General features: G+C 39.2%; 8 protein-coding genes across 15 annotated transcripts; 4 read left to right on the top strand and 4 right to left on the bottom strand.

The window, feature by feature from the left end:
• The first annotated feature begins 11,231 nt into the window (after positions 1-11,231).
• TAB2 (TGF-beta activated kinase 1 (MAP3K7) binding protein 2) lies at positions 11,232-71,601 on the top strand. Of its 2 annotated transcripts, XM_059468308.1 has the most exons (7): positions 11,232-11,253; positions 51,669-51,858; positions 57,119-58,631; positions 65,239-65,399; positions 66,026-66,119; positions 67,365-67,445; positions 69,641-71,601. In XM_059468308.1, exons 2-7 carry the CDS (start codon positions 51,757-51,759, stop codon positions 69,784-69,786), a joined length of 2,097 nt encoding a protein of 698 aa, XP_059324291.1. In that variant the 5' UTR covers positions 11,232-11,253; positions 51,669-51,756; the 3' UTR covers positions 69,787-71,601. The 2 variants fall into 2 exon arrangements, with proteins under 2 accessions (XP_059324291.1, XP_059324292.1); XM_059468309.1 differs by lacking the exon at positions 11,232-11,253 and having other exon boundaries at positions 51,669-51,822.
• Positions 71,602-87,593: 15,992 nt separating this feature from the next.
• ZC3H12D (zinc finger CCCH-type containing 12D) lies at positions 87,594-96,652 on the bottom strand. Its single transcript, XM_059468786.1, has 5 exons — positions 95,964-96,652; positions 91,440-91,579; positions 90,217-90,451; positions 89,484-89,590; positions 87,594-88,816 (listed from the first exon to the last, which is right to left on the bottom strand). Exons 1-5 carry the CDS (start codon positions 96,332-96,334, stop codon positions 87,798-87,800), a joined length of 1,872 nt encoding a protein of 623 aa, XP_059324769.1. The 5' UTR covers positions 96,335-96,652; the 3' UTR covers positions 87,594-87,797.
• A 10,196-nt stretch (positions 96,653-106,848) lies between these two features.
• Positions 106,849-125,303, bottom strand: PPIL4 (peptidylprolyl isomerase like 4). Of its 2 annotated transcripts, none has more exons than XM_059468404.1 (13): positions 125,214-125,303; positions 124,658-124,725; positions 124,506-124,570; positions 122,583-122,700; positions 120,720-120,862; positions 120,298-120,394; positions 118,760-118,876; positions 117,749-117,873; positions 115,561-115,627; positions 114,589-114,700; positions 112,960-113,076; positions 112,194-112,357; positions 106,849-107,118 (listed from the first exon to the last, which is right to left on the bottom strand). In XM_059468404.1, the coding sequence occupies exons 1-13, from the start codon at positions 125,281-125,283 to the stop codon at positions 106,903-106,905; spliced, it is 1,479 nt and encodes a 492-aa protein (XP_059324387.1). In that variant the 5' UTR covers positions 125,284-125,303; the 3' UTR covers positions 106,849-106,902. The 2 variants fall into 2 exon arrangements, with proteins under 2 accessions (XP_059324387.1, XP_059324389.1); XM_059468406.1 differs by having other exon boundaries at positions 112,194-112,332; positions 112,980-113,076; positions 125,214-125,299.
• Positions 125,304-148,091: 22,788 nt separating this feature from the next.
• MAP1LC3C (microtubule associated protein 1 light chain 3 gamma) lies at positions 148,092-150,618 on the top strand. 2 transcript variants are annotated; one of them, XM_059468322.1, is made up of 4 exons: positions 148,092-148,187; positions 148,829-148,884; positions 149,003-149,109; positions 150,071-150,618. In XM_059468322.1, the coding sequence occupies exons 1-4, from the start codon at positions 148,163-148,165 to the stop codon at positions 150,279-150,281; spliced, it is 399 nt and encodes a 132-aa protein (XP_059324305.1). In that variant the 5' UTR covers positions 148,092-148,162; the 3' UTR covers positions 150,282-150,618. The 2 variants fall into 2 exon arrangements, with proteins under 2 accessions (XP_059324305.1, XP_059324304.1); XM_059468321.1 differs by lacking the exon at positions 148,092-148,187 and adding an exon at positions 148,505-148,741.
• A 14,779-nt stretch (positions 150,619-165,397) lies between these two features.
• Positions 165,398-186,073, bottom strand: EXO1 (exonuclease 1). Of its 2 annotated transcripts, XR_009418054.1 has the most exons (14): positions 185,683-186,073; positions 183,231-183,350; positions 182,199-182,322; positions 181,309-181,446; positions 180,878-181,090; positions 179,354-179,541; positions 178,427-178,523; positions 177,630-177,846; positions 176,471-176,726; positions 174,484-174,937; positions 173,858-173,959; positions 170,563-170,756; positions 167,705-168,720; positions 165,398-167,369 (listed from the first exon to the last, which is right to left on the bottom strand). XR_009418054.1 is itself a non-coding variant. In XM_059468202.1 (13 exons), the coding sequence occupies exons 1-13, from the start codon at positions 185,841-185,843 to the stop codon at positions 168,579-168,581; spliced, it is 2,406 nt and encodes an 801-aa protein (XP_059324185.1). In that variant the 5' UTR covers positions 185,844-186,073; the 3' UTR covers positions 165,398-168,578. The 2 variants fall into 2 exon arrangements, 1 of the variants encoding a protein (XP_059324185.1); XM_059468202.1 differs by having other exon boundaries at positions 165,398-168,720.
• A 395-nt stretch (positions 186,074-186,468) lies between these two features.
• Positions 186,469-192,875, top strand: LOC132071212 (uncharacterized). Of its 4 annotated transcripts, none has more exons than XM_059468636.1 (3): positions 186,469-186,548; positions 189,312-189,493; positions 190,962-192,875. In XM_059468636.1, exon 3 carries the CDS (start codon positions 190,979-190,981, stop codon positions 191,822-191,824), a length of 846 nt encoding a protein of 281 aa, XP_059324619.1. In that variant the 5' UTR covers positions 186,469-186,548; positions 189,312-189,493; positions 190,962-190,978; the 3' UTR covers positions 191,825-192,875. The 4 variants fall into 4 exon arrangements, with proteins under 4 accessions (XP_059324619.1, XP_059324618.1, XP_059324616.1 ...); XM_059468635.1 differs by having other exon boundaries at positions 190,917-192,875; XM_059468633.1 differs by having other exon boundaries at positions 190,826-192,874.
• A 2,458-nt stretch (positions 192,876-195,333) lies between these two features.
• WDR64 (WD repeat domain 64) lies at positions 195,334-252,688 on the bottom strand. Its single transcript, XM_059469024.1, is given in 29 exon segments — positions 195,334-195,380; positions 195,383-195,497; positions 195,676-195,750; positions 196,396-196,489; positions 199,978-200,163; positions 200,958-201,067; positions 201,471-201,532; positions 203,077-203,182; positions 204,560-204,693; positions 206,024-206,060; positions 207,549-207,639; positions 209,321-209,398; positions 210,673-210,803; positions 211,747-211,923; positions 213,702-213,871; positions 215,197-215,320; positions 216,346-216,494; positions 218,499-218,625; positions 221,288-221,389; positions 231,654-231,793; positions 238,004-238,083; positions 240,768-240,902; positions 241,426-241,640; positions 243,236-243,343; positions 245,583-245,612; positions 248,144-248,247; positions 248,819-248,912; positions 251,724-251,854; positions 252,538-252,688. Coding segments are annotated over 29 exon segments (3,303 nt in total).
• Positions 252,689-260,373: 7,685 nt separating this feature from the next.
• Positions 260,374-276,474, top strand: OPN3 (opsin 3). Its single transcript, XM_059468649.1, has 4 exons — positions 260,374-260,765; positions 271,644-271,963; positions 272,908-273,159; positions 275,665-276,474. The coding sequence occupies exons 1-4, from the start codon at positions 260,414-260,416 to the stop codon at positions 275,932-275,934; spliced, it is 1,194 nt and encodes a 397-aa protein (XP_059324632.1). The 5' UTR covers positions 260,374-260,413; the 3' UTR covers positions 275,935-276,474.
• The last annotated feature ends 7,541 nt before the right edge of the window (positions 276,475-284,015 follow it).

Genomic DNA, 284,015 nt, shown 5'->3' with positions numbered 1-284,015 from the left:
TACATATATATAATTTTCTTTGATAATTTATCACACCTCAAAGAAACAGAGAGCACTTGTAATTAAATTGCCCAGTTACATGGCCATGTGGTCTATGTAATTCCTTTTCTGAAGCTGCATTATCTGAACTGCCGTTATGAGAAAGGCTGTAGATTAAATTAGATGAAATCACAACTCAAAATTAATGACTTATACATTCTTAAACTAAAAGTTGGATAAATTAAATTATTGCTTTATCACAGGTGAACAATCAAAAGGAAGCCAATTATTTAGGACATCTTGACTTACATATTTTAAAAGTCACCTCTTGTGCAGCACATGTGTTACTTGTTCTTTATACAGATACCTTATGAGTCTCAGCTGCAGCATTGTAACACCATCTCTTAACTGTTTTCCACACCTGTTTTTATTTTGTGGTGATCTTCCTTTGGGTTTTTTTCAGGGTTAAGATAATCATAATCAAAAAAATAACTAAAATTTACTCTCTTTTCTGAGTATTTTATTTTATTTTGGAGTGTCTTCTCTCCTATATAAGCTGATGCATAAAAGCTAGTATAGGTATAAACTACAGATTTTAAAAATCCCTAAGTTTCTATGAGTACTAATCATACTTGAAACATACTAATTACTTGAATATTTATTGCCTCAAAAACGCACAGATTCTTTGACAATTTAATACATGCATTGTCTTTGTAGACCTTCCTTATTCAGAACAAAAATTTCTGTGTAGTACTCTAGCAAGATTTCCAGATAGAAATACTATTCCTAAAAATTAAACTGATACTTTCTAAATAAGAAACAAAGTCTGTTTATGCTGTTGGGCATCAAGTATTTATAAACAAGGTGAAAAATTACTTATTAAAAAAGTTACTAACACTGGTTTAAATCTTCTCTTTTTCTTTTTTTTCTGAGGATGATGGTCTCACTAAAATAATTATTTAGTGACAATTATTTTAATCAATAACAATTCAATGCATGTACAAATTTCAGATTACTACTAGGTATTGGATTTTGGTAATTAGGAAATTGAACCAGATAAACCTCTATGGTTCATTGCACATAGTTCTATGATGCTGCAATGATACCTATTTATTAAATTTAATTACATTTTAAATCTAGTTTTCACTCACCATTACAGTTGGGAGACTATTTCAGAACTTAATTTCTGTGATTAGAAACTTATTTTTGCTTTACTGCAGAGCATTGCCTACTACTGGGACTAATTCTGACAAAGATTAACTGAAATGAGTAGGAGTTTTGCTTGGAGAAGGGCTGATGATTAAACTTTGAAATATGTAATGCATTAGGAAGCTCCCAAACTGAGGTCTCAACTGGTGGGAGTTTTTATGGTTCCATTACTACAGCTCTTTTAAACACACAATGCTGAGTTAACTGTTGGTGAACCTGAACTGTCATTCCAGCCGTGCTGTACCTTAGCCTGCTCCCTGCAGCTGGTTTCTTTTGCAGCTCAGCACAACTTAGCTTGCCTGCCCAACTGGACTAAGCCCCAGCATTGCTGCTGTTGCCAAAAAATGAAACTTTCCTTTCTGCCACACTCTCAGTCAATGTGCAGCTGAGTGCTAGGGCTCCTTTGCAGTCCTGTCTCAACGCAAAACCTGCACAATTCCAATTTGCGTTCCGGTCTCCTGCCCATCAGTAGCAGATGACAGCCATACAGCAGAATTGAGATGTGACTCATATGTGTCATTTTTCTCCATTATATTTTCTCCATGATATTATGCATTACACTGCTTAGTCCAGCTGAACAGGTGGCACTGGGGTTTACTAGAAGTATGCAGTTTCAAAAATTATTAAAAACTTTAACCTGATTAATGGTATCTGTATACAACACTGCAGAAATCCACACAGGACCTCAGAAGAACTGGTGAAGAGGTGAATTTTGAAGAAAAAGCAACCTCTGACATAATTGGTAGGAAGAATGGATTTTTTTTTAACAAACCCTATTAATTAGAGTCCCATAACCATCTGTAAGGATTACTGCAGAAAACATTCCTTTGAAGCTACTTTTCTTTCCATCTGTGATCTCATAAGTTTCATGCAATAATTTTACTGTTAAATGTTTGTTTTTTCTGTAGGGCACTGGGACCATCACCCAGTCTTCTGAGTGAGCAGTGGGCCTTGTGAATAAGATATGAAAAGAAGATTGCAGATCCTGAGTTGTAAAATCCAGTTAGATCCGGAATTTATTAACAGTGGAGTGATGAAACCTGCTTTTCATGTGTGTCAAGGCTGATGTTTCCAGTGGATTCCCTCATGTGTCATAAGGATGAGAGAAGATCCATCTTCTTTCTTCCCTTTTGTAAGGATACTACTTTCAGCCCAGACACTTATTTTCTGAAAAAGTTCCAAACTAGAAACGTGTCTATCAGAAACTGTTCAATGTTCTCTGGGGCTGTAGCTGGCAATGCAGAATGAGCACAAACACCTGCAGACTGTGCACTCAGCAACCTTGCACCTTTGGAAGACTGGCTATAAGGACAGAGCTACTAAAGATCAGTAAAGGACCTAATTTGAAAACAAATTATGATGTCTTCTGAATGAAGGTTTTTCCCTTTGAAAAGGCAGAATACAATGCACACACATTGCCTGGTGATTCAGATGTGAAGCAATGCTAAAGGAGTAGATGACACTAATTGTGGAAGTGTAACATATTTTCTCTGTGAGGATGTTAGTGAGAAGGTTGCTGGTACAGCTCCACTGCTGCTGGGAAGTGCCAAAGTGTTAATGCAGAGTCCTGCTGTGACCGCTGGTGCCTCAATGTACAGAAACACATCCTAGAGCACATGGCGCAGGATTGTGTCCAGACACTTCTTGAATACCACCAGGAGGGACACTTCACAACCCCTCTGGGTAATCTGTTTCAGTGGTCAGTCACCCACATAGTATAGACGTTCTTCCCCATGTTCAGGTTAAACTTCCCACGCACCAACTTCTGCAAATGAAACTGGTGAAGGATCTGGAACACAAGTCCAGTGAGGAGCAGCTGAGGGAGCTGGGGTTGTTTAGTCTGGAGACATTGAGGTTTACCCACTTTACAACTACCTTGAACGAGGCTGTAGATAGGTGGGGGGGGTTGATTTCTTCTCCCTGCTAACAAGTGATAGCATAAGAGAAAATGGCCTCAATTGCACCAGTGGAGGTTTAAATTGGATATTAGGAAAGATTTCTTCAGTGAAAGGGTGGTCAAGGATTTGAACAGGCTGCCCATGGAAGTGACAGAATCACTGTCCCTTGAAGTTCAAAAAAATGTGTAGATCTGCTGCTAATGGAGAAGTTTTAATGCTGGACTTGCAAGTGATAGTTAACAGTTGGACTCAATGATCCAAAAGGTCTTTTCCAACTTGTACAATTCTGTGATCCTGGCTCTTAGGGATGCACTGTTCTTGAGCTTGGAGGAAGTAGTGCTTGAATATTGACTAGCCATCTTCCCTGCAGGGCCAGTTCCCACAGGATTCTTCCAAGAAGGTCACTGAAAGGCAGCTCTCCTGAACTGCAGGGTTCCTTCCTCCTCCATGCAAGATACTGAATCTCATGGTGGCTGTAGCCGAGGCTGCCCCCAGCCCTCACATATGCAACAAAGCCTCCCCTGTTTGGTAGTACATGGTCGAACAGCTCACCATTACTCGTTTTTTCCTCCACCACCTGTGTCAGGAAGTTGTGGCCAACAATTTCCAGAAACCTCCTGGACTGTTTGTGCCTTGCCATGTTGTTCCTCCAGCAGATGTCAGGGTGGTTGAAGTCCCCCACAAGAGCCAATGCCTGTGACTTTGTGGCTGCTTCCAGCTGTCTGTAAAAGGCCTCACCTACTTCCTCCCTGTGATCAGATGGCCTGCAGCAAGCACCACACAGTCCCACCCTGACCAGTCTGCTCTTTAAACCCAACCTATAAACGCTTGACTTGCTCATCACCCACCCAAGACAGAGCCTGATTCAATCCAAGTGTTGCCTCGTCACAGAGAGGGCAACTCCAGCTCTGCCCCTCCCAGGTCTGGGTTTCCTGAAGGGTGTGTGGCCCTTCACACAAGATAGAGCAGCTCTGAATGATGACAGATAGCCCTGTGCTTTGAATGCCAAAGAAGCAAACAGCTACACTAGAATTCATACTTTGCCCCACTGTTGTTAGCAACAGAAAGGTTTTGCTGGAAAAATTAAAATTAGCACGGACATAGTCTGGTAGAATTGTATTCCTTCTGGTTTTGAGAATGATGTAAGTTCTCTTTAAAGGATAAACCTACAACATCAAATATTCAGAGATATTCTTAGCATAAAAAATAAATACACACCAGTGCACAATGCATACAGGAGAATCAGTTAGCTGACATTTATAGTGTATATGTAATTATGTGAACTTGAATGAGCAAATTCAGGTGCATGTGTGTAATGAAACTGTTTAAAAAGCTTGGCCTCCTGTTGGTCCTCTTCTCCAGGGAATGCAATGGTATATCTGGAACAGCCAAGCTGTTACTAAACAGTGGGGAAAATGCTTTTGAAACTTGTGCTTGCAAAAACTGTTTCTCCTTGATGTGCAAATCAATTCGCTTTTGGGGGTGCAAGGATGCAAAAAAATGTTTTTCTTCAAATGAAAATTAAAAAAAAACAATATTCTGTAGCAGACTAATTGGTTTGCTATCTAAAATGTTTTGTTTCACGCCTGATTTCTTTTCTAAATGTATAAATACCAGCTAGTGTTTTAAAGCTTCTGTAACTGTGAATGGCTCTGCTGTCCCTCACTGCAAGCTACATTTTTATTACTTCTTCCCAAGAAATTTATTTTGCTGACATAGGCCCTAATCCAGTAAAGTGTTAAAACATATGCTTAATTTTAAGCAAGTTGAATAAAGCCAACAAAACTTTCCTATGCCTAAATCTAAGTACAAATTTGTGTTTGGCTTAGCTGGGGTTATAGTTTCTGGGTTATGGTCTAGAGGGCTTTGTGTGTTTTGCAGAATGGATGCCCTCCTGAAAGAAGAACAGAGTTTTGTGGAGTTTTAAGATATGTTGTTATTTATCAGAAGATCTCAAGATAAAAATGTACCAACAAGTGAACACTAAAAGTTTTGGAGATGAATGCTCTCCTTTAAATAAGTATGTCATGCATCTCCTAACAAACTTGCCACAATTTCCTCTTCTTTCACTATGTGACAATGTAGTAGCTGAAAACAGGTGCAGTGGTAGCTGATTGTTTTCACAAATGACCACTGTCTTTTCTGTATTCGTTTTTCTAGTTGTATCAAGAATATTACTTTGGAAAAGAGTTGATCTTTCTTCATGCTAGTGAGCTGATGATTTGGAAGTTTAGTATTTCTTAATATTTTGTTCTGTGATACTGAAACATTTTTAATTGTGGGTGCACACAAGTGATCTTTTCCCACAGAAAGGGTGAAACCACAGAGGATTATGACTGAAATGCAGCTCAATTTAGAACTTGAAAATCAAACAAGTATAACAGGAACTTGAGGATTCTGATGCAGTAGCTAGAGGACAACTGGTTACATAGAGAAATGCATTCCCACAATTTTCACTTCTGCTGGCAGTCTCGGACAGACCTAGGACACAGTGGACCTGGAATAAGCTGCCTTCTCCTTACAAGGGCTTGCACAAGACCCAGAAGGAAACAAACCAGCACAGTGCATATATAAGCTCACATGATTGTTTTGTTACACTAGTGGGTTTTCCACTCAAAAGGGGGACCCAGTACCCTCTTCTTCAAAATTGACTTTGTCTAATACCTATCAGCATTACAAAGCTCTGAGTTGCCTTTTTTTTTATGTGGGGTGGCTTAAAGGCTTTCATTTGTACCATGCAAGCTGTCAAGGACTGCAGCTGAAGAGAAGAAAGAATGCAGAGAATTTGTACTAAGCTTTAATTTTCCTTAATAGCAGGCACAGGATTTGTTCAGAGAGTTTTATTATTGGGTGATAAGGAAATTACAGCGGTGGGGCAGAAGGCCAGAAGAAGACAGAGAAATATAATGCCTTGAAACATTTAGGTTTAGAGAGTACTTTGGGTTCTTTTTAAAATATACTAGCCTACAAACAGCCTCCTTCACATTTAGGGAAATTTAAACTTAATATAATTTTTGCGCCTTGTGTGTTAACATATATAGTAAGATTAAGTATCTTGCAGTTTTCACTCTCATTTCTCACATTTTCAAAATGTGGAAAGGGAAGGGATTTGGCTGAAGTCACTGAGACAGAAGAGGTTAAAATCAGTAGCTAGAGAAAGAAAGAGCTGTAAGACATTCTGCAAGGGTTTTCACTATGAAAACATTCATGCCTGATTTGTATCTGGAACAGGCAAGTCATTTGTTTGGACTTCAAGGTAGGTTTCCTGTCTCAACTCAGCAAGTTATACCTGTCCAGAAACACTTAAACCCATTCTTTGTCTCAGGTTTCAACACAGCATAAAGTTTAAGCAAGTGATTGAAAAGTATTTGAATAGAGATGGACTTTAGCATGAGACTAAAGGTGTCTTGCTGATCAAGACCCTAGAGACATGTAGGAACTCTATACCAGTATTACATAAATCTTAAGAAAAGTGGAATAAATTTTTATCATTACTTTCTACTCCATTTCCCACAAAGCATAGGAAACAGAGGATTTGGGAATAAACATAATCAGTGTTTCTCCTGAAGTATTTTGAAGACTCAGATGGTCTTGGCTTTTTATACTTTATGTCTTTGAATTATCATAAAATAGTTTAATGAAAAAGGTTTATCATAGCATTAAGTAATATTAAATTTGTCTCCCTAGTAGCTACTGACTCAACTGTATGTCATATGAGCATATGAGTTTTTATTCACACATTTTTAATTTCTCTTATTCAGAGCTCTGAAAGATATGTCAAGGATGCACTCTTCCCTACTTACTCAAAAGACTGATTTATTATGACTATCTTCCCCACTTTTTAAAACAATTGTTGAAAAAAAAATTCAGAATAAACATTATCCCAGTATGCTCATGATCAATATAAACAAGTGTGGGTTTTTTAATGCATTACAAAAAGTCTTACCAAGTCTCAAAACATGCTATTTCTGCATGTCAGTTTAATACATAGACTGCAATAATGTTCTGCTGTAACACAGGTCCCTATGCTTTTACCACTGAAAAGGCTGGGTAGGCTGGCTGTCCTCAAAATCTCAATGGACTTTCCTTCAGCAAAGGCCTTATCCAAATCTTGTGAAGCTGCTAGAACTCATGAACTACTAAGGCACCTCTTAATCACATCCTTATCGCACATGTCATGTTTGCGCTCCACTCCCAAACAGATGAGCTGCTAGGAAGTGAAAAGGCCGGTGCTATCTTGAAGAAAGGACAGCAGCAACCTGGAAAAGAAGGGAGTCTCAGCAGTAATAACAGGAGCTGTTTGTGTTCTGCAGATTGCAAAGGAAAACCTCGGGGCACAACAGCTTCTTGTAACTGCACCCAGCTGGTAACTTCCACGCGGAATGGGAGAAGTACAGTGCCTGAAATTGCTTGTGAAATAAGGTGAATTTCTGTACTTCCTTGTCATGTTATTAATTCAAATTCTAATTGTTTTTGTAGGAGAAGCTGCGGTTGCAACCTCAGGCTAGCAGCTTGCAAGGACTGTCCTTGGCCAATGAATGCTACTTCTGTTTTTGTCACCCTTCCAATAGGAGGACTGACAGACTTCCTATCTAGAAGAACAAAAAATAATTTGCCAGTAGAATGTTCAATGGAAAAGTGTCTTTAAAGCTGCCAATGCTACCTTTTGCTGTGGAAGATGACTCTTAAACTCAATTACAGAAATAATTATGCCAGTTGTTGTGGATTTTAACTGGACTCCTCCTCTTACCTTTCCTAAAGAGCATCAGGAAATTTCAGCATCAGAATTGTCAGTAGCAAGCTGATGGAATTGACTGTACTTTGTAGAAATAGCTTTTCTGTACAATATGTTAAGAATCATTCCCCAAACCTATTCAAAATTTCATTTTCTAGCAGGGAAAAATATAAACAGTCTGATGAAGGTTTAAAAAACATGAACTCATACCTTCTATGGCAAAAAGGGGAGTAATCTCTAAAATCTCAAGGGAAAGATGCAAGGCCTTGTGCCTCACTGGTGACAGAGCTTTGATTTGCACCATGGTAAGTTACTTTTAGAATGCACTATTAGATAGATCTGCCAGGTTCTTGTTTCAGATACACAGGAAAACAGTTAATTTCTAATATCACTACAAAAATCTGATTTCCTAAATAGTTGTGCTTTGAGATTTTGGAAAGGTGCTAAAAACTGATCCAAAATAAGCTGCTATAGGAGAAGAGCTACTTTAGCAACAGGCTCAGACATAGATGTGGTGTGGAGAGCCTGGAAAAGGGGTGGGGGGGACAGTGCAGCTCACTCACATGATCCCAGTGCTTAAGCATTGCAGTAAATTCTGCTGATAGCACAGTGAGAAGCGGTCTCACTCTTCTGTGGTAAATCCCTGTTTTAGCAACTGTAGGCAAAAGGGTCAAATATTTAACTTGGTATTAAACTTAGCAAAATAAACTGAGTTTCTTGTGCAAAAAACATATTCATGTAAGTTTATTATCCTATCTGTCTGAAAGGTCAGGAATGGCTTAACAAAGTTTGAAACAGTTGTGCTGGAAAGCTGAAGAGCAGGGTGCTTGAGCAACGACCAGGCAGACCATGCCTACATAACATGTCTACAGCACAGGTGGCAAAAGAGAAAGGTTTCATTAATGCACCCAAACACTTGGAGTGGGGCAGTGCCTGGTACAGCTGTGACCTGATGTTCCCACTGCACCTTCTTTCTAGGTGCCCCAATACCCATTATGGCTGTAATGAACTGCAATAATTTCTGTCTGTTTGGGGAAATACTATTTTGTTTACAACTAACGAACAAATCTCAGTGATTCTCTGTATAAGCATGACACAAGACAGGCTGAGTAATAAGGTTTGGACATGGGCATTCCATCCTTCATGCTGCTCGTGTACAAAAGAACTGCAGACTTCTCTGTTGCAGCTTATGAAAGCAACTGATTCTTAATGGAATGTACATACACACCCACCCACCCCTATATTTCCACATTTTGTGAGGGAAAAAAGCTGTCTTCCTCTTCCCCTTTTTTCTATTTTTCCCCCCATCACAGCATAACAACTCACTATTAGACTCCTTGGTATTTTCTCTCCCTGCCTACTCCAAGCAGTCAGTCCTTGCAGTAGCTTCCCTTGGGATTCTGACAGCTTTAACTAAATGTAGCTGAGAGGGGTTTTTTCACTTATTAATGCTTTCATTTAGAAAATGCATTTCCAATCATTTCTGCAAATATCCATTGTTTCAATGGCAAGGTTGTCTTTATTTCTTCTAACAGAACACTTAGCCTCAATTGTCATGAGTAATTTAGTTCCTGGTACAGCATGCTAGATTTTGTATTAGTCTCTGTCATTCAGTGTTGCAATTGTTAATTGGCCAGTCTAACAGCTGAGTCTTACAAAGAAAGTGCAGCTCTCTCTTGTCACACCACTGAAATGGATAGTGCAAGGGATAGTTTTAAGGTTTGAGATGATTATGGCCTGCCCATTTTGTAGTACCCTTCACACACTGGCATCTGTGGGAAACCACTGGTGCCTCTGGGAATCAAGGTGGTGGAGAAAACCTTTCTCTCTGTTGATTCCAGCCTAGTCCCACTGTGTGGGAAAACATGAAAGCTTCAGCACATCCCATTCCTTTCCAGGTCCCATTCTAGGTTACAGGGCTTCAGGCAATTTCTTTCTGCTATAGATAATAAAGATTACTTTAAAATTATTTCTGTGTTTGACTTTTGTGTCTGTATTTTTTCAAGTAAGTTGACACAAAGATGGATGGATGGATGGATGGATGGATGGATGGATGGATGGATGGATGGATGGATGGATGGATGGATGGATGGATGGATGGATGGACTATTGTTATACAACATGGGCAGCACCTGCTCACTGCAGGGATGAAGGAGGATGATTCAAGAGATGCAGGAAGAAAGCAAATATAGGAAGGAGTAGATAGTGTAAGGTATCACAACTCTGAAACTCAACTGATTTACTGGATGTTTTTAATGAGAAAGTTGTCTTTTCATTGAAGCTGAAACTTCCCAAATTACCGAAATATAAAGACCTACTTGGACACCCCACTAAAATTAAGGATGCATATTGTGGTCTGAGCCAGGGTATTGGTGGGGCTCAGAGGGGAAGAGGGATTCACCAGCATACCGGGTCCCGTTCGCCTGGCGGCATTTTTGGGAGATGATTAATCAGAGCTCTACCTCAGAGGGATGATGGAAATCACGTACTTTGAGTAATGTGGAGTAAGCACTCCTATTTCTGAGAGAAAGCGTCTGGCAATTGCCTCGAAATAACCGTTTTGTTTATAAACTGGGGGGGCGGGAGGAAGAGGGTTTAATTAATATTAATTTTCCTTGGATTTTTTTTTCCTTTTGCAGATGCTGCCCTTCCTTCCCCAGCCCATTCACACCCTGCTTGCTTTCCAGGCGGGCAGCCCACCTACGCGCCACCGCCGCTTCCCCCTCTCCCTCCTCTGGCGCCGGGCCAGGCGGGGCGGTGGCGGCGGAGCAGGAAGGAGCCGCTGAAAGCTCCCGCTCATCCCGGTGTCCCGGGGCGGTCCCGCCGGGGTCCCGGTTCTGAGGCGGCGGCCCCGCTCCCGCTCCCGCTCTCGCCCCGCCCTGAGGGCGGAGCCGGCGGAGGCACCGCCCGCGCGCCCCCCTCCCCCCCACCCCCCACGCCCGCCCCGGCGCCCATTGGCGCGCGGCGATCCCCGTTAGCGCTCGCGGCGCGGTCTCGCGATGCTGGGGCCGCCGCCGCCATATTGTCGCTCTATTTTGATTCGGAGCGCAGAGAGCGCGGGGGGAGGGGGCCGGGAGCGGCGCGCGGCCCCAGCGGCGGCTCCGGCTGAGCGGGAGCGGCGCCGCCACAGCCACCGCACGCACACCCTCACCCAGCCCCAGCCCTCCCCGCCCGCCGCCGCGGCAGCACGGACCCCCCTGCCCTCCTTCCTCCTACTCCTCCTTCCTCCGCCTCCTCCCCCCGCGGAGCGGAACGGCGGCGGCGGGAGGCTGCGGAGAGGGTCGGGTCGGCGGGGTCCCCCCTGCCGGGCGGAGGCGGCGGCGGCGCTGGTGGCGGTAGTGGCGGCGGTAGTGGCGGCGGCTGCTGCCGTGGTGGTGGGGGAGGCGGCGGCGCAGGAGGAGGAGGAGGAGGAGGAGGAGAAGCGGCAGCAGGGTAAGGCTGACCCCGCCGAGACGGGCCTGGTGGCGGCTCCCCGGGCCGGTTTCCTGGTCCCATCCCCGGGGGGCTGCAGGGAGAGGCGCGGGGGGCCGGCAGGGGCGGGGGGCCCGGGGCTTCCGCGGCCGCTCAGCGCGCCCCGGGCTGTGCCAGGGTGAGGAAGACGGGGAAGGCCTGTGCGAGGGGAGGGAGCAGCCCCGGCACCCCGCTCCTGCCGGCGTGCTGGGGCGGGGTGGAAGAGCGGCGACGGGAAGGCTCCGCGCAGCGGGGCGTTCGGAGAGAGATGGAAACTTATTTTCCTTCGCGAGTCGCTGGAGCTTCCCGACGCGGGGAGGGATCGGGGGGCTGCGGCTACCCGGGGAGGGGCGGGAGCTGCCAGCGGGCTCGCCTGGCTGCGGGAGGGAGGGGGAGAGAGAGGGAGGGGCTGGCGCGGCGCCTGGCAGGTGACAGGTGTGAGTGCGCTGGGCGAGACTCCGCCATTTGAGGATGAGTACCCGAATGTCTGAGGTGGGAGGTTTTGGTGCCCCGTGTCTTTGCGGGGGCTGGCTGGGCTCGATTCCATATATAGTATATTTGGGACGTTGGTTTCCATTATTCGAGTCAATTTAGTTGTCGAGTAGACATTCTTGAAATGGCTCTGATAAGAGGGCTTTTGCAGAGGGGAGATGCATAGCGCTTCTCGTTTTCTTCCCTTTTCCTGTTTTGTCCCTCTGAGAGACGTGGGAACGCTCTGCGGAGGTGTATAGTACTCTGTCTCATTCATTGGAAGGCTCGTATGAAAGTCTGAATGCTCAGTCCTGTTAGATGTAGGCAAGGCCTTCAGGGCAGAAATCTGGTGTTCTTTGTGCTGTGCCTGGTGGCTCGGCAGGGCCTGGTTTGTTCCCAAGACTTGTGTTTCTGTATTAATGATGGTAAGCACATACATAAAAAAGGAATTCCATAGGGATGCTTGTTAGCAAGGAGTGGGTTTCAGATGTGGTTTTCTAGTCATAAGTTTAGGATATCTGATACAGACTTGATAAAGCAGTTTCTGAAGTTCACCTGTAGAACGCTGGAAATGGTGCTGCACATAATTTTCAATACTCTCACATATGCCTTCTAAACATCAGCATAAGTCAGATAGAGTCTTAGACTGTTCAAATTAGTTCATGTCATGATTTTACCCACCAAAATGGTACTGCTTGTACACTACTTTATAAGGAGGGCTAATGATGCTGTAGCAATAGCATTATATTCACTATTGGCTACAATTTGCTGAAATCAGGATCAATTTTCAGCTTAGCTATTGATTTGCCAGATAATTGGGCATTTGTGTTTCACATACAAATTTCAATTATTTGTTCTTTGCCTATACTGTTGTAACTGTATGTAATTACAATTGTAATTATATGCTGATACCTGCTTTTGGCAAGAGGGAAGTTCCACTGACACCTTAGGAGAGACATGTCATCAGCTTCAGTGAGTCCTGCTCTCCATTTTAAATGAAAACTTCAGTCAGTTGTGACTGTGATCCATGTGTTAAACTTCAGTATTCTTAACTGTAGATAGTACCTTGATTTGTGCTGCAGCAGAATGAAGCCTCAGTTGAGTCTCAATTTCTTGTAAAAACTGAGAAGACCAGGGTGGTTTTTCTCGTGTTGCTTCACAGGGGTGAGAGCCTCCAAAGGGGAAGAGGCAAGGAAGGTGGTTGGGGGAGGTACTCAGTCTGGGTCATCCCAATTTTGTGTTTAAGAGATACTTGATAAAGATCATCCCTATCATTACCTGTGGGAGCAGTGCCATCTTGCCATGCTACCTTTGCTTATGCCAGCTTTTCACATCTTTGTGAAATGCAAACCATTATCTTTCTCAATACAAGAGAAGTCAAATGGTTCTACTCTCTTCCTTTGTGTGTGCTGATACAATAATACAATTCTTGAAAATGGGCACTCTTCCTATGACAGTGTCCTGTGGAAACTTCTCTTTTCCAGCAGTGACAGAACAGAAGAAGATAGTGGTTTTCTGCACCATGGCGTTGCTTTGAAGGCCAAGGTCTTGTGTTGTTTTATAATGGTTTTTGGTGTTATAGGTAACTCTGTGTTTTTTGAGTCTTGTAGAATTAAACCTGTCATCTGTTCAAGAGATTATTCTCAGAAAAAAAATATTCTTGCCAGAATATTTTATATTATAGCTATAGCTTATAGCTATTATAGCTTAAAGAGCTATTGGCGAACTAGTTCTTTGTTTGAGTGTATTTTGAAACATAAAGCTGTGTTACTGTTCATCCTGTTGCAAGTGCTGCCTTCCTTATCATGATCTCCATGGTTGGAAACACTGGAAGAAATAAGTTGGTGAGACGTGACGTCAAGTTTATGAAATGACTGTAAATTTAGGACTGCGGGATCAGGCTGATCTTTTCTGAGCTGCTGCAAGCGGAATGCTGAACCATGTTACTGTTGGTGCTTTTACAGAAAACAGAACAAAAATTCCAGTGATTCAGAACTGGATTTTTTTAAAGCTGTATTCAAAACTCAAATATTTAAATGTTTGACATGAAAGGTAACTTTTTTACCACGAATGTGTACAGTGATTCAAGTTGGGTTTTCTCACTTCATTGGTGTAGTAGGTTATCTCAAATGGGCAAGTGTGTGCTTTCTGTTTCAAGGAGGAGAAATGCTGTTGGATGCTCCAAGGCATCTTGAACCCTTCTTTGCAACCTGGTCTGGTTTGGATTTCACAAATTTAAATGCAACTGTGAAAGCAAGAAAACTGTCAGATTGGATAATATTTTTTTATAAACTTTCCAATGTCATTAGGCGTTTTTCAGTGTAATAGTTGTTTCAGTTTCACCCTCTCTTGAGAATGCTTAGCAAAAAATCACTGACATAATATTGATGCTTTCCCTGACAGAAGTTTTTGTAGACATTTATCCTAATTATAATAAAATTAGGAATTTATTTTTATTGAACTGATCAGTAAGTAAAACTCTCAATCAAAAAGTTACTATAAATGCTCTACAGACATTTACTGAATTTTCTGGTTTCTGTTACACTGCCTTTAGGTGGTGTTCCTTAATTGGTAGTAATTGGATTCTAGTGAAACCAAGTGAAATAGCTTGACATAAGTAAAGTTAAAAGATCTGTGGGGTTTGTGTGTAGTATCATGATATTCTTGGAACATGACCATTGCTGAATGAACGGCATCGCTTGCTATATACTTGCTGCCATAGGTGCAGTTAAGGAATACTTAAATACATAATATTTTTAGAATGTATTAGGGGTTTTTTTGTTGGTTGCAAGAAGTCAAGCATAATTTGGTAATGTGCTAAAAAAATTGTAAGTTAATACCTAGTCAGACAATTTTACCACACAAATACTTTTTTTTTGTTTGAAATATGCATTCTACTCTTAGAAAAATGCTGTGTGGAACCAGTTTTTGTAGCAGTGTGCAAAATGAGTAGCTCTTTTCTATTCTAAGCACAGATGAAGATCAGATTTCACTGTCTTTAGTGATGGGTGGTTTAAAACTCATTCAGATTGGGGTTGTACTATGAACAGAATTTAATTTTTCCATTATTTAAAAATCAGTGTTTCAGCATGGATTTAAACCTTGTACTCCCTTTAGTGTTTAAAAATCATTACCTTAGGAATACTCCATGGCAGAAGAAAAATGTAGATTGTAAATGTGAGTTTTTTAGAAGTGATCACCCAAGCAACCAGGACTGTACACCTTGTAGTCATATTGTTAGGTTTGCTAGAATTTGCCAAAAATAGGACAAAGCCACTTTATATGCTCACTGCTTTGATGATTTACTTAAGGTAGATTACCACTTCAATGCAAAGTATCTTATGCTTGTTCCAGAATTAATCAAATCTGGTGCCATGTGGTGCTGGCTGGTCTTCTGGGGCTGCCAATGGAGCAGGCAGAATTGAACCTGCTTTTACTCTCATTGAAAGCATGATTTCAAGTTACTTTTTTCTACAAAGCTGCCAGTTTTCACAGAAGTTGTAGAACCCTTTTTATCCATGGGATTTTGTATTCCTTTAAAATGCACTTGAAAATAATCAGAGGATGCAAGTAGTTATTAAAAGGACAAGCAAAACACATAAATGCAATTTCTTTAAGAAGCCTTAGTTAATTGGACATGCTAGAAAATAAATTTTTGCAGTTTGGGAGTTCAGAATCAGCTGTTCTCTTGTGGATAAAATGTTGAGATGCACCTATTTTTTGTAGGGTTTTTTAAGAAATAGTTGCTGGTTTTGTATATTTGTGTAGTGATTAACTCTCTTTAATTTGCTTTTCTAAAGTCACAAATCTTGAGCAATCATATTTCATTTAATCTTGTGTCTCAGTAAATTTTGAGCTCATCAAAATTTCAGCAGAGAAATTAGCCAAGGGTCAAGGTGTGAAAGGTTTTACATTATAATAATGTTGAACAGAAATTAAACTCGTTAGAGTTGATGGCTTCATTAAGATCATCTCTTTAGGGGAAGGTTTGGCATGAATTTAGCAGTTACCTGTACTTAGCTCCCCGTTGTCTGTGGGGTAAGAACCAGGTGTGAGGTGCTGTACTCCTTTCTCCAGTCAGTAGTTGGAGGATGTGAGAGGTTAAGTGTATTGTGGCCAGTGCTTGGGAGAGAGTGGTAAGATAATGGATGTCTGGGATAGAGGTGGAATGTGACTGATCGGAGCACAAGGGCATGGCTGAGACACAGAGAAATCTGTGGGAAGCGGGACTTGATTACTTCTGCACTGTCTGGGACAGCATCCTGAACAAAAATCACATTTAAGTAGGTTCTTAAGAAGATGAAGACTGAAAAAAAAATTTGGTGATACTGTTGCTTCCATTCATGACAGAGTCTCTTGAGCTGTGGCTGCTCTTGTGTTTGTGTGGGTCTGATTCAACAGGAGTGCCCAGACTGGCACAGTGTGTGAAGCAGCACAGGGCAAGAATGTGCATGAGTAAGGGAGGAGTTACGTAAGTGTGTAAGACATACATGTTTTTCTCAAAATACACCATCAAAAACATTGTTTTATTGTTGCATCATGTATAGGTAGAGTTTCTTTAGATAATGTGACTTACATGTTGGTTGCATGGTGGTAGTACACTTCAGTCATGTCTCTGTGTGCTGTTGCATGCAATGGTACATGTGATGCACTCCCTGATTTATTTGTGAAGGTGAGCCATGGTAGTATCAAATTGTTTTAGTAAGCCTGAAATTACTTGTTTTTTAATATAGGTTTATTACAGACTAAAGATTTTATGGAGTTTTTTGAGTCTAGAAATGAGTATTTGCCTGGTACGCCTCTCTTTTGTCCACAGTGCTAGTAAAAGTGTGTAAGAAATCACTGGCAGATGGGAAATACTCTTTAACAGCAACCGTTTAATTTTATTTGCTGCAGCCTGTCTTTATTTTTCATGAATATACTTTCCTGTTGTCAGGTGTTTTTATAAGTGACTTGTGGAAAGATCAAGCATAAATATGTTTAGGGAGTAACTCTTAGAGACTGTCAAAGCTAGGGCTTTATAATGCATTTTTCAAAGGAAATTACACTGTGTGTAAAAATCCCATGCTGATCCATCAGTTTATCAACATGTTCTCCAAATGCCCTTTTTAACAGGGTAAATAAGACAGGTTTAGTGAAGTAACTAAAAAAATACAGTATGTTTCAAAATTTAACTACACCACAGACATTAGTTACTGATCTGATGCCTCAGAAGCTGTGAGTGACATGTACATTCAGATAAATCATCTCTCTTCTTGAAGCTGTCTGTGTTCTGGAAATTGATTTCTGTTTTGTACTGAAGGCTAGAAATGCAGAAAAGTCTTTCCATGTGTAAGTCCTAAGCCTGATTTCCCCAGGCAGAAAAAAATTAACTGTTTCACCTATATATAGGGGGGAAAGGCACACAATTAAAGAAATATTTAAGTTGTACAGTGTGGTCTGTAATTGCATCTTTTGTTGATTCATGTTGAGTTTAAAGTCTTAAGAGCTGAGGTTGCCCCTCCCTGCATCTGTGGTGCTTCACATCTCTTTGCAGTACTCTCCTGTCTTTTTACAGCATTCATAGTTTTTCTGTTTATTTTTTCTTTACTCTTTGAAATATCTGTGTCATGCAGAATTTATTTCCTTCAACCACTTTACTGACATTGTATCATATTTGTAGGGGAACTAGAAAAGAGGAAATCAGGTCATTTGTATCCTCTCCATTTACCTTGCCTAGGCATGCTGATGTATACTTTATAGCTGAAGCATTAGTGCCCTCTTGTTTATACATGACTTTGCCATTCTTTTTGTTCTAATCTTTCTTAAGAGACTCATTCAGCACTTGTCATTTCATTCCCATTTTGTCTCTTCTTCACAGTATCATTGCTAAGTTTTCCCCTGCTTCATTCAGGCTTTCCTGAGAGAATGATAGAAAAAAAAATTCTGAGTTCTGTACTTGGATTTCTTTCTAGTCACTCAACTGGTTCAAACTGCAACTTCCATTTGTTGAACAAGCATTTGTTTTTCAAAGGGAATAGTAGGTTATCTTTCCTAAAGAGCCTTCTTAAGTCTAACAGCCTTAAGCCTGGGAACAGACAATCTCCAGGGGCTCAGCAAAAGTGTGCTTATAAAGGCATTTTAGGTTGATAAGTAGAAAGCAGTAAAAAAATCTGGTGTCTTGCTCTCTCCATTTTTTTTTTAAGTACCACTCTTGTCTTTGGTAAATGAGGATAAGATTATTTTGTATGCAAAAAGTTGTGTATTTAAAACTGTCTTACTGTAATAACTGCCAATACCAGATTATTATATTGTATTGACTGGAGTTTAATGTGTATTAGGCCCTTTTGTGCAAGGCAGTATATAAATATTTATCAAATAAGTCAGTCCTAGAAGAGTTTGCAGTCCCATGAATAATGAATTTATTTACCTAGGAACATATATTGGATTAGACAAAGACATTTAGCAAAGTATTTTTATATTTCATTTATTAGGCCTGTTAGTTCTCCGGTAATTTTAAAATTGTTCCAGTCTTTAAAAATTAATTAAAACTGTCTTTGATAGCTGTAATTCATTTAGTGATGTTTTGACATTACTTTTAATATTTGCCTGGAAAACTCATAGAAGAGGTATGACATTGCTTGAGTTAGACCCTCACTAGCTTGTATTCATTGGTAGCTGCTTAGGGTAGAAGTTGGTGTATCAAAGCTGAGAGTTGAAGGTTATCAGAGTGGATCCCATCTGTGACACACTTGGGGCTTCACTCTGAATAAGAACATCTTATTTCTTCAGAAAATGAGTTGAATACAAGGAAAATTTGACCACAAGCAACTTCTTAAAAATACATATTTAATTTTGATTTTTATCTGAGTTAAAACTTAGTATGAACATATATGTAAAAAAAGTTGCTAGAGGGTCAGTTTTTGTGCCTCTACAAGAAGCACATGTTGATCTTTCTTTTCCATGTGTAAAGTGCAACACTTTTTTTGTTCCTCTTCCACAATATCTGGTGAGGGAGAATAAAATAAATCATCAGCAGCAGGTGAAAGCTGTCATTTGAATTGTGGAAATTCCTGTTCGTTCCAGTCTCCTGTGTTAAGCAGCAAGGTTCAGAGAAAATACCCATTAATTGTTTCTTCTTTCCCCTGCATGGGGCTGAAAACCCCTGTGGTTTCCAGATTGAAAGGAAATATAGTTTCTGCCAGTAGGGCTCTCATACACATCCTGTGGAGGAAAAATATCAGTTTGACAATGTGGTATCTTGGCCGTTCTGATGCTATTGGTTTTGTCAAAGCTGGGAAAGGTACCAAGGATGGCTGCATGGTTTGGATGGATGAAAGTGTCATCCTTCCATGGTGCAGCAGTCTGCATGCAGAGATTGGAGGTGTAGTGTGGTCACATGTGCAGAATGGTGCTGCTTTTCTGGAAGAGCTGCAATGTTGAGTGAGTTGTTTTGGTTTATTGATACAAAAATAGCCCTAGCCACCATGAAAGGACTGCTTTCGCTATTTTGTCAGTATTCTTCATACATTAATTACTCTTGAAGTAATATAAAAAATGGCTTTGAGATAGGAGGTTTAGAGTAAAAAATGGAAGAACACGAAGTGTTCATGAGCGTCAGGGGCCATATTTTGCTGTGACTGAACAGAGAAGACTGCTTTCACTGACACAAGCAGCTGCTCCCTTGTTCTGGCCTCATCTGTCTGTGAGCCAGGGCAGTTTCTGTATGGGTGGTTAGAAAATGAACCAGATTGCTGTTAAACTGAGGTGATCTCCTGGGCTGAGAATAAGTCCTGGGTGCTGAGGAGCTGCTGGATCAGTCTGGTGGCCTCCTGTAACTTCACACTGAGGGGATTGTTCTATGCTACATCAGTGACAGGGCATGGACTTGCCATCCTTTCCTCAGAGCCCACAAATAGGTTTTTCTGAGATATGGTAGAAAAAGCAGGAGAATAGATACATAGAAGTAATAAGAGTTAATTAAGCTGGTATTGTGGATGATGAAAGTGTAGACCTGAGAGTGGTCCTATGAAGAGAAATAAGACCTGCTCAAGGATTCATCCTTACTCACTGTGGCACTGCAGCTGTTCACAGTCACCAGCTGAAATACTGAAATGGTGTAAATTAAAAGCTAGCCCTTCAAAAGTAGAACTAACTTCATAAGTTGAACTAATTTAATTAGTTCAACTAACTTCACCACAGAACACATATATGTGGATTCTACCACTAAAATCTTCACTAGTGACCTACCTGGATGAAAGGTGCTAACAGTAGTTTTTTCCTTTTATCTGCACATAATCAAGGAGCCTTAAATGCTTTCAACAGCTGTGTTTTAATTAGCTTTAAGTGATGGTGCCTGCAAGAATCCTAGCAGTCTTCTCTTTGTCAATAAGAAAGGTTTTTACTAAGGTTTTCTGATCTTTAAATGCTGTAGTTCAGTTTTGCAGTGCAGTAGGAAATTCAGGTTCCACTGAAACTAGTTAAAGTGTGGCTAATAGGTAAGTGTAAGTGCAATGAGTTATGTAAACTATGGAAAGAGAAAGATTGAGAGGAAAGGTGCAGCACTTGATGAACTCTTGAGGAAAAATGTGGCTAAATTAGGATAGCAAAACAGATGTTTTGTAATGATGTTCATGCTTTGCCTGTATACTACAAGGGAGCATTATTTGTTGGAGTTGGAGCCTTTTATAACCTTTAGTGGTTATAAGACAAAACTAGTGAATCTCTTAAATTATAATCTGCTATTCAAACATATTCATGAATACAAATCTTCATTTAAAGATGGGTTAATTAAAAGTAGTGTGTAGGTGTTCTCTTTCAGTTGCAGATTTTGAATGGACTTTGGAACTCAGCAGTAGTTGCTAATCTAGCCTGCATGTTCACATTCTTGGCTGGCAGATACCAACAACTTCTTCACGCTAAAGCTTAGGCTGTGCTTTCTCTTGTGTTTTCTTGCTTGTGTTTATTATATTGGTTTTGCTTGATTTCTTAGGGATTTTGGTTGCCAGTAGTATTGCTGTGACAAGAGAGTATCTTCAAGTACCACCTAATGGAGTTAGCAGAGTTGATGAAGCTACAGGCTTCCTTCCTGTTGAAACCAGCCAAAAGAACAGGCCAAACTGAAGCTTATGTTTCTTCAGTGCAGAGCCAGGGACAGCTCTCTGGAAGGATTTTTCCACTCCCCATCAATGAGTGAGGAAATTCTTGCCAACGCAAATGAGATTGAGACCTTCAACTTGCCTCAACATAATATAGTTTCAGAGGAATACATAATCTAGAAAAATATTCAGAGTTATACTAGCATGGAATCTTGTTAGGTAAAAGAAATTTGTCTTTATGTTTGAAGTTTTCCAGAGTCTTGGACAAAACAGTATTTCAGCATTGTCTGTGTGACTTCAAGCTGCTGCCTGTTTGTGATAAGGGCAAGTCATCACCTTACACTGTCATGTCAATAAATGCTGCAGAATGCCTGCAGTGATTGTGCAGACTGTCGAATTCACTGCTTTCAAAAGCCCTTTCTCATTTTGGTTTACTATTGCCACCTTCTCTGCTGCTGTAGCTTTGTTTTTTGGTATGCATGGATTGACTGGGATTTTAAATTGTTTTAGGAGAAGCCTAGCAGTGCAGCTTTGTTTGCCTTATGAACTTAAAAATTTGTTGTCACTACTTTATCATCCTTTCTGAACCTCTTGTTAGAATGTAATTGGAAGGAATAGTACTTTGCTATTTATTTATGGGGGAAATTGTGGTGATATCACAAAATTAAAGCATGAGGTGTTTTTTTTTTAATACTTTGGTTCTTGCCAGTTCCTCTGAGAAGTATCCATTTGCATTTTTTAATTATGCCTGCCTTTAAAGAATGCTGCCTGTAACCTATAGCTTATTGTTTTAGCAGGACAAACATTAGAAAAATTGGGATGAATAAAAATGGAATTCTTGTGAAATACAGAGCTAAATAGTTACAAATCCTTTGCTGCTTTATCTGTATGACACTGTTCATTTTATCTTTCAAAAGTCGGTCTACTTCTATTAACAGGCCTCTTATCTTTGTTGCAAATGCAAGAAATGTATTAGGATGTCAAAGCTGTGCAGAGATGTCCGGACTAGCAGAGATACTTTTTCACCATGCTCTTGTTTAATATTTATTTTCATAAAATGAGTTCTCTGCTTTCTTTAGATTCCTGAAAATACACAATCTCTGGCTATATCTCTGATTAGAAGAGAAACATTGAGGTTTAACAGTTCTTCTTAATTGTATGTACTTTTTATATTTTCCTCCTTTTTTTTTTCCTTAATAAAAGGCTGTCAGCTGATATTAATATCCAGTAAATATATCCAGACAATACCCAGAAAACACAGTGGGAAGTCAAAATCTGAGTAGAAATTGCTTATTTCTACACTTCTCTTCTGCTTGTCTGTCCATGGTTTACAGAGAGGGCTCGGAATAGGGATCACGCAAGGATGAAATCTTAATTGCAAGTCCTCTGGATTTTTTATGTGAATTTTAGTCTTGTGTAAAACTTACTGCGGCCATTGGATTCTTTTTCTTCCCAAGTGATGTGAAAAAGTGGAAGACCTTAGAAGGCTAAAAGCTCTTTACTCTCCTGGTGCCATGAGGCATCTTTTCTTTCTCAGCTTTCCTGTTACTTTTCCCTTGTCCGCCTTTTTCAGAGCAGGTTACTTAGTTAATTTTTTCCTTTTGCGTAGCTAGTTGTCTTGTTAGTATGTATCTGTTGACAGGGTTCTTGTAAGGAATTTTACGTAGGAAAAACGTAGATGATAGGTTACTTTGTAAAAGGGTTAGTAGTTGTCTTTTAAAGGTTGTAACAGCAGGAAACAATAGGTACTGAGAAGCTGTGAATGCTGGAGACATTTCAGCTCTTCCTGGTTTTCCTCTCCCCTTTCCTTGTTAATCCCCTTCCCCCAGTCTTGTCTGGAGTAAAATGCAGAAAAAAAGATCAGTGGTATTAGTCCCTTACATAACAGCAAGTGCAGTGATCACATTTTCCTTTCCTTAACAAAAGGATGGAGAACAACTGGCACTCTTATCTTCCTTGAAGACAGTTCATAGTGAAATATGGGGAACCTACAGAAATAGCAATTTTAAAAATTATCTATTATCAGTTTCTTGATGAGAAGTCTAAATCTTATTCTAGAAGATAAGTATGGGAAGCTAACTGGGAGCTAGAGGAATAGTTGCTTAGATATCTGTCTGTTACTTTCTCTACTTGGGCATCAGATAGATAGGGCCTTGGAAGAAAAGCAACAAGAAAACCAAGTTGTATGGGCACCACCATGAGTATTTCTATTCGACTCATGCCTATCAGTGTCCGTTACCTCATCTTAGTGTTGGTGGAGGTTTTTGGCTGGATTTTTGTTTATTTTCTTCTACTACAAATTTGGCAGAAAATAAGTGGAAACTAGAGGCTTCCTCCCAGATATTGCAGTGATGCTCTTGGGTTTGTCCTTATATGTGTTGGTTTGGGAACTAATAGAGAAGAAAGAGAAAACAACAACTAGTTTTCCATTACCACACTTCACCCTTTCTTTTCCCCCTTTTTTCTGGCAGCTGTCAAAAGTCCTCCGCTATTACCCCAGGGATTTCTGCCAGTGTAGTTTCACAGGTGAAGATAACTGCAGATACAAAGTAAAGCTTTGTTAGCCTAAAACTATGGCAGCCCAGCTGTGAGTCTCTTCCTAATATGGACACCCTTTATATCTAAGGATCTCAATTGACCTTCTAGAGAAGAGGATTGTCAGAAAAGGGGAGTTCTGTGGGCAATTTTTTTGCTTGTCATAATGTGTTAAATAGCTAAAGGTCTTTTCTTCACCAGCTCTTGGTGGGAGGTTCTCTTTTTGTGTTGTCCTACCAATCTTTCTGAAACTTCTCTGCTGCCTGTAAGTTCAGGTGCTGTGTTTTGACAGAGTTGTTTCCAATTATAGCTGCTATCAATTGAAGGATGTGGTTTGCTGTTATTTACCCTTTGTATAGCTTCTCTAGAACTTGTATGTTTCCTCCTTCTCTTATCCTACAGGCCTACATTGTTGCTTGTTTGTAACAGCTGCCAGAAGCAGCTTTGTGTGATTGGGCTAGGTTTGTAACTATTTCAATGTTTATTCTAGTGCTAAGATAATGTAAAATCAGAAAAGTATGATTTAGTGTTGAAGAGAACCTTGATTTTTCTCCCGTCTCCAAGACTGTCCTTAGGAAATGTTAAGGGTGTGATTTGTAGATCAGTGTAAGTTTGCTCTGCTTCTTTCCCTGTGTTCACCCTGACATTAATCTGACTCAAAGCTAAACTAGCAAAGAATTAACATGACATTATTCCTTGTTCTGATTTTGCTTCATGAACTGGCTTGCTGGAGAATCAGATGAGTGCCAGAATTGGGCACTCACAGGAGGGGAGGGAGAGGGGGAATGCATGCCTGAGAACAGGAGGAATGACAGTGGCAGTATTGGTTTGGAACAGCATTTTAGGGAGTGGCTGAAATACCCAGCCTTACTGTCATTAAAATATTATAAGTAAAGGATATGTTGGTAAACAAGTGAAATCCTTGATTAAGATGAAAAAGGAATTTATTTTGTTGACGGTCTGGGTAGGTATTTACGCAAACACTGGATTTACCAGTGGCACCTCTCCCATCAATTAAAGAAATTGTTTGAGTTTTGTAATGGGTGGAAGAATGGAAAAGAAAATACTGAGCCAGCCCAGAAGTAAAGGAAAGTATTCAATCAGCCCAGAAGTGAAAGCGTGTGTGAGACACAATCCACTGTGCTCCTTGATCAGGAGACAGTACCATGAGGGTTGCTGGGAAATTAAATCAAATCTCAAAGTTCATGAAATAAACTGAGATGTTTCTCAAGGTGAGTCACAAATGTCAATGAGAAGGAAGTAGAAGTTGTCCTGTAGTTACTTGGTTTATCTTTAGGGAACAGGAGGGAAATTGGATCTCATGGTACTTGGCAGCCTGGTTATCTAACTACATATTCCTTGGCCCAGCTCCTTCAGACCTTTCATTCTGCTTGCATCTGTTTCTGTGGGAATTAGGACCACGGAGCTTTCTAAGGAGTACCCGAGTGTCTGATAGTGGGCACACATTTTACTGTTTTGACTCTTTGTTAGTGATAAATAATGTCATTATATTATGAAAAGTGCAAGTGTTTTCAAAATGATTGGTGTACTTCCAAAGAATGGGTGGATATTTTTCTTTGCTCATTAGCCTCTTTTCACCTACCCACCTCTATGGAATGGGAGTTAACCATAAAAGATTTCACCATTTTGGAGTGTGCAGGACAAGGTATTGGTGGTCATGCCAGAAGAGAGTGAGAGATTTGCATTTGATGATTCCTTGAGGCTTGTCCTACTGTCCCAGTTCCACATGTAATTGCAAAAATTTTAAAGCATGCCAAAATGAAAAAAGGAGAGTTTATTTTGGATTAGAAGCCTGCAGGAAAAATTCAAGGAATTTTCTTTAGTAATTGTAGTCATTTTCTCAGGAAAATATGGGTGAAGTGAAGTACAGCCATGCGCGAAACTGAAGAACTTTCTATTCAATCAAGCATATCTTTTAATTGTTTGTTTGGTTATTACTGTATCTTTGAGCTTGCTGTTCTCAAAAGATGACCTGTATGAATAAACTCTTGGGTGGAGATGTCCCCAAATCCTTTAAATAACCAAAATGATTTGCCTCTGTTGGAACAAATCTGCTTTATATTTTATTAAAATGAGAGAAGCATATGACTGATTGCATTAGCCAATCATTTTCTATGCAATCAAAATTTTTGCCTTAGCAAAAAACATTATTTTCTTTCACTTCTGCCTTTCTGTATGATGAAAAATTTACACCGTGACACATATACATTTTAGTATGCTGTCTTTGTTTTCTGGATTGAAGTGTAATTGTGAGTGTTTTGAAATGGGTTTTATCTGTAATCTGAAGCATTTTAGTTGAAGATGCTCTTGAGTAAAGGAAATATGGTATGTGTGAATCATTAGGACAAGCAAGAGGCTATTTTCTTTGAAAAGCTTGAGAACCTAATTTTCTGCCTGGATATTCTGAACAAAGTGGTTTTCAGTTAGGCTTAAATAATTCATTGAATCTCTTAATTGAATTTCTTCACTTTTTAAATGAGTTAAAGGAATTGGTAGTTTCTTGCCACCAATATTTTAACTTTTTTTTTTTTTTTTAAGAAGCCCAACTTGCACAGATGTTCATAAGGGAGAAGTTTTTTTTTTTTCCTTTCATTTTTCTTCAGCTCTTAGGGAGAGTGATGTTGTAAGTATCTTTGCTTTGTTAAGGGACCATGATTATAGCTTTCAGGTACTTGGGTTTTTACCTTTAATGTCATACATAAAAAGCAGGCGTTTGATTTTATTTGAGCAAATAGTGAGTGAGGAACATGAGTCTGTGTGTGCATGGAGAAGTGTTTTCTGATAATCTGGTCTGAAGTTTTTACTCCTCTTTTCTTGGTTAGGATCATGTGTGATTACTTTTTTCCTTGGCAGAAAAAGGGACTTTCTTGTTTTTATTATCCCCAACATGCAAAATGCAAAGGTGCAGCTTCATGTAGGTAGCAGTTTTCTCTTGGCAGCTTGGACTTAAAGAATGAAAATTAAGATGTTGAAAATTATTGCAATTAGAGGGAGGAGAGCCTGAGGTTTGAGTCTTACTCTGCTGGAGTCTTATGTTTTTAGGTAGATAAAAATTTTATCAGAGCAGGCAGTAAAACTTACCTTTCAAGAGCAGATGAAATTGCTAAGAACCGGATCAGCAAGTCACTGTAGGCAGGCATATGGACTTTTGTGTTGAGAATGTTGTAGTTTGATACAATACTTGATAGGATTTGTAGCAATATATTTTAAAGGAATTCAACAGAGGGTAGTCAAAGCCTGTTTGTAGTAGGCATTATTGACTCATCTGTCCCTTTCCAAAGATCTGCTGTTTAAACTGGGTATCTGCTATGCAAGATTTTTTTTTTCATTGGTGGGTTGTTTCTCAGGACCTTTCTCCTCCTTTCTTGATTTACCTGAGTGTTCTACAAGGGAATCTGCGCTGTGTTCTTTCTATACCTGTTTTAGCATTTTCTTCCATCCTACATTCCCAGACCTATTTCACACTACGTCTTTACCTGGTTTGGTCTTGCTGACTGTGGGAAGATTGCTCTTTAACAGATATGAGATTAGACAAAAAGGAATATCGGGTAATTAAAGTGTTGGCTTCTGAATACATTTTATTGTTCCCTGGCAGAATGTGCCTGAAGAAATGACAAAAATAAGTAGGAGAAGAAACTTCGGTGGTTTTGCAATGAGCTGCATGGTGCTTGCCCAGTACTGAAGTTAGAATTTGCATATTCTTAAACCTCAGTCTTCTGTCCTTCGAGACTGAAGAACATAGCTGGCCTAACATCTGATTATTTTGAATGAAACAAAGTGAAACAAAGGAAAATAAATTGTACTGATAAGAATTTCTTTCTTTCTTCTTTGACTTTCTTCTGAAGTCTTCCAGAAAACCAGAGCCCATTTATATGTGGTTGTCTATATTGATGACTGCTTCTTACTTTTAAAACTGGAATTCCAAAGATTTCCAGTAAGCTTCATGCTGCTGATGACTACAATTAATCTAAAATGACATTTGTTATAAAGTTAAAAATGTAAAACTACGCAAAGGAATGTTTGGTGCTCTGAGGAGCTTTCACAATTGAGTGATGCAGTACCAGTCTAGGCTAATGCATCGCCATGGCACTCTGGAAGTTATCTTTATGAATTGCCAGATACCTGTACAACTCAGTTACTTTGTTCATGCTTCATGCCTTACTTCACTTGCAACTTCAGGAGGCTTAAGTCAAATTTGAAGGAATTTAGTGGACAGATGAATTGTTTTTCTGCTCTTTTACCAGACTGATGGGTATTAGCTGAGTTGCTAACAATGGAGTCGTTTGTTTCAGCTCCCTGGAGATGCACTGAAAGCTTAAAATCAAGTATGTGTGATCTTTACTTCAGATTAATTCAGTACTTCAGACTAGATTTTCATTGCAAAGGGATACAAGACCAAGAATTCTAGAAGGTGCCTAAAGTCAGCTAAGAGCTTTATTTTCAAAGGCCCAAGTGTCTTTAAATGTGTGTGTGAAAATAGTGGATTGGAGAAATCAACTTTTTTATGGTTTCTGTAAGCAACATTGACATGGTTAGTTTTGTTGATGATAACAGTAGGTGGCTTTATTTATAACAAGCATCATGCTGGTTGGCTTTGAGAGTGCAGCAGTCATTCTGCTTGTTCCTGTCACTGGAAATAATACAGTGCCAGTCTAAGAATTCCCTCCTGTTAGCAAAAGAAGTGTATCTTCCCCTACACGTGGGCTTGGATTGGCACTTCTCAGGTACCTCTACTAACCAGCTCCATTTGCTACAAATTCAGACTGCCAGATAGTCCCTTTCTGATCACCTAGCAAATGGACTTCCCCTTTTCAAGTGTCCAGTGAGCAGAAGATTCAGGGAAGTTTTTGTGATGGAGAAAGAAGAGTAAAGCTCTCTTTACAGCAGGTGGCAGCAGCAACCTGTTGAGCTGGGCTGACTTGGGGGTGTGAGGGCATGGAAAAATGGCTGGTAAATGATAAATAGATGAAGAAACTTCACTGAAGGTAGATTGCTAGCTTTTAATAGATAATAATAATAATAGTGACTGTTAAACTATTTTTCTCAGACCTTTGTATAACAAGATGTGGTGCAGGACACTTGTCAAAAGAGCTCTGGAGTGGTGTTTAGAAAGGAGCCCCTCTGAGTGACAGCAGGCTGCTGTTGTTTGCTCAGCTACTCATTGTAGGATCTTCTGAGAAGGTCTGGGTTAAGCCTGTCTGTGTTACTGTAATGGTACAGTGAGACATATGTATGGGGAAATGTGTATTTTTAAATAAACTGTGTACTTTTTGTGCAAGGTGAACAGGTAGTATGTGTGTCGGGTGATATATTGGGTCACATCAAAAGTCATGACTCTTTATCAGAGTAATACAAGACCAGGTAAGGTGCTAGAAGAAGTACCTAAATGAAGTATATTTATGGGCTCCCACAGGTTACAGTTTGACCATGATTTTATCAGAATTTATACTGTAACAGTAATGCAGTGAAACTTGACCCCTGAAGAGGGGTGTTCAGACCAGATGAGAAGCCAGACTGCTGTCTCAAAACTTCAGTGTAGTGTTGCCTTCGTGATATGGGCTCCTGTAGTTATACCACAGGATGGTCGGTAGTTTGGGGTCATTTGGGCAAGGTCTGACAAATGCACTGCTTATTATTCTTTTGTGTTTCTTAATTGCTGAAGAAGTGCATGCTTTTAAAATAGATCTGGAAGTGCACAACCTTAACTCCTGGGAGGGCATAAGCAATAGAGCAAGAGGCAAAGGGCAGAAAGTGATGTAGAGGAAGTTCCACCTGAACATGAAGAAGAACTTTACAGTGAGGGTGACTGAGCGTTGGAACCAATTTCCCAGAGAGGTTGTGGAGTCTCAATTCCTGGTGCCATTCAAAAACCATCTGGATGCCATCCTGTGCTGTGTGGTCTAGGATGATCCTGCCTGAGCAGGGAGATGGGACCAGATGACCCTGTGGTGCCTTCCAACGTGACTGATCCTGTGCTAAGTTGTATTCAGGTGAGAGGAGACTTCTGTCTTAAACTTAATTAAGCCTGTGTTTGTGTTTGACACTAGAGTCATTCCTGCTTAAGGTTTGTTTTGGTTTTGTTTTTTTTTTTAATTAGTCCAGAGTCAGCAGGTTTTCATGTATTTTGTTACTGATTTGCCATATTGTAGTATCTGTTGGGAGGTAAATAAAGAATCAAAATACTAAACAAGGCTTGTTCCTCATGACGCATTTCTAAGAAGTACCCTGCCCAGCCATGACTGGTTAGAGTACAGTGTGTACTTGGTGATAAAAATTCTTCCAAATCAGTACTATATGGCTTATTCTTCAATTACAGTATTTCTTAGCAAAAATTCTGAACTGTATCTTGAATTAAATCTGATGATAAACATTTGAAGTTAACAGGTGAAAAAATACATTTATTCTTTAAGTTAATAGTGGTAAAAATGTCTCATGGATGCTTTGAAGCAATTTCATAGAAAGAAGCTACAAAAGTTGGATATAGCTTCTTGATACATTTTAAATTTAAATGGTTGGAATGATACATTTAATTTATTGACTTTTATGATGTGTGTTCAGAGACTTGCCTAAGTGCGAAATATGTATGTGTGCATCAGGTATAAAACAAAATAATAGAATGTTTCCAGGATTAGTGGTTTTTTCCTTTTAAGAAAAAGTAAAAGCTTGTTTTCTTTCAATATTAACCACAATACCCTCAAAAATTGGGCTGTAACCAGCTGGAAGTAGAAGGTTGTGTGCCAGAGATGCTTCTTTTGAGTGTGAGACACAAATTGTGCTCCCTGTGTGTGTAGAGTATGGCTCCATGCCATGCCAACATGATCTAAACCAGCTTCTGTCAGGAAGCTTTATCCGTGTAGTTGCAAACCTGAGTATTTGTATGCCAATAGCCTTTGCCCAGTATAGACAGTGCTTATATCAAGAGCACAGCCAACAAGAGTTCATCCCTTTTCATGGCCTTGTAGACAGCTTTTTGAATAAACTTAGAGCACAGTGGATCACTAACAGAAGGAAAGTCCTGTCCTTTTGCTACAGAAGCTTAAAATCTTACCAAGGAGCTGGGATGTAGCCCTTACAGAAATAGGATAGCCAGTATTGTGAGGTGAGTTGTATTGTTTTATTCTTGTTACTGTATCAGAGCAGAGATAATTTTCTTCCATACAAAGGGGCTGTAGACAGTTGTTCCAATTATAGTTAACAGTTTATTTTCCCCTCCTTTTCCATTGCCTAGGATTTGTTAAGAGGACAAATGCAGTTACATTTTGCCCCTTTTTCTGCAGGATGGAGATCCAAGATCAAGTTTGGTGTGTGAACAAGTGAAAGAATCAGTAAATGATAAAATACACTTCTTCCACAGACAGGAAATTGTCATGGTGAGGGAATGGGGGGAGGCAGTTTGAAACTTCTGTTTTAAATGAGTTTCGAAGAGAATTTCTTGTAACCCTTGCATTGAATTTCTTCAAAAGTAGGTGGAAACCTCCTTATTATTTCTTTTTTAAAACATACTTGTAAGATAGTAGTTAGTATTCCCTTTTATTCTGTGGTAGTTGGATAATGCACTTAATCTGGGAATGCCAAAACATTTAAAGACCAAGAGTGTCGTTTCATGAGCATTTCTTTCCATGTCAGCACTGGCATGGGCTGTCCTGACCTTAGCTTCTTATTCCTGCCTTGCCCCTCAGTTGTGCTGGTGTAACTAGTTAATGTGCCAGGTGGCTTTGCAGCAGAGCAGATTGTGGAATTTACCATCAGAAAAATATTATTTTTAACCTGGATTGATTCCCTGACCGGCCTCACTGCTCAGCTGCACAAACAGTTGTGCCAGCACAGCTGAGGAATGAGGACTGCTTAAGCTGGTACTGTAGTGGAAAAAGTGTTATGAAACTATAGCTTAATCTGTGTGTTCTAGGTACAGTTGTACTATGCTGGCAAAATATTCTTCACATAGATACAGCTTTTGTTAGCATGGTTTGACTGTGGAATGGAGAAAATTATAATTGTGGGGTTTGCTCTGATGTATTTATGTTGGCAAAATATGTCTATAAAACCTGTCTTGACAGTTCTGTGTAAAATTTGTTGCTGTTTATATAAACTGATTTGAACTACTATGGATCATTAGAAAATTGAAGAACTGTAAAATGAAGGCATCCTCTGCTTTTTTATGCTGTCTGCTTGGAATATATGTAATGCTGAGATAGTCGCTTCCATCTTCAAAAATACTGGTGTTCCTGCAGTTCATTCAGCCTTTATTTTTGAAGATGAGAGCAACAGAAAGTCCTAGAAGCAATGAAATTCACAGTGTTTTAGTAGATGTGATAAGAAACTTAAAGATCTGAAGAACAGATTTAAGATTTCAGGAGATAATATGCTATGAATAATAATTCTTTCTTATGTAGCTGTGGGTCTTTGCTGAATCTTTGTAGCTATGGGTCCCCTTGGGAAAGAAAGCATAAAAATGCTTTCATTCTTTGTCCTGAAACTTTGGCTTTCGTGTTGCTTGTCAAGTGTCCTGTACACACACAATTCAATTTTTTAATTTCATTTCTGATTGGATTTTTAAATAATTTTAAATTCAGCTTCAGTTCTCAGTCTCATGTTATAAATGGGTGAGGGGGAAGGCAAGTATTTTCCCTTACTCGGAGTAGTTAGTTAGAATTTTGTGATGCTTTACTTTTAATCTTGTATTTCTGCATATTGGCATGCATAGTATACAGTGTAGAATAAAAGAGCTGATATTACATTTCTTTGTATACAGGTATCATTCTGCTAAGGTGGGCTTCCTTTAGCCATGTGTGCCTAACAGTATATTTCTAGGATTTAAAAAAAAATGCTGCAGTATTTCATGGTTTTTACTCTCTAAGTTGGCAGCTACCTGAGCTCTTGTGTGGCTGTAAAACAGTTTCATTTATTTCATTTGGTGGTGAGTCTTTGTAATGCCTTCTACTCAATTCCATTTACAAATACCCATATATGTAATTGTGTATTTATCATATAATGTTAAAGTCGAGCAATTACAAATCAATTGAGAAATCAAAGATAATGTTACAGTAGAAATTTGTGCTTTGTGTATTCCTTTAGGAGTTCACTGTCCCTATGGCAACAACTGCAAAGAGCTTTTTCTAATTATGCAAAGTTTAAGGTTTCATTAAAGTGGGGGGGGGGGAAGCAGCTCCTAAACTTCTACATTTTGTGGCTTGGAAAGGAAGCACAAATCTGTTCTTTGTAGACAGGTTTTTTTTGCTGACTATTTGTAGCTTTCCTATGCACCGAAGAGAAATTTTAATATAAGGGTAAGCTTACTGATCTGTGCTGGAGTGAAATTGTTCCAGTCACTGATATTTGAGAAAATTATGCAGTAGTTGGGAAGCTGTAAAGACAACTCATGCAGAATTTCCCCTGATGTTGGAAAAAGGAGTATGGGCAATGCATTTCACTGTAATTAATAGTGGTTTCCTTTGCTGAATCTATAAGAAATACATTGCTAACATCCAGTGTTGTTCGTAATGGAATTTTCTTTATGGAATTTTAAGTTACAGGAAGAGCTTTTTTTTTGTATCTCTTATGAATTGAGATACAAGGAATACTTTTCTTAAAAGGCAAGTTACATATATTGTAGAGTTTTAAGTAATTAATTGTTAGATGAGTTTTTGCTATGAAACATTATAGTGGGTAGGATATGTTTTATTCTACTACTACACATACTAATTTTACTATTAACTCATGCATAGAAGCATTTCATAATTCCTCATTCTAAATTCATATGCCTGAAATGGAGTGTCAACAGAAGCTTTTATTGTTCTAGAATATGTTTTGTTCCTGAAAGATACAAGGCCTCTCAGGTTGGTGATGTTGGTGGCATTTAGGGTTCTTTTGACTGAGCTATCAACCCTGTTAGGACTCACTGCTGTTAAAAAGGGATTGATTTTACTATAGCTGAAACAATGAAAGAAGTGAAAATATTTCAGAATATACTTTAACATCGTGAAGTTAAATGGCTCTAGATTTACTAATTTATTTATTATAACCTGTGTTGTATTATGACAACTTCAGTGCCTTCTTTGGAAGCCTAAAATCAGTCATGCATTGTAAGCGTATCTAACTCTCATTGATATAAAAGAGCACAGTATGGTCAGAATTCTTTCTGTGATGTCTTGAGAATTTGTCCCAGTGTGATTCAGTTGGTTACTGTCACACCTTAACTGCTGTATCTGTCCTCTGTGCCTCTCAGTGAAAGGGTAAAGATGTCTTGGGCAGTGCTATTAAAACTACTGCATGATAATAGTGGGGGAAAGGGCTCCTCAGTGGTTCAGTCACTGAGGGAACTGCTTTTTTAAGATGTACAAAAGAGTACCCTGACAGTGTCAAAATGAGGATACAGCATTTCCAGTGACCGATCACTGACATTTTTTACAGCTTGAACATAGCTTTTAGGGTAAAGTAGAAGGACATTCAAGCTTTTGTTCTGAGGACTTCTTGTGTAATGATCAAAAGGGATTTTATGACAGTCTTTAGACTAATGAGTAGACCCTCTGGAATTATAGGGTAATAATAGGATAAGAGGAAACCGGAGCATTTAAAATATTTTTAATCTTCTTTTTTATTTCCACGTAAGGAATTAACTATACCGCCTCATTTAAAATAACTAACCATTTATTTGCAACATGGTGGTAACTTCTGTTTTATGGAAAGTGTAGCAGTTTCCATTCCTTGTTGGTGAGGAGCCACTTTTCAGGGCAGTGAGGGGAAAATCAAGAAGTCCATCTGAAAACATTTGGTTTTGGTTTGGATTTTTATTTTTTCCTTAGTTTCATAATGACTGGTGCCAGTAGCAACTCACAGTAGCCCTTTTTGATGCTTATATGCTTTTCCATTTGCAAGGCTTACTGTTCTTATAGCCAATAGATGGCCATCCTGCATTTTCTCAGGAAGGCAGAACAAGATATGCCAGCTGTGATGACATGGGAAGATTTGGAGCTTGACAAATTTTTCTGAACTTGTATATGATATTGAAAAAGCTTTTCCACTCTCTGTACTGGCATCAAAACTTTCCTGCTGTGCAAATAACGTTAGCAGTGGCTTTGATTTTTGGCATTAAGAAGTTTGGCATTTTAAAATTTCAGTTTCAAATATTTAAATGTGTTCTCTGTGATGTCTAGAGAGGACATGTGACTGGGCTAAAAAAAAAATAAGTCTTACTCAAATGGAACCAAATTCCACCGAGGTATGTAAGCATCTAGTTAGTGGAGAGGGATCTAAAGGTCTGGAAAAAAAGTGTTGGGACTCACAGAAGCTACTGATTAAGGATTTGCATAGACCCCAACAGTAACAAATACTTGGCACAGATGTATGAATTTAATTTGGACTCAGTGTCACAAATTGCACTGAGGTCCATAATTTTTCCTGTTGCTCTTCTTCCTAGCTTATTCAGATCCATAACTCTAATTTCTCTCTGTGTGTTTTCCCCCAATTCTTATGTAGGCAGGTGTCAAATCTGAATGGTTTTCTCTGTGTTCTGTGGAAGAGTGAGATGTAGGAGATATGTGTATTATACATGTAAAAGTAGAGAAAAAGTATTTCTATGCCAGTTATTGTTTTTTATTAGATACCTAGCTTTACTTGATCTGTAATACAACTGCTGGTGCAAAATCACTGTAAAAACATCAAGTTAATTAACCTTGTTTTTGAAAAAGCATCTTTTAAACAGCAGCTGTGAATGGGCTTCTCAATATGTACTTCTCAGTAAGTCAACTTGTTGAAGGATAAGCAAAAGGGCTTTTTGAAGTGCACATAAGCAATAGCATAGGCAGCATGCTGTAGGATGTGATTATTCTTTCTCTTCAGCACTTGCGAGGGTGCATCTGACAGCCTTGAGCCTGCCATTGCAAGAAATGCTGATAGCTGGGAGCAACTTCAGCTGAGGGAAATAAGATGGTTAGCCACATAAGTGGAGAGGCTGAGGAACCTCAGCATGCTTCATGTGGGGAAGAGAGTTCTAAAGATGGACTGATGTACAGAATTACAGGCAAGATGGGACAGGAATGTCTTTCTCAGGTAGCAAACAAAATGACAAGTAATAGACTGCAACAAGGGAAATCACAATTTTCCTTGTTTATAAGGAAAATAAGTTGCTCTTAGTGAGTGTGATTAATCAGTGGAGGAGATTTTCCAGAAACCTAGTGGAATCTCCATCCTTGGGATTTTTCAGAATTTGACTGTCCAAGGCCTTGTGCACCTGGTTTAAACCTGAAGTCAAGTCCTGCTTTCAGTAGTGTTTGGAGCTGTTGACCTCTGTCAGTACCTTCCAACCTGAGTTTATCAGCGATTCTATGATGGTAGAGTTGGTTTTTATTACAGAGTATTCAAGAATCATAGGCCCAAGTTTAGAAAACATTCTAGATCAATACTGTTTTGGCTGGGATGCTGTTGGAAGGGCTTTGAGACAGAGCAGCCTTAGATTATATAGTTACAGCTTTTTTGGGGCTCCATGAATTGAGATTACTGCTTCCTAAAATCTACTTTTACATGTCTCTTAGAAATGCTTTTTTGTTTTTTTTAGGCAGTCACTGCTCTTCCTTACCTGTTCCAGGTGTAGAATTGGTTTAATATGTAGTCTCATAGGATTTTAATAGGAATGGGATATAAAAATGATCCAGTCATAGCACTGATCTAATGCTGGCTGTTGAAGTAACAGCACATGGCCCATAACTCCCTGCTCCAATTCAGCTTTTGGTCTAGCCATACTTACAGGGTCTGTAATTCAGAATCTTAATTACAGTTCTTGGAAAGCAGGTGCAATTTGTGTCAGCCTAGTTCATTATTTCTTTCAGTTTTGCAGTAAAATCTTTGATTTCAGAAGAAGGCATTTTCAGGCTTTCTGCTTGATGGGATCTTCCAGTCTGCTGGATGTGTTACAGTTGAATGTATCCAAGATGGTTTGAGCTTATACAGCAGCTCATTGCTGCTGAAACACAAAGAGAAATCCAACAAAAAAGAAAGGTATTACCTTCTAATAGGTTGATCTCTTCAGTTTGTCCCAGAGAAGAGATGGACAAATACCATGGCCAGAGTAAGAAAGAGGGCAGAATCGCAGCGTCTAAGAGCAGAGTGGTGAGAAAGGCAAGGTATACTGAAGATTTTGGTCTGTTCAGCTTTCTCATGTAGTTTCACCCTAAATCTGCAAGCACTTCATTAGTAAAGGAGCATGCAAGGCTGACTATTGCTGCCACACAGTTAACTTGGGTTTCAGTCTTCTCATAGGAAGATTCATGTGAAAATCGTACCCTCACAGTGGGTGAGAATAGTGGTTGAGGACTTGTGGTCTTCAGGGAAGCTAAAGGAGCCGTTTCTGTGCTTTCCTGACTGAGGTGGCTTCTTCACGGGCCTTGTGCCACAGGAGGCACCTGACAGATCTAATAATCTGAGCTCTGGAGCTTCACTGTTTGCATCTGGAACTGTGAGTGGCCTTTACTCCTGATTTGAAAAGGTTCATAGAGATTTCAGACATAGATATTGAAAGGGGGTTTTTTTCCTACTTTTTTTCCAAAAGAAAGTAGGCCAGAGTGTTACTTCTGGAATTACTTTGAAGAGTTGAAAGATAGAAAACTTTTAGTTGGCTGAATAGCCAGCTTTCATTTGTATTCAAGCCAGTAGACTCTGTCTAAATATTTAGAAGTATCATTTGCTTAGGGTAGTTAAATGTTTTGTTTTGGTAAAACTTCAACTGTTTGCATTAGTATTTATTTGTTTTTTAATTAAGAAAGAACAAAGAAGAAAAGTGAGATGAGTATTACCTGTGGAGTCCTTAATCTGAATGAGCACAATTCACTCTTTGGCAGCTAATTGTTTTCTTTTTCCATGCATATAGATTTTGCCATAAATTATGCTCCTAGTTTGGCAGTCTTAATGAAAAGAAAGGTCCAGCTTTTGAGACATTCAAATCAGTATCATTACCATCCTGGACTAATTATTTGTGTTACTTGAATATTTTTAAGTGATTTGAATTAATGTGAGTGAAATTTTGTTACTTAAATATGAATATAAAAAATAAGGGGCTTTTTGCATATAGATAATGGAATTGAGAGTGCTTTCTGAAACGAGTATCTGTAAAGTAAAGGGAAGACTTGAAGTTACTCTTCATCGTTGTGGATTTCTTGTGGCTTTTTGTGACACATGCATTCACTACTTTGTGAATACCAGAGAAAGTGTAATTTGATCATCGAGCCACGTTTGGTAAATACCAGTTTTGTGGGGACAGCCTGTTCTATCCATAGGGGAAAAGGTCCCTGCCAAAAATCTAAAAGCTTTCTCTGTTATTTGGTTGTCTGTTATTTTGCTCCAGAGGACTAAAGCACAGATGTGCATTATTTGTGACACGACAGCATCTATATTTGTGTGAGTTGCTGTAGTGCTTGTTAGTAAGGTTTCAGACTGTGCTTTGGATGAAATATGGCTAAATAGTTAAAAAATTTGATAGATGATTTTGCAAAACTGTCTCTAACATATCAGTCAAACATTAAAGTCTGATGTGATGCACACAGCCTGCTGCTGCTTAGCAACTGTTCAAATACTTACTTATGTCTGGTGTATATGAAATAGATTTTTTGTTTTCTGTTGTTTGATGCTTTCTTGAACAGTCCAAAGCTACTTCCAGTTTTTCTGTAAATGGTGTATTTTAACACATGCCTCCTAGGAGGAAGTTGTGTGGTCTCATGGTTGTACATGACAGCTAGGAAGAAATAAACCATCTTGTTTCTTCCACTTCTAGTGCTGCGCACACAGCTATGGATTGCTGATCCATTAAATGCTTTGTGCTGTGGCTTTCATGGAAATGGGATTACAAATTCCACCACCAAACTTCCAACTACATTTGTGTGTGCTGTCAAAGGTACATTTGGATGTACAGGTAACTGTTTGTAGTGTCCGGGAAAGAGCACTGAAGATGGAAGGCAATGGAGTTGTTTTGCTCTTAAATCATACGGTTTGTAACTTGTGATGGCTTACAGACTTGCTCAGAATATTATTGCTTGAGCTATCTTTGGTATCTTTGCTTTTCTCTAAGCAGATAATCTCCCTAAAGCCAGTTTGCTGCTCAGGAATTTTTCACTTTTCTTTTGAGTGATGTTTTGTGTAAACCAGGCATTCTCAAAGTAGCCAGTGAATCACAGTGAAATACTGTATGAATGTGGCTTCAGCAAGCTGAATGGAGGTTTTTGTATACAAGTGCATTGTATACAAGTGATGACAGAGCCCTTGCTGTAAATTTTTACAAAATGTTAATATTCTTCCTAAAGTGCCTGCTTAGCGTAAGGGGAATCAGAGACTTTGACCCTGTGACCTGGAAAAATTCTTGTTATTTCAACAAGTTAGAATTCCTGCTATGTTTTAAAATGAGATCAACAAGGAGACTGCATTGATAAGAGTGTTTAGAAGATGATACAATTCAGAAATGTAATGTTTTGCCTACTGCAAGACAAGAGAAAGATGATGAATGAGCTGGAGTATGATAAGAGAGAAATTGTCTCTTTGGTTGTGTTCCAGTGTGTTAAATTCAGTGTGCAGCTCTCTTCCCGGCAGTACTGTGGAGTTCCTGCAGGATGTTAGGTGGGACTTGAGCAATGTGTGAAATCACATCAGGCTTAGCTGTGATGTTACTAATATTTTTACTCTTAACTTCCCAGTGCATGATGATTTTTTTTCTACACAAGTAATGTGATTTTATGTGTATTTAAAACATTTTCTCAGTTAAGTCACCATTAATATAGGCTGTTCTGTAGTAGATATGTCAACTATTGAACAATACACACTGGTTTTAGAGACAAAGGAAACATAATTAATGGAAAATAAGATATATTTAAAGAAGGTACTACTGCTGGAGTTTGGCTGTCATTATATGACTGAGCTGGCATTAGTTACATGTTATTCAGAGTATCACAGATATTAGTTTAACTTTGGTATAGTCATGCTTTTTTGAGGCCTTTTATTCAGTTACTATGTTGGTCTGGCTTTTCATTTGTAGAATATGATGAACAGTACCTAACATGGCTACAAGGCAGCAAAGACCCAGCAGCAATATTAATAAGAATATTATTGTTCATAGTAGCCTTATTGCAGCAGGAAATGAGAATTTAAAATACTTTCCTAAAAATTATTGTTGTTAGTCTAATATACCTACTGTTAGAAGCTCAGTTTTAAAATTTGGTAATGAGAATTCCTCAAGCTAGAGGCCTCTCTTGCTGCGTGAAATGTTATTGTATCTCATTGGCCGAGTTAGAAACTTAGTAAAATATGTTTCCCTCCATGGCCTGGGGAGGTTTCTGCTCAGTACCACAGCTGCACTCAAAAGCATTGCCAGTAGTGATGCCCTTGCTGCACTAGTAACAACCTTTAGAGCAATAGACTAAATGAAGGATGGAGAAGTCTCTTGGATGGTTGGCTGTATTCTGGGAATTACTAAGAAAACAAGGTTAATTTAAATCTTAGTGCAGAGATGATAATTTCCTCCAAATCATTTTTCCAGACCTGGACTTCTTTTTTCCCAGCTCCTGCTTATAGCAAGAGTTAGCCTCATATCCTGTATGTTCCCTTAGATCCTTATAGTTAACCTTACACTTTTGTCCTCAGTAAGAGGGTGGACTGAACTGTCAACCTTTAGACAATTTCTGGCCACTTGTATTGGTCACTCGGGGGGGCTGTACTGACACCTTTTGAATTCCATCTGCTTGTCCAAACAATAATTCAGTTACCTACTTACCTCATTTAGTCACATTCAAGAGACATAAAGGGAACATGGGAAAAATAATAAAAAGACCATACTTGCCAAATGTAAACATCTTCCAAATAGGAACATATATGTTTTGATTTAAATTTCTAATAACTGGAGTGTCAAAGGTGCAGCTAGACCTGAACTTGAAATGTGTGCTTTGTTTCTTTTTATGGTCACACAAACATTTGAGAACCAGGTTTTCTTGGCATGTGACTTGCAGCTCTTTGTCTTCTGACAGTGGGCGCTGCTCTTGCTCGGCTGTGCTGCAGTGACCAGGTTGTGACAAAATGAGTCCTTGTATGGATGGGGCTTGCACAACTAAGAATATAGACATTTAAGTTAAAAAGTAAAGAATAGAGAAGGGTTCCATGAAGTCAGACAAATACTTAGAAAATCTTCCTTGTAAGATCAGGAAATAGCCTGTACATTATGTGTGCCTAAGAAGGAAAGAAAGATGCAAATGTAATGTCTTAGGAGTTTTTTCCATAAATTAATGTTTTCAGTCAAAGCAATAAGAAAGATTGACCATAATTTAGAAATTATTTGGGACTTGCTTTTTTTGTTTCTCACTTTCTATATACTAGGTGTGCTATCAACAGCATTTTAGGCCAATATTATACACTAGCCATTTTTTTTCTCTAGGGAAACATGTAATGCAAATGCTAGAAAATAGGACACATAATATAATGTGAATAAGACAACAGTCGGCATGCCTTGTTGCTGCTGGGATTTCTGTATGTTTTTCTTAATGTAATCGCATGCATTTAATTTGCTATACAGCCTGACTTCAGCAACATCGTATAATCGTATGAAAAAAAATTCTAAAGGCATTACTTAAGTGCATCAAAATCCAATTAATTGTCCTTGGTTTGGACACCATGGATACAGAATGTTTTAGGTCTGAAGGGGCTTGAAAGATCAGGAGCACCTTTCAGAGGTTCATGTTGCTCAAAGCTCCACCTAACCTGTTCACTGCCAGTGAGGGGTGAACCCACAACTTCCCTGGACAACCTGTTCCAGTGTCTCACCACTCTCAACACAAATAATTTTTCCCTTATATCCAATCTAAATATATGTTCTTCTAGTTTAAAATTATTACCTCATCTTCAGGAGTTTTTGACTGTGGCTGTGGGCAATCATTGAGATTTGATTCTGGAATGTTTTCCCTAAAATGCTGTCATATCCCTTCATCTCTGATTCTGGCTTATGCTTGTAGGATAATGGAACTTCTCAGCATTTTTAGAGGTACTTGCTTTAGTATCAGTATGAACCACTGAAATAAGTCCTTCAAATACCAATCTAGTCATCAGCAAAACCACTGGAAGATTGGGTTACATAATGCAAGCTCTGAGATTTGTAATGCCGTTGTTGGCTTCTGTATTGAACTGCTGAAGTTGAGCTATTTGCCTGGATACAGAGGCTTTCCAGAGCTTCCTGCTGTGAACTGAATAACCCAAAATACATATCAGAATTTGAACTACCTGGCAAGCTGCTAAAACATGGCACAACATGTTTATGTTCTCATGTGAATATTAATAAAATATGGTAATATTTTCATTGGGAACATACTAAAAGGGCACAAAGTTCACTCTCAGACTTTGCAGTGTTGTGCAAATGTGACAAACAATAGGGTAATTTTACATGCAACAACTGTAGGTCACTATAAAGGTCACTATAAATTAGAACAAAATCATTATATATCATGCATGTAATTGCATTTCTTTAGCCTTTTGGATTCTCTCATCTCTCATTCTCTCTGATGAATTGGCAATATAATAATGAAATTGAAGATTTTTTTTTTCATTAATAAATCTGAGTTATTGCCGTTTCAGGCCAGCTAGGTGTGCAGTGTTTCTCTGATACAGTCTTCTGAGTCACTGAAAGGGTGTAGTGTTAACTGCACTCTTACTTAGCTCTGAATTGAAGCAATGGCACTTCTTGCTGTTCTCTTTAGAATGAAAGTTAAGGTATGTGGAATTTCACTATGAAAACCACCAATGTTTTTATTCTTCAGTATTTCAATGCAGATTTGAGTCTCTTTATGCTTGGTTAAATGCAATTTCAAGTTGTTTCTATCTAAATTTATTTCTCTAAGTCATGTTTCTGTGTCCAAAAAAAATTTGTTTATGTATGATTTAAAAATATATATAATGTAATAGAGCTTTACATTGGGAAAACCAGAGATATTCCTGATCATGTGATCTTCAAAGAATAAAAAGCATCATGTCCTTCCTATGTGCCCACTTCTATACACTGATATCCCATGATGGCTCTTCACTAGTAATTGTACATCTCTCACTGAAAGGTTTGGTATCTGGTGTGTGTGCTGTCTTGTTTTAGTTTTAAATTGGGAAATCACTATCAGAAACTACTGCTAAATGTGTAGGTTGCTAGGAGTCATGATTCTAGTTTCATGAGATGTCTATTTCGTTTATGTGAAGATTTTAAAATATGAGCTTAGCAAGTGTAAGCTGAATCTTCCCTGGGTTCAGAGAAGCTGTCATGGGACTGATGGTTCTGGAGTTCAGATTGGCAGCTCTGAAGCAGCCAGTCATGCTGGACTGGTTTCCAGTGGTGGAGCCAGAAGTCTGCAAGCTCTGCAGATCCAGGTCAGTTGGAATGTGGTGTCATACTATTGACAGGGTGTTTGGAGCCAAGGGGTTTTGAGATGAGCTGCTGTGTCCTTACGCTGCAGGATAGTCCCCTTTGGCCCAGAGTCAGCTATTATAGAGGTTCCTGAAGCTACTCAACTTGTCATTCATACACATTTTATTGCTGCTGTTGGCAGTGGGTTACTGGTGAGCTCCCTGAACATCTACAGCTTTTTGGGGGCAGTTTGTTCAAGGAAGATTTTGATCTGAACTGGTATAGGTACTACATTCATAACATGTTCAGGAGCAGGTGGAAAAGCCAGCAGAGCTATTGGGCATCATCAGAAAGATACTGAGGACATGAGAAATGGTGTCATTCCTGAGTGGAGCCCTGGTAAGCCCTCCCCCTGAGAACCAAGGGCTACAGTCCCTGTATTTCAGGGAGCATATGTTAGTGTTAGAGAAGGTACTGAGAGGATGTTATTTTATTTTTAATCATGGCAACAGCTCTTGCCTTCCAAGGAGGCATTTAGATGACAGACTTACCAGTTTGGAGAGGTGAAGATTGTAGGAGGATTTATGAGTGAAGCTTGAAAATTAATGCAGGTGGTGAGTGCAGAACCATTACAAAATCCTGCAGCTTGGAACTGTGTACCACTCATTCAGGACCTGTAGGACAAGAGGTTTGAAAAAAGTCTAAGGAAGATCTTTTAGTTGATTTTGAATTGTTATTTCAAAATGCACAGAGTACTAAACTTCTGGAATTCTTTGCCATAATGTATTGGAGAAGGAGATAATTTCAGTAGGTTAAGAAAAGGAATTTGATTAATACATCATCAGCAGGTCTATGGAGAGAATAGGCAGGGCACTGCTCTCAAGTTTCCTCAGTCACACATTTGTACGTGTACATACGGAGAGAATGAGAGGAATGTGTTAAAAAAAGGCTTAGGCTTACATGTTCTTCCTGAATATTGCTTTTTGTTGCCACTCTTGCAAACAACCCTGAGCTAAAATGACCCTTTTTTGACTCAGCAGGATATTTATGTTCTTACATTAGTGCACTTGTGATCAGAGAATCTGTGAGAGATTATAGCATCTCGTTAGGTTTCAACTGCTTGTTCAAAATCATTGCTTCATTTTAGGAAGTCCTTGTATCTTTTTGTCAGTCATAAATCAAAAGCAGATTTTAAAGGAGATATAGTCAAGTGAATTAAAGAAAAAAATGTTTAATCATGTTTCTTTGTAGACTGTCACTGTTTTCAGTTACTTTTCTGAGATTTTTTAATGAGGGCTGCCTCTTAAAGAGTTTTTCCTACCTCTTTCTCTGATTGGCATTTTTATTGTCATAAGTTATTTTCTCTTCCTTCAGCTCTTAGAACAGTTGCGCTGGAAATAGTGCATACTCTTCAAAATAGCTACACCTGCTTTTGACTCCAGAGAGGTCATAGAGGATTAATTTTTATGAAAACTTTACACTGCAGCAACATATAAATTAAGTATGCAGAAAGAAAATAAAATACTTAACAGCTTTCTCATATTGTCAGTCTGTGGAAGAAACCTGATACAATCACAGGTGGGGATGTGACAATTAATGCTTGCTACTTGACCTTCCTGTGAATTAACAATGGGTTCTTCATTCATTGGGAAACTGACAAATGGAAGCAAATGTACACATTTGCATAATAAAAAAGGGAATAAATCTCCTAGAGGTAGAGAGCTTTGATTATCTAGGTAAAACTGACATGAAGAATATTAGGACTGGAATCATAATACAGGCAGAATTTAGAGTTACTGTGGAGTTCATTAATATAATTTTAAAATATATCCTGACTAGATGATGCAATGCAATTTTAGTTTTGTGTATTTCATTTCCATATGACATCCTACAATTGCCATGAAACGGGTTTTACAAGACTCATACAAAACATATGATTGCTTCTAAGGTGAAGGAAATGGTTCATAAGGATAGATTTAAAACATTTTTGGACTTTAATTCTGATTTTCATCAAGTACTTTATTTAAGATACACATGTAATTCAGAATTTGTAATGTAATTCTGATTTTGTTATCTTCACGTATATTTCCAGTATAACTTAGTGGGTAGTGATGTAGAGCTTTTAGGGGTCTTGTGAGAACTGTGGACAGGAGAGCACATGAGAAGTGTTGCTCTTAAATGGTTGGGTGTGCCTTGGTGAATAAGTGTAGGAAGAATTGAAAATGCCTTCTCAGCTATCTTAGAGATGTTTTGCTTTCCTCACCTTTAGTTCATCTCCAGTAAAAATGAATTAAACCCTTTTTACAAATGTCAAAGCTTTCAGATGTGAATTTCTGTTGGTAACATCCAGTGCAAAGATTACAGGTCAAATTTCAAGCTGCCAACTCCTAACGGTGGCTTAAGGCAAGCTCAACTGTTGTGATAGGTTTTTCTCTAACAAAACCATATTCCTGAGGAAATTTTTACTGTGATCTGAGAAACTTCATTTTCAATGTGCTTCTTATGTATGAGATTTGCCAGCATATTGCTGAGCTGTGAAAAGGTCAGCTATGCTTTTATAGAATTGACAGAATGACCTGCGGTAAAGGAAGGTGGCTTTGTTTTTAATTAATTCTCTTAAGGAAAAGGGAAAAAAAATCCAGACCAAACTTAAGTAAAATCCATTAGTAGGATCCCTTAATGTGTGCATTAGCATTACTGAACTAGCAAGAATTAAAAATTCACAGTCGAACAAAACCAAACCCTTTTTTTTTATTTGGTCAACAATAAAAGCGTACAACCCAACTAATTTCCCTTGAAAAAGAAATTGTGTAACTGCTCATAGTTTCCAAGGAATACCTGACAAATTAAACCTCTTTAAATGTTTCATGTGTGCACTTTTGCTGTGGGACCCATTAAAGTACATTGTTATTCCGGCCAGGAGTTTAAAAGACATCATGAAATGTGTTAAATAAATTTTATTTCTGGAAATTACTCTTTGTAATGAATTTGGAGGAAGAAAAAATACCAAGTTGTGTTTCCAGGTAGGAATTGCTTCCAGGTAGGAATTACTTCCTGGTATGGTCATTTAAAATAAATTTTCCCTAAGAACAGATTACTTCTTTGAACTGTTCTGGAGTTTGCCATTTTCCTCTGACCTTGCTCATCATTAATTATTTGATAGAAGTCTTTTGGTTTGATATAATTCAGTAATGTGCTTGGGGAAAACTCTTAGTGATGCTTATTCGCAATTCTGGGGGTTTTTTTTCAAATTTGAGATCATGCAATGAAATCAGGTTTATGTCCTTTGTGTTCTTGTTTGGATTCAGAACAGTGTAGAGTACAAATGTGGCAAACAGTTACAAGGAAGTTTCACTGTATAGTAAGTTGAGGATGAGATGGGAAACTAACTGTGATGGGTAAATTTATTCATTCTTTATTTATTTAAGAGATGGATGGCAATGAGTGAAGTATAACATCTGGATTTGATAATACTATTCTTTAAGCAGAGATACTGGTGAAAAACTGTTGAAATGGTTCAAATTGGCCATGGGAAAGCTGGATAATATATTAGAACAATTAAATTATACTAGGAATATTTAATAAACCTGTTTCCATCATGCAGTTCTCACACTTTTTTTAAAATATGCATTTAAAGTGTTAGTGATGTTAGTGTAAGCTTTTAGATTTTGTTCTGTCACTTCTTAATCTCTTTTGCAGAAAGAATATGGGACTCTGGGGTAGAATATTCTTGTTTCTATATTTTTGCCCTTACGAAATTACTCTAAATTTTAATTTTAAGAAAACAAGTTTGTGTTCAGGCTGCCTGATATTTGGCTCCATGTAGGCTTTCAGAAAAAGTCTATTAGGGCTAAATGGGGAGGAAAGAATTTAATTGTTCCTTGCTGTTTAATTTCTAATTTTTTGTATTGTAGTTTCTCAGAGAACCAGACAATTTTGGTTTTGTTTTTCTTGGGTTTTTCTTTTTTCCTGCCTGCAAGGTGTCATTGACAGAGTTAAAAGTGTGCTGTCCTGCATGTAGCTTGGAACCAATTTCTGTAAGGAAAGTTGGCCTTACATGCAGTGGTAACTCTTTAATTTCTCCCCCCTCCATTTGCTAGGCACACATACAGTGTAAATTTCTAGTCTCATGTTTAACAAGAATGTTCAGTTATAAGTAAGGAAGAAAAGGAAGAATAGGTGTAGAAATAGGAATGTAAGAGATTGGAGAGGAAGGTTGCAAGAGAACAATATGGCATTTATTGTCTAATGATTTATTTTTTTTCTAAGCAATAGGAATACAGAAACATACTTCTAATTTTAATGGGAGTGTTAACACAGAAGTAGGTACAAACTGGCAATAAGCTTGCAATCCTTGTTACAGTCAAAGGAATGGAGATCCTGCTTAGAAGGGGTCTTCTGTGGATAGAGATTCATATATTTATAATGTGATTGCCCATCTTGTAGACTGGAGAGGAAATTATATTTTTTAAAGAAAGCTGGAAGAAATGCTAGCAATATTAATATCAGCTATACTTTGTCATTGAAGCAATCCAGTGTAAAGAATCCCTCAATGGAAAGTGAACTAAGGTTAGTCTTTAGTTGAATTATTGGAGTGAAACGTCAGGCTGAAAAAAGGGCCCATAGAAGTTTCGTAATATTTGTTGGCTTGTTGCCTGGATAGGTGTTTGGCTAAGATAACAGAAAAAAATGTAGCTAAATATATGGGGGAAGGTAGAAGGTATGGCTCAAAAAAGCATGGACTGAGGAGGGGTGAAGATCATTTTACTTTTTGGAATTACCCAATGCACAGATACACAGGCTGTGTGTCTTAGTCCTGACGAAGGAGCCTTAGGCAAGTGTAGAGGGATTAGGTGGTTTATTTTGGGGTTTTTGTTGGGTTTTGGGATTTTTTCCGTCACCTTTTTAATTGCTTGTGTGTTTCTGCTGTTGGTTTAGCAACCTCTACCAGGCTTGCATTGCAACTTGCTGCATCTGATTTCCTGTCATTACAGCAGTCTTTTATGCACATTGTCTGTATCCTACACCATAAATGCTACAAGAAAATGGTCTCTTGTTTCTGCATTCACTCTCTTAAGAAATATTTACAGCCTGATTTCTAAAATAAGCTTTTGGATAGATTACAGCATTTTAACCAAGTGAGTAAAGCACAGATCAGATGTGATCAGATTAAAACCACAGAAAAACATGAGGAATTTACTTACTAGATGTAGCTGAACTAACAAGGGAGATATAAAGGCTGCATTTATTTGAGTTTGGAGAAGGTGAAGGGCATGCTGGTCACTGTGGCAGTGTTCTGCATATTTTCAAAAGCTGTTCTCTTGAACACACAAAGGCTGTTTCCCAAATGGGAGCTAACCATAAATGGGACTTCAGTCATAATGAGGGCATCATAACTCCAACTGGAACTATTAACTACAGCAGTTATGTTAAAATCTGCACAATTATCTTTGATATTTTTTGTGACATGGACTGCATGTGAAGTTGCAGTAGGAAAAAATTTGTAATGAACGAGAAGTGCAGATAACATTCTAGTCTGTTTAGATTTTGTCAGATTTAATTATTTCATAAGATCCATGTTGGCAGAATCTACTCTGAAAAACACTTGCTTTATAAGTATTTTGTGGAAAGTCAATGTGATATACTAAGTTAAGGTTTGTATTGAAGAATTGTCTGTGGTATGTTAAACATGTGCTCTGTCAGAAGAAAGGAGACTTGAAAAATTATGTATTTAGCTAGCACTGGTTCAGCACTCTAACAGCCTAGTATTTGGCATCTGAATTATATTTCACATTAAGTTGTCTTTGAATATTTTCATAAACAAAAGAGGCAGTGTATTTTGTCTCATACTCATGGTTCTGAGTAGTCTTTGGGAGATGACACATTGTTTACTTTGGTTTCAATAGTTTTCACAGAATAAAGCTTCAACAGGAGCTCCATCATGATACAATTGCCAGACCTTTTAAGTTGTCTGGGGATCATGCCAATACTCTTTGAAAAAGAACACAGCTAATTAATTCTTCCGGTTACTTTGGATTTCTGGCATAAATGAGTACTGGGATCTCTGTCTCTCTTCAACATTATAAAGTCACATTGAAGGGGTTGTTTTGAGGGGTTTTTTATAGCTAGAAGCAGTATGTAAAACTATTAGTAAATGGGCATTACTACAAGAATAACTTTATATTGTACTGCAGTATTTAGAAGTGTTCCTTTGTAATTAAACTCTGATATTAATGATTTTGGGAAGAATTATTTCTCTGAGTCACCAGTGTTGAATTTTCCTTCTTCCAATAATTAATTTCTTGAATAGATTTTTCTGATTACTTCTGTAATGCTGTATTGCCTTGATTTTTATGCCAGAGTCTCTGAATGAAGCAAAAATGCTGCTGCCAGCAGTTTCTTTTGCCTCCTGTTGATACCCTTTTCTTCTACAGTCTTAATTACTGGCAGTCTTGGCTATTCACTCTTGCATTCATGCCTTTTATTTTCCACTTGCATATGTAACTTTCTGGCAATATTCTGCATGATCCTGAGTTCCATGACTGACAACAGTCAGTCTGTCTGTCCCTTAAGCTTCCATCTGTCAAAGTAACTTTAAGTTCCTTTAAGTTTGCTCCTGGAGATGCATCCTGAGTCCTTTTTGTAGCTTCTTGCAACATCAGGAACTGGGATAAAAACTTTTCATCTGTCTTTACTAGAAAGACCTCAAAAGACCTCATGACCTTTCACTTCAGCCTTCCTTAAGGTTGAGTTTATTAATAATCTTTTGATATCTTTGAGCTCTTTAGTGGGTTTTTCTTCTTGAAGTGATGATTGGAATGAGACCTTCATATTCGTATGATACATTTTTCATATGTTAAATTGTCAGTGAAGCCATATCAGTTGCCTATTGTAATTGAAACTAATTAATTGAAACTAATCTTTCTCTTTGTGTTGGAGTGTATTTCTCTGAGGTAAAATAGTGGGGACAGAGCCTCTTTGCTTCACTTCCTCCCATATTACAGTAAAAATATTTTGCTATGTTGAGACATTTGATGCACACGTGCAAAACTTTATCAGCAAATTTAGTAGTGATACTGCTTGCATCTGCTCGGTGCTAAGCCACCAAAACTTAAAAGTACTGTAGAAAAAATAAAAATAAGCTATCTCCCAAGTTCTGCATGCTACCAACAAATAATTGAACTTTGCAAACACTGAATGATGACCCATGAATCATTTCACACCTCATGAAGATGCAGACAAGTTTTTCTGTAGCACTTTTGAAGTATAAGGTAATTGTTACAATACTTTGCTGCTTTGGAATAATAAATGGGAACTGTGGTCATTGTGTGTTTTATTAAGACTTCAGACATTGAAAAATGGGTTAGAACACAAAATACTTTATTGAAATGAAGCACTGGGGTGACAATGTGGAGCGTTTGTTTAAAGTACTGGGGTTTTTATTTATTCTCTGTGTTTTTTTGAATAGACTACATGGATGAATCTCTTTCAACAGAATTTTTGCTGTGACAGCTGTGAAGGTGCTTTTCTGTTGGTACAATTTAAATGAAGAGTAAATACAAAAATTTTGTACTGTCCAGGGAACTTGAGATCGAGGTCATAGAATTTGCCATTCTAGGCTAGAGAAATTGGAAAAAAATTAAGATATCTTAGGAGGATTGAGGGGAATTAAAAATTTAGCAGGAAGTTTAATGAACTGCTCTGTAGAAGAGGGGTGGAAAAGTGGCATTTGATACTGAACTAGGGTAAACCAGTTTTCTTGTTAATAGAATCTTCTGGTTTTGTGGATTTGCTCTGGTCTCGTTGGGTTTGAAGTTTAATTAGAGAAGTATTGCAATACAGTTTTTGATAAACAATATAGTTGTTTAGCTGTTTCATTTGAAGAGTGTTTTCCTTTTTTCTTTAAAGAAGGAGCAAGATCAGTAGTCTTGTCACTGCTTAAATTAGCCCAGCACTGTAAACTGTTGAAGAAGTAACACACATGTACTTCTAGTGAGATATGGACTAAGTAACTTGTTGAATTGCTCTACTGCTGCCGCAGAGAAAGTGAATAAAATTCATGGAGATGCTTGAATAAGATTTACTAATTTAAGAGGCAAATGTTCATTGGAGCTGACTATGCCAGGGTTTCTATGAACCATATTTATTTATAATACTAGTTTATATGAAGAAGATACCATTCTGTTGCTTAACACACAGGTGCATTCTTTGAAGATTTATTGGTAGAAATTCTTCTTGGTAAATGCCTGTAGGTATCATATGGTCTGGACAGATCATTTGTATGAATGTGTTGATTGGTGATTGTGAAATTGTCTTATTCATAGCTTTCATAATTTCCTTCAAAGCAGGAACAGAATTAGCTGAAGAAGCCTGCAGTGTTATTTCCTTCTAGTAATAATTTCAGAATATTCTGAAGTATGTTGGGTGAAAACCAAGTAGACAATTGCTAGTAATTTCTGAAACTTAGAGACATTGAACTTCTATCCACAATATCCTGACAGTAAACAAAAACAATGATGGTAAAGGTAAAAATGCAGGTACATTCAAAAGTCAAGTGAACACTATTTTCCAGTATTTGGTGTGGACTACTTTGTGTTCAGTTGTGTTTAAAATAACTAAAAATACTGTTTTTAAACCAAATAATTTTAATACTTTGGTAAAGAATGTATTTTTTTTATTCTTAATGTATTTTATAATATCAGTATAAAAACAAAGATAGAAGGAAACTGACTGTCAGATGTGTCTATAAAGGGGCAATTTTCAAGGTTATGAATGTGTGAAGGACAATTACTTAGAAATGTCACATTGGAAAACATCAAAATAAAGTACAGACTTTGGCTGCATGATTGAAAAAGGATTTTGTATGTGTGTTTCAGTTTGTGGGGTGTTCTTTTGTTACATCAGAAGTGCCTGCTTTTGGTGTCTCAAGGCTTTCCTTTCTCTTGCAGAAAATGCTGGGACAGAAGAGATGAGTACTCCCTTTACTAAGGCCTAAAACTGCCTGTTGAAAAACAATCCTGACCAGGCAAGATACGAATGGCCCAAGGAAGCCAGCAAATTGATATTCAGGTTTTACATGACCTGCGACAGAAGTTTCCTGAGGTACCTGAAGGTGTTGTGTCCAGATGCATGTTACAGGTCAGTGCTCTGTTCATGGCTGTACAAGTAAGCAATGTTGCTAATTTAAGCTTTCTGTATGGGCGTCTCCTTTGAAAGCAGATGTTTTTCTTTTTCTCTATAAATGAAGCAAATATACTCAACCAGTTCCTTTATATTGCACAGCAAGCAAAGTGTTAAATTGGCCTCTCTTTTTCCATGCAGTGGTGGTCCAGAGTAAATCAGGCTGTAAATCAATATTTGGTGTGTGCATGGAGACTGTTGTCTCACCAATCAGTATGCTCATGACTTTTGGCCATCTCAACAGCCAAAACTAACTGTGGCAAAAGGAGGGATGCAAAGCCAACTTGAGTCCAGCAGGGACAATTTAAGGCAATGCTACTATGAGCAGCATTTTAAAATTTTATTTTAATTTTTATTTGAGTGTTGAAGCAGGTCCAGAAGAAACTTTGCTACCTGGTCTCCATCAGTCTTAAAGGTGGGCCCTTGCCTGCATGCAGATTGGCACCAATACTTTCCCATTCCCAGCTCCCTTGGCCTGCAGAGCCAGCACTGGTGGCCTTAGGTGCCCTCTCCAGCAGGAAGCCTGGAGTGTGGCGTGGGCACAGCCAGGTGTTCCAAGTCGGGCTCTCTCAGGCAGGATGAGGTCCTTGTAGCCTCCCTTCCACAGTGTTAGACCAGAGGCAGGGGTGAGGCACTGGTGTGCATCTGCCCAGGGCTTTGGCTGCCAGATGGGCTTCATTTTTTTGCTGTACGTTTGGAGTTTATGTAATTAATTATTGGATTTTTGTTGGGCTTGATAGTAAAAAATCATTTTTGACCAGTTGTGTAGTTAGTGCTAAAGCTGCATATTCTCAACTTCTACATGCAGCTATCTGTTTTTAATGCTGCTACTATCAGAGCACATACCGTATTTTGTTTCAGCTTCTTGTTCTGTATCATGTTAGCTACTTCAGAAGATAAATTAATGTCCCTTCAAAGCCCAACAGGGACACCTAAATGCCTGGAGTTAACTTATGTTGGTAGATTTGACTTATTTAACTGTGTTGCTTAGACGTGTTTGCTTTGCATTTTCCATCAATTCAAAGCATCCATAATAGCTGATTTTCTTTTTTATTCTAAGATACTCAACATTTGATTTACTCTGGTTAATGAGAGAATTATCCAAGTAGTCATACTGATTATCAGTATACACTGATAGGAAAAAAGATGTTATGGCTTCCCAGAAGCTAACTTCTTTGGAGTGTGGCTAGGACAACTGTGGTTATGATTCAACATTCTTTATATCCTAATTTTTTGTCTTGCTATTTATATGTATTTTTATGTATGAAATACATATTTTTCTATACTTACATATGTATATGTACTCACACACATAATGCATTCAAATAAAGTGTTCGTACTGCTGGGAAAAGTGTCTGTGACAATTTAACATTCATATTGCCAAGACTTTATCACGACTCTCCGGTCTTTCTAGAATAAGAAGTTGTAAAAAGTGCATTCCATCAACAAAATTGGCTTTGATTTGCAAGGTGGCAAAATTCTGCTTGGGGCTCATGAAGTTTCAAGCTTTCTCCAGTTCTTTCTTTTTCATTATTTAGCTGAAATGGAAACTGAACCAGAGTATAAATTGCCTGTACTTGTTCTCAGGATTGTACACTGCTATTTTTGTTAGTGCCCTGTAGGACTCTATACTACAAGTACAGTTTTGTTCTTCGAACACGAGAGCTGCTTGTTCAGCAAGGTCTGTAGACTTGATGGAGTGAATGCATCAGTAATCATCTTTTGAATGTAATTCTTGATAAATTTAAAAACTAATGCTTGTCTTTAATAGAGTCAGCGGTCTTCGTAACATTGAATACAGTGGATCTCTTTAAATGAAAGGAGTTTTATAACTGTGAAGAAAAGATACTGTGTATCCCATATGACAGATTTATGGGGATGGGTTTAGATTTTGAGGAAGTGTTCTAAGTCAGCTTTCATAAGAGAATCTTTCAAAAACAGTCTAAAGTAATTAATGTTCTGTGTGTGCAGTATTGTTAAACTAATTTGTCACACTGGAAAGCTGCCTTTTTTGTGAACTAAGACTCACCAAGAAAATCCTGTCATGTTGGTGTTTTTTTGAAATTTCATGAGCTCTGGTTTCTCTGAGTCACCTTCTAGCTTTGCTACTCTCTGGCTTGGGGTCTTGTTTGTTTGTTGTGTTTTGATTTGTTTGGGGTTGTTATAAAAGCTGCCTAACGTGACCTCTTCAAACCAACAAATTTTGTATTTGGACTGATGGGAAAGATTGAAAAGCAGAATTTGAGAGTTCTGGTGCGCATGTTTCAATGCTGCTGGAACAGTATCTGAATCCTGAGTTCTGTCACCTTGTAGCTGAACATAGTGGAAGGAATTTCCAAGAAAGGCAATAAGTGTATTTCAGATCAAAGACAAGTACTTGAGGACATTTGGTATACAAAGTGCCTTGTCCCCACAGTACCTTATGTGCAGCCATCGTATGTCAGGGTGAAATTCTTTTTAAGCTAGGAGTCATACCCCAAGTGAGAATCTGAAAGAATATAAGCAATTATGCAGTTTATAATATTATTGATGAGGCTTTTATTACAAGGAAAATTTCTTTGGATAACTGTGAATTGTGGAGAAAAAATGTACAGATACTTCAGTCATCCTTCATGAATTCCTTGTAAACAAACACAGCTTGTTTCTAAAGGAAGATTTATAGCATTATATGTTTATAATGAAAAAATTAGGGATAAAGAGAATATGCAAATACCTCAAGGTAAATAGCCCTTTATTGAAATACCTAAACGATATATAGCATGCTAACAGCAGAGGACCACCAAAGAGCTAATAGGAAGAAACCTAAACCAGCTTAATCTAGGTAGTAAAAGGTCTTGGGCTGACAGCACTAAATATTCCTAAGAAGTTTTGTATCCCTCTGTTCTTCCCAACAAGCCTCCTGCATTCAGATCTCCCATTCTTCTCATTTAAAGGAGTCACTGCAGTGCCCACAGTCAGTGGACATTGTTCCTTGTTATTCTGTTTTTTGTGTCCGGAGCATTCTGTACCTGCTCCTCAAGTCTACGTCCTCTCCTTGCTTCCTCATTTCCCTCCAGCATTCTTATTCTTTCTTTTTTTTTTCTTTCTCTTTCAGGGTGCCAACATTTTAAACTCAAATGGGACATGGGCAGAGATAAGATGAGGGGTATTGTTTTGCTGGAATATGCTCAGTTCTGCCATCAACCGGTTCTCTGATCTGTAAAGAGCTAGAAGCGGTTGAAACTCTGCCTCTGCCAGCCAGAAGATGCCAGGGGTTCCATGTGCCCCCGTTTCCCCTTTGAGTTCTCCAATTTTCTCATTGACGTCACTGAAATTTTGGAATTGATTGGATGCGGTCTTAAAAAAGAAAAAAAAATTGTCCAAAGAAATGCATTCAAGCTGAATGTAAGGGCCTTGCAAGCTTGGCCTGTTCCTTTTTGGTTTGGTATTTTTGGCCTTTCTGTTAATAATTTTAATTCACTTCATGCAAAATCTGCCTTTGAGATCTTTCTAGCTTGTTTTTCTGTGGCATCCTATCTTTTTCCCTTTTCTGGCTCCCTTTTCTCCTTTGCAACAAATACCAGGCTATTGTTCTTATCTTACCACTGTTCTGTCCGTGTGTTTCCTTTCTTCACTACTAACTTCCTTTGATTACTTCATCCTCTGGTGCTTATTCCAAACTAGAGCCAATATGTGTATCATCAATTTGATCCATTTTCATATCGCTGAATACTTTTTTGCAGCAATATATAGCGCTGGCTCGATAGATAGCCTTTAGAGAATCCTGTCATTTTAAAAAGTTCTGTGGCTAGGGTTTTTTTGGGATTTTTTTTTCTTTAATTTGGAAGAATTCAGAACTGTATCTGGTCTGTATGAACACATAGTTTTGGTTTTGTGGGTGAAGTTTAGCCTTGTCATCCCTCTCCCACTTCTGTTTTCCTTTTTCTTTTTTTTTTTTGTACATCTGTGAGGTAGAGATAGTCTTGCTATGGCTGCACAACACTGTCACCTTCATAGTGGTTGAAGAATGAGAAATGTCTGCTAGTTTAACAAAAATGACAAAATAGAAAGCATGTAGCATGAATCAGTTTATCTGGTTGTGTTACTTTTTAACTAACTGATAACGTTGCTACTTGGCACATGCACTTTTTTTCCTTGATCACATGCATATTTTCTAGTAACTGTTTCTCTGTGCGACATGGATTTGCCACCTATTTAGTGTTAATGACGTAGGCCTGAACAGGTGCTCTTCTGGCTGAAAGTATTAACCTTTATTTCTTGAGGGGTGGGAGGTTCTGTGTGAAAAGTGATAAGCATGGTGCACAGTATGAAGAAATTAGGTCACTGATGTATGTTCACTCTTTCTAACAATCCTCATGTAGGAAACTCAGTTGGGAAGATTAGAGTACAATATTATTACACATGTGGAAAGGGAGAAGAGATTAGCGGTTTGCATCTGAAATGTTCTTGAAAAAAGAGTTAGCTAGGTTGTGGTTTCTGTTCCAAGTCATCCTATTACTAGATTTAAAAGGTACAAATAAAAAGTATTTCAAAGCTTTGCAAGCAGTGATTTAAAATGAAAATACAAATGTCCTCTGGGTTTTCAATTAATAGTTTTGATCTTACAAAAGAATGGTCATTGATGTATTTGTATAAACTGAATTTTTGCATTTCTTCTGAAGTCATGTACAGTTTCTTTAGTCTGTGTATTTCTTCTCTTCATAAGATTCACTTTGTTTTCAGCAGGAGGTAATGCATAACTGGTATTGAAGTGTTTGGGAAAACATTTAAAATAAACATGTTTTTATTTTTGTTTTTAAGTTATTAATCAATACTATGCAGATGCTATGAATCCATTCCTGCTGTCATTTTCCTCCCTAAAGCCAGAGCTTTGGTCTCTGCTGAAGATGGTCTGAAACTGAGAAGGAATAGGGAAGGTATTCATCCAAGGTGTATCATACTGTATAAAGCTAGCTTTCCAAGGTGCAGGATCTCCCTGTCGCTGCTTCAGAGGCAATGCAGAACTCTGCCCTTGGTGCTACTGGCTCAGTCACTGTTCCCAGAGCAGTGAGCTTCACAGGCAAGCCCCTTGTGTGTATAGAGCAGCTACGCTAGCCAGCCACCTAAAGCTTTCTATCTGATGTTGTATTGTTCATTTTTCAGTTGTGATTGGATGTATTCATACATAACTGTGACAGTATTTTATCAGTAATGTCAAACTTTCATCTGTCTTTTTTAGAATAACAATAATTTGGATGCCTGTTGTGCAGTTCTCTCTCAAGAGAGCACAAAATATCTCTACGGTGAAGGAGACCTGAGTTTTTCGGATGATTCTGGGATTCCTGGACTACGAAATCACATGACATCTCTTAATTTGGATTTGCAGTCACAGAATGTCTATCACCATGGAAGAGAAGGAAGTAGAATGAATGGAAGTAGGACTCTAGCTCACAGTGTTAGTGATGGACACCTTCAAACCAGTCAGTCCAACAATGAACTGTTTCAGCAGGAACCACAGACAGCACCTGCACAGGTTCCACAAGGATTTAATGTCTTTGGGATGGCTAATACAGTTAGTGCTTCTAATCCAGGGCAGCATCTTGGATTTCACCTAGGCAGCAAAGGAGTATCTAACTTGTCTCAACAAACACCCAGATTCAACCCCATTATGGTAACTTTAGCCCCAAACATTCAGCCTGGTCGCAATACCCCAACGTCTTTGCACATACATGGTGTACCTCCTCCTGTACTTAACAGTCCCCAGGGAAATTCTATCTATATTAGGCCTTACATCACAGCTCCTAGTGGTACTGCTCGGCAAACACAGCAGCAGCCAGGCTGGGCATCTCAGTTTAATCCCATGCACCCTCAGCAAGTCTACCAGCCTTCACAGCCAAGTCCCTGGACTACTATTCCTACATCCAGTACTACGCCACATACCTCATCGCAACACTCAACACAGCCAAACCAGCAAGGCCACCAGACTTCTCATGTGTACATGCCTATCAGTTCTCCTACTACTCCACAAGCACCTATGATTCATTCATCTGGTAGCTCACAATCTTCTGCTCATAGCCAATACAACATTCAAAATATATCCACAGGACCTCGCAAAAATCAAATTGAAATCAAACTTGAACCGCCACAAAGAAACAGTTCTTCTAAATTGCGTTCAACTGGCCCTCGCACCTCCACCGTTCCCTCTTCCCTCAATAGCCAGACATTAAGTAGAAGTCAGCCCACTGTTTACATATCGGCCAGTCCTCCAAATACTGATGAAGTGATCACACGTGGTCAGCCCAAGGTCTACATTTCAGCAAATGCCACAACAGGAGATGATCAACTTGTGCGGAACCAGCCCACGCTTTTCATATCCACAAATCCTGGAGTATCTACTACTGCTAGGAATATGTCTGGTCAAGTAAGCATGGGTCCTGCATTTATTCATCACCATCCACCCAAGAGTCGAGCAGTGGGCAACAGCACCACTGCAACTTCTCCTCGAGTGGTTGTTACTCAGCCTAACACAAAATATACTTTTAAAATTACAGTTTCTCCAAATAAGCCCCCTGCAGTTTCCCCAGGGGTAGTATCCCCAACTTTTGAACCTACAAACCTTCTAAACCTTCCTGATCACTATGTTGAACCAGAGGGTATCCAGCATCTTACTGACCCTGTTTTAGCACATGTGGATAGGATCAGTGATGCACGGAAATTGAGTATGGGATCTGATGATGCTGCCTACACACAAGGTAATATTCTTAATATAAATTGCAGAGATTTTTACCAGGTTGTCAATTCAGTGTGTAGATTGCAGAACAGGAAACAGTTAGTAACCTTTATGATGTTAATACAGTGTCTTTAATTTTAGGATTTGTGTTTCCTAAATAAATAAAAGCATTTTATAAGCAATTCATACATTTCTTTTATGGTAAAGACATGTAACTGAATACTTGGAGATATTCTTCTGTTTGTCTTAAGTAGATATGTTATCTGTTTAATGAAGTGGAATCATACCATCTTCATTTTTATGTTGTTCTGAAAGAAAAATCTAGTTTGTTCAACTTGTCCTAGTGATTTAAAGCTACAATTCCATTATCAGATTTTTAAATCTGTTGAGATACTGTTTACATTGGATAATTTTTTTTTGCGAGTGTTCTTTAAGAAGAAAGAAAAGCAGACTTCAAAAGCAATTAATGGCACAAAGTGTTGGCCTGGCCTCCATGTTTCCTACTATGTTCCTGGCAATAAAATGCTTGAAGTCTTGATACTTACTTCTGTTACATTTTAAAATGTGAAAAGGAACACCAAACCAAAGGAATCTGTTTTAAGGGGTCAGCGGTAATGGAGGCGTAAAGCTTAGAATATGTGATAAAGCGAGATAACCTGTTAATCTTTTTCTTCTGTTTTCATGGGTTTGCATGCTTTTATTACCAACTTAATGGTTTATTAACCCTCCTGTGAGCTTTTTACATAAAAATGTTGAATGAGTCTTAGGATATTTAAGCAGTATTCACAATAGGTTGTCAAAATAATTTGTCTTTGACCTCACTGGTCCCCTCTGGACCTAGCAAACAATTCTGAATTTAAAAAACTGGCCTGTTGCACAACCAGTGTAAACATTCTTCAAATGAACTTAGCCATTTTATTTTTTGTAAGTAAGTACAGTGATCAGGACACTGGAAGCCAGATCTGCATCTGGAATACCACGTTAATGAAGTAAATAAAAAAATTATTCCAGCTTGTGCACTGCTTCTGGATATAACTATATTTAGTGAGGAATAGTTAATCCTAACTCAAGAGTTTCCAAAGGTTATGTGTCAAAACCAAAAAGCTAATCATCCTTACGTTCTCTTATGTTCAGTGCATAAAGAACTTCAGAAAATTCATCTGTAGGTAAGCAAAAAAATTGCCCCCCCATATCATATTTCCATTTCTTACTTTGGAGGGAGACTTAGCTGTTTGTTTTAGTCTTAGTCCTGGAAAACTTCATATACCAGAAATATGGCAATTGAAATCTTGTCCTTAGGCTTTAAACAGTCTTTTAGGTCATGAACTTGCTTCCCAAGCAAGTTGGATACTTTTTAGGGGCTTGATAAAACTGCTCATTTTGGAGAGTTGTCCCTTTTGTCTGTTTTTCCTTTCTGAGGGCACTGACTTCTACCAGTTCTACCTTTTTATCTCTCATACCCTTGGTAGTGATGGCCACTGTGACCTCTCCGCAAGCTGCAGGTGTCAGCATTCAGTTTATCAAGGTCAGGCAAGCTTGATACACAACCTAGAGTTCCAGAAGCATTGACCTCATAGTTGCTGTGGAGCCCAGCTCTTCCTGAAGCCAAGCTGCAGCTATTAGATGATGTGTAGATCTATGATGTGGGCTGGTACAACTTTAGGGACCTCAGGAAATCACCTCCTTCTGTGTCCTTCACTAGAAAGTGCACTTAATAGTCCTGAAGTTCTTTACGTGTAGAGATTTCTGGCATGTGTGCTCCATTTCTGCTGCAAGAAGTGCAGTGTTTCTTACATTTTTGTTATTAATTAATATCTGTAAAGTTGAGAAGTCTGTGATAGACTTACTGTATGATATTGATATCTGGAAGTCCTAACTGTTGCTTTTAAACATGTTTCTTATACTTAGCAGTGGTTTCTTTTTCGTCTTGCATACAAAAAGGGATTTGAGTTACTTCATGTTTTCTCTGTATTCTAAATTGCTTATGATTTAGCCAGACTGCCAGAATCCTTCCATGCAAGGTGCTTGTTTCATTTTAATTTTAGCCAGAGAAGATGAGTAGTTTCTCTGGCCATGATTAGAGAAAGATGTATTTTTATCAGCTTTTCTCTTTCTACCAGAGTGCTCCTTATCTTGGCAGGGAGAACTGAAACTGGCTTGGGGAAAAAGAAACCTTGGGGTGGAAGATGCAGTTGCTTTGATGTCAAATGAAATTTCCTTTGCTCTTTTTATTTATTTTACATTTATATACATGATCCAACCCAGGAGAACAGAAGATGTGTTTGACTTCTCTGTAGGTGCTGCTGCTTGCCATGAAAGAAGCTTTGCTTAATTGCTGTGTGTGTAGGCACCTCAGTCTCCTTCCATGATATTTCTGGTTTCCCTCCCAAGAAAGTTGCAGTGGGTAGTAGAAGGCTGCCCCAGATCTGTCTTATTTGCTGCCAAACCTGGAGGTTACAGAATGTGTAAAGGAGTGGGTACTGCTCAGATAAGATCAATGTCATTTTCCTGGAATGCTTGCTTGTGTCTCTGGCACTTACTCTGTCATCCTGAGAAACTCACTGTCACCAGACTTCTCAGAACTGGTTGCTGAGGGATGTTTCTCATTTTCTAGGATTCTAGTCTGAGATACTGAGGAGTCACTTGTGGAAGTGTCGAGTGCATGTGTCTGCTGTTAAAGTCAGTAAGAATTCATGGTGCTGTGAGAAGAGTAATGCTAGATGTATGCCCAGAAGTACAGCCAAAAGAGGATGCATTTTTATGTGTTCAGTATCACTTCTGTCAGTGTGCAGGAATATTCCCATTACTTAGTAGAGATTACAATTTATAATTAGTTTTATTAATATGAAGTAGTTAAGTGGGATTTCAATGTATAATTTAGTTTAGTATAACATGTCTTATGGATGGAAAATTGGAATCTTGTTAGAAATTGAAAATGCTGTACTCAGATACCTTTTTGTGATGTATGCATGTCATGTGGTGAGTAGTGAGGCTGAACAGTTATTTAATAGTTGCTCATTCTGGGTATCGCTTTCCATCTGTATAAAGAGAAGGCAACCTCTCAAGAAAATACATAATTGTATAATAAAATCACTAGGTGCATGTTTTCTTACTAGGTAACTTAAGTCCTTTGGTTAAATATTATACGCCTTTGACTGACTGATGTTTTCATAATGTTTTCTTCAACTTGAAAGAGGATGGTGTGCAAAGTTGAGTGAATCATTGGTACCAATTGTAGTTATATATGTGGAAGCATGTTTGCTTAGCAATTCTTGCCACTCTGTTTTTAAAGTGAATAAATTAATTTATAAACTAGATTAGTAAATTAATATTTTGCACAGCTCTTGCTTTGGTTTCTTGGAGATCTTTGAAACTTAAAAAAAATTAAATAAAGCTGCAGGAAACAACTTTTTTTCATTCTTAGCCAGTCCTCGTAGATGTTTAAGTAAAAAGACTTGAATAAGATACAGCTGTGGCCTATGCACCAAGGGGCTCTGAGCCCATATGGTCTAAGAAAAAATACCACCTTATATTTGGCTCTGTATATCAGGCCCCACTCTTCACTGATGTTCCTTTAAAAAATTAGGGGAAGAGAGTATTGAAAAGACAGAACAAAGAAATCAGTTTGAACTATTAAAGTTGCATATCAGATGACTGAATTCTGTGCAGCTTCAGGTTTAGACAACATGCCCAAGCATAAGTTGTGAGACTCTCATGAACCTCCTGCCGCAGTGTAATTGCATTGTCAGAAATCCCCTCCATATCTGACAAACTAAGAGATTTTAAAACTGTGTAGGTCTATAGGATAGGGTGAAATCGTTGTATTCCTAGATTAGAATTTATCTTAGAAACATTTAAAATGATAAAATATACTCTTAACGTTAAAATTCACATTCACAGAGTCTTTGAGAAAACAATTATGCATACATTTACAAACTTCAAGGTATATTTAGTGCCCGATTGAGAAGGTCTCTGGGAGAGGAAGAGTGAACTTCTGTCCTCCAGACTTTTATGCTCCTTCCTGTAATTATAATGATATACAGCTTTTATGTGAAAATGTGCACTTTGGTTGTCAGAGGAAACAGTGGCATCTGCCAGGGCATTGAAGTGTACTGTACTCTGCTGAATGCAAACATGCAGAAGTATAAAAAAACTAAATGTGCCAAATACCCTGTTTGCACTTGAGAAAACGTTTTCAGTTGCTCTGAGCAACGCTAGAGGGAGCTGAATACTTAAATTACGGCTTTCCATTCATAATTACAACACTGAAATAGGACGGTTTTGTCTTCCCCCTATCATTGTTTTCCTGCAGCTACCAAATTGGTATTAAAACAAAATTACCAAATTGTATATGAAAGTCTCTGCTTACACCAATCTTTCAAGTTCCTTATCAAAGTTACTTTTAATAAGTAGAAGGATAGCGCAGTAGTGTCAAGTGATTCTTCTTTAATTGCAATGGTAATTTTTAGTGTGTGTTTTTAAAACCTATTGGGATTTGAAATTGTGAGATGGTAGTCCCAAAGTTCCTAGGAAAATAAAGTGCATGACTTTCCAGACATGACATGAAAATGAAAAGCATGTAGTAATGCTGGGGGCATCCATCAGTGCCTTCTCCTCCTTGTACAGTTCCATACTGACAGCTGAATTTCTAAACCACACAAGTGGGAGAACATCAAAATGAGGAATCTTGGGTTCTTTTTCTTTACAAAAGTAGTTTAAAAAAGGAGATGAGGGATGCACAGGCAAAGTTTTGGTCATAGTTGAACTCTTGAGGCCATGCCATACAACCTGATATTCTGGTAACAATGCTCCTCACCTGGCACATCCAGCAGCACTGGCTACTTGGCAGCAGCCTGCATCCACCATTTGACATGTCTGAGGAGTTCTGGGTCTGGGCAGTAGAGCATAGCTGTGTTGCCTTAGCAGGCTTACCAAGGTAATGAAAACAGAAGAGACTGTCTAAAAGTGGAAATAAAACGTAGAAAGAAAAAGGACTTGTACACTCTCTACCAGAGTAGAGGCGAAATAGTCTTTGATTTCCTTTCTTTAGACTTGCAGCTTCATTTTCTGTTTGTAAAAGGCTTTTCAAGAGGAGAGGCTGTCTGCTGAGAATACTTACCTGATAATTTCAAGTCTTCAACAAAAATCTTTATACTGAGGTTTCAGTTATTATGTTTTGATTTTACATATGAGCACAGCTACAATTTTTACTGTAGTGCAACTACTGTGACCCAAAGTAAAGGTGTCCGTTTATGAAAACTTCTGTGATTTGAATAAAATGTAGCAGAAGCTAGGTGTCATTTCAGTATCTTGTGAACATTTGTGACTCAAAAGCCTAGGCTGGATCTCAGTATGGTCTGTAACACTGTTCAAAAATAGTTTGGCATGGTTCCTCCTTTTAAAGAACCTCTGGAAGACAAAATGCAATGTGTGAATGAATGAATGAGCAGGCAGGATCTGCAGGAGAAGTCAGTTGCCAGAGATGTGGAGCGTTCCATCTTTTTGATGTTGTTTTGGGGGTTTTTTTTTTCTCTGCTATTATTTGGGAAACCTAGGCAACCAGATTTGAGTGCTTCTAATTTTTTGGTACCTGAAGAAATTGTGAGGAGTTAAACATCATGTTCCAGCTGGAGTTCGGTTTAAAGACTTTGTAAGGCAAATTCAGTCTTTTTTAAAATACCGTGTTATTGCTACTTCTTTATAATTTCCAGGGTGATATAAAGGTACATAGTCTGTGAAAATGATCACAGTTTAGGAATTACTAGTGGATGGATGAATGAATGGCTGTGCAGAAATTAAAATTATTCTTTAGTTTATTTAATTAAATACATTTTTATAGAAGATGGTTATTGCTTTGAGCAGTGATATCTACTTTTGTGATTATATTTAATAGTAAACCTGCCTTCAGTGAAATAAACTCATTAGATTGCATGAATTTGTGTCATCTGCTACTTAGGTTCTTTATACATTTAAAAAACTGTGGTTTGAAACTGTGAAGTTCTGCTACCTTCACTGTTTCTAAATTAGGTGTCCTTGTGCCTTTTGCTTTACAAATAGTAACCAGTGTTAGAAATTAGAAGCTGAGCTAATGGTTCTGCACCATAGTTTAGGGGTAAAGTGACATACAGTCCAGCTTTTGACAAGTATCAGTTTGCTAGTGGTGTGCTTATTTATGATTTGGTATCATTTGATGGTTTGTACTATGATGAACACTGGATCCAATCCTAATTGTAATAAGCATATGCAGAGCTCCATATTGCAGTTGTCTGAAATCCTCTTCATGCTACCTGTTTTACAGTAGTTAAGATGAATACACACAGAAATATTTGTTCCTGCCTTTGGGTAGTTAGTCTTGTCGGTTTTTAAGATTACAGTTAAATTTTGCATGGCCATTTATTGCATTGTATGGCTTTCTCATATTTGCTTGTCTTTAGTTAGCTTGTGCTGTTTTCAAAAATACAGCACTTTCTGTCTTATGGCAGAGTTTTTCTTGTGAGGAAATTGGAAAAGCAGTCTGTAGCAGTGGTTTTTTCAGTGTTTTTCCCAAAAGAGTGCCAACTTGCTTCTTAATCTGATGTTGCCATGTGAAGGATAATAAAGTAGATAAAATGGGACTTTATGTATTGCAGCTTTACTGGTACACCAGAAGGCCAGGATGGAGCGACTTCAACGAGAACTTGAGGTTCAAAAGAAAAAGTTGGATAAACTAAAATCAGAGGTCAATGAAATGGAGAATAATCTAACACGAAGGCGCCTGAAAAGATCGAATTCTGTTTCCCAAATTCCATCAGTAAGTTGAAACATCTGTAGGGTATAAACCTAACCACAAGTGTGGTCTGGCACAATAAATGGAAGGAAGACTTGTTTGTATATTGACAATATACTAGGGACAGGCAGTATAGTTAGAATTAAGTTGGTGAACAGTGGAGTTCAGAGTAAGGACTAAAAATGTGTCATTTAACCACAAGCTTGCAGCTTGCTAGTTGCTTTGTGAAGAACTGCTTTTACAGGCAGTCACTAAAGGTTTGGCGTGATAGTCCTTACAAGTTAATACTCATACTGTTATCACACCAAGTACTTTTGGTCTTGGTGCATATACTGAGCTCAAAGAAACTAATTAATGAACCAGTTTTCAGTGCTAGATGATCATCCATTGATCTGGTGGACCAGACCACTGGCTGTGCCCTGACTGAAGTTTGGAGTTGTTCAGTCTGCTCTGAAGTCTGATGAGAGAGAAATATTCAGTAGGTCTGGAAGCTTTTTCTAAGATAATGCTTGGATTAAAAGAAAGGTAGTCATTAGGGAAGATTCTTTTATCATAATTTCTGAAATAATTAAATGTTGTCTACCTGTGCGTGAATGATAACTGTTCATAAACTGGGAAAATTTGTCTAACAGGCAGATTTATTTTTTCAGCTGGAAGAAATGCAACAGTTAAGAAGTTGTAACAGACAGCTGCAGATAGACATAGATTGCCTAACCAAAGAGATTGATCTTTTTCAAGCAAGAGGTACAGTATGTCTTAGTACATCAGTAACTGTAAATGTTGATTTTTTTCACTGTCTACATGTTTCAAAAAAGTCCATATAAATGATGGATATACATACTTTTTGATAAATCATCACATTAGTGTGAGTGAAACCATGGTAGTAACTGTCTTTAAAGCCTCTTGTTTTTGTCAGCCATATGATTTTCCTAATTCCACAGTCATTCCTATTTCATACAAATCTGATTATCTGTGTATCAAAGAAAGAGTAAGTTTTTTGAGTGATACATCTATACATATGTGTTCATCTCTCTCTTTTGTCTTCCACCTCTGTCTGTATTTAGTCTCTCAAGGTAGAAAATATAAAATGTGGTTGTAACTTCCAGTGTGCTCTCTGCTTTCTTTGTCTGCAGGGACAAAGCCTTTGGTCATGGGGGTGAAATGATGAGACAGCTGAGCCAGTTCAAGAACTGCCAGCAAGAAAGCCTCTCTCTTCCTGCTTCTCTCTCTTGCCACTTAGCTCTGCCTCTGTATTTGTTTTTTAGACTCTTTGCAGAGCTGATTCTGTTCACAAGCCAAGCTAAAACTTGCATTGCTGGAAAAGCTTGCTGTAGCTGATGTGAGGGAGAGGCACAGGAAGGGAGAACTGAGATAGTGAGAGGGAAGGAATTGATGCTTCCCACTCCAGAAGCAGTGAGCTGTTAGATCAGCTGGGACATGAGTTCCACACATGAACACAAAAGTCAGTCTACCTGCAGTTCAGGAGAAGGCAGACAGGTGTGCTGAATGTAATGCTACACTGAAAGCCTGACCTTAAATAGAGTGAGTAGTGGGTGATTTTTTTTTTTTTTTTGCTTGTTACAGTAAATTGCATTTAGAACTTTCTCTTGAGTTTTAATTCTAAGCCTGTATAATACATTGTGTAGTAGGTAAGATATCTCTGAGTATAGTTGCAATTTGGAAAAAGTCAGATATGATTTACTAATAAAATGATCTTAAAGAGTAACAGAAAAAGATACCTTTAAAGGAGTTTAGTTTGCTAGAGCTTGTCTCTGACTTTACTTTATATTACATATTTTGGGCAATAAGTTTGTTAAAGTGTATTGTTGAAATCACTAATATCTCACTTAGGTCTGTATTGACGCCTTGATATAAAAGGTGATAAGTGAATAATAGTATGGTTACAGAATTACTGCCAGAAAAAACTGATATGCCTTCCTACTCAAGTTTATTTTTTTAAACTGCTGCACTTTTTTTTTTTATTTTTAGGACCACATTTTAATCCCAGCGCTATTCATAATTTTTACGATAATATTGGATTTCTTGGTCCGGTGCCACCAAAACCCAAAGGTATTGTATTGATAAAATTTGGATTTGATACAAATACCTGGTTTGTATCTAATACCAAGTTCTAATTTACAAATCTTAAGTGTTGATTTTGAAATAGATTACTTCAAAAGCATACAAACCTCACATTTTATTTGTATTGGCAGTAAATATGCTTCTGTTTGCTCTTGTTTCCTCTCTACTCATACATTCAGGAAAGAGAAGTATATTAAATGGGTTATGTTAAAGATGAATAATATATTGTAAGGCAGTTTATGTAATGGAAGCATCCATCTTTAAAAATGAGCATGAGGTACATTGCTTAGGGGCCAATGAAACTCACTTAGATGACTTCACCATTATCCATAGTGAACAGTAGATTTACTTACATGTAGTAACAACTCAGGTGGGTTACCCTCACTGGAATTCATGGTTACTGCAGAATTTCTATTAACAAGTTACATGAAAGCCTCTTCTGACTATTGGTAAATATAGTTCTAGGTAGTTGAACAGGAAAGTAATGCAGAGCAGTAGGGAGTCAGTATTGCTGAGTATTAGCCACTCTTAAGCATTCTATTTATCATTAGTGTGCACATTACTTGCTTGTTCTGCTCTCAAGGTGTCAAACAAAGCTGAACAATTACCTCTTGTGTTTTACATAAAGCAGAGAATGAATTCAGCTTGCTTGGAACATCATTATACTATGACTTTAGGCACACCATCTCACAAAACATGGAGATAATCCACAGGTGTTGCTGTGCAGTCTTTCTGTCCTGGAAGTTCTCCACATAATATAGATGCGTGTAGTTAATTGTCCTTGGGGTGTGCAGTAACTGTTGTTACAGAATCTCATCTTGGACATTTCTGACAATTCTGCATTGTAAAATGGTCTAGATAAATTGAACTTTTTGTCCCGCAGATCTTTTGCAGCACTTCCAAACTGATACTGTTTTTCATACTTTATAAAGCACTTTTTATCCTTCCACTACCTGAGCTGGTAGTGAAAATTCCGAGTAAAGTTAAATCCAAACACATTCCTATTAGACACATTTTACAACTGAACCATGAAGAACTTACAAGTTCTGTCATTATGTAGTTCCTTTTATAATAAATAAAAACTAACCTATCAAAGAAGAAAAATTAATTTTCTTTGACTTGTTGTCAACATTTTTATTGGCTTATCTTTTAGGAACTCCCAAATTTAAGTGTTTTGTTCAATCTATCTTGAAAATATAAAATTGACCCTGATTGGTTTATAAGCTCTAAAGTCCCTCTGTCAATTACCTTTCTTCTTTTTTTTAAAAAAAGTGTCACTGCTGTATCTTAGTTCTTCATTAACTTTAATTTTAATTTTATTTTAAGCTTCAATTTAGCTATCATGTAGCTAAAACAGAATTTCACTTAAAACAGAATTACTGCTGTTCACAAAAGAACAAAAATAATTCTTGTGCTGTGATCAGTAGTGTTGTACTTATGGAAATCTTGCTGTCATTTTGCAGCAATTGCCATTGCTGATGAGATGTTTTCCAGATGAAATAATGGGCTGAAAGGATTTCACAGTTACCTAAACTGGGGAACCCTTAACTTGAGAAGTCACTCATCTCTCTCTTCATCCTTTTCATTCCTTTTCTCTCTTCTTCTTTTCTCTTAAAATATTTGAAGATTACTGTCTAACACATCATGCAAAAAGATGTGTTGGTATTGCTGGGATGATTACTCTGTAGCATGACAGAGCCCTGCAATGTTTTTTATTTAGTACGTCTGCGTGCTGAGCTGGCTTGAAGAACTGCTACCTTCTTTCTAGAATCAAAAAGTTTGACATGTCAAAGGGTTACAAAGCACATACTTCTTGTCATAACGAATTTTAGACCACTTCATAGACCTCAGACTTCTAAATCTTCTAAATCCATGTTTCCTGTGCTGATTAATTTTCAAATTTTATTTCCTTTTTATGCCTTAGCTTTGAACTGAGGGAAGGGAAGAAAGCAGAGTTAAGGGATGGGAAACTTGATTTTTGTAGTTTTACCTTGAGCCTTTTGGCTTACCTACAATCAAGCTGTAGTCAAGGGGGTGGTAAAAAGCTGCTTCTGTCACTTTTAATAACTGTGCTGTTCTCAGAGGAACAAGATTGTTCTCAGTTACTGAAAAAAAAAATCTCAAAATTCTTTCTATGCTGTTTTCAGTTAGTAACTGCTTATCTTATCTCTTCCATGTCACAGATCAGAGGTCCATTGTGAAAACACCAAAGACTGTTCCAGACACAGATGAAGATGAGGGAGCTCAATGGAGTTGTACCGCCTGTACTTTTTTAAACCATCCTGCCTTAAATCGCTGTGAACAGTGTGAAATGCCCAGGCATTTCTGAGCCAACAGGCCCATTACCTTCCCTAAAACCATAGCAAACGTACAAGGAATTGTCCAGGCATTGGGGGGCAAAAAAAGCATTTATGCATAGGGTTTTGTAAAATGGAAGGTGTGACAAGATGGTGTTTTGCTATTGTTAAATGTCAGCCCACAGAGCAAGCAATACCTCAGAGCTGTGTCACAGGCAGCTGACGCTGATCAGCTGAAGGGCAATCTGCTGAGAGACTCGCCAGCTGCCTGAACCATGTACAGTATTACCAGGAACACACACCGTGTTCAGTGCCTGGGTGTCACCCATCCTCTTCTCTGCCCCAGTGTCACTACTGAATTTTGACAGGGGAAAGGAATAGAGTGCTAGTGTTTTTGTTTTCAGAGCTTTCAGTGAAACACTACATGCACAAAGGAAATCTTAAAAGGAACAAGGTTTAAATATTTAAACTGTTTGCTGCCACATAGTGCCTTTGATAAAGGGAAGAACTTCACAAATCAGTGGTACTCTTTGCCTTGTCTTCCCTGAAAACATCTCTGTGAAGCCAGAAATCATTACAATCACATCTAAAGATGAAAAGGAAAAACTGCATGCGTTGTCTGTACAATACACACAGTGAAATACCCCAAAGCTTTTCCTACTGTACATAGCTCTAGAGCCTGCTTTAAGTGATTTCCTTTCCTCACCTTTATTATTTTCTTGTACTTCTGTATGTATAGTGTAATAGTCTTTTTGTTAACTTTCTTTTTTTCCCTTTAAGTGATTAAGCACGATCATGTCCCTTTTTTTAAGCTTTTATCTGAGAGAAGCAATGCCTTAAAATAAGAGCATTAGTAAAAAACTATGCACAAAATAGCTTTCCTCTGCTCGTTCTGTACATTGCTCTTGTAAATGCTGATGATCTGTGAAGACCTGCAGATGCAGCGTGGTAAAAGTGCAGGAAAAGTTGGAAGAGTTCACGCATATAGTTCACTCTGTACACTGAGTTTTACGGTGGGTGACACAAAGGGAGCATTTTGTCTGCTGTGAGGAAACTATACTAGGAAACTTTCAACCCACCAACAGATCAGCATCCGAGTTAAGCTTGCTTCATCTGCTGGGTGTCTTGCAGACTCCTGAAGAGAGATTCATTGGGGAAGTACTTAAAGTGCCAAAATCAACAGCAGCAGCATCATACGGCTTTGTTCAAGGACTTTAAATGCTTTCCTGTTTTGGCAGCCAGTTTCTATACCTGACTTTGTGGTGAAGTCTCATATTTACAGAAAACAAGGATAGCAATATTTAGGACAACTGAAATAAAGGCTGGAAAAGAGAAATCAAACAGACTTGAACACTGAAGCAACCTCAAGCATCTCTTTTATTTTGATGATCTATTTTTTTAAGGAAAATACTCACATGATCGGGGATGTATGTAACCAAGATCAAGAAAATGGAATTCCAGTACAATATGCATGAAAGATGGCACACAAAGAATTATGTAGCAGCAGCACTTAGTGTGAGGCTGGAGGGAGTGCTAACCATGTAGCAAGAGACAAAGTAGACTGTCACCCACTGTAAACATCCGCCAGTGGACACTTTTATTAGGAGTTTTACAAGTGATCTATGTGAATGCACAGAGGCCTTTGTTTTGAAGGCTTTGCAATTTTTTTTATGTGGGAAGAAAATGTCAATCCCAGGTAATTAGGCAGTAGACCCAAAGCAGTTGCATTCAATGCATTTTGTTTATAAAATGAGGCCTTGTTTTTCAGCTTCATCTGCAGTTCTATGTGAAGATTGACAAATCAGTTTTTACCTGTTTATTAATAAAACCTAATTTGGATATCTTGAGTTGATGGTTTTGTGATTTAGCTGGGTAAACTGCCTTTGTAACAGATAAGTTATTTATAAAAATTAAAAAAAATATATTCTAATGCTTTCTTTTGTGATTTGTTTGCTTTTTCCATGCTGTGGAGCAACAGAATACTCAACGGAGCAATAAGCATTAACGGTATTAAAAGTAGGCTGATTTCTTATGACCAGAGTTTTTATTTAAGCCTTTTTTTTGTTGAACCTTGTCTCTCCTGCCATGCGTTACTCTGTTTAATTCCAATTCAGTGAGCATAAGGAATGTATTTCATAAAGTTGCACTGAGGAGATTGTTTCCTGACCAAAGACCCACTCATTTATTCATAAAGCAATAAGCTAGACACAGTCCCTTTTTACTTCCTGCTTCTGGGGTTCATGATTTTAAAAATGCTTTTCTAAATCAAAATGGGCAACTGCTTTGTGGTGACAGATGATGAACTAATGTTGATATAAACACGGTTTAAGGATGAATATGGTTAAACTGTATCTTGGTGCTATGGATATAAATGCTGTGAGATGTGGAGTGTTCCTTGACATGTCTTTCCCACATGGACCCTGTCGAAGCAGATATTTGTTATGTGGAGTTGAGCTTTCCTGAGACATACTGATGCTGTATAAAAGGCCTTCAGGAGACATCTATAAACTGATTTAGCAAAAAAAAGTTAGCTACAGATCCAGGAAAAAAAAATCCTTAATGCATATTATTCAACTAGTGTGCCATAATCTGTAATATAAGAAACAGTGGTTGGAGTGAGGGGGCAACTGAATTTTTAAAGGAAAGTTGAGGGCAGGAAAGAGCATATTTGGAGAAATAGCTGAGATATAATCCTGCTCATTCTATGAAATGCATAAATGATCTTTTCCCTGAATTTGAAGGGGAAAAAAATACTTACATCCTTGCTCCAGCTAGGTGTGCAGAGCCATCTGCTCAACATGAGTTTGTATTGGACAGACTTTTCAGTAACTGATCCTGAAACAGTAGGGTAAGAGAAATTGTATCTCCAGTGTCTATCCCAGACTTTTACCTTCCCCTTCAAGAGTTTTATGTTCTTTGTGTACTCCAGGTCGCTTATATCATCAGATAGTGGCATATCAATGTAGTGTGTCATTATGGGTTGGGTTTGAAGGATGAACTAGAACTAGATTTCACTGCTGGTTTTTTTTCCTTGTGGAACATAAAAAAAATAATGCAGCAAGGTTAAATTTTGTGTTTTGGTGTCAGTACTTTATCTTGGATGCTGATTTATGATTTTTTACTTTCCTGTACAGTCTTTGTCAGGGATCTCTGTAAAAAAAAAGTATATACAGCAGGAAGTGGGTACCCTTCTTGGCTTTCAGAGATGCTCCTGTTTATTTTTTGTGAATGCTTAACATTATCACTTGGTCAAGTTTCAAAACTGGGATAACTTTAGAAATGTAGCAACTAAACAGAGCTAGCACCTTGCTACTTTCTAAATATATTAGAAAACATTTTGTCTTGTGCAGTCTCCAATCAGTAGAGCTATTCTGTTGTCCAGGAGTGTGACCAGGTGTGGCACCCGTGAAATTCAGTTTAATTGTGAAATTCAATATCTTCAGTCTCAAGCTAATGGTAGATTGGCTTTAAAACTGTGTGGTCAGTATTCATGCCTGTCTATTTCCTTTATTTATGTGAATTTAATCCGTTTTGTGGTCCTGAAGTGTCTACCTTCAGCATGTTTTGTAGATGACTGGGGGAAAAGTGTCCTTATCAGTACTATGTTCCTTCTGTCAAATTCCTCTCACTTCAATGTATATGGAGTCTGGACACAAATTAAAGGAAGACTTGATTAAGGATGTAGAAGAGATATTAGAGAAAAGTAATCTATTGAAATCTACTATTTACTCTTTTTCAATACTCCTTTGGTATTCTAAAATGGGAATATTGCTACAAAGCAGTGGCAGAAACTTTTCAGTACAGTTAACAGAATATGTTAACTTGTGAATGTGCAGCAGTTATTACTCATGTTTAATTCTAACTTTAGCAAAAAATAATTTGATATTTTATTTCATATTTGTTTAAAATGCTATGATAAGTTGAACAGCAAATACAAATTAAACTTTAGATTCCTTTCATTGGCACAGAGTGGAATAATTACAGTGCATTCCTTTTTCAAGCCTGACTGCTTGAATAGCTCTTTTATTGCTAATTTTGAGGAACAGTCTTTGATTTTATGTTGTCCAGAATGCCTTCTGAGGTTCATATTTTGTGTAAACTACTTTAAAAGTACAGAGAGAGAACAGGAAGAGTTAGTATGAAATGTTTGCGAGCTTCAGGCTCTATATCAAGCTTAAGTGCTATAGGAGCAATTGGGAGTAGTGGTGAGCATTGAAAATTATATGATCAGACTCAATTTTTACTTTTTTATATGATTCATTAATTTGTTTTTTTCTGTGAGCAGTTCTGTATGGATAGCATCTACAGTAGAACTCAAACAGTGCTGCCTTCAGAGACAGCACTGAGTAGGTGTCTCAGAAATTCTTGCTTCAGACAAGACCTCACACGTTAATTTCCAGAAGTGCATATAATTATGCTTTCATCACAAATGCAAATATGTTTTAATATTTATTCAAAATATAACAATCTTCAGCCAGTGCAGTGCTGCAGGCATGAGTTTAGCTGATTATTTTTCCCAGTGTCCTGTTCTCTTTATTGATTTGATTTGCAGATACCTGTGTGTACTTATGGAGGACACTGAGCCAAAACAATTGATTATCTACGGGGTTCAAGCTGTCTATGATTTGCAAGTCCATTTAAAATAATAAAACCCTATCATATGGGTGAGTGCAGATTTTAAAGGTGAAAAGTAACATCTCAATTTGGGTACTACTAGAGCATTCAAAGTTGCTTTAAAAACCTTCCACTTTTTAAGGGGGTGCATTATTACAGCTTTGAATTATATGACTGCTTTTTTTCACAGTTTATGGGAGCATGGTGCCAAAATAATTTTGATGTAGCTGATGTGGTAACAAATGGAGATGCTGCATATTAAGCATTTTAATGTGCTTTTAGTATTAGTAGATATCAGCAGAACTTATCAGTTTATAAAGCCTATAAACTTTACCTTAATTCAGGTTCCCCTTGCAAGTAATTGAAGGTCCAAGGCTAAAGAATGCGGTGTTGGAAACATCAAGGAAATGGACTGAGGAATGCTGTGCCCTTTGTTCTCCATATCCAGAAGCAAGTGGTTTTGCTTTCCCTGCACCCAGCTGTAACATGCAAAATAAAATGTGGCAAGCAGAAGGCCTCAGAGCTGGATAGGGTTTGTTGGAGTCAGGAACTTGGGACATTACATGAGAGAAATGCTGATGTCAGCACTGTGCATCTGCTGACAGGACAGCCATGTCTCCATTGTGTACTGAGGTCTTGCCCTGGCCATGTTTCATTATGTGCCAAGGAAAAATTCACAAGGTTTTCCTGAGGAAAGGACAGTTGGAAGTGAGTCCCTGGAGTTCCTCATCTGGCTGGTACACAGCTGCTTACCCACAAAAGTGAAGAGGTGCCTGCATGTAGAAAGGGGTAATTCAGCCTCCATGGTTTTGGAGGTTGGACACTGATTCCTTACAAGAGACACTTTGTACTCTCGGAAGAACAGCCCGTGCATCATTAATTCTGGCTTAGCTTTGCACCACTGTACTGCAACAGTAAACCTGTAAAAGTGGTGTTTCCTAACTCAGGCAGTAAATCTAGAAGCAAATTTGAAAGAGGTTAACAAGTACTGATAGCTCTTCTGAGGTGACAGGAAACATGATTCAGAGGAGAGAATGAATGTGTGTTTGTAATGAAAACTTGATTACAGAAGTTACCATCCCAAAAACTTTATTTAACAATTTTTTTTATAGCGGGTTTTATGTTGACCTAAGATTACAAGCAAAGCAATGTTTGCACATAATGTCTCTCATCAGCTGATATAAAAAAATATTTCATTTACAATCTACTTATTCATGGTAGCAGCTCTCTACTTCATAGTTAGCTGTAAATAGTGAGTTGAGGGCCCTTTTATGATTGTTGACTTTTAAATTTATTTTTAATATTTGCTATTTCACAGTATCTTCTGTAGTACAAAATTGGAGGGATGGATGGATGGATGGATGGATGGATGGATGGATGGATGGATGGATGGATGGATGGATGGATGGATGGATTTATTTTTTTACAGAATCTTTTTGCAGCTTTGCTCTTGTTTGTACTTGCTTTGTGTCTTACTTTATTTTCACAGAGAGCTGCTGTTGCTCCATCTGGGGAGCTGCTGTTTGGAAGGAGGACATGTTTGGGTGCATTGTGTCCCATCCCTCTACTCTGGGGCTGGTGCTGGCTGTGAGCCTGTGGACTATGAAAAAGCATGAAATACCATTTAGGTCTTAAAAGGCATTTGGCCAAAGGTATTGGAGAATTTGGAATGGTTTGGGTTGGAAGGGACCTTAAAGCTCATCTTGTTCCAACTCCCTCTGCCATGAGCAGGGACAACTTCCACTAGACCAGGATGCTCATAGCCCAATCCAGCCTGGCCCTTGGTTTGTCCATCTCAGCAATATTGCTGTGTCACTGGTTCAGCTTCTAAAAGATGCTCTGTTCTTGTGCCTTGGCAGTGTGCAGAATGTGACCCCAGGATTTTTTGTGTGCCTATTTGCTGTGCCTTCATCTCTGCCTCTGTCTTTCCAATTTTCCTTTTCTCCATCTCTAATTAGAGACTTGAACAACCACTCAGGCCAAGTTTCCTATGTTTTGTTGCATCCATCCAGTATCTACAATGCAAATTTGGGTTAGAAGTAGGATTTATCTCTTGGGTTTGTTCATGAGCCTTTCTCTTCCCTCTGTGTTTTGGGGCCAGAAATAAAATTTAAACGTAACCTGAGGAAAGAATATACTGTCTTCTGACAGAGATACCTGATAATATTATGAAAAGATTGTCATGTGGCATCTTTTATGCCTGCAAGAAAAACTTTTTGGTATCCAATGTCTATAGTTCATGTTTGCTGTCATAGAGAGGATGTTGGAGGCTGTCACTGGACACCCAGCTTGCAATTTGATGGCTTGTGGTTTGATGCCCACAAGCATCAAACAAAACTTGTTTTTTGATGTCACAGACTTGTTTGGTGCCTTGGAGAAAGCTGTGCAGGTCCCTTGTCTGATCCACAGCAGCAGTCTGGCCTCTTGCAGTGTTTGTTGTACAATTCTGCTGCAATTGAGGAAGCATTTGGAGGTGCACACATCTTTTCTACTATGCATATTCCTGAGTATTGAGGTTTTGAAGAAGTGGGCCATTCAGTAGACAATCTTACTGTGTCACTCCAACTGAGCTGCTGCTGCTGCTGGGCTTAAGGGGGTGAGGGGGAAAGGCAGCGTGATGCTGGGCTTTGGGAGCTCTTCATAATCCTTGGCACACCTGCCCTGTATGTGAGAAAGAAAATGCCTTGTAATGCTTTATGAGCTGAAGGATGTAACAAAAGCTTTCCTTCTTTAATACTGATTAGTAATGTGGAGGTTTCTTCCTGCTGAGCTTGATACTTTAAAATTAAATGGCTTAAACTTTCTGAAACCGTACGGAAACCAATGCTGGCCTGCCTGGCCTCTGTTCTGCCCCCATGAGCTTCACTTCTGGCCCTGGCACTCTGGACTAAGTGAAACAAAACAACCAGCTAGCATGGCCAGGGGCTGAATTTCCTTTTGTTGATGGACCCTACAGCTGTCCTGATGGATCTCACCAGGAAGTGCTTTTCTCTCAGCCCCACAGTGTGGCCACCAAGCTCCACACTCCCAAGTGTGGAGTTTGCTCTGAAGAAACAAGACTCGATCATTTTTCAAGGCAATTGTCATGTGTCCCAGTTCTCAGTGCTTCCTGAAAAAAACAGTGGGATTGAGTGATGGAGAGAGATACTTCACTACTGACATTATTTACTGTTTGCTCCCAACACAACTGTCAGGCATGGCTGTACCCTGTGATGCCTTGGTTGGAAACTTGCATTCTGACTTTGAGAGCCCAGCCAAGGTCAAAGTGGACATAAGGTAAGTGCCATGCAAAGGTATGTCTTATGTAGTTCCATAGAAAAGTGTCATCCATCTCCTGATCTATTGCCTCATGTTGGTTTTCATTCTCTTTCATTTAATTTCCTGGCTTTTCATCCTGTTCTTTCCTGGACCAATCCCTGTATTTGGCAGTAGGGTTGAACCTATTGATAATTGATTGCACACAGTGCTTGAGTTCAAGGCTTGAGACAGCATCTAGATCTCACCTGTTCATCAGTCTGCCACCCCATGGCAGCCATGCTTTTCTCTTGGATTTTGAAACAGTTGCATAATACTGGCCCAGGAGGTGCTGGGCTGCCATGTGGTGATTTCAGCTCAGTATCTTTTCATTTCACATGTGAAATTCATCTCATGAGACTGAGACAAAATGCATTAGTAATGCTTCAGAGCCGGGATTGCATCACGCCCAGCTGGAGGTGTCCTTGTTACTGGTTTACAGGGCTCCACTCCAGGATGCTCCCATTCTCTGTGGAGCTGTTAATGAGCTATGAATCCTGTGTTTGGCACCGGAATGGCACACCCTAGGGCTGACAGGGAATGGCTGATCTTGGCATTGCCCATCACTTGGTCACAACTGCAGTTTCCTGCCTAGTGTGGAAGGGCTTTCACTTCTGTGGCCAAAAGGAAGACATTGGCAAGCGGTGATTAATACTTTTTTCTGAATTTTGGTTTTATGACTCCAGATGAGTCTCAGGAAGGTAACACAGCTCATTTCACATCACAATTGGCTCCTGCTGTTATTACTGCCATGACCTAATTGTTTTTATTTTCATTTTAAGAGTAAAAGCATTTAAACCCAACCTTATAAAGACCAATGAATAAAACAGACCAGTGAAAAAGCTGTGACTGAGGGCTTGAGGTAGGTGGCATAAATGAGATTGCTCAGAAGCTTGTTTTGTCAGTCATTATTCATCTGTTAGCAACTCCTGTGTGATCCTCTAAAGTATCAGCCGTCACTCATGTTTGACTGGGCCTGCTCTGTGTGGGATTTCCCTCACCCCAAGCCCTCCTGTTGTGTGTTTAGCTACAAAAGCTGCTCCATACCTGCAGGTTTTGTTGGCTGCCTCTGTTGGTTTTTGTGTGGTGTTTTGAGAGGGTGCCTGCCAGCTGTCAGGACACAGGCACAGTTAAGCTCTCTCTGAATGTCCTTTAGCCCTAACGTGAGCCAACACACTTGCTGACCTTTTCCAGATGTTTTTTCACAAGCCTCCAGTACCTGGGTCAATGGAGTTTGCTTTACCTGCCCTTTTAGCACTTTCCAGTCAGGAGGAGATAAGCCTGCTGCCATGCTGTGAGGGGTTATACCACATTACAGCCACAGGTAGTTCCCAAACCGAGTGTTTCCTCATTTTCTCTTGACTTCCCTGCTAGTGTGTTTGATCATGCAAGGCTTGATGTAATGCACACAAGCTGCTGAGTCACCCCTGAGCTGGCAAGGTTTTGTTGTACTCTTAACCCAATGTAGAGTGTTCGGTCCCTAGGCAGGCAGGAGCAAAGCTGGTGCCTCTAGCTTCCTTCTGAATCGTGTGACGGCCAGCCTGGGGGAGCCTTTGCTCTCAGGGCAGGTTACCCTGCACTTCAGAGGCCATGTACTGCAGGGCAGTGTTTCCAGGCTGGGCCATGGCAGCACCCTGGGGATGCTCCAGCAAAAGACTCAGTGTTTAGAATCATGAATATGCTGAGCTGGAAGGGACATGTCAGAATCAAGTCCACTTCTGGCCCTGCACAGGACACACCTTGTGCCTGAAGGCATTGTCCAAACGCTTCTTGAATTCTGTCAGGCTTGGAGCTGTGACCACTTCCCTGGGGAGCCTGTTCCAGTGCCCAAGCATCCTCTGGGTTATGAACCTTTTCCTGATATCCAGCCTAAACCTCCCCTGATGCAGCTTCATGCCATTTTCTCAGGTCCTGTCACTGGTCTCAAGAGTGAAGAGATCACTGTCTGCCCCTCTGCTTTGCCTTGTGAGGATGTTGAAGATAATTACAGCAAGGTCTCCCCTCAGTCTCCTCTTCTCCAGGCTGAACAGACCACATGACCTCAGCTGATCCTCATACAGCTTCCTCTCAGACCCTTCACCATCCTCATGGCCCTTCTTTGGATGCTTTCTCATAGCTCTGTATCTTTTTTATATTATGGTGACCAAAACTGCACAGCACTTGAGGTTGGTCCTTTTGGATTGCAGCTCAGTGTCAATACAATGGAACATGCTTTTTATACATTATTTCACATATTTTAATAATAAAATTTTATTTTGTATATATATACATTTTTATAAATAAGACCTATACAATTTGTATGTCATAAATTTGTCTGTGTCCTCTGGAAAATTTGCTTTAGAAGCTGTTCAAGAAGGATGGGGATGTCTTCTGTTTTTCACGGATTATTTTACATATGGCAGATTTTAGAAAGCATGTGTAACTTTTGAGTATCAGTGCTAATGGCTCTGATGTAAATCTGCCTTGAAATGGGATAAACTGCATTCAAAACTGTATTGAGCCCTGAAAACCAAGAGCTGGGCACCACAAATGCAGCATTTCAAGCAGGCCTGAGAAATGAAATGGAGTATGGCACAGTATTGGGAATCATCTGCTGGCTTGTGGACAAATACAGGCTCCATCAGGAAATCCTGCCTTCAAGCCAGTTTTGCTGCTTCACTGGTGATGTGACAGCTGGACCCACAGGGTTATTTGTGCCTCTGGCAAGGAGCTTAGAAACAAGGCTGCAGGCAGGTTTCAGATGGCTGTGAGCTCAGGGCTCCAAGTGCTGAGTTGCACATCCAGCCTCTGCCTGGTGAGTGGAGAATTTTATTTTCAGTTCTGTTGAGATGTAGGAGCACAACCCAACTGCCTGGCTTTGGGCAGCTGTACAAGGCTCCCCAAAAATGCAAGGAAAGAAGGTATAAAAGAAAGGAATGCAGTAGGAGCTTGTGCTGGTTTATTCTGGGAGAAGTTTCCCCCTACATCTCCCCCTCCACCCCCCCATGCTGCCTTACAGTCGCATGCTGGGAATATTTGTTTCATATCCACCTAACTGCTGATTGACACATACAAGACAATAAACTTAATTAGTTAAAATCCCCTGTGTTCTGATTGACTGCCAATGTCCAAAGTCCACCAGGAAAGACATGGGAGATAACATTTGTAAGGCGAGGCTATCTGGGCTTGCAGAGTATTTTTTCAATTAATTTCTGCCTAAGGATTGGCTGTGATACTTATCCACTGGCAAACCTAGTTTCAGATTTCAGCTTTAAAATATAATTGGCAGCTCAGCAAATTCATAAAATTGATCCCCATTCACACTTATTTTTGGCTTGCGTTAAGAATGTGCCAACCTGGAACTCTAAACTTAACCCCGAGTGACTTTCCCAGGGCTGCTGCCCTGAAAGGAAAGCCTGGCAGCAGCGCCTGGGCCGCGGCCAAGATAAATCCTGAGCCGCCGATGGCAGGGCAGCCACAGCCTGAACTGCAGGTGACGGGAGAATAAAGAAACGGAATAAAGGGTAAATTTTGTAAAATGCGCCCTTTCTGAAACCTGTTATTGTGCATTTGTCTCTCAGTGCTCCGCAGCCTGACCCTGCTGCGGCCCAGAGCCCGCCCGAGCTGCTGTGAGCCCTGCAGGGCCGCTGGGCACAAACCGCGAGACAAGGCCAGGCGTGTATGGCGGGGTAACAGCGCCGCGATTCCAGCTCGCAGGAGGCTGCTGCAGCCTGAACTGCTGCTGGCATAGTCCAAGGTAAGGAAGCAAAAAGAGCCTTTGCATAATATCCACAGATGTTAAATTCAGCCGCGCGGTGAGATGTTCAGGCCCCAGACACACACATATGGAGGGATGGAGGGCCCGGCTCTCTCTCCCCAGGGGCCCGGGGGCTGACCCCGGCCTCGGGGCAGTTCAAGGATAAGGGCCAATCATGGAAATGGGAGGGAGTGCCTCAGGGACATAGGGACAGACATAGGAACGATCCAATGTGGGGTAACGTAGGAGAAGCTCCCCAGGGCCTTCACAGAAGGCACCAGAATTGGCTCGGCCGGTGAGATCGAGCCTCACCCGTGGCCGTTTCTTTCGGCCTGCGGGACCCTCTCAGGCCGGGTCCCCGGCAGGGGAGCGTCGGTGCCGAGCAGGCCGAGCCCGTCCTGCGGAGCCTGCGGCGCGCCGGGTCCCGGCGCTGCTCCCGCTGCTCCCGGGCAGCTCCCTCTGCTCTCAGGGCAGATGCCGCTGCTGCTCCCAGAGCAGATCCCGCTGCTGCTCCCAAGGCAGATCCCGCTGCTGCTCCCGGGGCAGCTCCTGCTGCCAGGATTTCCCCGAGCGCACGGCACCGGCCGTGTGTCAAAGCGGCCTCGGAGCAGCAAATCCTGCTTCTAGTGCTGCCACATTGACACCTTGTGGCGGACTTGGCCACCGTGTTTTCTAGAAATACGGGTGCATGTTTAGGGATGTCGGCTGCGGGACGTTCCCTGAAGGCTTCCATTTGGCTGTGGGCAAATTCAAACATTGGAAAGTCAAAGAGCAAAGTGCAGAGGCTGCCCTAAACCAGTGTCTCCCAAATACCATCCCGAGTTGCTTATCAATATCATAGAAGATGAACAGAAATAACAGAAATAACTTGATTATTTTTTCTACTGATGTAGAAAATTGGATTCTCTGCCCTTTTCCCCATAATATTGTTTATTTTACTTCAATTTAAACTGGTATTCACTTCTTTTCACCTTCTGTAAGGCTTAAATATGACCTAGGAAAGATGCTCTAAAGATTTAAAGATCTTACATCTGCTTCTTTAAGTGGAGCCAGGGCTCCAAATCCCACCACATGTCATACATTACGTTATGAACAAAAGGATATGCAGATGCTGAAGTTCTCAGAGAATGTTTCCCTGCTGGAAATAACATTTTTACAAGCTTCTGTATTCGCTTCAGCCTCTTCCTAACAGGACCTCCTGTGGGGAGAACTCAGTATTTCTCATTCTGATGATGGTTTTGAGTAACACTTACAATTGTCTGCCAATGGTTGTGTATATTTTGGCAATAACAAATCTGCTTCTCTACTAAATTTTCCTTAGCTCCAGTTTTAGAGCACTGAGGGAGGTGGACTGCAACCTTTGCCAGGGCATCATGGCACTCCTTAGGATTTAGATTTCCCTATAGCTGGAGAATGTGGTGTTATTTAATGAAGTGCATTTTGCTGTTTACCAGTTCAAGTGGTAAAAGCCATCACAATTCCTCTGGGCTTCTCCTGCTGCCCCCTTGGCAAGCCTTGGCTGTTCTTCAGTCCTTGTAGGCAGTTCTGGTCTCTGCACAGCTCTCCTCCCGACCATGCCAGGAGAACTTTAATTCCTGCAGTAAAACAAAGTCTAATCTGGAAACAAAATCACCAGATGGTGAAGTTATCTTCGTCCTGACTTTGTGCTCAGTGTTGTAGCTCATTTGGTTACTACCGCTGATGCTGCTTCTTATTTAGCACTTTTCTCAGTTGTTTGGAGTCTCTGCAGATATTAAATTACAGATTCTAAATTCAGCAAGCTGAGAGCTGCAGGAGAGCTGGGCCTGCTTTGCTCTGTCTTACAAGTGTGCAGATGGATGGCAGTCACCTTTTTCAGCCTTACTTTGCACATCAGGTCCTTTCCTGAACAAGGTTCATCCTACCATGTGTGACATTGAGTACTCGCTTCTTCAAGCTCTACTATTCATTAATTGTATTTAATGACTTTTTGTTATTTTCCTGAGAAAATCTACTTGTTTGTCCAGTGTGGCATTTTTTTATGCCATCCGTATTTTGCTGCCTGCTCCTAGTTTATCTTTTTCTTCTGCCATCAAGTGTGCTGATGCCCATTTGTCTTCTGTATGGAACCAGCAGTGTTAGTAATTGCCTTCAATGCCCAAACTAGGGAATTGTAGGTGCAATGGAAATCCTGAGCCCAGCAAGGATGGGAGAAGAAAGGGAAGATGAGGAAACAGTTTGGCTCAGGGAAAGAGGAGGAGCTGTAAGTGTGGTTAGGATGAACAATCCTGATGCCACCATTCATACACATCATCCAGTTTCCTGCCTGCACTGCCAGCCCTGAGGGGTTGTCCTGGCTCTGTGGCTCACTGCCTCACATGGGCTGTGTTCTCTCCCTGCTCTGCTCCACTGCCGTGTCCTTTGGGCTGCATTTGCAAAGTCAGCACATCAGCACATCTCACTGAAGAGCTCCTCTGAGCCTGCTGCAAGACTTCAAGGCAGTGAGCCCAGCTGGGGGTGGAGAAGGGATGTGGCTAAAATACTATTAAAAAATCCCTTTGCTATCAACTGCAAGCCACAGCACTTGCTCAATAATGCTAATGGTGCTGTAGTATTAAACTCTTCTCAAGGGTTCAAAGCATCCTGGTCCCCCCAGTGCATGGGAGATAGATCCCACAGCAGCCTTGTGTATCCATGAGTGAGTCAAGGGTCTGCCACACTTGGTGAAGTACAGGCCTTGTTCCTCCCAACATTTCTTAAGGCAGAGAGAAGTCATGTTCTATTTAATTTTTTGTGAGTAGTTCAAATATTTACATATAAATTGTGCCAGTTTTTGTGGGAACTGAGTTAAAATATTACCAGGACTTCTCAGAATAATTGGCAAATACAAGTATTTGATACCCAGCAAGATTATCAGCTTTATAGACTGTTTCATGGCATTAATTCTTATGGTACCTCAGCTCACCACATGAGTAGGCTTGTCACCCATGTTCTGTGAAGGAGAGAGTTCTGTATTTTAGCAGAGGTGGTGGGAGATGTGTTGGGGTGCCCAGGACTGCAGAGAGCACCCTCCTTCCTTCCCCCTTCTTATGCTGAGGAGCTATTGCAGGGCTGACCCAAGACTTCTCAGTGAAATATTTGTGTTTAGTTTCCCTAGCCCCTTGCAAGGGAGGGTGTCTCTGGCTTTCTGCCTTTTTGGGGAAGGGCTGAGTGTAGAGAAAGTAAAAGGATTTTTTTCTGTCTCCTTTTTTTTTTGGTTTTTTTTTTTTTTTCCCTGACTTTTTTTCTTGAAACGAACTTGGCAGCTCTGTAAGTCTCCCTTGGGAAAGCAGCCCATCTCCCGGAACATTGCTCTCAGCGCTTCCAGCTTCTTCTAAAAGAGCCTTGACAACCAAAAAGCAAAGAACATCAAGGGCTTTCTGAGCCTAAGAGTTATGGGCTCATTTGCAACTTGGCAGCGAGAGCTGGCCTCAAATGCATCTCAGCAGACACCAAACAGCAACAGCCTCTCAGCCCTGTGTCCAAGAGCTGCCGCCTCCCTTCTGTTCTCAGCCCTTTCCCTGCTCCAGGGGCCGACAAAGGCAGATAGAAATCCCTGCTCTGGAAAGTGCCAAAGGCCCTGCAGCAGGAGCTCCTGAGCCCCATGTGCTCGTGCTGTGGTGGAACAGGGAAGCACTCCCTGCTTTCTGTGGGCTCCTGGCCAGCAGCAGAGCTCCTCAGGCAGTGACACAGCGCTGCTGCTGAGCTGCCCTTCCAACAAAATCCCCATGAGAAACAACCCTCTGGTGAGCACAAGAGCCAAGAGAAATCAAGTTCTGTTTAGCACCAAGGTCTGATTTATTTTCTCAGACACTTTCTCAGCAGAGCACACATTCTATGTATTTTACAAAAAGATTCTCAGTAAATATGACAGAAATTAAAAGGAAAAAAATTAAACATTGAGAGGGCTTTGAACAACCACCAAATTCCTGTGCATCCTCAAAGGAAAAGGAGAAAAGTTCATGCACATCTCCAGCAAGCCAAGGGCACCATGTAAAGGCAGTGTGCCAATTTTCCCATGGATTTTTAAGTGCTTTGTGTATTGAAATATGTAACGTGCATGCCAGACATGAAAATTAATGTTGACATGCACAGTTACATCCTGCTCCATTGCTCTGTGTGTGTTTTCTGGATGCTGCCATTTGGAACTTGCTCTGTTTGGGTGGAAGGTATTTTTCCACTTGGCATCACGTTTTGTCTCCAGTATTTTTTGAGGTATGTCACAGAGAATTTATTCCATAGTTTTGTTTTAACTTCTGGTTTGTTAGAACTTCTAATCCTTATGTAATATGTAGTGGATAAATTTGTAAGCCATTCCAATAATGCATAGGAGATATGGAAAATACAGTCATGTTCTATGAATATAAGTTATACCTCCAAAATCCAAATTGCTGTTTCTTGGAGCCAACCATAGGGGCATAAGAAATTAAATAGACACAGTTTATTTATTTTCTGCAGATTCTTCAAACACCATCATAAAAAAAAACACCAAAAAACCAAAAGCTGGTGGTGGTTTCCAGAGGCAAACAGGTCAAACTATCACAGCTTTCAAAAAATTCATCATGTGATAATGTCACTAAGGGTAAATTACTGCTACCTTTGCAGAAGCAACAGAATTCCAGCTTCTCATTGAGGACTGTGTTTAATTCCTGCCTGGAACTAATCACCTGTACTCACTTCAGAGAAATGAGATACTGTAGGGTCAGAGAGCTTGAAAATCCCACCTGAATGTTGAAGCATCCGTTCTAAGATGACTGGGACTGGGGAAAAAAAGGAAACAAAACCAAAACCTAAACAAAATAACAACAAAAAAACCCCCCACCACATAAGTAAAACCCAGAAAATGAAGATATTATTGAGGACAAAGTGTTATAGATGTTACAGAACACATTTTATAATGTGTTAAAACATTTTTAAAACATGTCATACTGACATACTTAAACTTTGGTATAATGCCAAAAAGCCTCCAGGATCAACCTTGCTAATTGAATTGAACCTGAAGCATTCGGTGGAATGATACAGAGATTAGCAGCTTTACAGCTTACTGGAAATCAAACATGTCCTAACAGAACATGGTTTACTGTATAATTGCATTATGGGGCCACATTTGGTAGTTGAGAGTTAAGTCAACAATAGATTTCTTGTTCAGTGCAGGAGACACTTGTGCAGGAGACACTTTCAAGCTTTTTTATTTTTTTTCTCTTTAGCATCATCTGGACTTCTGGATTTTTTTAATTACCAGCCCCAAGCCCTCAGTCCACACCAGGACTTACATTGAAGATGACTTCCCTGATTTTATTTATGCTCTGTGTGTCCCTTTTCTGAGAAATGTACCTGTGTCTTCCTTCAGGTGCTCTGGTGCACCTCCAGCCCCTCTGGGGGTTCTGTGTGCTCTCAGCATGGCTTTAGAAGCACGAGATGTAGCTCTGAAAGCTCCCTGGCAGCGAGCTGGACTTGGATCAGGTGATGACAGGGACCCAGAGCTGCCTTCCAGCAGGAGCACAGCTCTGTGCTAGGGAACAGGCCAAACCACCTTCTGTGCTGGCTGAGCAAGCACAGTTCTTTTACAGAAGTTGAACCATAGGTTGGACTCTAAAATCACATCTAGTGTTTCAGGGTGTTAATGAAAATCTGTGCCATCCTCAATCCAGGCACCAGTGAGGTTCAAATGCTGGCAGCCCAGTAACCCTGAGCCCTCCTGTTCTCTTTCAGGGGAGGTGGAATGCAATTCCACTGCTGTGGGTGACAGCCTTTGCCTTGACTTGATGCTTGTATTTGTATTCCTGGAGCAGCTGTAATCCTTGCCATAACACCCTCTAAAAACAGTTAGTTAAGACTCAGATAAGCCTCAGTTAGTTAAGCCTCAGCATCTTCTTGCCCTGGGACTTGTGCTGATTGGGAATGGTTTGCTCTGGACGTTTCACAAATTTGAATGGACTTTCAATCATTAAAGTCCAGCCGGCAAGATCATAGAATCACAGAATTGTTTGACTTGGAAGGGACATAAAAGATCATGCAGTTCCAACATCCCTGCTGCCATGGGCAGGGACACCTTTCACCTTTCACCAGACCAGACTGTTCAGAGCCCCATCCAACCTGGCCTTAAACACTTCCAGGCATGGGGCATCCACAACTTCTCTGGGCAACCTGTTCTAGTGTCTCACCACCCACCCAATTAAGGATTTCATCCTCAAATCTAATCTAAACCTACCCCATCTCAGTTTGAAGCCATCTCCCTGTGTGCTGTCACTGGAGTTCCTGATTAAGAGTCCCTCTCTGGCTTCCTTGTAGGCTCTCTTCAGATGCTGGAAGGTTTCTATGAGGTCTCCATGCAAACTTCTCTTCTCCAGGCTGAACAGCCCCAACTTCCTGAGCCTGTCTTCACAGGGGAGGTGCTCCAGTGCCCTTATCCTGTATACTGGGGTACAGAGTCATCACCTGGCTCATCCCACTGTACGGATAAGGGGAGCACAGCTCCCTGTGTATGTTTATTTGCTGGGCAGAGGGTGGATTTGCAGCTGGGGTGTGCCAGTAGTCCCTGTAAGCGGCGGCACTGGGGTAGGCATGGGCGTTCTGGAATAATCCCGTTCCGTTGCTGGGCTCCAGCTGGGCGGGCTGCCCCGGGGGCTGGCCGGGCACACAGCGCTGCTGGAGCTGGGCGTGGGGATGGGGCTGAGCATGGGGATGGGAATGGGGCTCGCCGTACGGGGGCAGCCGGGCAGGGCACAGAGCCGGGCACTGCCGCAGCAGAGGCTGCTGGCTCTCCAGGGCCTGTTCGTGCTGAGCACCGCGAGGGAAGCAGCGGCTCCCGTGTCCTGCTCCGGGCACACCCGGGCGCTCCTGAGCCCAGCCGCGCTCCGGGCACGTCCCGCCGGGCACGGCCGGGAGCGCTCCTCGCTGGAAAGGGCACCCGGGAGAGCCGGGGCGCTGCAAGCCCCGAGGGGGATGAAGTGAGAGCAGCTTGTGCCTGAGGTCGGAGCAGGGCTGGGGGCTGTCCGTGACGCCCCTGTCCCGAGAGGTGCAGCGGGACCAGCTGCAGCCGTAGGTGTCCGCACGGATGGACACCGCTGACATCTTCTCCAGCAGCGGCTCTGGCTGCGGCAGGCGCGGGTCCCTCCGCAGGTCAGAGCCGGTGCTGCTGGGCCAGGTACGGGATGTCTGCTCCGAGCAGCCCCCCTGGGACCGGCCTGGGCAGCGGGAGGGCCCCGAGCAGCCTCGGGCTTCCCGCAGAGTTTCTGTGCAGGCGTCGCAAGGGGAGCACTGACACCTCTCCTCCTCCTTCCCCTGGGGTAACGGGACCTTTGTTTTGGCCCTGAGCTCATCAGCAACCGAAAGCTGAGCTTGATGTTGTCTCTCTGGGTGGTAAAATTTGCATTTGTTGCCATAGGTGCATTTTTTACCTGAAAGGATAAAAACAAATCAGACAGGAAGCTGTCACTAGCACCAACATCAATTAATGCACACATCACTTCTCCCCAGCACTGGGTGTGATAAACACAGAAAAAGAGGAAGTACTATTTTCAAACTCAGTACTGTTGACTCCAGATTTAAATATTGCTGATATTAATAGCAGGGTGAAGCAGCAGTGAAAGGAAGTCTCAGCTATTTTGGAAGTGTCTGATATTCGTGTTTCAGTTCCTGCACCCAGTGGGCTGAGAGGCCTGCTGCTGCAAAAGGTGGCTTTAAAAAATGGCACAGGGACTTATCTCTGAGAAACCTTCTCGTTGCTGGGGAGCTGTCAGGAGGGGAGAGAGGGAAAATGTTTGGATGGCCATTCCCAAGTGCTGCAGCAGAATCCACTCCACCAGGTGAGAAGTGTGTGTGAGCAGGACAACCAGCACAGCCACAGTGCCCATGGGTGCTGTGTGCAGGCAGGGATGGAGGGACCACAAACATCTGCTGCCTTTGCTGAGGCTGCAGCCACTCAAGCAGGAGGGGGAAAAGCATCACTCACACCTTGGAGCAAGCCCAGCCCAAGTGCTCACCACACGGAGCAGCACAGCATGTGGCTGAGGGAGAGCACTGCTGGGAAGCAGGGGGCACTTCACAGCATGGGGAGAAACCCACCATAAGGGCAAGGCTGCCATTTTTTCTCAGGAAGCACTGGCTTTTTGCTGAGGAAGTTACTTAAGGTGGGTCCGTGCCGGCCTAATGGATCGTCAGGAGGCATAAACCTGGAAAAGTAAAAGAAGCCATGGATGTGAGCACAGGTCTGTGCACACTGGATGTCTCAGTGAAGTGCATCTCCCCTGGACACCTCAGCTATTAAAAACTCAGGAGAGAAGAGAGGTTAGTGTGAAGAGACTGAGGAGCACTCCGCCCAGCCTCGCGGGCATGGTGGAAGAATGAAAACCTTCTCTCAGCAGGGATGGTGAAGGGCCAGAGAGACCAGCTTCTTGTCTCTTCTAGCAAGCCATGACTGCAGAAACACAGGGAAAAGTCCTTTTTGGTCATGTAGGGGAATTAAAAATACTGCCAGCCAACCTCCTCTCATGGATTTCATTCTGCTTCTTACAAGAAATAGAAATTAAAAGATACCAGCCCTTGGTTCAACATCACAAATTGGATTGGAAAGAAGCAAAGCTGGTCATTAATGCTGCCATTCAAAAGTTCATAGAAGAGTGACATGGGAGGTTTTAAGACCAAAGCTGAGGGAGTAGGACACTCAAGAAACAAGATAAGAAAAGCTGCAGTAAATCCTTTCATAAAAAGGCTCATGCATTCTGCTACTGATGGGAGGTACTCCGATGCTGGCCCATAATATTTAAATTCCAGGTTCTATAACACCATCATCCCCTACCTGTTACTGACAAAGGAGTACATGAGCAGTCGCTGCTCAATGAACCATTTCCACTCGGGGTTTTCATTCTGGAGATCCCGGTAGTGGTCATTGGAAACAATGACTCCGTCGCTCTGGTAAGCGACTTTCACTATGTAGCGATCGTCGTAGCAAACCACCCGCTTGCCCTTCACCTTCCTGGAGGGGGTGTACACCAGGATGGATTGCTTCTCCAGCTCCTCAAGGATGTGCTGATCTGGTGGGGGGATTGGCAGAAGTAGATGAGGGAAGTAAAAGAAATGAAAGAGGAACTAATTAATAAATTATGACCAGGTCTCAAACATCTGTTAGAAACCTACAACAATCTAAAGATATTTCAGCACTTTAGGAAAATCATGGTGCAATTTTCAAACGGTGGTTATTTGACAACTTGAAAATTAGATTATTTACAAAGAGGTTTTACTGAACCTGTAAATTCTGAGACATCCTTTTTTGATTTTTAAGTCTTATCTGTAAAAGAATGCCTTGAATTCTACGCCAGAGTCTGATACTGAATCCCTGCAGTGCCCTTTTTACCCTGCTAGATGCCAGAAGGCTCATAACCAGCCCTGATGTAAGCTTTGCGTGGAGATAAAATGTGTGTGATAAAATACATAAATAAACTTCTGCTGCTGTTGAGGACACTCTGACCTCCTGCCATTCCTCCTCTGCAGGAAGGCAGATCTGCCTCATCTGCAGACACCAAGCTGCTGGCACAAACCTGGCTGATTTCCAGACCAAATATTTCCCCACAAACCGAGTCTCACTCCCCTCTGCAGATTTCTGCTGATGCATTTTCCTCTCCTGGAAGGGGAGGGAGCCCATGCACCCTCTGTGCTGGGTGGCAGGCTGACAGATAGCAGCCATGCAGTAATGAGCATCACTGTCTCCTGGCAGGCCTCAAAGGCTCCACAGACTCATTGCAAGCTGACAAACTCCTTCTTTAACTCAGCTTGGCAGCACCTTGTGCTTGTTAAGCAGAAGGTTTAAAGCAGTGCAACAAAGCCTTGTAAGCACTTTTAGCTGCTAGCCAGGGGCATGAATGGGGCAATGAATTAATGACTCATTCAAGTGAGGGAGGCCTGGTACACAACTTGCACTGTGCTTGTCTTTACAGGAAAAACAACTGTACCGGGCTCTTCACAGCCCCTCTGTCTCCAAACTGCACCTGATGGCTGCCAAATTACCCCAGGATGGTGGCCTACCTGCAATGGGGCTGTCTTGTCGAGGGGGTTCCTTCCTCCAGAGTGGGACAAAAACCTTGATGTCAGTGTGCCCCCTCTCTCGGAACCAATCCACCGCCAGCTGGATGCCCCAGCAGGAGAACACCTCCTTGTTTCCATGACTGTAAAGAAAGAGAGAGGATGATGAGGCAAAGCTTTCATGAAGCTTAAAGTTCTCTTGAACTGAGCCAGTAATGAAAAGGCAAAATAAACAGCTTTTGTGTCATTCACCAGTTTCCAAGAAAACAACTGGCACGGTGTCCTGGTGGGACAGATCCAAACAGCTCCTCCAGCAGAGCCAAAGATTTATCTGAAACAGTTTGGATACTTAAAAATAGAGGTATCCTATCTCCCATTTCTGTGATCCAAGCCTATTCCTTCCATCTGTGTCTGGATGGACTTAAGTTCTAAAGTACCAACAAGATCTTAGGCCTTGTAAAACCCTTCACATGCCTTGTCTGAAAAAGGTGTTTGAGGGGTGAGAGTTTCTTCCTGCACAAGCAGAAACCTGTGAGGCTCCTGTGAGAAACAAAATGTGGGAATTTTCTTCTGTGGTAACAGGGCCATTGGAGATTTCAATGGCTGAAGGTGTGATCACAGGGCATTCCACTGGTGATCTTTTTTGGAAACATGAGACAAAATAAGGGGGAAGAAAAAAGGAGAAAGATAGAAAATACAGAGAACCAAAAAAGGGACAAGACATCAGTGGAGATAGCCACAGGCACCTCAGGCCCACTTTTATCTTCCTCTAGTTGTTGGATATTTTCTTCATTGCACAGAGAGGTAGGAAAGCCCTAAGACAAGTGCTCTAGAAGTGCCAGCAAGGTGGGTTCTGAAGAATTCAGTATGCAGTACCAGACAGAAAATAACCTCAAGGAAAACAGCTGGGGGTGACATCCTTCTAAATGTCCCTAAACCTTCCCTGAAAGCTCCTACTGCTTGACATTCACTTATCTAAAATTTGACTGCAGCACAGTGTATGTGTAAAGGAAGGTAGCTTGTTAACCACCTCTGCACAAGGAAATTAAAATTTAAAAATTGGTTAATTTAATTAATTTAAATTAATTTAATTTAAATTTGTACCCAAAATCCTAAGTGGATAAATGCCTTCACAGTATCTACAGAATGCTCATCCTTGTACTTTGACTTTTCTGCATATCTGCCAGTCTCACTCAGGCTTTCCCTTCTACAAAGGCCCTTGGGAATGACTCCCTTGGCTGCTCCACCCACCTGCACTGACAGACCAGTCAAGGGTGATGCCACAGTCTTAAATGAGTCTCCCACCACCCTCCCAGGGATTCATCTCTAGGATCTGTCTACACCAGCCTCATAACCAAAGCTGGTTTTACACCCAATAAAAGTTTCTGTCCTGAAATGGTGACCACAGACGAAAATAACACAGTTTGTAGGAAGAAACCTGGCTGCCTATCAAGAGCTACCAAGGCAATAGGAAGTCATTCAAAACCCTTAGCAATAATAAATGGTCTGATCTGCTTGACACATCTAATCTCCATTTTAGAACAGCTGTTTTGTTTGGTTTTAAAGGATGGGATCTTTCCAGGATATTCATAACATCATCTGGACTACTGAATTGGAACTTTGAGTGACTTTTTCATATAACTGCCTTTAAATGGCGGTCCAGGTACATCTTTGATGCCATGACTCCAAGTTCAGCAACATCTTTCTTAAATAGTGGCTACTTGTATGTATAATCCCGTGCAGAAAGTGAAGTACTCAAGCACAAGTGGGTCAGCTCCGAGTGGAGCAAGGAAAGTGAGGCACCTGGAACTTCTCATTATCAGCTGATGCAGCTGCTGCCACACCGCTGCAGCCAGAGCTGTGGCTGAACCCCCTGAACCAGGCTGCAGGTCCCCACGGAACACCAGGGACTGCTGTGCAATGGAGCAGGGCCCTCAGAGCTTCCCATCCTCCCTCTGTGGCATACACTGGCTCCTGCCAGTCACCATTCCTACAAAACCCTGGGGTCCATGGGCCATAACCCATCCATGATCTGTCATAGCTCAGTCTCATCTCTGCCTCTTGCCAGCAACAGGGTATACTGCACAGGGTCACCGACCTGCAGGGCCCATCTCTCAGAAAATGGAGCAGCAGTTTGGCATCTCTGTGACTCCAGCAGTTAATCCATCATTAGCATTCTTTTAAAATTGTGCCATTCCAGCTCCCTGGGAGGTAGTTTAGGCAAACCAACTCCTTTTGAAAACTGCAAATGGCCCAGTCTCCTTGTGGTCATGACACAACATCAGCCAAGGCTTTGTCAGAAAGGCCTAGGAGCAGGCCTCTGTGGCTACCACAGCTTTAAAACTAGGTGTAAGTGTAAGCACTAGGGGAGACAGCAGTGCGCAGTGAATATGGTTATGACACTTCCCTTTTTCTATTAATACAACTCCATTTATTTTTTCCACCAGCCTTGCTCAATTTCCCATGGGTAGGCTGGCAGGAGACAAAATTTCTCATTACACCTGATGGAAACACCAAGTGTACTGAGATATCTGATGAGTGAGACTAGCTGAAGGCAAGGTCATTTTCCATTCAGCTTCTCTGGGTAGGCTGACTGATGGCTGGAGACTGCCGAGCCAGTTCCTTTATTACCCTGGGGCATGTTACTCCTTTTCAAAACCTTGTGTTCTACAGTGGGTCCTCAATGCCAACTCCAAAATGCTCCAGCAATCCTAAGATATAAATGTAAATGCTTGAGATGCTTTTCTCCACACGGACAACTGCCCCTTGAAGCTCTAACTTCTCTATTGTTTCATTATTAAATTGCTGCTTCTGCTGCACTTCTATGGTTGTTGGTATTGATGATAATGGAGTTTTCCTTAGCAAGGGAACCTAACATCCCTTTCCCCTGACATCTGCAAACAGTCCTTCTCTGTCAGTCAGCAGCAATCCAGAAAAATTAAAGCAAGGATGCTGAAAGCACTGACCAGGCCTACCCCATTGGCCAAAGCAAATGCCATTCAGCACCACTTTGAAAGGCATCCAATAGAGGAAAGCAGCTGCTCCCTTTCAGTACCAGCTGAACTGACAAGCTCCATAGTCTCCTCTACCATCCACAGACTCATTATCAAGGCAGAGTTTGGGATGTCTGAGAAGAGCTGTAAAACCTTTGCCTTTCTGAAACTTAAAGCTGCTGGGCCTGAAGAGCTGAGAACAGAGCCCAGGGCCCACCATGGGTAATACTGACCCTGGCACAGTGACAGGGTGGGTGATGAGCCCAGCCACACTGCCTGAGTGGGGGCTCAGCTTTTTTGCAGAGAGGCAAGAAAGACACCTTGAGGAGGGGTTTGGGTGAAGAGGCAGAGCAGGGCAGGAGATCCTAACACCTGGCTACCAAGCTCATGGCCCAGACAAGGCCAAACAAATTTGCTCTGTTTTGTATTTCCCACTCCTCGTGAGCTGCCTTGAGCAGGGAACCTCTTGGCTTTGTCTGGGATTTCTCCCTTCACCCACAAGATGGCATAATTTGCTTAGTCTCATGTTTCTCTGGATGTGCTTGGCCACTTTTCGCTCCAGCCAGAGGGGATTTGGTCTCATCTCATCTCACAGGATGGCCAACAGAAGGAGGAAGCCTTCTTTTGCCCTGTCCCAGCCTGCAGGGGTGGGCTTGGCCCTGCTGAGTGGACAGGGAAGTTTACAGAGAAAACAGATGGACAGCCAGTGCATCCTGGACTCTTGGCTCTGTATTGCTTGGATAAACAGAGGCCAGCGCACTGCTGCCTTGGGACATCCCATCCACAGGGACATGCCACGCTCCCCACCTGTAAGAGCACTTTGACAGTGCCAGGGCTGTGCTCAGGAAATGTAATTGGCCAGCAGGGGTTGATGCGACATTTCCCAGAAACAGACTGACTGAGGAGGAAACGAATCTATTCAATACAAGTCAACTATCAATGCCCTGATATTTACCTAAAACAGAAGCCAAATAGAAATCCAACAAAAATTATACAAACCTGGAAATGTTCCCAGCTTGTACAGTTTTAGTTGGTTTTCTATTTGGCTTCCATTTACTTTTGGAATTTACTTGCAGGACAAAGCAGTAAAACTGTGATAATGTTAGAAACCACAGCCACCTGCCTTTATTTCCCCTCTCCTTAGATTAGTTGGGTGGTCTGTCTGCCTGTTCATTAGATTTTGCCTGGAAACATCTCAGGTTTAGAAATCCTAGGTGCCCATTTGGAAAGGGTGTGTAATTTACTGGTGAGCTCCAAGGGGGAGACACTGCCAGAACCGGTGGGCAGAGGCTACCTTAGAGCAGGTCAGAATGCAGAGCCAGCCAGTGTTTGCATGTGATGTGCATGTCCATGGGCATCCAGACAGCAGGTCCTTAAAAGCTGTGCATCAGCCAAAGAACAGGAACAAGCAATAGTTCATACATCAAATGCATCAATGCACCTCTTACCTGAAGGAAAAACACACTTCAAGCCATCAGTTTTAAAAGTCCAAAGCTTCAGAGGAAGCGAGGTGCCTTTCAGGAAATGAACTTACCTCATGGCAACATTGCTGCCATCGATCACAATGGGCCTCAGGGAGTCAGAAGAATCACTTTCATCTTCTCCAGGCCACTTCAGCCCTGGGGAGGTGCTGCACGACCCACGGGCTACCAGCTTCAGCTGGGAAGGCTGAGCCTGGTCCTCTGGAGCCTGAGGTTTGCTCCCCATCCGAATCAGCTCCTTCAGCACATCATCCTCCAGGGCCTCTTGGCCCAGGTTCTCCAGCACTTTGCAGATGTCCTGCTTACCATAGCCCAACTTGCAGAAAAAATCCATCTTGCTCTGGTGCACTTCCACTCCTGCCGCAGAAACTTTTCTGGAGTGCGGTGGTGCTGCTTTGCTGGAAATTGAACCGGCCAGTGCCATTTTAGCAAGTATTTATGCTCCTTTAAGTCTGATGATCCTGTCTTCCCAGCCGTGTCCCACAGGCATCAGCTTCAGGGAGGGAAAGATTAGCAACAACAAAACACAAGCATTAAGGAAGAACATGCAATCATCTCAATCCTTTGCCTAGAGCACAGCAGAGGCCAGCAGATTAGCTGTGTTCTCTCTGAGGAGACTGCCCAGCCTTCTCTCAGCATTAAAGCATTTTCTGCTCCGCTCTTAACTATAAAAGCAGCAGAGTGTCCCATGTGATGTTCGTCACCCTCCCAGCATTATGTCAGACAGGTGTCACTTGACTGGTGAGCGATGCCAGGCTGCTGTGCGCAGACAGGCTGCATGCATGAGTTGGTTCTTCAGACTTATCTCACAGGAAATGACACAAAGGGGATTTTCAATCTGCTCTGTGGTTCCTCAGCCCCAGATAAATATCTGTCAAGTTTTACTGGATGGGCTCAGATGCCATAGCAACTTAACAAGCATAGCAAATTTCATCCAGTGATTTAAGGAAACATGCTGTTTGCAAAGTACCTGGAAACAGATTTTTTTAATAGTTTCCTCTTTTCTACTATGTGTCTGTGTGTATACAGACATAAATTCTGAAATTCTGTCACTCATCAGTTCTAATGATGCCTGACTACTCTTTTCCTGTTATTTGCTATTTTGGTGAGGGTTTTTATTTTCAGAGAAGCAGTTTGTTTTTTTGAAAGCTGTCAGGACAGTGCCTTGAAGCAGGTGATCCAGAAAGAGGTTTCAATTTCACTTACATTTATTGTCAAAGTAATTCAGAAATAAGTGTGCAAAAGTAGCAAAAAGCAACTTCATATTCTCCAGAATTGCACCACGTAAATTTCTGGTCTACCCAGTGAATGAAGGTGATGGGCAGCACAGTCAGGGGGACCCAGAGCAGCCCAAGCCCAACAAGGAGAACATACACAGTAACCACTCATCTGTTAAGCCAAACACCTTCAGTCTCTGTTGGCTTGCTTGCACTGAAGCATCTTTTGTCACATCACTGAAATTATTGGTGCTACCTGGTTAAAAGCTGTGGCTGGTTCTTCTACCCACACAAGGGATATGAGGGTGGCCCCCTTCTCTTTGCTGGCTGCAGTCAGATGCAGATTTATCTGACCAAACAACCCCTCTGTGCTGAGACCAGAGCCAGAGCCACATCCCACCCTCCAGCTTCCCTTCCCAGCCTGCCACTCCCTGCCCAGCAGTGCCCACCCCGGGAGCCAGAGGCTGACACCATGTGGAAGAAGGCATGGAGGTACTGGAAACAAGCAGTGGGAGAGGATTCAGAGTGAAGCTCCTCCCCAAGGCATAAGAGCCTTCTCAGGCTGTGGGGAAGAAATCTACACTGGGTTCAGTTAATTTAAAACTGATTAGTTCAGCAGGAAAACATGGTAATTAGTTATAACTTCACCTAGTGAAACTTTGATTTTTACTTTTCTACGTAGCTTTATAAATTTCAGGTACTCTCTGGAAGAAATCTGGCACTCGGTTAAAAATGACAAACAGCATCAATAAAATAAAACATACTTTAAATATGTCAAAACTGTAAGGGGAAAACAGTCACCATGTATATTTTTCCATCTAAAGCATTGCTTATTTTAGTCAGTGACTGTTTTCCTCATAATGAACCCTGTAACATTTTTTGCATCTAATCCTTGTTTTTAATTCATGGACTACAGATGAAAATTAAAATGCTTTTTCATTATTGAAATGTTTTCTCATCTTTGGAACAGCTACTGTCTGAGCTGAAATACATTGATGTAACAAAATAAAGCAGAAGCAGTCACATCTGGGCTAGCAGCACAGTAAAACCTGCTTCCAGGTGTGCAATTAGTGGCTCCAAACACTTAAAGTTTGGAGTGTGTTACTTAAAGTGTGCTACTTCATTTTTTTAAATGCCTAGACTTTTAAAAATGTATTTTTGATAATTAAAACTTTTCTTACTATATCTTCAGATTGAAAAGATTTACCACATATTTTAATTGCCATTACTATTATTTTCAAACCTGTACTTCTGTCTACTCTGATGCTTTTTCTTTTTTTTTCTTTTTTTTCTCCCCCTTTTACTATCAGAACAATTTCCCATGTTAGCACCACATTGTGTTGCATGGGTGTTTGCCCTGGATTTCACCTGAAATTACGTTGGATTCAATCCTTTAGAATTTTACCAGCTGCAGAGGGGGCAGGGGCCACATCCACCCTGCAGCCTCCAGCACACATGAGCAGGTGCTGGATGAAAGTTGTTCACCACAACAGTTTCCTGGCTCCATCCCAGGCAGCAGCAAGCCTGTGGTCCATGTCTGCACACTTGGCTTCTTTTTGCAAGGCTTGGTCCCTCTGTGCCAGCAGTGAATCCCCTTGGCCTGGGGAGCTTGGGAAGCGCTGAGCTCCAGCGCTGAGCCTGGCCTTGATGAGCTGCAGCATCAGCCATCACCAGCAGCGTGGCAATTCTGTAAAGTTAACCACTGCATTTGTGCTGCAGTGTGGCCAAACATCATAAATGGGTGATACAGACACTGCAGGGTTTTCACCACAGAGAGAATAATTTGGAAAAACAGATGGAAGCCTTGGTCACAGAAAACACTGAGGTCACCCTTCTCAAGGGGGAATTAAAGGGCAATAAAATCCCTGGCTTACACATTAGTAAACAGTCAGGAGTGTGCCCAACTCCAGCATGTCAGCTGACTGCTTATAACCAGCATAAAAACATGACACCAGGAGAAATTGTGTATCGCCGAGTCCAGCTTTTGCTATCACAAACACGTCGTGAAATTCCATTTATAAACTTCATGACCTTCATCTGCAAACTGCCTAGATTTCCTGCTGCCACTTTCCTCCCTTCATCTCAGCTGATCCCACTGGAATCTGTTTTTGTTTTCACTCCACTGAAAGCCAAAGTCTTCTCATTTAATAGAAAATTTTATCCACAGAAAATGGTGTGCCCATCCTATGTTCTAGCTTAAAAAGCACTCTGTGTTGTTGTGACTCCTCTTACAGATACACACACACACACAGAAGAAATGGCCTCAGTCAGATTTCCAAAATTCCATTTCAGTCTTAACATTTTAGAAAGTTAATATTTCAATGAGTACTTTTGACTAAAAAAATCAAAAAACCTCTTATGTTTTTCTGCCTTTGGTATATTTTGACAGATTTTTAAGATTAGAAAATTATAATTGAGAACAGTTTTCCAAAGAAGTGGTGGTAACTACTACATCTTGAATGACTTTAAAGAATGATTTTTCCTTCCACCAGGTGTTTGCTCCTCTTCTGACCAGATCAGCACCTGAAGCAGCCTCAGGGCACAGAACCACAAACAAGGACCAGTTTGAATCACAGAGCTCTTCAAAGCCCCTCAAAGGCCAGTTCTGCCCAAGCAGAGGCAGAGGGGCCTCAGCCTCAGACAGACCTGGCACTGGTCAAGGCAGAGCAGGATAAGGTGCCACATCTCTAAAGTTCAAGTGTTTGCCAAGCAGCACAGGGAGCACAGCTACAGCTCTCTGCCACCACAGTGCTGCCCCTCACACCTTGGGGCTGGACCACTTCACTCTCTGCCTCCTTCACCCCTGAGAATGACTCTGCAAACCACCTAAGACTGACTGCCCATCTGAGCCCTGCCATGTGGTGGGGCTGCTCTACCTTCAGAAAAGTAAGAGTTTTTATTTTCACAAATGAAAGGTGCACATAACTCTTCACAAACTCTTCACAGCAACACCAGACATTGATGACTAAGAAAAGATTTGCCTTTTTCTTCCCCACCTTCCCCTGCTCCAGCTGTGCCCACAGGTAACCCCTCTCGCTCTGCACCTTACCTGGCAGCTGCTCTTTCTGTGGCCCACAAGTGCTGTCCCACCATCCTCCAGCCAGAAGCTGGACTCAGAGCAGTAGCAGGCTCACAAGGAAGTCACCAGCTTGTATTTAGAGAGGTAAGGCTGATGTAACTGAGGCAAATAAGTGCAGTGGGCAGAACTCATTTTATAGGAAGGTTTTACTTCCTCATTTGGCAGGCCATGGTCTCATATAACCATAGTTTGATAAACTTTCACTTCATTTTTCAAAAGGAAAAAAAAAATAAAAGAGGTTCCCAACACATCTCTGTTCTGAGTCACAGGCAAAAATTAGTCAGACTCACTCCAGCAGGGATGCAGAGCACTGGGCAGTGAGAACATTGCATATGAATTCCGGGTCAAGTGAAAAATTTTCCACCAGGGTTGCTGTACCAAGTTAGCACAGCCTCATTCCCATGCATCTGGCAAATTCCTGACCTCCAGGGAAATGTGGAAGAAAATACTTTAAAAAAAAAATCAACATTTTGCTTAGTACCTGATACTGCAAAGCCTCATTCAAACATTTCCATGTCTGAAGGAACCTGCTCTGGGACAATTCAATGAAATATCAAAATCCAAACAATCCCCTTTAGCCTGCTGGTGTCTCAACTGAAAGTCTGCTTCAGAGCTGCTCAGCCTGTCCACAGCAAAGTCTGACAGGCACTTCTTCATGGAAACCTGAGGTCTTCCTCTGCTTTTTCCTTACCTCACTGCAAAGAAATACACCCAAAATCCAATTTTAGGCAGCGAGAAGGGTTGGACACTCTAAGAGGGGTCAACCTCTGGGACCTTTTGGATGCTTCAGACAGCTCTTGCATGTGCAGTGCCCTCTGCCCTGAGGGATGGCTGAGGTGCTGTGCTGTGGAAGGAGAGAACCTCTGCCACTGTCAGGAGGCAACACACCAGAGTAGGGTTGACCTTTCCCAGTCAGAAATCCCCTACCTGCACACTTTGTGGGAGTAAGCAGGGTGGCCAAAGCCTTTGTAGTGGTATCCTGTAACCCAAAGAGAGTTTGCTGGTTGCTGCAAGCCTCACCTCGCTTTTTCCAAGTGATGGTGACACCTTTACATTACACCCAGACCTCTGGAAACTCTCTGTGAGCCAGGATGCCCTGCTACTGTGTAAAGCAGTGCCCAGGCAGTCACAGGAGAAAGGGGCAGGACACAGCCTCCTCCACCCTACTTCTGGCACAACTCTTCCTCTGATCCACCAAGCTGGGCAGGTTAAGGCTACAGAAACAGGGAAGTGTTCCTAGAGCCACAGCTAAAGACACATGTTAGCTCCCTGCTGCCCAGAACAGCTGTGAGAGCAGAACAACCTTTGACTCCTCACTCCTTGGACTCAGAATCACAGAATGAACTAGGCTGGAAAAGACCTTTGAGATCATCAAGTCCAACCTAAACTCCAAACATCCCTGGAGAGGAAGGATCTTCTCTGCTCCATTTAAGCTTCCACAATTCCCCATGCCTCATCACAAGACCACCACGTAGCAGTGCCACTGGAAAGAAAATTATGCATTATTTCTAACCCAGGCAGGCAGCAGAGCAAAGCACACTACATTGTGTGGTGTTGTTTTAATCCCTACTTCTCAGTAAAATAGGGGCTTTACTGCCCAAATAGGAACAAACCAGAGATTATAAAAGGAAAAGAGAAGCCAATTAGATAAAAGAAATCTCATTTCTATTGAAATGACCATGCCCATCTACTGTAAAAAACCATAAGCAAAAAGGACTTCACCATCATTCAAGTTGAAGGCAGCCAGGAAGACCCTCAGCCAATTCCTGAAGCCTGTTTACCCAGGTGATCACCAGCTATCAGAGAGCAGACCATGAGAAACAACTCAACTTTTCAGATGGCCTCACACCCTTTCACTCACCAGCACAGACACACGTTTGAGCACCAAAGGCTGTGGTTTTATAGACATTTCCTTTCTCTGCTGTGCTCCCTTGTGCTGACAAGCATGCTGAGTTTTCCCAGCACGGATTTATTGCTGCTCAAGGCTATTGTTATGCTCAAGAGGGAAAGAGCTGGAGAAGGAGAAGTTTTCAGAGGGGAAGATCTCCCCCCTAATGGATGCTTCAGTGCTGAGGACTGAGGATTTACTGGTTTGTGGAACAACTAGACCTGCACCAGACACAATCACTGCCAGTCTCAAAGTGGGGCAGCCTTGTTGCAGCAGCTCCTGGAGGCTACAGAGTCGACCAAGCACGACTTTGAGGAAGGCTCCCTGTGCAAAACCACTTTCCCGGTGGAAAAACCACTCCTGCATGGAAAAACCACTCCTGCATGGAAGAACCACTCTCTTGAAACTGGTTCTGTGCAACACCTCAGGTGTTTTGTTCTACACACCTCAGTGAGGTATTTGCTTTGCTAAAGGAAACGGTCGCTATTGCATCAGCACAAGAGAAAAGCATTATCACCTTCTTCCTCATCTGAAAAGTTTACCTGCTGTGTACCAAACAAGCACGTTGCCACAATAACACAGTGAAAATTCTTTAGCCCCTAACCAGCAGAACACAACACAGTCAGGATAAAGCAAGTGCTAAATCAAATGTAGGTCTATTGCCAGGAATATTTTTAATATTTTTCTGTGGAACTAATATATTCTCCATCCTGCTTCAAGTGAGAGTATTTCCCTACTCCCTTCAGGAAGGCTCAGGTCAGACCCTCAAGCGAAGCTCTCTCAACAGTATAAGCTATGCTCCTGATTTTAATTACAGTTTTTTACTACTAGGTGAAATCTGGATGTTTTCTGCCAGTGAATTTCTTTCCCTGCTGGAGACACTGAAAATTTTGACTTGGAGATAGGTGTTCACCCAAAAGCTACATCACTAACTTAGCTGGTTCTACTAGAGTACCAGCTCAGTTCCTGACAGGCAATCCTGTATTCACACTGGCAGAAAGCCACTATCTTTACAAGAGGTATTTCTACATGCTTGCCAAAATGACCACCTTTCCTACTTCCCCAAAACTATGCCAGTGTAGCAAGCACTCCATCTGACCACAGAACAGAGAGAACAAAAAACAGGAAAACCAATTCCAATAATGCAAACAATGGTAACTGCTTGGAAAATTGCAATCCCATCCATAATGTCTGATGTAGCAGGATCCCTACTTGGCTGGCCTAAAATATCTATTTTTCCTCTTTTTATATAACAAGATACTGCTATGACTCAAGTTGTTTTCCACTGGGCTTGAAATAAAAAAGTACCTTTTACAGAGTCAGAAAGTCCCAAAGAAGTTTCAAGTTCAAAAGTTTACTGCCGTTCAGGTTAAGATTTCAGAAGGCTCCTGGAACTGTCTTTCAGCTTCAATGATTTATTGTAAGCTTGTAAGACCTAAACCAACACATAGTTTGCTGGTGCCTTTTGACACAGCTGCCACATTTAACCAAAGTGATAGTGGCTTGCTCACTGAGAAAAAGCACATTCCATCAGTGGCCAGACCAAGCATTTTACACAAAAATACCACCCTGAAGCAGATATTTACATAAATCTGACAGTAATTTAACATTTTTCAAATTGCTTGCACCTCCTCTGTGTGCAAGAGGTGACTGACAGAAAAGGAGAGACATTACCCATGCTCCAGGAAGATCACAAGCAAAACCTGTAATCCTGTTGCCAACAAGTTTTACATGAAAAAAATCAGGCTACAGCAGGATGAGGTGGACAAAGATAACAGCAGCAACAGAAACAGAAATTGTTCTAAACTTCTTGGAAATTTTAAAATGCGTGTCCAAATAACTAATAGATGAGGGAAGTGGGGGAGAATTTGGTTTGGTTTGCTTGTGTGGTTGTTAGGGTTGGGTGTGGTTTTGACAAGTGGAAGGAAGCAGGCAGAGCTTTATCTGCAGAGAGTACAGGGGTACCACGACTGGGTTTGGGTAACTCCCATCCTGCAATGCCAACCACTTGGATACAACATTTATGCTACTTCCACTGACTTGTGTGATGTCCATGACATGTCTGTTGCAACCTTCCCTCCTCCCACTTGCCTTTAGTGCTTTACCACCAGATCCTATTCATGACATGGTTTTGGCCAAGTCCACTCCAAGTCTTGGTCTCAAACTCAAGGGATCTACCAAGAACTAAGCAACTACAACACATGACAGCAAAATAGTCACAAACTTACCCAAATCCACAGAACAAAACAGTTTAGTCTACATCACATTTTTAAGCTGTTGCAGGTAAAGGAATCCAATAGAAAACTCTGAGGAACTGGTTGTTAAGCCTTTAACCACTGAACAAAGAGCTCTAAAGCATGAGGTGTTCCCCTTCAAACAAACATCAGCTAAGTTAAAGTGAAGAAGTTGATGCTTCTGCTACACTTTCAATGCTATTTTCAATATTATAGAAGAAGGTGGGTTTTTGGTTCTGTTTTTCAACTACCACAAACACCAAAGGTCAATAGTGAAACTGAGTTTGGAGAAAACATTGATGAAAATCAAATGACAGGGAAGTGTGACTTCTCATTAGATTAAAACAAGTCAACTCTTCAGCTCCCAGATAATAAAGTCCTGTCCACTCCAACACCTCTGACTGGACGGGCACAGCAGGAAATGTTTTTCCTGCCGTTCCCAGAAGAACCCCATGTACACAACCATAATTTCCAACAATAACAGGAGGAATAAATCCCATCTAACCCAAGTGTTTTGCTGTCCATGTGCCAGGTGAACTGAGACCCCTCCAGTGTCAGCAGACTAGCCTAGAAATGCAGCCCTAATATTAAGTACTTGCTCCCAAATTGGGAGCTTCTATACTGTCACTTAATCACCTATTTTTAAAATATATAATATTTTAAAATATATAATAATTTTAATATAATATTTAGTATCACCTTATTTTTTGAACAACCACCTTTGGAAGTTTCCTCCTAAAAAATATAAACAGGTGAATTCACTAATCTGAAGATACTGTGAATTTTTAACAGCACCAAGACATATTGAAAATGAGAAACTTGAAACCTTGTGGATGATTTTTTAATCCTTAGTTCTGAAGACTCTTTGGCCAACAATGAAAATGGACTATTTACTTCCATATAATACTCATTTAAACTTTCAGTTCTTAAGCATTTACCTGCTGCAATGAAAAGCCATTTCTGCCACAGAAAAGTGAGCACATTCACCTGAAATAGGGTGTTTGTTTCTAAACATTGGTAAGTTCTGTATGGCCCACTGGTTGAGGTGGTTGAGGGCTAGCTGAAGCCTAGAATGGCTGCTGAAACTCTTTGTGATGTTAAGCCACAACTCTCAAACAAGAGGACCTGTGATGTTCAGCAAGAATCCAGCATTCTCCCCAGCTGGAAGCTTTAGTGTGTTCCTATGACTGCCATTTCCTAAAGAAGGCAAGAATGCAATTGCCTCACTAACTCCACATCCCTGTCAAATCTGGCCAGTGCTTCTCCCAAGTTAAAATGTTGTGTGGAGAAGGACAGCAGAACTGAGAACGGTATGACAGCACAATCAATCCTTGTTTCTTTAACAGAGCAGGCCAAGAGCAGGAGGAGCTTGAGACAACCTACTGCCTCCACAGCACTACTCCACAGGCACCATCACCTGACCTGGTACAGTTCCTTGGAGTCTTGTTATGCCCAGACAGAAGGCAGAAATTTTCTTGACAGGAATAGCAGTCCTCAGCCCCAGATTCCCCAGGACACTTCCAGGGACAGGCTTCCCTTTTACCTCTCCTCTGGGACAGAGGGCTCTCACTCAGACTCTGCAAGGATGGCACCGGCCCCTGGAGGGTCTCAGGCAGTTACAAATGTTGTGCCAGGAGACAGCTGTGGAAGCCCTGGATTTCTAGTTTTATGCTTTGAAGGACACAAAAGTAAGAGATTCATCAAAAGGCAGCTTCTTAGCCAAGTACACTTTCTGCATTTGGTCAAGCCCACTTTAAGTCTTGGACTCAAGCTCAAGACTACAATGAACTAAAGGAAATATAACATGTGACATCAAAATACGTCTCAAACTTACTCAAATCCATAGAATAAAACAATTGAGTCTACATACATTTTTAAGCTGTTTCAAGTAAAGGAATCCAATAGAAAACTGAGGAGCTGGTTTCTAAGCCTTCAACTAAGGAACAAAGAGCCTCAAAGCACAAGGCATTCCCCTTCAAACAGGCCTCAGCTACGTCAAAGTGAAGAAGCCGATGCTTCTGCTACAGCATTTTCTATGTTATTTTCAACATTACAGGAAGGTGGGGTTTTTTTTTTTTGTTCTGTTTTCTAATTACCACAAGCACCAAAGATGTTAGACTCCAGCTTTGTTTTTACCAAAGCAAAGACAGGGCAGATGCTGCTGGAAAGCACATTCCTGTATTAAATACCCTCAGTATCCCAGCTCATCTTAGGTCTGGAGATTACAGCCATCCCATCTGGCCTGCCTAGTCAGAATTTTCTGCCATGGGATAGTTTCAGCTGATTATGTTCCTTAAATATCAGAGTTCCCAGAGAATCAGTAAGAAGTTATCTTTCTTCACAGTCCATTGACATACCCTATCCAGGCACAGGCACTCCAGGGCAGAACAATTTGCAGTGATTCATCTTGAATTTTAGAATTAGCAGATCGTGTTCCAATGAAAGGTATCAAGCTGTAAAATCTTCCTGCATATTGCAGTCAGACACTACAGTAAGTATTACAGAAAAAACACTAACACAAAAGAAAAAAGTTGAATTTATTATTTTAGTTCCCTTCCATATTTTACTTGTCCTTCATCTGTACTTGGACCTCTCTTTGTCTTTTGATTTCTTAGGACTTCTGCTTCTGTCTGTTTTTTTATCCCAGTCTCTCACTCGGCTGTCTTCTCTGTATTTGTCTTTTTGCCTGCTGTAATCTCTGTCCTGAGAGCGGCTGCGGCTCCGGTGCCTGTCCCTCTTCTCACCCTTGGTCCTCTCCCTGCAGCGCTCTTCGTGCTTCCTCTCAGAGTCCTGCCAAGGGAATTGGACACAAATGCAGTTACAAACAAGAGGGGAAACACACAAAGGCACGAAGTGAACTAGAGAAAAGTTGAGCATGGCAGGTTCCTTAGTTACAGCTGGTAGTACCTTAAAGAGATTCACATCCACAATGATTTGAAGAAGGTAACACAAAAATACCCCTCTGAAACCATCTGAAGAAGGTAAGTTTACAATTAAGTTTCTGTCAGTGTTTATAGAAAAAAGCATGGCTGTCAGGCATGCTTCCTGTACTGCCTAAGGAGCTTTGGCAAAACTGGTTATATAGGGATTCCATTCAGATGGATATTATTAAACTCTTCACAAGCATCAAACAGATCTGTAACCTAGATTTGGATTTCTGATTTTTTTACCTAAGCAATGCAAATATTTCCATTAAGTTTTGGTTCAAGCCCCACAGGCATTCCACTGCTCTGCAGATGCATAATATATTTTAAGATCTACCTGTAATAATTCTTAATAGCCTAAATTCTAGGCTTCAGCAAAATGAACAAGCTGACAGTTTAATATCACTGTATGTGCTAACAGAGGTACAATTTTATGGGGTTTTAATAATAATAATACTGATAAGCACAGATCAATATGAGTTAAGAAGAACGTCTGCATTAAATTGCACAGCATTTCTTTCCTCATTTCAGATATTATTTTTCTAAGGATGTACCATGACAGCAGCCTTCACAACTGTATGGTTAAAACCTACACTCCATGTACCAACAAGAAAACTTCATTTATTTAAAAGAATGGTGAAAAAACTCTAACCAGAGATTTTATGCAGAAAGCCAGTGACTGGGGTGGTTCCCAGAGCAAACACCACCTTTAGAATGACACTGATAATGCTGAAAGTATTAGGGTTACAATAAGCAACACAAACCCTCTGGATAAACAGACACACAAATAATCACAGGTTTGATCTGTAACAAAAACATTCTGCTGCTGCTGGGTACAGTAATCTCACTGGTGGCTAAATGCCTGTTCCACATCTTTACTGTGCTTTATTTCAGTACACATTTTAAAATCTGGATCCACCAAAGTGTCTCAGTGATGCTTCCAGCTACTTGTAAGAGCTTTGTCTATCCACTCTCAAAATGATGCACTCTTGTGCCCAAAGGCCTCACTCTCCATGTGTTTGAAAAAGCCAAGAGGCTTCAAGCCCCTCTGTGACAAGGCCTGGGTAAACATCAGACAATGGACATGCTAGTGGAGGGGTAGACAGGAACAAGACAAAAAATATTGGTCAGAAAACCAAATGGTGGGCTTGGTGTATGGCTGCCTTCTAGCTGGTTTGTTGCTGGAGTTTCCTCCCAGCACATGGGAGGGACAGGAGAAAGGCAGGGCAGACTCAGTTGGACAATCCACCAAGTAAACACTGGAGACAAGGCTACTGGCCTAGTGGGGGCAAGAACAGGTTAGTGAACATTTCAAACTACAGACAAACGGCCCTTGTTGGATGCCACAGAAAAGGACAACTTGCTGAAAGGATCAGAGTCATACAAGCATTGAGTTAAATGCCAACAGTGACCTTCACAAAAGCATTTAAGGTACAGGTCTTCAAGGCAAGTCTGAAAGTGACACAACAAGGTCACCACAGTACCTAATATGATCACAATGTAAAGGAAAAAAAGTGAAATTTGAATTACTAGAATGAATGGCATCTTTATTTCTTGCCAGCTTAAGTTACATTTCCCCTTTTATAAGATTTTTCATTTTAAAGTCTTTGGTGTGGAAAAAGGTCAGTTTTTAAAACACATTAGATTACTAAAAATAATGGTATTTTGAAACCAAATTTTTATGCCCAAAAGTCAAAAACACACTCTCTTGGAAGAAAAAGATTCATACTTAACAGCAGGCTCTCTCTTACTGCTGAAATTTGTATTTCTCAATGCAGGACCACAGCCTCTCATCAGTCACTGAGTAAGTGATGATCACCCCAATTCTTAATCCAGCACTGTGCTGGAGCACACACAAGGAAGGAAATAAGGAAAGAGGGAAAGATGCTTCTCTGGAAGTTCATGGCTGATTTTGCCAAAAGTAATATCTGACTAAACAGCAGTCCCAGGTGAAATAGCAAGAAATATCCTGGCCATGGAAGTAAAATGCACATGCCACCTCTTACATACATTAAACACAGTAGTTAAAGGTTAAAAGGAGCAAACAAATAGAGAGAGCCTTTTTTGGAGGGAGATTTTGATAAAACCTGACCCTGAATATGAAGGGAACAGTGTCCAATAAGCAGTAAAAGCAGGAAATCAAAACCAGAAAAATCAGTACCTCTGCCAAAACCATGCACTACAGCAATGTGAAATTGGGAAGTCCCTATGTCTTGCAAAAATCTATTGGATAGGCCATACTACCTCACAGATCCAGCTCTCTTAAAAAATAAAATCCAGGAAAAAACAGAAAACTGGAAGGCAAACAAAGTCATAATACAGATCTCAGGCAGAAGCATGTCCTGTGTTCAGAAATACTCTACCAAATCCTACCCACAAACCCACATGGCAGCCCACCCTCCTGCCCCAGACCCACATCCTGTTACTTACTAAAAGCAAGCCACAGCACCCTACCTCTTCTACCCACTGTGATGAAGTCAAACAGCACAAGACTCAAAAATATATTCTTGAAACATCAACACACAGGCTGAAGATTCAGGAAATGGGTGTCAGACAAAGAAAAGGATGAGTCAAAATATACTAAAGAAAAAAAGTAACACCAGCAAGAGAACAGAAAAACAACTCAACATCATGGAAACTATTGAGAAAATAAAACCCCTTCAAGTCATAGCTAGAGCTGATAACACAAACTGCAGCTCCAGTTGCCAGAACTTCCCATTATAAGCCCCATATCTCTCTTAATTAAAATCTCTGCCACACTGTGGACTCATGGTGGAAGTTTCTGTATGAAGCATGGCTACTGTGGTCTTTGGCTGATGAGTTGTGGAAGGTCTGCTGCTATTTTATTTTAAAGTTCTTACCTCAAATACATTCAGTGATTTGCAAAATAGGGTGAAGGAAGAATGCTTTGTTTGCCTATATTAAAAATACTACCATTCATTAAAGTTTCCATGCTGTTATGCTTTGTGTTGGACTCATATTCCCCCTGAATATATTCCACCTCAGGAACATGTCTGCCTCCCCTTAGTTTCACATATTATGCCCAAAGTATGAATGGTAAAAAACAAAACAAAATTAAAATTTGTATATGCTAAGCAGGATTTGTCACCTAAGCTAGCAACAGATTTCACTAGAGAGGCCATGCCCGAAATACTGAGTCTGTGTGAGACTGAGTAAACACTGCTCAGTATGTGCCTACTGTACAGTACACACTAACAAGGATATTCAAATCCAGAGAGAAAAATTCTTCCCAGAAATTAATTTTCACAGCTCCAAGAGGGAACTATGATGCTTGCCATCAGAGAATAGACATGAGCCTCCATCTGTGATTTCGGGCATAAGAAAGCTGAACTACTTACAGCAAAATGGGTAAAGGTGACTAAGAGAGAAGAAAGCTGTGGGAAAAAAGATACCAGAACCCAGCAGCAGCAGATTACAAGAACAAACCACATCAGGAGCAGGTGACTAAATCACAAAAAGATACACGTAAACACAGAGGAGATCACACAGACAAGCATTAGAATATGTTCTATTCCAGAACTTGAAAATAGCACCAAAAATCCCTCTGTTCTCCTTCATGTTTCTGTGCTATGAAGTCTCACAATCCATTTACAACGGTTTAGAACAAATGTTAAAAACCTACTGCTGCCAGCACTTGTGCCACCTGCAGGGGTAAAGGCTTCTAAATGATTTTAAAATGTTCTCTGCTGATAATGCATGACTGGCCAGCTCCATGGGTGTAACTCCTGAACCATCAGGAACAAAGACTGCCACCAAAAATACCTGTTTCAAGAAGTCTAAAGCAACAGTTTCCATCAGCCAAACAGACAGGAGAAATTCTAAACCAACATTAGTCCACACCTCCTGTATGCACACACTGCAGCCAGGACTTTACTTACCTGAACAAGCCTCTCCCCTCCACTCAAAGGAACCTGACTGAATTAGTGCAGTGACACAAAAAAAAAGGGTCCATGAATGAGCAATAGGGCTCACTGCTGGCACTGCAAGATTTTAATTGCTGATGTTCATGAGAAAAATAATTTTCAAGCACTTCAGCAAGAAGTGATGTATAAGAACAGACTCATGTATGCCTTGTGTACCCAAAACTTTCAGCAGTGCTCAAAATGCAGGATGGGACAACAGCCTTATTTGCTGCAGCTGAAACTTTTTCACTTTCTGCAAAGTTGCTAGAGACAGCTTTGTTCTCACTCATAAAGCTTGCACTGTTAAAATACTGGGGTTTGGTTTTTTTCTTTTCCAGTTTAGCTCAATTCTTCCTAATGCTCACTTCAGTGGTGATTAACGCTCCACATTCTCACTGCAGACTTCGTTTCCACAAAACACCTCATCTTCAATATCCCAAGCTCTCAGAAATGTGGGAATGCTGTCCTGACAGGCTGCAGTGGAACTAATGAATGACAGAATTGCTGTCTCCTGTGCTGTCCTCCACAGCTCCACAGGCCTGCACATTCCAGATGCAAGCAAACCCGCATGAAGATTTTTACACAAACACTTCCAAGACACTTAAAGACAAATACAAAAAGATTGTGCTCCCAACTCCACACAGGAAAAACCCAACATATTATGGTCTGGCAAGAAATGAGACATAGTCTACAGTTGTGAAATACGATTAACTACTACTTTATGACTAGGAACAACAGGTTCAAAGTGCTGAAGATCCCCTACTTTATGAGAGGCTACATTGCCTCTTCAGGATGCTTTGGCAAAAAACCATCTAGACCTGCCAAGCTACAAAAGTTCATGAGGAAACCCTCTTTCATAATCAAATATTAACATCAGCCTTCTGCAGGTTTACAGCTGCTGTATGTTACACAGGACTTTGCACGCTGTGTCCTTATCCAATATCACACTTTCTTCCTGGCTTCTTTTATAAGGAAAACAATGAACAGGTATAAAGTTAATGCATGAAAAGTCAAGTACCTTAGATTTTTTGGTCCTCTTGTCATCATCTTCATCTTCAGAGTGGTGGTGCTTTTTCTTTTTCTGTTTTTTAGCCAAGTGTGACTGACTTGTGTGAGACTCTTCTACATCCTCATCCAGCACAAGGTCATACTTGGCACTGATGGTGCTGGTTAAGGACAGATCTGTTTCCCAATATAAGTAAGGAGCAGAACACAACAGCCCAGGAAGCAAACCAATCCCTGTTTATCTAACAAGCATTTACCAAGACTCAACACATATTTCAGTCAGAACACAGTTGTACACACTGAAAAAAAAATCAGCTGTGCTAAAATCCGTGAAGTCTGTCCTGTATTGTTAAACAATACAGCCAGGCTGCATTCTCCTTTCTTATCTACCTGGGGATATCTGAACAACCTATGGTGTTTTCTCTCATGCTTATCACAAGCAAAGAATAATCTTAGAGAATGATTTAATATTAATACTAGAATGGCCTCATTTCGGAGGCAGAAGGTCCTCTCTGAAACTACTTAGGAACTCTGTTATGCCATATGTCATTCCAGGGCCGTGGACTAGGAATATTATTTACCTGCACACAACATGGAAGTGAAACAGCACATTTTGATTTGATTAAATTCATCAAAGTGAAAACCACAAAATATTAAATGCCATCTCAAACACCAAATGGTAATATGAGCTAGAAGGCAAACACCCATTTGGCAGGCTTTAAAAATAAGAAGGCTTTTTCCAGGCTGTTTTCATAAATTCTACTTAATTCAAAAAGTACCTTTGAAAAGAAAAGGATACTCTTGCTTTGGTTTAACCTTTTCTTTCAGAGCAAATTTCGAAGGTTTGTCACGGTCCTTCTCATAGTCCTTGAAATCTTCTTTGGTATACCGCCCACCTGTCCGCAAAAAAATATGTTCATTTCACTCTAACCACAGACACAACCAACATCCACAACTATCTTTAAATTCTGATGATGATTTAGGGGGCTCTTTATAACCACAGAGAGCTCCAGAGCAGGATACAGTTCCAGAAATAGACATCTGCATAACAGAGTAGAAAAGAGTAGGACAAGTTGGGATGTTCTGTCCTTCTCTTGCTTGCAGATCCCATTAAACAACACCGAGCTTTCTGCTCATTCATGTCCAGTGGAGACAACACATAAAGAGGATCACAAAGCAGGATTCAGCAACTGGCTTAGTCTCACTTCTATCACAGGTCCTACATCACACTACTTAAAATTGTGTTACCCTGAAAGCCCACAGACTGTTCTCGTTATTAAATGATTTTTTGCTCTGGTCTGCACAGAGGGAAACCTCTGAGACAGCTACAGCTCAAGAATTCAAGCGGAAGACTACGACTAAAAATGTTCACGTCCAGATTTAAAGAGGAACACGAGGGATTTCAGCTTCCATTCACGGAAGCGCCAATGCACGCATCAACGAACCGCGGCAGCGTGCTGCCCTCTCCCGGCCACGCCCAGAACTGCAACACTCGCGGGCCAGGCCAGAAACCGCCGCCGAGCGTAGAAGGTCATTTTTGGGGTAACACGTAAGCACGGGATGACAATACAGTTAGCTTTCCAATATTTTGGACTATTTAGACCCCAGGTAAAGTTTCCCACACAGGCAGTCAATACAGGATGCACTACAGCACCTGGTATAGACAGAATAGAGTCATCGCAGCTCTGTGCAGGACAGGTTCCAGCATCTCTGCGCTCATGGCCACAACCCTACCTGGAGACACTGCGCACCAACAACTGAGGGCTGACTGCATTTTCAGAAGACCACACACAAGAATGTCACCAATGCAATGCACAGGCATCTCTCCAAGTCCAGTGTTCTGCTCATGCCCCCAGTATTCAAATAACCACTGCATCCACCTCTTCCACCACCCGTTTCCTCCCAAAATATCCTCAAACACCTGAAACTGGGTTATGTAACACACAATCTGTCATGCAGTACATTTGACCTACAGGGGGTGAAGAACAGAAATCCCTGGCCTCAATACTGACTTTTTCTTGTATGCACCTGACTGTCATACAGTGAATAAAGAAACTAGAAAATAATAATGTATTGGCATATTATTTTGCTAGTAAGTAATATGTATCAAAAAAATAATGTCCAAAATTTGAGACAAAAAAAATGTTTAGTGGCAAAATGACATTGGCCAAAAAGGTAATCAGTGGCAATGCAATGCTCATGTAACAGTAGGAAGCCCTTCTACTTTTTCTAATGAAACAAATGAAGGGAAGAACTAACAACTGTGTTGGCTCTATTTATTACAGTACCAGAAACATTTATATGCCTGAAGATGAGATGATTTAAACTCCTAACTCTTTATATAATGCTTAGTTTAAAAGTCATGGCTTGTTAAGTTATGAGGATCAAAGAATTGCAAATATACCTACCTTTTCCCTTCCATTTAATCTTTGCAACAGACTGGCTAAAATCCACATGTATCCGTCTGTCATCTATCAGCACATTGTCCATTTTGAAGTAGGCTTTCTCACAGTCTTCCTCCTGATATTAACCAGGAAAATCTTGAGTCATGATTATTTCACAGGAATATTCACAGAAAAGCTCACACAGAAATTCAACTGCTTAGTGGCACACATTTCTTTCTGAAATTGCCTGAAGCACCATAGCTCTTGAATTGTACCATTTCAAAAGAAATAGTTATGCTTTCTCTGACTATCAGCATTTCAATTCCCAATTCCTCAGCTCATTTCAGTATTTAAAAAATTGCCCATCCAGCTACATATTTGGCACATGTAACACACTCAGGGGAAAAAAAAAAAGAAAACAGAACAACTGATAGAAGTTCCATTTGAACTACATAAATAGTCTAAAGGAAAGTGAGACCATTTTCCAGTGTTGTCCTCACAGATGAGAGATACCAGGACACATAAAGCTACCCAGCACCAAGAGAGCTATTGCCATCCATCTCACAGCCAACACTCTTAAGCAGTGTGTTGATACAGTGGGCATCATTTACAAGCCCAGAAGAGAAAACCACTGAAAACATAGATCCATCTTATTCCATACACCCTCCTTTCTCTATGCTGCATGCTCCTAGCACTCCTTTCTTCAACTCTTCCAAGATTTAATGCACTCTGGGGGAAAAAAGGACTTGATCCCCTCTCACTGGTTTCAAGACAGTCTAAGTACATTTTTGTACTGGCAGCTCACACAGAGACAGACTTGCATATTGACTCATTTAGGACCCACAACTTCTATAACTAAGTTATAGTTTCTCTCAGTAAGAGAAAACACTAACTATTCCACACTTGAAGATGTCAGTGTTTTTCCTAGATAGAAGTATACCAAAAAGGGGCTTTTACAAGCAGGATCTACATACAGTTCATACCTAAAACCCATACCTTTTCAAACTCAATGAAAGCATAACAAAGAGATTCACCAGTCTTCCAGTCTCGGATCACTTCACAACTGAAAAAATGATAGGAAATTAAAATGTTAACACTGTTGGAGCAAAAAATGTAGGGTAGGAAAGCACTGCTTAAAAGGACAAATAAGTAAAAAAAATAACCCAAAAAACCCCAACCCACAAAACCTAAACACCTTGAAGGTATTAAAACACTTGATTCTGAGATCCCCTATTGCAAGAAAAAAATGCATGATTGCATTTTTGCTTTTTCAAAGCAATAACATTGCTTTGAGCAACTACACTGAACTCACATGCAGTTACCATGAAGGACAAAACTATAGATGAATTTCTAAACAATGAAACAAAATATATTTTCCAACATTACTGTGAGTTTCTAATTTTCTGCATTTCACTAATGCAAGATCATAAATCCCACATTCTGTTTTCTCTGTCATTTTAAGCAAAAGTTTAAACAAACATCCTGTGACAAACTTTCTCTTCTTAGCAAGCACCTCTTCAGCAGCCCAACTTTTTATCATGCAGGTCACTGGGCAAAAATAAGAAGCCTGAAAGTATTGAGTAAGTAGTGCAAAATGGGAAGAATATAGTATTGTATCAGTATTGCACAACTCTTGTACTGGATGTAAGAATTCTGACTACAGGATGCTGGAGGAGGGCACGCAGGCAACAAGGGCAGGATATGTGGCATTAAGGTGAGAATAATGTGAGACGTGTAGAAAGGAAGTGACAAATCAGGATCCGGAATCAAAAGATGATCAAGGCTGAAAGAAAAAAAATCTGGGAGGGAAAAGAAAAAAAAGTAGACCATAAGACTATTGAGACAAGCTACAGGAATTCCTAGCAGCAGAGGGCAGAATGATTTTGTGCAAGAACCCTCCTTCATGGATTATTCAGAGAACCTACCTGAAAGTGGAAGGACTGCAGAAGAGTGACAACTCTAACAGAGATCCAAAAAATTAGAAATCCTTACAGCATAGAGAAATGACACTGGAGTAGTATGAGTAGCATACAATGCAAATTTCCCCCCCCCCACACAGACAGTGTAGTTTGGGATCTGGAAGCCTGCAGACCTGTGTGCCAGTACTGCACAAACTGCCAGAAACTCTAAGCAGAACAAAGTTAGCATCCATCTGAATACACAGGGCCTACGCCAGACCGCCTGAATAAACTTAAGTGAAATGCCCTAACAGAGTCAACATGCTCATGTGTGGTGATGATGATGATGATCCATTCCATGAAGTCTTTTGAAATCCCTCTGCAAATTCTAATAAACTCCTGCACCAAAAGCTTTTGGGGAAAGTAAGCAGAAAGGGTATAAGAAACATCTCTGCATCGATAAACATGCAGCAAGATAAGCATGGGTTGAATCGTAACTGTATATTGTAAAAAAACCCAAAAAAACCCCAATGAAAAAAACAACTTTAGCATTCACTAGAAAAGGAGTTAAGAGTAAAACAGAGAACAAAACTGTTCCACTACAAATCTGTAATTTCCTCAAAACTGTGTGCAGTTCGGGTTCTGTCATCTTGAGATGAAAACAAAACAGGAAAAGGACAAGAAAAGCAAAACAAGGTAATTAAGTCTGTACTATGAAGAAGCATAAATATGTAGCTTAGTGCTCTAGGCAAGGAGAAAAAATAACTTTGGGGTGTAGGATAGAGGAGTGTAGGAAAGCAGATTTCACTGCCCTTCCGGTCTTTTGGTAGCAGTACTAGGAGGAATCAGCTGAAACTACCAGAAGCCAAGGTCAAAACTGAGAAGGGCAGCAGGAATGAGGAACACCTGCAAGAAGTGTATCAGACACCACAGATGTTTGGTGCTTTATCCCAAACCACACATACTCCCACAGGAAAGAAAATCCCAGAGACTCTATCCAGCTCATTGAGCATCTGACATAAAAACTGCTGAAGGAATGAGAGGATGGGGGCAAAGAGAAGTGTTACATGCCTTCTTGGTTCCTACACTTCCTTAGGCTTTCCTTAAAACCACTCCTGGGGCAGGATATTTATCTAGCTAGATCTGCCTTTGTATCCCCATTGTTGTGGTCTCTATCCAAACAGAGCATAAATCTCCTGAGACACCAGACTACTCCTTTACAGCCAAACAGACTGGGAGGAATCAAGTTCAATTTCAACAAAGAAGGTTTTCTCTTTTATAATTACCTTTTGATGGGACCAAATCGTGAAAATATTATCTCCAGGTCTTCACCTGTGGTCACAGGATTCAGTTTACACACAAAAAGCACATTTTCTGGCGGTTTGATGTCCGCATCTGGCAAGTCTCCCACCTGGGATACAGAAAGAAGACCTCACTTAGGCCTAAAGCTCTCAGTAGGTAGCACAGCACACTGGGAACACATTTTTTGGGTGATCTCACATTCCTATCATAAAATCAAAACTTTATTAAATATTTTTGCTACTCAGTGTGACACAAAAAAGTGTTTTCTATAGCACCCAAAATTTATTATTTATTTGCAATTCCACTGCTGGAATTCATGAAAGTTCACAAATACGTTCTACTTTGCTTTTTCTGGTCTTAGGATAAAAAACAGACAGTTCCAAAAGGTGAAAGTGCACCCTTTTTGTCCCTACAAATCTTCTGCAACACTGTGGCCAGATCTGGCTTGATCCTGGAATAAGTCTCTGCTGCAAACTGTTCACCATAAATTTGAATTTGGTAGTTGTAAGGAAGTGAGATGGATTCACTAATCTCTCAAGGGTGTATATTTTAGTTACTTTTTTTCTTAAAAAAAAAAAAAGGACTTCAAAGCCTGTTTACAATTTTTGTTACTATGGAGTTTATCACTGAGAGGAGTTCATTACAAGTTAGCTCAGCTCTCTCCCACACAGGCTGAACCTTTTCCAGGACTGCAGGTATTCCAGCAGCATACTATATCTGTTACATTTTTTAAATTGGATGAATTTCTAGCAAGTTTTTAGAAAGCCTCCACTGGCCACTCTGACAATGAACTATCACTGGTTTTATCAGAAAACCACAACATGAGTGCTCATGCTCAATCCTTTCATTGTAAAAGAGATATTTAATAGCAGATTCTGAAACACATCATCACCAGACAGGTAATTTCAAGATAAATGGTACATACCCTCCTAGACTTAACAGCATGCACACACAGGGAAATAAGATCTAAAAGGTAAATACAGAAAGATGTTCACCATTTCCAAAAGAATTGCACGAGTTTTTGCTTCTTTTTCTGCCTGAACTTCTTCTATTTCATCTGCAGTCCGTCCTTTCATGTCATCAATTTCTTCATCTGCTCCTATTCTGCCACTCTGAAAAATGAAGGAAAAGGATATTTATTACCAAACCATGGCCAAAAACTCTTTCTCACTCTCCAACTATTACTTGGACAACCTCTTCCCTCATCCCTCAAGACACAAAACATGCTTAAGCACTGCATGTCTGCAGAACTGGGCTTTCATTCTGTCCTTCCCACTTAGACTACAACAAAAGAAAAAAAGGATGTTATCCTCATATTTCAGGCACTGTGAATTATTTTTGAAGTTCTGTGACTAGTCTGAACCATATTCAGTGAGGTATTCTAAATTCTTTTCTATATACCCACCCACTCAACAGCTCACCACAAGTGTCAACTCATCCAGGTAACTCCTGCCACAAATGAAGGTAAGGAACACTGCAAATATTTGTTGTGTCTAGCAAGACATTAAATAGAGCATAGCACAATAATAATTTTGCTTTTATACATCTATACCTAGGCAGGACTTGAGGTTTATTTTTTTTTATCCTCACCAGCATTTCTAGAATGCTGCCTTTCTTACAGACATTTCTGTGCTAAAAGGGGAGGATATGCCTATCCTCAGACAGGCTAAAAAACTCAGTACAAGTCTTCACATCTCTATGCTGCTGGCAGTGAGCTACTAAATACCTTATTCTTAACATAGCTGAAAGCATATCAGAGATCAACCACTGTGCACACATACTATGAAACCCCAATTTCAATCTTATAATTGTATTATTAAGGTAAAAAATGAACAATATTTTCTCTAGCTAATTAATTCTTTACTAGAAACAACTGTTTCCATACAAGGGAATAATCTCACAAGCAATTTCTCTAACTGCAAATGAGTAAATTACTAATAACTGTAATTATTTTTATAAAATTCCTTCTGTTTGAACAAATACCCCAGAGCAGTATGTGTGCCTGCACATATAACTCAAGAATGACCAAGATTACTTCCACTGAAACACAACCTATTCACATTTAAAAGGAAAACAACAGTAACCATTCCAATATTAATAAATGTTAGTTATATTTTGTCTTCTACCAGAGTATACAGAAAACCAGTAATACTAGCATTGAATATTCTGAATGTTTTGCTTATCTACACTGTAAATAGAAACCTAAAACACAGCTTTCAAACACAACTCCACTGGAGCCACAGGGGGAGCATCCAAGTCATGCTTTTATCCTTCTCTTGAAAGGTTAAGGAGCTGTATTTGATTAAACTCAGCAGTAGCCCCAAATAACTAACAAGCATTTGACATACCAGAACTCAAGCTGGCACAGTAGAACACCTTCTGCATGAAAAAATGTGCAGCTCTCTTAGGACATAGATTTGAGACACAAAATCTTGAAGACTGATTTCTTATTTTGGCCAAATCTATGCTGGACACTAATTGAGATAAACTTTTTAAATTATTTCTTCCAACTTTTCCTGTTGTGAACACTCACATCGAGCTGCTCCTTTGTAGGTTCTGGTGAGCGATCAGGAACACACAGCCCAGGTGGGTCATCAAAGGGATCATCTAAAATTACTGTATGATTTATCCTTAGAGAAAACAAAGTCAAGATCAGCATTGGTTACATGCAAGTAAAACTTGGTTTACACAACTAACACCAGACCAGCCCCACTAAATCTCAGCTGCATCCCAAACTGCCAAATATCCCGTGTGCTTGGAGATTCTAGCACTGATGCTTTTGGAAGGGCAACATGGCTAAATATTGTTTATTTATTGTTTATTGTTTATTTAGCCTCTAATACTGGGGGAATAAAAAGGATTTAAGATAGCATGATATTAATCTAGTTTCCAAAAGAAGTAAATTCATTCAATAGTAATGTATTCCTCAAAAAGCAAAGTTAAAAGCAGTCACACCTGATATCTTGATATGGGATAAAATCCTTATCTACAAAGGTTTCATTAATTGTCTTCAACACATCCATGCCTTCTGTCACTTCTCCAAATACTGTATGCACACCATCAAGGTAATCCAGGTTTTCCCCTGTGGTAATGAGGAACTACAAAAGAACATACAAAAGTAGAAACAGTAAATAGAAAAATTCAGGTTGTACTTTTTAAAAAAATCTTAACACACTCTCACTGAATTCAGTGGGGGAAAAAACCATCTTCCCATTTTTTGTAGAAGATTGCTCTGGGAATATGGTGAGCCAACATACAGCTCACAGCCAGTGCCTGAGGCAATCTCCCTGTGCAGGAGCCTGTGGGTGCAGCACAGGATCCTTCTGTGAATTGGTAAGCAGGCACAAGGGATTGGAGGAGCAGAGAGATCTCTGCTGGGCAGGGCTGCTGAGCAAGACCAGCAAAAGCTGTCACTGGCATCACAGCTGATGAAAGGGAGAGGACAGAAAGAGCAAGGCTACCCCTTGTGAGCTGAGCTCAAATCACCCGATCACCAAGCAGCATTTGGCAGGTACTTTTTCATAAATTTGGCAGAAACTTCCTCTACTATCTTCACCTAACTCCCATAGTACTACTTTTAACTACTATCTTTACCTATTCTATCCACACTTTTTTCCTTTCTTCCCACAAACCCCTCTCCTGAAAAACAGGATGCAGCAGCACTGAGAGAACTAACGCACACTGACTTAGATCAACTTGAACTGGTACCAGAAAGTATCTTATGACAAATCAGATCTTCCATCTTAAGGCAAAACTGAAACTATGAACACTGATAGCAGCTGAGAATTCAGTAACAAATTATAGAGAGCATTTGGCAATGGAGGAGGGAGGAAGAGGCAGATATGCACAAATAACAGGACACCACTGCTGCACCCACACTTTACAGTCTGACTGGTAACATCCCACTCCTCATTCTCTCTACAACACAGTTAAGATTGGTTAGCAGTTGGTAAAGGTTACACTAAACTACACTATACTTGTAAGGCAACTCCATGTAGTTTCTTTCTGGAATTTTTCTTTCCCAAGGAAGAAGCTGCAATAACCTGGGATCAGCATTCATTCCCACATGCCTATATATACACTAGCAGGCTGTATCTTAAATACAAATACTATTGTCATTGCTTTTTCCTAAATACCCCAACCATGGGGTATGCATATACAGCCTGCATATACACTAGCAGGCTGTATCTTAAATACAAATATTATTGTCATCTCTTTTTCCTAAATACCCCAACCCCAAAATGCCATTTTATACATACAATGCAGGGAAGCACCATAATTACCTGTATATTTTACAAGGTCTAGCTCGAATAAAACCCTACCTTTTTTTTAATTGTTCTTTGATTATTAAAAATCCCTCTTTTTAAAAATTAAAATATATGGATATTAAAAGCAAGGCATTTTAATTCCTAGAAGTGACAATGCACCTAAAATAATAATAATTCAGAAATATTAGTGTTCTATGAGCTTTAAAAACAAAAAAAAAGCCTTAAAAAGTAAGTAACAATAATTACCTACAACAAAATCTTTGTGCACATGAACAGCAAACAGAACAAGACCACTTTCAAAAACTGTTTTTATACCAGCACTGGGGTAAAACTGTAAACTTACATTATTAATGCACTTTCAAGTAACCATACAGGAGAAACTGTGATACGGTTTCACTTTCCAAACTAACGCAGTCATAACCAGAAAATGTCAACATTATTTCAAAAATCAGTTTCCTTAATTTTCACTTCCATTTAACTACAGAAATTTTTTTTCCTGACCATTTTGTACATTAGCAAAATCACATCAGAGTATTAACACAGTGCTGACCTGTGATCCATGCTGATCACTGCCATTGTTCACCATGGACACAGTTCCCTTCTTCTTGTGCTTGATTCTTGGCACTTTTTCTGCCTCAAAAAATCTGGCTTGATCACCATACAGCTGACTAAAAAAACATACATAACAGATATGTTACGAGAAAAATTAATTTTTCAAAGTGAGCTAACCAAACATTGTAAAACTCTAAATGACATCTCAAAAATTTTTTACATTTCACAATTACATTAGGCCTTCAAATAAACCTATATTTTATATTGCACTCATGAACATATTTATGGACCTGTACACTTCCACGGTTACAGTTATGTTCCTTCCATATTACAAGGAAGAACAATTTTTTTCTCTGGACATTTCACAGAGGCTTTTTTGGGGGGTGGGAAGGGTATACTTATATATTTTTAAGTACAGTGTGCAGCATTTTTCTGAGGCATGAAGGAACTGTACATTTTAAGTAGGTTCTGCAAAAATAAGTTATTCCATACTGTAAAAACGCAGTTATTTACATGAAAAAATTATCTCCCAAGAAAAACAGAAAAGCGGGACATCTATGTACAAAATCAGTTCATCATACAGACAGGACTGAATACAGTAATTTGGGATATACAGGATATGGCAAATTGTTGCACTCTTTTTAATTTTTTTTTTATCTAACTCTGCTATCATTTATTTTGTCTCATTCCACAAACTGACGGCTGCACGATCAATAACCATATTTGCCCAAATGTAAGGACAGTGCTGTGTTTAAACTCATTCTCCTAGGCAGGTGCTAGCCTCTATGAAGAGAGGATTCAAATTAAACTTTGCCTGCAAGAACACAAACTCCAGTTCCATGCACTGCAGCAGAAACAAACAGGTACAAAAGACGAGTTGACCTTCTCCATGCTATTGCCAGACAGGATCTGACACTCTCATCACACTGTTCTTCCCAATTTGCCATACCAGTAAGTCTTAGGAGACTTGTATCATATCAAAATAAACTTAATTGACTTGTGTGCAGAGACAGGCAAGCCTGGCAAGTTTACCTACGTAGACTTCATCTGCTTAGCACAGGTACACTGCTTCCAGAACCACTGGAGAGGTGATTCATGGATCCATGAGCTCCACGCTTTGTATTTAAGAGGCACTGACAGACTGACTTACAAAAGCCAGCACTAGTCTAGAAACACTGTCTCTGTTCCAGCTGAACACTTTTATTGCTGTAAATTGTGTTCCCCAGCAACTCCCCAGTAATTAGTTCTGCTCTGTAACTTCAATCCTACTTTTAATAACTATTTCAAATGAATAATACAGAACACATGCATTTTAACTCCATCCTAGCTGTTTGAATGATTTCTTCAACTCTTGTTTCCCTGACCACTGAAAACTTCTCAAACAAATAAGAAAAGCGATTTATTTGTAAACATTCAACATGACTAAAACTCAAATAAGTAAGGGGATCACTTTCTTATATACAGAGGAAATCAAGTATTGCCTCTATGCTCCACTCATGCTCAATTTAGTATATTTTGTTATAATAATAAATGTATTCACCCTGCTAATCGATTCTGTCTTCTACAGAGCATTTAGTCATCATACTTTTTTTACCAAACATAATTATTTGCCAGCTTTTAAACAAACAGAAATGCATGTACAAGTTGTTACCTGTAACTTCACTTCTATGGTCAGAGACAGAACAATGTCCAGGAAAAAAAAAAACAGTGAATGGCCAAAGGCAGCATAGAAATTTAAAGGGATCTAATTATGAAAACCAAAGAAGCTTATGCATCAACATTTTTATTTCCCACCAGTAATTCTGCCCCAAGAATGCTGAAGACAATCTAACCGGGAACTCCTACTCCCTTACACAAACTCTGTTGAGATATATATACACACACACATATCTATGTATAATTTCTATACATAAACACTTACCAAAATATGGATTCCCCTCCACGACCAGTTCCCATGGGGTCACCAGTTTGTATAATAAAATCCCTCTGTCACAAAGGAGAATCACATAAGATACTGCTTTCATATTTGTGAATTTAAACCAACCAAAAAAACAAGGAATTGAGAATACTCACCTGTACATTATAAATAAGACAATAATTGTAGTATTTGACTTTGCAGAGCTTCAGGAAATTCAGACAAGCTGCAAGAAATCATAGCAACATTTACAAAGGAAACTCCAGATACAATAAGAATGGATATAACAGAGCCCTAGTTTAACGTGCTGAAAAGTGTTTTTGGAGCAGACTGCATCGAGACTTATCAGGGTACAGCCCATAAACACTGAGAGAAATGCTCGAAAGAGGTGTAACATTTCCTCCCTTCCTACAAACCATCTCCAGCGATTCAAAGAACCCTAAAAACGGCTGGTTTTACAGAAACATACTTCCCCCCTCCCTTTCCCTCTCGTTTCTTTTCAAACGCTTGAGAAAGAAGCTCACGGTAGCCCTTCGATTGAGATATTACAGATATTACATTTGCGGCCGTGAGCACTGACTGCACCCCCGGCCTCTGCGCCGAGCGAGGCCGCCACCCGCCCGCGCAAGGGGAAAGCCGGGGCCGGGGGGCTCAGGGGCGAGCCCGGTGCCGGCAGGGCCGGGGAAAGGCGGTGCCGGCGGGCTCGGCTCGTACCGCGGGGACGCTCCTCCGTGTACAGGTCGATGACCAGGTCGCCCACCGTGGTCTCCAGGAGCACCGCCATGGCCGCGCACGACACAGCCCGGCCCAGCTCGGCAAAGCCCAGCACAGCCCGGCTGGCGCCCCCTGGCGGCGCGGAAGACCCCGCGGAGGATCTCTCAGGGGTGTGGCGGGGCGGGCCATGGGTCCCCGCAGGCCTGAGGGCGCCGGCGGTGGAAAATGTGGAACGTGTAAAAGTTAAAGCAGGATGTTCTTCGATATGTAAGATCCTGGTATACTTTCAGACAGATTGTTCTGCCAGGTTGGAAAAGACCTCCCTCCCTTTCAGATCGAGTCCGACCTGAGAGATAACTGGCACACCTAGACGTTCCTTAAACACCTCCAGGGATGGGGAATCCACCGTCTCCCCGAGCGGTCCTTAGCCCCCAGCCCATGCTCTTGTAAACTACTGACTCATTCTGAACTGTTGTGCCCAAGCACAAGAGGCTGGACTTACAATCATGAAAACCTGGCAGACCCAAGCTGAGAGACATCAGACATCAGACTTTACCACTGAGAGACATAATTCTCTCGTCCTCCTCACATAGCTGGTGACCATGAAGTATCTAGTAAGTGAGTGTAAAATCAATGAGAAGCAGGCATCAGCTAAGGACTGCAATAACTGGAATAATCTAAAAAGGAAGATATTTGAATGTAATCCATCTGTTCAATTACCCAAGGTGCATAGAAATAATGAGATTAAGTTAATTCTGGTCCACTAGATAGAACTTTGCAAGCATCTGCTTTACTTAATGCCCTTCTAGGTTGCTGTAAGGCTCCAAAAATCTTGCTCAAGGAGTGCAGGCAGTCCACTCAGTCTCTTGTGCCACATGCTGCTAAGAACCACACATTACAAGAACAGGGACACAGCCAGCTTGTCGTCGGACTGAGCACCTCAGGTGTCCTGGAGCCCGGGGTGGTGGGAGAACCCTGACAGCAGAGGCACAGGAGGATGCGCTGACGCACTGAGGAGCTGTGCAGGGCACCTCACACCCACAGAGCTGCCATCTGACACAGATGATGCGTTCCAGTGCCAGTGCTGAGCTGCACAGGCATGCTGGCAGGGCATAGCTGCTCGCAGGAAACACTACAAACCTATATTTTTCTGAGGCATGTGCACACTTTGGCTGGTGCCTTGCAGGCCCACAAGCATATCTGTGTGGTGTTCTTTGTTCTGATGCTGCATGTGGTCATAGCTTACTCTCTCACGCTGTACAGGGGTGCTTGCCCTTCCCTGTTCTTCAAGTTTCCCCTTGGAGGCTATGCACTGTTTCCAAATAGGATTTGTCACAAGCTGAAGTAAGCCACCTCTTTTCAAAATCATTGCAGTATATATCATATTTATATGTCAAGTTCAGCGTCTGAAACAGATAAATAAACACAGTGTATTATGAGCAAGTGCTTGATACGCTAGGACTTGGTAAAGAACCCACTGAAATAAATTTTATATTTTTTCGCTAGGCATTTAAATAAACTGTTGTGCAGGCAAAAAAAAAAAAATCAATATGAAGTCTAACATCTATTCATTGTCTGACATGCTGTTTCACATTCCCAAATCAGTGTGGAAAACCCAGATAGAGGGTTCATATTGAAACCTTCTGTCCCCTCTCCAAGCTGAGTGCAGGTAAGGGACACCTCGTTTGCAGCCTCCTTGGCAGCAGAGCAAGTGATGGGCTGTCACCCAGGGTCCTGGAGGGAATAATGGCACGGGCTAGGATGGGCAGGGGCGTGCCAGGGGCAGAGTCTTTGTTGCTCACCTTGGCCACAGGGCTTGTTTTTGCCCCCACTCCTGATCACTGCCTGACAATGCAAGGGAAACAGTGCTCAGGAAACGCCAGGAGGGAGGCTTGGGGCTGCTAATGCCTCCCCTTCCAGAGCCACCGAGGCCCTGGCTGGAGGACAAGGAGAGGGACATCTGAAGGACTATGCAAGACCCTGTGGCCAGGCTGTGCAATGGGGAGGGCTCAGACAGAGCCTCCAGGGCTCCCCCAGGAAAGGTGGGGGCACATTTGGTGAGCCATAGGGAGAGCTGCCATCCCGGGCCCCTGAGAAGAGCTGCAGACACAAAACCCAGAAGCAGAGTGTGGGAAAAGCCCCTGCAGGGGCCCAACCAGCAAAGAGCAGTGGAAGGAAATGTGAGGGGATGCAGTGCTGTGGGAATACCAGCAACCAAGCTGTCCCAAAAAGATGGTGCTGGCCACATGGCACAGCCATTCCACAGCAGCTAAGAGAGGGCCACCCTCTCACCAAGTCCAGTAGGAAACCAGCACCTCCCTGCATATGGGCAGTGAAAAAGCAAAGAGCAAGTTTCTACCCCTCAAACCTCAATGAAATTTCACAGTCCCCCTCTGAAAGGGTCTCATATTCAACAGACTCTAACAGACTAATAACTTGTGCTAAGGGTAAAAATATTGAAGGAGTGTCACACAAGGGTTACAAAACCGCACAACAGTCTAAGATGTTGTCCTGGATTGTAAGGCAATGTGTATTCTGTTTGCCATCTGTTAGAGGTGTGGTAGTTATCTTCTGTAAATTGGGCAGTTTTCTTTGTCTCTTCCACAAACCAAACCTCCCCCTGGGGAGACATCTGCTGTGAATGTGCCACTGAGTGTCACTGCATGACTGATAAAGTTACAGCAACCCATTGTGAGATGCTCTGCCCAAAGAGGAACCAAGCATTCCTACATGGATACAATCTGAGATTTTCTGACACCAGAACAGCCCTTCCACTGGATTCCCAGAAGAGCAGCTGTCTTTTCCACTGGATCTTAAGAGGAACTTCTACAGGATCACTGCTCTATCAGAATGACATGTGCCACTCCAGGAGGACTGCAGCCACAATTCCAGTTGGACTGCTACCAACAACAAGGTTTCTGGTTGTATTCTGACTCTGTCAGTGTTGTTTTGATTTATTGCATTGTTTATTTTATTTTTAAAATTTTCTTCCCTAATAAAGAGCTGTTATTCCTGCTCCCATATCTTTGGCTGAGAGCCCCTCCTAATTTCAAATTTATAACAATTTGGAGGGAGGGGGTTTACAGTTGCCAGTTCAGGGGAGGCTCCTGCCTTCCTTAGTAGAAACATGTCTTTTCAAATCAGGACAGAAGTATGTCCTGGAACTCACAGTACAATCTTTATTATTGTTGTTTATGCTAGCTAAAACAAAAATTAATAAGCCTCTGATAACTAAGTCTGTGATAGTTACCAAGAAAGTATTGTGCTTCTGTCTCAGAAATGGGCTACAGTGCATTAAAGAGATCCTAGAATGTATCAAAATAAGTTTTCTCATTGTATTTCTACTTGTAATATATCTAGATCGACCTGGAAGATTCAAAGAATATAATCGTCCTAACATTCTAAATTCACTAAAGCATACATAGAGCATAATTTAGAAATATGACAAGCAAATTTCAGTTGCAAAACTCTTTTTAACTGAGAATTTGCCACCTGTCCTCATTTAAAAAAAAACCAAAAACCTAAAAGTCATCTATTAATACTGCTTGCACTGTTACCATATTAACTAGAAAATTTAAATACCAATATTTCTTCAATCATTCGTAAGTTGTTCATGTTAAAAATTTTGGTTTGGACTAGATACTAACACAAGCTTGTTTAAAAATAAATACAGGAAACCTCTAAGAAAAATATATTTGTATACAAACTTCACAAAAGTTAAATCCTTTTCCCTTTGAGATAAATGAGAAAGCCTTGTGCAGAAGAGGTTCCTTCATGTCCTCACAGTGAAAAAGAGACCCCCTCAGCAACACCTACTTCATTAATACTGTTCAAAGTCCATATTTTTGCTCCTATTTTTAATTATTAATACAAAGAAAAAAAGGGGAAAAGGTTGGGTGAATGTACACTCCCCCTTCCCCTTTAAGTCTCACGTAGCATCATGTTCTCACGTGTTTCAACCAATCATATTAACAGCACAATAATACTATGATAATCAGCTGCCTAAACCTATGATAAGTGTGTTTCAATGGACACTGGAACACGCTGGATATGTCTGCTTATCCTGATGTCCTCTCAAGAACCATCACAAGGACCTATCTCATGGAAAGGACTCTTGAAGTGTCAGTTCATATAAGGGCTTGATTTGCTTACAAATTATGTTTCCTGTTTACAAACTGTTTTTCTGTTTGCAGATTGTTTTCTCTAGTAGCTGGGTTTTTCTCTAAGGGATAAATGGTTTAAAAGTTAAGTAGTTTCTTGGTTTTAGAGGTAAGCTGTAACCTATAAATATCAAACCTGTGACCAATGCTAACCTGAGCTGTTGCCTGGCATATCCTGGATGTAAATGCTGCAGCTCCAGTGCAAATTAGACCCAGGCTGTCTTCTGTCCCCCCGTTTGCAAAGGGCCCTTGCAGGTGGGTGACAGAGAGCAGATTACAATTTCATACAGACAGAAGGGTGAGGTGTTGCCATGTATCACAGCACAGTGTGATTTAGGCAGCCCCTGGGCTGACTGGCAGGGGCCTGGCCCAGTCACATCGCTCCCAAGGCTGCTGGGATGTCACTGGCCGGACCCTGAAGGGGCGTAGGCATCAGACCAATGGAAGTATCCAGACTGGCCTTTTGAAATTGGCTTCATAAGGAAGGGCTGGGGAATAAACTCTCTCTGTTGCCACACGAAGATCTGGGTGAGTGGCCTCTTTGTCTCCTGCCCACTTTTCCCCCCCATGAGTCAGCAGAAGAGGTGTTCAGCAGCCTTTGGAAGGTTCTGGAAGGCTCTCTGCAGCTATGGCAGTTGCCCCCCTTCCCCCCCCCCCCCCCACCCCCCCCCCCCGGTTGCTGCTGCAGTTGGAGGCTGCACTCCCAGCACGGTGCCTGGGCTCTGGCTGTAATGGTAACCAAGCCTCAGACCCCTGTTCCATTCCTCCAGCCCACCCTGGCTGTCCTGCTCTGAGCCAGGCTTCACCCCACACCGGGAGCCCAAACAGAGCCCCATGGCACCACTGTGGGGTCAAAGCTGGTGGGAAAACTGAGGGTGTTGCACAGCAGGGCCTGGTGCCAGCAGGAGACCCATGGAGAGCCTTGCTGGCTCCGGAGGGCCCTGTGCCTCCCACTCTCAGAGCCGGGGGACACCCAGGGAATTGTCACCATGTGCATGGCCTCTACTCCGGTTATTGGTGGGCCTTCGCTTTTGGCCACCATCAGAGGCAGGGACCGGGCTAGAAGGACCCCTTGCATGTGCATGACACATTTTTATCAAAAATAAGGAAATGTGAAATACGAATTTTACTCATTTACTCTTAAGACTCTTTGCTGTCTTCATCTCTGGTGAAGATAGGGCAATGGTGAGCCACAGGCATAAAAATGAGATTGTGAGACCACTTCAGATGGAAGAGGTTTATATCCATGAAATCAAAGTAATGGGGAAATCTGTGCTGCTCAGCTTCTAAGTGTGAAATTCTGCTTGGCAGGCTGCCACTTTTAAGGTGGGAGAAGAAAGAAGGATTTCTTTCAGATGTTTTTTTGAGTGTAAATAAGGACATTTTAAGACATGTAAATATAGTAATTATTTTTTCAGTCTTATTGGGAATCTTGTGACCCCATGACACAAGGGTTAATATATTAAACTCAAGGATTCACAAAATGACACAACCAAGGTCAGTACTGCACATTAAGATGTGCATTGTAAGGTACAGTACATTAATCATCAAAGTTGGAGACTATATTAGATGAGCTCCATCACTTCATCAATTAGTTCAGAGCTTTCACATTTGAGCTATGACTTCTGAGAATCAGAGACTTTCTCTTCTGCAGTGATATTTGCCTCTTTTTCAGCTGGCTTCACAATTAACCAGGATTTTTATAGCTCAAAAATATAAACCTTTTTTTTTTTTTTTTTTTAATTTTAGTTTAATTGCTGTGTCTCTAGGTTTCTAGGTTTTTTTTAGGATGCCAAGAGACTTTTTAGATCAGAAGACTGGCCCTAGCTTTATCACACTGCAGTGCTGGATGTAGTAAAAAACCCTTAATATCAGAGGTGAAAAAGCAGAACAAAAGAACCCCTGCTCATCAGATAAAGCAAAGGAATTGATTTAGTGTCTGCTTCTACAGAAGGCCTCATTCCTCCTATATGTACAATTGATTATTCAAATAACTTGATAACAATTGATATAATTATTTCTGATTTTTGATTAGAGTCCTGGAACTGGGTGATTACATCTTGATGTATGCATCATAAATGCAGGAGATACGGCCTAGATGAGGACAAAATGTCATTTTATTTTCCAGTTTATTCATTTTTGCTAGATAAAAAGACTCTAAAAATTTAATTATATGATCCTAAACAGAGGCTTGCTGACCTTGTCTTTATTACATTTCTTTTTGTAAGTTAAGTAGTAGAACCTCTTCAGTTATGGAGGTGAAACTCACGGTGGTTTTTAATGCTTAAGAAGGCTAAAAAACACCTTAGAGTTGTGTGATTGACATGCAAATAATGTGAGTGTGAATGTTTCCTTTCTACAAAATCAAGTCTGTAGTGATAAGATGAGCAGGTTATTCCTAGGAGAATATAACCACTGAAGAAGCAGCAGTTAATTCAAATTAATTTGTTGATTTCTCTCAAATTTACAAAGGATACAAATTTAAATTTCATGTTTCCTTCTCCTGTATATTCAACTATGTTTTAATTATTGTTTAGCATTTTACAGTTTTGCTGGTGCTTAGAAGATTGTAATATGTATCCGATAAACATCTAAACTTGTTTTTTTTTTTATTATTTTACATCTTTATTAAAAGCCATGACAAAGCTACTGGGTCTGATTCTGCTACAGCAGAGAGTAAGGTGGGCTGGGGTTGAATGCTGAAGTCAAAGCATTCTGCAAGCAAAGTACAGAACTGATTGTAAAGGCCTTTGGTTAAGACCATTTTTATTAAAAATGTGCATGGATTTCAGTGGTGTTCTGTCTAAGAAGATTATATCTTCTGACACGAGGGAGTGCTACATCTGAACAAAATAGATGCTGTCCACCAGCAGCTTGCAGTATTGGGTAAATTCCTACAGAAGCAAGCAGAAACCGCCAACTTAAGTCAACATTGGAAGTATCTGACAGCAAATTGCTATTGCAGAAAAATTCTACTGGCTGGATGAGCTGTGTTTAATACTTACATGACAAACATGTTTCTGTTTATTAATTTTCTTTGAGGTAACGAAGAAAAATCTCTGTCTGCATTTACAAACATGTAATCACATGTTAATTTCTGTCCACTTTTATTTTAAGCATGTCAGGCTGCAGAAGTGAAGCCCTTCAGGAAAGAGGTGAAAATAGATGAGACCTGCTGAAAGTCCTTTTGCATTCTCTTTCCTCCAGAAGCCTTTCTGACGTGTACAGAAGCCATTGAGTCAAACCACAGCGCTCGTTAGGAGGTGGATACCAGGGCTCCATCTGCCCTGCTGGGAGAGGATCAGCAAATGAGCAGCAAGGAAGATGTCAACGTGCTAGACAATAGTGTCGTGTCCTCTGCTGGCAGAGGAAAGTTCTCAACCGATTTTAAGGGTCAGAGTAATGAAAACTTAGCTGCAACGCACTCTCTGCAAAGAGGTTTCTCACTAAGTCATGCTAACCAAGAAGACAGAGTACCCATTTCCGAAATCTCTGATCCTCTTAAGGTTACTGAAGAACCAAAGGCACAGACTGTAAAAACTGATCTAGAGATACCACCTCAAGCCAAAGTCACATCAATACCACTGTCTTTTTTCCCATCTAAACTACAGCAACTCCTTGTAGCTGCAGCGAGCAGGGTCTCTGAAGCAAGGCAAGCTACAGAAACACAATCTGTAATTTACATATGGCCAGTAATAAAGATGCAAGAGAGTTCCATATCCTTCTGGCACAATTTTTCAAAGTCTTTAATACCAAGCAGCCCAGATTTAACCAGACCCTGTTCTAGTCCTGAAGTACCTGAAGATGAGAAATGTTCCCAAATAACCCCAATGAAAGAGCTTGTGCAAGAGCCAGATGAAAAGAAAGCAAAATTCTATCCTCTTATTGTAAAGTCATCTAACAGTGCTGTTTCAGAAGTTTTAAAGTCACTCACCAATATCAAGAATAAGGATTTTATGTTAACACTTTCATCTATTAGTCCTGTTGGAGAGCAACCGGAAATTCCTCTCTTTAAGGGAAATGCTCTGATGATCTATAATCATCAAGTCTACCTTCTATACGTAATGAGGCATGAAGACCTGGCAGCAGAAATGAAAATATCTGGCCACCATATGTTGTTTATGAAGACCATAATTTGTCTCATTACATGTCGTTCTGTCCGTGAGCTAACATTCCAAGATTCACATCCACTGCTGTTGAGAGAGGATGCTGTGAAACAGGACATAAAATGTCTTGCAGCCTCTGCTACCCCCACAGCCCAAAAGAAAACATCAAATGAAAAACATTTCTCTTCACACAAGAGGACTACAATCTCTCAGGCCGAGGACTGCTTCTGTCTTGCTGGGAAAAGGCAGCAGGTGGTTACCCATGATGATCAGGTGAGTCTCTGTGTATGAACAGTAAATTGCTCCCCTGTTAGACATAGCTGAATGCAAAGTGCAGTATTCGGAATATTGATAACAGGCTGTGCAAGATGAGTGAGTTGTTTTTTCTCAGTTTTTCTGGGGAAGTTAAACAAAAGTCCAGCGGATACGATCACTGTAGAGGAAATCAAATTAAGGCTTGCAGGCCTATAAGACTTCACTCTTTTAAAAAATATAATTACATAATGCTGAGAAAAAAATACGTCTTGAGTTATACCAAGATTTTTCTAGTATTTGAACAGAACAAAAGCATTGTGGCCCATTGCTATTTAGAGAACAGTAGGGCCAAATTTAATAGCAAGGTATTTCTCAAGGGAGAAGGTTGGGATTTTGAAAACAGGTGATGAGTGCCATTGTGGTAATTTTTTAAAGTAACAATGGAAGAATAGAAAAGGGCTGGCATGCAAGATCCCTCCTGAATTAAATTCTTGCAAAGCCACATGCCCAAGGTATGTGCCACTGTAGAAAAAAAGCTGTGAAAATAAACTGGGATGGGAAGAAAATGACTACACTCACTTCCTGATAGTCAAGTTCTATTCTTTCCCATTTCAGTTCCTCAGCAAGACTGCATTCCTATCCAAAGAAGACTTGCATAAAAGAGATGATGAAAAAGCACGTTGGGATAATGACAAGGAAATAAGAAAGAAATTTGGTCTTGTTAAAGGTGTAAGAGTTGTTCTCAACAGGGTAAGTGCCTGTGAGCTTAAGGATTTGACTGCCAAACCTTCTGCACTTGAAAAGTAACCATTATGACAGAGAACTGAGGGAAGTGCCAGACATGCATACCTCTTTGTACACAAATATAGAGTATACTTCATCTTGAAGTATTTATAACAGAGCATTAGTATAAATTTCAACATTTTTGAGCATTTAACCCCATAACATAAAACATTTCCTGTTAGAGAACCTCACCACAGCTACTTCTAAAATGTCAGGATCTGGTGCTTCCCCCCTCCCCAGAGGACTTTCTCCAGAAAGTGCAGATAAAATGCTGGCTACTGCTGAAGTCTTTTCTGACTCTGCCTTCTCTTTGGCACTCATACAGCTGCAATGGAAAGCAGAAAAAGTGCCTGCTGAGCTCTTACTGCTAGCAATGGTTTGCAGTCTGTCTGTGCCAACATGTGGCTTGTTGGCAGAAACAGGAGGCTCTTCCTACCTGTGCCAGACTCTTTCTGGTTTGAGCACTGCTCTTCATTTCAAGTGAAGGTGCCAGAAGCACAAGCCATGTGTTTATAGTCATTGACCTGTTTTGGAGAAAGTCTTGCCCTATGGCTTTGCTTAGAAGTTTTATTTGGCAGTTTTGCCTGGTATCATCAGAGCCTCTGGGAATAGGTGTTTGCTTTCTCTCATCCCTGACATTTTCAAACTGTCAGTTCAGATGCGCCTCTTGTGTCCATTTTGTATTTTTCTACAAGAAAGCTCTAAAGATTTTTTCATCAGGTAGACTGGGCATAAATTTCCAGAATCCTGTATACCTTTTTTCAAGTTGTTACTGATAAATGAATTATCAATAATAAATCAGCATTTCTCCTCAATCTGCTTAGTATCTCATATCCAGCACTAACCTTCCATGTTTGTCAACTGGATTTTAAGCCATCATCACCCAGCCTTTCCAAGATCTTTGAGAATGGTCTGTTTTTGTTGTCTCTGAATGGGAGCATCGTTGGTGTACCCTCGGCATTCATGAAAATATACTGTGTCTTCTTGTGAAATATTTCGAGGTCAGGTGGAGCAAAACTCTCAAAAGAATATATTAAAAAACCACAGGTACAACTCCAGGATTGAGATTGTTTTTGTTTTTTTTTTTTTTTTCCTTTGTGCCAGTACTCAAATGAAAGTAATAAAACAAGTATTGGCTGTCATTTCTCCTATAACTTCCTTTCCAGTAAATATGCCAAGGCAGACCCTTAGGATAATCAAATTTTTATGGTGTTTCTCCATTTATACATGTTATAATTTCTCAACATGTGTTCCAGAAATCGAATAAGATCAAATACCTAGCAAAATACTTAATTTTTGTCTGTTTTATACAAATGCTTCTACTTGCTGGACTGCTATTGAGAAGTTTCAGTTACACCAGTGTTATTAGTGTTAGTTCTCATTAACCTGAACTGCTATTGTGACTGCTTTTCAATATTTTCTTCTGCCATGTCTTTTCCTTTGCAGATTACATTAATTTTATTACATTGTGTCATTTCACAGAACAGAGACTGTGTTCTTTGCATGTAGAGTCATTTGATTAATAAAAAGATGCTACATCTTTGCTACATCTTCTTTAAGCTGTTGCTCATCATTTCTATCTTCCTCTGGTTTCTTTCATGAAAATTGAGCTCATGTAAAGTTGTGACAGTGGGATTAACCTATGTTTGTTGAATCTTGATGGAGGACCTTTCAAATCCAGGTGCCCCTGGCTAAAGGGAACACCTGTACAAAATGTTTTGTTTTATATGCAAGATATAATTTACAAGAATAATAATAGCTATTATCAAAGGAACTGAAATATCCGGGGGGAAAAAGCATTATATACCAACATGGAATGAAATGGAAGAATAATTGGTAAGGATATAATTGAATACATAACCCATCTACTATTCAATACATAAACAATAGTTAGTATTCAAAGAGTGAAGAGGTTGATGGAGCAACAGGAGAGTGGTAAGTAGGTTACATCCAGAGGGCAAGAGAATGACAGATCCCAAAGGATTGTGGAACATGGAGATAGGGAAGTATGAATTACAAAGTATTGTGAACAGGACATAGCGATGATGATTTGGAAATTACAATGTAACACAGAACCAATGCCCAAATTATTTACCTGAGTTTGGAATTCCATATGATTATTAATTCTAGTGAATGGTAGTGTGCTTCATCAAAATCCTTCAGCTCAGTCCCATTACCGAAACACATAGGAGCACGTAGCTTTGTTGGGAGCTCTAATAAGCATCCTGAGGGAAGAGTCCTTCACTTTCAATCTCAGGATGATAAAGTTGCTGAACTTACAAACCATTGCAGCTTTTGGCCAGGGGCCAAGCTGTTTCCATCTTCTACAGTTCCTCCTCCCCTGCTGTATGGAAGGCCTCTGTCCTTTCCCACAAGAGCCACCTGCACCACTTTGCAGGAGCCTCCTGCTCTAAGAATGGCTGCTATAAATGTGGGGAAAAACAGGTAAAAAATCCATTGCCTGTGTTACATGTGAGAGGGATAGACCTAACTTTTGCTCCTGGCCTATGTATTGTATAGATTTATAACTATAGATTCTTTGATTTAAAAACCTGTCTAGACTCTGACAGAGTACATTCCCTTCCAACTACAGTAGTCAGATTATTTGTTTCTGGAACTATATGTAACACCATCTGTTAAAACCTAGTCTGATTTATCCAGTTATTTAGAGAGAAACAGTGTTAGGAAACACATTAGGAATTTAAATGTAGGTAATTGTCTTCTGTGCTTCTCATTAGATCAATGATTATAACCCACTATCTTTATATATTTCCTTTGTGTACAGAAACTCCAAAGTAAGAAGCACAAGCATTCTGAGTTTAGATAAGAGGATGAAGTCATCCAAGTTAGAAAGGAGGACAGCCAGGAAAGGGGGTTTCCTGCTAACTGGAAACTTAATTTTTTCAGATTTGATTTCAGTGTGAATTAGATGAAATCTTTTTATTCTTCCCAGTTTCCCAGTCAGCAGGAAGCTGCTCAGACACTGGAATGGCTCAGCTAAGCTTCCTCTATTACCAACAGCCAAGCCAGGTATCAGCACCACTGAAGGCTGGGGCTTCCCGGACCCTCTGACTCCTTGGCTCTCCCCCAGGGGACGGCTGTGGGGTAACTTCAGGATTCTGGACATTCAGCAAAAGTTCACCAAGAACAAGAAATTTTAGACTGTAAAACACGGACTCTCTCAAATGAAATTTGTTCCATGAGGAAACTAAACCTAATCTTTCCATCTGGAAGTTCTGTGTAAGGCACCAATTTTCACAACACAAAGGAGAAAGGCAGTGGGTACAGAACCATTTGTGCAGTTGTGATAGCAACAAGAACAATGGGAATTGAAGTTTCAATTTATGGAAACTCCCAGAACATACCTGAGTGTCAGGAATCTTTTTCTGGTCTCTCTTCAAGTGTGATGTTTTGAGAGTGGCTGAGCTTCAGCTGGCTGCACTCCAAAACCACTGTCCCATATGAGGCAGTGCCCAAAGACATCTTACTGTTTTGTTTGCCCCCTACAAACACAACAAATTTCTCCACTGCTCAGGGTGGAAACCATGGCAAGATGTTCCTTTTGTACAGGGTATGTTTTGCACCCAGCACAAGAAGGGTCTTTAGCACTTTAGCACGCAGCTGACACTAAGAAGAAAATGCAAGTAATACTCACCCCCCCCCATGAATTAAATCCATTATCAACATATATAATTCTGTAACAGGTGGGTATTCAGCTATATTATTTTGGAGATATAAAGGATTTTTTTTTTGTTTAATTAGCAGTCCAGCTCTGGGGTAAGAGTATTACTCATAGGCATGAGATTGAGGTCTAGCAGACTATTTTTGTAGTCTGACTATTTTTGACTGACTATGAAGCCAGGGAAAATTTAAGGTATTTGTAATCTTGACAGAGGTACTCAGAAATCTTACAAGATGATACTTCTAGTACTTTTAGATTTTCCAGTGCACTCTAGAAAGGGACAGCTATCCTACTGGGCAATTATCCTAAATAAACCATACCTGAACCTTGGGCTGCAGCACGTATATCCTGGATTGTTTGAACTTGCATCTGATATTCTGTATTGTGCAAAAAATGTTCTGTGTCTTTTAAAGACCTTCATGTAGGAAGACCTCTTACAGCCCTATTTTTCTGGTAGGAAAAAATATTACTCACTGCATGCTCAAATAATGAAGCTCAAATAATTCTGGAACATACTCACATTTTGTCCATATCTTTCTGGAAATTCAGTGACTCCAGGAAATAAACTCCCAGCCTCTAAATGATTTTCTGCCTATCAAGCAAACACAAATGTCCCCTGTAGGTTTGCCCAGAGCCAGAGCCTGACTGAAGTTTTTTGAGTTTTCATTACAGTCTGTTGCAGTGTGGATAAAGTGAGAAAACATCTTATATGAAAAATTCCACCTTCTCCCTCTGCAGATTTGCTTCTCATGGCCCTGAGTCAGTGCTGATTGTGAAAACTGCAACCTCCTATGTACTTTTGTTTTTTAAATAACCCTGAAAAGTCAATCAAACAGTATGCAAAACTCTTCTAACTTGGACACTCAAATTTAGAAAACGGGAACAACAACTTGTACCTAAATCAACAGTCTTATCTGGAAGCTAAAGAACAGGGCAAGCTTCATAAAGAAGATCACTTCTTGTTGCTTAATTTGATCATCCAAGGTAAAAAATATTTGGTTTCAACTGTTATTTCAAGAATAAAATCAGTGTTTTGTTTTCACCCTTCAGGAACATTTACAAAGATGAGTTGTACATCAGACTGGGTGAACAAGGGATGATTGTCCTTTCCTTAAGTACCAGAATGAAGGATCATTGGATTAAACTACTAACAACCAGAAGGTTTAGAATAAACAAGTGGAGGTGGTTCCTCGTGTCATGTGTGGCTAAGTTGTAGGAATCACTGCTAGCAGGTTTTTGCAAATACTTCAGTTTATACCAGCATAATTAAAATGCTATTGGACAGAGCCATAGAAAGATGTCTGCTATCCCTGCCTCGGGAAATTATTGCACTTCAAATGGCAGAGAGTGGACAAGTATGATTTCATGTTCTCATATGCTCCTGTAGACATTTTAGTAATATTAGGACAAAATGTTGGGTCAGACCCAAGGTCCATTTAGCTCCATAGTGTGTTCTCAACTTTGGTTGGTAGGGAAGGCAGGGTTCAAATGCAGTGCTGGCTACAGGTGGCCACTGATACTGGCCACAGCCACAAACTGGAAGGTGACTGGACTGAGATGTCGGCGATGCTGCATGGAGATCACTGCTGCCACCAGCAAGAGACCTGAGGCAGAGGGAGAGAGACACCAACATGGCATCTGCATGGAAAGGGCTGTAGGTCAGCCAGGCAACTCACTGGTGTGTGCAGTTTACAGAGTTCTCAGAAACAGAAAATAACTCATGGTAAAGTTTTATCTTGATGAATTTTGCTCTTCCATCATTACTAGGTGTCTGAATTCAGTATCGTTGAATTTATTCATTATTCAAACAATCGGCCAAAATTACCTTCTCCATAATGTAAAAGTACATGCACAAGTCATAACATGCAGCTGTATCTTTTAATGGAGAAATTAACTTCTCAAGATCATTCTTCTAGAGAGAATATTCATAGGATATCCATAATTCTGAGCATAGTAAATAATAATATCCACTTCTTTCTCTTTGGATTTCAAGACATTAAGTGTATTCCAAATGAGGACAAAGTAATGTTGTGCTAATCACTGCACTAAGTACCATTGAGAAATTTGGCACCTCTTTCTTGTAGATATTGTTGGAAATTCCATCAGAAGTGAAAGAGGCTCCAAAGGCACCCAGGTTGACTGTGACACAGCTAGGAAGTTAATCCAGTCTCAGAGCTCAGTTTTCACATAAGGCAAACCCTTCTGTGCCAATTCTCCACTGGTAGACAAAAGTATCTTTTTCTCAGGATCTCTGCCTGGTGCCAGAATGCCAGCTCACAGTGGGCTGGAACTGTCCAGGTTAGTTTCCTGTATTTGCAGTTATGGGAAACTTAAAAAAAGAAAAGAGCCATACAAAAGTGGCAAAAGTGGCAAGATGGCCAGGTCAATGGAATTTAGTGGTAAGAATATCACCACCAGTTACCAAACTGCACTGCACTGGAGGTTGTGTTGGCCCGAGAGAGGGAAGCAGTTTCACGTATCGGTATCCTCACCAGTGGGACTTAATGTGCATAGGACAGGGATCCTGCTCCTGTTCAGGTAAAAACTAACTTCAAAAGGTGTTCTGCTTGAACACAATCTCTCCTAAAAAGAGATTTAAATCTTCATGGAATAAGAGGAATCAGTCTGAGCAGTTGGCTGCCTAGCTTTTCTCCTGTGAGTCCAGCACAAGTAATTCTAGATTAGCAATTCTCTCAGCCCACTTCCTCTTTGTGACATTACCATGCTAGACACTAACTCACCACTCTGGACATGAATGTTAGAGTCAAAATATCTACTCATCTTTAGGCAGTTTGCCACCATCTGTCACCAAGCCCATTTCAGAGACAACTGCAGAAAGCTGGATCAGAAAGTAGATTTAGAACCACATTACACATGGGAAAATAATGCTATCCAGGAAACCTTTTTATGGGTCTAAATTATAAATCATGCCTTGGAAGAATTTTAATTTTGGAGAAGTGTTTGGTGAGATGCTGCATTTGACCACAGACAGCTGGGCTGTTTAATCATTTAGTATCATTTACTTCCAAAGCAGCTTATTTAATCCACTGTGTGTATCTGACTTCATATTGTCAGTGGAAAAGAAGAAATAACACACACATATATAGATATATATATACCTATATGTCTATCTATCTATATATATATATATATCTGTGTGTATAAGTATGTTCTTAGAATTATGTATAATAATTCATGTTTACATATACAAGTATGCACACAAAAAATCTGCAATGTCTGATGTATTTTCTTTATTGTAAGATGAGAAGGTCTAATCAAAAGAACAGAATTAACTCAGGTCACCAGGGATACTGAAATTTAAAGGGCAAGAAGAGTTCTTATGTTAATAAAACATTTATTTTCAGATTTTGCACTTAACAGTTGCATGGAGTCAATGCTACATAAGGGATGGGTACAAGAGTCAGTCTGAGTAATTTGGTTTGATTTTCCTCAGTAAAAAGTGCCTCAGCAGTTGCAAAGCTAACTTGGTTTCCCAATAAGCTCTTAGTGATACATGGAAATACACGGCAGTATTTATATTTCAGGATAATATTCAACATAATTCAGTGTAGCAAGACACTGTTCTCACAGATAGAGAAAGTAAGAAAGACAGTATATGAAGAACTAATGAAAAAAGGAAAAGCTCTTTGAATGAGAGAATACTATAAACTCAGAAAAGCACCTGATTAAATATTTAAGGATTTATTGAGACAGAGTAATGGAGGCAACTCTAGATTTGCTGTCTAAAAGCTTAATGTGTCCTTCTGCAGTCTGATCACAGCCATCTCAGAGTTGTTCAGTTTGAATGAAAATCCCCAGCCTGCAAACAGAGATAGTTTCAGACATGAACACATCTTACTGCTGAGCCTGAGAGACTTAGGTAGCAGCATAAAAGATCCATCATGCTGGTGCAAACAGCCAAGTGTGCATGTGAGGGGAGAGGATTTGCATTTTTCAGGAGGGTCCATGAACCTAACATTTGTCCACAACCACTTGTGGGCAACTTCAGTGGCTCCTTCTGGGCCATCATTTTATAATGGTGTGGTTCACCATTATAAAATAATGTGTGGTTCAACCTTGTGTTTGAGAGGTCCTCTTTAAAACTAGAGGAAAATTTACACTTGCTGCTTGTCCTCTATTAAAAATGATGCTATTTGGGCACTATAGAAACCAAAGTGACACTATCCCATGGATTTGCTCCAAAGGTCTTCATCACAGACAAACTGAGATATTGACAGCATGAAGGATCCATATCAGAAACCTAGCACTGAGTGATCCAGATACCAATCCTCTGGGCCATTTGATCCTTCTGTATGGGCTCCCTGAGGTTACTAACAGAAGCCATTCAATATTCCACAACTGCCAGCCACCACATCTACCCTATCTACATCTTTTTATAGGATGAGACCTTCATCAGATCTCAGATCTGCTTTACCTGATCTTTAATTTAAAACATGGGAAAAAATTCTCTTTAGCAGCATTTCTCAGGCAGATTCTTATTGTTCTGAGAGTCTCCCTTTTGAGGTGTCAGGGCAAAGGCCATTCTCTGGTGCTGGCAGCCACTGTACGGCCAGAACCACCAACAGTAACAATTGCAGATCTATTCCTGACCTCGGCTCTTGTCAGCTGCACTGTGAAACTGGCACTGCATTGCTTCTCAAGATACTGTTTGAAAGAGGATAGGGAACCTGAAAGCATACAGGTAGTGAAAGTCACCTGCTTTCCAAATGCAAGAGCTTCTCTCTCCCTCTCTCCACTGGCCATACACAGCACCTAAGAACACAGGGCTCTGGACCTCATCAAACCCAATTAGACTCCTGAAGCAGACATCTGCTAATGTACACATTTGGGCTATGATTTGGACGAATCCCATATCAGTCCATAGCACTTGTCAGCATTTTTATATCCAATAAATTGTCCCCATTTCTCCAGAGCCTCGTTCCTAGCACATGAGTATGAGCTGAGCTCTGCAATGTATTTGTTATGCAGCCAAGTACGTGATATGGCTCAGGGGCTTGGCCAGACTCCCAGGACTTGTTCAAGATCACAGAAGTAGAGTAGGTGGCTCAGTAGAGCCACCAAGAATAGTAATCTGGGGGTCCCTCTTCAAAAATAGCTGAGCAACATCCGTCTCTTTTACATACATGAATCTTGGCATTTTTCCTAACAACTTAAAAAATTCCTTTAAAACAGATTTCTGAAACAAAGTAACGGTCTTGACACTGTAGAAAAGGAATCTAATCTTTCCTTTATACTTAGACTTTTTTTCCGACAGTGTTTGGATTTGGACAGGTCTAAGCCTTAGACATTTCTGCTGAAATAATTTAAAAGGGACTTCAAGTCCTGAGAGCCATAGTTTCTGAGTACCTAAATGGGGCTACCCTAAGAGTGCAGATTTTCATTAAGGATAGAACAATTTCGCAGAAGGGATCAGGCCTCTTACACATCTACCTGAGAAAAGAGGTATCCAAGGAGTCTCAGTCACTCCTGGAAACTCTGGCACTGTTCTCCTGATGAGGCTTTCAACCTTGACAGAGAGCTTGACTCTCCTGACCCTTCTGTAAGAAGGATCAAACAACAAAGCTGCCAGCTTCACAGTGACATGTTGAAGCTATTTTTAAAACCCCTCTACTGCCTGTCAGTTATAACACCGTTTTTGGAGGCTAAAATAGAAACTAGTTTCCAGTATCTACAAACCAAAACCCAATGGATACTTTTAGTATTGTCTGACACATTCTTGGGAGCCTCAACAAGCAGGCCAGGAAAAGTCTGGACATTAAGCCAAAGTTCTGAAAAGAACTGAACTACCCTGGACAAAATACTTTAAAGCCCTATGTGGAAGAAAAACCACTTCAAACAACATTATGATCATATTTGGACAAAGAGTAAGTTTTATATCCATATTTGCAGAGCAACTGATGCTGTTACTTCTCACCAAGGCACCAGCACCAAGATCCGTACTCACAGTAGGAGCATTACTAAAACCAGCAAGCCAGAGTGCAAATGTTCTACCACGTCAAACAGCAGACACAACAAGATAAGAAAGATATTGTGTCCCATAATTTCAGTCCACAAGAACAACACTGCTGTAGTTTCTCAAGGAGATGATCAAGGAAACATCAACCTAGTAACAACAACATCAATTCTGTTTTTTTCTGTAGACAGAAAGCATAAAACATTGCATCTTATTAACGATAACAAGAGAGCAGATGATAGGAAAGGAAGATCCAAGAATGTTTTTCTCTTTTTAACATTTGCCTAGACCTTGAGTTCAGCCCCTGTAGGGCATTAAGCCAGTGAACCACTGGTACAGCAGGAAACAGAAAGTCAAAAATGTACCTGAGAGGACCTTGACCAACAGGTTGCCAGCTCACACCAGCTTTTCTCAAAAAGAGTCACTGATTTATTTTTGGCTTTATGTCTAGTCAGAATCACCAATCTGAGCAATGAAAAATACTGAGAATTTAGGTCTCAAATTCTTGTAAAATTTAAAATGCTAAACCAGGAGGACTTACAGGTGAAAGAACTTAAACACTACTGAGGATATGCCACTAGAGCTCAGCTCTTTCAATATGGTTGAAAATTTAATTAATTAATATTGAGAGTGATTTAAAAAATCTTGAAATGAAAGACAGAGCACTTGAGAAAAGTACAACTGGTGCACTTGAATCCAAATACTAGCTTAAAGAAATTATTCCATCAATGAGCTGAACAATAGGCATAAAGGTAAAGAGAGAATTATTGAGTCTAACGAAAAGTTTCTTTTGCAGAAGAGACAGTTTAAAACCAAAATCTCAAACTCTGGTAGAAAACAGTAATGTAATCTCTGGTTTAAAAATAACATAAATAATTTCTAATCCTTGTGACTACACAAAAAAATCATCAGAGTTATGACCGAGGTTCAATATAAGCGTTAAAAAATCCAGAGACAAAGAAAAAGAGCCAAAAGTACTTATAAAGCCTTATACACCAATCAGCTGAGAAATACCACAGCTGACCTTTGAACTTATCTCAGCATTTTGAGACAAGTTTATAATCTGAGTCTTATTAGTGGGTGAGTTTGAACCAAAAACAGAGGTACAGTACTAAGCATTCCCTTAAACATAATAATAGTCCAGCTAGCTTTTTGATAAAAAGACTTATGAATTCAGAAATTTAGTTACTAGCACACAATTACGTCAGGCTTATCCACAAGAGGAGGCTTGCTTCTGTGTCACGTAACTACCTGTGCTCAGGAAGCGTGCAAATATTTACAATGTCTCTTTTAAAACCCGTTAAATTGTTTGGCTGAGCCTGATTGCTTGAGGGCTCTTCAAAAGCTCCTATTTTCACTTACAGCCTCATGGCTCACTTACAACCCTTATGGAAGCAAGTATTTAAGATAAGCATGCATAATACTGTAGAACTTCACAGGCTTTCGCAGTGCAACAAATAAACCCTCATTTTGCCAAGTCACATTTTTCCCCTAGGAACATCATGCTGCAGCTTCTCTTCTCATTCAGTTAGGTTGCTTAAATAAATGAATCTCAGTCCCTCTAACACTGTATCATTCATATTTATATTGTTAGTCTACAGATAACTTGACCCTTACCTCCACAGTAGCTCACAGATCCAGATGCAAGCAGTGGAAGTCTCACAGCACTTTCAAAAGTGGATTCCTGCTTTTGGCCAAGTTGTTGAGTCCCTGGGACACATTGGACTGTTTGAGAGCACTTGCAGAGCAGATCACTTCCATATGGAGACAGTGGACACATGAGAATTCATCAACATAGCTGTAGACCGTGGGTTTTGGAAGAGGCTGTGAATGTGGCAATGAAACTGGACTAGATAAGATACAGAACTCTGAGTTTGTGCTTTAATGTTCAGGCACTTACAGGATGCCTGTAAGTGTTGGCTTTGGACATTCAAGCAGGTGGAAATAGAATAATAATTCCCTTTTGTCCTTCCATTTCTGTGTCAATAGGATCCTCTGAGTATTCCATTCTCTACACAAAATTGCATTTAAGAAAATCTTCCAAGGGAAAGGATGTAAGAAGGAATAGATTCCACATTTAGGTCTGAAATTGGATATTTCACTGCAGTAGCAAGTGTAAGTGCTATGCAGACACATTGGACATACCATTCCCTCTACCTCCAGAAATTGTGACACATTTACATTATTCATTAGCACATGGCACAAAAAAGCCTGGGTTTTTGCTCACTCTTAGCTCTCACAGACATTACAGCCATAACTGATCACCAGGATTGCTGGGAATTTGTCTTCTTTGGCTCACCTTCTTATCAGGTATTCACTTTCCTCTCTAGATGCTGCCATAGGAGTTTATGAACATGAAGAGAAAGCACCTCTCCCTGCGAGCAAGGCTGCTGATACCTGGGTGGAGCCACACTTTTGTACTCCACCTGCAGTGAGAGGTGACACAGGAAGCAGAGCACTGGGGTAGCAGGTTCCCTCTTCTCTACACAAAGTGGATCACGGATCATTCTATTGAATCTACTGGGCAGAAACCAGAACGAGGGTGTGGAAGAACTGATACACTTCCTGAACAGCTTTGGAAAGCCCCACGCCTGACCACAGTTCCAAAGAAATGCTCTGTGGTCTCCACACATCCTCCTGTATCCTACAGGCTTTGTTCCTCTGCTGTTTCTTTACCCTTCAAATTATTCCTCTTTTTCTTATCTTCTTAAATACAACTCACCATACTGAGTTATCGCACTGTGTCAATTCTGTGGCACACGTCCTCCTTCCCTCAGGCTTCCTCAGTCTGTCACCTCACCTCCACTCAAAAGCTGCTCCACTCACCTTAAGCTGGACACAGCTACTCAAGCCAAACCCTGTGCTTAACTGCCCTCGTGCAAAGATCAAATCATAGGGATGAGCTGTACCCAAACCATTCCAGAATAGGCTCAAGGCATTTCTCAAAGTTCAGAGCTCTTGCTTATGAGTCCCTCAAACTCAAGTGTCTACTCTGCAAAATAAAATTTGTTCTGCCACGTGGGGGAGCTTGTGTTGCGGCTAATGCTCATTGCTTCCAGATCAAGAGAAAGGGACAGCTCAGCAGCACTAAGGACTGTAGCTACTGGAAACTCTGTTCTGGAGAGGCTGGTTGAAAACCTGACACATGCATAGATAGTGCACACACACTTTAATAAAGATGTTCCTTTTCAAAATTATCTTGGGTGACAGTCATTGACTTTGCCATAGCTCATAGACTGTAACTAATAAAAATTTGCAAATTCCAGTTGCCCTTAGCCTGGTAAAATAATAGAATTTAAATTGGAAAAGACCTGTAAGATCCTCGAGTCCATCCATTAACGAGCATTGTCAAATCCACCACTAAACCATGTCTCTAACCATGCCACATCAACTAGATCATCATCAGAATGATAGATCAAATAAAACAAAAAATCCTGTATTTTAAAGGGATAAGTAAAGCAAACAAGTCATAAGGATCAGTTCCAGACCCCCACTGAAATGATTTATAAACACAACCACCAGACTGGAGTCAACTTTACCCCTTGCTGAGCCATGTTCGTCTGCAAAGCCATCTTGACAGCTGAAGCAAATGCAGGTGAACCAGCAATCCAAAAGGAACTTGTCCAATCATATTTACCAAATAGATGGACTTGAAGTCTGCTTGAAACCTCTTAAAATCGCAGCTGTGCCACAGAGACAAAACCAGAGCTAAAACTCAGCTCTCAAGTCATTCAGAAAATAAGCAGTCTGGTAGCCTGAGTGTAGGGGGATAGAATATAAGAAAATAAAAATAGTGTAGGAAATAATCTTACACCTAAGGAGTTGCAGCTGGGCCAATTATCAGAGATTAGGAACAGGCCTGACTTTAACAGGCCACAGCTGTAACCAGTGAGAAGAAGAGTGCTATAAAAGAGTCGGGTGGCTGGTTGAGAAGGGAGCTAGAGTTAGCTGGATATTTTGTGAAGAAGAAAGAGTCATTGTTCTGAGAGATGCCCATGAGAAAACACCAAAAAGGTATGAAACTTCTGTGGTGATAGCAGTATGGAACCCCTGCAATACGATGGCAACACCTGAGGAGATGAAAAAATGACTGGGGTGGGTGGTTGGTTTTTTGAGTGGGGATGGGTTGTTTTGGTATTTGGAGTTTTTTGTGTGTGTGAGGTAGGTTATTTCGTTCTCTGTTTAAACCAAGTGAATCGCTCGAAAGCGGTTTGCCGGTACGACGAAGGCTGGCCATGTGCAAAGGGAAGACAGCTGGGGGCACTCCAGGCTTGAGCCGCACCCCTGAGCCACTGGGCGGGGCAGTCAAAGGCCCCTCACGAAGCGCCGCGCTGTCCCGCCCGCAGAACCCCTCGGGGCGCCGGCACCCACACGGCGGCGGAGCGCAGCACGGGGCTGTGGGACAGCCGGGAGAGGCGGGATCAGCCGCCGCGCTTCTCCCGTTGGTTGCGGGGCTGGGCAGGCCCGGTCCTGCGAGGCGCGGGCGCAGCGGCGGCCCCGAGGCGGGAGGATGCGGGCGGCGCCCGGGGCGCAGCCGGATCGGCCCTTCAAGCTCCGGAAGAGTCTGGGTAGGGGCGGCGGGGGCGCGCAGCGCTGCGCGGGTCGGAGGGGCTGCGCGCACACATAACGCGTCTCTTCTCTCCTCTGCTCCGCAGCCACCCGGCGGGAAGAAGTAGCAGGGATCCGAGCCAAGTTCCCGACAAAAATCCCGGTAAGTCTCTGGTTTGTTATCGGAGGTTGTTGCCGCTGTTTAAGGAAAGAAGCGTGTGAGGGGAGGGCAAGGGACCTGGATATTTTAGGTATTCCTAAGCATGACTCTAATTAAACAGGTAATTGTTGAGAGATACCATAAAGAGAAATACCTTCCTGTCTTGGACAAAACCAAGTTTCTGGTTCCCGAGGAGCTGACCATGGCGCAGTTCATAACCATCATCAGGTGGGTAGTGGATACTGGTGGGCTGGAGCTGCACCTGGGCTTGGCTGCTGGTGCCCAAGAAGGCATTTCCTAGAGTGCTGCTTCCTTCGGTGGGTAGGAGGATAAAGGTGTTAGTAATGTAATGGCTTCCCTCTCTTGCAAGGGTTCAAAGACAGGTGTACTATTGGGGAAAATGGGGTCTTTTTTGGGTTCACAGTCCTCTCCCTTCTCCCTAACTGTAGTGAAAAAAGACTATATAGTATTCTTGTTCTGCTCTCTCCCTGCCTCATGCAATGGGTGTTGGGGCTCTGTGTTGTGCTTATGATTGTCACTGCCTTGCTCTCTTACTGCACCTAGCTGAATTTGCTCTAGTTCAAAGCAGCTCTTGAATGGCAGTGAAGTGAAATGTGTTGCCAAATTATTCTTTATGAAACATTACAGCAAAGAAATCATTCAAAATATTCAGTGGTATTTTCTGACAAAATGTGAAAGCTATGTTTTTCAGTACAGTTTTTAAAGTATAGAAAAAGATCTTTCTAGATTGTAACTTCTGTAAAAGATGCTTTTGGGTCTTGGACAATTTAGGTTGTAATCCTTGCATGTAATGTCTCTGAAAATGACTTGTTTTCTGAAGATAGACTTTACAGTAAGTGTAACAGACTGGAGCTGGAATAATTTACAAAATCTGCACTATGGAAGCTTTTGGTTTCTATTCACACTTTTCCCTGGTAACTGGGAACTCCAAGCCCATGCCCAGCACCTTTGGTGTAGCCATGTAAGCCTTACCTCAGAGCACAGGCCTTTGAGCTTCCAGTTAACTTCCTGCTGATAGAGACAATAAATCACATAATAATTTTACACAGCATTTTTTTGTCCCTAATTCATGCAACTGCTCTGCTTAATGTATGTCATAGACTGAAATTGAAACCACATGCAACTTGCTAATGTTTAATCCTCTTTTTCTCCTCTCTTTTTCAATTAGAAGCAGGATGGCTCTGACAGCTACACAAGCTTTCTACCTGCTGGTGAACAACAAAAGCCTAGCCAGCATGTCCTTGACAATGGCAGAAGTGTACAGGGACTACAAAGATGAAGATGGCTTTGTGTATATGACCTATGCTTCCCAGGAGATGTTTGGATGCTTGTTACCCACTGCCCAAGGGAAAACTGTGGAATGCTTTCAGAAAATCTAAGATTGGGTTCATATGCTGCAGCAAAGCAGTTGGCTCTGAATCATGCCTGTGACACAAACCTTGGAGATGCTCCTTCCAGTGTGAGCTCTTGAGCTCTGTAGTGGGAGTTATGACCCAAAAGCTGGCAGGACCAGCTTAAGACAGAAATGGTGGTATGCTTTCCCTAGGTAATAATTTGGATATATATTTTTATATTTGAAGACACTATGGGTTAGGTTTTTTTGTCTTTTGAACTGCACCCCCACTGCTTTGCAATATCAGTCTTTACTGTGAAACTGATTTTTAAGGTTTTCTGAAAGCCCTAAGTCTAAGAGAAAAATAAAGAACCTTTTAAGTATTGAGTTGACTGTTACTTTTAATCTGGGGAAAGACTAAAAATTTGTCTAGGAGAAGACCCTATAATAATTCTGGGAATTTGAGCATAATGCCTTTTAAATAAACACTGCTTGCACAGCTACTCTGAATTCTTCAATGAAATATCAAAGTTTAAATTGTGTCACCCATGAGCAAAACCATAGCTATGAAAGTTTCATTAAGGTAGGTATCTGGGCTGTGAGATTGAATAGGAGTGCCAGTGCAGTGTTAAGTTCAACACCTGAATAAACTCAGCTGTTACAGAAAACACTGTCTGTGGTATAGATAACTATTTGTTTAAATAAGCAACGCGATTGCTAGTCAGCATTAACTGAAATGCAGATAGCAGGACTTGAAGGGTAATCAAGTTTCAAGAGTTATTTTCTTGCTACTGAATTTTGCTAGCATGGTTACTCTAGATACTGTTGTATCCATCCCCTACAGGCACCTGCTTGTCAGGTACCCTGAAGCACTTCAGTGAGCCTTCTCTCAACAGCAGAGCCAAGACATGTGCCTTGTGACAGTCCAGTGTTTCTGGAAAATGTTGAAAATATCAAAAATACCATGTAGTAAAATGTGGATTTATCTTAATATACAGGCTTGGTTCCTATAAACATGTATTAAAGGAACACTTGAGCCTTATTCTGAAGTATAGCTCAAGCTGGCTTCCCTGTATGTGGGAGATGTGTTGCAAAGCTGGAAATGCTCTGATCATGCATGATCAACTAAAAACAACACGTAATTAAAAATCTGTCACAGTTTGCAGTTTATTAATCAACCTCTGGCAGCCTCAGTTTAGGGTTGGTCAAATTGTTACAATATGATGCAATTCTTCTGTTCAGTACTAAACTGCAGAATTATTAATGTAGGAATAACTGGACTGCAAAGAAAGAAGTGTTGACAGTATTTAAGTTATGCATAAGGAAGGAATGTGTGTGTAAGCTTTTTGCAGTGGTTCTGTTGCATTAATCCTTGAAGTTCTGAGCCGACCTGGGTTTGAGCCTCTAAACCAGGGGTTTTAGAGGAGTGCCTGCTGTAGTGGAAGTGATGTTTGCCAACTTGTGTTTCATGAGCTGAAGAACAAAGAAATCATTGAACTGACCTGTGGAAAGGATAAGGCTGTGATGGTATAGGTTATAAAAACGTGGGCTTTGGGATCCCAGCATCAATTCTTGGATATATTTCACTTATACTTGTAATGAAACAGTTTCCATTGCAGAAATTGAATAGTCATTTGTCACCAGCCCTTCAGGGAAGCAGAGACACCTGCTTGGCAGCAGCACCACAGAGAAATGCTGGACAGCTGTGGGAACCTTGGGGTGGGAGGAGCAAGGGGATACTGTGTTCAAGCTCTCTTGCCAGTCTAGAGTTGGGCTAATATTTTTCTTCAATGGCTCCTCTGTCTTCCTGTCCTCTGTGATGCTTGGTGCATGAAGAGACAAGCACTACGTTTTCTTGGCTGGAACAATTTTGTCTGACAGCCAACTTTCTTTGGCTTGTAATGTAGTGGCTGAGGTGTAAGTGTTGATCCCTCCAGCATTTAATAACATTAGGCTATGGTGTCTACAGGCTGAGTCACAGATCCAGCCAAAAAAGTTGCACAAGAAGGTCAGTTGCAGGTAAAGAGCATCATTATAAACTTGTTTAAACTGGCCTGATGAACCTAGAAAGAAGTTGTGTGAATTGGGAAAGCATCATTGGGTAACAGCAATAGACTTGCTTTTCTATCAGATCCTATCCTAACTTGAAGAAGTTAGGATATTAACTATCAAAGACAGTTTTCATGAAGTCTTAAAAGAATAAACTAGGGGTTACATGCCCAAATAATTCTGTTGTCTTGCTTGTGGAATTGCCTTGGTATGATTAGAAGGTTTGAATTTAACCTCTTCTCTCTTGAAGTGCAAAGAACAAGGATTAGAAAAACAGAAAAACTTTTCTCTGACTGACATGTGCGACTGACATAGCTGCAGCTACTTCCCATGTAGCTGCTGTTTGGAGAGCTAATATTTACTCAAGCAAATACTGATTAGAAACTGGTATATTTTTTTTTTTTTCAATGAAGGACACAATGCTGTGTTAAGCAGATTTTTATGCTTCTTTCCAGTGTGCCACTAATGTAACAAGAGACTGCAGAGATGCCATTTATTTTTAAAAGTTTTATCTTCATGATATGGACTTGTGTTCATAAATATCAAAGATATCCACCAGAGAACAGAAAACATTCTGAGGGTACTTCTGTTTCTTCCATAGAATACCAGCTCAATCCCAGAAGATGCTCAGTGCTCTGGCTTCAAATATAAACCAACCTGCAGGATATGGAATATTAGAGTGGTATGAGAGCCTTGCTGGAACAGTGGTCCTTGAGGGAAGTATGTCCTGCAGCCCCCTACAACCTGTGCACAATGCTTGATGGCGTGCAAATTGACATTTGGTGCTGCAAGGCAAACATGATAACATCAGCCTGGGCTTTAGCACACATAAGCAACATCAGAAGCTTTCCAAACTGTTTGGATTTAAAAATGACTTAATGTTATGTTTTGGTAGAATAAATAAATGAATGGGAACACTAATCTTCTTGTTCAAGGCAATAACACTTGTGAACTTAGATGGGCTTTTTACTGTTTTCCCATGATAACTATTTCCAGATGGTGGTAGTTTCAGGATAAAAATATTTTAATATTTTACACACACTAAGTGACAGATGGTATCCTCTGCTGCAAGTAAGTTTCTTTGTTTAGGTGAAATACCATAAATTAAGAAGGTAAAATGAGATAATAGGACAGAATATTTTACCTTCACCATCAAACTGCCCTGCTGTATTCTTTCAAGAAAACCTGAAGAGAAATTATAGGGAGAAAACAAAAAGACCTAAGCAGAACAGAAACATTTTTGAAAACATGTGTTTTAATCTATGCACTATGAAGTAGAACAGGGGAGAGTGGAAGGGTTTCCATGGAAAACCTTCAAGAGTTCCTTGAGGGAGATTAAGAAATGTGATTTCATATGTCACAGTGCCAATATACAAAACTAGTAATGGTGTACATACTTCCCTCAAGAACCACTGTTCCAGAAATAATTTGAGACACATCTCCTGAATCTTAAAATAGCCCCTTTTTTCATAGTTTTGAATCATCCCATAAGAGAAAAAGCCAAGTCCTATAAAAACCAAATCAAAACAAAAAAAAGGCAACAATATACATGTGCTTAGTTTCTTTAGCTTTTCTTAGGTGCTTTGTTGCTTTATAGTATTAGCTCTACCCAGTTCTTTCCCCTGATGATTTTAGATTGCCTCTTAGGAAGTTTAAGTTAGCTACTACTCATTCCTGTACAGTCCACAATATGCAAGGGCTACAATAGGTCCTACAATAAATAAGTCTGGCCCTAGTTTAGAGGGACATGAGTGAAATTAGTAATGCCCTTAATGCTTGTCCCCAGAAAGTCCTATCACTCCCTGCCTCCTGTATTTCACGTGGTGCCTCTCTTGTGACTGCAATGTACCTATGGCACACAACTGGAGCAGTGCAGTCCAGGTGGGTTTTGAAGAACCCAGGGCCAGTCTCAATGCCAGAGTTCAAAAAGCAGCACTGTCCTTTCTCCTGCAGTGGCAGACCCTCGTAGGGAGGGAGTGTGCCTGCCTGGGTACACATGGAGCTTCCAGGGCAGGCAGGGACTGAGGAGGGGCTGCTTGGGCCACTCCGCACTTACATCATGTCTGTCAGGGACTGTAAAGGGCCTTTATGAGGCTGCCTATGATTTGTTGCAGGGTGGGCTTGGCTGCTGGTGTTTATCTTTGCAAATATTTCAAAACGCTGCCTTTACTTTCTTTCTGTATATAACAGCAGGGTCTGGATCTTAATCAGACCTTCAGCTCAAACCTGTTTTATGTCAGAAATGCTATTGATTGCATGGTCCTTGATCCTGTTGACTAAGACATGCCTAAGTAGACCTAAAATTTATTTCTCATTCTCAAAAACAGAGCCAAGACTTTACAGCCAGACAAATAGATTTCCAGGGAAATTTTTAGGTCAGCTAACCAATGGGTGAGGAAAGGGGAAGGAGTGAGCCAGGGGGTTAAGCATGCATATCAGTGCTCCCACCCAAAGCAGCTGCAACCATGTACTCTTCACAAGCCTCCCTGTGACTGCCTGGAAAGCCTGAGCCTCAGTGTGAACTCACTAAGGTGACTATTACAACCATTAGCTTACAAAGAGAACTTGTGAGAAAGAAACACGTGCTCACAGATGGAGGGCGGCTATAGCCTTTTCCTGAACAAAACGTGAGTTCTGTCTATGGAAAAAACCACACACAACGGTGCTGAAAGGCAGACATGGCAAATAAAGAAATTCTATTCTTGGTACTGGCACTACTTCACAAGGCAGCTTGGCCCTTACTCTGAGAACTTAAAAACTTCATGTCAAGTGATAGATAGTAGTATGGTCTCTGTCTGACCCTTCTCCCTAGAAATGCTGCATCTGTGCTCAAAAATTAAAAATCAGATTGAGATGTGAGCTGCATATTTGAATGCTGACTGGCTGAGGAAGATTAACTCATTTTCCAGCAGCTTGATGCATTAGTCACCTACAGAATAAAAGAGCCATCAATAGAGAAAACAGCTGCTGTGCTGCAGGTGAGGGCAGAATCACCAGCTTAGTGCAGACACATCTGTGCTGTCTAGACTGTCAGGGTAACCCAGGCATTGCAGGGGTTATGAAGATAATTTTGCTGTTGGAAATTATATTGGCTCTGCTATAAACCTGTCAAAATTGTCAAGAGAGACTTCAGGAGAAATGGCATTTTCCTAGGAGGCAGCTGGCATTGGTTTAAACCTCAGTTCTTTCAGCCATCCTCTTGCACACTGACTTTGTTCCCATTCTTTCTTTGGAAAGGGACCAGGCCTTCTGTGCTAGCAGAACCTGGGTACAGGTTCCAAGATTGCTGAAAATTATAAATAATATGACCTTAGTTGCCATGTAACAAACTTGCATGATAATTCATAGCTGCTGTGCTATTGTAATTCAGTCTACGTTGAACCCACAAAATTTGGCTGTGCCTCAGTCACTCAGCTCTCCAAGCCTCTGTCAGAGCTGGAGCAGCAGTTTCAATGAGATGGCTGCAGCCATTACTGCTATTTGGGTAACCCCCACTCCCAGTGAATTCTGTGGAGACAAAATTTCTGGAATCAGCTGAAGAACAGCTGTGTGGGTTAATGCAATGGGAAGCATTTCTGCTAGAGGTACAAGATAGGTTAATGTTGCAGCCTAATTTCATGTCCCAGCTCATCCAGATGATTTTGGCAAAGAAGCAGGATGCCATGCAGTGCAGGCTGGTGAGAGGTGACAATTTTCAGGAGGAGTTTGGTGCAGAGGAGGGTTGTCACAAGAAACTGAAGGGTGGAACTGCTGCTGGTACAGGTAGACCTTGAAGATTATATGGGTCTGCAGGCTAGCCTATGTCAGGACTTCTTACACAAATACCCTGCCTTTCAGAAAGGTTTCCTTTGTTTCTGACATCCAAGGCAGCTGGACTTGAGCAAGTATGGCAAAATAATTGCCATGTGCTTCACAGAGAAGCGTCCTTATAACTCAATGGATAAAGAACTGGGGAGACCCTCCTAGAATTCCTTTTTCTCCCTGAAGATGCTGAGCCATAAACTCCACACTGTGCACCCCCAGCAGCTCCTGTCTCCCTGGACCCAGCACACCAAATTATCTTCTGCTGCCAGAAGCTAGGGTAAAGCCCAGAGTGACAGCAGAGGTGTGTGGCTAAGGGGCTTGAACCCAGCTCCCAAAGTAAACACCCAGCCTACCTTCTCTTTCTGAAAATAAACTATGCAACTGCAGGATCTCTGAGAGGCTACAGTTTTACTAGTGGAAAATTTAGGCAAAACCCTATAAAATAAATGAAGCAGTTCCAGCAGAAGCTGGGACAGGCACTGAAATTAGTGGCTGGAGCCATAAAGGCTGCAGAGCTAAAGCTACCATGTTACAATTCATGGGAGGAAGCATTTATCCACAGCAAGTGGAGAGAAGGAAAGGTCAAGCACTCTAGCAGACATGAAAGATTTTATGTTTAAGTTTCTGGAAAGTTTTTCTTCAAAATAGTTTTGCCAAGTATCTTGTTTCCTGATTCAAACTAAACTATTTTTTCCCCATCAAATAATTTTACTTAAGATGGTTTGTCAAAAAGGAAAAACCCAAATCTCAATTTATATTATATGGGAGAAAAGATGAATAAAAAAAAAATCTTTTTGACTATTAATTACACCTGTGTAACTGCCATAAAAATTTGCAAAATGTGTTCCAAGACACACTCAGATAATACTTAAAAGCCAAAAGAGGGGTTATTCCATTTTAGACATCTCATTTTAAAATCAGGTGGAACTTTCTGCTAATTCTCGGCACAGAATTTTATGTGTTTTGTAGGGTTTTTGGATGTATTTTGGTTACATATAAATGAGATACACACACTTCTGGTAGGACTATGTTTTATGATCTTACTGATGTAAGAAAACACTAAATCAAGGCTGCCTTCAGTATGTTAGCAAACAGAAGGGCAAGAGTACAACATCACCTGATTATCCATGGACTCTGAAGCTCAGTAGGTTATTGCTGGCAAACTCTTTGGAGGATGTTACAGTCAAATTGAATTTCAAAAAGACAGTCATATGGCAAACCTAATCCTTCAGGACTGTGTGTGTATATCTTCTCCCTTTGATGTAGGGCCTATACTTCTGGAAATCTGTTAACAAACCCTCAGTTTTTATGAGATTAATGCTATAGGGAGTCTAGGTTGCAGGGTGAGTATCAGGAAATTTGAAAATAAAATCCTTTGAATAAGACAGAATTTTTCTCTATACCTGTATTTTCTGACCCTGTGACTAGGTCTACGAATACTGTTTCTTATATTTCTGTGATTATCAAAGTCAATGCCTCACTGAAGTCTGCTACACAACCTTAATCAATAACTATGATTTTTGGAGCAATGGTACATTATACAAACAATAAAAAAATAGGGGCTTCAAAGCTATTCTTGGTCTGCTTCTGGGTTACTGGAGGAAATGAATTAGAGATTAACAAAACCCTGGCATCTAGAGCAGGCCAAAATTCAAGGCTCAGGCTCATTTCAGTGCTCGAAACACAAGCATCTTTCCCATTTTGTCCCAGTTTTGGTTTTACTAAATTTAAATAAAGAGTAGTTGAACAGTGATTCCAAAACTGTACAAGTGAGGTCAAAACAAATCCTGGAGCTTTTTGTATTTTGAAGCAAATATGCTAAATTTAATCAGCTACTAAGCCCAAATACTTACATTTACCAGTAAAAGTATTTGTGATATAAAAACAGTGCTTAGACTCACCTTGAATGATACTTTCACTTACACACATTTTCTTATTTCTGCCATACTCTCAGGAGTGCTCAGAACCAGTTTTGGCTCCAGCATAAATTGCTGAAGAGTTATTTCGGCTTATTAAGTGTGAGCTAAACACTGTATAAAGACCTATTTCTATAAAGTACTGAGAAGAGATGCTTTCTTTGTATCTAATTCCTTGATGACTTTGCACGAGAAGTCATGACTGCACTGCAAGGGAACACAAAGGAAATCCATACATGCTGGAGGTCTTTCTCCTGACCGAAATTCGAATCATCTGCTTGACGTCATGGAATTTTACAAAGGTTTAACCAATGTCAGCTCCTGTCTTTTTCTTCTTAATGCTGTTTGCTTCACATCTGCATTTAATCTCTGGCTAAACAAATCAGAATTTATGGAGTTTACCTCACAAATTGAGAAGTTTCTTCTCTTGTCTCCTTGTCCACATACAAAGTACTTGCTAATAGAGCCGGTGCTTATCTAACACCCTTACTCACTATGCTTCTAAACAAATAAAGATATGAATCCAAAGGCAAAAAAAAAATCCACAGAATAGCTACTGCTGTGTATCTTGTGGATTTTGCAATAAGAAACACAAAAATGTTGGCAAAGATCTTACAGGAAGAATGAAGAGATGAAGAGGGCTGTCATCACTGCCTGGGTACTATTCAAGAGGGATAAATGTAAAACCCCACATTAGGACAAGAATAATCAGCTGCATAAATATAGGGTGGAAAAGAAGTGGCTGGTGGCATTTCTTCTTAAAAGACCCCATGGGATGTACTGAATCACAAACTAAGCAGAAGTCAACAGTATCATGCTGTTGTGAGAAAAACAAACACAATACTGAGATTTCTAACCGAGAGTAGAGCCTGCAAGATGGGTGACATGAGCCTGTTCTGTGCCATACTCAACAACAGCAGGGCTTCATCTGAAATACTGTGCATAGTTTAGGCACTGCACTCCAAGAAGAATGTGAACCACTTGAGAATTCAAAGATTATTGATGATGAGGAGAAATTTAGAATGACAGAAGTTGCATAAACTGAGGTGGTTTAGCTCAAGAAGAAAATGCTCAGAAAGAGATGATATTCCTCACAGATGAAAGGCTCTTTGAAAAGGAAGGGGAAGAATGTCAATGCCCATGTGCCATGGATTACTTATGTATTGGAAAGGAGATTTTTAGGCCCTGCCCCACCTTCCCATATTGTTCTTCATTTGAAACATGGAAGATCTCTATCTGGATTCTATGTGTTCAAAAGAAGCACAATGGCACAATTACAATTAGAGTATCAATGATTGAGAAGTATCTCACTGTAAATATTTTACAGGGCAAGACAGACAGTGATAAAAAGTGAAGGTGAGATCACTGCTACTGGGTGCTGTGAAGGTGAGCACATACAGTTGTAACAGAACAGTCATGTATAAAATCCAGCTAAAGCTGTAACTACAGGAGATGCTGCTGGGCCTTGTCTTGTTGAAGAATATGAGAATACTCATACAGTAGCCACCATGTGTTGCCAGTCATAAAAAAAAGGCTAATACAATCCTTTTGATATGTGTACAAGGAGAATTTTAACTTTACTTCTGCACCTGGCAATGGGATGACTGCTGCTACACTCAGTCTAGTGAGTACACTTCAGGATTAATGTTGCAACTTGGAGAAAGTTCAAAGAATTGTCAAGAGAATGATTCAGGCATTGGGAATAAAACCCACCTACTTTACCTATGGATAAGAGATGGCTAAACTACTCTTTTTAAATAATTTTCTCTCCTTAATAGTTTCTGCAGGAAGAATTGATAATGGGTTCTTCAGTCCAGCAGATGAATGTATGACCTTTGTGTGTCAGCGCACTGATTTTTTTTGTTTCCTTGATACTAGTTTTCAAACAGATAATGTTCTTTGGCCTGATTCAAAAGGCTGCTAGGTGCACACTAGAGGTAGAACATGGAAACCAGCAGGCAAAAGGCAATGGGTTACTGGAGAGAAGAAAAAACAAGGCCAATCTTTTCTGGCAGCAGTGCAGACATCTGGGAGATTAAAGCAACCACACAACAATGGCCTAGGATATCTTCTTATGGATCAGAGGGAGTTTAGAACAAAGGCTAACCTAGCATTCTGGATTAACGAGGCCAGACCTTTACAATCTGGTCAAGCTGAGGCAAAAGGTCATTTTCTAGAGTTCTCCTTCATAGGAGTGCTAAATAACATTGATAGAATGCATTAGTTGGAGCATTTACCTTCCCTTGTTACCCAATATAAATCACCTCCCTAAATATTTTCTGAAATGTCCAGCTTTATTGTGACTTGCTCAAAGCAAAATTTCTTGCAAATTTCAAACACTTTACAATTGAAAACAGTAAGGTTTTGTTTGAAAAAAATTCAGTCACAAAGAAAAATAAGAATAATAAAATTTCTGACTGAAAACAAATCTGCCAGATGTTACTATTTTCGAGCAAACGGAGATCACCTTTAGTGGGCCACATGTATAGATACAAATAAGACCCCACCAATTATCTTTTCTACCATGCTTTCCAGGGTTTATTTTGCCTTCCACAAGCTGCACAGACACTTTGTGAGCCAGAATGTCTGGTCCAGTCAAGCCAGGGTCTAGGAAAGATTGATGGGTAGAACTAAGGTAGGTTTGAATGACATTCAAAGTCCTCAAGTGCTGCAGCTCCCCAGGACACAGGCCAATACCTGAATTAAACAACAGACAGTCATTGTAACTGATGTGTGGTTTCCCACAGTCCTGAAGTCCAAATATTTAATCTGTCCCGGAAAAAACCTCCCCCTAAAAGTCCATTATAAATAATGGATTCTCATGCAGCACAACTGGAATAGACTTCTCAGTGCACAACACCAAATCTGTTTTTGTAAAAGGACAAATGGAGCCAATTCAGTGATTTCACTGGCTAGTGATTTCTTTGAAATAGTTTATGACATACATGAAAATACACTGCAGTGCCTCACTTCAGAAGTCATTTTTCTTTCATTTTTATTAAGTTATAATGTTTATCTTGACAATTAAACTTGGGAATGTGTGAATTCAGTGGCATCATAGAAACCAGTGTATATAATCTGTTTTTGTACCTACACATAACTTACATTTGTACAACCTGCAGCTGCCCAGGAAGGCAGCATATAATAACTATATTAATTACACATGTGCAATATTTAAAGGTTGACCCACAGGTATTTAAGAGTTGAAGTATCCTAGTTCAACTTCTTAATCTCCAACATTCACACAGACACAAGCAGGCTCACATCTAAATCCACATCACAAATAGATTTAGGTTCTTCAAACTTAAATTAGTGTAATTTAAATAAGAAATCCACAAAACAAACTCTAGTATTAATGCTGATTGCTAGAGCATGCCAGCATTTCACAACAGCTATAAATGTGGGAGATTCAACATTTTTGCACTCCTCCTGCTGCAGGCACAGCTGAGGAATGTTCAGACACTCTCACCCACAGCTATATTAGGCACATGTCTCAAGTGCAGAAGCAGCTTTATAAGTTATACTGCAGACAATGGAGGCTTAGAGGTATAACTCACTGCACTGATGCATTCTTGGGCTGTCTGTTCATTTACTATTGTACAGAACAAACGTGCATCTCTGCTCTCCAGCTGAAATGTAACTGCTCTCAAAGAATATAGTTTTATCACCTGCTTATATGCAATCAGGGCCAGTTGCTAAGGGTAATGAGGTGAATGTTTTTTCTTGGAATTAGAGGCAAGTTCTAATTGGCTGGACATTGCTCCTCTTCTATTTTACACATACCTATTATTTAACTCCTCTTGCTTAGCTTTTCTGGTGCAGAACCTAAAATAAATCAAGAGGCAGTGGTGTTCCTAGATCTCCTAAAAGCTGATTTTAAGCTTACAGTCAATCTTATGAATTGACATTTCTGGGCTTGTATGTTTATAATATTCCTTTCTGACCTGTGACCCCTGCAGTTCACATTAGTAGTCTTATAATCAAGCTTCACTGTTGATGTACTTTTCAAGGTGCTTTCAGGAATGAGGTCTTGCTGTTACAGTGCAGAACTGTGATTAAAAGTATCTATGTGCTATTTTTTCACTCTCTTACTGTTTGAGAGGAAAACACTGGCTAATCCTCCAAGCCAGGCCAAAGAGAGTTCCTATTTAAAAACAGAGGACAGTACTGTTGACCTCTGCTGCTTTGAGATCTGTTATTGAGACCTATAAAAGCTAAATGACTGCAACTCAGAATTTACTCTCACTACAGTTGTATGTATTCTGCCAAGCAGGTAAGTACTTCGGAAAACTTTTATCCTTAAGGAGTTATGAAGGTATGGCACAATATAACACATTAGGTAAAATACAATTGTGATGGAGTAACTTCCTCTACCAGCCATATCTGATGATTTCTAGTAGCCCTCTGGGAAGGGAAGCACAGGTTGATCCTCTTTTCTGACTAGATGCATTTGCAGATCACTGGTAAATGGTCTCTTCCAAGTTACTAGGTCTCTAGAACCACAAATAAAATAAATGCGAGCGATATAAATACTCCTCCCTGCACAAGAAGTATAAAGTTCCATGTTTTGGTTCAGAAGGATATGAGCCTAAAATATCCTTTAATTTTATGATTTTTCAATGTGCATATCTAGATGTAATGTTCTGGTTTACTTATACTTAGTGAATTTATTATTTAGATCCCTAGAAAAGGAGTAGGAATGAAGAAAGAAGACAGGGCTGAAAACTCAGGTCCAAAACATTCAGAACTAAATATTGATACAAAAGGGAAAACCAGTTTCCTCATTGACCATGTAAAGATTCATAACAGCTGGTTTAGAAGTTTCTAAAGCCACTTTTCAATTCTGGAAACATTACAGACTCAGAATAGAAAGAGGGTCAGATCTTACACAAAATTGACTACACCAACTGCGAGCAAAATTAATACATCTCTGTTCAGTGGTCCACAAGAAGAAAGGAATTCTATTAAAAATTGGGGTGGAACCACTTCTACCCCAGGGGGACCAGTTCTTGCTGGTCTGAAAAATGAAATAAAAACCCAAATGAAAATAGAGTCCTGCTACTTATAAACTTTGCACTAATTATGTACAACTCAGTTGCATTCAGCAACTAGCATCCTGTCATGCTAAGTGGGCATGACTTACTGCAGGCACTAGTTAAATAAAATACAATCTTCCAGACATCCTAGAAAGCTTATTGTTAAGGCTTCTGAATTGGCCTAGAAGTTACAGTTTATATACAGTTTACTAGTGCTTTACATCTTTGCAGATACCAGTACTTAATTTTTAAACTGAAAATGAAACGTAGCCAGAAAACTTTTTAAAGCGTTTTACCAATTTATTTAAGGAAATTACTCTAGCCACAAGCTTGAAGGTCCCCTGCTGTGTACTTTTCATTGCTTGGCTCCCAATCTGTAGTTGATATTTTCTGTTTTGCAGAAACAGTGTTCATTGTTTATGGGCTGACATCCCATCTTTCCTTAGTTCTCCCCTCTCTAGACTAAACAATGCCAATTCCTTCCACCCTCCCTCATACTGCCTTCTAGACTGTTGCTCATTCTTTTTACTTCTCTTTGGACTGTCTCCAGGGTGTCTACATTTTCTTTCAAGTACGGTGCCCAAAACAGTACTCCTGCTACTGGAGAGTGGAAGAAGCACTTTACACACTCTGCATAAAATGCTTGTATTCCAGAACTGCTTTATTTGGCTTAAAATTTGTGGTAGTTGGTGGGAGCTTTTTGAGCAGTTTAACTGAAGATGTATGTTCAGAGTCTTGTCTTGTGAAAGTTGGGTTCAGGTATAGATTTGTTTCCTAACAAGTCATTTCCTTTATTACAAGGCATGCCAGCAAATCAGGAGTCAGCTCTGATTTACTGTACAAAATAAAGTGCTCTGTACTTTTAGACTGAAACACTGTTTCATGAAAAGCAATTGAACATCTGTTAATTGGATTTCACAATTGACTCTAAACTTTAATATAGCAATGTGTTATTTACTATTTATATTTGGTTATGAAAATAGTCTTAGTTAATGGTCTAGACCAGTGTAGTCCAAATATTAATTGGCAACACCTCCCCTACTCTTACTTTGCTGTATTGCCTTAAATTGTGCTGTATTTAATTAAGAGGATTTGGAACAGACCTTAATGAGATTTCACAGCAGAATTTGAAGGATTTTGTTTTTCAAATACTCACCAGAGGTCAGTGGTCTATTACACTTGGTACTGGGCAAACATGAAACTAATTCAGCAAGTTTGGCTGGTTTTTTTAAACACCTGTGTTGATCCACAGAAGTCAGTGAGTCTCAGGTAAAATAGAACTTTGTAAGGCAGAACTTTCTAGTCTCACAGTCTCAGTGCTTAGTTATAGTTGTATAACTTTGCATGGGAAAATGAAAGTGGGGCTGCATATCAAATATTGTTCTTTGCTGTAGAGGAGGGGAGGTAGAATAAGTATATTTTAAATTACTGTTCCAGTTTCATGCCATCATTATGAAACAAGTCTAAAACCTGAAAGAGGGAATGAAAACAGAAATTGTTAGCTGTAAAGCTCAGTAGTCAGTGTTCCCTTGAAGACAAGTAATGATGTCAGTGAACTAACTTCAAGGTTGAGTAAATAAGATTAGAATAATAATCTATAACCTGGGAAATTACAGAAATCTTCAGTGGACTGTTTTGAAGACAGACCAAACAATCATTAGTTTTGGGGAAACTGCTACTGCAGGCTATTATAACTTTTCCAGAAAATTCACAAAATTCCTTCTCTCCACTTACCACTGCTGGCTTAAAAAGCAGATAAGAAAGCATTTTGGTGGTTTAATATATAAATTAATCAAAATGTGGGCTAGAGCAAAGAAGGGAAGTCTTTCATGTTGTTTTTGCTGAGGAAATAGAATAATGGCAGCCAAAAAAACCACAAACCATAAAAACCCAACCCCAAAACTATACTTTGACAACCCTAACTCATCTGTTATGCAAAGCTTTTATGTGTCTTAAAGAATTGTTTAAAAAAGAAACCTGAGGATATGCAAAAGATGCATTTAGTACAAATATGGTGATATTTATATGTAGTTTGTGTTTATTCAGCTAAGCACTGCCAGTAGGTATGCCTTTTTTTTTTCTTCTTCAAAGCCAGCTGAAATTTGACTTAAAAATACTGACCAGAACATAGGAGCATAATGTTCTTGCATGCCTAAAGCTATTAAATGTTGTGAAATCAAAGTGGGCAAAATCCACATTAACATGAAGAAAACTGACAGTCTCTTGGTCTTTCTTGTCAGACAGAAATTTGTGCAACTGATAACACTTCAGGATTCTGGCACTGGCAAAATGTGCATGCCAGACACAGGAAACCAAGAAAAACAAGACAAACCACAGAAGCCTCCAAAATTGTACCATTTTTATAGTTTAGTGAGAAGATGGATGTTCTTACTGTGACTGACCTCCAAGAAGCAGACTTTTAAGCCAACACAAATATTAGCTTATTTAAGCCTGTGAACATACATATAATATTGGACATAGGACAATCCAGCTTAAGTTTGATCAGATTTTAGACCATTAACTGAACTCAACTTTGTTTAGCAATTTACCTTATTAACAAAACAACCAAAAGACAACAAAAATCCCCCTACAAAAACCCATCAAAAATGTTCAATGGTTTCTTGTATTTAGCAACCATAATCTCAGAAGTCAGTGCTCTCGATAATTAAACTAGAAATTCTTTTAAAATCAACACTTATGTTATTTAGTTCTACGTAAAACTTAAATAAAAATGTTCATTGTAATTCAGGTGAACATTGAAGGTCATTGTGTTTGCTAATGAAAATTATTTTATTACACTAAAGTTAGCATTAGCTAATTTAAAATCATCTTCATTGGAGAAAAATGGTGAGGTGAAATATCTACAATTGTTTTTCATTTAACAGAATTAGCTAATTGTTAAAAAAATGATGATAATAGCTGCTAATTGACCTCAAAACATCCTTATTCACATGCATTCATAAAAAATGACTGTTTTAATTTGTGTGAGAAGGAATAAAAAGATTTAAGCAGAAATACTCATTTGAATTTGGACAAGTCACCTACAGTTTCAAAACCATGACTGGATTTGGATGATCACACTCTCACATTAATTCTCTGCGATGCTGCATATTTATATGAGAATTCTGATGAAGGAATGGCCAGCCAGCACTTTCAAAAGTGAAGCTTGATTAGACCACCATTAGTAAATTCAGTTTTTCTGGGCCAGATTTACCCTTTTAATATAGTTTAGCAATGCCATCAATTTTGTAAAAATACTCTGAAGTCCTGCTAATAAAATTAGAAATATTAGTAATAGATATTAAAAAGATATATTTACTATTTTATGAGATTATAAAGCAAGCAACACACAGTCATGCCTTGTTTGTCATTTGCTTTCAATTCCTTCTACTCACTTGTTTTCCAACTACCCAACTCTTAAATGCCTGCTTTTTTAAAATCACCAAACTCTCTTTCCTCTGTATTTTTTTTCCTTTTTCTTTTCATTGTGTTATATTTTATCCTCCCTAGGCCATCACAACCTGTAATAATTTCTCCTATTCTGATACATAATAATTTTTACTATGGAATATTACCCTACCTTATTGAACTTAGGAATAAAGTCTTGCACCAATTCATTTGCATTTATGTTATTGTACCTTCCACAGAGCAAACACCAACACAATAACTCCCCATTAGAAGTATAAAACTTAAATGCTACTATATGCTTACACATGTTACATGTGTTTACATGTAATGTATCAGATGCCTCTACTCCTGAAAAGAAGCCTCTGTTATGTGAAGTCATACCCAAGATCTCCAAAACACATATCAGGAACTATACAAAAATATTTTTAAGAAATCTGCTTTAAGAACATACAGTGTACCTTGCACAAAAGACAATCCCTTAAAATCACCTGTCCTTGCTAGCACAAAAACAAGTAGTTTGTCTCTTATGATGATCCACTAAAGCAGGAACAAGTGGCCCTTTGACTGAAGAGGCAGGAAAATAGCAAGGATGTACTGTACTAAAAACCTTGCAACTCCCACACCAATAAATAAGCAATGGATGAAAATAGACTATTTTTTTGGTTTTCCCTTCAAAGACTCATTCTGTCATTTTTATTATATTTGCAGGAACACATAAAAATTCATCCCAGGCAACAGTTCTATGACTGGAAAGACAAACATTTATCCCTGGCCTACATTTGTAACATCATACCTGAGATAGTCCTCTCTGAAGGTCAACATTAAAATACTGCTTTTCAGTGGTAGGGACTTTCTGGTGGTGCACATATGAGAGAAAGCCTGTCCTAGAGCATCATTGCTTCAATTCCTTGTATCCCATACCTTCAACACAAATGTAGAAATAAGAGGGCTGATCCCACAAATTTGGGGATCAAATTTTTCTTTTAAGCAGCTTCTTTGTAATTTAATTCAGGTGGTCACTTCAGTTTCATAGATGGAAATTCTCTTAAGAGAGGAAAAAAAGTACATTGCAACCTAAAAACCTCCACCTCTCATAGGTCATTTCAAACTTGAAACTCTTGCAAAAAGCTCAAAGGCTGAGGGAAAGCATTAATCTCAGGAATGGAACTATATATTTCATAGGTTAAGATATCTTTTTGTACCTTCATTCTTTTGTACCTGCTGTACTCCTAAAAATAGGAACGTTTCAAACATACCTTTAACAGTGACTCACATCCTGATTTGCAGGGTAAAAACCTGAAATCCCATCATACTATTTCATGGTATTTCATGGTCAAACACGGCAAGGGCTCTAGTCTCCTGCATTTTCTTCCTTTAGTTGAACACTGAAGCTTGGCCTGTTGTGCTGACAATGCTATTTTGTAACCCTAGCTGTGAGGACTGGCATTTTGGGTGTCTGTAGTTGGAGAAGAACATAAATGTGAAACAGAAATGGTAAACAGAAGAATACATTATTTTTTTTAATTGCATCCTATTAATGTGACAATTTGGGAACCAGATATTTGTGACACTCCTTTCTGCAGTTCCTTCCCCCAGTTATTCCTACCACCAACATGACTGAACCAAACAGAAAGCCAACTGTCAAGAGAGCAGATCTTACCTTACCGGGAAAAGAAATAATTATCAGACTGCTGGAAGTATACTGCAGACTGTCATGCACACTTAACAGCAGCTTTAAATCTGTAGTGAAGCCAGATTAGCCTCAAGAGGAAAAAAGAAAGAGGCAAAAAATATTAATTATTACAAATTAAGACACAAACTTGTTCTGCTGCTCTTGTGGAAACTTGGATTGTACATGAGACATGCAAATGCCCAGGGGCAACTAAGTGTTTGGAGAAAAATTTATCATGGGGACTTTGAATAAAAGAACAGAGGAATCTGAATTATTTTATTCCAGTCAGTATAGAACTGTACCTTTGAATTCATGCTTTTATAAAAGAGATGATAAATCACTAGTCAGACTAAAGTACATTGCTGGTTTTCAAAGCATCTTCTATATATTGATGAAATATACAAAAGGTAAATTTTGACAATGATTAAAAATTCATCCCATCATGAACAGCATGCAGTTCATTGGAATATAGCTCTTTGAACATGACTATGTTCCAGACGATTAAAGATTTCTTCTTCTGTTTCTGGAGTGAGCTGTATATTATCTTTGATTGGAGACAAAGGATCTGACTTTCTACAAGAAGGAAGTTTTTCATACTCTCTGCACAAAAAAACCAAAGACAAAACAAAATTGAAGAATGATGTTTTGTGTTTCTAACCACAGGCCTGTAAGAATATACAGGTTAAAACAAAGCAAGACCCATCACCTAACTACCCACTACACCTATGAATAAGTAAAAAATAAAAATTTCTGATGCAAAGTTTTAATTTCAATTTTAGTACAACTGAACAACTTCACTGAAAGTGACAGAATGATAGCTGTTAGCTTTACTTATGCAAGACTGTATGTATCCCATCCTGCTTGGGGTTGTACCTGCTTCCTTAACATTTAGGTCTTCTGAATAAGTGTAGTTTTATATATATATATCCTGTGAGCCTTGACATTGAGGCAGAACAGGTTAGTGTCCCACAGGATGTATTTGCCATAAGGTAAAAATTGTTAAAACATAAGGCTAATTTAGAAACGTCTTAAAAACTGAAAAAAAAAAAAAAAGAGCTAAGCAAGTTCTAGCAGTAGAAAGCCCAATTTGTGAAATATGTTGAGAAAAAAAAAAATCCCCTAAAAGCTAAGAAATTATTGCTTACATAGAAGTAACAGAAAAATATATATCCCCAGTATAAACAGCCAGAGGTTACAAACCAACCAATCAAACCAAACCAACCAAAACTGGGTGGATAAATTGTGCATGGTGGGAGCCAAGTCTTGCAACCATCAGCAGAGTGCCACCTAGGCTCACACTGGTCTATCTGCCTGTATTCTGGTAAATCCAAATTTATGAATTTTCTCCTTGCGAGCAACCCTGGTCAGACATTCCCAAATAGAGGCCAAGCAATTAATACAAAACCAGTTTCATTTCCTCCTTGAAACTGTTGATCATTTTAACACCGCATAAGAAAGATAATAAAAAGTAAGATTTCTAAAAGTGTAAACACCTTAAGTCATACTTTTAAAACAGAAAACAGTTATATGTTTACAATAACCTACCCTAAGGCCCAAACGTACTAAAATACATTCATCTGAATTAACACATGCTCACCAATATCAACATTTACTACTCAGTGCAAAGAATACATCTGTCTTACTCACATTTGGTTTCAAGTTAGTGAAAATAATTTCATTTAAATAAATCTTATTTATTCAAAGTTGAGATTGCTACTTAAAGCTGGGAACACTTTGCCACCAGAAGTTTTTAATCTGAGCCCATGGAGATAGTGCAAGTCAGAATAACTACTCTTCAGATTCTGTTGTACTTTTTAAAAATAATAGTTGCCCTTAAAATTCAAACCCTGAGGCTATTTGCAGAAACTTCAAGTTAGAAAAGTCATCTCCACAAGGGAAAGCAACAGAATTTTATAACGTGCAAGAATGCCTCTTGTAACCAGATACCCTTGCTAACAGAAATATTCCATCCGTTCACTGTCATCTTGAAAGCAGAATAGTTCTGACAATCAGCCATCTCCAAATGTGAGTGACATGGAGTTAAACAGAAGCCATATTGTACTCAATTAAATTTAGCAACTTGAATGCAGCTTTTGCATTTAGGTCAATAAATTATTTTTGGTGTTTGATGCCAAACAATGGCAATGATTTTCATATCAATTATGGTAAACTAAATGTAATTATCAATAAAATTAATTAAATTTCAGCTAGAGTTTTGCCTGGTTAGAAAGAAAAAACTAATTATAAAAATATATTTAGGAAAAACCACGCTTCATGTTTACATCAAGCTTAGAAAGTTATAAATCCTAAGTAGAAAATATCTAATCTTGCACTGTTTTTCTTACTGAATTGTATGGAGAACATGTATAGAGGCTGCTTTGAAAATTGTTTCTTTGAGAAAAAAGCATGCAGTGTACTAAATAAAGGATTGAAGCAACTCACCTTTTAAATTGGAAGCTTTTCCAGAGTTCTCCAAGAGTGGATTGCAGCCCCAGCTTATTTTCAGTATCACAGTCCTTTTTCTTCTGCACAGGTGACAGTTTCCTGCTTAGTCCACTTACTTTAGCTGGTATCAATGGCTTGAGCTTTGTTACCATATGTGACTTTATATTACTGGATTTACGTAATCCAGGAACCTGTGGGATTTTGATATTGCAGTGCACATGGTTAAAATGACAACCTGCAAGCAACCGATATCATGCTGCAAAGCTTATAATCAAAAAAATAAAGTGTTTTACATTGTGTTGAGATAATGCAACCTGAAATGCCACAACAATGTATATTTAGATAGTCTATAATCTAAAAAATGGTATCTCAAACACATGACATACTGCAGCTATAAGAACTGGTAAACCCACTTCTATAAGCCTTTATATAAAGGTTGTAAATACTAATTTATTTTGAATTCAGTTTTTAAAACCTACTGAATAGTTACTTTTTCATCTGTTTGAAGACTATTTGTTGTGCTCTCATGTGATGCCACCTTTCAGAATTTTAAGAGCATCAGCTCTCTGGTATTGCTCCCTGTGAGTCTCACTCAGATTTCATGAAGATGGAGCCATAAGCAAGAGCACAGGTAACAGTATGATGACCCCAAGGATCATTAAACCTCTACCTGGACTTTCTTATCCAATTTCTATACCAGAAGCTCAGAAAAGCTGTGCTTGGCCAGAATCTCTCTCTTAAATACAACCAGACTTAAATTGGAACATCTCAGCAGCCTTTTCTTCAAAGAGAATTCATAGCTTAATTCCTTCTGAAACATCATGGCATTTTGCCATCCCCCCACCACACACATTTGTTATATTTTTCTCCTTTTTTGCATCTCAAATACTGTGCTCAGTTTTGATCTCTATCCACAAGAAAGACATTGAGGCACTGGAATGAGTCCAGAGACAAGCAATAGAGCTCGTGAAAGATCTGGAGCACAAGTCTGATGAAGAGCAGCTGAGGGAGATGGGAATGTTTAGCCTGGAGAAAAGGAGGCTCAGGGGCAACCTCATCGCTTTCTACAACTGCCTGAAGGGAATGTGTGGCCAGGTGGGGGGTGGCCTCTTCCTCCAGGCAACTAATAGGACACAAGGAAATGGCCTCAAGTTGCACCAGGGGAGGTTTAGATTGGATATTAAGAAAAATTATTCCTGCAAAGGTTTCTAAAGCATTGGAACAGGCTGCCCAGAGAAGTGGCAGGATCACAATTCTTGGAAGTGTTCAAAAATTGTGTGGATATGGCACTTCAGGATACAGTTCAATGGTGAACATGGTAGTGCTGGATTGACACCTAGACCTGACTGCAAAGGTCTTTTCCAACCTTAATGATTCTATGATTCTATTATTGAAATTGCACTGTTTCTACCTAAATATATTAGGCAGACCTTGGTATTCCAAGGAGTGAAAAAAAGTGTCTAGAATGTGAGCTAAAAATTGGAACAGGAATACTAGGAAGAATAAAATAAAGCACCTAAATCCTACGTATCCCTATAGTTCTGAATTACATCTGAGTTAGAAATTATTTAGCTATCCCAAAAGTATGCTAAGAAATTTAAAGCCAGAGCAGAATGCTCTTTTCTATTATCAGTATTAGACTCTTTGCTGAGCTCACAGTAATTGTGAAAAATAGTTAGCCGTAAAAAGCACAGCTGAAATAGTATCATAGGAAAAAACATGAGGTCTTAGGGAGCTCTGTATCACAGACACGTTTTAGTAAAAAGCTTCTACTAGTTTTGATATTAGAATTGAGTACGTAGCACTGCCTATTTTGGACTGGAACCACTATAAGAGCTGACAAACTTTTCAGATTGCCTCCCCCAGTTATTAAATTCCTCTAAGTAAATCTACATAGCTGATATTGAGCTTACAAAAATCAGAAGAAATTATGCATTTTGTGATTAACTGCTTCTTCCCTAAATCTGGAATTCATTTTTCCCTTTAGTATTTTCTGCTGTATTTAAGACCAGCACACACTTCCCTTTTTTTACACTTGCAGGATCCTAATGAACATCCTAACAAAATTTTAATAAATTTTCAGAGAAAACTGAGCCAAAAGTGGTGCTCCTTATCCCTGCCTTTTGCTCTCCCATGGTCTCACTGGTGTAACAACTCACAGGAGCCCAAGAGCCTAGGTGGGGCCAAGTTACCACATCACTGATCTTTTGGTTGTTGCTGTCAGATTACTTTTTGGCCAAGCAGTTTTCTGATGTAATTATTTATAATTATTATTCCCAGTACATAACAGAAGAAGAGAGAACTCAAGACCATGGCAATAAGTGATGGAAATCCTCCTACCAGCTACTTGCTTTAAACTAACCCTATTGTCCTCACACATTTTCAGCAGCTTTCATTTTCTGAAGGGCTCCAAGCATGCTGAAATTCTGTTTTTATGTGATGCTTATACTACACATCAGTACTTCCATAATGTGATCCCTCAATATTTAATATATTCACTCTCCCAATATACCTTCTAAGGTGAGCAAAATAATGTAAAACATATTAAACACAGCCTTAAAAACCAAAGCAATAAAAATTCTGAATGCCAGGATGATTTCCTTGCTCAGTCTTGTTGAAAAAAAGCAGGAAAAATGTAAGTGCTCCAAAATACAAATGTAACTTGTTCCTGAACAATTAAGTTCCTAACAATAACCACAAGATGTCACTATTTTACAAAATACACAATATTCTTGTCTGGCAGAGAGAAGCTTTTGATTTTTAGTCTGTCTACACAAAAACTTACTAGGGGGCATACATGGAAAACGTCTGCCTCTTACATCTTTTGGTCAATTCTAATGACAATGGCTAAGGAGTCAGAGCTGTTAAAGTCTTAGAAGTTATCAACCAGAGAAATATATTAAGCTCTTAGAAATGTTCCACAAACAAGGAACATAAGTTTATTCTCATACATACAAGCAAACACAGAGAAGTCAAATTACAGTTGCATCTTGAGACTATATCTGGACTTTGAACACTACTGCAATTTATATCACAGAACTTTAATGGATTTTCTTGCCTTACCCTGGCTTACTTTACACTGAAGTGTTTAAAATCCCCAAACAAGTTGCAACGCTGTTATCAATTATAGGTGGTTATATTTCACCCCAGCTCCAGGGTAGATGAACAAGACTAAAGCATTGCCTTGTCAACATTTACATTGCTTAAATCTTTCATTACAAGTTCTAAAATGAACTAGTAAAAACTGATTTTCAGGGTTTAGTAAAGCTCATAAAATTAAAAGAGTTCTTACCTTGGTCTTTATGATTGTATTTTTTTTGTTAGTTTGAACAGCAGAAAATGGCATAGACAGAGAACACTGATCATCATTCAGTTTTGAACTAGAATCAGATTCCTTCAAGAGAAAATAGATCTGGTTTTAAAACAGGTTGTCTTTTTGTAAACATAATATATGCTTTCATAGCTACATGTATATATATACTTTGGGCTACAACATTTTCAGCAGTTCTAAGAACTCATACAAAAACATGGCTTTTAGCAAGCAACACTACAAAGGCATGCATATGCTTCTGAAAGCACTTCAAGGACTAAAAGCAGAGAACAAAAGGCTGCCTACCAGGTGTGTTTATGAGACACCGCAGTGATAGCAGCAGAAAACTCAAAACAAACTAAAACCACAGAATACATTTTATTTAAGCTAGTATGTCAATCCGTTCTGTACAATTATGTTAAGCATTGAAAGAATATGATCATCCTGTGATTCTATGTAGAGATAGGTTTTGTTAGCACAAGCTACATCATCTCTAGGGCACCATTCTGTAAAGGAGACTTGACTAAATAATTTCTTTTATAATTTGAAGTGAAAACAAATACTGAAACAATGTCTAATTTTCTTACCTTTTGTTACCTGTTTCTTACCTGTTTGTTGGACACTTGCAGGATTTCTGAAGACTCCAAACTGCATTCTGATGGCCCAGAAGACCCATGAGACTGTGATGACTGTTCCAGTTCTATTAAGGGGGAGGACTCTTCCTCCGATTCATTACACACCGCCACATTAATCTGATCTTCCTGGGATACAATGCAGTTGTTTCTCTGTTGGTGAAACTGCTGTGAAAATACAGTGTGAGGTAGACCAAGATTTCCTGAGTTACTTTTGAGGCTGCTAAACCCCTGGGAACAACTTTTCTGCATTTTTCCAGGAGGTGTAAAGATAGTCCATGATGATTTTTCAGTTTCTGAAAACCTAGAAATATCTTCAGCTACATGTTTTGTTTCCTGTTTCTGGCAGTCCTGCTCAGCATCCTGACTTAGATCACCGGCTTCCTTCTTTGCTCTACTGTCAAACATATCTGCACCATTGCAGAAAAACCTAAAAAAGGGAAAAAAAAAAGGTGAAAGCAAGGGGGAAGAAAGTTATTGATGATGACATACTCATTTGCATCGTTTTTATCCATCAATTTTATTTTCAAGGTATACTTGCAGACAAATTATTTTGGCAACAGGAGAAGTCCCTCAGGGAGACATTAAGCAAAAAAGTACCAACAAAAAAACATCCAGAAAGCCTACAAAATTTCAGATTATATTAATTAAAGATGATAAAGCTAGTAGTGAAATACTACAGCACCACTTATCAAAGAAAATAGAACCTTACTACATTTTTTCTATGCTATAGCAGCAGTTCCTCAGAATACTGAGCACAGATTTAGGGAAGAACCTATCAGCAGTGACAACTCTTAACTTTTCATGCAATAAAAAAGCTTTCCAAAACTTTCAGCTCAGAAAGGTGTGCTTTAAAACAAAGGCATTAAGACTGCTCTGCAAAATTGCACCGCTCAACAATATTCATATTATTCAAGACAAAAATTACACAATAATAGACCTAATTGTGATAATGTTTTATAAAACAAATTCAAGTAGATGTGACCAAATGGGACTAAATGAAAAAAAACCCGAAACCTAACAAAGTCCCTGTTCTCAAAGTGATGCTGCAGAGATCAGCAGTGTCAGCTGAATGGGATGGGATAAGAATAGATATTTGTCATTGAGTATGACCAGGTTTAGCTTTACTGCAATAAACCAAAAGCCCCATCAACTTAAGTCCATGAATTCATTGACTGCTTATATATTTGCTACAAGTAGCTATCCTTGTTTTTTGAGATATATCACATGTCTTTTACCTGGGAAAAAACCCCAGCTAACTCCTAATTAATTTTGATACCTAGAGATATTAAATATTTTCTTGAGAGACACCAAATTGATCACAGAGGCAGAGCACCTCTCCTATAAAGAAAAGCTGAGAAAGCTTTTCTGTTCAGCCTAGAGAAGAAAAGGTTCCAAGAAGACCTTTATAACACCTTGCAGTACTTACAGGGGAGCCTAAAGGAGAGCAGGAGAGGGACCTTTCACAAGGCTATGTAGTGACAGGACAAGAGGGAATGATTTTAAGTTGAAGGAGGCTGAAATCAGATACTAGGAAGAAATTCTTCACCTTGTGAAGTGTGGTGGTGGTGAATGTGAGTGTGGTGGTGCACTGGAACAGGTTGCCCAGAGAAACTGCAGATGCCTACCCCTGGAAGTGCTCAAGATCAGTTTGGATGGATCTCTGAGCAGCTTGGTCTAGAAAAAGGTGTCCTGACAATGTCAGGGGGTTTGGAATGAGATGATTTTAAGGTCCACTCCAAACCAAACCATTCAAGTCTCAGTCTTCACTTCAGCAGTAAAAAAATCAACATTATCTGTCCTCCCAAAGACAGCATGCCTAGCACAAAGAATCCACCATCTTGGCTGAGATGCAATACAGTTGCATAAAAAGTCTGAGGTAGCATTTTTCCTATTTTCAGTATTCGGGCCATTCAGCAAACAGTATTTTTGCTACTTATGAAAACATGTGACATAAGCATACCTGCTTCTTGTTCCTGGAATAATTACAGCATCCTTCTCTTTGTTTTTCTTTTGTAAAAATGAAGCAAATTTATTTCTAACTCTGGGTAGGGAGTTAGTGTTTTCTTGAGTGATGGAAACTGCTGGAGAATCAAGGGTTTGTATTGCTGATACATTCTTTTGTGCTTGACCGCCATTATCATCCTCCTTCTTGATTCTTTTTGTTTTTGAAAATGAATATTGCTTCAACAGATCTCCATCTGAGACTTCTTCTGAATCTAAAGACAATTTAAGCATCACTGTAAAAGTACATTCTACAATTAACCAGTTATGAGATAACAAAACATTGCATATTTACTCTCACAGGCTTAAAAATATTAGTAAGGTCTGGTAAGGAAATAGAGTTTAGTTGTCTTTAATGCCATTGTTTTCTAGTACATTGCCTTAAAAATAACTCAGTGAAAAGATAGATGGAGTGAAGGCAGAACAACTACAATGAAACTACATTTGATTTAGAGGCAGGTTGCTAAACTACCTACAGACTTTGATAAGCGAGGGAATAGGAAGATACCAGGAGTACCAAAGGAAAAAAAGAAAACCCCAGCAGTATAATCAGAAAGCAAAGGAAGCAGTGGAAAACAACAAAGCACAATAGGAATAAAAATTGCTTCTTCTATTACAAGCCCACAGTTTATCTGAGCACATATAATTCAGGTGGCATAGAAGATGAGATAACACAGATACACTAGAGAAAGCAAAAAATTTGGCATAAAGAGCATAGTCTGAGTACAGAAAACATTCTTGGTTTTCAGTCTGGCCTAATATTAATGCTAGGAAAACAAGCTGTTTTAACTTCTTCACAAGCCATTTCAAGATAGAAATTAAAACCAAAACTATATCAAAATACAGCTTATATTAAATATAACCTGAATTTGATACCACCAGAGTTTTATAGCAAACCAAAGATTAAGATCAAGTCCTGTTGAAAGTTTGCTGTCACCCTTAATCATCACATAGACTTTAATATTATGGCCTGTTAGTCTTGTAGCTTGTTAAAAACAGAATACAGACAATAACATTCAAGAGTTAAGCCTCTAAAGCCTCATACCATAAAGTACAAGATAAAGTCTTTTCCCACAGCCTTCTACTGTTGTTCATACACTTATTTAATAGAAACATACCACTCCTTGGCCTTTTTGACAAGAGCTCTTTGCCTGCAAGCTTTAGTCCTTTAACACTAATTATTTTCTCCATGCCTTTGGTTAATGGTTTCTCTGGGAAGTGTATTTTAGGAGGAGCAGGATCTTCAGTTGGGCCAAACTTGTACTCTCTGCTCCAAATGCTATTGACATGATTATCATGTCGGTCATTCCAGCCACAACTTCTCTGCTGCACAGGCTACAAAAAACAATTGAAAACCAAGACACAGGTTTATAATTTTGCCTTCTATATTTGATTTCTTGACTCAGCATACAAGGAAGGAAATGTTGACATTTGTACATCTAGTGACATAGTCCACAAAAACCAATTTTTTTTGTTCCCACAATTCTCATGCTTTTCATAGTTTTTGTTGTTCTCCCATGATGTCTTCATTTCAATATGGCACAAGTGACTAACTGCTCATCTCAGACTAAATTTAAAGTTTAAAATTTATTTCTATTCAGGAAACAATTGAAGATTTTTCTTGGAAGAAATCCAAGACTCTCTGTGAATTTTCTCTTTAAACCAGTTACTTCTGTAAGTAAATTTAAGGATTTAGCAAATAAGTCTGAAAATAAAACAGATATTAAATGCCATGAAAACTAAAATTTTACCTTAAAAAAAAAGAGAATTATGTGTGTGAGAGCACACAGTTTCTATAATACCACAATAGCTTTCACTGACAGCTCATTTGTCAGCAACACTCAATCACATTTTCCCACTAACATTCAGACCCACATCAAGTTCTTAATATCTAACTTCACAATAAAGATGTTACCTGTGCTGTGTCAGGGTTATAATTATCAATTTGTTCCATAGTATTGATATCAACATTGCCAATAGCAATTTGAAAAGCAGCATCATCACCAACATGTCTGCTCCCATCATAGTAAAGGAAAATATCTGAATGTTACATTATATTTCAACAACTGCACCGTGAAAGTTAGAACAGACGCTTTCCCATTTTTTGGCTAAAAAGCACGGCTAGAATATTAACCTGAAGGATTAATACTACTAGTCAATCTGATGTAACAGCAATTGTAATAGATCTGCAGCCTTTGGCAAATAATGCAAGTCAATACTAAACCCTTCAATTATCAGCAGGCAAGGCAGTAACTATCTCCTTCCTAATTTCTGCAAATGCCAGAGGTCAGGGGGCTTGAACATACAAAGCTAGTAACTACTTTACAGTTCCCTCTCTTCCTTCATTTTCCTAATCTTACATGTTGAAATTTACACTGCATAGGTGTGGCAAAATGCTACCTTTTCTATAGGAAGTGGGATCTGGTATAAAAGGAAATGCTAAGATTAGAGATTGAGTTGAGCACAAACTGCAAGAATTAAACTGGAAGAGATTATAACACACAACACAGGCAAAAATTCAAGACAGCCACAAGGCAGTCAGTTTATATTTAAACTGTATTAAACAATTTCTTTCTAAAGAAAACAACCAGATCAATAACTTCTGCCTGTATCAATAATAGGTCATTTAGTTACCCCCTGCACTTAAAAAAAAGTATAAAATCAGAGCAAAGGAGAAAATAAGAAAACCCCCACAAAAGTTTAAGACTGCAGTAAAGACACTTTAGTCAAAGCAGGGATGCAACAAAAAAATCCAAGTACATCACAGATGCAATGAAAATTGTAAAATATCACATCAGCTCATTCTTATTTCCCCATTCTGCCCTTTCAACACAAAGGATACCGTCCTGCATAAGTTAGTGTTTCTGGATCAATATCATCTTCATATGCATTCAGAGGAACTAATTTTCTGTGCACAGGATCAAAAACTAACTGATACAGGAATGTATTATTAGCTCGCGTAAAACCCTGTATGTATTCTTCTGGTACCGTTATATTCATCTTCAAGTACTGCCCCATTTTCTTGATAACCTGTCAAAAAAAGAAATTACTCAACTGTGTCATTTTAACAGGTTAAGTGAAAGGTTAAATACTTTTCAAATATTAATTATCTTTGCTTGTAATTAAATGTAGAATGAGTCTCCTACTGCAACAAGCAGATTCAACTTAAATAGGGGAAGGAAAGAAATTAGAACTTCATACATTCTTTTCCTACTCAAATTGTCTACAATTACAAAAATAACAATTCAATTTTTATACGTCCTTCAATAAATCAATCAATACAAAATATGATCAGAAAAACAATCTCCTTAAGGTGTATTTACTTAAACTAATGCACATCAATTTTTTATCATTCATATTATCAGGACATATAAGCAATATGTGGGTGCTCTTAAAATAGAAAAAAAGCAAAACTAACCAGAATAAGCTCTGGGATTTTGCTCAGAGATACATTAAAGCAAATAATGATTTGCATGGGAAAAGTGCAAAGTTCCCCTTTTACTTCCTCAAAAGCAAAACCAGTTACTTTGATGTCTGCTCTATATGATACAAAACATTTTAAAATTAAAAATCATAGTACTTTGTCTGTGAGAGAAAAAGATAAAATACAACAAGTAATTTAAGAAAGACGATAACACACTAAGTTAATTAACTGCATATTAAAATGATTTTATGGATTAGATTAACCTGCCTTCAGGACAGACCCATGAGCTATTCTTATTCGCCCTTAACCTCTCCACTCCCTTATTACCCATACAGAAGTAGTCATTTCCACCCTCTTAGCCTCTCTATTTCCTAATACAAGATTTATTTTAACTTCATACATTGGACAAGAAAAAAACCCACCCCAAATTAATTTGTTTTGCATCAAATCACACTTTTCTTCCATACGGTTTTTAATATGGAAATGTCCATATCCATACATATGCCAAGAAATAGGATTCCCAATCTCTGCCCCTCCCCCACATAGAAAAATCTGTACTGATACAGAAGTTCCAGTTCATCGAGCAGTTCAAATACAAAATCTGTAGAAGAAAGCAGTAATTGGGAGCAGGGGGCCGTGTATGAAAAATATCAAAGTCTTACCAAAAATTAAGTTTCCTTTCAAACACAATATACCTTCGAAGGATTAAAACAAGTCTTTACCTAAGTTGACTTCTGGTATTTTTCTTATAAACATATATCAGCTTCAACACTTGAGTAAGTTTAGGCCAGCATCTTTTTTAAGAATACTAAAAATACTTTTTAGTATTCTCCTCAAAATGGAGGAAGACAAGAATGCTTCATATTTTCAGTTCAGTGTTAAATTTCAAATATACTGATATAGGCTGCCAAAAAACAAAACACAAAGCAAAACTGAGTTTACCTTTATAATATCTGGATTGTTGGCTAATTTTAGTAACTTGCATGCTTTAGCTAACCCAATTCCATGAATTGAAGGGAGGTAGTCACAACCAGAAAGAATACACATGTAGCGGAATTTCTCTTCTGTAAATACATTTCCAAGCTGCTTGCAGTTTCCCAGTCGAGTTTGATCTATCTCTAGTCCATTTCCAAACTTGTCGATTTTCAGAAACACCTGAAAATTAAGAGGAAGTGAAACCAATCATTTTCACCCATATAAGGTGGTTCACTGCACTTGGTGGAAACAGAGAGGCAAAGTTCTATTTTCATCTCTTCTGTTTCCCACATTTGCTGTAGAAGAGTTAATCCATACATCAAACACATTTGGCAACTTCAAACCCTGCTTTTCAGATCTCAGCAAGAGGTAAAGGTTATTAGTATTTTCTTCCATACCTTTTTACATCCAAAAGCTAAAAGATCAGAGTCTTCCGTAATTATAGCTTGAACCATGCCAATCTTATTAAGATAAGCCAGCTGAGCATCAGCTTCATAAGGAGCAACAATACAATCAACTCCCTGGGCCCGTGCAGCCTGTACATAAACAAGAAGCATACAAGTTACTTTGCATTAATTTTCAGTAATTACCCTAAGAGATCTGAAAGCATAAAAACCTCTACATTAAAAAGCCAAAACCATAACCTTTTCAATCACACACCCATCCTGCCCCCAGTGACAGTCCAATACTTCGTATTCAAAAACTCCACTTTAAAAGCAGTTTAGGTCTATATATGGTTTACAAAAACAACTTTTCCTATAACACTATTGCCACTGCATCTGACCACAGCTGACAGCTTTGAACTCATGCAAGTTATATTCTGGACAAAGGAGAACAGTACTAGAACAAACTTAATAATTTTTGATGAAGACCCTATAACTGCATCAAAAGTATAGCAAAAAACTACTAGAACAATTTTTAATGAGTCAATTTTTTTTTGTAGTCTATGCTCAGAAACTAGACAAGGGGAAAAAAAAAGCAAAAAAATTAGGGTTTTTTGTGCTGCAAAAGTAAAACAGGTTCAAATTCAGTTCACAGCGATAGGAAGAGATGCGTTTTGTTTGACACATCATTATTTATACAAATGGGCATAATAAACTTCAAGCTTGTTAATTGTGCCTAACACAATCCAATAACATGCAAGTCAACTACAGAGTGAGCAGGTGGGAATACTTTTCTTTCCTATATATAATATGCAGTGATGTAGCCACAAAAATGAAGAGTAGAATATGCTACCTATTGCAGAGATGTTTTTTAACTGGCATTATCAATAATGTTGACAACTTACTTTAATAACTTCATGAGCCATAGCATGGGTAATATTTATACTTCGCCCAAAACATTCTCTAGCCTCTGACAGTCTCCCTTCCTGCAATAATTGTTTTCCCTTCAGAAGACTGGCTTGACGCCTCCTAAAAGGAAAACAAAAATACCACCAATCTCAGATTATTGTTCACTTAAAAAACAAACAGCAGAAGGGACTAAGAGAGACAGGTAAGAAAGGGGGGAAAATTGCAACACCTTCCAAATGTGAGCCACTGCATAGTTTAAAAAAAAAAAGAATAACTACATCATTGCATTGACAAGGACAACCAGATTTTAATGTTGGAACTGGTAATATTTTCTCAGGAAACAGAGACAAATAGGAACTGAAATCAGCAGTGTAAAAGAAGAAGTGCACCCACTCAGCTTGCAGTAAAATAGATTTAATGGGAGTTGGGAGTATCTGACACTAGATAGTTATTGATTTAGAGGACAGAAAACCTAATTTACTTAATTTCATAAATCGGAAATTGTTCATTTCACGCTGAAGAAAGCACATGTCTCATGAGACTTCATAAATAACAACTGAAAAACTTCATAAATAACAACTTCATAAATAACTACTGAAAAATTCTCATAGCTTCAGTGAAAAGTCCCATTTATAGGGACCTGAATCCAAATTTGAAACAACTTTTATCTAGTTAGTTGTAGAGAAAGATGAGGACAGGGGTACTATATTGAAATAAAATTATATTGGGAAAAAATATTTTTGTCCAGAGATCACAAGTGTAGGTTAACCAACAGCCTCTGATATGACAGGAACTACTGCTCAAAGGCTTACTTCCTTCCTTTATAAAATGGCTTTCATTTATGAAGCGCATCTCTATTTTTGGAATAAAACCTCTAAGAAGTTTGTATGATTTATAGGTAAATTAAAAAATATCACACAACATTGCAGAGGGGTTTACCAGAACTTACTTCCTAGCTGGAGGGTTTTTGACTTTTATTGAAGTGATAAAACTGCTTTGCTTGCAAATCAATACAGTTTGGTACTTACTCTCGTCGTGCCTTTTCCACTTCCTTCTTAGAGGGTAGGGTACATCCATCAAATACCAAAATTGGTTTAATTCCAAATGAGAGGAGCATATGAACAAGTTTCATACAGAAAACTACATAACTGTATCAACAATAACAAAAGTAAGAAAAAAAGAGATTAACAATAAAGTTTATCACAAGTCTATTACAATTTTCCAGCTGCAGGAAAGGAGAACTATAAGTTTAGGACTAACTATTGTTCAAAAATCATAACAGGCTGTACATTCCCCCAGCATCACAAAAAACTAAGAACACTTGAATGCAGTTTGGTTGATTTTTTTACCAAGAGAAACAATCCACTTCCCAATTCAGAACTGGGCTGACTGCTCCTCTCTCCCAGAAAAAACGAAGTAAGAATTCGAGTATAATTCTGTTGATTTTGCTACATTGGGATTCAATAGCGACAAAAACTTGACCAGTTCAAACATGGATTGTCTTTTTACTTTCAGCAAGTCAATTCACCATGGCCAGGGAACCAGGAAGCAGACCAGCACAAGTCTGCCTTTCCCCAGAAATGCAGACTAAATGTACTTTTGTAGAGTTGGAAGTGATGGGGTTATTTAATCTCTCATTGTAGAACTATCTACTCTTCCCTCCAGATACTGGATATATCCTATGGACAAGAAATACATTTGTATCTTCCCATACTAAAAATACAGGCACAGCACTGAAAATATTCCAAAAGTCAGAAAAGTTTCCCTTCTTTAAAAACTGTGAAGATAGTATATGGCTCAGGAGGCAACCAGCCACTGCCTTCAAACCCATCCCTTGAAAAAATATTTGTTGGGTGTTCCAAATGTTATTTATTCCCTCAGACCTCTCATCTTCCTACCTGTTATTTCTACAGATCCGTATGAGATCATTTTATCAGCAGCACAGAACTAGAATCTAAGAACTGCTGTAAACACTAAGCAAGCACGTTGCAGATCCAATGCCCAAAGGAAAAAAAAAAACCTTTTTTTTTATTTTAAGGACACTGTTTAAAACAGCAAGAGCAATCCCATCAGCAGAGGGAGGAGAAGGAGAGTGGGATTTAGAAGCATTTAGAATGCAAGGATACAAGCACTGAAGAAACTAGATTTAGAGCTACAGAAAAAAAACTGATTTTTCAAAGACAGGCACAAATAGCACTGTAGCTATATAAACTTTCATCCAGATGAATGTTTAAGTATGAAAGAACTCTATACTATAGTTAAGGTGCCAGTCTAGGATCATATGTGCATGGAAATAAGATTTGGCCATAAAGTACCTATGTATTCAAATTCAACCATTCCAAAGTTTCCTATGACTACTTCTCCTGACAGTGAATTTTTTCCTCAGCTGAAGTGTATCCTATCTCAGGAGTCTAAGGAACCTTCACTACCTTCAAGGCAGGGTTGGATTGAAATTGCACAGTTCTTAACATAAGCAGCAGCAAATATTTGAATCCATTTGCAAAGCACCAAGTCTGTCCTATCTCCCATCAAACATTTGATGGATCCAAGGGCCCCTGGGTGGTGCCAAGCAATAGGACAAGAGGCAGCAGGCAGAAACCAAACCACAAGAATTCCACTGGAATATAAGCAGAACCTCCTTGCTGTGCAAGTAACCAAGCACGGAAACAGGTTGGCCAGAGAGGTTTTCGAGTCTCTTCCTTCTCTGGAGACACTGGAAAGCCACCTGGACCCAACCCCAAGTAATGTTCTCTAAGGGAGCCTGCATGAGATGACATCCTGTGGCCCCTTCCAGCCTTACCTATATCCAATCTAAAACAAGAGTTCAAGCCACACTTCCCGAGATAGGCAAGAAATGCAAACCTGATCTAAGGTGTGGAGGTAAATTTGAAATATGACCACAATTTTTGTGTATTTCCTTCCCTAAAAACGTGTAAACGTGATTTAGAAAAGCTACTTTAACTAAGAGCATAGTATGTTCAGCAAAAAATCTTAGACCTTATTCAGACCACAACACATCTCTCAAAATTCCTTGATATCATAATAACCTTTGTCACAGAAGTATTTACGAAGTCTCTTTGCTTACAAAAAAGATGTCTGAAAATAATATTAAATTTGAAATGAAAAGAATTCCACGTACAGAATTTCATCAGAGAAATTAGATTATAGTGGAGAGCAACTCATGCTAGGAAAAAAAACCCTAACTGATACAGCCTTGTGTACTCTTAACACTCTAACAAAAAAAAAAAACCAAAATTGAGAGTTTTCCCCCAATATATACTTTTAAAAATTTTATTCTGCACAACTGGAAAGCTGTTTATTTATCGCCAAAAACTTCTATTACTAAAGAGTTCAACTCAGAATTCAGAATCAACAGCAAGAAGCGAAACTTCTGTAAATTAGTTTTTAGTTCAAGAAACACCAAGTTGACAAAACCTTAGTTTGCGAAAGGGCCGAGAGCGAAACATAAGAAAAACTTACATATCCGTGGGCTCCCCCCGGGCCAGCTTCTCGGCACAAGCATAGGCGCCCTTGTGCAGCCAGCAGTAGGTGTCCACAGCTACCGCCATTCCTTTGTATTTCTTCACGTGGGAAGGCTCGGCAGCCTCCTTGATAAACTGGAGCAGGCCCTGGATGCCCATGATGCCGCAGAGCGGGAAACAAAGAAAGGAGCCAAGGCAAAGCCGAGCGCTCTGAGCTCTCGACGCTCGCTCTCGATCTCTGTTCAAGGGCCGGCTCAGCTCACGGCCGGGGCGCTGGGCCCCAGGGCCACCAGCAGCTCCTGCGGCTGCCCCCGCGCATCCCGGCTCGGGCCGCCTCCCCACGCGGCGGCGGCGGCTGTACCTCTTTGCGGGTCGGTGCTGCCCGGAGAGTGGGGAGAGAGAGGGAGAGAGAGGCAAGGGACGCGGAGACCCGGCCTGACCCGCCCGCACCTCCCGGGGCAGCCGCGGCTCCTCCGGCCCGGCCCGGCTCAGCCCGGCCACAGCGCGCGGCCGCCGCCCGGGGCTTTCAAGCAGCGCGCGCTGAGAGCCGTGGCCCCGCCCCGCGTGCGGGAACTACGATCCCCATGGTGCCCCGCGCCGGCGGGGGCAGCGCATTGGTGACGGTATTCCTCACGGCATTCCTCACGGCCGGCGTGCGGCGGACACGGCTCGTGGATAACAACAGGAACGTGACATTTATAAACGCTAAATACACAGAAATCAAAAGGCCTCCCAGGGTTTTAACAGGACAGTGGACTGCAGCCAACGCCGTGAGAGGAGAGGGGCAGGGAGGGGCTCACGCGGGTCTCTGCCTGCCGAGGGTCAAGGGAAGGACAGATATTGTTACTGCACTGAAACCCCGGGGTTAGTGTAAGAACCGATGGTCGAAGTTACAATTATGTGATACAGGTTCCTTTTCTTGTCAGTTATCGTAAGGGTTTGCTTGCATAAATAATAACAAAAATTGCAGTAAGATGCAAATGTAGGCCAATATTTACCAAATAGAAATTTCTTTTTCTGTATGTCCTTTGGAAGGCCAATATCTACCAGGTATAAGTTTCTTTTTCTACATGCCTTTTGGAAGCCTCTGCAGTTCTGAGATTGGCGCAATGAGGTGGATGACACAGTCAGCAGTGTAGAAAACAATGTTTCCAGACAGTGGACAGCAAAGTTTAAATTCAGTGCATTCTGGAAAGAGCACATCTGAATTACAAGTTCTCAGCTAAGAAATGCATAGAAATAACTAGGCCACAGTGATAGCATAAGATGTTTTAATGTTGAAAATATTGATTGAATTCTACTTTGCCAATTCTTTTTTCACTCCATGATTCTGACTACACATGACACACTACACAAGTTTTAAATCCAACTGCAGTTAGAATCCATTTGGATTAGGTTCGCTTCTCTTAATAATATGTTCTTCTATCACTTTTGACATTTATTTTTCTATCAAACTGCTGTGCTCATGGGAAGAACAGAAATCAGAGTAGATAATGTAATGTACCAATATCATTCAAAATCTTGCATGCAATTCAATTAAAAACACTTTGGACTATTTTCTGTAAATTAAAAATAGTTAAGGTGAAGCTCAGAGTCAGAAGCACAGGAGCCAATGAACTTGTCTTGAAGGAAGCCAGCACTACAGAACTCTTGCCCGGCTCTGATTTTCCTTTTCAGTCCCTTCACCTGAAAGGAAGGATACTTTGGCATGGAAGAGTTAGCACAGCATGCCTTAACATTCAGTTTATTACAAATGTCTTCAGCCATGTATGAACCAGTGTGACCCACCCTCATGACATCTCATAACTTCTATAAAATAATAGAAGCTTGATACTATATGTCAAAGGCTTTGTTGATTTCACTAGAGCCATCTCGACTTAAAACTGGTGAAAGTTACCGATCTTTAAGTTCAACAGTGTCTCTTGAAAGAAAGTAGTCAGATGGTAACATTTTGGTGAGTTATTTCCTGGAAGAATACCGTAGCATTGCAGTTTTATTTCCCATAGGTACCAGATGAAACAAGGAAGCAGCACTGTGTCATGGTTAATTGACTTGTATTAATATAGAGAATTCTTTCACAAGTAGCTCCTGTATCAGGAGAACTGGTAAGACTAGAAATTACTATGCCAAATCTCTGCTGTGTATTCTTCTCTTTCCTTAAGCAGTTTTGTAATAGTGACTGGCAGAATGCATTTTAAAGAGATCTTGAAGTAGAAAGTATAGCAGAAACATTTTGGTTTTTTTGCAACTGTTTTCTGTCATGTAATAAAAAAAGAAGAGCTATTGTGTGTATAGCCTTGTTGACCCCTAATAGAAATTTGAGATAGGTGTCCAAGATAAAGACACGGAAGTACCTCTAGAACTGCTTCTTTCTCAACACAGCTCTCCTAAAGAGAGGAAATAGGATCACTGTCTGATGTAAGCATCTAGCCTTTACAGAGATAAGTAAAGTAAAATAAAATTTGTCCCCACTGTGCACTACAATGGGCAAGGACATCTTACAGATTTTTACTAAACTTCCTTCCATGCAGTGTCTGGCACAGCTGGAAGTGCAGAAAATTAAAATCCTTGGAATGAAAACCAGCACTTTGCTGAAGCTCACAATCAGACCATCAGCTTTGATGATATTAGTAGACTGGGTGACTGGTTTACATTAATTTTTCTGAAATTTCAGTGAATTTCTTATTACTGCAACTATATTGTTTTCACTGCTTAAGAAGTTGATCACTTTTATCTCAAAAAATTGGTTTGGAAGTTAGTTGGACAATGTAATCAATTTCTTAGAAAAGGATTTGATATTTCTCTGATAGGTGGCAGCATTACACTCACTGCACCCTTTATCTGTCTTTTATTGAAATTTATGTTATTGGACTATATATTTTCACAGTTTCTTTTAGCTTAGCTAAGAAGCCAGACTGTAATACCACCAGCAAATTCATGAACAGTTGAGAGAAGTTTAGAGGACGACATCCTCAAACCATATTTAGTAGCAGAGGAAATGTTTTTAAAAGCTCCTCATTCATCTGGAAAATATTATATGAATAGTGTTAGTAAAGTCATTAAAAACCTAGATTATCTAGTTAACATAGTTTTGATATGGGTATCTGCTGATTATGTTAGCTTAGCAGCTATTCTGAACTTAAGTGTGGCTGTGTTGCTTGTGGCAAGTTTTTTTTTTTTTTTATCTCTGGACACGTAATGTCAGTATAGAGAACGAAAGCATGCTAAACTCTGGTATCCCAGTGTGTATTTCTCCCTTGTGATCTGTCGTTGTGAAATCACACATGCGGGTGCTGCTGAAGCCTCGGCATAGCTCAGCCTGGCCCCTAGAGGCTTCTTGGGACACAGCCTCAGCTGCAGCCGAGTGCAAAGGGCACTTCAGTTTCGCTTTCGGAGGCGCAGAGGCAGGAAAAACTCTTAATTTGTAGGTAAATCTTCAAACTAGTCATGCAGTCATTACTACACTTTAATTTACTCTTGGGTCTTTTTTGTCTTTGTTTTTTTACCTCACAATAACACAGTTGCCTCCAGACTCTCCAAGTCTGTCCAGAACTCTCTCTCCATAGATCATTAAGGCATGATCCAGTGGGATTAACAGCATTAACAGCTTGATGCAATAATTAACAGGAAATTGCAAGAAGCGAACTGCTGCCGATAACCACACACAGCTCAGCATGCTGTGGGAAAGGAGCAGCTGTGCCATCCTATTTAACAGAGAGCCTGAGACGCACAAACTCGACTCCTCCTGGGACAGGTGAATTGTTGCTGTCGATTTATTTATCTTGGTGCTGGACCCCTCTGCACATCAGGTAAGCTATTCCTAGACTTACACACTCTGCATATGTAGTCTGTTTTTCTGAGAAAAGGGATTTTGAATAATGTTTGACAGCGTTTCTTTCCTCAGTGTTTCTGGTAGCATGCAGTTAACTAGCAGGTGAATGTCTGTGTTTCAGGGAAGTCTATGGAAACATGAACCATACCGGGCCTTGGATAAAATCTTGTTTTAAGCCAGTAGCTCAACTAAAAGGTCCTTTCATTTAAAAGGACCTTTTAAATGAAAGCTTAAAATGAAACAAAAAAATTCTTTTGTCAAAACCAGAAAAACTATCTGAGATTCTCAGAGATCTGATTCCAGCTCACAGACTTTTATGGGACTTTCAGCCCAGAAAAAAGAGCAGAAGATAAACATTTTATTTTACCTCAGATGCACTCTGAGGTACAGGCTCCTCAGAGTGCAGTGCAGTAGGCAGGAGAAATTGTCTCTAAAAATCCAGCAGCACTCACTCCCTCATAACAGGAATATAATATTTTGCTGTGTTATTTGGGTGAAGTTGCCTATTCCCTTTCTTAGAGTAGGCAGCTGATGGCAGGTGCTTGCACAGTGCTCAATGCCCTCTCAGTGGCAGTTTGCCCTCTTCAAATCAGAGAGACCTGTCAGCATCTTGTTAAATTCCAGCTTTCCAAAAAATGGCAAATTAGCGAGGGTTTTAAAATATCTTTGGTCACTTGAAGAGAATGGAGACTTGCAAACTAAAGAAAAGAGTCACTACTTAATTCATTCAATAATACCTATCTATAAAGGCCTTAAGGTAACTCAGTCTGGAGCATAATTAGAGACAGAGCTTAGTAGCAATCAATTTTTATCAGTCTCATTATTTCACACAAGCCTGGTCACACAAGTGCTGGTCTGGACTGGCATAGCCTCCAGTTTGTATAACCACATCGATAATCAAAAGATATTTCATACAGGTCAATGGCATACAGATGTTTTATCAAGTTCTGTTAGAATTTTCTTACATTTTAGAGATGGAAAAAAAAAAAGGCTTTGATGCAAAAAAAAAAAAAAATCAGATATTTTGCTGAGATGATTTTCTGGAATCAGATAGGGTGATCAAATATTGTTTGTGCTTTCTGGGGAAATAGGGGAGGTCCAGTAGCCTACCATTTCCCTTGCATCTGTTACATTTAGCCATACTAAGTGCCCTGTTAATTTCTGTTTCTCATGCAAGTGTTCTTCTTTGTGCTACGTAGAATAAAACTAAAATAGGTTAATCATTAACTAATTATGCCAATAGTAGCTGAACAGTCTCATGTTTTCCCAGCTGTAAGTAATCTATAGTCTGTTTTTTGCTTTTTTATAGGTACTGATATATTCCATATTGCTGAGTCTTCTAGAGGCAAATAAAAATATGTATTTATTCCTCCTTTCCATTTTACCTTTGCTTTTGAAAGTCACTGGCACCAAAGATGTTATATTTGGTTACAATAATTTCACAGAATATCAAGTGGGCAACATGAACCTCATTCTCTCTGTCCCACATGGTGGGTCACTGGAACCTAAAGACATCCCTGATCGAGAGGCCGCCTGTTGGGATGAGAAGACATCCTCTTGTATTTTCTCTCATGACTGTCCTCCTGGAAGTATTCAAAATGCTGTGAAATGCAAAGTGTCTACCAAACAAGACAGGTATACTATAGAGGTGGCTCAGGCTCTTGCTGAAGAAATCAACAAAATTACTGGTGGCTTCTTCCCACATATCATCATAAATCACCTACAGAGGTTCAAGATGGATGCTAACAGGGAAAAGGAAGAAGCCTCCTTTGGAATTCCCCAAGCAGAACAGGCCTGGGAGGACTATATGGGATTTTTGACCACTGCAAAATCACAGATGTCAGGGGGCCTAATTCTGGATATCCATGGACAAGCACATCCTGAAAGGTGGATAGAACTAGGTTACACACTTTCAAAAACGTCCCTTAACTCGGGTGTCTTTTCTGCATCGGATTCCTCAATTAGCCATCTGGCCAGTCAGCTGGTCAATGTGTCTTCTGAGATTTTGGTTTCAGGGAACAGAAGTTTGGGTAAATATATTGAAGGACAAAATAAGAGTTATGTCTGTGTGCCTTCTCCATCCAATCCTAGCCCAAATAATGGAAGCTATTATAGTGGTGGGTACATAACAAAGACTTTTGGTTCCCGGAGTTCTGGCACCATTGATGCCATTCAGCTTGAGCTGCCCCAGTGGGTGAGGGCAGCTGAAGAGCGTCACAGATTTTGTAAAGCCCTGGCAAGGGCTGTAATGAAATTCTGGCAAGCTAACTACTGTAGCCAGCAGAAACACAATCTTCTGCCATGCTGAAAGAGGCTGTCCTGTTAAGATGCCTTTCCTTAATAGAGTAGTGATCTGGAACAATCAAACAACTAATTCACCTGGAACGCTGAAGTGCAGTATAATTGTGGATGCTAGTAGAAAGAAACCATCCTGCAAAGGAATGCATCAACATAGAGGAAATCCACAGTTAATACCAACAAATCCAACCCAAAAATTAACACACACCTTTGTACTAGACCCAGCCTTGAAATGACTGCTCTAAGATAAGTGGGTGCAAGCATCACTTGCCTGTGCTTAATTTCTTTCCAGTCTCATGATAAAAAACTGATCTTCTAATAAATTCTGTGCAATGCCTTAGTGCATTATCTGTTCAAATTAATTAAATGTCTCTGCTTTTCTTTTGACCTTTAAGAAAGATAGTTGGATAATACCACTGTATAAAATGTTTGGGGCCAGGACCAGTTTCCATTTGGTGCTTATAAAGCCCTAGGGTTTGGAAGTAAACAGTAATGCTGAGCCATGACACACGGTCTGATCTACCCCAGGTTTTTTTAATATAATGAATTATGAAAAAAAGATCTGATAGCCCTTATAGCACTCCAACTTTGTCACACTTTAAATAGCATAACAATAAGGTAGTGACTGGGTGGAAGGCTGATAAAGATAGCACACACACATAATGCATTTTGGATGGTTTTCCTTACAGTATGATTCCCTCCTTTCTCTTCTGAGAGCTTCTCCATTATTTCACTCACTATAGGATTAAACACTTGATTTTTACTGGCAATAGTACTACATTATGGAAAGTTTCTGCACAGTGGAGAATATAGTGGCATGAATAGCCATGACTGCAAGTCAACTCCTAGAAAACATGGGCAATTAATAAAGGAAACTGAAGTGAGAAGGAAGCAAGACTGAAAAGGGTATAATTTGAAAATCAAGAACCTCTGAAATCCTAGCACTGCTCAAAATTTGGTAAAAAGAAATTACTGAGTAAATAGTCAGTTTTGAGGAAGTAAATAGTCAGTTAATAAACTGAAGAGAAGTGGGATATCTCTATCTTGCAACTACAATAAAATAATTTAGGGTGTTTATTAGGGACGATGCCAAAGAGAAATATTACATTATGAATGATAAAACATAACACATATGAGCATCAAAATAAATGGGTAAGGATCTCTTTGAACCTGAACTGTGCATTTTTAATAGTCTTTGAAGAATAGGCAATTTTTAGGTAACTGAAAGAGATTTTTGTAGCTTTCAAAATTATAGAGGACTCAGAATTGCAAGAATGTTACCTTTCATATGCTAACTGCTAAATCATGGGTCAGATGAACAGAGGTAGTAAATGGTAGACCACACTTTATTTGGTGCTACTTGGTTTGTCAGACAAGTCTGATTTTAGTTTTGATCAAAAGGCTGGCTAATGTGGTGGGCCTGGAAGACACCGAGTGCCTGCACAGTTTCTTACTTGCTTCCTTACTTCTCCCAGTGGGATGGAGAAGAGATGTGGAAGAGCAGAAGTGAGAAAATTCTTGGGCTACAATGGGCTACACCCACAGCTTAATAGGTGAAACAAAGCTGCGTGTGCAAGCAAAGCAAAACAAGTAATTCAAGCACTGCTTACCACCAGTAGACTGATGTTTGTTTAGCCACTTCCTGGGAAACAGGGCCTCAGCACACATAATGGGAAGACAACTTGGGATGACAAACACTATAACCATGAACATCTTGGTTCCCTCCCCCATTCCATGAAGATGTTACATGGTGCATATACAGGCACATACATATACAGGTACATACCTGTCCCAGGTGTGTCCCTTCCCAGCTTACTCACTGGGTGTGGGAAAAAAAGCACCTTCTTGTTGTGCTGGCATTGCTCAGCAATAGCTAAAACACTGGTGTGTTATCAACATTTTTATTTACTAATCCAGGACACTGCACCATAGAGGCTGCTATGGAGCAAATTACAATAATCCCTGCCAGATCTGGTACAGCTGATCATAAGGATTTTAAATATACTCCCACAAGATATTTTGCAGCTACCCTTCAATCCATCATAGCCTTGAAACAAGTTGAAGGCAGGTAAATAATTGCAAGTCATTGTATATTCAGTTCATGAGAAGAATGTTTTTTTAAGAAGGCCAGCAGATCAAGCATCATTCAATACCAGTATTATAGAAAACCTGCTATTTCCCCCAAAATAGTAGGTAATTATATCACTAGCTATATGCTTTATCACTACTTATATGCATATGCAATTACCTTGTTTCTCACTAAGGTGAGACACTTGGCACCATTTGTATGCTTAGCCAAAGGGTGAAAATGTGTTCTGTGCTCTGTGTCATGTTGTGACATTGTCCTGGAATGCTGAAATGCAAGAGAAGATTTGCAGAATCATGATGGATAATTAATTGAATATGAGTTCAGCAGGCACTTTTCTGGCTTAAGGGGTGAACACACTCTTTGAAAGCATAAGCAAGGAATGAACCGGCAGAGACAGCAGGGCATATTAACTCTTTGTTGACTTTATGATTAATCTGGCAGGAAAAAAAGTTTAATATTCAATATTCAGAAGTTCAAAATGGACAAATTGAAGCAGACAGGAAATCAGTAGTTTTGACATAGACAGTAACTGTCAGCAAATATACATTAAGTCAAACGGGCTTTTCAATATCTAGTTATACTCATACACTGGCTTTATTAGAATTTATTCCTTGCATGAAGGATTGGAATAGAAGATCTGTTTTTTATATGTTCTACTTAATAATGAAATAGATTTAAATGTAATTGAAAAGAAAAATAGAGAAAAAATAACAAAAGAAATTTGCTAATCCACTTAAATGAAGAAATGAAACTTTATTTATTGTCTTGACTCAAGTTTTCAATGGACTCTAGATCCTTTTCCCGTCCCTTGTGACTGGACTTCTCAGCTCTGATCCTATGAAGACCTTTAAAACATTTCAAGAACTATTTAACATACTAAGGTGAATACACCAGACTGACAGCATTTTGTAACAGCAAAGACAAAAAATATCTTTTTGTGCACATAGCTTACAGAAAAAGTCTGATTTCATTTTGTTGTAAATCCATTGCAGTGCCATTGGCTTCAGAGTATTTTATTTTCTTTTTCAGGAAGAAAACAAAAGACAGATTTCCAAAGTACATGAATGGTCAGAAAAATAGCATGTGTGCCAACTATTTGAACACTGCTCCTGAGTTTTTTCTGACATGCTGTGATGCTCTATGTACAAAGATTAGGTCATATGTATTGGAATGCAGAGCTGGAATGCAAAGTATCCTATTAATCCCACATAAACAGCCATGTAGCATCTAACTCTGATCCAAGTTAGTTCTCTAGGTACCCTCTACAGAAAGGGATCAGCTCCCTTTCTAGGGGTGATTCTTTTCATCCTATGATATGTGGGATAGACAAGCCTTTGGAAAACTCTGATCTTGCTCCATAGAAGAAAAACCTAGGAAGCTTTGCTAGACAGCTTGCAATAGATCAGATCATTAATACCCATAAAATAGTACTACCTTACAATACTCAAATCTTTGGGCAGATGGGAATCAATAGGCTGGGGCTGGTTAAAAGAATCCAGTCCGAGCAAAACATTAATGACATGAGGTTGAACAGGAGAAGTAAACATCTGCAATACTCACTGTTTGGCATGCTCACTTCAATTGGAGTCTCAAGCTTCCACCAAAGTTGAATTGGAGTTGGATAGGTAGTAATGCAAATCATGTTAGAAAATTAAATTGAGAAGCAGACAATTAACAGCAGAATGTCAGTGTGTCTCTGTAATAGTGTACAAGTGCTAATGGCTTCTGAACTATGAACACCACCACAAAAGGTAGAAAACACTTGTGCTTACCTCATATATAGGAAGAAACCCAAATACTGCACCAGCCTCTTTGCTTTCAAACTCAATAGTTTCCATAGGTTTTACCTGACCAAGGGAAGCCAAAGTGAGTGCATTAGTAGCTCAAGACAAAAGGTAATGAAGACATTTTTACTACAACTCCAAGAAAAGTTTTATATTCCCATGACTTTTAAGGTTAAAGACAGGTATAGATGGAAGAGTGCTACTGATATTCAATTAGAATTGTACAAAGTATATGAATGATGTACAAAGTAATGAAATCTAACTCTCCTGGCTTCTGATTTCATAGGAACATGATGTACAAAGTAATGAAATCTAACTCTCCTGGCTTCTGATTTCATAGGAACCCTGAAAGAACTATTGTGTGCAACCAGGGATTCACTGTTATTCTAGTATTTTCACACATCCTTAGAGTAAACTTAGGATATTTAGGTTTTCTGTTGAAGTGGAAGAAAATTCTAGGGTTATTTTTACATGTTTAAACCAGTGAATCAGTTTGTGCTGCCTTCTAACTGAAATTTGACAATGTGAAAAATGAGAATGAAAACCACAGACATTTCTTAGATCCCTCTGTTTTTACATTTTTGTTCTATGTCCATTGAATGAGAAAGATTTATGGATATTATTTATGGATAATTTTTAAATGAGAAATATACAATTTTATTTCCTATATGTCGCATGGAACATAAATTTATCATATATGTTTGCTACCTTTTCAGGAGCCAGAGCTCTGAAAAACTTATAGTTGTGAACTGCTTCCTCATCTCCATCCTTTTCTAAATCTGATCTGGTCAGTGACTGCAACCTGTATGTAGAAGACAGAAAAATCCTGAAATTCCTATCAAAATGATAGGATATAAATATAAATATATGACAATATAAATGATAGGATATAAATATAAATTTATGACAATATAAATATATGACTCAAAATTAAATTATTTTGAACTATGCTACAAAATTAAATTATTTTGAAATATAAGTGATTTTGTATATTTACAAAATATAATTTATATTAGAACCTTCATAGGTGTCATGGAATGCTTCACTAATATTTTGTCAATCCAGGTATAGCTGTCACCTGTAGAGGGCAGGAAATCTTAATATAAACACCATTCACAAGAGTCATGTGCTAACTCTCTTATAATGGCTTTTCAGCATTTCTTTAAGTTCTGACTAGAACACCTGAATGTGACTTTCATAACAAAGGTGTCCCCTGCTGATATGTCTGGTTTGCAAATTGAGTCACGAGAAGAAATTATCTGGAGTGTCTGTTAGTGCAGATTAACAGTTGCCTTTATAATCAGAAAAATAAGTCAGGTCACCCGAGCTAAGGATCTACAGGGACAAACTGAGACCATTCTTCTATGTGACTCCATCTACCTGCTGGCATTTTTCAATCATTTTTCAAACTCCTGAGATGCTTGTTTAAACCGTAAGCACCTCTGCTGCTCAGATGGGTTTGTGCCTCTTCAAGTATGTGCACATTTGGGGAATATTTTCCCACACCTTTCTCCTGGAGAAGCTGGCTGGTCATGGCTTGGCTGGGTGCACTGTTTGCTGGGTAAAAAATTACTTGGATGGCCAGGCCCAGAGAGTGGTGATAAATGGAGTTAAATCCATCTGGCACACAGTCACAAGTGGTGTTCTCCAGGGCTTACTGATGAGCCCAGTTCTGCTTAATATTTTTACTGATGAGCTGGACAAGGAGACTGAGTGCACCCACAGTAAGTTTGCAGATCACAGCAAGTTGGATGGTAATGTTGATCTGCTGGAAAGTGGGAAACCTCTGAACAGGGACCTGGACAGGCTGGACCAATGGGCTAAGGCCAATGGTAAGAAGTTCAATAAGGCCAGGTGCCAGGTCCTGCCCCTGGGTCACAACAACCCCTGACAGCACTACAGGCTGGGGGCAGGGTGGCTGGAAAGCTGCCTCATGGAAAAGGGCCTGGATGTTCTGATCTACAGTGGCTGAACATGAGCCATCTGTGGCCAGGTGGCCAAGAAGGAGAATGGTTCATAGTCACTAGCTCAGCTGGCTAGAGCATGGTGCTCATAATGCTAAAGTTCTACAGGTCATTCACTTAAGAATTTGACTCGATGATCCTTGTGGGTCCCTTCCAATTCAGAATATTCTGGGATATTCAAACTATGATATACAAATAGTGTGGCCAGCAGGACTATGGGTGATTGTTCTCCTATACTCAGCACTTGTAAGGGCACACTTTAAGTGCTGTTTCCAGTTCTGGGCCCCTCAATTCAGGAAGAATGTTGAGGTGCTGGAGTGAGTCCAGAGAAGGGCAACAGAACTGGTGAAGGATTGAGGGGGTAAGTCCTATGAGGAGCAGATGGAAGAGCTGAATAGGAGGCCTGAGAATAGGAAGCTCAGGGGAGACCTTATTGATCTCTACAACTGCCTGAAAGGAGGCTGTAGCCAGGTGGGGGTTGGCCTCTTCTCCCAGATGACAAGAGGACAAGTGCAAATGGTCTCAAGTTCCACCAGGGGAGGTTTAGATTAGACATCAGGAAAAATTTGTTTGCTGAAAGGGTAGTCAGGCATGGGAATTGGCTTCCCAGGGAGGTGGTGGAGTCACTGTTCCCAGAAGTGTTCAAAAGGCATCTGGATGTAGCACTTGAGGGATATGGTTTGGAAGTGAATATGGTGGTCCTTGGTTAATGTTGGACTCGATGATCTTGGAAATATTTTGCAACCTTAATGATTTTATGATTCAATGAATATATATCTGTTAATAACACTTATAACATGATTTGTAATTGAGATCCTAAAACGTTATCTTGGTGATGAGTATCGTATGAGTTATCCAGTAAGTGAATTATACTAGCATCACAAAGATAAGTGACTTTCTCCAAGACAATTGTCTGCATCCTGAAAAGTACAAAGCCTACCATCTGTAGTAACACAGCCTTTTGGATGATGGTTGGCTAGCTCTTCATTACAATATTTGGTACAGTTAATCCAGAGGAACCAAGTCACTTTTGAGGTGACGGCACTCAAAGTTTGTAGAATGATAAGACTGAAACTTTCTATTGCATGGAGTGTGGCTGCTTTTTTTCCCCAGTTCTCTACATAGTTAAGCATTTCTCATTTTCTTGCTCATTGTCTGTTTAGTTAATGTGTTTAAAATGTATGATAGCCATTCTCCTTTACTGAAATATTTGAAGAATCCTCAAAATAGTCACAGTTTGACACAGGCATGTAATTTATGAAAAGTTTCTTTCAGATTAGCTGACTCAATAATTATATCTTTGGTTCCAGAGGTTTCAAACTGGCTGCTGACTATTCAGAGGAACCACAGGGGTCCTTCAAACACAGCCAAGCACTTCTCTGTATTGATGAGTTACTGTTCTGACTGCAGTGACACTACTTATATTAGTAAGAACTCCATGGAATAATAATTATTAGCAGGATACCAAATTAAATGGGGTAACAGTAAAGGACCCTAGAGATTTTCCATTGCCCCAAATTGCTTTGGTTGGAAGGCAGCCTAAGAATGGACATGGTATATGAAAACTAACCACTAAACAATGCCTGACTTTTTAAGTCCTAAGTATTTTTTTCCATATTTGGATTGCTTTGTTACTTAAGACACTGTGTTTATTTCCTCTGAAGATGCCCTTTTCAATATTTCTGTTCGCTTGGTTAATCCACTAATTAATGAGCCAGAGTGTTCCAGGACTAGAAATATATACTTAAACTAACAGGCCAAGGCTCTCTGACTGAACTTGTAACTAACCCATCTCCCTTAAGAACTCTACCTAGAAGAAAAGCTCAACACTGCTATTGAACACACATTTATGCCAGTTTCAGAATGCCACGATCTGTGAATCCTCTATCCATGTATGTGAATGTATCCATAGCATCCCAGCAAGTTTAAGATGACCATTTCTTAAACTGAAAGATTAAATTTGGTTTATTCTTCTAGAAGGATTTGTGTTTTGCTCAAAACTATTCACATTAAGCTGTTCAGGTAACAGGCTGCTAACCTGAGCAGCATATGTAATATACAACCTCTAATTAGGCTAAAAGCTGAGACAAGTATCTAGTCATCACTATAACTGAGTTCAAACCTTGAACGTCACCAAATCCTGACTGTCACCAAGCCATAAAAAAGAAACAATTTATTCATACTGGGTCAAAAACCAACTTTGAAAAGATTTTTCTGAATAACAAATAGTACTATTTTTTCTGACCTTCACATGAAAGGTGTTTTTAAAGCGTATTTCAAAACTGTTCCCCCAACCATACATGTATGTAAATGTATGAGATCTTACTTGTCTCTGTCCACAATGAGAGGATATACAATCTTCTTCTTTTCCGTATGTTTGATCTCCTCTTTAATTACAGCAGAAAAATCACTAACATCAGAAGGCAAAATCAACCGACTGGTATCTGTTAAGTCAAACTTCCTGGCTTGTCCAAAGAAACCAAAATAATATCCAGTCCTGGCATGCCAAAGCCTACACACATAGTAGAAGCAGTGCAAAAGGACAGAAAAGAAAAATAGATATATTTAGAAGTGGAACAGAAGTGAGATAGTATTTGCGTACATTATCGAATTCCACAGCACTGTTCTAGAGTTCTGTGTGCTAGTCATAAAAAACATCAATGAGATTGTTTTTATAATTTAAATAATTTGAGAGTGAAGAAAAAATCAGAAGGTTGTTGCAGAAGACAGAAAAAACCCCAGTTCATGTTTGTATTTCTGAAAATTAGGAGTAAATGTACAAAAATCCTGAATTGTTCCTGCAGTAAAGTGCTGCCACCAGAGCAGGATCTACACAAAATTTCTTCATTTAATACTTCCAGAAAAGCAAGAGAAACCCCTTCAAATGTATTTTTTAGCTGAGAAGGAATTATAGTTGTCTATCAAGTATCTTCAAGCTTTCATGGTCTAATTGCATACACATTGATTAGATGCCATGCTTAGGATCCAAGTCAATTTAACAAGTACTGAAAGCTAAAATAGGATTAGAACAGGAGACAACTTTTAAAATTATGTAGGCATTACCTATGTATTCAAAGTAAAGCAAGGGCTGAAAGAAAATTATAGTCTGCAAAAGATCTCACTTCTAGAGAAGTACTACATTAAAACCAGCTCTTTCGGGTGCAGAACAGAAAATGCATCCAGTGCATTTTATTTAAGTGCACTTTATTTAAGTTCTAGCCTACATGCAAGTGCAGCAAGAAAAGGAACTTTGAAGATAGCTCAACTGATTTGCCACAGCAGTAAGAAGTGTCAGTCATTTTATACCTGACTGAACCATCAACGGATGCTGTCGCTACCACATTTTTCTCCTCATCAATAAATAAGTCAACCACTTCAGAAGAATGTGCCCTCCAGCAGAGCTCCTCCTTTATTGCCTGAGGGGAAAAAAGCAATATAACCACATTTGAGGCAGTTCTGTACCCCACCATGGTTGCTAGCTTAGTGGATTTATCAGCATGTCTTTCTGAAAATTAGAAGAGGTGAAAAAATAATCCCTCCATGAAACAGCCTGCAAATGGCATATGGTAGAAACACTACCCAGGGAACATGGATAAATTTATTCTTAATATACCTTCTTTGAACATAATGAAATAATGCTAACACCATTTTACTTATGTTTTTCTTTTTTTTTTTTTTCCACAGCATCAAATTATTATTTCAAGCACAAAATATTTATATGCAGAAAACATTTTTATCCCTGTAGAGCTCTGCATTATTTTTTTCTGTCTGTCTGGGTATACTGTTCAAGTTAAGAAGATCTGAAAGATAATTCCTTACATTTTTTATATTTCGTGAATCTTCTAAGAATGAGGCCATGTTCCAGCGAAAAATATATCCCTCTGTTGCAGAAAGGAGAAAGCAAAACATCAGTAAGTTTCTTTAGTGCTACACCTTCACTTGTTGCTGCCATTGACTCTCAGTAGACACTGGGCAGAATGAAGCAGAGAACACAGGTCAGTTAGTTTACAGTGAATATAACTATTTTATTGTCAAGCTCAGAGTAGAAATAAAGGACCGTTCATTAATATGCAAAGAAACATATGCAAGTTGTGAACAATGTGTCATGAACTGGATAGGTTTGAAATGGAAGTAAGGTAAATCTTTAAATTATGAGTGAAAAACAAGTCATCTCATCATGACAGTTGTCTATTGCACAGCTGAGGTATGAGAGCTTCCTGGGGATTACACTGGTTTTCAATCCTGGTAAAATGGACAGAGTTTAATTAATTGCATACATAATGAATGCTTAATGTTTTACAACCTTTTAGGGCACTCATGTGAAACTAGTATCAAAGAACCACTTTCCTTATTTCCCACAACTGGCCTAGACTCCCCCTCTCCTGATGAAGTTGCCTCCTACTTCTTATTTCTACTACAAGACCGAGGAATGTTTTGTGTAATTCCAACTTTCATACCAGTCACATTTGATTTCTAGGACTGTACATTTGCAAGCAAGGGAGGAGGCAGGCAGAGAAGCTGACCTTTTTATAACAAGGAAGAATTTGTAGAGGGGAAAGGAAATTGATAGCAGCACTGCAGATAAAAGAGAAGAGTGTGGAAAGCATGAAAAGCAAATACACAGTGACACAAAGACAAAAAAGGCAAACGGAGAGTATCAAATGAATAGGTAGTAGGGTGGATACTTTTCCACAATTAATTGAAATCCTGTTCAGTGCATGTGGTCTTTCTGAACTCATTTACGCATTTGAATCAGAGAGGAGTGGAAACTCCTCCTCATTTTCAGTATAAAAGTCAAATTATTGCTCAATTTTGAAAGAAAAGGGGAAAAATCCCTTGCTCCATCCAATATCTGACCACATAGGAGCAGGAAGTTGTCAGAAAACAGTTTTAATACATATTTTAAAAGAAAAGTGACACATTATGATGGACACAGAAATGGAAAATTGCCAGGGTGATTCCAAAGGTTTGAAGAAGAATCAGACAGCACATAAACATTCTGCCAAAGGAAAGTCAGATTTCATGTGAAATTAAAGGTTTAGCAATGAGCTGCTGAATCACAGCTCTTGGTACACCCCAAGATGCAACTTTTTATTTAGTATTATTACCATGGAATTGAAATTTTTGCTTGTTCTTAGCCCTTGGGATCAACATCATAATTTAGATGGAAAGTATATTCAGGGCATATGAATGAAGAAAATTTTAATGTCTTTTATGAAAACAATTCTACTGATAACACTATAACACTAACCTTTAATCTACCATCCTTTTATAAAACACTTTTTACAATCATTTAATTATAGCTTTGGTGGAGAAAACCTGGCAGCACTTGGATCATCATTTCCACATTTCTGGCACACTGGCACCATGATATTTTCTTGTCCTACTGACTGTCCTGAACAAAATGACTAACATGTTTACTCACCTTTAGTGCCTGTCAAAAGAATTTTAGTGAAGAAGTCTGTACACAGTGCTGTCAGAGGACCTGAGGGACGTCCTGCAAATGGCAGAAGTTCTTTCATTAAGTTTCCCTAAAACAAACAAACAAACAAACAATGTTTATCTTATAATACCTACATATTAATTAATCAGAATTTGAGTGCCATTGATTTTATCTATTCAAAATTACTGAGCTCATATCTATTCAGAAAGCTGCTAAGAAGGTAAATTCCTAAATCTACAGAGTGATGAAAATAGCTGTGTATTATTCTGGATTGCTGTCTCTTGTACACTGAAAGGACAAACTCTTTAATTCTTCAGGCAAGTCAGTCTAGTTGCACTTACCCCTACTTCACCACTTACCCCTCATTTGCTATGGAAGAGTATTAGTATGCCCCTAATTTGCTACTGAAATACTGTTTTTTGCTGCAAATGGGCCCATAATGTCTCCGTCACCAACTTGTTCTATTTTTCAAGTTAGCACCAGCAGACTTCCTCCATTACTGCCTCTTCAGGACTGGGAGGGTGTGAGGGAGAATGTCTTGCTGACAAGGAGATTCTTATCTTGTCACCCATGTAATGATGATGACAATCATTCCAATGATGACACCACTGGCATATGAATTTGGAGATTGCTGTAAGAATCTAAGCACACTAATATATCAACTGTGAAGAAAACAGAACCCAGCAAAGCTCACAACTACAATACTTGGATACATTTACCATAATTTTTGCATACAGCATCTGCAAGATTACCTTCACCATCTTTCTTCCCACGGAAAAAAAATTCTTCCCCTGACTTGCTTTAGCTGGGATTCCTGTTAAAGCCTGACTTTTTATGACCACTGTCTGTCACAAAGAGCAATATTACCAATCAACCAATAATATCATGGTACTTTCCCTTCTTGCTGTATTTACTTTGTGTATCTTATTTAGAGTAACATGCCTGGAAAATTCTTCTAGATCTGAGGTGATATGACAAATAAGCCTTTGCCATGTGGTTGCATGATGGGCTTTTCAAGCCCATAACAGTTGGAGATGTTCTGTGTTAGGACTATATTCTAACAAACCAGGACACTATTCTCTCCTGGTTTGTTACCCTACTAGTGCTAACTGGCATTATTTTCCAGATATATTTAGCCTTTTCTGACAGTAGGACACTCTGCCTTGCCTATCATCCTGTCTTAGAAGGTAAATGTTATGAGTGAATAATCAAATTCTAGACTTTCACAAAAATTTAGAGTTTGTTTTAATTACTTGAAGTCATGTTTCCTTGTTTTCTGCTTGCCATTAAGCCCTGCTGCAGTTACTAAAGCAGAACTAATTTGTGTCAGTGGAAGAAACTGATAACCAAAAGATAGAATAAATATCTGCTGCTGCAATTGCTAGTTAAGGAGCAATTTTCCAAAGATTACTGGAATTATCTTCTCAGTGTTCCAGTCCCTTCCCAAAGACATTCAGTTGGCTACCTGACTACTCCACAGGCGGATACAGCCACTTTCATGAGCAGAAGCCATTAGAGGGGATAGTCCTGCTTTAGCCTTCAACAATTGTTCATTCACCTCTGGATCCTGGGTGTCCTTACAGGTAGTTGTTTCTTCTGCTTTGGAAGACAAATGATCATATATTTTCTCAAAAGGTTTTAGTATTGCTTTTCAATGCACAGAAATTACAAAACACTAGAAAAATAATTACATTTGAAAATAAAGCCCATCATCAAGATGGCATTACTCTAAAAACATTAGAGGCATAGATAAAGATAACTGAAAAGAAATGGGAAGGATCTTCATTATCTTATCTAAACCAGCCAGAACTATTGCTCAGTGATGTAGGGGAAACTTAGAAGAGAGCCATTTTAAAGGATTTTACAGATTTTACAGGAACTGCAAGCACAAGTGAGAGTGGAGGAGGAGTGTAGGACATCAGGACAGTGGTCATCAGGACAGCTACCAGGCAGATGTGCAGCCTCTCCATGAGGCTTCTAGAGACAACAATGAATTCAGCAATAAAATTTAATAATGACATGACACTTAACACTTCTGGAATCATAGATTTCTACACTTATTTCTCCAATTGAAAACTTTTGCTAGATGCAAGGGGATGATCACAGAGACCCATTCTGAGTTTCTGCTGTAACTTTTCCAGAGCTTGAGATGCTGGCAGGACCTTCATAGACATTCAGTGGACACAAGACGTTGCATGAGTGTCTATTTAACTGGGCAACAAGGCTCAGGAATATTCTAGTTTTAGGGCATGCTTTTCCCCCCAAATAAATTGATCTTAAGTCCATATTGCAGATGATCAAATTTCTTATTATTGGGAAATTCTGCTTCCCAGCAGAGGATTTCTAAGGGATTCAGAAGAACCTAGAGGATTTATTTCTTGCAAATTCACCAACTCATTTCCACAGCTTTAACTCAGGCTCTCTCTTGATTATGATTTTTTAAGGACAGACACCATAATGAAGAATTTTCTTTCAAAAATTTCACCTAGTTTCACAGCTTTTGTCTGTGGGCCCATTTATTGATGCTTGCCAAGTTGGCTCTTGCTATATTATTTCAATAATTCATTGCTTGAATATTTATGTAGAAGAAAAGTGTGTATAGTTGACATTCCCAAACTCTGAAAGTGTTATCATGTCAATTTGGAGAAAAAAAGCAATTAAAGTCTTGCATATCCTGCATCTTGGCCTGGCTTTTGGGAAATAAATGCAAGTTAGGAGGGAGAAGAAGATGATGAGATCTATCATCCACATACCAAAAATATCCCAATTACTCTAAACAGTGTTTGCCAGACAAACTGACAAACTTGTTTTCTATAATAATCTGGGTAGAACTCATGGATCAACATCAAAAAGAATGAAAAACATCTTTCTGTACCTGTTTTTATTTCAGTATTAATTTCATCATTTTTTTCAGTATTAATTTCATCACTTTTTTCAGTATTAATTTCATCACTTTCTGCATTTTTCTAAAAGAAACGAATAAAATATAAGATAATTAGGAGGTGGAATTTGGATATAATTACAGAACAGTTCACTGGTTGAAATTATTATAAGAACTTATTTTTTTAGTTTGATTATTCAAATATTTCTCCAATTTCCACTGAGTGTAAAGAAGAAACACTTTTTTGAAGAGAATCAACGGATGAACAAATCAAAACCAAAATTAATGGGAATTAAGGAGCATGTTAAATGTCAATTTGGCTCAATAGCCCTAATTTCTCAAGACAAGCAACATCAGTCACAATTGTGAATGTAACCAAGATCTCTTTGAGAATGTCATTCAGAACATGCATATAGTCTTGTTACTGCCTTGAGCAAAAATTAACGAAGTTTAAAAATACATATATACATATATAAACATTTACTCATGTCTGCATTTTCAGTAAGAGAATTTTCAGAAACCCTCATTTGTGCCTTGCTACAGGCTTCTGAGGATCTCCAAGGCTGACAGCAATCAGCATACTGACCTCAGAAATTGCCAAGTCAAATAAGGCAGGGAAAACTCTGCGGCCTCGAGTGTTTGAGGTGTGTCAGAAAGAGGACAAGTCACTTAAATCTCATCCTACACATTTATGTGTAAGGCTTAATGTATGTGACTTCCAGGGATTTTTTTAAAGACTGAAAATCAGTTTCTGTTTGTTATTCCAATGACGACACAGCACAGTGTATTGGATACTTTAGTTTGTAGATGGCAATTAAGTCAGAGTTTGCTTGGGAATCTATCCAAGTGCCATGTTCTGCTGAAACAACATGCTGGTAAGAATCTGAGAGGCAGCAGGATTCTCCTCTTTTTGCCTACTTAATTTTTATTGCTCTGCAAGCATGGCATGTCCTTCTGGCATAGAAAGGCAAAAAAGTGTCACAAAACCCATAATGCTATCCTTAGCAAAAAAAAAAAAAAAAAATGCAGATTGAGACACTGATAAAGTGATGGTAAAAAAAAAAAAGAAAAAAAAGTGATACTTTCATTTGAAAGAATGTATCCAAGCAAGCGTGGCTGCAATGTTGAAGTGCTTCTGCTATTATTCAATATTATTCAAGTACTTCATGATTTGTCTATTTTACCTTCCCCCCTGAATCCTTGTATACCCCCATTTGAAAGTCAGAATTGCTAGTGATAAATATCTGTCAAACACTTTGATAGTTAGCTATTCCATATGTTACAGAGCCAGCTGACTAACAAAGGATTCTTAATCCATGCACTGTGACAGTCAGTTTACAAAACTAAAAAAGCTTTGTTAATTATTCATAATTATTAATAATTCTTAATTATTAATTTCTTCATAACTCATTCCTAATTAATCATTCTAAATTCTTCAATATTCTTGATATTTAGTTTTGCGGATGGTGTTAGGGAGTTATTTTAGTAAGTTGCAGTATTTTAAAATCAAAACCAAAAAGAAATCAGAAATTTGTTTTGAATGCTACCAAATCCATCAAACCAGCATACCTACCTCATGTAGGTCTGAAGAACTTTCCTTGTGCTCTGCAATGGCACTGGCATCACTCCTCACAGAATGAGCAGAGGACATGGAAATTCTTTTCCTGTGTGAAAGAAATTATTGAAGATCACTACTATTCTTGAAAATACTATTTGATACCTGGAAATCAACATCACCCAGCAGTAAAAAGCATAATAAAATAGTACTTAAACTGATTAGACTAATTAGACTAAGGGTTATTGCTTTTATATATTTTTCTAAGTAACTAGGCAATATTTGCATATTACACAGCCAGCCTCTCCTGGCAGGAGTTTTGAGCTAATGGAATCCATAGTAATTGAAAAGTAACATTGGTATTCATCCTTAGGGCACAAAAGGGAAAAATTAACTGCCTGCCAATGGCTTTTTCCCTTTCATTTTACACATTACTTACTCTGCAAATAGTTTTCAATTAATAAAAAAAACCTTATTTTAAAAGTGTTATGAAAACTCTCAATAATGCAGTTTTGTGGAAGAAAATAATGAAAAAAAATGGATGTGATCTGCATTGTTTTTGTTTCTGAGTCATGAAAAATTCAGACTGTGTTAATAAGTGGTTCTTGCCACATAACACACTAGTGTCACTGCTGCTCTGCTTTTGGCAAGAGTATCTGAATAATTGGGATAGTTAGAAAATATACAGCTGGGGTAGTCCACTTAAATTTGGTCAGGTGGCCATAACTTTGCAGTTTTCATTGTTTGATTTTACAGATTTGCTATCATGCTTGAACATTTGTGTGTGCGTATGTGTGTGTGTGTATGTGTGTGTGTATGATCACAGACAAATTTATCCTGGTATCTTCCCAGTAAATACAAAACATCCTAAGACTATGATTTTCCAAATCATTATAGGATTCTCCTGTTTAAGAATAGCAAAAGCTTATCTTCATTTATAAAAAAATCTATTTATGAATTTTAATCACTCCTTTTTTTATTTAGCTAGGATTTCTTAAGTTATCAAGTTCTAATCATTAAGTTATAATGTCAAAAAGAGAATTTGTGTTCAATTAAGTAGCACTTATATCAAGTTGCATAAGCTTCTTGAAGATTTTAAAGCAACATAAGGCCATAAAGCAGCTTTATGGTTCACAAGAGCAAAAAAGCTGTCAAATTGCTAAAAACTTAAAGCTGCATAAATATTTAAACCATACTGAATCCTTTTGGCTACCACTGCCTTTGCATATCCATGGGAAGACAAGTGTTTCTGAAGTGAGGTACAGGTGCAATGCCTTTCTTTCAAAATGAGCATTTTTAGCTAAAGTTCTCTTTTTATTCAATACTATCAATCTATGGAAGCTTCTAGCTTGTTTTAAGAGGCATCTTGCAGCTACACACTTTGATGTGCTTGCCTCTTTGCTGAGAGTGCCTAAAAGCAGGAGGATTTTATCAGGTTTAAAATAAAGAAAAAGTCTGCTGCCACAAAATAGAGATAAAAGAAGTTATGGTACACTGGAAAATTGATACTGGGCAAAAGCTACCTTCTGTTGAATTCTTCAACATAACTGAGACTTATGAGACCATTTAGAGAAAAAAGGGAGAGCTGAGTAGAAAAAATAACATATCGTATTTTTTGACAAGCATTATGAAAGTTTAAGACTTGGAAAATGAATTAACAGTATGGACTTGAATTGATTAATTACAAATAAAATCGTAATTCAAATAATCTATTTTGGAGAAGCACTGCATCATTTTACTACAACAAAATACCAAATTACTGTGCCAAGGAAGATAAAATGCACAGTTACCTGGAAGAGGAAACACTACGCACAAGGAATAATATGGCATTGACTCCAGAGCCCTCATTGTCTTCAGCAGTTATACGCCTGAAAACAAAGATATTTGTACAGGATATATCAGACAGGTTGTATATTTTCCCAGAAAATGTTTCACATTTAACTTGTAATTAAAAAAAATTAAAATTTTAATTTCCCAGAATGCATGCCACCTAAAGTTGTAGACAGTTTTTCAGAATCAGTTAATCAATTATGATGGTTTAATGTCAGTGGGCAAGACATACAGAATGTGCCTGTCACAGGAAAAACAGGTACCTGACAGAATGATGAAAATTTCATTCAGCCAAGTATTTTCTTGAAGATGACTATTTAAGAGGAAAGTGAAGTAACTTAACTAAGTTAATGTTAGCAATGTACCTTTTTCCTGGCACTCAACCAGTGATGTGAATCCTGGGTAAAGTACTCTACTAACATTCACCTTCCTGTCTTCCATGCATTAATATGAATTGGCTGCCTCATATATGGGGAAGCAAATATAAAGAAAGAGCCACTTCTGAACTGTCTGAACTGCAGTAAAGTTTTGATTATTTTTCATGGTACAGAAAACTTGTCTCGCTTTCTCACAAACTTGCCAATTTTGCTCATGAAGGATGAAGTGAAACTCTTGGGTAGGATAGTTAAATATTGATTTTGTATGGTCCTAAAAGACATATTCTTTCACTAACACAGGAATACTGCTATGCTGCTCCACTGAGTCTAACTAGACATATTGCCATTGTTCAGCTTACTGATGTAGCAGCTTAATGGGGATAAGAATATCTGCAACCATCCTGTGATGACTCTCTGTAACTTTCTCTGAAAGATCTTTACTCTCAAACCTCCAAAATCACATCAGGTTTCTCCTCATTGAATGTGACTTCTAGTCTTGTAAGTATGGACAGTGATTGAGATACTGATAATGTAGAACATCTGCAATTATCATCTGAAGCAGCATTAGTTCCAAATGTCCTCCCAAACACAAAACTTCCAAAGTAAGGATGTCAGTAGCAGCCTCTAGTCCATGACTAGAGTGATTTACATAGTGAGAGCTTCCTTCAGTGGCAGTGCTGAGTTACATTAAAACATTATTTTTAGTTACATCATCCCTTTCTCCAGTGACCCTCCTGATCACTTCTCCTGCCTGCAATCTCAGGACTAGCCAGCAAAGTAATTTGAAGTTGGAAGGAGGAGGGCCCACATAAATTGCTACTTTAATTCCTGCTTGTAAATCACCCTTTATATTTGGGCATATTGGAATTTCTAGTATGCCATTGAAAAGTTTGTGTGACATATTGGAGATCAAAAGGCATGAAAGTAATACTTACAGGCATGTCACAGAGGCAGATTCAAAATCCCAAAAATTTATTTCACCATTTGCACTTCCTGTAACTATTGATCTGCCTCCTTCTACTTGTAAAACATCAAAACACTTAATATCCACAGAAGATAAAAAAGTCTACAAAGAAGATTAAAAGAAAAAAATGAGTAGGAGTAAGCGTAGGACACTATAGACAGTAAAATATTTTAACTGGTAATAGAAAAAATGCCTAAATTGACAGTGTCTGCAACAACTGCATATGGGATGCTATTTTAATGCTATTGTATTTAAACTATATAGAAGCACCAGAGGAAACAGGAAGTGAAAGTATTGGGAGACTCCCTGCTGCAGAGGACAGGGGCCTCCAACCTGACCTGCTTTTTACAGCACACTTGCAATTTGAACATTTAAAAACAAGTGTAAGGGCTGAAGATTAATCATGAGTAGGTATCTGTGGAGATATTCTAATCAAGTTAAAGGAAGAAGTCATTGAACAGAGATATAATGACCTTTCCATGAATACCATCCACACCTGTTACAAAGTTAGAGAAATTTTACAAGACAGAACTTAAGTCTTGTGGACTACTCAAGTTAAATTGAAACATAAATTTGCCATTTTATTTTACTGAAGCAGTAAGAGGAGAAAATGGAATCACTCAGCTTGATCTGACCGTGCCACTACTACTAAAGGTCAGCCTAGCTATAGGAGGAAAGACATGTCATTTCTAGAGGTGTTTATGTGAGACCCTCAACTTACTATATTGTACAGGAATGTGAAGTTTATGTCCAGAGAAACTCCTTAATTATGGTGATAACCATGCAATGGACTTCTAGGAAGAGATAGCCCTTAGAAACATGATTTATTCTGCGCATTTATTTCAGTATACTGAAAAGTTTGGAATCACAGAATCATAGAACGTGTAAGGTTGTAAGGGACCACAGTGAAGAATAATTATTTGGTTGTTGTCCTAAAACAGCTATTTGGTTGTTGTCAGCTAAAACATGAAATACTTGTGAGCACAGTAAACATTTTACTTTCTAATCTTCTGTAAATGTTGTGAAACTTTGAAGTGTTTCTCACCTCTTTATCATTTCTCATGGAACTGGTGTTACAAAGAAGCCGAATGTCTGGAAAAAAATATTGTGTTTCTAAGGGGGAAGGCTTCAGTGACAGATACACAACTGGATTCCTTTGTGGAAATGGTATTATCTCAGGAAGCATCCATGTGACATAAAGATCTCTTTGAGCTGAGTCACCCTATTAAAATAACCGACTTAATGAAAGAGGAAGGAAAGAATTTCTCTATTCATAATTATAGTAAGTGTGTATGAAAAGCTTGTTTTCTTTGACAAATTACAAAAACTGTTTCAGGTATTACATAGCATATGCCTTAACTGCAACCTGAAGCTTCATCTAGACATATTCCAGCTCCCCTTAAATTACCTGCTGTTAAATTAGAAGCTGTGCAGCTGTGGAATTCAAAGCTATTGATTTTACTCATTTTAACTACCTCTTTAAAGTAAGTTGTCTCCTTAGTTTTAGGTGCTTATTTCACAAACATTGTTACTCTCCATTTCATATCTACCAAAACATCCAGCAAAAGTGATGGCTGTTGCAGTTGCCTGAGAAGAGAAGCTACAGCTCAGCTAAAGCCCCGAGTCTCTGATCCCTCCCCATCGTGCCTAGAGGCATTGATACTTTTCCAACTATAACGGATTCCCTCCAGTATCTAGTTCCTGCTCTAACATTGACATTTCTGTCCATTTTAAGAAGTGTTACTGAAATCAGCTCCTTAGGTTTGCTACTGTTTTCATAGATGTCTTGAACTGTAGAATGAAGCAATAATTAAGATTTTAGTAAATCTTATGAAATTGAGTCAGTCAAACAAGAAATACCTGTAGGAAAGGACTAAAAATTGAGAGATCTGTAGTAGAGTCCTGCAAAGGATCAACTGTTTTAGGCTGCTACTCACATTTACCTTGCTAACTACTATATTTAAAGCCTTTAAAAAAGATAATAATAAAACAACCTGTATTTCTCATTATCACAGAAATGTTTGTGGAAAAATGTAGTTCTGCAAGTATGTGAAACAGTATTAATCTACTTAGCTTCATAAAGACTTGGAGGAGATTCAACTCCTCACCAATCTGTTTGTCAAGGGATACATTTACATCATTTACACATAATGGATTGTTAAATAGTTTCAGTAATAACACTGAGGAGCAGAGCAAGTAGTGTGATGGAGTGTTTCAAAACAGTCAGAATAAGATAAGAAAACCTTGAATAAAGCAGCTTTTCATTAGCAGGCTTGAAAGAATATATTATTTACGGAGATGAGAGCCTGTATATTTCTTTTTTCTCTCAAATATATCAGCTGTCTAAACCCACATTTTCTACCTTGCACATAGCTGCTTTGAAGTTTCAGAATTTTGTTCTAAGTTAAAAATTCCAATATGAGGAATGTAATTCCACAGAAATAAGGTTTGTCAAGAAGTTAAGCCATAATTATTGTAAACTGCAAATGCATCCTGTTAGTTTTAGCTGAAAGGAACACAGAGTAGATGCTCAAAATCAAGCCAAGCAAGTCAATCTGATTTATTACTGCCTTGTTTCTTGGTATCAGTTCCTAAGAATCCAGTGTCTTAATCTGTTAATTAAAAAAAAAAAGTATACTTTCATCAAAATATCATCTTAAGAAGTTCTTTAAATAGACTAAACACTATCTGTAGTAACAACAGTAATATTTTAAAGCTGCTACCTCAAAGGATCTGTGACTATTGAAACCTCAATCACAAATGAAAAAGCAAACTCGAGGAAAAAAATTATGAGAATGCTGGAAACCAGTGATGGACTAACAAACATTTTAGCACTAGACAGAAGGGCAAAAAGCTAAGTTGATTACATTGAAAAAATAGATTGTTCCTTGACAGTTTCTGTAAGTTTATCTACTAATTAATAAAAAAGTCCTATTTTACCTCAGAAATGAGGGGCTACCTAATGAAATTAGTGGGAAAAAGGAAGCATATTTCAAAAACCTGAATGATTTTTATCTTTCCTCTCTGTTCCAAAACAATAACTGCATGTTGACCCTCATCAGCCTTCAGATATACTATCTTCAGCACACGATGCTCATCATCACTGTCTTGTGTTAAAGGCAAAGCTTTAACTTCTTGTCCGCTTTCAAACTCCCAGATTTTCACTGTTCCTACACAGAGATGACAAAAATGTAGAAAAGGGAATGAACTTTAAGCAATAAACTGTGCTGCAAATCCAGAATCTTAAATAAGACCAAACAGGGAAAAGAGAAAGAAAGAGAAAATCCAATTTGATATCTAGAGCTAGCTCACTGGTCTTTCAAAAATTGTAACTGCGTGTTTCTTAACAAAGCAGCTGTAGGGCCAAACAAACTTAATGGAAAACATTACTACCCTCTCAATTTTTCCATCTTTTATTCCATGTCTATTTTTTTGTGCAACCCAGGAGAAAAGATCTCTGCTTATATTACTTCTTACAGTTTCTGAATAATATTATCAGAGAGCAGAGTGTGGACTATCTGGCAGAAGACTTTGGGCTTTGAGTGACAGCAATGAGCAGAGGGACCTGTTTGATGGATTTACCCCAGAGAGCTACTGGGGAGAAGGAGCTACAGAGTTTTCTTAAGTCAAGCAATTATTTACTTGTGACTTTTCTTTTGTAAGACTTGACAACATTCACCTTCTGTAGTGGTCTTAAGATCCATAAAGGGTGTAGTCTCTGTTTCCAGGTAGAAACAAGAAATATTAGCCAATATGTTGTGTGGGAAAGGCCATCATTTTGTCTCCATGTGAGGTAGCTTTCATAAGTGTCACATGTTTTAGAAATTCAGGTGTGTCTTCTTGAACATTTTTATGTAAGAAGAATTATTCTGTCATGTTAACAGATTATAAAATTATTAAAGCTTCCTGCACAATTCGATGTGCACTTGTGTATTGGAGAGGTGTAGTCACATTACCTAAAACTCACACGCCCTAATAACAGACATGAAAAATATAGAAAACATCTATATCTATCTATATCTATCTATCTATCTATCTATCTATCTATCTATCTATCTATCTATCTATCTATCCATCTAATCTTCTAGTGTTCAATGACTTCCAACACTGTAAAATTGATCTTAGAGACTAGAAAATTTAAAAACCACCATTCTTCATCTGCAGCCATTTATTTATACATCTATGTCCTAAGTATTAGGAGGAAACAATTTTTCAGACCAAGAGCTTTGAAGACAGTCTTTCAAAGAATAATAGGCTAAAAAAGCACCAGAGCCCAAGCAGCCCAAAATCATGTTTCTGTGAACCACCTATCAAAGAAAACCCAACCAAGATCCACTCTGCCCTTCTACAGACTGACAGCTGTGCAATCAAAATTAATTCTGTCACTGAGACAGTCAAGGCAAAGAGTTTTGTCTGCTAATGTAATATGCCATTAAAAAAAAGATAACAAAAAGTAGTAAAGGTAAAAAAAGTAGTAATTATTTAATTGCTTTACCATCACATGCCCCAGTAGCAAGATAAACCCCATTTCTTTCAATGGCTGCACAGGTCACCTCAGTATTCAGCCCATGTGCATCTTCTATTTGATATATTTGAGATCCTGTTTCTAGGTCCCAGACCTAAAAAAATAATATTAGTTATTTTTAATACATCCTCTAAAAGTGGTCACACAATGTGTTCTGCTGTAATAGGAGAAAGTATGGCCAATAGCAAAATTTTTTACTGAAACACCAGAGTATTTTCCCTGAAAATGTCCCTCTCTCTGGGGAAGCCACTCAGGCAGGGGGAGGCTCTATTTTTTATATATGCTCTGATAAAGATCCTTGTTAAGTCAGATAGACTGATATTAAATATAAAGTGTTTTTACGGTTTGAAAGAAAAGAAATTTAACTAGAAAGAATTGTTTGAGTTATAGTTTCTGTGCAGAATATACAAATGAGGCTTTCCATAAACATTTGGTCCAAAAACATTGAAACAACTATCTCTGATCATTATTGAATCCTTTTGGAAATTTAAGCAACACCTTTTAATGAAATACCAGTACAAAATCTGGTCACTGTAGTGGGATGGCTCAGATGCAACTGGATTTTTCAAGTAGCTACTGATTTCATATGTACTGGAATCTGATTTTCTGTAGCACCAAGTACTCCAAATTATCCTTTGATTGTAATAGTGTTGCAGCCACTGTGGTCTAAGTAAGGCAGGGTTTACAGTGACAAATAACATCTTTGGAGAGAGTATAAACTGAAAAACAATTACACAAGCCTTTCTCCACAGAAATGCCATGCATCACCAACTGACCCAATAAAAAGATTCTACCTCTCCCTACAGATTTTGCCATCTAATGTACCAACAGCTGGTGAAAACTACATGTACTCAGTACCTCTTGTGATTATTGTAGAAATGTACTGTAGATTATTGTCAATTACTATATATTATTGTATTTATGTTAAAAAGAAAAGTTGAATCTTTTGAACCCAAATGGGCTCCATGACTACCACTTCTTTGGACCCCAAAAATAGCCACAAAAACAACACTTTGAATAAAAAATATTAGTAACTTATCAAATTTCCTGATAACTTACTCTGAATACAAAAGCTGAGACTTCTATTTTTCAGTATAAAGGGTGAAAACTTACACTCACCTTTAGTATTGACTCAGTGCAAATGCTGAGAATCTGGTGAAAAGTCCTGTTGTAAAGCAGAACATTGAGGCTCTTCTCATGTGTCTGAGGCAACTCTTTTGAATCTTGTGTCACATTAGCTAGGGGATAAATATCAACGACATCTGAACCTGCGAAAGAAGTGAGAATACATACATTTTGAGCATAATTTTCCTGGAAAATAAAAGAATTCATGTAAACCGTTGGGTTCACATGAGTTCTTCTGAAGAAGATACAGAATATTGTCTGGATTTTTGAGAACACATTCTCTGACGCAGAAAACATTCTTACACTGTCCCCAAAAAGTACCAGTCAAACAATAGCCAAGTATTTACCAGTCTTACACAGTCCTCTGCCCACTTTTGATGAGATTGACATCCTGACTGCAAATTAGTAGAAGCCATAAATCCTCCAGTTGCAGAGTTGGTTGACATCAAATGGAACGAACCCAAATACATAAAATTCTAACTGGGAGATCTGTCTGTCAAATAAATTCTGGTTTCTGCTTTCTTAGAGATAAAGCAATTCTATCTGCAGGCAATGATGATGTCTTTCCAGTACCTTCCCTATACAGCACTGCAGTTCTGAATGGTGTTTTCCAAACACCTCCCAGTGCTCTCAGATCAGGGGTTGCAAAGGCAGAGGCAGACAGGGACAATAAGACAAAAGAAAGGACAAGGTCTGTACAGTGCTCTGAAGCCAGAGTGCATATGCAGTTTCCCACTGCAGCCCCAGTATCCCTGCCTTGGTATCCCAGTGGATCTACCAGCAGAGGAGCAGCAGTGAGCCCAGAGCAAAGGAGGAAATTGCCTAATCCTTGGCATAAATCCAGCTCCAGAGGTCAGCAGCTTAGAAACAGGCACAGAAGGAAAGCTATGGCAATACTCAAATGAAGCATGAAGGGGAGCTGTGATTTATGAATGTCAGTGAATTACTAAGCGAAAATCTCCTCTGTGAAGCCAGGTACATAGCAATGAGAATGAATTCACACATATACAGCCCAGTCTTTTGCCCTCTTCAGGGGCAAGGAAACATTGACTTAGGCTTTTAATGAAATCATTAACACAGTCTAGGACCAGACTTTTACAAATATTTAGGCACTTATAGAACCATTATTTATAAGGGCAAATTACCTCATTTTGTCAAGGAGTGACCGGTATAAATTCCCGACATTGCTAAGCCTTGAAAATCTCACAAGCATAAATTTGAAATGAAGACAGTATCTGTATCCTTTAGTGATTAAAAAATTCAGTAGACACCATCAGGTCACTGAAAACAAAATGTTTCACATTCGTCTTCTCAGATCTGACAAGCTTTGCAAGCTTTGTGCCTTGTTCCTAATCCAAGGACAGAAAAAGCTGTCTCCAAAACAATTACCTTATTTTCCTGGTACATGTCAGGTCTCTAAAGCCTCAGAACATGTTCAAAGCTGTCTTTTCAAAGCTGCATCTTTGGGGCAGACAAACTGCGCTGATTTCAAGAGTCTCTGCCTTAGATATAAAAAGCTAACATCCTTAGTGACAAATGCAAAGCCCTGGTCCTTCAGAGGTGTCAGACTCCTGGCTACAAAGCCAGGAAACACAGCCCAGAAACCCCAGGTTGAGTTCCCACAGTATTTTATTCCTAATCAGTTGGGCAGTGTGTCTGTTGACACCTCAGGTTGTAGGGCTGTCTTTAGCCACAGAATTAAATAAGGAGTTTCAATATACTTGGGAGGGCTCCACAGAGATTGAATGCTGCTGTTTTCATCTCCAAACAGGAGGCAGGTCCCACAGGAATAGTTAGGAGGAGATCCATAACTTAACAGCTTTCAAGAAATTACAAGTCTATATAACAATCTGTGTAGTTTAATTTTGCTGTGGGAAGCTCACCTTGCCTTCAGAGAAGCCTTTCTCATTTCCTTTGGTTCCTGCTGTTAATTCCCATGCTGCATATTTTCATGCCATTTTCAGTATTGAAATTGAATATATAACCCGCTTTAAGACAGCCTTAATGTGCAATTCCCTTGTCTCCCAGTATTCTGTATATTCTTATATACCTTACTGCTGTACTCAACTTCAGCTGTATTTAATCATAAAGAAAATTGGATTCTAAGAGTTGGGGCATGCTCTCGCACACCAACTGCAATAACATACCTGTGAAAAGCAGGCCATGGTCATTGTCAAATACCATAGGAAAGGAATTCATCTCTTCTGGAGTCCTGTGAGCTTCATAGAAGACCTGCAGTGGTGAAAGAGTCTGTATATCTCACACTCTAAAAACCTAGAGGAGGAGAGAGATGAGAAAATCTAGTGCTGTATCCTGACTGGATTTTCAACTCTTTTGTTTCTAGCACATTAATATTATAGCCTCCAATGAAAATTACATTGTTAAAAATGGTACATCCCAAAATAAGCAAGAAAAATAGCAAAGGTATCTTTATTCCCATTTTACTAAGGATAAAATGCACAGAAAGGCTGAATTTTGTAGTCTTCACCTGAGAAGTCCACAGCAGAACCAGATCTCATAAAAACTGATTCTACTCCTTAATGACAGGATGTCTCCATTGTGTGCCATGCTTTTCTGTAACATACAGATAAATGCCACTGGTTCAAAAATTTGTATTTGAACTGGAGTATGAAATGATGCACAACAGTACAAAGATGAATTTCAGGGGACACTGGAGAAAGAAATTCCTGAAACCTTTGACTGACAGCAGATGTTGGAACAAATCAGGATCAGAGCACGCTGCAGAAGTATTCTTTATATGCATATAAAGTTCTTCTGCTCTCCATAAGGAAATGCCATTGACCACAGTCAGGGTTACATCCTGTAAGGAGCATTAGATGCATTTAGATGTATTTGTTCTTACCTTCAGGTTCAATGGAAAGCACAGCATTTGCTTTGAACTCTAGAATAATTGTATGTTAGCAGTGCTTTTCATCCTGCCTGATCAAAAGCTGTGTTGAACTTACTGTCATCCCATGTCAACTATTTTTTATACTTCAAGAAATCATGATTTAATTTCTCATTGCCTTTAGTATGGCCTTTAGATCCCATGGCCTTTAGTGCGGTGTATTTCTCTGCAAGATAATTTTACTTTTCTCTCAAAAGTTATTCTGTCATTGCATCTGCCTGCGATTCAACTTAGTCAGCTGCCATAACTGGTGAATTGTATGTAGGCATTTGTGCAAGTTATTTTATTCATTCAACTGTGCTATTCTGATGGCTTCACTTTTAATTGGAATTTTAACACAAAGACACAACATCAACACTCATCAATACTCTGAGTGTTGTGGGCCTTGACAAAAGTCGCAACCTGATTTTAAAGGATGTTACAGTGGATCCACCAGAATTCTGAAAAGGAAGAGAAGAAAAGGAATGGATACATCAGTCAGTGTTTAATCACCTTTGGCACCAGAGAGAAATTCATACACAAGTGTTTCAGGTTAAGTAGAAGAGAATTTCTCCTTAATATTTTGGGTTTTTTTCAGGAAAACTCAAAAAGAAAGGACTCTAAAGAACATTTTACTGAGAATAAATTTTCCCTGAGATAGTACTGAGTCAAAAGAACCATGTCCATCACATTCCTCTGATTGACTTCCGATTACATTTCAGAGTTTACTCAGACATACAATTTCTAAAGCCTGTGAAGAGCAAAACAGTCATTGAGAAGTCTTGAAACAGGAAATCCATATGAATAGGAAAAAATCATGACGCCCTTTATCCAGCTGAACAGTAGACCAGCAAAAATTGAAAGAAGGATCGATGATGAGAATTGAGAAAGTTAGGGCAATATCACAGGTGGATCTCCAAGGTCAATTTTGATACACTCACAACTAGAGCATGTAAAACAGGGGTAAGATCTGAAAATTAAGTAAAAGTGGAGATACTACAGTCAGGTGAAAATAATAAGTCACTGAACAAAGATAAACCTTCCCATAAGCATCACCCAGATATGTTACAGTGTTAGTGAAATTACACAAAACAAAAATGAAGAAAGACAATTCTAATAGTGTAATGGACTATTCAAGTTCACTTGGTCAAAAAGTGAGACATGGGTTTGATATAATATCAAGGCAATAAAAAGATAAGATGTTTTTATAGCACAAGAGCATATAAGTAAGAGCTTCCTATGCTATTTCTTGCTGCTTGTTCCGCTGTTAAGGCCAGCAGCACATTAAGAAAATGCAGTCACTTAAAGTGACAGCAAAAAACCTAGATACATTGCAGCATTCATAAATCTCTTCCCTGCCTTATGGCTGCCTTCTTTTCCCAGCCCGTGGGCAGGGATGGGGAGATTACACAAACATGAGTTCCACATGACTAACTCCCACACATGGCATCACCAGCGTGGCCACGAGACACAACATCAGTGCTGCTCATCCACGTCAGCACACAGACTGTGCATGATGAAGCCATGCATGAAGAGAGGCAACAAAAGGCATGCTTATTTAGAAATTAGCAAGTGGCTAGGGGCAGTTGCCTTAGGAGTGTTGTGTAACTACTAACTTTACTGTCCTACTTATTTATTGAAGAATTTCCCACAGCAGCCTGAGAAATACCAGGAATCCCCGAAAACCTCTGAGAGCATATTCTTGATGGCAAAGTGCTTTTGGACTGTGTCTTCTGAAATGCAAAATACAGACTACATACAAGCAAGCAAAACATATTAGGGAGGAGAAGGAATGTGGAAAGAAGGTGCTTCAAATACTATTGGAAACAACCCACTGTTTCAACTTTATAGGGAAAGCTGAGCTGTAATTCCAGCAACATTACTTCTACAATAGTACCTTACATTAATTAACCAAACTTTGCTTGGTTTAGTTGTCGGCAGAATTGGCTTTGATCCACAGACACACTTTTTTAAGAGCTAGCAGAGCATTGTGACCAGCCTTCTCCACACAGTTGGTATCTGGCACACAGGGGCATTCAAGGAATGCACACCGCATCTCTTTATCTTGGCTGCAACAGCCCCAGAAAACCACTTTATTATCCTCTCCAGGACTGCAATATGGAACAGTTCCCTCTGTTCTCACGGGCTCTTCTTGTGTCATTCATTTTTCAACCCAATGGCAAAATCACATAGTTACAGAGGGAATTTCCACAGACACTGATAAAAAATTGGGAACCAAATTGCCCCAGAATTCAGTGGGACTTCTTGCCACTGAGACCCACTCTGAGCCTTCTGACATCCCCTGAAAAATTTAAATGCCTATATTTGCACTCATAAACATTTTCCTCTTGAGCACGACCTTCCTTCACACCCTAAAACTCAGAACATAGAAAAAAGTCTGAGCAATCTTTTCCATTGGCTCTGAAGCCTTTGTTTTATGAGCATGTAAAACTAGTAACACACCTCTCATATTTTTGTCAATACACTCAAAGACAGACAGAAGACAAAAAATTCATTCTTAACAACTAAAATGTGAAGAGCAGAGGGAAATAGAAAAAATATGAGAAATAAGGCCAGAAAAATTAGTAAATAAATTTTTACTTGTTCTCAGGACAATAATGTACAGGCTTGGGAACACTTATCTCTTGCCAGGTTTCTATGAAGACACTACTGTGGAAATATGCTTTGACTTTGGAAGAAGTAAATCCTGTTCTCCTTTCTGTCTGCAATTAACTGAGATAGATAAGGACTAAAGAAGTTCAGCTTTTGCCCCTCCCTCTTCCCCCACCAAAGCATAATCCCTTCCAGTTTCTGCTAGTTAAGAATAAGTGACTTTAAAACACTGTTCTATGGGAAATATCTCAATAACTCTCTAGAGAAAACAGAAACTTTCTTTTAGTTCTTCCAAACTCACATTCTGCTGATACTTTTGAAAGTTAAAGAATATTTGTTTTTTGAAGAAGCCAACTTTCCTCTGTTTTACAGAATAGTGATACTGAAAGCCTTTAAAAAGACTTATGAAAAAACACTCATGCAGGAAAATCCAAAATCCAACCACTCGTGGGGCAGAAAGAAGTTGTGCTAGCCACAGTATTCACTGTAGGCATAGGCAGGAAAAGTGAGGAACAATTGAGGTGGATTTTTTGTTGAAGCATTTAGTTTATCTGCTCCTATTTGCTACCCTGTTCACTTGTTTGAGAGGGTCATTTAAGGCTCCATGGTCTAAATGAAATAATTCACAAATTCATATAGAACGTTGGAGGCCTCAAAGACAAAAATCACCAGGCATGAATGTCAAACTGCAGTTCTGCTTACTGTGTTACCCAAGTTATCTGCAGAGAGTGCCTATATGTGTCTTGTGATCCCTGAAGGTGATCCTGCAAGGTGCTACAACTCCCTGTCACAGTAAGAAGACTTAGGAAAAAATGAATGTCAATGGGATTATTTGTGAGGTTAAGGCAAGAAGGATTTAGTTCTAATCACATTAACGTAATGCGGTGCAGCAGCCAGTACTATATCTACTGCCTTACTGAGATAGCAACTTGACAAAGTACAAAATTATGAGGATTTCAGATCACTTTCTCAGATAATACCATTAATGGGGTAGTATAGAAAATTACTTACTTTTCCCAAACCTGAAGGGTTGCTGGAAAGAAAACAAACTGTTGTATGCAGTAATGAGTCTAATTACATAGTAATGAGCCTGAAAGATATTTACTGGGTGCTGCTATTGAAGGGTATAAATGCTCTGCATGTCTTGTCTCTGTACTGTGTGCAGGATGTGCTGACAATAGACATTCCTGAACTCTGCTGCAAAGACAAAATAACACTCAACACTTCTGGAGAACAGCTTCAGTGGATATGTAGATGGTGTGGGGCTCAGAAACAGGAAACTAGAGGTATAGGACAGAGGTGGCTGCCCATGGATACCTGAATCAAAACAGTTAAAAACCAGTCAGGTTCCTCCTGTCAATCTTCAACCAATCTTAGAATGATTATCTCACCTTAGACAAAGTTTTTGAAGTAATTTTATTTTTTCATGGAATACCAACAATTGTGGTTGGAAGGGACTTTTGGAGAACACCTTGTCTTATACCATGGCTCATTTAGGCCACATAGAGCAGGGCCATGTCCAAAGGGATTTGAAATATCTCCAAGGAGAGAGATTCCACAACCTCTCTGGGGATCCTGTGTCTGTGCTTGGACTCCCTCACAGTAAAGAAATATTTCTTTCTTTAGAAGAAAGAATCTCCTGTTTAAGTATTCATTGTCTTTGTTCTGGTCACTGGGAGTCACTGAAAAGATCCTGGTGCCATCTTCTTTACACTTTCCCTTCCAGTATTTATCTACATGAAAGAGATCTCCCTTGAGACTTCTGTAGGGTTTTGTAGTGTTTTTTTTTGTTTGTTTGTTTGTTTGTTTGGTTGGTTAGTTTTTTTTTGACTATCTAAGGCACAGAGTGATTTGAATATTAGAAAATGGGACAGGAAATTACAGAAAATTGAGTATCTTACATGAGAAGTCTGAAGAATATTCAGTGCTATTGAAGGTTTATGCAATATAAGAGAAGAATAAAATTCTTAATATCTGGGAGAAACAAACAAACCAAAGAGAATAAAGGCACAGCAATAAGAAAACTTTGGTTTCAAAGCTGTAAACAAAAACTGTGTCTAATATAGATGGCCACATAATTTTTGTGAAGGATGACTGGAACAGATTTCCCAAGTACCTCTTTTTCAAATTATCTAGATTAAATTTAATACTGTTATACAGTACGTTCCAGTAATGCTGTGATTAGCAATGGTTTGACATAAATTAAGCAGTGTGTTTCCAGCCCAGTTGCTCTCATTTTTCAGGAAGACAAATGACTGTACTATAAATATATCCTTATAACAATATCATGTGCTTTCAAAACTGCTTAGACAGACAGTCATACTAACAGGCACTGATACAATCACCTGCTCAGCTCCAGACTGACAAAGACACTTATGACTTCCCACAGGGATATCGCCCAGCCGATATTAAGCAGATCAGGAGACAGAGGACAGGAGACTGATAACATCAAGGCTTGAGTAAATTTGCAAAAGTCAGAAAATGAAAAAACTAATAACATATCTTGCCCCCCTTTATCTTCTCTGAAATGCTAAAAATCTACCCTTAGGTTGTGTAACAGTAAAGCTAACATGTGTGCAACAGAGCTACTTTAGGATAGGCAAATTTTAGCAAGGAAATGCCTATGTGGTTGCATCATTAGATTTTAAAGAAATTATGAATGGCATGAAACTCTCCCATGCCCCAGAATGAAGATATGAGAAATTCCTGCTTATTGCACTACTCTCCTGTGATGTGTAAATGTGTGTATTGGTCTTTAGCTACCAAAAAGAAAATTACTTTTAAAAAGAAAAAAACCAAAAGAACAGTGATTTCTCTTGTTTAAAACAAGGGGTTTGTGCTTACAAATGATACTGTACAGTGTTTTATAGACTGGGAATATAGTCCTTATATTAGCCCTACTGATCATCAAACAAAACTTTTAATGAATTGAAGCCTGGAGGCTGAAATGTTGTTCTGACTCACTCAGGTGGTCTAATTCAACCAAACCCATCACTGGAGATATTGAGAGACAAGGTCAATGAGACACCTAGTGAAGTAAATTTTGGCTTTCTGACTTCCACTGACAACTCAAGTAGGCAAGACATGGAGTTGTAGCCTCCACTGTTCAAGTTGTGAATCCCTACTCTGCACTGAGAGAGAATGGCTGTCGTTGCTTTACAGCCTTTCAGTACAGGAGCTATTCCACTTGGACTAACTCTTGTCAGTCTGGAATAGCTGGTCAGGTCTGGTCTCTGCCATTAGCCTTAGCTCCTTGTTTCCACAGAGTGTAAGATCATCCTTCAGATAATGAACAGCTTCCTGCCATATCTCCAGGTTTAATAGCCCCTGTGCCTACGAGTGTTCTTTCCCCCCTGGATGCTTCCTGAATGTATTAAATCAGTTCTGTAATATGAAAAAAATGAAGTAATAAATGCTTCTTGAGCCAGGATAAAAGTAAGAATGGGCAAACTATAGAGAGACAGGGGCAATGAAGGACCGAGTCAGCTGAAGGAGCAGAAAACAATAAACACAGAAGAGATTTCCTATGCAATATTCTTCTATCTGTGCTGAAGCATCAAGTCAGTTTTCTGTTATTTCTTTACCCCACAGACTGTTCTCATATTACCATATACTCTGTAAAAGCAATTGTTCTGTTTATTAGGCCCAACAGGAAAAAACCAACCCAAGCAACTATAGCAATTTCTATTAACTTAAGAGTACTGGTAGTTGTAGAAAAATGCATTAGTGGCGGATCAAGTACCTTTATACCGGACAATCTTGCCTTGCCTGCTTGAAACATCAAACTGATGTCATAATTCATTGTCTTTCAAGTGTATCTTGAAGCATCTGAGGACGCTGGTTAGCTGAAATTCCAAGTCCAAAACTGGCTTTTTTAAAGGACTTAATGTATTCTACCAGCATTTTTTGTCAATAAAAAAGATGTTGCTTCAGTGCTTGAAAAAGCCATATTATTTTACTTTGCAAAGAAAAGGTGCAAAATAGTTCTAACAGTATAAAATAATCACTCATTCCTTTTTTATAGATCCCACATGACAAATATCAATGATATTACAATCATAAATCTAGAGATAGGCTTTGGCAGTCATCTTAGAAAAAATGTTTCTTGAAAATTGCTTTAGTGGCTTCTTCAGAATAATACCAATCAAAGAGTTATATACATTTGCATTTACTGTTATATACATATGCTTTTACTTTTATGCCAATAATCTAATCTATGCCTATAACATGACGACACTTTACAAAGAGTCCATGTATATATGCAAGCCTGAGTATATTTTGTTACAATGACACAAGGGATGAGTTAATATCTTCAGACAAATTTAAAAGTAATTATTTTTTGGAAATATTTTCAACCAAAATGTAAGTCAAGACAGACACACTCTAAGCGTAATTGCGATGAATGTAGCTCATGTTGGTCTGTGGTATATAATTTAACATACAATTGTGATCGTGGGAAATCTCAAAACAAGACTCAGAGAATGTTCCTATGATTAGAAACACACAGATCAGTATTTCAGATCTTCTTGTAAATTCATGTAACTGAACTGCTGAAGAAAATGACATGCCTGTGGAATACAGCTGTAACTGTACCTATGCAAACTGTTATCTCCAAGGTATTCACAAACTGGAAGATCAAAACAAACTTGTTTCCATTAATATTATACTCCAAAGCAGGTTCAGCAACACAGAAATATGAAAATTCTTGCCAGGGCCCTTCCCTCTTCCTCAATGTCACTATTAAGGAAATATTAATTCATATGACTAAAAGTCATACAGAAATGATATACAATTCAATGCCTCTGCCTAATTCTTATGTTATAAACCCAAAAAACTAAGTTGAATTTTTGTGACAGGAGAATTTGAAAATTTTTAATAGCTGCCTGACAACTTTTTACTAATAATTAGTCCTATCAAGAAATCCTTATAATGTTGGAGCAAACAAAATGCTTATGTGCTGGAATAGTTAGAGAAATCTTAATTTTCTTAAATAGAACGATGGTTTGAATTCAAATTCTAAAATAGTTCCTTAATTGTTGTGGTAATTTTTTTTGTTATTACTGGCTCAGGACAACTTGTTTTCAGTTAGATTAAATATCACAGAGGTTTCTTTAACGCTCTCCAGAAAGCTGTATTGCATATTGGTGAAAATGCCAGAGAGTAAATCAGGAAGTCTGCTCCAAGAAGAAGACAGCACCGCTCAGATGTTTCTTCTGCTGACAAAAGCAGAACTGATCTAGTAAAGCATACTAGTTTTGACTGGGGTAAAGTTAATTTTCTTCCCAGTAGCTGGTATGGGGCTGTGTTTTGGATTTGTGCTGGACACAGGTTGATAATATAGAGAGATTTTTGTTATTGCTGAGGTGGGCTTGCACAGAGCCAAGGTCTGCTGAGTGATCTGTACTTTTGGAATCTACCTCACAAAGTTAAGACAGTGATGCCTCCCTTCCCTTCTCCTGGGATCTACTCTCTTTTTCATGCTGTGGTATGTTCAGACTGTTAGAGTTAAGAATCTTCTAAACTAGCTCTTCCACTATAATACAAATCTCCTATGATCTCTAATTTTTTCACTAGTGCTCCGAAACCACAGTTTCAGATTTGTTAATTTTTACATCTTTGTATAAACCACAATATATATATTTGTGTTCTATAGTATGAAGCCAGGGTTATTAACACTAAATAAATCCCCCAGTACTCTTGCAATAGATCTGTAAGATTTGTGGTATCTTTAAACCGTTCACTGCAGCTTTTGAGCCTTTAATTCAGCCAATACTTCTTTAGATCGCAATGCACTGCTGCAGCACAAATCTGAAACCAAAGCCAAGGTGATCCCTTACATTGAACTCCATAGTATAAATCAGCTGCATGCAGGCTGCAGAGACATTCTTGTGAGAACATTTCACATTGCACAAAAATATCTTCACAATGACAAGGAACTTTTCAATACAGTTCAAGAAAAATAGTAATAAGTTTAACATCAGTCTGAATCTTCAAATGTAACAATTATGTAACAAACATAACAACTGCAGATCTTAATTTTAAAAAATTACTCCCTACTTTTCACCTTATTTTGCAACTTTAGTTGAAAGTGGCACAATAAAAACCCTTTTATTTTAATATGGATATGGTTTAGGTTAAATTCAATTTTGGGAATGTTTTGAAAAAATGTTAATTTAATTTTCCTAAGCTTTTCCTCTAGTTCTGCTATTTGGTCAAACATATATTGTAAAATCTATATAAAGAGATTTTGTTTTGCTAGTATTCAATGCTTCTATGAGATCATTGACATGTCTCTAACTTATTTTCAGTAAAGATATATAGACTGTCCTTATTTTGCTTTTCCTTTGCTTCCTGTATGACAGTCACTGAAAGATGGAAACAAAACATAGAAAACTATTTTGATTTTTTATGCTAGGCAGATTAAAAAGCAGGCTGGTCTTTGTTTTTTAGGTGGAAACAAATTAAATTCTAAAGTATCATTATAAGTTCCCTGACAAGCTGCACACCTTTATATAATTTCTGGTTCTGTGAAACACAAATGTGCCCTAAGCAGGCTGGAAGCAATCCTGTTATAGCTGACCTCCTTCTGCTATTTAGTATACCATATATCTTCATTAGAGTGCATGTTTGAGGTACAGGGTGATAAGCACTTTGATAGTCAATATATAGACTCCTCTGTGAGGGATTCTTTCTTTTTTGATATAGTTTTCACTATGACCACACGATTTATCTGGCACTTGAAAGTCTAGGAATTTATGTCTATTTCTTTTTATTTTTTTTTGAGAAGTGTAATTGTAGCCTTATAACTCACTGCACTATTTAAACACACATGGCTTTTAATTAAAACGAACTTTCATATATTCATTTGCAGCTACAAGTGGTCTTACTGATGTCATTGGCACTACTCAGCTATATTTAGTTAGGATCACATGTCCACATACTTATAGACTTTTAAAATAGATTTTGCTTTATCATAAATCATCATATTGAATAATAGAAAAGCCCCAAAGGGCCTCAGAAGATCTTGTACATTTACTACCCCAGGGGCTTTATTCTCAGGTGCTTTTTCATAAGTATCTTAATGCTCATTCATTCCCCTTAAGTCATGTCTCACATCTTACTTCATTTTTCCTACATGTATAACTTGAGGCTATCTGCCTAAACCCTCCTTAATTCACAGTAATGTATTCCTGTAGCAAAGCTACAGAGGTATCTACAGAACAGACAAGTATAGATTTATAGAAGTGAGGAAGGGGGAAGGGTTATGGCTCCAGGATTATGTGAAGATGGGAAATTTTGATAATTTATTTTCAGCTAGTATTAATTTTAGAAATGAGCAGAGTTTTTAAAGAATAAGATTTTAAAAGTGAAAATGAGGTATTTACTGCCACCACAATGAGCAATAGTAAGCAATTATAGCAGAGGAGTGGCACAGGCAGGACAAATAGTTCAGCAATATTTCCTACATAACTCAATAAAAATCTGGAAACCTTTGAGATAGAAGGATACCTCAGCAGAATAATTACATTAGGTCCTCATTGATTTATAGGAGCTATTTTCCATAATCATACCTTCAATTTTAATGACCATTCTAAACTCTACTACTTCTGCTCAAGGCCTGCAGCTTTAACCAGTCTGGTATAACTGGTTAATTTAGTACCTATCCTCTCCACTCCATCCTTGTAGATTTTAATAAGGATATTGAATAGTGTTAAATATCAAAAATATTTCATTGGACCACATTGAAAGAGTTCTATAGCCACTCAAAACTACTCCTTCAGGGACTTCTCTCTTATGTTTGCACATACAGTTTTTATTCTCTCCTGAGAAGTCTCATTTTGACAAATCATATAAATAACCAACACAAGGATTCCACCAATCACTTCTCGTATACCCATCTCTTACCAGCAGAATCTTGCAATATTTGGTGGAATAAGTGCTATTATTGATTTTATTAGCATTCCTGTTTATGGTCATTGCTTTGGAACAGTAAGCCTTGTAAAAGACACTGGTGAGAAAGAGCTCAATAGTTGAACATGATATATAGAGTCACCAGAAAAACACCACCTATAGATTTAGGAGGCTGGGAGGAAGAGAGAAGTGCAAAAGAACTGTAGGAAATTTTTGCAGGTGATCACTACTGAATGAAGCACTTAATTACATGTTCTGTTTTAAATCTGCCAGTTGCTAAAGTAATACAGAAATTATCAGAATTAATATCTACTATTGTAAGCATTCTTTTGTCACATTTGTGAAGATAATATGTGAAATAGTTGCACTCTAGTCTTGTTTCTCAACATAAAATATTTTGGAAATTTTAAGCTAAACCTTTTTTATTAAAATAAATAAAGTGATAATTAATTACTATCAGAAGTACTTACTCAAAACCAGATTCCTACTTCAATTTATAACATTGATTTCACAGAGTCATTTAGGTTGGAAAGACCTCCAAGATCACAAAGTCCAGCCTCTGAGCAAGCACTGCCTTGTCAATCAGATCATGGCATTAAGTGACGTGTCCAGTTGTTTCTTACCACTTCCAGTGATGGTGATTCCACCACCTCCTGGGGCAACCCATTCCAGTGTTTACCAACCCTTTCTGTGGATAATTCTTCCTGATATTAAACCTAAACCTCCCCTGGTACAGTGTAAGGCCACTTCCCCTTGTCCTATTTCTAGTTGCCTGGAAGAAGAGGCTGACTGATCCCCACCTGGCTACAGCCTCCTTTCAGGCACCAGTAGAGAGTGATAAGGTTTCCCCTCAGCCTCCTTTTCATTCCAGGCTAAACACCCCCAGCACTCTCAGGTGCTCCTCACAGGACTTGCACTCCAGACCCTTCACCAGCCCCACTGCCCTTCTCTGGACATGCTCCAACACCTCAATGCCCTTCCTAAAGTGAGGGGCCCACACTGAACACAGGATTTGAGGTGTGGCCTCACCACTGCTGAGTACAGGGGGACAATCACTACCCTGGTCTTGCTGATCCAGATCAGGATGCCACTGGCCTTCTTGGCCATGTCAGCACATTCCCAGCTGAGTTCAGCCGCTGTTGACCAGTAACCCCAGGTCCTTTTGTGCTGGGCAGCTTTCAGCCACTCTTTCCCAAGCATGTAATGCTGCCTGGGTTTGTTGTGGCTGAAGTGCAGGACCTGACACTTGGTCTTATTGAACCTCATACTGCTGGCCTTGGCCCATAATCCAGTCTCTTCAGATCCCTCTGCAGAGCCCTCCTCCCCTCCAGCAGATCAACACTCCCCCAACTTGGTGATGTCTGTGAATTTACTAAGGGTGCACTTGGTGCCCTCATCCTGACCATCAATAGGGATATTGAACAGGTCTAGACCCAACACTAAACCCTGGGGTCACCTCTAGAGACTGGTCCCCAACTGGATGTGGCACTGTTCACCACCACCCTCTGGGCCTGGCCATCCAATCAGTTCTTAATGCAGCAGAGGTGCACCTGTGCAAGCTGTGGGCTGACAGCTTTTCCAGGAGAATGCCATGGGAGACAGTCCCAAAGGCTTTGCTGAAGTGCACGCAGAGAACAACCATAGCCTTACCCTCACCCACCAGGTGGGTCACCTGCTCATAAATGGAGACCAGGTTAGTCAGGGAGGACCTGCCTTTCCTAAACCTGTGCTGGCTGGGCCGGATCCCTTTGTTCTCCTGTATATGCTGTGTGATTGCTCCAGATCTTCTGTTCCATAGCTTTGTGGGGCACTGATGTTAGGCTGACAGGCCTGGACTTCTCTGGATCCTTCTTCCAGCCCTGTTTCCTTGAGGTTCAGAAAAGTGTTTTACCTTTGCACAGGAGAGGCTGATGACATGTTGATCTTTCTCATTCGTCACAATTTCCACAATACCATGTTTGTGTCCAAACAGCTTCCCTGTAGGACTAAAATTAACAACAGGATTCCACAAACGAAGGATTCTGTCATTACCTGAAAGAAAATAAATTAATATATAGTCAGAAAGATTGAATAGTAACTTGTATTACAAATAAGATTTGTAATTGAGAAAGCTTAGTGTTCATACATCCTTTCAATTGGGTAGACTACTCCCACATAAGGATGTGAATTTTTCATTCTAAGGGCTGGATTGCAGCTTATGTTTCAGTATTTAATCACAAACACATATTAAAAATGCACAACTGATTAGCTTTTCAAAGCCATTTTATTTTGCTAAAGGAATGGCAGGGACAGTGAATGAGACTATGTGGACTAGTCCCAGAGGAGCAGACTACTTTAACAAAAATACAACAGGACACAAAGGAATAACCTCCTTTATGGATGAAGGTGAACATCCAGAAAGAAGTGGGCATGAAACTTGAGGGCAGACAGAAAAAAGTGACCACTGATGATTGAGTTTGTAGCAAAGTAAACAAGAATTAGGTATTTAATACTTATTTGTGTGTTCAGATTTTGAATTTGCCTACAATTTAAGGAATATTCTTTGATTGTATTATAGGTGAATGTTTGGTACTATTTTGCTAATAGTTTCCATAAATATTTCAAAACATAAGGATGTTGAAAATGTATTTCAACTTTCAATTCCTGGCAAATATTGCAATTGTATGAATTGTATGCATCTAGCTGGACAGTTTATTTTGACACACAATAAATTAAACAGCCACATTTTGTCTAAACTTCTGCTTGAGTTCTACTTTTCTCTCAGCTGAAATTGAAGAGCAAAAAGCAAAAAAACCCACAGACTAGGAAGTATATGTCCCAAGAGAACCAGCTCAATTATGTTAAGCGCTCAGCTCAATTATGTTAATAATCTTCCTTAAGCTTGTTCAACCTACTGTCATTAGTCAGTCCCTCAATTTCTCTCTACAGAAATCTGTTCCTTTTCTTCTTAATGCAGCAAGATGTGATTTGTTTAGCAGCACCTCATCTCCCTTCTCCTCCATTCAATAATATTGTTCTGTCAGTTAAATTGATTCTGCTGTTTATGTGGCTTCTTTCTAAATGAGACAGGCTCACTGAAGGAATGATCTACTCTTAAAATAGCTACAACAGAAAGCCATTTTGATTTATGCCAGCTCACAAGTGTGACTGAGAATTCAACTATGCAAACAGCTGTACCAGCAGAATGGAGGGAGAACTTCTGCAAAGGAAAGGAAGGCCAGGAGTAGGTACCTGACTGTCCTGCAACTTCAAGGGGAAGTAATTCTTTTTTAGGCAAAACTACCCTAGGCAATCTGTATTTGCTGTAAGCATGGCAGGAAGTAGCCTAAATGGGTTATAACTGCACAAATGGTTTATGAAGCCCTTTCGGATGCGGGAACTTCAGAATGTGGTCGACATCCCTGCTCACTTCCTTCAAACTCTTATGTCAGGCTGTCCCAGACATGTCCTGCAAGCCAGCAGAACCTTTGTGACCAGGTCAGGGTTTAGGGTGAAATAAGTCCATGGGAGTAAAACTCAGTTTGCAGACCTCCCATGAAGAAGGACGTGAAATACAGTTGACAGAAGCCTCCAGTGAGACTGGTGAGATTGGTTTTAATATCAGAGGTTTTAATATCAGACATTGCTTCAACAATATATCCCTTACCAGCCCCAGATAGAAACTGTCATGTCTTAAGACAATGGAGAACTGAGAAGAAGCTGTTGACAATATCTGATCAACTTGACTACCTGCTGACTGCACTTTTGAGGAACAGAACCCTTCTGTCTTCCTAACAGCTCTGTTCTTTATATTCCTGAAGTGACAGCAGTGATTGAAGGGGAGGATAGTGCCCTTTAATTCTGGCAGAGTTTCTTTTAAGAGTAGAATCACTAATACATGTAACCTACTTCAGATATTAACAGGAAGAATAAGTGACATTTGGGAAGAAAACCTTTCCCTACACTAAAAAATACTGTTTGCTTTTTATGTGGAAATAGTGGATTAATTTTACTGATATGGAGATAATGGAAGATTTTATTATAGTTGATGTGCTCTCTGCTCTCTTTCTGGACTAATGCCAGATTGGCCCCAAGATTCACTGCTACCCTGGAACATTTGCTCTCTCCATGCTCCAAATATGCCTCCAGGATTCAAAATCCTGACACAGAAAATCTTGGTACCAAGCACATTCAAGAAAAGCTTGAAGAAGAAGATCTATTCAACAGCAATTTTAAAAGATTTTGTGAAATCAGTGATTTGAATCAAAACAGATTCAGTTGTGTATGGTCCTTTTCATGACAAACAATTATAAAACCAGATGTTTACGGTTCTTTTAGAAGTTAGATTCTACAACCACAGCTCTATTCTAGCTAGATGTTATGGACTCAAATACTTTCTTTGAAAATGTAAAGCTTTTTCTGTCTCTCTTGCTGACACAGTTTTGCAATTTGTGTGGTATTACAAGCCTGCTGAGATGTCTGCCTTCCAGTGGTGTTGAAACTCACTTGAGAACAGTAACATATTTGCATGGAGAAATACTAGGCTTAGCCTGGCATCCTCAAAAGACAGTAAAAAAAATATACCTCCTGATTTCTTTCTAGGCTGCTACATCCACACAGAAAACTCCTTACCCTTTAAAAGAACTTGTCTTTCCTTCAAATATGTCTTATGAATTATCTTGCCTTATAATGTCTGCAAAACCTCTTCAGAAAAGTCAGACATCTGGGGAACTAGCTTGTCATACTGACAAATGTCTGTTTTATTTTTTTTTCTTTGTGCTTCCTTGTCCGTCTTTGTACACTCTTCTTAAATTTAGATGGCATCATAGGAAAGAGTTTGCTATGCTTCTGACAGCTAATGCTAGAGGACTTCTGGTGATTTCTATCACTGGGATTCCTGGGAATTCCTGAAAATGTGCTTCCCTTGTTCCAGGAATTCACAAAGGAAAGTGAACAAGCACAGAGTAGCTCCTTTTATCAGTCCTAATCTGTTACTCTTAGATTTAGAAATTACTAATAGCTTTTCTTCTGTTTCATTGCTCGCAGGAAAACAGCCATGCTTGAAGAACTAATAGAGTTAGAAGTTGATGTATCATTTAAAACTGATCATCTCCTGCTTTTATATGCATTCCTAATTTGATTTTAACTGCAGTCATTCCCTGAAGTGATGATTAAGACATAGCTGGAATTGAAATTAATACAGAATAAGAAGAAAACCATGTAAACTTACCATTCAGTGTAATATTAATGCAAAATGCCACACAGAGAAGTTATTTTAAACTTCTCTGGGCTCCATATTTTAGGCTGCTATCATGCGTTTATCATTTTACTGATTGAAATCTAGCCTTAAGCACGAAAAGCAAACTCAGTAACAGGTTTGTTTTTATCTTATTCATTTTTATATATTTGAAATATCTAGAAGACAAAATTAGGTTGTGTCACAGTACTGACAAACTCATGAGCACAATCAAATACAAATGAATGATGGAAGAATGTGTTAAAATACGACTTTTTAAATAGTCACAGTGATAATTCATCACAGAATGTAATATTCCATTTGTGCTATAAACACCTGCCTAAATAACATTAAGAAGGGCTTACTAAAATGCTGAGCAGATTTACCCCTGCTGAATACTTTAGAAGTGAGCTTGCAATCAAAGGCTGGATTTTTCTTTTATGTTAATTGCCAAATGAGACAAATAAATATAGCTTTTACAAATGTTTGAACATGTCAACAAGAAATCTATTTATTATGATTCCTGAGTTATTTACCTCTTATGGTCTCTTGTTTTTAGGGTATAATATAGGTAAAACTGCAGACTCCCTAATTAACAGGACTAGCTTATGTTCATTTTAAATAATTTAAATCTGTCAATTAATTGGATCATCATTGTGTGTTTCTCAATTAGTAAAGAGTGAGATGACTTTTAAGATACAGAGGCAAACACAGTGTGCTCCAGCCCGGTGGTATGCTGTGCCATTGGGAGCAGTGTATTCTACTAACAGAGCACAGAACTCTAAAGCTCAGCTTTAGAAGGCTTTAGTAGAAGGGTCTCTCAAGAACTGTAGCATTATTCTAAATTCGGGGTGCAGCTTCACAGTAGGCCCTGACTGATCTAATTCACTGGGAAATTGAAAGAGATGACCCTACCCTGTCTTGGCTTTTGGACAGGCATTCCCACTGTGCTCTGGGACTCTCAGTAATACAGCTCAGGATTAATTTCCTTTCCTGCTCAAGGGGAGCAGCAGGGCTAAGCTTTGGGAATGAGGGTGAGAGGCAGGAGGATGCCCTTCAATTACAAGATGAAGTATGGTGGGTGAACAAGCAAGACAGGATTCCAACTCCAGTACTTTCAGTACTTTTGTGCAGTCAACAAATTAGAATTCAGTGCTGAGAAAACTCACCTGCTTCTAAAATATCCTGATTAGGGATCTGTTTAGATGGGATAGGAGCACCTGCATTCTAAGTCTGTCGTCCAACCATCACAAACAAGTATGCAATCTAACTTTTTCAAAAATCCAAGCTCCATTTAAAACTGAGAGTATTTTTCTGCAACTGCCACTATTCAGAAGACTCTTCCTGAATCTCATCACTCTAATTTTTGCTCTAATAGACATCAGTGGCATTCCTTGTTAATTGTACTTTTTCTAAGTTATAGAAAATATACTTTTTAAATCTCTGCACAATAGCGCAGTTAGAACTTAAGTCAGTTGGTTAGAGCCTGCTGCTATAAACACCAAGATTGTGAGTTCAATCACTTTATGGGCCATTCATATAAGAGTTGGACCTGATGATTGTTATGGGTCCTTTCCCACATCTTTTTTCTATATTCTATATACTTTTCTATATTCAACTAATCTTTCTCAAATGTGGTACATATCAGCAAGACAGAACCAGCACATGCACCTAGGGCAAGTCATGCTGCATGATTGTTCTATTTCTTTTCTGTGCCTCAAGTGTTTACTGCTGGTCACTGACTAGGTGCGCTGAGTGCATTAGGCAGACCTTTGGTCCGGCTTAATGCAGCTTTTATAATTTTCCTATAAAGTTTATCCAGATTTTTCTATTCTGCTATTTCTGGAAGAAGAATTTTCAGTGTGTAAAAGAAATTTTTTCCAGTTCCTGTAACATTCTTTCCTATTCAGACACTTTACCCTGGTTTTATTATTACAGCAAAATCCTCCTCTTGTACCTTTAGAAAATAGTGACCACATTTTGTTGAATAGGACATCCGTACTTTATGTCATCAATAAATTTCTTCAGACTATTTTTTTTTGCAACAAGGTAATCAGTGTAAACAGTATCTCCTCCAGGTCTAAACTTCAAAATTTCCACTAATAACTCTTCTACAACTATTCCTTTAAATCTTGTGTGTAGAAAATAAATAGAACTGTCTGATATTTATTTTGATATCTTTCACAGTTTTCCTCTTGGTAAACGGTTACAATTCAACATGAAGTGCATTATGTCCCATATACTGCTATTTATATTATCAAGGCTGGACAGCAGAGTCTTGGCCATTTAAAATTTTTTTTTAATATAGATGTAAGAATTATTATGTTTGCTATTGCAATTTTTAACAAAGTTTTAACAATAAAGACTTGAAGAAAAGCAGCATCAATGTCACTCAAGGGAACCACCTGATCAGACAGACTTTATAAACAAGGTTGCTGCCATACTCCAGCAGCACTTCTGCAGCATCAAACATGACCACAGCAGTACACAGGCCCATAAAATTATTGGCTAACAGGGAAGAAGTGGATGTAAGAGTGCCATTTCTGCAGTCTGCTTTGGGAGAAAGAACTAACAGTAACACTCTGGGGAAGCATGACCCCAGATGGAAAGTATTAAGATGGGCCATTGTGACTGCTTAAGATATGAAAGGATGGCAGAAGAGTAATAGGGTGGGAGCTCTGCCGATACTGCAAGGAATAATGTCCATAACCTGGTTGAGGCCATGGTGACTTGGAAACATACCTTACAGTAGTTGAACATACTGTTTCTTCTGATTTACTATATAAATGATACTTTAATCAAACCCAGATGGAGCCCTTGACACATTCCTGTTAGAAATTATATATCTTCAGACAAGGGCTGAGAGAAATCAAAAGCAAGGCCTCTGTTTCCTCTAATTGTAGGCAGAAGCCATTGCTGAAATTCTGAAGATGCTAACTCAGCTTTATTTGATGTTATTTAATGTGAATAAAAAAATTCACAATTTTTTCCCAAGAACAATCTCTTGGAAGAGACCAAATACTTACCTCCAGTGACAATAACTTTTGCCTTTCCACAGTATGTGAAGGCATTTACTCCTTTCGGGACAGAAAATTCCTTTACAGGTCTGCAATCATTAATAAAACAATCATGTAAGAAATAATTGGAAAATACAGTCTATAGTCATTCTGCCTTATTTTTCTGTTTTATACAAAATAGCTGTTTGTGTAATGTATGCAATCTCATGTTAAAAGCAAATTGATTTACATTAGAGACTTGGAGTGATAGTGGCATCAACAAAACGGGAACAGAGTACACTGTCCATTAAAGAAATAAATATTTGATCTGCATACCTGAATCTTTTAACAGGCAAACTCCAAACAGACTCCTAAAATGACAGCTGTTGCCAAAGGAGGCTGCACACAAGCTTGTGTGCTTAAAGCAGTTTATCACTGAGGAAAACTACCAAAGAAATTGTGTTTGCTTGTTTCAGACATGGAGGTTTATTGTGATGTCAATGTTACATTAAGTAAGTGCAGTTACTTTTCTGTTGCTTCTCTATAATGTACTGTACAATGAATAGTCCTTACATGATCTATTTTGTGTTGCATGTCAACATGAAGAGATCACAAGTATCTGAAGCTCAACAGTTATTCTGCTACATTCACTGCTAAATCATGGGAATTCAAACCACAGCCAACACAGACTGAACTTGACTGATTCTAAACTTATCCTTTGAGCAACTTCTGCTTGTCTCTCCAAGCTTCATCCATTGCTACTAATGAGTGAATATTTTATTGATTTTGGATGTAGCTATAGCAGGGTTAACACCTGCCATTCCCAGGAAACAATGACTGCCACTGTAAATAGGCTGTACAGAACCAAATGAGAATACTTTTAACTTTTTCCTTTGAAATTCAGACAAGTATTAGTTCATCTACTCTGGACTAAAGCAGTCATCAATATTGAAAACCATAAATGGGGGTGGCAGTAAATCTGACAAGACTCTGGAAACTTTGAGGAATTAATGAAAGAGCTTGTTATTACTAGGCAGGTGTAAATAAAAGGCTGCTTGCTTCCTATTATTTAGAGGGAGAAAATATTTCTTTACAGAACCCTAACAGAGAAGTCTTAATTCTCTTGACAGGACAAAATAACAATTAATTGATTTAAATGTATGACTAACAGATTTCCTAAGGATTTTTCACCTTTTATACTTCTATAAAGCTTTTTAATGGACAGTCTTGATACTATTCCAAGATCAATAGGAATAAGGGATTCTGGCACTGTGAAGTCCTGCTCAAGCCATGGCCTTGCAATAGAAGCACCTTGTGATATATCCATACCTCTCTTTTTTAGATACTTTACAAGAAGATATTGTAGCTGTTCATCAGCCATTATTGTCAAGAAACTTAAGTCCTATAAGAGAGAAGATGTATTGCATCCTTCTTGGGAGTATAAAAGAATTCCTTGCTACAAAGTTAATTGGGGAAATTTCTTTTGTTAGAACCAATAAATCACATTTCTGAACTAGTTAGTTATTAAATGGACATTTCCAAGTGATTTGATCTATAGATATTTTTAGGACTATTAATTTCATTTTAACAGCTGTGTAATTTTTCAGTTGTCTAAATATAATTTCAACTATCTACTGTGAGAAACTGCTTAGAGATATGTATCTATTGCATTTTGAGATGCAACTATAGCCAGCGTGAAATGAAAAAGAACTACCTATATAGTTGCAGTTTATGTTCTGTTTTGAAGTTCATGATGGTAGCATCTACTCTTTTGACTAGACTTTTCACTCTGCAGACTTAGTTTTCTTTCTCTCTAACTAATTCTATTTTTCCAAAGCTCCCAACAAAAGCAAACAGGATTTCTCAGCTTTTCAATTGACACAGTATGTGACCTTGGACAATCTAAAAGTGTTTCATAGTTAACTTTCCCCATCCTCAACAGACTTGCAATACTCATAAAACTCAAAGTTACTGTATTCATTCAAGAATAAAAACAAGAATATTTATGGCATGTGTTATATGTGAAATATACCAGATTATAATAACTGTGGCTACTAGCCTTAAAAAATCTATTAATCTCTCTGGATGTACCTCACAGAGGAATTGCAAGCTGATCTAATATTTACAATCTTTTGAAACATTTGAATGAAAAGTTCTATTTATATATTATTTATAGGTCCTTCTTACAACAAACTGAATTTGTATTATTTAGTTGTTCTATGAAATTCTCTAAACTCACAGACTAATTAGGCTTGGAATCAGTTAAATCAGCTAATAGCACTGATAAGCCATAAGAATTAGGACTTGGCACAAATAAGGAGACCATAACCTCTTTGTGCTGCATAGTAGAACCACTTCACAGCCCTTAGAATAAATTGTGTTCTTGGTTTAATCTTGTATAACTCAAACTTGTGAAAATAAAACTGCAAATGAAATTTAGTAGGGTTTATTTTTGACTGGGTATAAATTTTAAATGAATGGATACATGATATATGTGCAAGAAACCAATCATTTTTCTGACTAAAATTTGCTTGCTGAGGAGAAATTGGAGGAGACAACACTGTCAACATATTTTAAGGGTTCTGAGTACTGAACATATATGGACAGTCCTCTCCTACATCAAAAGCTAGCACAAAAAATATCCAAGCATTTAAACAACTGTTTTTTGGTTTTTTTAGCAATGCTAATAGAAAAGGCAGATTCAATATAACAAGATGACATCTCATGAGGCACTGATATCCAGCAGTTATAAAGGAGAAGATCTATGGTTTTCTAGAGGATGTCAGATACTTACAAGTGGTCCTCTAGTCGCTTTATGTCATCTAAAACAAATGAATTAATACCGTCTGTGGAACAGGATCCAAAACGTTTTAGGGCAGGAAAATACTTAACCTTCCCAACCCAGTCATCATGCAGCTTGCGTCTAGGCCTAGGGATATAAATGGAGAAGTCATTAGGCTGCAGCAGCAACTACTGTGGTGTGTCTGTACGTGGACAGGGGTTTTGCCAGTGAGATTATACACACAACCAGTGCTAACAGCTAATATCCAGGGCAGACACAGAACCACTCTTCCAACTCAAAAGCAAGCAGGGAGAAGGTCGGGGTTGAACCATGCTCTTTTCTAGTCACAATCACGCTTCCATCTCATCGGGCACAATAAAGCCGTTCCTTTGCCAAACAGGATAACAGCAATTGTGAATTCTCCCCTTGAATTGTATTCTGCATCCTCTCAGCTGTAAGATCTCTTATAAAATCTTCTACTGAAAATGATGGCACTTCTTCCATGCAACAACAAGCAAATCATACTTCCTGCAGTTTGAAAAATTATTTTCTTTACTTACATGGGCTTAATTTAGAAACAGAAGCTAACCCTTCACTTAGGGCAAACAAAATCCAAATTAAAAACAAAACATAATGCAAGACTAACAACATTTTATCATAAGCAACTTACATGTCAAAAGATTCAGCGTCCATGACTTTAAATTGTGATACTTTTCCACCTTTAGTTTGTTTCATTATGAAGTCATCAGTGGTGATAGTAAGCAGATAAACATAACCCTTATCATCTCCCAGTAAGATAGTATCCCTAGCCAGGTTATCTGCCATAGTCACCGTAGAAACACAGAGCAGGCAGTTTTTCATTGGTTTGATGACAAAGCCATTACCCTGTGGAATGTGGTATAGAGAGTTTATTAGACATTGCATGAGGGCCCTTAAATTGAAACTATCATGCTTTTCTAGCTACATCAGCATTCAAATCTTGACATTGTTTTTTCTTTAGGCTGCCCCTGTGCTGCTTCCTGGTATCAGAAACTCATGGAAGACCATCACAAAGAGGAGTTAAAAGCAAATCCTAGAGGTTTAAGCAAGATTTTGTTTCAGAGGTAGCTTTTTATATTTCAGTGAAAAAGTAATAATTACAAATTCTAGGAAGGATCTCTGCATATAGCGTGGGATGGTTTATTTGCTATGACTGTATATGGTTTCCTGTTCAAAACTAAGATGATCTCTACAAGAAAATTGGAAATAACCAAATTAAAGAATAATTCAAACCATAAAATACAGCAGTAATACACAGGAAGAATCTATACCAGAGTCCTAATTAATAATGCAGACTGGGAGTGTAAAGTGTACTAATATGGGTAGGTGATTCAATTTTTGAAGCACAGAGATAGTGGGAATGAATACAGTTGCAAGACACTGTGGTATTTTGCTAGAAGGCCCAGGAATGGGATTCAGGGTCACCTGCATTACATTGTTTATTGCTTCTATTGCCCAACTCCATCTGTTATTTGGTTAAATCATCCTTGCCAACCTAAACTGGAACTGTTCACATGCCACAGGAATGAACTGCATCAATGCTGTCTGCGTAGCACAGAAACATTGGAGATGTAACAGAGATAGGACTGTCCATATATTATTTCTGTGGTCTTGAAAGAGAGCTGCACCAATTCATCAACAGGATACCTGCAGCCCTCACTGCAGGTAATGAGGGAACTTGGAGAATAATAGGTGGAGAATAAATATTTGAGCCCTCCTCCAAGAAGTCCAATTGGATTGACAAAAAGACTTAAATTGACCTATCTGAGCTTGGGAAGCAAAAACTTTTAATAACGGGAAAAAAAATCCTAAAAAGTCGTATTAAAAAAATAATTGCTTTGCTTCTCCTCATCATCTCAGCTAACTTAGAATTTCCAAGAGAAGTTCCAGGAACAAGAAGAAAAAGCTAAGATATGTGTCAGCAAAAATGCATAAGACACTAAAGAAAACTTTAACAATTTGGACATACATTATTAACATCAAAATGTTTTTTATCTTAGAAAGTCCTGAACAAAACACAGGATATGAAGAAATATATTCCTTAAATCAGGAAGTTATCTCAAAAGAATCTTAGTTATATTCCTTGTAAAACCTCTTCCTTGATTTCTAATAGATTCTGAGATATATGTATGCCCATGCACACATTTTAGGTGCACATATATGCACTAGATACACATGGAAAAGAAATTCTTTGGGGGTTTGTTTGCACCATAGAGTAAAATTTTTCTTTTACTTCCAAGCTTTTAATATACTTTAACAATCCCATTTGGCATGTAGAGAGTATCCCTCCTTTAGTGTGAATTCCACTGTTTCACTGAGTTCCTACAACAACAAAAGTGAAAAGTCTTCATCCTGTAAGATCAAATGTGAATGTATATCGGAAGCAAAGACTGATCCACTTTCAGGTTTCATTTTGGCATTTGTCTGATCCAACATAATACCTCGCTCTCTTTTGATTTATAGTCCCAGAGAATGACTGTGCTTTCAGTTGCAGCCACGATATATTTCAGATTAGGCAGGAAATCACATCCAGTGATCCAAGCAGTATCCTGATGAAAATAAAAAGAGTAGCTAGAAAAGGATTTTCTCTGTAAATTTACCAACTTTTCTATCACGTAAGTACATATTTTAAACCATTTCCACATAAATCACATGTACTCTGCACTAGCACATGCTAGGTCTAGTTCCACTGAGAGTTCTAACTCCAGGAATAGCTCATACATGAAGTTACAGAGGCACCAGGCTCAACCTCTGTTATCAATGACTCACCTGAGAGGCACAAATGTTGCACAGGAGAGGATACAATAAATATATAGTGTTAGTTGAACTGGAATGACACTCTGAAAAAGCACTCTGAGCAGCGAAAGCTTAAGCTAAAACATCATAGTAAAGCAGATTAAGCTTTTACCTGGATACAGTTTGGTTTGAAACAAAAGAAATTTAAAGGCAGTTCAAAATTTCAGCTATAAAAACAAAATTGAAATGAATGTTTACGAAAATAAGTAACTGTAGTAAATAATTTTAATTCTCCCAATAGGTAGGTCAACTATTTACAATGCCCATATTAAGCAATTGTTCAAGTATACCTCCTGTTATACAGGTATTAATGTAAAACAATTTCTCTTGCAAACTATAGATCAGAGTCCTGATCCTTCTACTTTTATTTCCATTGCTGTACACAACATTGATTTTGTTCTTAGTGTAAAAGGTCCAAAATCCTGACAGAGGATATCGATGCTCTCTTGCAGGAGAAAGCTTTTCTCCTTCCTAATGATCTGTGGGCAGGTGGTAATACATTTACAAGGATTTTTTGTGCCCTTTACTACAATAAACATGTGGAAAATGTCAGTCCTGCAGAGGCCCTGTGGATTGTTTGGTAATTCTTATGAAGAGTTTGTTAACAGTGGCTTTTTGAGGTCCTTATAATAGTGTCAGATAACAATGACTAAATGGCTTGAAAAAGAAGATTTTACATTTGTAGTCACTAATTTGTCACTAATTTGTGATGATGCAGTCAAAGTAACAGGTGATGATGCAGTCAAAGTAACAGGTTTCAGCTTCAGAGGAAAGGTTCTAAGAATTTCTCTTGTTAGTGCTACTATACTTGACAGACAAACTAGGCTGCTGTACCAGAAAAACCTTTTCATTATTTTCTTACCCATCCTGTCACTCAAGGGCTCTTATCCTTTCCTCCTTTCTTTCACACATTTTATGGCAAAGATGTCCTTCAATGGTCCTAACACCGCCACAGCTGCCAAATATTGTCCTACTTTTGCAGCAAAAACCCCTTCACATTCATTGAGGAATCATTTTAAGACAAGAGCTTAGTGTTCAAAAAGGAGAGGGACCCTGCAGCCCACTGCAGCATCAGGCTAGCACTCCAGCTTCTTCCATCTTCTTTCCCTTGGCATCTCTGGGGGAAATCCTACCTTTGTATATTTGAATTGGGGAAAGTTCCTACAAGCTAAGTAGGAATGACTAAAATGCACTCCTGTAGCACTTCTGTAGGAGAAGCTCTAATTCTAGTAGAAGTTTCCAAAAGTCAATTGCTCTCAAGAATATTTCTCACAGTTACCTGTCTGCACTGATTCCACAGGTCAGATTAGCCAGTACAATAAATTAAACATAGCTGAGGCCCAGAGCTGATTTCTGAGTTGGAGTAGTAGGGCTTCTGTTGTGGAGTACTTCTATTGCATTTTAGAGTTCCCACAATATGTAAGAGAGAACTAACAAAATGCATTGCCTCCTGGCACAAGACACCCACATTGGACAAGGGGTCACATCACTTTGCTAGACTGATGTCTCTTACCTACAGATCATCTGAAAGGAGCTCATTACCTAAAATCTGCAGTGATGCTCCCAGGGTACACACGAGGTTTTAAGGTTTACACTGTGCAGCCAATCATCTACCTAGCAAAATGTAGAACTGGTATTCATTAACAAACTTAAAATTGTACTTATTTAAATTTTACAGTGACAATTGAAGTTTTGGATTTTAGAAGAAAAAGTTCTGGCAAGGAAATGGGTAAAGGATAATTTGGCAAAAAAAGAAGGATTTATCTGAGGTTTCATTTATCAGAGGAAAGAAATCAATTTACTCAATTGTTTCAATAACTGAAAAGAATAAACTGAAACTATTTGACCTACAGTATCCTATGAAAAATTATGCAGAAGTCTCAAAGTTAGAATTGGCATTAGAATAATGCTCGGTTTCTACTTATTTCAATTTAGTACATGCTGATTTTTACTTAAAATTATTTAATAGGAAGGAGACAAAAAAGAACTTACTTCAATATTGATGCTTGTCAGAAACTTCATCTGAAAAATCAAGAAAGATATGGTCACAATAACAAGGTAGTTCTCAAATTAAAAATCTAAACAGTCATCTCTTCTCTTCACAGGCAGATCAATAATTGCTAACTGAAAAAGCAGGTAGTTAGGATCTGAGAAATATCCTTAACCTGCCTGCAGTCTGTTGCTCTTCATATTGTGAGGAATTTAAAACTTCTCTTTCTCTCACAATTGTTTCATAGTTTCTGGTTTGGTTTGGGTTCTACATTGAGATGTTGAAGTGAGGAAAATAAGTAAAAACTCCTCATTTTTACAACATACAGAGTACAGATCAGCTGGTCTTCTGATGGAATTGTGCTTTTAATGGTTTTTGACAGCTAAAACAGCATCAGCTCCTGTGAGCTGATATGGGTTTATCATATAGGAGCCCAAGCTAACTCTGGCCCAAGGCCACATCAACTAGTGCCAGCAAAACGCCTGGCAGAGGCAGCACTTCAGGCTGCACACAGGAATAACCACATTGGTACAGCACCTTCCACCAAAGGTAACTACTGGAAGACAGCGTAACACGTGGCTGAAAACCTGAAGTGTTTAAAGTGTCACCATTGTCCAGCAGAGACACGGTTATCTTCTAGGTTCTTTAACAAAACTACTAAGTTTTCAAAAGCAGTTTCAACCTTTTCCCTCCTGAAACACCCACAGAGTGTTCTTCTTGCCCCTGCCCCTGATCAATAATTATTCAATAACACCTCGTATCCATCCCAGCAATTCTGCATTTCATAAAACAAGAAGCTAGGATCAAAGTATTTCTTCCCATGGAAGTGAGATTCTAGGTGTCATCATGGACAGCCTTTGAACAGTGTTTAAGAGTACTGTTAACCAAGAGATGGATATCCATGTACTGCATCAGACTTGGCTTTATCTACAGTAAGTAAATACGTCCTTAAGGCTGCCTACTCCTACAGGTCTCATGTGCTGGTCATGGCAGTATCTGTCTGAGAACCTGAGCAACGTAAGCGCCTCATATTCTGGAGTAACCTGGAAGCAGTTGATGGTATAAAGCTGTACACAGGTGTTGAGTCATATTAGGCCCACATTCCTTGCAGAAAGCCTTGCTTAGCCCTCAAACAGATGGAATCATAGAATAATTAAGGCTGGAAAGGATCTTTAAGATTATTAAGTCCAACTGTAAAACTAACATTGCCAAGTCTACCACTAGATCATGTCCCCAACAGCCACTTCTATACATCTTTTGAATACCTCCAGGGCCGGCGACTCAACCATTCCCCTAGGCAGTTCCAATGGTTGACAACTCTTTGTATAACAGAAACTACTCCTAACATCCAGTCTGATCCTCTCCTGGCACATCATGGGGCTTTCATAATGGCTTAGTCATTTTCAGAACACAGATTTCTAACTGGGAGTTGAGGTCCCTAATTCACTGTGTTAAGCAGCTGGGTGTAAAATAATTTACACTGCAATCACTGATGTCAGATAACATCAGGCCAGCCTATGAGGAGGCAGCAATTCAACTTGAAAATAGCAGGGGCAAGTAGGGGGTAGGGAGGAGAGATGTTTTTAATCTTATACTTTGGGAAATTGTTTTTCATAGGTACATAAGAGGGATAATGTTCTGGAGGACAGACTTTCAAATAAATTATTTCAGCATTTACCAAAACTGCAGTACTGCTTTGTTATTGAATCATCCGCAGGAGTCCTTTCTTGGTTTAAATGCTCCTGTCATAAGCATTATGCACCAATTAGCTAAAACCCCTAAAAAGCATTCATGCCGCTTTAAAGTTTTGCTGCATAGCCTGAAATAAATTTTCGGAAACTGGTTGCATTAAAATTGTACAAATGTAAAGCACTAATGAGCATAGATGTGTGATAACCTGGGTTTCTGTATGACACATTCTATCTCATAGCCTCTACAGGTGCATACAACTAAATAGTAATATAATCATCTGGAAATTAATGTACAAACTTTAGTTTAACAGCATCTTAAACCTAAATTTCTACTTATAATGGTACAGATATCCTTACACTTTACTGATGAGGGAACTAAGGGTGAGCCAGTGTCATGCAGATTGTTGTGAAACTCATGACTTTCAAGCTTCTAAAGGTTGCTGTATTGAATAAATCTTACTTGCAAACAGCTGTCTCTGTCCATTCTAGATATTTTCAGTAGCTGTAGAAAACAGTTTATTCTCCGATTTCCACTCTATATCTAAAAGTTAATTCCACTAGCATATTTTTTTATTTAGGGAAACCTTTTCTAAACAGAAATGCAGATTATTTTCTATTAAATTAATTTCTGTGAAGAATGTCTATTATTAGACATCTCTACCTTCTATCAACTTGTGCACACTGTCTAGTAGGTTTATAATTGAAAAGAACAATGTATATTTCCTGCTGTACTTTAAAATATAGAAAAATTTAACTTTGATAAGAAAGACATGTAGGTTTTTTTATGGGAAAGTTTCAATGCTAGATCACAGTCCACTCAGTTCTCCTATGTACTGCTAATGGAATAATAAAAGAGTTTGATTTAGAATTACCTTTTCGCTAAACACAGTTATCAATCCTTTCTGAGAGGCTGTTACTGTGAGATGCAGAAGGGGCACCTTCAATATACCCTTGAGCACATCTTTTCTCTTGACAACTGTCAATGACAAAACATTACTCTTCATCTTACGGAAACTGAACACATAAACAAACAGAACAATATTATTAAGGAAAACATAAACAAATAGAACTATATTAGTAAGGGCAATTTCTCTTCCTGAAACGCATTTTGGTGCCATATGCAAGGCAATGATGCAAGATATTATAAATTATGCCATACTTGGTTTAATTAATCATGTTGCATTTTAAATATCATGAATGTAATAACTCTGGATGTGCCACATCTTCCTCCATATTTTCAAAAAATACAGAAAGACAATGTGTAACTGCATAAATAAACAGTCTTGTTCAGAAAAATCATAGTGTCAAAATAATTTAGGAATATGGAGAACTGGGAAATGCAGCAGTGGAGTGTTCAAGGTTTAGTAAAAATGCATGAATTCTGGAACACAGAAGAAGAAAAAGAAGAAGAAGGAAAAGAAGAAGAAGAGGAAGAAGCATGAATGGGCCAAGACAGACATGTGGTCTTATTACCCTATTTTCAAGAAAGTGAGCAGCACACTGCATTAGAAAAAATATAGTTTTTGATGTAAGATGAAGTATGTCACCTGAATGAGAAATCTGCTGTTTCTCAGATACAAGCAAAACCATGCTTTCTTTGGAAGGCTTGCCAACGCTTTCTCCGCTAAAACAGCCAAAAATCTAAACAAAACAAAATAGAACTAAACAAGTAATTTATTGTAAAACTACTTCTTGATGATACATGCATAAAGTCAAATAGTTATCTCACACTTTATAATTGAATATTCTATGAGTAACTACCTTAGTATTACTTCCTTTAACCATTAGCTGTCAATATGATTTCAGACTGCTGAGATCTGATACTCAGGCACAATCTTTCTTCAACGTTTGTAAAGAAGTCAGCTTACACAGGGCTTCTAGGAATACAGCCCATCTATTTTTTAAAGCTGTTAGTACATTTCTGCTTTGCAAATAACCATATTCAATTTCCATTCTCCAGGTCTACCTACCTCAACTAGGGGAAAAAAACCCCAAACCAAAACTAGCAAAAGGCAGACAAAGCAGGCAACTCCATATTTATAAACAAAGACATTCAATGCAGCATAGTGGTTTAGCCAACACAGAAGAGCTTTTCCATAAAGATATGTAGATTCCCATGTGATTGAAAAGAAATGTAATATAAAGACAATTTTTAAAAAATCCTCTTTTGGACATCTCCCTAAGTCTGACAAGGTTCCATTTGAACATGATGAAGATCTCTGCACAGGATTGTCATGTATGCACATTATTTCTGCTCCAGGGTGTGAAATTTTCAGTTGAAATTCCCTAAAAATCTCATGCTCTGTACCCAAAAGCAGTTTAGTGATTTCTTTAGTAAATTAGTCCCACTTAGCTGTACAGATTTTTTAAACTCCTTTCTCAAATTATGGACATTACATATACTTTGATTCCTGAATTCTAAAAGCAATGTCCCTTTGGATGGGAGACAAAATGTTGTATTTTATTCTAGTTCAGTATTTTCCATTTTATACAATAGAACTCCTATTTTGATTCTTTGAGAGATTCAGATGTACATCTTTCAAAAAAATATTCTCACATAGCATTACTCTTCATCTTTCACTTCACAGCTACCTCCTTTCCATACACAAAATTATTAGCTAGTTTTTCAAGAAAGTTTATAGGCAAGCTATATTAAAAGACTGTCATCAGTCAGCTCACACTTAGTAAAATTTGAGAAATGCTCATAGAAGGGGTCCTGGGAATTTTATCCCAAGGAAATCATGCACAGATTTCAAAAGGAAACTCAAGAGGCTTCACCTCTTTTACTACACCCCATACTGTGCTTGCTTGTGTAATTATGTAGCCAAATTATTTATGTAATTATGTAATTTGGTAACTAGTCTGACTGCATTAAAAACTCAGTAAGGTTTTGGAGTAAATGATCCACACTCAAGCAAACATACACAGCTTTCCTTATTTCTCTCATACACTAAGGAGCCTGAACATAGTTTTCTACTCTTCTGCTACCCTAAACAAAGGACAATCAGTCCTCCAGACTGTCTGCTATTTTCCAGATTTGCCCCAAGCCCTCCTTGAAGGAAATCTTTAAAGACTGACATGAGCAAAATCCGTGACTAATGTGACACTGCAAAAACAACGGTTAAGAAAGGTAGTAACCAGAAATGTTTGCATACAGAACCTTGTTAAATAGAAATGGCTGAACATACAGTTTTTAGGATGATATTAGGAAATCACTTGATAGCCATGGTTGATAACATGCAAGGAACAGATGGTTGGGTATCTTCAAGGTTCCAATATTAGCACAATGTTCCAGAGCAACATAAAATATAAATATGCCGATGAATTCATAGTTCATGTCACTTGCTAATACCCTGCTGCACTTTAGGTCCAGCAAGGTTTTGCCACATATACCATGCCTCCTATGCTATTGTAGGAAAGTCACTGTGTGCTAGGAGTTATGTCCCTTCTGCACAATTCTGTCTTCGGGTAAGAAACAACCAAAGAAGTCTTGTAGTAATATGATGATGGGTGCTCTTGATAAGGATTGGCTCTAACAATCTAAGAATCAGTAGTTTTAAAGAACAGTTACCTGAAACACTATCCATGGTAAATACCTTAATAAAAGACACATTTCTAGAGCAGGTGTTCATTTCTCAAAACATGTGCAAATAAAAAAGAGCACCATGTTTAAAAAAATTCTGACAAAATACTTTTTCACAAAATGTGAAAAACTGGGTGCTATGGAGATAATCTTCTCAGGTGGATTCAGAAATAACTTACAAATGTATAGATTAAAAATCCGGGAAGTGAGTGCACACAGAGTGCATTTGCAACTCAGGCAGAGGAAATCCTTAATATACGTGCAGATAGATGCAAAGAGGGTAAATCGGGTCTACCCTTTCACAGTTACCTCATTCTTACATGCTGCTTACAAAAGTTTGCTATTTACCAATATTAAAGACTGAAAAATTGATTACAAACATCTCATTCATCTACAGGACTAAATAATATATGCATAATTCTCTAGTTCAAAAACTCTACTGAAGTGCTGCTCTATCTTTAATGCTTCATATTCAGAGTAAGGGCCAGATTTATGCTGTGAACAGGGGAAGAGAAAGACAAGGAAGCAGAGGTAAGAGAAAAGAGAGGAAAGGAGAAAAAGAGGAAGCATTTCTGAAGGTTTAGCCAAAGATAGACTTATCCTCAGAGCACAAATGGCATACTGTCATCATCACAGATTTTGCATTTTGCCAAGAAGCCTGAGGACAATGTACATCATTGAAGTAGTTCTGAAGACTGAACACACCCAGGCTTCAGGCAGCTAGGATAAGTAACAAGAGAGTGCCTCATTCTGCCTGGGAGCTCATGAACAACAGTCTTGTGAACAAGACACAATCAATAGTCAAATACTGCCATCATTTAAAATTCTAATTAGTTTTTCATATTTAAGAAAACTTAAGAAACCCTTACCTCAAGCCATTCTGGCCTTTCATCAGGGTTGCTTATAATCTTCCTGAAAAAGGCCTGAATATCCTGATCCTTGACTGCTGAACGAAAAAGTGTTCGTGTGGTTTTATAGAATTTTTCATAATTTATCTCATCTGTATGGGAGGAACAATGTCCACACAGTTTAAAACTGGCAAGCTACAGATTACTTTCTTATCCACCCTACCTCCAGTTTTATTTCTCCTTCAATACCAATAGCATGGAAGTTCCAGCTTCTCACATAGCATTCACTAAAGCATTTGAAAAGAAAAAAAATCAGTCCTAATATTTGCTCTTTTCAAAACTACCTAATTTGCAATCCACGACAGGAAACAGATAAAAATAACAGATTAAAAATTCTTTTTTCTTCCCTTACTTACCATAATTCTGATTTGGTTATTTGCACCTGAACGGTGTGTGGGATAAAGTTTATCCTTTTAAGCAGCAATAACCACTTGCATTGAGAAAAGCAAAATTTTACCCTCATTATTTACAATTAGTTACTGTAATTACATAATTTATCAAGTTTGTGTTTTTACAGAAACAAGTTAGCATCATGCTAACTTCTATATGTGGCAACTCCACTAATTGTATTTACTGAGTGATCACCATAGCCTTATAATTTGTCCAGAAATCCTAACAGAAGGAGAAAAGAACTTTCACAGCACAATCTCTCTATTTCCTGTAAAAATCAAACAGTTACAGTTAGAACACTAATTTGAAGGAAATGATCATCTCTCTATGGTATGTTCTCCCCATGTGAAAATTAAACTTTACCATCCGAATTAGTATCTCTTACCATCATCTTTAGTATACAAGCCTGAACTCTCCTTGGTCTTCTGGATGATCATTTTTTCAACTAGATTCTGGAACTGCTCCAAAGCATTCTTGAAATCAATCGATTCAAGGGCAAAGCAACCCTCCTTATCATGACCTTTCTTTCCAGACATCCTTTATGAACAGAAGACAAGAGAGAGAGATCTTCTTACAGCTATGTCCAAGCCTTGCTTTGCACCTTTAACTCCCACATGAGTTCATGTGAGATGCAGCTGCATGACAGGTATACCAAACATTACATAATAAAAAAGAGGAGACCCCAGCTTAGCATCTCGAGCTGGCAAACAGTGTAGTGAACTATGGATGTCACAACATCCCATCACATCACAGAATCCTACACACTGAGTGCCCCCAGGTTATGAACCAGGATCACTAAGTAACCTGGCATGTGAGATTATTTCATTTTATCTCATGTAATTGGTGAAAGAAAGAATTCATGCTTTTTTCACAGAATAATTAGGGTTTGAAGGGACCTCTGGAGATCATACAGGCCAACCTCACTGCCAAGGCAGGGTCACTTAGAGCAGGTGACACAGGAACACATCCAAGTGTTTTTTTAGTGTCTCCAGAGAGGCATTTCCCCTCAGGCTTTTAGTAACATTTTTCCAAATGTTTATTTGGGGAGAGAGCTGAAGAGGTGGAGAGCATTGAGCATGTATTAATTGCATGAATAAATCTGACCTTTAGCTCTCCTTTCACCTCCTTTATGTTACAGATCAATAAATATCAGCCATTTATCACTACACTGAGTACAAAACTTTGTTCTAAAGTACGACTTGTAGTAAGGTGTCAAGTGTTGATCTTCAGACACAAAAATATGGAGAATCCAACATATTTGTTTCAAAGTATAATTGCACAAACTGTTAAAATTTAAGCCTATTTGTGTGGCTTATGCTTCCTTTCAGCAGTTCTTGTAATATCTTTACTAAGTTAGTTGGTACATTCTCGTACTAGGAGTCTTTTTACCTGGAATATTTCTCCATTCCTTTAGGTTTCAATATAATTGTGATTCTTATGCACATTTTTCATACTTTCAATATCTTTACAGGATATTGATGCCATGTTGCTGAGCTATACCAGAACAGGCAAATGGTGAATTTTGGACTATCTGTTAAACTCACTTTTCTGTAGACCACACTGATCAATTTAGCTACTGATCTCCAGATCCACTTTGCTTTTACTTCACCCAAGGCTGATGCCAGTTTTACTGACTAAGGCCTTCTTGGATTCCTGAGCGTGGAGTTCTAGCTCTGTGGAGACTCTGTAGTTGAAAAGGAGAAATTATATTTTATATTTCCTCATGGCAATCTAGAGGACTGATATCAGGCACGTTTCAAGAATATTCCAGTCATTTCTTCAAAAAACCAAAACAAATAAAGGCAGTAGTCTTCACACAAACTCAGCACATCAGCTAAATGACATTTTTGAAACATACAGGGAAAGCAACTAATTGGTATTAAATAGTTACAAAAAATAATGGAAATATCTCTGCATGAAATAGCTAGTTCTTCAGGGAAAGTGGTGTCTCATGTTATGCTACCTAACACAAGCAATCCAACAGCCTGGAATTCTATAATTTCAAGGGGAAGAATCCAAAAGTTTCTGGGTACTTCTGCTCTACTGCAATGAGCATTTCTATTGATTAGAATAAGGAAAACAGCTTGGCAGAGAAAAGAAGCAATGATGCCGGGAAAAGGGAAGGACAGCCTGAGGATACATTTTTGCTGTTCCAACAGTAATTCTCCAGGAAAATATTTCCTTTGTGTGTCCAGGCACTCAGTGGATGGTCAGATACTATATCTTGGTTAGAGTTGTGTATTTGACATACTGCCTCCAGCTGAATTCTTGTTATACAGTGCTTCGTGTTGATTAATTTTTCCAGCCTCTCTCATCTAAGCTTGTATGACATCAGGTTATAGTCTCATTTCTCAGTCAATATCAGTGCTTTAAGGTTCATAAAGTGTATTTAGCATCCACCCTCAGGAAAGAGAAACAAGAACAGAAATCTATGTTTTGTTATCTTCCAAAAACCCATGTGGAAACTTCATGTTATGTAACATAATGAAAACACGAAGAAACCCCAAATGAGGAATCATTGTTTTCAGTACCAGTTGATTCTGTTGTCTTCAACGTTTAAAATAAAATAAAAAAAGTACAGTAGAATTTAAAAATAAGATGTGATGACTGAGTGGACTGAAAAAACAAAGTAGAGAAGATAGGAATTGCATTAGAAGATAGGCAAAGTCTAAAAGGCAAATTCAATATTTAATTGATGAGTCAGTAAGTCCTTGCATTAGTAGCCCTACAGTAGCATTAACTGAATGAAAAGCATTTCCTTCCCTGTCTCTCTTACTGACAGTGTGGAAAGCACTGGATATGGAATATGATATAATTGATGTATATTCAGGAGCTGACTCTCTCAACTCGTCTTACCACATAATCGTATTAGTCTCAGTTATTGGAAATTCTCAGATACAAAGATAATAATATGTCTCTATGTGTGCAAAGAACAGCTGCAGCAAGTTCATTGTAGGATTGGCACCTCATTTGAAAAATCAGTAATTTTCAATCTTTATCTCAATAACTACCATAAGTCTATGAAATGCCATGCAAGTTTTAAAATTCTGACCATGTAATTCAGTGTCTCATAACAAATAACCCAAACCTACTGAAGAAGACAAACAGCAAAGGTGATAGATCTTTTTTCCTGCCTGTACCAAGCTGCCAGTCACTCTTCCTGGTGGTCTCATGTAAAAGCAAATTCTCCCCAAGTAAAATGATGGCTCAGAATAGCCTTAAGTCGATCACACAGCAGATCTAAACTGGTCTTAGTTGTCTCTAAAGAGGCTCTGGGACATAAAAGACTGTTTCTGACTCGATTTTGGTCAAGTCCAGTCATTTAAAAAGGAAAAAGAAAATCAGCCCCTGAAGATGCTTCCTTTGATAACTTACCCATCCTTTGCTATCTCTTCTTTATAAACATCCTGTTAAACCTGGCTGTGTTTAAGTTGAATCAGGATAGAGATGCTTCAGTTCAGATTGACCGAACTCTCTGACCAGTATGGGGCTGGGCAAGTAATAAATGTTAGCACTGTCAAAATTAAATTTCTTTTGTGGAACGGTGTTTAAGGGGCACTATTATGTTGACACTTACATTAGCTCACTCTTTTTTTCTACTGGCTCAATTTTTCACTTTTCTTTCAATATTAACACCCCACAAGTGCTCCTTGCTATAAAGTGCATCTGCTCCTCTCTGTCACTAACAGTGGCTGAAATGACCAAGTGATAGTTTTAAAAATTGTATTTCCTATGAACTATATATTGATTTGTATGTCGGGTTCTGGAAAATGACAACAAGGCAGTGAGGTTGTAAACACTTTATGTTTGCCACTTCATATTTGTCACACTAACAAGAAGCTGCAGCATAAGTATGGACTACTACGCAAGGTAGTTATTCCTTAAAAAAACCAGTTTATATCACAAATAAATTTAAAAGTGTTATTGTTGCAAACACTGGTGTTGCTGGTCTTACAATGGTTATACTGTGCTAGTTTAGAGTTCAGCCTGCCCTATGAGCTGTGTCTGTACAACCAAGGACATCATGATGTCAGCAGACACAAGCATGTGTCACCACCTCTTTTAATCTAATCTGCAAGAAACAAGTGCCACAGAGGCATCAATATGCATCTGCCTCCTAAACACATAGCACAGTCCCACAAAGGTTTCTCTAGACAAGATGAAGTTCATCTCATCTAACTTAGGCATCTAAAAGTTAATTACTCAAGTCATCTTATGTGCCAGTCAATAAAAAATTTCAGAGGGTGATTCATCTTACTGGTCTTATGCACTTAACTTTCAAATTGATCATTTAGGTGAGATGACTCACAGCTGCAGCCAGTACAGCTCTCTGTACACATGTCAGGTATACCAGAGCTCACACATCACAGAACAGGCTGCAGCCAACTTCCAACTGCAGCACAGATGCTCTGACTGCTCGCCACCACCTCCCAGGACAGCCTGCTTGGGTCCCTTCCCCCACTGAAAACACCTGTGCTTGCTTCTGTGAGCTGTGTCTGAGCCAAGCACTCCTCTCAGCCCAGACTATTCTCACAATCTTGCAACATTAGCACTTTACCTGCTTTATGATTTAAAGTTCACATCCCAATATGGACTAGATTATACATGCAGGATTACAAGTTCTGCAAGACGAAGCCCTAGCTTTAAACCTTTGCCATTAGGGTTGTGCATTTTGGTTTTTTTTTTACTTAAAAAACTGCATTATCAACAAGTGTAGATCTATATTAAAAGCCTCATTTTAATGCCAAGAGGTTGACAACAGATGAAAGATTTCTTCTGTCCACACTTACACTTGCCCTGTGGACATACCCTGCAGCTATATATAGGCACAGTAAATAATCACTCAGCTTTCATCTGTCTCTAAGGCTAAAGAATAGCAAAAACCACATGTAAGTAAAAAAAAAAAAATGCCAGGAGAAAGAATACTGTAAAAAACAAAACAAAACAAAAAAAAATCTGAAGCTAGCTAGCCAGAGTTTTTGGGAAGTTTTGGTTTGGTTTGGTTTTGAGCAGCCTGCATTCTGGCTCTATACCATGACCTTAGAAATAAGACCTTAGAAATAATAAGCTTACAAAATTCAAAACAGGCATGAAAACCTCAGTATTATCTGATTCCTAGAACAAATGTATTTAATACAGACAAAAGCCTGACTTTCCTGCTCACTCTCTCCTTGTCAGGAAAGATAGGAAAGAGTATGTGACTTCAAAGGCACACTAGCAAAAGACAGAGAACAGAGAAAATGAGTGAAAGCAACACATAAGTCAGTGAACATAAAATGAAACAGGTCTCTTGAATGCCTTAAAGCACTCTTTTTCCACTCCACAATGTTCTCACTGCAAAAGGCCAGACATTTTTAATGGTGCAGTTACAACTGGGAGTCACATTCGTGGTTTGTATTTCTACCCAAGCATAGAGAGTAGCAGAGACTTTGAAAGTTTATTTACTGTGCTTCAGAACCTTCAGCTCTAACATGTAACACTCAATGCTCTTGTGTGCTGAAGCATTCCAAATTACTAAATACTATAAACTTTTGCAGACAGCACCAGACGTCTGCAAACTTTCTACTTGTGAATTATTAGTTCCAAGACTGGGTTTTAAGGTTTGTCTCGTGCACATATAAGCATGTGTTGGCCACCTGAGAATTTACGGCCAACGCATTCCCCTACCCCGCGTGAATTGTGCATAACAGACAGCATGTTAAAGGATTGTTCCAGAAGAGACCTAGGAAGTCCTTGGGAGTTTCAGAGACTGTTTTTGTAGTACAGGACTGGGGACCTATTCCTGCTTCTTGTTGTACGTATCCCGTGAGCTCAGCTACACATACGTTTAGTACTTTGATGCACTTCCAGTAAGTCACACACATACACTTCCAGGGTTCTGGGCTATCCTTTCATGCAATGGTAAAAATAAAGGTAAAACCCTTTTTTGCAGCAGAAGAGGACCGACTAAAGAATTAAGAAGATTATTAAAACCATAGCTGCATTGGTTCTAGAGTGGGTTAGGTAAAACAGAATCTACACTAGAATTGGAGTCAAGGTTCCATTTCCAGCTTTGCCTTTGACCTGATGATACAATAAAACAACACTTCTTTTTGTTGTGCCTCATACGAGTAGTGACACTGCATGGAAAGCAAATGGAACTCTGCTCATGAAGTTTCAAGACCACTTGAATAACGTTAGCAATCTGACAGTATTAATACAGTGACCTTTGCAAACAAAGCATTGGAGAGATTGCACATCTATGGATCTATTTAGCTTTGCTACAAAAAAGCCCAAACCAGACATTCTGAGATATGAGCTTTATAAAATGCAAGTTATAGGTTCTCTTACCTTCCATAAATTCAAAGACATCTAGAGGGAGTATTTCTGACAGGTGCTCTAGTGAAATACCTCTTAGAAACCCTAAGTGTATAATGAAATCTACCAATGGACACTATGTTATCTGGAATGTACTAATCTCTACATGAAATTCTTCCCATTCTTCTTACCACCTTTTCTCTCCTTTCATTTTGCAGGGATAAAAAGATACACAATTTAGGAGTTTCCTTAAGAGGCAGAAGATAGAGATGTCTTGTTCTCAATGAGGTGTAGCATTAATTTGATACAGTCATGTCATTGTTAGACTTTTAGAATGCAGTGACAAACCCATAACTGCTTTGACAGTTATGCAGTGACAAACCCATTATGCACTGACATAATAATTTTGCACAGGGTCTGTCACATACTGGTTAATTTCTTTTGTGGATGAGGAAAGACAAAATTATGTCTTCCCTAAAACTGATGCTCAAATACTGTGGTCTATTACTACGGTAGAAATTTTGGAAGGTCATGTGTTCTGTAAATACAGCTTTTATGGTAAAAACATGTAATTGATTTTGAGAAAGGAAGCTGCTCCTTCTTTTGCAGTGAGAAAAGCCCTGTTGACCAGTGATGAAGAAACAGACTGAACTACCTTTTTAAAGTAACTTTCAATTACTGATTACATCAGTATATGAGAAATTTAACAACATGGATAATAAATAAAGTTAACTTCAATAAGAATATGTACTTTAACCTAAGTAACACCTAAGTGTTTAATTTTTCTGACCTATGACTTTATTCCTACTGCCTTGTATTACAGCAGAAATTTGTCATATAAAATTTACTGCCATGAGAAGCCCATAATTTGTATATAGGTTTGTTTTGAAAGACATCAAACCTACCTCAACTATCCATGTTTTCAGTCTCAGTTCACGCTTAATCTAGACCACTTAATACCACTGTGTATAAGAGAAGAAAAAAACCTATTTTTTGACAAGACATGTATCCACTAAAACATTAAAATTCTGCTGCTTTCACAAGTGATTTTTTTTTTAAACTAGAGTAAGAATAGACCTAAACTGAAAGTTTTCTTTGGCCTTTAGAAGGCTGTCACATATCAACACATATTAAAGCAAACACACTAGAGGTTTTCCCGTGAGGAAAGCCAATGCTTGGTCTGGCAAGGTGTTCTGGGTGTAGAACCATGGTGAGCAAAATTCCCTGTGAAACACGCCGGGGTGGGTTGGGTTCGGAGACACCCTGTTAGGGGCTGGGGGCTCAGGGAACACCGTGCCTAACAGCAGCCAGAGCTGCACACAGGCAGCCACTGTATTCCTGTACAACACACACTGCAGACACGTAAAACAGGCGCCCTCATGGTGCAAACTGGGATGTCTTACTTGCCCATGGCTGACACAGTGCTCGCTCCCACCACAGGTTTGCATGGGCAATGGTGGTGCCGGGTCGCTTTGTGGGCTCCAACTCCTAGAGATAAGCTGTGAGCACTGCGGGGAATCTCCTGAGAAGACACTATTGCCATAATAGGAGTTTTCATTGGCAGGACATCTGGGGAAGAAGCCTAAATATCGGTTCTACCTCTTCCCGGAGCTGGCGGCGGAGCAGGTCTGTCCGAACGCGGTCCTCGTGAGGGAAGCGCTGCTGGCGGCAGCCGTGGCCCAGCCAAAGCGCACAGAGGATTTTTAAGGAAGAGGAAACAACAGCCACATCCCGGCCACAACCGGGCCGCTCACCGCGGCAACAGGGTAACAAGACCTGTTTGCTCAGAAGAAGCCATGCCCGGGCCGGGCACGCCCCCGGGCAGGCGAGGGCGAAGCCACTCGAGGGCGCGCCCTCCGTGGGCGGGAAGGCCGCGGGGACTCCTCCTCCTCCTGCCCGGAGCATCGGCGTGCGATGGGGCTGGAAGCGAGGCGGGAGCCTTAGCCCCGCTCCGGCCGGGAGCCATGCCCGCGGCGAACGGCACGGGCACCTCCAGCCGCCCGGAGCCCGCGGCGCCCGAGCAGGAGGTGCCGGGCGAGCGGCCCCTCTTCAGCGCCGCTACCTACGAGCTGCTGGCGCTGCTGGTCGCCACCATCGGTATGCTGGGCTTGTGCAACAACTTGCTGGTGCTGGTGCTCTACTACAAGTTCAAGCGGCTCCGCACGCCCACCAACCTCTTCCTCGTCAACATCAGCCTCAGCGATCTGCTGGTGTCCGTCTTCGGCGTGAGCCTTACCTTTATGTCCTGCCTGAGGAGCCGCTGGGTGTGGGACGCCGCCGGCTGCGTCTGGGACGGCTTCAGCAGCAGCCTCTTCGGTGAGTGCTGGCGCCGCGGCCGCCGCCTGTCCCTCCCTGTCCTGCTGAGTCGTTCCTCGGCCGCTTGTACCGGTGGTACCGCGCCGTGTCCCCGGTTCCCAACCGCCCCATCCCTGCCGCTTCCCAACCGCCCCATCCCTGCGTGTCCCTGCCGCTTCCCAGCCGCCCCATCCCTGCCCTTCCCAACCGCCCCAACTGCTCCGTCCCCGCTTCCCAACCGCCCCAACCGCTCCCTGCCGGCCGCAGCCGCTCCATCCCCGCTGCCCCAGGCGCCGCCCTGGCGAGGGGCTGGGTGGGGGCGAGGAGAGCCGGCGCTTTTTTGTAAAAAAAAAAAGCGACAGTGCTGGAGAAAACGACCCGAAGCAAAAAGAGAAATTATTCCAGAATCAGTTTTCCTACCTCCCGCCTTTGCCTGTGTAAGGTGTAATGGGACGTGTAGGGAAAAGGACAGGAGCGCTGTTAGAAGAGGTCTCTAGTTGACCGAGTGACGCGCAGAATTCATGAGCATAAAGCACTGTGTTTTGGAGGAAGTGCTGCACTGTGTGGATAAGGAGCACGTATGACTCTGGGTGTAGGGTCAGCAGTGTTCTGCCTCCATGGAAGAGGTGGAAAGCTGCTCCCCAGCAGCCTTCTCAGTGCTGCAACTTGTCTCTTTATAAAGCTACGAGGTGTGAGGCAGTACCTTGAATTTCCTTATCCATATGCGAAATTCGAGTACCATCTTTCAGTCATAATGGTGTCACAGTTGGGCTTTGGGAAACCACTGATTTCTGTGAAATGTTACCGTTGCAGGAGGAGTTTTTACACTATTTCCATTTTCAAAACCTACAAGCTCTTTACTGCTTTCCTTCCTGAAATGAATACATACTCTTTGTAAGTTTGCAGAAGAATAGGTTGCAGTCCAGCTATGTACATGCAGCCTCTTAAAAGGAATATTGCTTTTTCTTTACCAGTAAAGGATGCTGCAAAAGAAGAGACTCGTGTTTCTAATGGTGAAAGTAAATGTTTGGCTAACTTGTAATGAAATCTAAAGCTCATCATGTTAGATACATCTTCTGGCAGAGATCTATAAGTTAGAGGTGGATCACAGTGCACTATAGAGGTGTGCACAGTGCACAGTGCTGAAATTGACTCTGAGGTGATACATTAAAGTCTTCAATAAGCTTTGTAGCTTTCCTGCGTACGTGACTTTTGTTTCACATGGCTCTATGGTCAGCATTTTGTGGGCTACTGTGTGAAGGTGCGTGGTTGCTCATGCTTGATTTGACTCCTGCTGCATAGTGCAGCAAAAATTTTATGTCTTGAAAGTTATGGTGGGTGCAGGATGTAGTTAATCATTTGTATAGTGTTTGGTCTCCATCACTCAGCCTGTTCAAATTCTTGAGGAACTCAAGTACTTGTCTGCCAAACAGATGCTGCCAGACTACTGAATGCTAATCTTACACAGGGGATGTAAAGTACAGTTCTGTTCTATATCTCTTCTATATTATACTTATTTTTTTGATGGAGGCATTTTCCATAAAGGCTCAAAAAAGAGATATATAGTAAGGGTAGAAAACCAGACTATAATAATCTCATACCATCTTCTGAAATAGTAGAAATAGAAACAATGAGGTATATAAATGGGCAAGGAAATGGCTTGATCACGTGACTTTCAATTTCTGTTTATTTTGAGGTATGCTACGTAATTTGTTGCTATAAATATATTTAGTGTTGATGATTTCCTGCATCCCTCTCTTTAAGAAATTTTTTTTTTCAAAAGAAATGTAGGCAAATTCATGGGCCTTGTCTAGAGAGCAGTCAAGTTAGAATCTATGGTTTGTAAAATTACATCTTCCTGTGGTTACTCATGCTATGTTCCTCCTCCAAAATGTGCTTCATCGGGAAGAATTTTTTATTACTATTAATATTAGAAAAGTGTGTGTTTGTGTGCAGTTGATCATATGGAAGTGGATAGTAAATTCACAACTAAATGTTCAGGAATGATGCTTTAGTTTACTTTTTTCAGCTGCCATGTAAAGCAATAGAAAATATTTAACTTGGCTATCATAATTGAATATTCTAAATCATAACCTGATAAAGTGATGTCTAATTTTAACCTCCACAGTATTGTTTTCATATTCTCATCTAGAAATAGAATTGTTCCTTCCTGCTTTTGAAGATAAGTGGTTCCCCACCTGTATAGGAAAACAGGGGCATGTCAATGAGGAAAAAAAAAATTATAAATGATGCCCTGTAGGTAGCATCATACTCTGTTAGCCATCTGGATTCTTGCTAGCATGGGTTCTATTTTCATTTTGTAATGTGTTTATGGAAAAAAAATAATCATTTGAAGCTTGTTTGTTTGTTCCTGTTTGGTACTGTTTTGTTGTTGTTGTTTGGGGTTAGGTATTTTGGTTGGACTTTTTTTGGGGGGCGGGGGGATTTTTCTTGGTGGTTTTTTCCTAGTTTTTATTTGGGTATTTCCTAGTTTTTATTTGTTTGTTTCTGTATTTTTTTCCCCTGGTAGTGGTGAAGACACTGATTAAAGATTTCATTCAGAGCAACCAGGTATTGCATTTGTAAATATGCTTCTCTTGTATGTAACAGCCCAAGTCACCTGTTGTCTTGAGGTGATGGTGGTAGGGAAAGTAATGTCATGTCTTACTTGTGTATTACTTACAAGTGCTTCTGAAAGTGTAACACTCTCCTCAGGAACTTTTGGGAATGTGAAGTACATTTGTTGATCAGAAGACATACAAAATTGACAGCTTTCAAAAGTGAAATTCTCATTAACTAAGAAGAGTACTTACAGCTGTGCAGGGTTAATTGCTCACGAAGCCACAATGACATAATAAAGATGTCTCTAGAATAAAGTGGGGGTAGCTCTGATACCATAGATATGGAGTCTATGAAACCATAACAAATCATGTGAGGCTACTTTAGTGGTGTGGCTGTGTCCTGGGGTTGGACCCAGTCTGGCTCAAATTTAGGTGAGATGACCAAAACCTCTTTATTTACAGCTTTGATTTCATCCTTGGGCATGAACTTGGACATTGCTATGTGAGCTTTCTGTGCCAGCCCTTCAGTCCTGAAGGCTGTTCAGTCTTACTTTCCATCCTTATGCATCTTTTTTAATCAGAAGAACAGCCCCTAAGACCCAATACATGTTGTAAGTTGTTCTCTGCATGTGTTAACTTATATATGAGAGGTTTCACTGATAGTAAACAAATTTGGGGCAAATTATTAAATCTGATTTTATTTTTTTAATGGGTTTTCACTTTAAATTCAGAGCTAATTCTCAACAAATTTTAAAAATCAGATTCTTCCTAATTACTGTAGTTAATCAGGAATCATGTTGAAAATCATGATTCAGCAGTTTTATGTTAAATTTTCAGGTGTTTCATGGTTTTCCTCATATTGTTTTGAAAGCTGAGATCAAGGTATTTCTGTGTTCCTCTTAAGGATTTCAACATGATTAAATACATAGGTGGCATTTGTGCTTAAAATAAACTGGTAGCATCTATATTTTCAGAAGCCTTCATTACAGAATGATGACAACTTCTTTACCCACTCGCACGTATGAGGGCACTCTCTACACTTCCAGTAATTTTGCATTGAAGAATTGAGCATTTTCTTTGTGAGAGTGTTTCTCATTTTGCCAGCCAGTTGGAGGCATGGTGAGATCTGGAACTTAGACACTGTAAGCAGATGCTCACAGTCTGAAACTTTTAAGTTAAGAAGATGGCAGCATAACTACAGATTTTCTGTCTAGGAATAAATGGCTTTTAAAAAAATAGTTAAATGGTTTAGAAAGGTTAAATGGTGCAGAAGTAGAGTATTGCAAGGAACACAAAAACCATTTTATGGTTTTTGTGTTCCTTACAATAGCCTACTTCTCTGTATTATCATAACTCTCTTGAGACAAGTCCATGTAGTAACATCTGCTCTTGAGTTGCATTGCACAGCTCAGAGCCTGATGTTTGTGCTACTGCCTATGTTTTCTGTGAAAGATTTTCATTGAGCCTTTAGAAGCTGCAGAGACCTGCTTGCTACAGTGTAAAACTGATCATTTTGACTACTGAGCATCTGTCCTCATCACACAAATAACAGTCCCTATTTTCTTTTACTCATTAGAGTCTGAAGTCAAGATACAGTTTAGGTACATGTCTTCATAGCAGAGGCCCCAAGAAGGGCTTTTTTTTCTCTACTTCAAAGCCATTCCTAGCACCTCTTATATTAGTGTAGGGAAAATGACATAAATGATTACCTGACAAGTCTTAGTCTAAGCTTTCCTGACGCAGTTGTCTGTTTTAGACACTAATCCCCATTTAATTTTGTTCCAGTGAGTTCCAGTGTTTATTTTGGTACAGGTGGTGCATCCTGGTGTGATATGATAGTTGCACATCAATTAAGTGATGTATTTATACCATGAGGGTCACCTTTCTATGGAGGTGTGCAGTCAGCTCTATGCTGGCCCTACTGCATCTGCCACCCTCTCTTAGTGTAAGATGCTTCTAACTCTTTCCCTGTCTGTAGTCACCCAAGCCATAAGTAGTAGAGATCTGTGTAATCTCTTTATCTGATTTAGCAACACAACTCATATCTGGGAGGTGTGCTATCACTGAAGGCATAGCTTTTTGATTATGGTTTCTAGAGAAGATGCCTGACAGCTAAACATACCCAAAAGTCTTGGTTAGCAGACATAGATAATTTCTTTCTTCAGATAAGAGGGTAGTTGTGAAATACAGGGTCGGGATGTCGTGACCTTTGTGTGTATCTGCTGGGTTCGCACGGATATTTAAGGGGTTTTTTTTAAATGACAGTGGCTGTCAGAACTTGATGTGCACAAGAGAAATTTGTGTACTGCTCACTCTCAGGCAGTGAGTGTCTGTTTTAATACCTCCTGTACACTGAAATAGGCCCTGAGGGGTTTGAGGTGAGCTACTCTTGTCACATGGAGCCTACACACATAACCCCTCGAGCATAAATCACAGCTAAAAGTAATGGCAGCTAAACCATTGGCCAGTACTGGTGTTTGAACACCTTTTAAATTGTGCAGTGGAAGAAAGAAGTGGAAAAACTGTTTGATAACAGGAATGGTCTTGAGGAACAGGCACCAAAACTCTTTATCTGAGGCCGTCTTTTGACAGAAGATTGCATAGTCAGGCTGTACTCTGGCGTAGGCTTTGTATCATTAAACCTTCTTTGCAATTGAAAGGCTACTGTTATTGAAATGTGATTAGAGACCTCTGTTTTTCCTAAATGCAAGCTGGTTTTGTAAGGGTAAAATAAACACTGCCAGCTTTTAATGTAAAATTAATTTAAAGTATTATGTTCCTCCTGGACAAATTACCATTGGTATGCAGCAGCTAGATCTCAATGAGCTACCAAATCAATGTTGATATCTGGGTGAATACTCCATTCCAGTAATGTGAACTAGAGGATGGGAAAAACTATAAGAATTTTACAGACTGTACTGTCCTGTGAAAAGCTAATGTGTGTACAGCTGAGGTTTGTTTGTTTCAAGGCGAGGTGATACCACCACACCCACACCCAGCAAATACTGAAGTAGGGATTATTTGCTTGGGAGTGTCCCGTGGACTTGGCTTCAGTTACAGCCTGTTCATCTAAGGCTCTTCCCTGCACAGTGACAGTGATGTCCTGTGCCATCCTCTTGCATTACCCATGTATGTTATATGCACCGATTTAATCTCACTAAAAGCATTTTCAATTGTTACTCAGCAGATAGTTTAGGATCTTGTGTTACAAATAGCTGGAGGCTCAATCAGCATGCTTTCAGCTTTAGCTTTTTTTTTCTCCCTGAGTAAGTTAATCACTTGGAATATTGAATCTGGAAGAGGTGATTTATTTCACCATAATTTTATAGGACAGCTACATATAAAATATACTTGAAGTATGTTATGTCTAAGAGAAGGGATTTTTCAGCTCCCTAGATTTGAATGCAGATGTTAAAATTATTTGTAAAATTAAAAGTGATAAATAGCTGGTGCCTAAATCTTATTGCAATGCCTAATTGCTGAATTCAGATAGATTGGTTATATATTTTGTAGTACAAAACTAGAGAGTGCAATAACACATTTTCTTGCCATGGACAGGAAATTTCTTCTGCTCAATTTCTGCTTTCTGGCTTTTCAGATGTGAAAAGAGGTGAGGAGGGGTTGCAGAAGGATGGCTTTCTTCTGTGATTAGGTATGCAAAATAGTCATTCAGCATTTGAATGTAGGGAGAGGATTAATTGATATAGAAAATAATATGCCTTTTTGTTGTAGTTGAAATGAAGACAATACAAAGCAGCACATTCCATTTTCAGAAGGCTTCAAACTGCTTTTATTATAGCATGCATGCTTTTTATACAGTCTTAAGAAACTCAAAAGTTTACACTTTACTCATTGGTCATGAAGGAAGAACAAAGTGCTTACTGGAATAAGCTGTTGCAGGTTCTCTTACTTATCCTTCTTTCTTTCTTGGTTTCTATGTCAACAACCTTGGTAGAAAATTCTTTCAGGGGTAAACATGGATCCTCATATCAAACTTCTCTCTGGCTCTCAGAAGTTGCTGTAAAACCTCTTCCTCACCCTTTGACAGAAGCCACAGTCTGTCTCAGAAATCGATCTTAGTTGCTACATTGTGCTGCAGTTGCTCTGCAGAGATGCTCAGACTTTGGGAATATTTGATATCACCTCTGGCCAAATTATAGGCCATGCTTGGGGCATGGCCTCAATATGAAAATAAGGTGTACCTTGCATAGAGAGGGCAGAAGCTGTTGCAACTCTTCAAACTCATTGAAAGTAACACTTCAGTTCTGAAGGCACTGCAATATTTTTCTTCTAACTAAGGATTATAAACTCAGAATATACACATTGTGTGGTATAACGCAGTATAGTTTAGCTGTGTTTTACAGTCTTCTCTGTGATGACCTACACTATGCAGATTGAAGCATTTAATGATGTATCCAGAACTGACTCCTGAAAAAGCCCAGAATATGGAAGAAATAATTAGCACATATGTTACATAATAAAATCTACACTAAATGCAGTATTTCAGTGGGGAAACAATGCAAAATGGCAAAAATGAGAATTTTCTTTATAAACATCCAAATAACAAGAAGTGGCTTGTCACTGCTCCCTGATTGTGTATGACTGGCTGCTGGCGAAGAAGAGGAGTTGCAACACAGAAATTGCAAACTAGTGGCTTAACCAAGAAGACACTTCAGTTTTGCTACATTTATCTGCAGCTTCAATGGGAATGACCCCATTTGTGCTAGGGTAATTGCCCAGGCTTAAATCAGAGCTAAAACTAGCAGCAGTTCCTAAACACAAAGAGTGTTTATGTTTATAATCAACACATACAGATAGGGGTATTGTCTGAGATGAAAATCTGTAAATCAGACATGCAGTCTCTGGAAACACTGGGCAGTAGAGTCTTTCTGAAAGAGTTAGAAAGAGTGAATTGCTGGTAGAGTAAATCAGCTCTCAGAATCTTGGGTCTTAGCCTTGGATCAAAATATGTAGATCTCCAGTACCTCGAGATGCAAAACAAAATTTGTTTCTGATAAAAGGTGGAAATGGTAGAATTGGTTTGAAATGTGTATTTTTGCTAAGAGGGGGCTAATAGCCAAACAATAACCATAATGGCTTTCTGTAACAGATTTGCTTTTTTAATCAGCACACATTTCATCATATTAAAATATGCAACTCAGGATGAAAAGTAATAATTTCCAGAAAAGCTCCTGCAGAGGAGTGGGGGCAGGGAGGGAGGTAAAATTCAGTGCTTTCCTCTGCACTAGACTACAGAAACTGAATGAAACATAAAAAATGCAGCTATAAGCATGCATAAATCATATATATCTTGTGCTGTAACCTGCATTTACTGCCTCAGTGTCTGCGTGCTGCCAAACGCTCCTTGAATACCAACAGAGCAGGGATTTGTATTTTGGTGCATACTGTCCAACGGGCTGTCCAAGGTCCCATTTACAGTTCAGGGAGGAAAATTCGAGTATGGCTTTGAAGAGCAGTGGTTTTATACTGAAAGAGGCTTGATAGAACATTATTCAAATGTGCACATACTGATTTTTAGAGATACTGAGCATTCAATGACTTCCTTGAGAATGTCAAGGACTTAGGAAATTATTTCTTGTGAACACCTGTACTTTCAGCCAAGCATGTGAGCTTTTGATTACTTTGTCATGGCTACAATTCAGCATCCATAAAAGGGATGGGGAAGTATTAAGACCACACAGGGGCATTAGTCATTGAATACCATTCAATGAAGGAAGGTGGTAAGGAGCAAAAGGTTAATTTAGGTATTCTGACTCATTATCCTGAGGAGCTGCTCTTTCTCTCCACTGCTCAGACAAAGCTGCAGTGCACTATATAAGCTAACAGAACCTTTAGCTGAGTGATGTGATTTTCCTCCATAAACATGTCTGTAGATGACTATCATAACTGTCAGGTAAACTTTTTTAATTCCTAATCTTTGGGTAAGAGACATGGAAGGGGAACCTGTTGCCTTAACTTGTGTTCAAGAAGTAGACTGCATTTGATTGAATAAAGCACTTACCTTAGCCAGTGTAAGTACCTATAAAATCCTGTAGTTATTTTCTAATGCCTACTAATATTTTGCTTAGGTATGCATTGTTCGATGTATTTTCAGCATGTTAAGTACCAAAAAAGGCATGATGAACTTTTCAACTTCATTTTAAAAAAACCCAAAAAACCCACCAACAAACCCAACTGAAAACCCCTTTTCACCCACATTTGCTAGTCCAATTTCAAGCTATGAGAGTGAAATTCTACAGCAATGATTTATACAAGGAAAAAAACCCTACAAAACTAAATGGGAAAGGTTACTTCATTGCCAACAATGTCTACATCTTTTCATGATGAAAGTTGAAAGATAACTAGAAAAAAATTTTTTAAAATTGTTTCATTTTAAAGAGATATATGAAACAGTGTGGCACATTTTCTTTTAGACTGGGAAATTCCCTTAATCAAGAAAAGTTTCTAACTCACCTCTTATAAAAAGGGAATCTTTTCATAACTACAGGATAAAGTAATTTTTTAAAGAATCCTAAAGGATATCCTACTGTGAGATACTTGGTTAATAATAAACTGCTTTTGCTGTTGAATATAGAGAGGCTATGTGTTTCTCTAGATTGTGTTATTCTTAGTTGTCTTCCTAAAATTCATGTTGCTGTTCCTTCTGCGCTGTTGTTAATTTATCTGCAATAAATGTTTATCCTTTTTCAAAGTGAGATCAGGTTCCTGTTGAGTAAAAAATGGTTGTTCTCTGTTTGGTAGTGAAATCTGCACAATTAACCTTCTTAGAGCTTATGACACATATGAATGTACTTGGAGAATGGAAATGCTGTGCATATGCATGAAAAAAGAGTTGTGCTTTGTATTAGATAAAATCTATACAGATTTAGACACAGATATCTGTATAATCTCAGAGAATGCTGTGAAATACACTCTTTTGTTGTTTAGGAGCCCGTGTTTATGAACTTGGTGACTGAATCATAACAGATTTCAGGTGTTTGGCAGTTGCCTGACGGACAATTTGGTTTTTGATCATCAAGTGTTACAGACCATTGAAATAGAAATCCTTATATTCTAATCAAGACAGAAATACCTTAGCTTCATTAAATTTTAAAAGTGTCAGGATGGGGTAGTACTGGGAGCTGAAGATAATGTGTGATTTCTGTCATAACATGTTAATAATTGTGTACTGAGTTTGAGGTGGACAGAAAAAGAAGAGAGTGCACAAATAAACAAGGAGTGATATTTTTATGAAAGCAGCAAGATAGGAAAGGACACTCAAAATAACTGAATGTCTTTCAGATGGGACACCTTCAGCAATGTAATGCTATGTCTTCCTGGTTCTTCTTGGAATGCAAAGACTTCCAGGATATCTTGAAATAGATTGGAATTATTCTAGTCATTTTATTCACATTAAAGGTGCACATCTCTGCTTTCAGTTAATGAAGGCTTTTTTTAATTTCAGTCTCAACTCTGAGTTCACTAAGTTTCTAAGAGATTTTTTAATTGCTGATCATCTCAGTTTTATGTGATAGCTTATTCTTTTAAAAGCCCTAAACAGACAAAGGAAACCACAAACCCCAAAGGAACATATAACAACAACTGCCACCAGGAAAAACCCCAAACCTTGGACCATGATACCTCACTGAATGAAGTAATGTTTAGGAAGAGGTATTGGCTTGTGATGGTGTTCACAGGGGTTTTAGGATGAGGGAAGAGATGAGAATTTGACTCCATGTTTCAGAAGGCTTGATTTATTATTTTATGATATATATTATATTAAAACTATACTAAAAGAATAGAAGAAAGGATTTCATCAGAAGGCTAGCTAAGAATAGAAAAAGAATGATAACAAAAGCTTGTGACTGACTGAGACAGTCCAGACAGCTGGACAGTGATTGACCATTAATTAAAAACAAGCACATGAGACCAATGACAGATCCACCTGTTGCATTCCACAGCAGCAGATAATCATCATTTACATTTTGTTCCTGAGGCCTCTAAGCTTCTCAGGAGAAAAAATCCTAAGGAAAGGATTTTTCAGAAAATATCATGGCTATGTTGGCTTAGTCTCTTTTTCCCTTGTCCCACTTTTTAGCCATTGTACATCCTGGATCAGATGTCAGCATCCTACTCTGAGTATTTTGAAGTTGGTGATTCTGTTTGGCTTAGTAGTTAGTGAGTAATGCACAAAAAGTCTTATTGGTGTTACATTCATAATGTGAGTTAGGTCATTTTGAGTTAACCTGCTAGCAAAGGAAACATTTATCAAGAAGAGTGCAGTCCTGTTTACAGTATTTGTGAATATTTTAATTGATTTTCTTTATTTTTTTTACAGGAATTGTTTCCATTATGACTCTCACTGCTCTTGCCTACGAGCGCTACATTCGGGTGGTGCATGCGAAGGTGATTGACTTCTCCTGGTCGTGGCGGGCTATCACGTACATCTGGCTGTACTCACTGGCCTGGACTGGAGCCCCTCTTTTGGGCTGGAACAGATACACACTGGAAATTCATGGCTTAGGTTGCTCAGTGGACTGGAAGTCAAAAGACCCCAATGATAGCTCCTTTGTGCTCCTTTTTTTCCTTGGCTGTCTAGTAGCACCTGTTGGGATCATGGCCTATTGCTATGGCCATATTTTGCATGCAGTAAGAATGGTAAGTTAGTGAAAGTAAGACTTCCCTTAATGTAATATTGTCAGTGAAAAAATGTTGAAACTGTATATGAAAGTTGGATCCAAGCCAAATTTTCACTCTCACTTCCCTTTTAAACTTTTGAAAATTTGATGTTCATCTATGTCAGATACCACTAGATAGGTTGTAGGATTGGGAGAGAGCCAGCTGAGAGCTATTGAGGTCTGTTTGTTGTGTGGTTTTACTGGGAGGAAGTAGGGAAGGGCTAATGCTTGCTAATCCACATCAGATCCTCACCTGAAAATTCAATACAAATCCTTAGAATGAGAAGGTGTTAATGATTCATACTCTGTGGATAGTTAGTCTGGACCCACTCAAGTTTATGGTCAACAGTATTGGCAGAATAGATAATTTGTGGACTATGTTCATGTCCCATCTTTTCCGTATTTCATGACTCAGGTAACATGGGAACCTGCTGCCTAGTATTCTGCTTTAGAGATTTCATGATTGTAAGGTAACATACTACGTGGCAAAGCATGCAGAGGAATCTGTTTATGATTTTTTTTTTCTCTAAAGATTTTTTCCATGAATCTACAGGACTGTCTAAGTAGTCAGACAAAGGACCACTAATGTAAACTGAATTTGCTTATGCAATAGCTGAGGGCAAGTTATTTTTCTAAAGTACTTATAACTGCAGCATGCTTTGTTCCATCTCTTGATTTGTTGTCTTTTAGTAAATTAGCTATTCTATTTTTTCTCAGCTTGTATTTTTACACTTAATGTAGTGAATAAAATCTGAGAAACATGATGTAACCTTCCAGAAGAACTGTGGTTTAAAAGATAAGGTGTATGGTGTCTGTGCCTTAAACTAAGGGAGTGAGTCAGTTTCTTCTAAATAAATGTAGAACTATTCAGGTTCAAGTAAAACATAAGGCTGTTTTGTTTTGCTATGTTTTTTCTCTCTACAGCTTCGCTGTGTAGAAGATTTCCAGACAGTTCAAGTGATCAAACTTCTAAGATATGAAAAGAAGGTGGCTAAAATGTGTTTCCTGATGATCTCCACGTTCCTTATTTGTTGGATGCCCTATGCAGTGGTCTCCCTCTTGATAACATACGGCTACAGCAACCTTGTAACTCCAACAGTAGCTATCATCCCATCTTTCTTTGCCAAGTCAAGCACTGCTTATAATCCAGTTATCTATATCTTCATGAGTAGAAAGGTAGGTACATTAAAATTTATTCTGAAATTTTTTTTAGAAATTTCAACACCTAGGATAAATGGTAACAATCTAGAAGAAATAAAATCCCTGATGGTGCTTAAATACCACCAGATCATAAATTTAATTTGCTTATCTGTTAATTCAAACATTTAAATCACAAAAGGGACAGGAAAGAGTGTCAGAATGTCTAGTTTTGAGAATTTACCTGTGAAATGGATTGCTGGTAGAAGACCTCATCTGAATCACTCCCTTACCACAGTAGAATTCCATCGGAGGAAGTTTATAATAATAATCAGTGTTTATTTTTTAGGAATAAAAAAACTTGCCTCTGACTTCTGTGTTATAGCAACACAAAGACTGATACGGGGAGTGTACCATGCACATTGTAAACTTCTGAAATCAAAATTGTATAAAGGTATCTGGAGTTTAATGGAATCCCTCGACAAAGGATAAAAAACCATGAGTGATTGCTGGAGGGGTTTTGCTGAGTTTCCCTTCCCTTTAAACCAATTATAGAGGTGGAATTTTCTGTGATTTCCTACACTGGCTTGCAGTTGCTGGGCAGCAGCGTGGGCCAGCCAGCAGCCTGTGGGGACAAGGAGGCCAAGCCAGTGGGTCTGGTCAGCCACGGGGGCAGCCAGGCAAAGGCTGAGAGCAGCTCAGGTCAGGACCCAGGGCAAGGGGCAGCTTAAATGCTTTCCTGAGTAAAAGCAGGAGGCCTCCAATGTGGCCTCCAGTTTTGTTCTTCCCCCACAGCTCATTTCCCAGCAGACTGATCCACAATTACATAGCTGCACAATATCAGAGTTATCCTGGATATGGGAAGCTAACAACAGTCACGTTCAGAAAGGCTTTTTCAACAGAGTGACTTTTTAAATACACTGGCACTGACTCTGTACCTAGTTGTCAGGCTGAGTATCTCTTCTGAAAAACATTTTGTGGGTTCTGATACCCAGCAGCAAATTGAACTTGTACCAGGTATAAGGCCAGTAAAGACACAGGCAGGATATGTGTCAATCATCTGAACACGTTTATGGGAGATGCATTGTGAAGTTTTTTTCTCTTGCCTCTAATTCCAGATTAGGACCAAAATGATAGTATTTTTGCTTAATGTGTTTTGATTATTTTACCCTCAGAAGGAATAATGAAACAAGTTCTCTATAATAACCTTCCTTTATCTGAACTTGTTCTAACATGCTTGTACTTTCTAACTTCTCTGCTACTCTGAGGTAGACCATTACCTCTGAAGTTGTCAAGGCTTCTGTATGACCATTCTTTCTCTGAGATGATCCTTCTATGAGAGCTTGTGATTAGCTATGTTCCTTTCCCAACAGGACAGACCTATTGCCTTCTCTGTGTCAGAGTAGGATTAATTTTCCACAGCAAAACCTTGTTCTAACTTGGCATGTCAGATTGCTTCTTGCATGATATCTAGGAAAACAGAGGCACTGGCCATGCAGGATAATACTGAGTAATCCTTAACACAGCTAAATGGAAGGCTGTTAAAAAGAGATGTCCTACCTCCTTTTCAGAGAAAATGTATATTATTTCCCACCTGCTCCCGGATGTTTGTTGTGTTTGGAATTTTTGTTGTTTTTGTTTGGGGGGTTTTTTTGGTATTTTGGTTTGTTGATTGAAGTCTTCTTCATACATTCCAGGCAATTCTTATTACAGGTTATTAAACAAAGGGGAAGTTGCCCTCTGGTTGCTTGTAGAACCAGGGTTCTTCCCCAAAGCATCATGCTTTAAACGTGTGCAGATATGGAGCTACTGAATGAATGCATCTTTAACTCTCATACCTGGATTTTTGTTTTGTTGAAGGAGAGATCATAATTAGAGAATTAATACAGTGCTACTACTCAAATTTCCATTCTGTGTGCTGGTGAAAGCTTCCACTGAATTCCTCACATTATTTCGTCACACAGTAGAACAGACTTCCTGTGTCATAGGTAGCACGCTGGTTATCTGAAAGACTTCTGTTCCAGCCATATTCAATGGGAACATTTGACTTCTGTGCTACTAACCATTGAAATTTCATTTTACATCTGTGACATTAAATACTTTAGTTAAAATTCCAGACCCTGGAGTTACTTAAAAGGAAGAAAAAATCCCTTTGTATCCCCTCCCTCCCCTTGTTCCTTCCCTCTGTATACTCCTGTGAAGTGTTTGTGGGAATATTCTTTCCCTGCTGGATTTAATATGTGATTTTTGAATATGGAAACAAAACCTATAGCACACTTTGGAGCCTAGTCCTCTTGTCTTTTGCTTGTAGCTGGTAAAATATTCAGTTGCATTTCAGTGCCCTCTGTTGGCTCAGTGATCCTATTCAGATGTAGAGAAAAAAAGTACCCTCTACAAAGGCAGCATGTTTTGTTACTGAAACTAACTCAGAAGATATGCAGAAGTCTCTTATTTTGAGTCTTTTACTGTACTGTGTCCTTCACTTCCTTGTAGATAATGAATGCTTAGGAAAGTGAAGATAATTCTGTTTATTCTCTCTTGCAGTTTCGACGCTGCCTTTTGCAACTCCTGTGCTTCCGTCTGATGAGATTCCAGAGGACAATGAAAGAGATACCAGCCACAGGGAGTGACAAACCAATACGACCCATAGTTATGTCTCACAAGGCAGGGGACAGGCCAAAGAAGAAAGTGACTTTCAGCTCTTCCTCTGTCATTTTTATAATCACCAGTGATGACACCGAGCAAATAGATGACAGCAGTAAACACAATGAGACAAAAGTAAATGTCATCCAAGTAAAGCCATTGCAGGGATGAGCTGAAGAGACATGGGAATGAGTTGGATTTCAGCCACTAGACTGTTGAGGCTGGAGACTGGTTTCAGGGGCAGTGTCTGTGGTCTGCCAAAGGAAACCACATTCTTAAGCTGTGAAATACTGAAGGGATTCAGCATATGAAGCTCTCCAAGTAGTTCACTTTTGGTCACAGTACAGAAATCTCTGCTAAAATTGTTGATGGATGTCATTACTTTGAATCTTCTTAAAGCATATTTTATGATTGCCATTCAGAACTTTTGGTATTTTAATGTTTTCTGAATATTGAGCCTTCGGTGAATAATTAAATACATCTTATTTATATAATTTTGTTCTCAGTGAAATATTTTTTTCCCCACCAACTAGGACATGATCTGGTATTGTAGCTTGTTGTATACAGCTTGAAGGGAAGTACTATGACCTGAGAAAACTATAGTATTTCAGTGTTTCAGTTGGCCTTTCTAAAGATCAAGTAGAGAGTTTGTAAAGAAAAACTACCCACTGTTCATATTTATGAAAGTAAAATTTGAGTAATTAACAATAACAGTGTGTGATTCTTTATTAGTTGACGTACAACATATTTACCACACTGACAACCATGTAACAATTTATGAAAATGGAACACTAGAAGTTTTGGTAAATTTCTTATCTTAGGTACTCTGTTTGAAGTACAGTGAAATGAGCTGAAACTTCATGAAATTATTTTCTTTGAAATAGTGAGATTTCATTTCCTTTCATGAAAAGAAGTGAAACAAGAAATAAATGAATGAAATTAAGGGAGAAGACAAAGAAAGGAAATATAAGGAAGTGAAATGAAATTGAAATAAAATGAAAATTCTTAGGAGAAGTTAAAATTTTGAAATAGAATGGAATGAATTGCAATGAAATGAACCAAAACTTCATGAGGTGATACTCACTGAAATGGTGAGATTTCATTTCCTTTTGTGAAATGAAGAAATTTCATCACAGCAGGGTGCTGAGACTGATCACTCTACACTTTTGGAATCTGGGCCAGCCACGGTGATGGGGTTCACAGCAGCAGTGACAAGCTGCCATTAGGGTTTGGGTTAGGGTCCAGAGAGCTGCGGAGCGTACAGCTCAAGGAAAACTGGGGCTGGAAAAGGCATGCCAAGGCAATCCTGACAGGGCACCAACTTTGCTGCTCCTACAACTTTCTAGTCTGGACCTCCCATGGTGATCAGAAGCTCAGCCCCAGTGACAAGATGCCGTTACACCTAGAGTTGGGGTCAAGAGAGAAAAAGGACCGATAGTTCCAGGGACACTCACAGGGCTGGAAAATGCATAACAAGATAATTATAGTGGGGGCACAACATTTCTGCCTTCGCACCTTGCAGATCAGGGCCATAAATGGGGATGGGCATCTCAGCTACAGCCCCAAGATTGCTAAAAGGTTAGTGTGAAAAAAAAGAAATTCTGAAATGAAGTGAAAACAACGGAATGGAATGGAATGGAATGACTGAAACTGTGAAATGACGCTCCTTGAAATTGTGAGATTTCATTTCCTTTCATGAAATGAAGAATTTTTATTAAGAGATTAGAAAATGTGGAGCTGGCAATGTGGGCACCCTACCGTGATGCCCTTGCAATGCCTTTTTGAGTGTCAGTGTCCCTGGAGCTGTAGGCTGAATTAACAACCTAAAACTACATTTCTTGAACCGTTGGGGGTAACTTTTTCTTGTAGCCTGTCACTGGCTTTGTAAGTGTGGCTCTGTGAAGTTAGTGTGCTGCAGTCCTATTTGCTCATCTTTTAAATATAACTATTTCCTGTACTTACTGCAGCACTGCTTCAAAAATCACACACTACTACAGAATTCAAGTGTTGTAACTGTCAGTCTTTGAGTAGCATCAGTTTATTCACAGTTATTGGCAGTTTCATCATCTTTTAAAAAATTAAAAATTCATCTTTGGTCTATTCTGGTGTTGTCACAACAGAAAATTTATTACAATGTGGATAGAAAGACTGATGCTGGACCTTTCCCATTACAGGCAAAGGATGATTAAAATTAGCATTTGAACAATTGGTTGTTGATTGAGTAACAGAACTGGAGACTTGGATATAGGAGAAGGAGAAAATGGGAAGGATGAAAGGATAAGAAGGGATAAGCAGGGTATATAATTAACGAAGATTTTAAATAAACTAGTTGGTAAGAGCATTCATGATCCTGTCATGCAAAGGGAAATCACAGGTGTGTTGAGTACCATGATAACCTCAGAACCAAATAATTTCTCTTACAGATGTTTCATTGATATTGTGCATTAATAGAAAAATACATATAATGATTTAGCTAAAATACCATTTTTAATCTGCAAATACAGAAGCCTCAGTTTACTTGTTGCCTCCCAGCACCTGGTGTGTCAGGACAGCTGGGAGGCATTTCAGCATCTCCTTCATGCTGGGGAAGGGATCCCCTCTCACCCTGTGCTTTGAGGCTGTCATGAATCCTGAAGTGGTGCCCACTGACCTACCTGGGGCTTCTGTTGCTGTACTGGATCCCATGGAGGCAGGAAACTGCTGGATGGCAACAGATCTGCTCCACAACCACGTGACCTTCCTCCTTTTTCAGCTCCAAGAAGAAACTAGATTTGTTCTGAATGTATCTGACTTCATGCAGAAGAGTTGTGCCTTATACTATTAAGACTTTTTTTTTAATCACAGTGATTACATCAGTCAGGAGATCAGTATTCACAAGCGTACCACTTTTGCTTGTGTCCTGCATAACATTGGTCTCCTGCTGCTGTTTCCTGCTAGAATACTGCATCAGCTAAGTGAAATGGATATGCAACCACTGTACTGTGCTAAACCACCCAGAAAGAGCAGCTTTTAGGAATACATTTATCCTTGGCTTATATAAGCAACCTTCAGCTCAAGAACAGAATTTGCTTGTCTAATATCCAGAGGTAAGAGATGAGTAAAATCTGGCTATGATGGTGGAAGATTTTATTTGATGTACATGCAAACATCTCAGTTTGACAATATCTGCAGTCAGGTATTTTGTCAGTCTATGTCACCACACTTAAGAGTGTTGTTGTTTCTCATGAAGGAAAAAAGGATGAGGGTGAGGCTGGAACTGTCCCAGAGGATGGGAATGCCTGTTCCTGCTGCTACTTAGGATTGGCAGTAGGTGCCCCCTTGGGGTTTGCCTGGCACTTGTGCATGCCCCTGTCCCCCCTTCTGTGGCAGCAAAAGTGGGAAGAAAAGCAGGAGGGAGAAGTGCACAGCTGATCTCAGTTCTCTTCTGCCACAGGCAAGCGCTGCAGCCTCTGAGTTCCACTTGCCTGATGCCCAAGGCCTCCTTGCCTGCTGCTCTGACCTGGCTGTGCATTCCATTTATCCAGCTCAAACATAACCCTTTTTCTTGCTCTCAAAATTAAAATTAATATTTGGTACAAATGAGAAGGCATGTTATTAGCACCAGACTTGGCATGAAGCAGGAAAGGGAATGAAATCTTGAGATTACAATGAGGATCAACTGGGCAAGCTTGAGGCCATATTCCTGCACTTCAGGTCATCCCAGTGACTTTCCTTATTTTTGCCTTGTGTCATGTTTTTTGGGTTTTTTTTTTTTGGTTTGTTTTGCAATTTCAATTCTTCTGTTTCTCTTCTGCCTCTTTTTTTCCCTTTCTTTCCTGATTTTAGGGATTTCAAAGGGAATAATTTGGGCAAGTTTTGGTCCTTTTCCCTGTACTACATTTTATCTTAGTACAATTGGTTGCAGTCACTCCATTTCAAATTTTTGGGATTTTTCAATTTCATTTTTGATTGACCATATCTCCTTTTTGGAGTGTTTGTTCATCTCTGTCCTCTGACTTCAAGATTTCATTCCTTTTCTTGAAAGGAAGAAGCTCTGAAAGACAATGAACAGAAAGAGAAATTATGTTGAAGTTTTGAAGTATCATAAAGTTTGATAACCATGCCTTCCTTTTTATTTCTAACAAAAATATCTAGAAAAATAATTTTCAGTGTAACTAAGCGTTGTTGGTTTTCTGAATGTTGTCCCTTCCTATTCTTATTTTTTCTCTGTATATTTTTAACTAGTTTTTATATTCCTTCATCAATATTTTTTTCTTTTATAAAAGAAGGCCTCAGATGTGTGGACTCTGATAGGTTAAGAGGGAAGCATAACATTTTTGAGACCTCTGCCTTATTGTAAGGAGGTTTGTGAGGTCATCATGGATTTAGCAGTGTGAAAGGGAACAGAACTGATACATAGAAAAATTTTTGAGAGAATGATGTTCAAGTGAGGTAGCACTTACTTTCAATCTAATATATCATACATTTATTCTGCACATAACACACAGTTGTATCTGAACACAGGGGATTCACCAATCCTGACAATTTGAATTGGAAACAGCCTGAGATATACATCAGTTACATACAAGACCATTTTATATCCAGCTGAGACGTGTCACCCTGCAGAGGGAGCCATTGTGTTATCAAGCCAAACAAGACTTTTATTTTTATTGCAGGAATTTGAGTTTTACCTACACCTCTTTGTGATCTGGGCTGCACTTGCAAGCATTTACAGAATTTGTATCCTAGTATAAAAACTAGGCTACATTTAAATTACAGTATCATTTGGACTGGCCAAGAGTACCCTCTCAAATGATTGCCTTTAAGCCAACAAGATTTGTACAACGATACTGCTAAAATCTACAGCAAACAAAAGGCTTCGTGGCCTTTCTTTAATGGGTGAGCTGTTCAGCAGAACCATTTATTTGGGTAAAGAGTCTGGCCCCGATGAGCTTCTGAGCTTCAGAACATCATTGCATTATTTACTATGATACACCAGTGGGCAAAGCAAGTGAAAAACCAAAATTATATTAAAGGAGAACATTTAAACTAGAAGGCAGTATTTGTAGTAGAAGTTACTTTCATTTCCTTTTGCTTAATAATTCTTTTGTGATAGTTATGTACAGAGACAGCCCAATGCACTAAACTTTATGAACTGTAGAAGTTGCACAAATGTTATCACTTGACAAAAACTAATTCCCAGAGAATGTCCCATGACAAGATAATTCACATTTCTACTGTTTTGAACTGGATTTTACTAAAAGGGTGTTTCATATTAAAAATTCACTTTAGTCTTGCTCATTTTCAAAAAGCATTTTTTCAAAGCTCAACAGATAAGGGTTTTATGAACACAAAATAAGAAAAATAAATTTGCTACTTTATAACACAGTGAAGACAGATTATGTTTAGATTTTTGTTGATTCTTCTATTTTTCTGCTAATCTCAGAACTGTTTTCTCTCTGATGAAAAGGCTATCACAAAATGTTAAAACAACATGCCTGTTGAAAGTGAAGCTACCCTAATTCTACTATCCCTAACCTGCCAAAAATATTGAAAGATACTGCAAAAAAAAAAAAAAAAAAAAAAAAAAAAGAAGTAGGAATATTTGTTTTGTTTTTTTTTTTTATAACTTTCACAAATTTTTTTTTTGTCCAAAATGCAAGCCAGATTTTGGAAAAGCTTAGAAGGTATGTGATAGAATATAGTTTGGAATAAATACAGCATATTTAGACTGTGTTCACACAGACAGGTTTGATAAGAAAATGCTTCCTCATTTTCAGAAAGGTTAAACAACTAAATTTTATTGAATGCCAATGGCTAATCATGTAAATGAGAAAGAACAGCCCAGATTTATTTTACTCTTAGGGCACTATGGCAAAATTTCTTTTGGACACATGGCTATGAAAACACATCATGGGCAATTTAATAACTTCCGATTAAATAGATGCCAGTGCATTTCTTGAAGATTTTATTGTGTCTGGATTTTTTTTTTTTTTTTCTGACAGATGCATGTTGAAAATTTGCACTGGTGTCAGTAGATCAGGGAAGCAGTTATCTCTGGAGGCAGTCATATATCAGCTCATACTTATAGTAGGAGTCCTAGTAAAATATCTGTATTGCATATTGAATATCTGTATATAGGCCTTGCCCTGATAAGCCCTGGTTGCTCTTGATGGGCTGCAGCTGCCATGTCCTTAACTGGGCTGCAGCTGTAGCTAATGAAGACAACAGGGGCTGGGCTTGGCCAGTCAGGGAGAACCTGGAAGGAGCCCTGACTAAGAAGCAGCAACAAGCAGAAGAAGTCAGAGCTGTGAAGAACTGCCCCCAAGAAGTATTGCCAAGAAGGTATGAGAAATATGATTGTGACAGTATGGGACTTTAGAAATATGAAATATAACAGAAGATAACAACACATACTTGGGCTGTCCCTATTAAAGGCTGGGTTTTTGCAGTGTTTAATGACAAAAGAAAGGTCACACAAACATAAATACGAATAAAAAACAATAAGGATAGGTTTTGTAGGCACAGGCTTGTTGTATTGAATAACATTTAAACAAAGGCAGCACCACCTCATTTAGTACCTCTGGTGAAAGGTTATGAAGAACTGTTTCCCCTTTTCTGGGTTGCATTTTCTTCACAGACATTTGAAATTTTGGATTTATCTGTAACATTTTAGGTGAAGTAAGCTTGTCTGAACAGCTTGTTTTTGGGGAATACTGTACTACAGATACCACTATAACAATCTCCTCTTTCTAATGCAAGATCACACAGGAGCTGTGTTGAAAGGCTCAATATGAGGTTTATTCATTTTTCTTTAGCAAAATAATGACTGAGATTTAATCCGTCACTGAATCTCACTATTGAATGCTAGATGTAAAAGGGTTTTACTGGGGAACAGTCTAAAACACCCACAAGTAAGGACTGACTGGTCTTGTTTTAATCTGGTACAGTTTGTCCAATAATTTATCTGGTTTGAGATTAAATCTCTGTGGGCAGAATCAGTATTGCAACACTTGGTGATTATTTGCAAGGAGTTTTTTTGCATAAGATTTTTGGTTGCTCTCTGAACATTAAAATTCTTGCACAGGCTTTATTTTATCCTCTTCATGAGAATCCCATCCCAGCTGGCACTTCTAGTGTGTCTGTCTCAGAAAAGCAAATACTTAAAGATTTTTGAAGATGCCCCATTTGTGCTCTGGATTGCCTTTCTTGTGCACCCACAAACAATCTTTTACATGATGACGGAGAGGAAAAGTGTTCCAAGACATCTTTACAAATACCAAATCCAAGCACATTTGAGCAAACTGAGATTCCCAGCACGCTCTTTCTGATTGCAGAGACAGCTTGAAGGACCAAGCGTGATGTAGATCTTTCTAAGATGCATAAACACTGGGATGTGAAACTTGCTAAGTTATTGAAAACTTGATTAGGTGATTGGGATAGGGGTAGGGTACATGTAATTAAAGGGAAGAAACTGAAAAGAATTTTGTGATATTTAGTTGTAATAAATATATTCTGTATCACTTAATAAATTTCATCAAATGTCTGTGATTCTGAGTATAGATCACTGGATTAAGGTTGACAGCAATAAGGAATATTCATTATTTTGTTGAAAAATGTGTCCGATATAGGCGAAAAGGTGGACCAGGCAGCTTTAAAGTAAAGAAATGGGCATCTTCGTAGAAAGCAGACATATTTTCTTAGGGTTTTTTAATCAGCAATTTATGTAATTTATATTTTAATTTTCTTTTATTTCTGTTTGATTTTCACAGTAATGTTAATTGCGAAAATAATTCCTTCCTCTATAGATTGGCAGACAGTATAACAGAGGTACGATCTCAAAAGACTCTTGGAATGCAGGAAGTGCCACTTGCCTCCTCTATGAATATGTTGATGGTGCCCAGAAAGGATAAATGAGAAAAAAAGGAGCTAATTGCACTTGCTGGTCATAGCAGTCAGATGGCCAGATGTTTGAGGCACTGTTTGCTGTGGACAGTTAATTTGAGTCAGTGATGTGCTATGCTAGATCTGGGTAGGATTCCAGAATCTTATTTCCGTAGGGAAAAAGGATCTCTGATCCCATCTCTTCTGTGTGTGCCAGGGTCCAGTAGAGGAAGAGCTGTGCCTGAGCATTGATGTGGTCTGGTACCCCAAGCAAAAATGGTAAAGAAATAATGATTTTGAGCAGTAATTTATCAGAAAATTGATGGAGGCATGCCCACAATATCAAGAGACCCCTGAGCTAAGAAAGACTTCTTCCCTGTGAGAAAGCA

This window comes from Ammospiza nelsoni, chromosome 3 (genome assembly GCF_027579445.1).
Source record: "Ammospiza nelsoni isolate bAmmNel1 chromosome 3, bAmmNel1.pri, whole genome shotgun sequence".
NCBI lineage: Eukaryota > Metazoa > Chordata > Aves > Passeriformes > Passerellidae > Ammospiza > Ammospiza nelsoni.
The sequence above is the reverse complement of the archived record's forward strand: the minus strand, read 5'-3'. Positions and strand labels throughout refer to the sequence as shown.

Coding starts and splice junctions, on each gene's coding strand:
- OPN3 (XM_059468649.1), top strand. CDS start 260,414: ATGCCCGCGGCGAACGGCACGGGCACCTCCAGCCGCCCGGAGCCCGCG. Junction 271,964..272,907: donor TTTTGCATGCAGTAAGAATG/GTAAGTTAGTGA, acceptor TTCTCTCTACAG/CTTCGCTGTGTAGAAGATTT. Junction 273,160..275,664: donor ATATCTTCATGAGTAGAAAG/GTAGGTACATTA, acceptor TCTCTCTTGCAG/TTTCGACGCTGCCTTTTGCA.
- MAP1LC3C (XM_059468321.1), top strand. CDS start 148,684: ATGCGGGCGGCGCCCGGGGCGCAGCCGGATCGGCCCTTCAAGCTCCGG. Junction 148,742..148,828: donor CAAGCTCCGGAAGAGTCTGG/GTAGGGGCGGCG, acceptor TCTGCTCCGCAG/CCACCCGGCGGGAAGAAGTA. Junction 148,885..149,002: donor AGTTCCCGACAAAAATCCCG/GTAAGTCTCTGG, acceptor CTAATTAAACAG/GTAATTGTTGAGAGATACCA.
- PPIL4 (XM_059468404.1), bottom strand. CDS start 125,283: ATGGCGGTGCTCCTGGAGACCACGGTGGGCGACCTGGTCATCGACCTG. Junction 124,726..125,213: donor CACGGAGGAGCGTCCCCGCG/GTACGAGCCGAG, acceptor GATTTCTTGCAG/CTTGTCTGAATTTCCTGAAG. Junction 124,571..124,657: donor GTCTTATTTATAATGTACAG/GTGAGTATTCTC, acceptor CCTTTGTGACAG/AGGGATTTTATTATACAAAC.
- EXO1 (XM_059468202.1), bottom strand. CDS start 185,843: ATGGGCATCCAGGGCCTGCTCCAGTTTATCAAGGAGGCTGCCGAGCCT. Junction 182,323..183,230: donor GTGGAAAAGGCACGACGAGA/GTAAGTACCAAA, acceptor TTTTCCTTTTAG/GAGGCGTCAAGCCAGTCTTC. Junction 179,542..180,877: donor ACAATCCAGATATTATAAAG/GTAAACTCAGTT, acceptor TTTTTTTGACAG/GTTATCAAGAAAATGGGGCA.
- LOC132071212 (XM_059468633.1), top strand. CDS start 190,874: ATGTATTTATTCCTCCTTTCCATTTTACCTTTGCTTTTGAAAGTCACT.
- TAB2 (XM_059468308.1), top strand. CDS start 51,757: ATGGCCCAAGGAAGCCAGCAAATTGATATTCAGGTTTTACATGACCTG. Junction 65,400..66,025: donor CTGTTTCCCAAATTCCATCA/GTAAGTTGAAAC, acceptor TTATTTTTTCAG/CTGGAAGAAATGCAACAGTT. Junction 67,446..69,640: donor GGTGCCACCAAAACCCAAAG/GTATTGTATTGA, acceptor TCCATGTCACAG/ATCAGAGGTCCATTGTGAAA.
- ZC3H12D (XM_059468786.1), bottom strand. CDS start 96,334: ATGGCACTGGCCGGTTCAATTTCCAGCAAAGCAGCACCACCGCACTCC. Junction 91,580..95,963: donor GGCAGCAATGTTGCCATGAG/GTAAGTTCATTT, acceptor CTTTCTTTACAG/TCATGGAAACAAGGAGGTGT. Junction 89,591..90,216: donor TACTCCTTTGTCAGTAACAG/GTAGGGGATGAT, acceptor TTACTTTTCCAG/GTTTATGCCTCCTGACGATC.